Below are 285792 nucleotides of genomic sequence, written 5' to 3'. Positions count from 1 at the left end.
ATCGTCCGGACAGGCTCGGCTACAGCGACTAGAACTTCTTGCAAGAAGTTCTTCAGGGGGAGGGAGATGTTCTGGTTTGGGCCTCGCCTGCCGGGCCGCCCCGTACCGGTTCGTACCGGCTCGATGTGACCGGGTGCTGGGTCACCCCACCCTGGTACGATGTGGGCGCCTGTCATTGGTCGGTGGCTGGGTGGCGTGATCAGGCCACACCACCCGAGTTATGTGTCAGTGTGTGAGCGGTCGGCCGATATGTAGCGAGGCGATGTGTGTGCTGGATCGGAGAGAGAGGGCAGTCTGGTTTTGGTCAGTGATAGCGCAATACACCTCCACAGCTCAGCCGGCTTGTGAACTCTACAACCATCAGCGATGGAATGGAGCACTAGAACATTATAACTTGGCAAATGATAGCTAAGAATCCCCAGCTAACAGTTCGGATAAAAAGACTTCGGCTAAATGTACTGCCGGCAATTCTCTGAATGTTGTCAGCTATGTCGCGTCGCGATTTACGCTAGGCTGTGGACTGAAAACGTGCGCTACACCAAATGACGGCGGTGACCAGGGCGAAGCAGCCCCATGTTACATATGTGCCACGGAAGGGTACTATCAAGTACTAACCAGCGCGGCCACGCCGCTGTAGACGTCCTGCGGCCGCTCAGCCGGCGACAGGTTGACGCTGGCGGCGCCGGCCGAGTCCCTTCCCAGCGCCGCGTAGTGCTGCAGCCCGTTACAGCTGCCGTCCTGGTGCACGGGCAGGTGACTGACGAAGGCGGCCGGGTCCGGCGAGCGCAGCGCCGCCGCCAGCTCCTGACACGAGGAGAGCGTCTGCCACGGCTCCTCCGAGGTGCGCCACCAGCCGGAGCCCTGAGAGGGGGGGGGGGGGGGAGGGAGTTAGTGTCCTGAGAGGTGCGCCACCAGCCAGAGCCCTGAGCAGGGGGAGGCCGGAGGGGGGAGAGTTAGTGTCCTGAGAATTGCGCCACCAGCCAGAGCCCTGAGCAGGAGGAGGCCGGGGGGGGGGGGGGGAGTTAGTGTCCTGAGAATTGCGCCACCAGCCAGAGCCCTGAGGCGGGGGGGGGGGAGGAGGGTCAGATCAACTCAGATGTGTCAGGGAGAGGGACAGGTCACAGCCTCCGCCAGGAACCAATCCCGGAAGCCTCTTCAGAGAAGCATTTAATTGAACATATTTTTTTTTACGAGGATTACGAAAGAAAATCCGACTGTGTGGCATTTGTCATTACATGCTCTACCTAGTCTATTTTCAACCGACCATAACAGCTTCACACGTCCACCCGTAACATCAAACTCGCTCCGCTCGTTTATCCGTCATTCGGAAGGAAAGACTCCTTCTACCCTCCCTCTGCTTCTCCATTCCTCCCGTTTTCTCACGGTGAGCGGCCGGTCGGCCGAGTCGAGGATGTCGTCGATGATCTCGTCGCAGTAGCGCAGCCGCTCAGAGGTCGGGTCACGCTTCTTCAGACCAGTCAGGTTAATCAGGTGCACCTGAAACAGACGATGCACGTGGGGGCAAGATCCGGTAAGATCGGGGCAGCTCACGAGCGATTCAAATACATTATCCCACGTCTACCTATCGCCCACACAAACGGTATCAGATGTTATGTTTAATGGGGCTAAAAATATGCCCACGCCGTCCCCACAATTCACATAAGTCTGATAGCAGCTAATATGATAGCTGAAAAGCAGCCTGATAAGTCATGACCGTTGCATGCTATATATTTCCATTTGTATAACCAACTTCCTGATTCTCAAACTACAAACAGAACATCGAAAGCGCCACACTGTCCGCTCACCGCCACCCACCTTGAGCCAGTCGAGCCCGCTCTGTCCGAGCGGTTTGCCGCGGGCGAACTTCAGCAGCGACCGGGAGAGGTCGGAGCCCAGGTGGCTGAGGTGGGGCGGACACGGGTAGGCCCGGCCGCGGAAATCTACCGTGTGCGGCAGCCACAGCACGCGGTCACGGAACTGACGACACAGAGAGGGTAGAAAGCTGAGCACGCAGTTGGTTAACAATAACAAAAAAAAAAAAACGTTAATCTGCAACACTGAAAATATGCCATGGAAATATGTTATGAAAATATGATTGTCGGGCTTCTTAATTCACTTTTATAACACAACACAATTACACCCGTCGCTTAAAAAATACCCATTCCAAACGTCATTTTCAGCATGGGAATTGAGAGCTACAGATCTGACCCATCCCAGCTGAGGCTCCAGGGGCCCTACGCCAGAGACCACCCTTACACAGGCCCCCATTCCGACTCACGTGGTTGGCGAGACTGAGTTTGTATAGGGCGTCACACCATAGCCCAAACTGCTCGGCCTTCTTACGGTTCAGCTGCACACGCTGCTGCTTCACTGTGGGTCAGACGGGTCAGAGAGGTCACACAGGTCAGAGAGACCACGGTCATATGGAGGTGATCGTTACAAACCAGGCAGGTCACAGCCAGGACTTCCCATGATTTTCTGCTGTTCCCAGCGAAAGTCATCCTAATTCACTTCTGATCGTTTGCCTTATGATCCTCCCGCAGGCGAGTCGTATGCTCTTCGAATTCTCTGAGGGTGAAGCGCCCTCTGATTTCACCTAAGGGCAAAAGGTGTGCTCTCCGCATCACCGTGGTGAGTCGTCTCCCCTACCATTCCCCAAGATAACCCCACAATCCTTATCGTCAGTTCTGACCTTTGAATTTCTCGCTGGGGGTCATAGTGGGCTCGATGGTGGGCAGCGGCGGTAGCAGCGACACGGGCGCCGGGATGTCCAGAGACTCGTCGCCGTCGTTGTTGAACACGTGCAACACCACGTCTAGCACCTGAGAGACGGAGAGGGAAAGGTCAAGGGGAGGTGTAGTGAAAGGCGTGCCACATATACCGGTGTGAGCCACAAATTTCATTAGATTGTATTGCGGCCATTAGACGTCAGAATATAATCTAAGGATGTGGGGTCATCCAGTTCTGGTGCCTCAAGGCTTCTTCAAAAATGAAGCTTTTCTTAGAATATATTTTTGTTTTGCCACGATGTAATAAGAAACAATTGAGTGAAATTACCAAAGACATTCCTAACAATAAGAATAAAGCTAAACTAGCAAGTAAAATGTAGCCATGCCTACATCCAATATTAGCATGCAGTCATCTCCACCCTTCTTCTTCCCAGTCCTGTCGGACGAACCGTCTTCCGTCCCCGTGTCTGACCTTTTGGTTGATGACCCAGGGGATGGCTCCCAGCTGGTTCAGCGAGTCCAGCACCGGGAACAGCTGCTGAGTGGGCGTCTCCTGCAGCCGCTGCAGCTGGCAGCTCGTCTCCGCGGACGCCGCTCTGAGGGGTCAGAGGACCGGTCAGGTCAGGTCAGTGATCAGGGGATGTCTCTGGGAGGTGAGCGCAGGTCAGGTCAGTGATCAGGGGATGAAGGCCGCTCTGAGCACAGAGAGCAGTCGGGTCAGAATTCGTGGGGATCGGCAGTCAAGTAGCTTGAGTCATTTCACGAACTCAAAACCTACTGGTTGTTATTAGTGAGGCATGATGCCCGGCAGATCTGACCAACTAAAATGAGTCATTACATGGCTAAAAAAAAAGAAGAAAAAACAAGCAGCGCCATAATTAACATACAAAGAAAAAAAGCTTATCTAAATGTCCCTTTTCTCGCGATAACTTCCCACATCAACTGGCCCTTATGCCCTAGTTAGTCTCCCAGCTCTCCCGTCCCCGTCCCCTCCCCCCGACTGACCTGACCCTCATGATGCTTTCCCCCGACCCCCTCCTGCGACTGACCTGACCCTCATGAGCGGCGCCGAGGACATGAGGTAGCCTCCGGCCAGCTGGGAGCTCCACGGCAGCGGCGGACTCACCATCGGCACCAGGTTGGCGTCGAAGGTGATCTGGTGGCGGCGCGTGGCGCGGTACAGACGCGCCAGCGCCGGGTGCGGCCGAACCACCTCCTTGTGGCGCGCACCGTCACGGTTAAACACCGTGTAAAACGCCGGAATCGGGTGTCTGAGGGAAGAGGAGAGCAGTGGGAAGAGTTGAGAGTACGAGGGCGAATGATGACACTAGCCAAAACACAACAAAGCCACGCGGTTGAACACAATATCACTCATCTATCTACCAGCACGTATTTTGATTTTCCCATACTAATATTACAAATATGGAGCGGAGCTGTTCTTAACAGGGAAGAGGCGAAGGCCCTGAGAGTCATGCATTCATACGCCGCGATAAGCCGATGAGATCAAATAGCATCAGACTTATCTTCATTAGGGCAAGACCGTCAGAGGACATTAGAAGATCGCCAAAACGTTGCGGCTAGCCCGTAAGACCACTGAAAGACTCACTCGGTGAGTTTGGCCAGTTTGGTGATGCTGGGGTCGATCTTGACGTCGTGCAGGATCAGTTTGTAGAGGAACTGACCCACGCTGCTAATTATCACCGGCGACCAGCCGCGCTCACGGTACTCCTGATGTCAGACGGGGGTGTCAGCAGCGGGCATTGTGCAGCTCTTCAATATCACAGTCACAGTGGTAATGATCGGTAACTTTTTGCATATCAAATCTGTGCGTGTAGACGTACGTATAGGTAGACGTACACTCGAACCACTAAAACTGAATCCTAATTTTAACCATCTTTTATCCCCACCGCCAGTGTCCCACCATGGCCCGTCTGGCGTCCCTACCATTACACGGTCCCAGCCAGCCGCGCCCCTCCAACCCCTTTACCCACCCCCTCCTTAGCTAACCTACCATCCCGTCCCGTCCCGTCCCGTCCCGTCCCGTCCCGTCCCGTCCCGTCCCGTCCCGTCCCGTCCCGTCCCGTCCCGTCCCGCCCCGCCCCGCCCCGCCCCGTCCCGTCCCGTCCCGTCCCGTCCCGTCCCGTCCCGTCCCGTCCCGTCTCGTCTCGTTTCGTCCCGTCCCGTCCCGTCCCGTCCCGTCCCGTCCCGTCCCGTCCCGTCCCGTCCCGTCTCGTCTCGTCCCATCCCGTCCCGTCCCGCACCCACCAGGTCAGCTCCGTCGCGCCGCTCGGCGGCCAGGCGGCTCCAGCGCTCCCGCGGCACGTAGCCGGCCGCCGCCGGGTCCTGGTAGGCCTCCAGGTATCGGTCGTACACGGAAAGCACCCGGTCCACCAGACCAGACGTCTGCTTCACGTGACTCTGGTATCTGACGGCAGACGGTGAGGTCAGGGTGGGTCAGGTCAGGGCAGGTCAGCCGGCAGGTCAGATGATCAACTAGGCTGTTATGTGTTTCGTAGACACATCTCAAAATCATACAATATCTTGGAAGTCTCAGCTACGTCAAGCTTCATTTTTGTGATCTACATCATAACATTATTTCAGTGATCGTGGGGTCTGCTCAAACAACCAGTCTTGCTACTATCGTCTATGAACTCTTGTCTCTTACACCACCCTTCGTCCCCTCCTCCCAAACGACAGGTCACTACTCCCTGGCCGGCCTCCCTTCCCTCCCCAGATGCCCCCTTCCTTCCCACACTCTGATACCTTTTCATGGCCAGCTCGCCGAGTCTCCTGTGCAGCGCCGCCCGGCCGAGCGCCACCTGGCCCGAGCCGGACAGGTGACCCTGGATCTCCGTCATCATCAGACGCACGTACTCCCGCACGTCCATGCCGGTCAGGTAGGGGTAGAGGCTGATGCAGCGGCTCATCTGGTTACTGTGGAACTGCTGCCGTACCGGGCTGAGGTTACGGAGGAAGCCGGCGGTGAGACTGGCCTCCCAGTCCGACTCCAGACGGGACATGTACGCGTTCTGTGGACGGAGGGGGAGGGGGCGGTTAGGGGGGATATAGATAAACCTCCCAGTCCGACTCCAGGCGGGACATGTACGCGTTCTGTGGACGGAGGGGAGGCGAAAGTGGTGGTTAGCTAGGGCTTGAATTGCTTCTAGTTACAGTAGGTACTTTCAATGAGAGTGACTGTAAAATTATAGCTATGCATCCACATCCGGCGTACCTACTAGTGACACAGGGGACGAAAAATGAAAAACCACAACGCAGCTGCCAACGCCCGCAAACTGCCAGGAAAACGCAGCACATTACTTTCAAACCGAGGAACGAGGTGCTAAAACAGGGCGCGGTTCGGGCGGACTAACCGAAGGTAAAAGCGGGGAGCAGAAGCGAGGTGTAAAACGAGTCGCGATACTCACACTGTGCTCCTTGGACCGCGGCGTGGGCTCGTCTTTGGGCCGGTACACGCTGGCTACAGTCAGAGTCCCGGCCAGCTCCGTGGAGATCTGCTCCCGAGCCAACTCGCGGTACGAGCGGCCCAGGTCTACGCCCAGCGCCGGAGGCTCCACCTGTCAGGGACAGCGGTCAGAGGTTACAGGGTCAATTGTGATGCATTCTTTTGTAAGGATAGAATCTGACATATGGATAGAAACTTTACAGGGTCAATTGTGATGCATTCTTTTGTAAGGATAGAATCTGACATATGGATAGAAACTGTCAGCACGGGCTGGTTTCTCGACGAATTAAATTGAAGCATCATCAAAACAATGTTGGCGATAGACAACGGCTCGGCAGAAGCACCAGCAAATGACAGTACGGTGGCGCCTGTCTATTCTAACTCCTCTCAAAATTTGGGATGCAGGCAGCGTTTGCATTCACCCAACGTCACTCTACACCCGCCTGCACCGACATCCAGCCCCTCTATACCTGTTTGGTTTCGAGGTCGGCGTTGAGGTGGTCCACTAGGGGACAGTTGTAGAGGACCGGCTCTGGCGGCCAGGCACGCGCCCGCTCCGGGTCAGCCCAGCTGAGCGCCTGGACTCCGAGCGAGCGGGCCGAGCCGCGGACTCCGGCGTCCTCCATACGGACTCCCTAGGGGACAGAATACAGATAGGTCAGACAGGTCAGGTAGACACACAGACAGATACAGACAGACAGACAGACAGACAGACAGACAGACAGACAGACAGACAGACAGACAGACAGACAGACAGAGCGGGCCGAGCCGCGGACCCCGGCGTCCTCCATACGGACTCCCTGTGGGTGGTACAGACTGGTCAGATAGACACAAACTGTCAGACGGACAGGAGAAAGGACAAGCGGCTCTCACGGTCAGATTGAACACAAATAGACGGAGAAGCAGAAGGCATGAGTCATTTATAGGCTTCGGTTGCCATCCCTCATTTTATTCTTCTATAACCGTTGACCTCTTCCTCGAGACCCTACCTCTATTCCACGTTCTCATGAATACCCCATACTTCCTTCAGCCATCCATATGTACTTATACATCCATTGGTTTACCCCTCCTCCCCCTCCCGTACCTAAGCCTACAACCACTCTGCCTTTTCCTGTTTGCAGTCCGTACCGCCTCGTCCATGTCGCGGAGCAGTCGGCGCGCGTTGCGCACGTTCTCTGCCGTGCGCGGCTGTCGGCCCAGACACTGGAAGGCCAGGGCGAACGTCTCTGCGTCCGGCCGCACCTGGTCGTCCCGCATCACCCGCAGCGCGTCCAGCACGCGGTCCAGCTGACCCTGCAGCAGCGGCGGAGAGCGGAAGCGTCAGTCGAGGGGTTGTGAGGGAGACGGGAGTGATAGGAGGCAGCGACGCGAAAAAGATGGCCAGTGAAGGGTCGTTGGGCGAGAGAGGAGCATTGTGGGGACATGTCTGATGTCTGTGAACTGATGTCTGTGTCTGTGAGGGGCTAATGCCTGTGACTGTGAGCTAATAGAGTTGACTGAGAAGATCACAAGGTGTTCGAAGGGGAGGACTGTGATAGCAGTCCGACTGAGCAGTTCACGATGTTGACGGGAGAGTTGAGAGTTGAGGTGTGAGACAGTGCGATCGTGCGATGTCAGACGACAAAGGCCCGTGACGCTGCGACGAGATGCTACGATTTGACAAAATATCAGCTTCAGACAGACCAGGGTAGTGTCTGTATCTCTAGAGCGGCTCGACGTGAAGGAGAAACAATCACCCCATTTCTCACCTTTCTCGCGAAGCCAGCGAGGAGCACGTTGTAGAGCCGCACGTCGCGTACGTCGGTGGTGCGCTGGAAGTTCCTGTTCATGTTGCGGTAGTAGAGCAGCGTGTTGTAGGCGCGGTTCACAAGACCGCTGTTCACCTGCAGAGGGGGAAGAGGAGGGGGTCAGCCAGGGTGGTAAAGAGGGATATACGGCTGATTGCAGAGAATAGCATAAGATTAACAGAAGAGCGCGGCAATGAACGAGACGAAAGCGGTGCGGCACTGAACGGTTGACAGATTTGAAGGGTGCGCAACACTGATCGGGAGAAATTTAGAGGGGGTGGGGTGGGACTGATCAGCATAAACAGGTCTGGGGAATCAGGCACACACCACTCACACAGACTTCGAGGTAGCATTTGAGGCTGGATATGAAGCTGGCCTGTTTTCCGGCGGCCTGCTGTTCCATGAGTCGCAGGGCGGCCGCCTTTTCCCTGGAGCCGGCCGGACGCTTCTGCCCGCCGGACCGCTTCTTCCTGAGTGACAGACGAGTCATCGAGTCAGTCACGTGCAATGGGTGGCTGTAAGCCCAGCCGTCCACTAAGCCTACCGCCGTCCACGAGGTAAGGTGGTTTCAAAGAACAGCGACGTGTTGTTTACTTTTAGAATCCTTGAAGGACAATTCAAGGATTGTTATGCTATTATTTCGCATACACATCAGTAGATATCAGTGAACCATGAAAAGTAGTAAGTACGATATAAAAGACACGTTAGGGGCAAAAACGAATGTTGCCGTACTAGTTTCTGCCCACGACACCCTGGACGGGAGCTCTGCCTACTTTTGGTGGAGTTTCTTGGTGATGTCGAGCTCGGAGACCTCCTCCTCGACCTCTGCCTCCCCCTCTGCCTCATCGGCCAGCGCCGGCTCGAAGCAGCCCAGCGGGGTCACCGGTACAGTCTCCGGCAGCGCGTCCTCGTCCGTCTCGGCCAGCACCGCCGGCGGTACGTCCTCTGACAGCGAGTCCGGCTCGGAGCCCGCCACTGGTGAGGACGCCTCTGGGGTGGGATCAGAGGGAGTTGTAGAGGAGGGAGGGTGGATGGAGGGGACGACCGGTGGCGCGGGGGAGACGTCTGCGGGTGTCGGGACGGGCACAGGCACCGAATGCACCCCCGACCATCGCGCCGGGTCCAGCTTGGCAACCCTCCGCTGCACCAGACTGGTAGACTTGGCCCCCACTGTGGACGAGACCAGATTAACGAGATTGAATTACAGGGAGACAGAATGGTCAATGTAGCACAGATACAGCACACACTTTGTCGGCTGCCAGCTCCAGCAGCATGTCTCGGTCAAGCACAAGGCAGCAAAACTTGCCCTTGAAATGTCAGAAACTAGAATGTCCAGAACTATTGAAACTTTAAGTTATCATAACAAAACACCTCCACAGTAATAATTATCCAGCCAGTTCATTTGTCCATCCTGCAGCCCAGTCAGCAAAGCATTGGAATTCCAGTTTGAGGGACTCCAGTGCTTGATACTAGGACACTCTTGGTGGGGATGGTTTGCTGTTGCCTGTTGGTGGGAGCTGCCCCACCCAGTTGTGCTCAGTTGAGTGGTACACTGCGCCTGGCTTTGACAGGTACACTAAAGCTTGCCATTCAAACCCTCTATTGCCCAGAATCAAGTGACAGGACCATAGGGGTCAGTGCTTACACAACAAGCCCTGGCTATTGTAACTTCTAACTTCTGGCTCTGTAAGTCTGTTTATTCAAACAGTTTAGTTAAATCAAATTTAAATTTAACTGAGTTAACTTAACCTGTCAGATTCCTTTCCCTCTCTCCAAAGCAGGGATAAGGGAAACAATCCTTTCACCCTGTCCTTTTCACTGCCCCTGGTGAACCATTCCTTTTTACTTAGTGGACTGTTTATTAGCAATTATAGCGTGTTTTTAATTGGCTGGATTTTTTAGCTCCTTATCAGAAAAATTCATTAGGGCATAGGAAAAACTCAGATCACTGATGATAAATTGAGCATTAAAATCCAGTAATCAAATTACTTAATAACATCTTAACTAATTGTTAAGATGATAACCTTACCCTGGATAACCTCTGCATAGTGTTTCTTAGGTTTCCGCTTCTTCTTTGTAGCCTTCACAGGTGGTTCACTAGTGGTGGTTGATGATGCACCTCTCCACAAAATGCCTGGAACAAACACCAAGTGTGTTTTATACTAAATTTATCCAAGATACTTGACAGAAAAATGAGGTAGCTTGCAAAAATAGGCAAAAGAATTATTTTTAGAATGCAGCAGCAGCACACAATTGCTTTGCCTATGTGACCAATGTGCTGCAAATGATAAGTAGGCACAACATCAATTTCACAGATGCAGTGAGTGGTATTAGTATATATTAGGTCCGAGTGGACAATTGTGACGCTGTTGATACAAATATATAACAGCAAAAAAATTAGGTTATATGTTAGGTTAGGTTGTAGGTTTGTAGGTTTTAGGTTGGTAGGTTTGTAGGTTAGGTTAGGTTGTAGGTTAGGTTGTAGGTTTGTAGGTTGTAGGTAAATAGGTAAGGTTAGGTCAGGTTTGATTATGTTTTTTCTTTTATTTCCAAGACATATGTTTGGATTCAGGATGTCAAATAATGTAAGAATATGAAAACTTTATCTTTTAACAGTCGCTCGGACTCAATGTATACTTTTACCCAGTGAGCTTGTACCTACAATGTTAAAATAGTCTACAAGATGATAAGCACCAATTATATAACCATCAACCAGATGATCTACATGACCAGACACTGACAGCTTACCAAGAGCAACATCTACATATTACACATACTTACAACGGCCCCTTATGTAACTTAAACGGCATAAATACATTCTTGGATTTCTGCAGAATGGTTTTAATTGTAATTGTCCTTAATTATTTGGTACTGGGTTGCACGCTCTTTGCAGGTAATGCTCAACACCATGCATATTTTGATAATATCAAGATAGGTAAAATCTTCTGTTCACATGTGAGGAATCACAAATGTAACCGGATTATTCAAAATGCTTGAGGTAACCGCGTTTTTCCTCACGAAAAGCGTAAAATACGTCAAACTCCATTCTCGCATGATGCTCACACGGGGGCTGCCATGTTTTGAAAAGAGCTCTCAAGAGCATTAAAATATACATTTTTTCCATTTACGAAATATAAGTATGAAAATCAAAAACTTTTTTGGTACTGAAAAAATCCATTGACGAGTCTGACATTTTTATAATGAACATACATAAATAAATCAAAACAAAATAATGCAAAATAGATAAGTCGACAAATGTTGCGCAATAGTGACATTTTGGACAACTCGCATCTGCGGTCGTAACCGTCGTAACCGTCGTAACTTTGGTCGTAACCATCGTATCCAAGGGTCGTAACCAGTCGTAAACGCATCGTTAAGCAAGGCCCTATATACCAGGTAGGGTCGTCCGGCGATTCTACCTTTTCGTGACGTCAGCTCGTGACGTCATTTGGAGTCAAGTCTCGAAGCCCCGTTCAATCCCCATGTAAATGAGCGATTTTCGAAGCACTGTAGAATGAAGTCTGCACAAGATATATCAAACCAAAGTATCTTATCTGAAAGAGCAGACAATTTTCTGCAAGTTATTTATTACGTGTTTTTCGCTAAATCTTTTGCTTTTTTCACAAAACCGTAAAATGTCCCCCCATGTCTCCGCAGCCTCCCTACCGCCGGCCGCCGCGCGGTCGCGGTAGTGTAGTGGTTAGCGTGCCCGCGCAGTATTCCAAAGGTCCCGAGTTCGAATCTATGTGGTGCGGAACTTTAATTGCAATTCCAAGCTGAATATACGAACATCCATAATAAATTATTATTCGTATAGCTAAACTGTCACCAAGCTATCCATATAAATTGACTTCACCCAAAATATCGGCAAGATTCTATTAAAATATAAATTCAAATATGGCGGCTTGGACTGCCGCGTGCGTTAGGCTCCGCCCATAGCTCCGCCCACATGCGTGACGTCATTCGTGTTAGTGGACACGCAGAGAGATAGGGGACGACATGGGCCTGTCGTTAAGTTGGATTTGCGGACATTCATCATCCATTACTTTTCCCAGTATTTTTGCCAATCTGGATCCAGTAGCAAGTACAACCAAGAGCCAAGATTGAGATCGCTTCCCTATCGATTCTCTTGAATTGGAGAGACAATTCACTGCATGCATTTCAATTTTAAATCCGGCAGCCTTGAATCCGGCCTAGACGTTGACCTGTAAAAAACGATCTACTGATGTGTGACTGGAATATATGTAGCAATATTGTGAGTTATATGACATCTGATATTAATTTGCACCAGTGTAAGTCCCTTGGAACTGCAGTTTTCAAGCCCTTGCCACTGGTCTCTTAATAAGTAATTTTACTAAATTTATTTGGAGTCACCTATCCGTGCTTCTATCCTCAGGATACTGAAATCCTTCTCCTCCACGCCGCAACCCCCCTCCGGGCTGGACAGGCAACTTTATCTCATGCGGGCTGCTCCCTTGGAGCGGCACCGCTGCTCCTGAGGGATCGCACCCCGTAGCCGGGTGCAGTGAGTGCCTTGGGGCTGGGTGGCCTGTCCTCTGGACGGGCTCAGCCCCGGTGACTCACTAGGGTGCCTGCCCAGACCAAATTCCTATCATCCTTCCGGCTCTGCAATGGTCTTGTCGACCGAAAGGGCCTAACCCAACAAAACAAACAAACAGAAATTATTTGGAGTGAAATGTTAGCAAAGCTGAAAAACTGAAATGGAAGACCATATTTTGACAATATTCTTGAATCTTGCCTGCATATGACCTTCACCAAAATGCAATATGATTATTTATGCTGGAGCCTAGTAATCTGCAGTAGGTACCTATTGCAACTTAATGCCTTGATACATTGAGCAAGTCAAAATATAAAAGCATTCAATAAGAATGCTTGAACCTTGAATGCTTGAATGCTTGAATGCTTGAAAATAAGAATGAGAACCGTGGCCCAAGGACCGCTGGACCGCTGAGAATTGCGATTTTGATATAACTTGCTGAGAGACATCCAAGAGACATCAAGAGGTGATCTGATTGTCTGTGGATTGCCTGCTGCAAATTACTGGAGCTTCTACCTGCATGGGACCTGCACTCACTGCCACTGCATGCCTGGGAGGTAGTACTGGATCCAGTGACAGTCTTCCTCGTCTGTCTGCTTGCAATTCCCCGGCCATAGTCCAACTGTCTTCCCTGGTTCTTCTCCCACTGAACCTCCCCTGCTGGGCTTGGGCGTGAGGCTTTGCTGTTTGTGCCCGACTGTTTGCCAGCTGCTTGCTTGCACCGACACTGCACTTCAGACATGGTTAACCGCAGACAGAGACGGAGCCAGAGGCAGGCTAGTGCTGCTGGGGCTGCTGTGGATTCACACTCACAGTCTGAGACTAGCAGTGCTGCCACTGCCGCTACTACTAAGGAGATATTTAAATGTGGAACATGTTCTAAAGATGTAGGTGGTCGTGACGACTGTATTGGCTGCGACAAGTGTGAAATATGGGTCCATGGTACCGAAATGTGCTCAGGGCTGCCGCAGAATGTTATTGATGTGATACTGGGGTACAGTGGTGAGGGCATTAACTTCATTTGCATGGCATGTCGGGTCTCCCAAGCATCCGTCAATGGGTCTCCTTCAGCTAAGTCTGACAATTTCAAGGAGGAAACAATTTCACAACTTTTCCAGCAGATTAGAGGACTCTCTGCTGCACTGACCGACCTCACAACCCAAGTAAACACCCTTTCTGCCCAACCTCGTCCCGCTCCACAGACGGAGTGTCGTGCTGGACAGGCTGGAGGCATGGCTGCCTCCAGTGTCACAAACACAGAACGCTCACACTCACACGTTCATCCTTCTGATGGCTACCGGGTTATAGTCAGGGAGGAGCTAAAGGAGCTACAGGAGAGAGAGAAGCGCAAGGAATCTGTGATCATTCGTGGCTTGGAGGCATCCTCCGCCTCAGACCTCGTGATTAAGTTCTCCGAACTGACACAACACCTGATGGGCACAACAGTTGAGATTTCTGAAGTGAGAGCCATCCCATCTCACCCAGACATTTACAGAGCCAAAATTATCAATGCGAACAACAGGAAACTAGTGTTAGACAATGCTAAGAACCTCCGTGGAACTCGTTACGATAAGGTGTTTATCAAAAGGGACCTGACATATGCACAGAGGGGGGAACTGCGGGAGAGGAGGCTCAACAGACAAGCTCAGGAACATGCCAGCTCAGAGACAGTACCAAAGTCAGTTGAACCTCCTCCTGCTCGCCCACAAGGTGGACAGATGCCCATCAGCAGGATGCCTGCACCAGAGGGAGGTCCGGGAAACTAAAAGTACAGTGTTCACAGACTAACGAATCACTGATTAGAGTGTGTAATGTTAATGTCAATGGCCTTTGTTCCAAGTTATCTTTACTAGCTAACTTCATCTCTCAGTCTAGAATAGATATTGTTGGTGTCACAGAAACTCACTTGACGTCAGTGATTGCTACTTCTTTTGTCTCCATTCCAAACTATTGCCTATTGCGCTGTGATACTGAAGGGACCACATCCAAGCATGGTGTCTGTGTCTACATTCATAAAGATGTCAAAATAGATCAAGTGAGTGTTCTGTACAAAAACGCCTTAGCTTTTAGGATAATCCGGTCCAATACATATGTTGGCATTGTTTATCGCCCTCCCTCTTACTCTGCCGGGGAGAATCATGAACTGCTAATAGCTCTGCAAACATGGATGACAGGTAAAGAGCTAGTATTGATGGGCGACTTTAACCTTCCAGGTATAGCTTGGCAGGAGGATGGCGCAGGACACGGCATCAACAGTACTGTCATGGAACGGTCCTATTTGGATATGTTTGACGGTTTGGGTCTTCAGCAGTGGGTCTCGGAACCAACATACCCTTCATCAGGAAACACGCTTGACCTTGTTTTCTCCACAGAACCTGATTGTATTGCAAATGTTACAGTGGAGGCTCCACTACCAGTGTGTGATCACTGTCCTGTGGTGTTTGACTATGTTGTGGGTCTCACTGTTCCAGAAACTGATTCTCATTCAGATCTTCGTATGTTATGGCATAAGGGGAACTATGATAGGCTAAATCAGATTCTAGCGGATGTTGACTGGGATTTCGAGCTTGCGCAGCGTAGTGCAAATGATTCATTTGACCGTCTCTGTGATATTGTCAAGGAGTTGTCAGAAGGTCTGATACCCCTGAAACCTCGGAGGCCGCCCCAGTCTAAACCACCGTGGCGCACGACCCCTCCAAATGCACTTGTGAGGGAACGCAGGAGGGCATGGCAGACATACAAGGTAAAGAGGTTAGAACATGGCCGTCGCTCCCCAGCTGCACTGCAGGCTTATGGAATATTCACCGACCTCAACAAGCAAGTTCGTAATTTCAGCACTCAGTCACAGGCTAGGTATGAACATTCATTGATTGAGAAGTGGAAAGATAATCCTAAGCTTTTGCATGCATACATTCGTTCTAAGAAGTCTGTTCCAACCACTGTCGGTCCCTTGAGGCTGAATGATCACTCCATCAGTTCAGACCCTCAATTAATGAGTGAATGTCTAGCGCAAGCCTTCTGCTCTGTATACACTCAGGGGGAGCCAGTCAACCAAGCACCTCACCAGAGACATGATGATCACTTGCAGGATATCCAGCTGACTGTGGGAGATGTAATGACTTTGCTCGCAGCCACGGATGGCAACTCAGCTATGGGACCCGATGGATTACATCCTCTTGTACTCAAGAATTGTGCCGGTGCTTTGGCTAAGCCAATTCATGCTATATACTTTCGTTCATTGAGGGAGGGCCAATTGCCAGAGGCATGGAAACATTCAGTGGTTATTCCAATCTTTAAGAAGGGGTTGCGACTCGATCCACTTAACTACCGCCCCGTGTCCCTAACATCCGTTACATGTAAAAGACTCGAACGTGTACTTTGCGATGTAATCTATGATTATCTCGATTCATCGTCATTGCTGTCGTCCCACCAGTTTGGATTCCGTCCTGGTCACTCTACGGCAGAACAGCTCTTGTTGGCTTATGAGGAGGTGTCAGGGGGAGTTGATGAGGGGAGGGCTGTGGACATGGTGTTGTTTGACTACAGTAAAGCTTTCGATGTAGTACCTCACGCAATTCTGATTAAGAAACTCAGTTACTTGGGCATATCAGGAGAGGTGTTGAGTTGGATATCCTCCTTTCTTTCCAACAGAACGATGAGAGTCAGTGTAAACAACAAACTCAGTAGCTCTAATCCTGTTACCAGCGGAGTCCCACAGGGCTCGGTGTTGGGGCCTTTGTTGTTTCTTGTCTATATCAACTTTGTCGCCTCCGGCCTCAGTTGCAAATACAAAATATTTGCTGATGATTTGAAGATTTATGCTTGCGGTAAAACACACAGAGACTTATCTGGTTTACACGAGCTAGAAAGACAGATTCAGACTGATATAAACACTCTGTCCAGCACTTCCAAGTCTTGGGGTCTTCGCCTGAATCCTAACAAATGCGTGGTGCTCCGGTTTTCTAGGAGACAGCATGCCTCGCCCCGTTACGTCTTAGATGGTAAAGAGTTACCTACTCCTAAGTCCCATACCGATCTCGGGGTCATCGTTGATGACTCACTGAAGTTCCACGACCACATATCATCTGTCACCCGCAAGGTCGCTGGTCTTGGGCACAGTTTCCTCAAATCTACTGTCTGTCGGTCTCGGGAATTCATGTTGTTCTTTCTTAAAACGCACATGAGACCTGTGCTTGAATATGCCTCGTGCGTTTGGCACACTGGTTACATTGAGGATGATCGGAGGCTCGAACGATTCCAAAAGTACTGGACCAAGCAAATAAGCATGCTCGAACATCTCGCATATAGTGACAGGCTGAGGGAGCTAGGTCTGTACTCGGTCAAGGGACGACTCATGCGAGCAGATCTCATACAGTATTGGAAAATTTTCCACAGGAAAAGCTGCGTCCCCCCGGAGATCATGTTCCCTCAGCCCTTCACCCGTGTCACCAGGGGACACTTGTACAAGATTGGTGTGACGCATGTGAACACAGATGTGAGGAAAAGATCATTCTCAAAGAGATGTGTCAATGCATGGAATCGCCTACCAGAACATGTTGTTGAGGCCCCTGATGTATCTGCTTTTAAGCGAGGGTTAGATGATGTGATACCGGACTTGCTATTTGATTATGTCTAGCCTTCTTGCCCTGTGTATATTTCATATACGTTTGTAAAATATTTGGTGCTAATGTGACATGTGAAACGCAATTAGTGTGAAATTAGGGTATTAGCGAGAACAAAAGGTACTAGCACTCGATACTCGATCATGTATTACGATAGGTTAAATGGCGACACACATTTCCAGTTCATGGCTCACACACTGCAATACTCAAACATGGCTGGTCTTAAAACGGAACTGGCGTGTCTTTCGATATGGGTTCCTTTCTTTTCCTTGCCACTCCTTCCTGTGACTGTTTACTTGGTGAAGGGAACCAACCAGGTAAGTAAACCAGGTAAATGGAAGAAAAATAAATGTTGTACCTACCAATTTTGCGTGATATTTTCTGCAGCATCTGTTGGGTGCTAGACCATGGCAGAAGAATTACCTTCTAAATATTCGCACAAACTTATCTGAAATATCACATTTTCAGGCGATTTGCTAGTTTGGTGATAATTTGAATATTGCCTGAAGTGGTATCAACTTTGCCTGCTGGATATATCATTGGATCTTATGAAATGGATGAGCCAGACCTGAGCTCTACTTCAGGATGGGAAGCCAAGGATATACTTGGTGAGTTGTCAAAATGTAGCTGTGTTGTGACAGGGATGAAGTAACCCTAATATGATATGATGATGAAATTAACGTTTTGAATAGTTAATTCATGTAAGTTTAATGTCTCCTTTATGATTTTATTGAAGTAAATAGCCCATTAAAACATTTTCATTTTAAACAGCATAGCACATTTTCACTATTGACTGTGACAGTGTGGCTGTCTGCCCCTGCACAGGATCTCCATTGATGTTGGTGCTGGTCTCAATGCTGTGGGGGTTCACCAACCCTGTGCTAAAGCTCACCAGCGAGGGACTGGAGGACATCAAGGAGTCAGGACGAATCAGACAGTTCTTTGCAGAAGTAAAGTTTCTGGTTGGTAATGCCAAGGTATGTAGGTGTGCTTTATGGTTGTGACTTGTGATGGTTGTGATTTTTTATGCTCTGTAGTCTGTGTGCATTAGGTGTGGGACGTGGGTGCCTAGCTAAAGGTAAATGTCATATCTTTGTGATGGAAAGCTGCCTGACTGAGATGTACTTTATTTGATCAGCATTGGAGGATTGGGTTGAGAGGTAAAATACAGCACATGCTAAGCCACTGAAGTGCATTGGTAAACATTTTCCCCTAGTTCTTGTTGAAAAAATATCTGCATCTCACTTACCTTATGTTTCAGTGGTTGGCAGCCTTTGCATGCAACCAGCTGGGTTCGCTTCTCTACTTCCTGGCTCTAAGTGTTGCAGGTATGTGTTGTTTGTTTGCTAGATGTTATTTACGTATAATGTGTCACTCCACACCAGCCTAAAAGTGTGTCTCTCTTGTATGTAATTTCTAACCATTTCCTTCTGTGTTTGATGGACTACCATAGATTCAAAATTTCTTGATTTGTTGTAGAGTTGGCTATCTTTGTAATTACGGAGCGAGCGAAGCGAGCGTAGTCTTTCCTTAGATTAACGGAAATTTCTGAGTATGAGCGGCCGGCCGGCCGGCCGTGGTCACGCTTTTGCGAGGCTTATATCTCAGCAACCACTTGACCGATTTACACGCGGTAATTTTTTGTAGGGTAGCTTCATTCCTTCTACCAAGTATTGGACTATTCCCGATGCATGTGGGTGACCCCTTATGCACGTGCCACGTGCAAAACGAAGAGGTGTCACTTTTGTAATTGTTGCAATATCTCGGTAACTACTTAGCCGATTGCGCTGAAAGTTGGCATGTAGGTAGGCACCCACTAGGCACTGCATATACATGTGCCAGAGCTGGGGTGCTGCTGCACGTGCGCACGTGCAGGGGTCGTTTCCAGATCTCGAGAACGGCTGGACCGATTGCGCTCAAATTTGGTACACGGTTAGGGACCGGTTAGTAGGGTGCCGTGCACAAGTCAGTTGGGACCCATTTTGCACGTGCGCACGTGCAGGGTGCCGCTTCCAGATCTCGAGAACGGCTGGGCCGATTGTGCCCAAATTTGGCACATCGCTAGAGATCAGTTAGTAGGGTGCCGTGCACAAGTCAGTTGGAGGTACCCCCTCGCAATTTCGCACGTGCAAGGCCCACCCTCTCGCTCGCTCCGTTAGTCGCCACAAAAGGCGTTATACTGGTTTTAGTCTTTTCCTTTGCTATGCTGCTTTAGCCTATTTCTGACGTCACCGATCTGCCGCAGACCTGTCTGTGACGTCACCGATCCGCCGCAGACCTGTCTCTGACGTCACCGATCTGCCGCAGACCTGTCTCTGACGTCACCGATCTGCGGCTCGCTGACGTTCGTGTTCACTCACGTCTGCGGGGTGCTGCTTGGGGAGCCGATCGGAGACAAAAGACGTGAGTCCGCCGTGGGAGGGACGTGAGGTGGGCTGGGGGAGACGTGAGGGGGACGTGCGGGTGTAATGGGGACGTGACGGGGAGACGGACGTGAAATGATGCCTAGCTGGAAGTGGGACAATCTATTATCGACATGAAAGTGTTGCAGGGAACGTGAAAAGTACGGAACAGCTGTAAAACGGTCTTGAAGTGTCCTATGGCTATGGCTGGTCGTCCTATGGCTGGCCTGATGGGGCCATCACCATTGGGCCACCACCATATTATTGAAAGTTGTGATTAATATGGGATTAGTTGGAGGTAACTGGTTAAACAATGTGGCGAGACTGAGACAAGAACGCACACAATGCGGTAGGACGTAGGATGGACGCGAAAGGTGTGTCTGGGTCGTGAGCGATGCGAGTGGCGGCTGAAATTAGGATCAATAGTACGGAGAAACGGGTAGGGTGGCGCTGCCGTTATATTGTTCGAGAGCTTGACTGTTCCTCACCATTAGCAATATCAGAATAACGGAAAATAATTCGCAGCCTATTTGAACTGTCTCAGGCCTCAACCAACCGAAGAGCCACCATAATCGTGTGGCTGTCAATTTGCGTGGTTTATCTAGTCGAGACATGATCGTCGAATGCCGTACAAGTTTTGTGATTGAAGTCTGCATATGTTAATTTTCGGGAGACAGCCTTCTCCTTCCAGTTACAGCACATCAATTAGATTCGTCCAGAGAGCTGACAGGCCTTGAGCTGGCTGAGTGGCTCGTCATATTATGTAAATATCTGTTTTATGACCGGGGCCGCGATAGATCAATATCGGTGTTTTGTTGGCGCCGTCATGGCAACATTATCGAACCGCCCGTTAGAAGCTGGATTCCCGCTGAGCTGAGCCGCACAGCTCGTCCCGTAACGTTGACGGCCGCTTTATGGCTTCATGACGTCACTATTTCGGTTGCGTCAGAAGGTCGGTCGCACGGAGGGTTTCCCGGGAGCGCCCGATGTGAACGGCGCTTTACGTCTTCTGACAGATGCCAGCGTCGGTTCGACTAGAAATATACAACTTAAGTTATTAGACGGCATCTCTCTTAGAAGCGCTCACTTTGATATTGTAATGGTATTGAGTATTGATCAGTAGCTGCTTCCAGTGCTTTACAATAAGCGATCCTACCAAATTATAAAGTTTTACATCGACGGCAAAATGGATGATTGGCAATCATTCAGCATAATGCCGTATGAGAGTGTGCTGATTCATTCTGGCCAGATATTGCTGTGGAGCTGTAAAGAGGTGGAACTTTACTGCGAGGCAATGCATGGAATTCTTCCTGACTTTTGCTATTCGTATTTTACTGTTGCTTAGGAAAATAAATTGAGACTCGATGGCTTGCGTTGTTGTATCTCATTTTGTCTTTCGCGGAGTTGTTCAAGGAACATGTCTATCTCTATGCATGGAATATTCACGATCATATTCACAATATAGCTCCTTTCTCACTCGTCACTTTTAGGATATCCGACACTTCCCTCCCCTACCTGAGCAATACTCACGGCGCTGCCAACTGGCCGAAATTCATTTCGTGCTATGGCTGGCCTGATGGGGCCATCACCATTGGGTGTGCCGCGGACGGGTGGTTAGCACCACTCTGTGGGTTAACGCGCCGACCCTGTATCAGCGGGGCGCGGCCGGCACCGGCGGGGACAGTCGGGGCGGGGCAGACACCGCTGACGCGGAGTGGGGAGGTGGGGAGACGGGTCACGGGGGTCTGGGAATGAGAAATGTAAATTTTATAGTTCAGTTAAGTTCATGGGATCGTTTCAGTTTCCTTACGACGATGTGGATACTTGCCGTCGGTTCTCTACATAGAAAAGTCCCCCGTCTCCCTGTGTCTTCTTAAATCTTAGGCCATCTATTTTGAATTTCATGCAATACTTCTGTCGGGTAATGTTCAGTGTCGTCAGATGGTTGCATTATATTCAATTCCCTACCGGTCTCTGTATCATAGTCTGCCGTCTGGCCACCAATACCACATTATTATTTATCGGCCTTGTCGGGACGTCCGACAGGGATTAACACCGCTTCCAATAGAGTTTCAGCGGTAATTTGTCACGGCGGCAACTCGGGGCTGAGACCCTCTACTGTGTAATTGCTGCAACGGTGTCTCAGCCGGTACGGATCGGTTAACGGTTAGGTAAGGACAGACTAGAATGGGGCTGGTTATTGGGACTAGCTTTGGCTAGGTTAGGCTAGGTTGAGTAAGGATTGGTTGAGTCAGGCTGTATATTTTTAGTATCCTCGATTAGATTAGCCCACGCATTACGCCAGTTTATGTTGAATTATAATAAGAGAGGTAGTACAGAATAGGTTACGTAATGTTGCCTTAGGTTGCACGTGACTGGGGTGGACTATGGACTATGTATTGTGGTGCTCAGCTTTGGTTTGGTTTGATTATGTCAGATTCCCCCCCCCTCCGCCCGCTGTTCCGCCGGAAGGTGTTCTGAGCCGGAGGCCGTACCGTCACCGCCAGCCGTGCCGTGCGTCCGTCGTATTCATATCACGGCCGTCACACCATCGATCCCTGCTGGGGGGGGGGGGGGGAGTCAGAGGGACTGGGGTCAGCTCTTCTAGGAAAATCTAGGACCGCAGGATGTGGAGGATTTGGGTAAATGTTTGGTTTTGAGGTTGGTCTGTTGATGATTTGGGCTCGCTGTTTTTTTTTTTGGGCATGACCCCATCTTTGAGAGAAATTGACTTACCGCCGTAAGTCAATTTGTGATTCACATCGTATGTGGAGTCTTTCCAATTCATTTAGACGTTACGATTTTCCGACTCATCGAGCAAACAGCCGCTCCACATTTTTACTGTCGATAAAAAGCGTCTCCCGGAGTCGAGTTTTTACTGTCCGTTTTCGCTGGAACGCTGGCCGGGCGGCTCAATGCCAGTTTTATAGTCGTTCCGGTTCGTTCAGTCTGTGTTTGTCGGACGTTGCTGGGCGTGGCTGGGCGTGCTGAAGATGTGGTGACCCTAAAGTCAAATATGGCCAAATATGGTCACTGCCTGGGATTTATGTGGGGTGGCGGGCGATGATTAGCGAAATTAAACATTTTCTGATTAGAATATCAGATTCATTATCATCTCTAAACGAAATATTAAGGAAATATCATTGTTCAAGAGGGAATTTCTCAATGTTTTTAACCTTGCTCCTGGTTTGAGACCAGATGCAAAAACAGAGGGCTGGATGCCTTCGCTTACCGACGGGCGAGTCTTCTGACGCCGAATTTCCAACAGAAAATATAGCGCACTCTCAGCCAATTTTCTTCTAACGACTATCCATTAACATTAGATGGTGCTCTCCCTCATACTTAAAATGCACTCAGTATTGCAATCCCTATATGCTATTTTAGTTCGACTTTGACGCTGCGGGGCGGCGGCCGCGGAGGCAGCTTGCGCCGCTGCCGCTAGATGTCACTAGTGGTAGACGCCTGAAAGTAGACTGTGCCGCACGGCCCGCTATGGAAACTCGAACGCTGCCGAGCGTTCTGCGAATGCTCGCGAGCCTCGGGAGTCAATTTTAGCAATTGACAGGCTTTTTAGGGATAAATGTACGCACTTTCCGATGGCACTGTTAGCTCGGCGATTTTGATAGTGCCTTCATCATTATCGGCAATGTGATCGCCATTATACCCGTAGGTTCAAACCGAACTGACTCACCCTCTCCCCTGTGCGTGTTTCAGTGACCTACAGCGGGGTGGTCTGTGTCATGGCCGGCGTCTCGCTCTGCATGCTCGACAAGAAGCTGTCGTAGAATATGATGTCACTGGCTACTCTCTGACGTCACTGGGGACCACAGACACCGGGTAGGCTGAGGTGCGACGCTGCCAGCTGTTATTATGTGTAGGCTGCGGTGGATGGATCTGTGAGCGGCTCTGTGTCCTGACCTGGATAGCTGTCGTATTGTGGCGAACAGCGGGCACAGTTGCATTGCATTGCAATAACCATTACAATGTTTGTTAGGAATCCCACGTTTTTCCTCGCTTCCAACTGTCTCATCGGATGTACATTGATCGAGGCTATAGAATTATAATTTAACTCTCATTTAACGACTAATGTCGAAAGTCATTTATAACTGTTCAGTCGATTGTTTTTTCTTTCTTCAAATTGTTTTTCATGCGCTATTCTGATGTAGGCTTTGCTTCGCTGTTGAATCAGTACCTGGTTGGGTTCTTGTGTTCAGTGATGGTGGAAAGTGAAATCACGACTGTCGTCGCCCGTCCGTTTCACGGGCCTGATGAGTTCAACCTATTAAAATGTTCAATTTGTGGCCTGGCCATCTGATGTTGGTGTGCCCTGCGAGTGATTTATATATTCTTGCCAACGATTAGCTCATTTGCAGTCGGTACAAAGCTCCACCATGGAGTGCGATATGACTGTATTTGGTAGCATAATCGGAGATCAACGTATTTCAATGACTGTTGCTGTTATTTGACTGTTTGATCTATTTTTACGGTGCATAATTACCTGTTGTTGCTATTTGAATGCTATGCATTTACATCATTCGCTGTTGTTCAATACCAGCCCCTCTTGGCCGGTGTGTGTGAGTTTGTACGTTGAGATTCGGTCCGTTCCTGTCCCGTTGTTTTGCCGTAGACTGCGGCCCACTCAGGTCTCAGTGAGTGATCTGCGGAGATCGCATAGACTGGGAGAAAGCGTAAGCACAGCTGCAATGCTCAGAGCCGAACATGTTCTGCCTCCAAAGTATCCCCTGTTCTGCTTATATTGGTTTGTTTCAATCTGCTCGATCCTGGTCACCGCCTAGCTCACATGTGCCTGTCCTCCCAGGCGGTCCGTCGGTGTCTTCAGTCCCTGTCTTATGTCCCTGTGTTTGATTTGTTACTCCTTGCATTGTCCACTGTTCATTGTCATGCCTCCATTCTTCCAATGGCCTTTTTTGAATGTTTTTTTTTTTTTTTTTGTCAAATACGCCCCTCCCCGCCATGCGCCTTCCGCTTTAACCGCCTTTTACCCCGCCATCGCCATCCACCTTATTCCCTGCCCTATCTTACCCCAGTGTGCCCTGACCCGATCCTCTTCACCTCCAGGGCACGGAGCGCCCCGACCACGCCCTGACCCTGACCGGACGGTGACGTCATAGTGACGTCACCGACCGTCCGCCGGCGGTCAGCCAGTTCCTGGGAAATCCTGAATGCACCGACTTCCGTGACGTTAATGACGTAAGCTCGGGCTATGGCCCGGAGTTGGGGACTTTAGGGGACGGCGGTGGGGAGGAAGGGAGGGTTAGGGTGGGGCAGGGTATGGTCACGGGTCAGGACAGAGGGAGGGAGGGAGTGAGGGAGAGTATCGGATGTGATACTGAGCGATGGCTCGGAAGCGCTAAAGTGGCGCTGTCAGGAGTCGGATGGAGGCGTTATCAGTACCTCCGCCGAATCACCCACTCTGCGAACGGTCGGCTGTCGGCTCTCAGTTCAGAGCTGACGGGAGCCGGATACAGCAGTGAGACTGACAAGTTCAGTGGAAATCTGCCCGCCAAATGGATGGGCTCGAAATTGGTCGCGAAATCCGGCGTCTGTGGTATAACCGTGGTAGTATTTTGTACGATTTTGGAAACATCCCGGATGTTAGTGCCACAATGTTGTTTTGGTTTATTGCGGTGTCAGAAAGCACGAAATGTGGTGCTACTTTCAAGAAGGTACATGCCCCAGTACATGCTGCTTGAGCCTGCCATACGACTGAAGCCAGCAGCTAGTGGGTTCTGTTGGTCTCGCGCCCCACTCGGCTATTCCGCCGGCGACTTGTAATTCGTGGCGGCGTCCCGGGCCATCCGTCCACTGCCAGACGTTATAAGGGCGGCCGTGACTCTGCCGGCCGCCGCGCCAGCCGTCCGTCGACGGTCATTTTTCCCTCAGCAACCGCCATTCGGTATCCGATGAGCCGCCCAAAGTCGGCGGTGTGATTTCGCCGGGCTATTCCGCTGCCTGATTGCCCGCCGCTCACACCAGCAGCAATAAATTGCTGGTTAGTTCCACAGTGTTTCTGGCGGATCTGCCGTTATGGCTTGCATTCTAATCCCAGCTGTAAATTCGTAATTCGAGTAAAGTTGTGACCTCATTATCTGGTCTGCCGGAGTCGTGGGTTCCTTGCCGTCGCTGGCTTCAAGGACTCGGCTCCCGCCGCGCGCGGTGCCGTGCTAGTTAAACCCTGTTCCTGTGGTTACTGGTTGGAGACTTATCATTTATAACCGTGATAGCGGGGAGCAATTTCCCTCATGGGTGGTAGCGTCTTATCGCGTGATATGAGATATGTTCAAACCTTAGTCATCCCTTTTCCTCCCGAAATTCATGCTTCTATTATATACCTTATGGAACCATCTAAAAAATATACGCGACTGTCTGCGCATCTATGGACTGCTCCCGTATCCAGTTGCGTGAAGAAAACACCGAACCTGTTATATCCGGAGATAGCTGGTAAAGGACGGGCAACCCAAAATACAGCCTCATGCGTGTTTAAATGCCATTCTAATCAAATAGCCGCAGCTCTGGGAATGGCCATTGGTTGGGGTTCGTGCCGCGAATTTACTGCCCAACCTGGCTGTGGCGCGCAGTAGCCCGACCAATCGATAGCACGAATACGGGTGGTTTACTTTGAGTCACACCGATACTTGTGAGCCATGATGTCATGGAGACTACGATACACGTTATGAGTGCCATTTAACACGTATTGCTTGGGATTAATCGTAGAAATCTCTTTTCATTTATCTCTCACCGTGTCGGAAGCCGGCACTTCTATCCGGAACTGCGCTCTAACAACCCCAGCGCCCGCGAATTTCCCGGCTCAACATGAAAGCTACCGGGCGGTCGCTCAAAGCGTTCTCAAGAACCACCTCAAAAGAAAACAACATTATTAAATTTCGGCTCCATAAGCCGATTACGGCGCTGCGGATTTGTAGTTAGGTGTCACTGGCGGCGGCGCGCGGCAGCCAATTTTCTGCGCCGGACGTCGGTTACAGGTCCGCGGGGATCCATCTTTCACCCTCTGCCGGCCGATTACGGTGTGATGAGGGTCCGGCCCGCCCGCGCCGCGCCGTGCCGGCCGGGTTTATCGCGCGATTAGGGCTCTGATCCGGCCCGGCGGCTGAATGTCAGCAGGCGTCACGGCGGCCGACGGACGGACCCCGCCGACACCGATGGACGGGCCCCGCCGGGTCGTCGGTCACACCGGCAGCGGCGAGTCGTCCGTCTCTCTCCCAGCAGCGAGTTGTCATCCGTCTCAGGAGTGTCCAGTCGTCCCTCAGGAGTGTCGAGTCGTTCGTCTCTATGACCGACATCCGTTCTTCTCGCTGGGGGTTATTCATTCTCATCCAGCGGATGGAGCATTTAGAATGGCGCTAGAACCTTCTCAATGGTCAGGATTTATTCTACAATCCATTTGTAAGCTCACCACTCTGAGCCGCTCTCGAGATGCCGTATTCGTCAGCAGTGACAGGGATCAATCAGTCCCCATCCGGCCTCCCGACCGAGCCGGCCGGCCCTCTGCGGGCTCACCACGGCCCGACGGAGCTACCGCAGTGGCCCACTGACTGGCCGGCCGGACGCGGCAGCAGCCAATCCCACTAATGACTGACCTGGTCCGCAGACGGCCCTCGTGTCAGACACGCTGGGGAGTCGGTGATAGACAGGGGCGGAGTGTGGGTGGGGGATGCACAGAAATCCATACAGACAGACCAGACGGTCAGGCATGAGTCATTCCTCCGCCATGACCACTGGTCCTGTCCGAAATAGCTGCTGTCGCCGGTGACCAAACGAGCACCGATTGCCAGCGGTGGCGCGTGATTGCCTGCTAGATATTGACCGGTTACATAACTACAGTGTGCTGGACCCGCCCCGCCCCGCCCGATATAGGCAACTTTGCACATCGCCTGGAGCCATACGACAAACTTGGGCAATAAAATCACAGAATATTCCACTTATCTTTGGAAATTTAATCGCAAGCGTTATCCAATATCCATTTTTTGTTCTTTACGGCAGAATATTGCCCAAAAGTGTTGGTAATTGGTCCCGTGTTTGTCTTCCTATAGTCTGTCGATGCGTGTCAACATTGCTCTGTTTGAGGGCGGTTGGCCGGTGCACCTGATCCCAGTACCGCAGTATTTACATACAGAGCCGCAGTGCGGGTCGATCCCCTTCCCACCGACCGGCGCGTGGCGGCCCGCTCCCGGCTCCCGCTGCACTCCAGCGCCGAGCTGCGTGTGTGAGTGGGAGTGACGTCACAATGACGTCAGTGGCCCGGTCGACGGACCAATGAGAGTCTCCCCGGCGCTCGTGCCGGGTCGAGTGGGGATCGAGGGTAGCATGTGCCGAGATTATTCCCTCGCACCTGTCTCATTTCCGCTCAGGAGCCGATGAGAGGCGGCTCGATAAGTCTGTTCTGAGACGCTGCGCTGGCGCAAACACTTTGGTAGACAAGGCATTTTATTGGACCGTGAGGGTGTAGCTGGGAAAAGTGATTCATTCCGTTTCTGTTTGTAGATGATGGTGACGATGAGGTCGTCGATAAGCCCCTTACTTCTAACGGACTGTAATGCTTACGAACAGCGCTTCACAATAACTAAAATTTTCACACATTTGTTTGTAACACATTTTATCATTTATGGATTGAAGGCTTGAGCATATGATCATATGTATTAGCATATGCCGGAGTATGTCTTTAGCATTAGCGCGAGCGTGCGGTAAAAGCTTTTTGGATTAAACCGCATAATGTTGAAGTCAATTGAGCAAAGGTTTCGGCCCATGGGCAAAACATTTTACCAGCGAACTTTTGAAGCATTTCCTGAGACGGAGGAAGGCGCTGGAAAAGAGCTTAACTGATATAAATCTAACGTTAACTGACGTGTTGCATTTGGTCGCTTTGAACTATTGAAGAGATTGTAAATGTTGGTTTTCAATAAGATAATATTTTAAATCTTAATGTACTGACATATCAATTAATCACCTACTGTAGCGCCAATTTCATGCCTTTTACAAGTGTAATGAATTGACAAAAAAAAAACGCATTTCACATTGATCAGTAAAAACTTTATTCATATTGACATGGGTAGAAAACCAAGCGCTCACTTCACAGGATTGTAGGTATACCTTCCACTCTTCTCTAATATTGAAAACGAACGTTACTCTAGCTTCTCATATGACATAGATTGAAGTAGATGTTCTTGGTTTGATAGAAATCCAACTCACAGCCAGACACAAGGATGAGTCGGCTTAGTTTATTATCTTGGTCAGGGAATATGTACATTTTTTAGTTCTTGATATTCGGTCTTGGTTTTTCCACTTCTTTCAAGAATGTAAAATTGTTAAAGAAGCTTAAATATGGAAATTAAACGGCATATGCTAAAATAAATATCACACTTGGGCCGGAATGTTTCATTCAGGACCTCGGGCTTTGTTGAATTTTCCACCCTCGACCTTCGGTCTCGTGCGGAAAACTCAACAAATCCCTCGGTCCTGAATGAAACATTTTACCGGCCCCGTGTGATATTATATATGTACATACATTATGCAATCAGTTTCGGCCTGTTTTCCTTCCTTGCCATTTCACTTACTGTCTTGGCGACGAGATCTTCATCAGCATATTTTCAATTTGCATAGCACTCTGCGTTGTCTTGTCCCTGAATAAAAACAAAGGTAATTAGGATTCACATCAGAGGCCGGTGTGCCGCTGGCGGAGACGGTTTGTGTTTGATGTGACAGCCCTCTCCTCCCCCGTCCCCTCCCCTCTGCTCCAGTGGAGGGGGCACGCCCAACCATCCCGCCAGGCGTTCAGGCTCCGCCCACTACAATGGTTTTATAACCAGCTCGATATTTCATCGTTTGTTAGAGAGGGTACCATTCCTTAGAACCATGTCTGGAAATGTGCAACGGTTGACCTAATACGATCACACTCTCGTCTGACTAGGGTCACCAACTCGAGTCACATAGTCTACAGAGTCGACTCGAGTCGGTCTGAACCGGCTCGATAAAGCGCCTCCGATTCAGCCGATTGGATGGATCGGCAAGGGGCGCTCGCTGACGCCATTCGTGTTCGATGAAAGGCCCGATGAAATCGGAGCAAACTTTGTCGACTGGGTCCCGGTTCCCAGAAGAATCCCCGCTCCGTCACCGGCCCGCCGTCCCGTCCCGGCCAAACGATCACTGCTCGCGGTCGGTTCGCGCAACCATTTTACGTCCGAAACTTTCCATGCCGTTTACTGTTAGCAGCTCTTACTTTGTTCGATATTTCACTCAAACGGCACCTAACCCTGAGATAGGTGATTTCCTCACCGTGAATTGGCCCGGCGGCACTGTTTCTGGTGATGGCTGCGCCTCACGGTCGGGCTATCGGGACGCGGTGCGATCTATACGGCCGTTATCAGCGCCCGGCGACGGATCCTCGCTGAGCGATTGACGGCCGGCGCCGCCAACACAGTCCGACACTCGGCTGTATCCCGGCGGTGGAGTCTGCTCCGGCTGAGGGCGAGCAACTGAGTTAGCTCTTTCTGGTGTCTACATAGACGAATGGTTTTGACTTGGTGGAGGTGTCCCGTACGTCCTTAGACTAGGCATTTTTGTGACTGACCGCCACCTCAGTCTCATTTCGCTTGCTCCTCGCACCCGAGTGGTGCATTGGCTCAGCAAAGCTGACTTTGGCATCTATTTAATAGTTATGTAGAAGCCAGATGTCTGACCTCATATTGGCCATTGTGTAAGTGAACTTTGGTCATAGAGCACAAAACGTCTATCGAAAAGGTAATAACGTTTTCCGACAGTTGGCTCCGCGTGGCATGATAGAAAGGCTTTCAGTTATTGCACCATCATTTATTCGGTAGATGGATGCCGAACAATTTATTTGAATTCAATCTGGACTGCTGTGCATCGCCTTATTTATTGGACGACTCCCAGCGACTTTATTATCTGTGCGCTTATGTTTCATTATTCTGCCCACTGGTGCGTCCACTGCGGAACCGGGTCGTTTTCTTTCTAATTTCGTCGCAAATCCCGTCAGACGAGAGCGTTCGTTTGCTGCCGGACTGCGGGTCAGTGAGTGCGCCTCCAGCTATCTCCCGAGTTCAGAGTCATGTCAGCTGGAGCCGGAGTCGGAGCCAAAGTCGCGTCAGAGTTGGGCTCTGAGTTGGAGTCATAGCGAGAGCTGACTTAGGTCAGGGTCGGAGGAGTCTGGTCAGTCAAAATATGGCCTGAGTCGGAGTCGGAATCGGAGTCAGAGTCGGCTGACCTTCGGCCGACCTGGTGGCGCTGGTTGGTACGTAATTAGTAATCAGCGGCGCACTAAAACAACTCATTAGTCGGGCGAAAACGGCGCCGTATCGATCCGCCTCGCCGGCCGTTGGGCCGCGATATATGGGACGGCCCCGGGGGGTGGTAGGGTGGGGCCGGGGTGGGGTCAGGGATTGGCGCTGGTGCTGGTTAGTGGTTCTGATTTTGGGTCTTCAGATGGGGTTGTAATTTGGGATGGTTTTTGTGATTGTTGTTGGGCCATGTGCCGGTGTTTGTGTTGTTACTGTGGTTGTTACCTCATCGATTTTTTTCCTGTCGCTTCTGGTGCCGGCACTCCATTGGTGCTGATGCTAAGGGATAGACTGCCTCTGATAGCCACTGGTGCTAGTGTCTGTGCAGGTTCTTTCACGGCTGGTTGAGTTGCTGGCACTGACTGCGCACCTCTGCGCCGGTCTAGCCGGCAGTTCCCAGAGCCCAGGCCGTCTCGACACCGTGCCTTCTGGGAACTGCAAGGTGGTAATTTCTGAAACCACAGGCACAGACACCCGCTATGCCATGGTTTTGCTAATGAGATGACTGGGCTATTTTTGGAGGAGAAATAAATTGCACACCGAGTTAGACGGGATGAGTTATAGCTTCCAAAGCTCAGTCTGTGGTTTCATGTCAGCGAACACGCTGGCGCATGCTGCTGTTCTACCTGCATTATTTTGATAACAGCATAAGCGGAAGGCGGATATAAATTATCATACACTGTAAGCAAGAAATGCATGTTCAATGTCTGACGCTGTTATTTGTACTCAGCTTTTACACATCGTAAGGGCTAATTTGCTAATTATTTTGCAAGCTAATAGCTGCCGAAAATTATCTGCAATTGGGTGCTTGACCAATTACGCCTCATTTATTCTTTCTGTGATTGCGATGACAAGTTCGCTGCACTTCGCGTGGTTGTTAAATTTTTGAAAGCTCGTAAATAATAAGACGGACAAAAAGAGCACGGTTCGGCATTGCCGCTGGTCAGTTTGCAGGTCGGATTCCTCTCATAGTCCGTCTGTCGGTATGGACTAGTGATGTCAATTACGGAAAATCGTGATACCGATACCAAACCAAATACCAACAATAGCAATGGAAAAATACCGAAACCGAACCGACTTGGGAATAGTGAGGGAAATACCAACTTTTTACCAAGTTTTCAGCCTCTTTTACATTAATGAGGATTCATAATACCAACAAAATACCAAATGCATTCGCTTTGAAATACCAAATACCAAGTTGGTATCGGTTTGGTATCGGTATACCAAAAAGTTGGTATCTGGTTGACATCTCTAGTATGGACGTTCCATCTGCTGCGCCATCTGTACGCCGCCATGATTCATCCGGCACTTGCCATTTGCCTATGGAGAGGACCATTACCCGGGCCGTTCCCCGTCATTTGGACAGTCTGCCGGCCGGCAGCAGCAGAGGTGATAGGGCGGCCGGCGACGGCGCGGATAATGCGCTCCCCATGGAGCTTTACATTCATGTAGGCGGAATAGGCGGTGATAGATCCACAGAACGTATTGTCGTTGGTCATAGTGCTGAATGTGCCAAAGGAAGGCAGGTATACGATCATGACATGTATTCGTTTGTACTTACAAACGTGGACACACTGCTATTATATGCTACAACACGATGCTTGAGATATCATCAACGCTTAGGTACTGCTTGCTGTTACCGTCTATTTTTGCTGTCATATTTGGTAAATAATTGTCGCTACTGCAAAGCGGCACATGAATAATATCCTTGTAGGCGGCCATCGCTCTATGATTCATACCCACGATAACAAGATCTCGTGCGAAACGGACCATTACTTTGCTATACCGTTGCTGTGTCAATTTTCCTGCCTGTACAATACAATGTCCTCAGCCCGCCCATAAAAGTGTTCTCCTTTATCCTTAGCAATCGACTTTATACCCCTCGCCTTATCTTCCTAACAGCTCCGGCCCGGTGCAGCATAAGGCTCGTATATCGGCCCACTGCCGTCCCCAATTTCCCCAGCGAGGCATTAAACACCGCTCAGTGATAAAACATTAAACCGGCTCTGCCGCTGGGCGTTTTCCGCCCGCTGTCGGGCCGCTCTGTCCTGTAGGCTGTCAGCTGTGCCGCTCAGAGCCGCCTTTGTCCTCTCCGCTCTGAGCTGACACGTGCCGCGGTGCGTTCCACCGCCGACCGAGACGGACGGGTGGAGGGGGCGGGTCGAGCTGTCCTCAGACGGCTTCGGCCGTCTCCGCGGACAGTCCAGCAGAGCTAGCTGTGCGAGGAGATCTATGTCGAGTGGGATTACAATCGGATGACCAGTGGTCCAGTGCCTGAGGCCTGTCAAAGCCAGATCCCATTTATTAATAATCCAGTCGGATTGTGGAAAAAAGACCGCCTCGAATCAGTCTTCGGAGATTCGCGTCTTGCTTTTCGGGTCGTGTTGGGTATTGTATCGAGTCTTCCTGAACGAGCCTTCAGGCTGTGCCAATGACCGCGTAGTGCGTTCTGTGTGAAGTATCCCCAGTCGAGTTTTCCGACGATAGACAAAGTCGGACAAGACGATGTTGAATTGGGTCGGACCTTGTAGAAGCGTATCGTTCCGAGACCGGCCATGTCCAGCCAGGGCCGACGACTGTGCAATCACTTAGGAGGACCGGCCGGCACTGCGCCGCAGGGAGCTATGGTTAGAAGCCATTGCTTCCGTTGCCTGAAACGGCTAGTCGTGGTTGCTTGGGAAGGTTCTGGGTTGTAAGGTGAGCGGGGTTGGGGGTGGGGTGGGGGGGGGGGCTTGGAGAGTTCAGTATTTGTAGATATTTAGACAGATGGTTAGACTCACCCGTGACTTTTGCGTGGGGTCAGGACAGCGCTCCCTGCAACTGGTCCCATCTCCCAACTTTATATCTAAGCTGATGCTCCCAGTGTTACGTACATACAGGCCGGTACCTTCTGTATCGAGACCCAGTGTTTTACGGTGCTGCCCGTAATGGGACCCACTCCTCTCCACTCAGCGGGCGGTTCGCGTTAGAGCTGCAGCAGCGCAGTTATCGAATCACCCGGCCCGTCTGCACATTGCACAGCAGAGGCCGACCTCATTGAAAGCGAGAGCTGAATCCTCTGCCTCTGCAACCTGCATGAAGCTATGAGGGCGTCCGAGCCGCCGGCGCGGCCTTGTCTGAGGCACGGCGAGGCACGGCGAGGAGCGGGCAGCTCCGCCGGCGGTGCAAACGACCTTCACTTACTGGCGAACACTGATGACGAATGAGCTCCCTTGTTGGTGATGCACTCGGTGAACTTTCCTCGTCGCTAATGGGCAATTAGTAGACAGGGAGTCTATAGCTATTATTCAGTAGTTTTATTTTGGTCTGCGTTGAGCGTTCTAATCACAGGTGCCGACCTTTGTGGGCCGCGCTTCTGTCTTGTTTACAGAACTGCTCACTAACTAGCACCGTATCGCCGAGCCTGTTCGTCTCTATTTGTCGACCTTGGCGATTCGCCTTTTATAAAGCACGTTCGCTGCACCTTCCTACCCTGAGCTTTGCAGGACCAGAACTGTTGAAACTGCCTTAATCACCGATTCTCCACACGGATTTTTCCCACCTACCGCCGCGCCAGCAAATCCTCAGCGGCGGGAATTAAACCCGTCTCCACAACTTCTGGGCACCGTTTTAACATTCTAGCGGCCGCCACGGGCCGCCGCCGCTCGGTGATCCATTGAACAAACTTCCTCTGCCGTCTGCGGTCCCTCGCCGCGCTCCCTGGTGCACAGACCGCCCGTCCCGTCCCCGACCTCTGCAGTGGTCTGGTCTGCGCTGTTTGACCTGCACTCGTGATCCGACGGAGCCCGAACCACTGCAGTGCGGAGGGAGGAGGGGGGAGGGGGTGTTGGCACGTGCCTTAGTGCCGGGAGTTCGTGACAAAATGCACAAACACGTTCAGAAGGGCTGCTGGTGCCGGAATGGGTGACGAGCGAAACTAACCGAGTCGTTTTCATCGCAAATGAAGTTTTACAGTTAGGGTTTGTCGGAAATGAACAGAACGTGTTGGGATGCTGCCGGCTTTGGGTTTTGTTGAAGGCGCAGCATTGTGATAAAAGACTTACAGTTTGTATAACTATAAACGTGGAGGCTGCAGGCTTACTTTGAGGAGTGAAAGACGCCTCACCCAGGACCATTATTCTCTATTGCTTCACTTGCTAACTGTACCTATTGTTTGTGGAGCTGTGACCAACTGACGCCTGATCTGCTGTGAATGCGGTCACATCCGCTCGTGTGCAATGTGCATGCACATTGCACAGTGCACACTGCACAGCAACCCACCCGTCCTGAAAAACACAGCCGCCGTAACCTGACTGCCGGCTGAAGGACAAATGACATCACCTCTCGCACCCCTCGACACCGACACGTACTGGACAGGCGCGCTGGCGTGGGACCTGTCCCACCGCGGCGGGCCACGGCGTGTGATCGCCGCCATTATTCAGCGCTTGGCGACAACACTCGCACTGCGCAGTGCGCTGTATTTGTTCCCGACTGTAACGCTGTGCCGAACGCCGATGGTCCTACACGGGGTGCGGGTCTGCCAGGTCAGCTGTACTCGGCCCCTATCTTGATGGGACTTGTCGAGAATCCGAGACCGTGTGTCTGGTGACGTGTGCGCTGCGGAATGCGAATTTGTCTGGGGTGACGCATCGACCACGTCATAAAATAGGTACACCGAGCTAAGGCCAGGTTATACCTAGTGGTTGTGGCCACAAAGTGTCAGGGAACTTCGTCGAATAAGCTGATCTAGCTGAAACGGTCAAAAATCCATCAGGGACCGATCAGTCAATTTATGAAACATGCGTTTACGAATTTCTATCACAAACAACCAAAGAAAATGGTCGACTCTCGGGTATGCGAGGGCTTGGGGCAAAGCACGACTCCCAGCTGAATAGTTCATGCCCTTCCTCCGCGACCGTCCACTGTCCACTCCCCCGCAGTGGCCAGGTGGCGGGCTCACAGGTGCCGGCGTGTGCAGCATCAGACCCGATAGTCCCCCCCCCCTGCCCCGGCGGATCTGCTGATAGTGTGCATACATTGGACGATTGTGCAGCTGCTCAGCGGTACGGCGATATAATGGACGGTCAGCGGACACGGGTCTCCCCGCCGGCGGCGGACTCGGGTCCTCAGCCGGCCGGGGGCGGACCCGCCCGGTCGGCGGACTCGGGTCTCGGGCGGGGGCGGGCCCGCCCGCGGCGCAGGCGGAGGACGGTACGATGATTGAATGGCCGCACAATAGCGATTCCCCGGGAGATATCAGACACGCAATGGCCATTGCGAGAGGCGAGGGCCGAGGGAAGATATAGAGGGAAATATTTAGTGACGGTGTCAGCGCTGGCCGTACCTATGGTATGGCTGCAGCTGCACCTGCACCCTCAAACGCACGTCGTTTTTTAATGCTTCTCGGTTTTTGCATGCAAGGGCGGCGCCACCGTGGGGGCAGTGGGGGCAGACTGCCCCCACTGGCAGGAGGCCGTGGGGGCAAGACTATGTTTTTGCCCCCACAAAATTTGGCTGATGTTGAAATGGGAACAGAAGACCGGTGCAACATTCATGATAGGCGGTTATAATAGTACGCCTGTTTTTGACGATCCCCGTATCAAGTGCATCAGCAGAACGTTCGTTCTCAGACAGTCTGTCGCATATCTCCTACTCCCACTCAATCTCCTACTCATTTTCATTCACCAGAAGGCTGCCATCGAGCTTGACCTCGAGGAGGTTGAGAGGCAGCTTGTCAAAATCGGCCAGAGAAGAGTTGCACCCTCTTTTGGGAACCCTCAGACTGAGACTGAGCTCAGAGAGGTATGACAAAATGTGATAGGTAGGTAATAACTAATAGGTATGTATATCTGGGTTATCTGGAAATGTATGTGGATCGCCCCAATAGAGCTTATTCTGGTATCAATCGTGTGTGAGAGAATCGCATATATTCGCACTACGGTAAAAAAGAGAACTAGGTACTGATAACTGTTTTGAGGAATACACCATTTTATACATCTCAACATAACGTTTTCACAGGTTTCTGTCTCGCAATTTAGTTTTATAGTTTTATTTGCTCGCGACCTTAACCTGCCCGGGCCCGGGGGTATTCCCAACCACCGCAGCCCGGGGTACCCACCACACCTGTCTAATTCCGTACTTAAAGGAAACAGTCCACTTTCCTGAAATCAGTATTTTGCTATTGATTTATGATTTTTTATGCTCAAAATAATCATGAAATAAAATAAAACCTTTTTGTAAAAACAATTATTTTCTATATTTTAATATAGGACGAACTATATTCTATGTAAAATAATGATTGACGCGGAAGCTTATTACGCATTGACCAATCATATTGCGTAGCTCAAACCTATGCATACTGCATTGGCTGTAAGCAGCACGCTGATTGGCTGACGATGACGTGGCTGCATTCCTGTGCAAGGCACGCATTCCTCTACAAGGCACTCTTTTCGGAACGAGAAATGGAATATCTTCGTCTAGGGTGATCGTTGAGCCGTGAAAGCTCCTGATTTGTGCTAGTCTCAGCTCAAGCTACGAAACTGCTATTTCAGCTCAAAACCCCATGTTAAAAGTGAACTATTTCCTTTAAATAAGGAAATAAGGCAGCTACGGAAACAAAAATGGTACCAAACGAAAGGTATCTACGATAAGATTTTATAACACCCAAAGTTTTTGACCTCAGGTCAATTTTCAAGGTCAAAAGTCAAGGTCCAAGGCAAAAACCGGCACTTTTGTAGTGGTCTCAAAGTACGTGTTCCAGAGGACGACATGGTGCATAAAACCGGCTAAAATGGATGTTAAACGAAAGAAGAGAGTCTGGGGATTCCGATGACGCGCAGTGCATAACATTCAAATTCAAGGTCACGGTCGTGATCAAAATTGACCATAAACTTTGCACTTTTTCTTATACCTTGTATACTAAATTCAGAGATGTTTTGAAATGTTTTGAAGCTTAGTGGGCCCCTATTTGTGCTTTAGCTTACGATACAAGGCTGCTACAAGGTCAAAGTCACAAGGGAGTATCCTTGCTAGAGGCTATTTCACTGATTTAAGTCAGGCATAATAATTAAGACATGTTTTGCCATCCTGAGGCTCTAAATTAATGCTTAGAGCAAAATGGATGCCAGAATCGTGATCCGCGGCTACGAAATCATCATTAACAACCTTTCATGTGTCAAAGTCAACCAGACGTCATTCGAGGTCACGTGAGGTCAACATAAAACTTGACCTTTTCCAAACAATATATATGTCATTCGACGCGTCTCGACGAGACAAATGCGAAGGTACCTACCGCTGCCGTAGCTCTAGGACTATTTTTGTTGACGTTATTTGCGAAAAAAAACTTAAGCCTTAGCTCGAGGTCGTTGACCTGACCTCTGACCTCAGGTCACCAAAGTTACTTACGTATTTTTTCTAGGTCAAATGCTACACAACGGTGCTCGTTATTTGTCTTTATCTCTAAAACTCTATTTTGGCAGCTGGTTGAAGTTCACGTCTGTGACGCCGAAGTTTGCCGTGCAGGAGTCTAGAAAAAATCGGCCTTGAGACGTTATCGAGAAGGCTAGGTCCAATTTGTTTTGCTTCAAAAGATTTCAAATTAATGGGGGATAAGGTACAGCAAGTTTCGTATTTCTACTCCTAAGCGTTCATGTGGTATCGCAAATATTCGCCAGGGGAGGCGAAAAACGCCCCCCCCCCCCCCGTTCCGGACCCGGGAGGGTTAATGCTTAAGCTCAATACGTATGCATGAAACCTGAAACCATGATAATTTCTAATTGGCAACATCTAGGGGCAAGGAGCTCATGGATTTTGCATATCGGGTTATCAGACAACAGTCGGGTCACCTGAAGCTTGCCCCCACTGGCGAAAATTCGTGGCGCCGCCACTGTTTGCATGAGGAAGAATAGTGCACACTAATTCCAGTTCACCTTTGGAGCTAATGGGCACGTCCAACGACTATCAAAAAACGAAAAAGGGCATTTTTTGCTCCGCCTTAAAATGAAGGGAGTAGAGCTGTCAGGTCAGCTAAGGACTACGTCATTTGAAGTCAACAGTGGACGATTGCCATTCAACACTTGACCAATGACATTTCATCACATTTCACTCGTGACAAATTATGCCCACAGCTTCCACTCTATCTAGCTATCTGCCTTGGATGGCTCATATCGCACTGTTTAAATTCATTCCATGATCTGTCCTTAATCTTTGTCCAATCCTCATATTTGTGATGTCTCAAACTTCTCCAGAGCCGTCCAATGAAGTTATCCGAGAAAATCCCACCTAAGCCTCTGGAGGTCTACGTTAGCTGAATAGCAGAGCCTTCGCTCGAGTTTTATAAGCGAGATCCTAGACTGACGACACATCTCCTGAGTGCTGCCAGGTCGCAGCTATTCTTCCTACATCGCAATACATTGTATAGGTATATGTAGATTATTTGATTTGTCCGGCGACCTGCCGCTATTTTGGGGACTGCGGTCAGTAACCGCCGACGGTCACCAGGCCAGACAATCGACGGCCAACTTGGCTTACAGGAATTCGGTATTCGGATTGAGCCGATCGTCTGGGCGTCTGTTGTTACCATGGTTACCTCAGACCAGTCCACTTTAGGTATGTGGCGTATCAATCGTACATGAAGCAGCCAGGAGGTCCTATCCTAGCTCGAGACCTGATCAAATGATCCATCCTCAATATTGAGCTGTAGTGGGCTAATGACATTTCGTCGCATTGTCTGGCTGGCATCTTTTCCAGCCGCCGCGCTGCTCAGACGCTATTCGCTCTCATTGTCCTCGATATGAGGCTCGTTTCTATTAATTCATTGTGGTGCGGCTGCCGGCTTCGGTATGCAGACATGGAGAAGACACCCTTGCAGCCTGCATCCTTATTGGTCGGTGCTTATGTAATGCAGTCCAGTCGACATTCACCTGGCATCTCATACCTGGTACCCGGATCACCAAACACAGCCGTTGTCATGGAGATGCTGCTGCCTGAGATTTCCTAACGCGCCGGCACCGCGCGGTATTCCAATAACAACCGCTGCACAAACTGCACCTGGAAGAGTTGCCATGGCAACGACACCGCCACTAACGAACCTGACCTTTTCATTAGACGGAGGTCGAGAGCGCGCACTTGGCGCGCACGACCTTTCTTCGTTCCAAACGGCTGGCTGCTGGCTTGAAAGGTTCCGGAAGGCGCGTTAATTATTTTGCTATGATGCAGGTATGCTCTTTGCTGCCTCAGTGCGTATGATAAAGCTGCACAAATCACACCAAGCATGTTACCGATTTTGTAAACGTTTATCCTTTTCATATAATTGCCGATTGAAATTCTGACATTTAAATTCGGAGTCTGGGATTTTGTGGCCAATAAGACAGAGCCGCGAATGGCCTGTGAAGCCATTGTCATGGCCGTCCTGATCGTAAAGCCGGCCGTTGGCAGGCCATCGCCGTCTTGTGGGAGCAGTCACTCCTCGGAAACCGTGACGGGCTTCTCCGTGGAAACCGTGCCGTGGTGCCGTGAGGACCGCCCGGGGCCGCCGGTCAGCGACACGGCAGGCCCGCATTCACGACCGTCCGACGGAGCCGTGAGTGTTCGTTCACGGAGCCACGTGGGGCCGACCGCGGCTCCTAGTGGTGAGACTATCGCCCAGCTTGTCCGCCCAGTCTGTCCCGAACTTGAGCCATGTTCTCCCGAAACAATCACTTTGTTCGGCCCGTTTCCTTTGTTACGACAAATCGAAACGTAGCGAACTGTCGGGGTGGGCCACGCCCTGCGCCTTCCCCTCGTGTGTGAGGAAGTAAGACATGTCTGGGATTTGGGGACCATCGCGCTGTTCGGGACCAGCGCTACCACAGCCGCTGTGTCAGCCCGTCGGGGCCTTTGCCGAGGTCTGGTAGGTGCGTTGGGCGCCCGCCCTACCGGCACCGACGATGGATTTCCAGGCCGGTCGCCGGCGGCGTCGACGATCGATGGCCCCCAGCGACGGCGGGACGGGCCGGGCCGCTCTGGCGCCGGGCCGGGCGCGGCCGAGCCCCACGCACCGCCGCCGCCGCCGCTGCTGCCGCTGCTGCTCAGTGCCCGGCGTCGGCCTGTGTCGACCCATGGCTTCCCTGCCTCCCTCCTTCCCAGCAGTGCCGACTGCCCGCCCGGCCCGGCCCGGCGGCCCAGGACCCCCCGCCGGCATGGGACCCCCACCGCCGGTATTCTGCATACCTGAACCGCGGGTGACCGGGGAGGGGGTGACAGGGGCAAGGTCAGGAGGGGGGGAGGGGAGTGGACGGACAATGGTGTTAGGGGACGCGGGTTACGGAAACGATCCTATGGCTTCACAGAGTAAACGTGCGGTGTGGTGGATGATATAATGTAGTAAGGCAATCGTGTCTCAGAATATTTTATGCACTGCGTTTTCTTTTCAAAAGCTGTTCCGAAGGGTTGTCGATCAAGTTTAAACCCATCTGACACCGCAATAAAACATCGAAATGTTGGCCGCCGGCCGTCCGGTCGGCTCGGCCATATTCTCGGAGCTGAGCTGTTGACCTTTGCCGGCGCCGGGGACTTTGATCCGGCCGGCGCGGCGCGGCGCGCGATTTCAGGTCACGCTAACCCTGTTTGGACACGGGGACTGGCGGGGCCGGCCCCTCAGACATCACCCCCCCCCCAGCTGACCGGTGTGACGTCTGTCCCCCTCTGAGTGACGTGGGCAGGCCGCGGGCTGATTGCGGGGTGTGATTGATGTGAGAATCGCTGGATGATCCCTCTCCGGCTGTGGGGCCGCGCCGTGTGCGGCCGACGTCCCCGATCTCATCCATATCGTCTCCAGGGAGAGCCCGCTGCTGCCCGCCGCCCACCGGCGCATAGACCACCGTCCACCTTCCACCGTCTACTGTCCAGTGTCTACTGTCCGTCCACCGTCCACTGCACTGCCCACCAACGACCGCTGTCCACTGTCGACTGTCCAGTGTCCACCACCCACCGACGTATAGACCACAGTCCACCTCCACTGCCCACTGCTGTCCACCGTCCACCGTCCACTGCGCTGCCCGCTAACGACCGCTGTCCACTGACCAGTGTCCACCGCCCACCGACGCATAGACCACAGTCCACTGCCCATAGTCTACTGCCCATTGTCTACTGTTCAATGTCCACCGTCCACCACCCACCGGCCACCAGCGAACATATTTTAGTCCATCGCCCACCGACCACCGTCCTGGCCCATATGTAGATGATAGAACACCGCCACCTTCCCACCGTCTACTGTCTAGTGTCCACCGTCCACCGCCCACCAACGAGCGCTGTCCACCGTCCACCGCCCACCGTTCACTGGCGCACAGACAACAGTCCACCGTCCGCCGTCTTCTGTCCACTGTCCGCCGTCCGCAATCTACCATCCACCGTCCGCTGTCCACCGTCTACGAGTACAGTCCACCGCCCAACATCCACATAAGCATCCTTATGCTAGGCATTGGAGCGTGTTTAGTTAGCATGTTAGTTATTTGGACCGCGACGTTTCCTCGAAATGTGCGTTAAACGTCCCAAGTGCATTGAGAGCAGCCCATCGATGATAAGGTATTTAGCATGCTCTTCCTGTTCAATATAAGCATAATTGTATTGGGTCATTCCTTGAAGTTTTATTTCCCGTCGGGGGCTTGTGGACGTTATTCTTGTTATGAGCGAAAAAAGTAATTTGTCTGTGAAGTATGACGGCAAACAATTTTTAATCCCACTGCCATCCAGAGCGCCCTTTATTTTCCTAGACAGCACGTCTCTGTTACTTCTGCCATCGACAGACCTTTGAGAGTCTTTCGAGAACTTTCCTCAGAAGAATAGGTACAAATGCGTTGTTTTGACATTTGTGTAGGTCGATGCGATGCTGAAGGAAATTCCATTTATTCTGCAAAGCTGGCTGCGCAATAACGAAGCTGAGAGGTAAAATCCTTTTATCCGCTTACTGAGATGAAATCCGTTTTAAGAAATCGCACTCAATTCCCAGAAATTTGCATGAACTTTTTATTTAAGGCAGTTTCGTATATGCGTCTCTTTATAAATAAATTGGTGGCAAACGGTAGACCTTTACTGAAGAGTCTTGAATATATAGCAGTGTGTACGTCAATGGAACATGAGATAATAAATTATTGTGTATTTATCTTATCCATCAATTCATATTTCATAACCAAAGTGAAATGCATGTCATGCCTTCCTGCATGTTACACCCTATATCATGGTGAGTGGTTCGGCCCGGTGACTGGGACAGCCGTGTTCCAGCCGGTGTTCTGTGAGTGTGGGCGGATGTCTGCCGTGGTGACCCGACGTCTACACGGCCGTGCAGACGCCGGCGACCCTCTGTGCCACCACTCCCGGTCACGAAACAAAGCACGGCGCCCGGCCACTAGCGCCGCGCCGCGTGGAATATTTACGACGTCGATGGCGCTCAACTATTCATACCCTCCAAAAGTCAAGGACTGCTCGGCTGGTGGCGGGATCAACGCGGCGGCGGTGCATCATGAAGTGACCAACTTGGTGCAGTATTTCGTCTGGGTATCCCCTCAGCGCTGTGCAAACTTGGTCAGCGGTCTTCACGTAGAGACTGTGTCATCTCCTGTGGTCTGCCGAATGTCTTATCGAGACCGCACACGCAGCCTGCGCCGGAGGGCGGCAGATGCGGCTGAAAATGGCTCGCGGTGCCGCGTCTGGCGACTCTAACGGTGCTCTGCGGGCTGCAGAGTGCCAGCGCGGTGAGGTGTGAGCATCCAGAGAGGCGCGCCGCCGCCCCGCCGATCGGATACATTACCATACATTGGGCGCGACACGGCGACCGAACACGTGTCGGCGCTGCAGCTCGTGTCGGGGAGGGGGGGGGGGGGCGACAGGGACGGAGAGAGGAGTCCCGAGTCACTGTGGTCAGCTGAGGTCAGCTATGCCAGCCATGGTCACTGGTCAGCTGTTCCAGCTCGCGTGGCCTGCAGAGACCAGACGCTTTCCCCAACGTGAACGACGCCAGGCTGTTGCCTGCAGGCGGCCGGGGGCTGTTTGTCGGGCGAACTGGATAAATCCGGATAGGCATCCCCAGCAGCGCTTGCCGTTTGCTTCTGCTGATGTAGTTACTAAGGTTAATACGGTATCACGACTGAAAGGTAATTCTCTGAAAATATGAACATTTTGCGACGACTTACACAGAAGGACGCTGCCATTGTTCCCTGGTATAATTAGGTAAAATCTTTCCTATCTCATTATTTAACCATGAAACAATATCACCATAAATTAGACGAAACCAAGAACAATAAAACTGAACGCCTAACGAACACTAACTCGTTCCAATTAGTGCCCGTTGCATCAGCCCGGCCGTTTCGGCGGACGGGAGTCGCTTCATGACCGTGCCGCTCTGACCCAACCCCGAGGGCTGAGAGTTCCCGAACTCGGTTCCAGACTTCAGACTAGCCTGGAATCGTCCAGACTCCGGCGGCAGTCTCTGTTTGACGGCCACTTTTCCAGGACTCATGAACTTCCGACGGGCGCGCCGGCCGGCTCCAGAGGACGGTCGGCTCATGAATTTGGCTCGGAGCTCGGACTAATCAGGTCGTCCGTAGTCGCTCGTCGTTTGCGACGTTAATTACCAGCTGCCGAATTCGTCCCGAGACGGTAGCTGCGACACACAGCCGCCCGGAGAGCCATGAATATGTAATGGGCCCGTAATGGGTCGTTATGCAGACTCAGTTGCCATGAGAGATTCAGCGCACGAACTGGATCCGCGGGGAGCCTTTCTACGGCGCGTGCGGGCAAGATTGCGACGGCCCGTGTTTGCGATAGCAGTTTACTCCAGGGCCGATCTAATTTATGGGATGGCGCTCGTATATTTGCATGCCTCGCGTTGTTGCACGACATTCATTGATGGTGTGGGTCGCCGGGCGTCATCCCACACAATGCATCTTCGATTTAGGCTCAGCCGACCGGTCGCGCTCAATGGGGGGCCGATTCCAGGCATCGGGTTCCAATTCCCGGCATGCGCCATTCTCTGGACACCGACAGCTTCCATTTCGCGCTCGAATTCACGCGCGGCCGCGGCCGGATCATATTGTCCTCAGAATGGACGGCCGCCGCTGCGGCGCTCCCCTGAGCAATGTCTCTCCTCTGGACGGCACGACCGTCGACTGGAAATGGTCGGACCGCGTCCTCAGGATGTGCTCGTCGTTCGCGGCCGTGCCGGCAGTCGGTCGTCGGTCCGTCGGTAAACTCGGGAATGTCGTGACTCACCGTGTGGCCCGGGCGGCGTCACGAATCCATAATCCGGGTCCGTTCGACCCTGCACCGGCGCCGGGCTGGTGGCTGACGGGGCCGGAGAGGGGTGGGGACGACCGACGCCCGACACCGCACCCCGTAAGCTGTGATCGGGTGACTCTCGAGTCTCGACCCTGGTGTTTGGACGCCGCGGGGTGGTCGGTGGGGTCAGATCCAGCCGCAGTGAGGCCGCACCTGAGGCCGCGTGGACCGCCGCGCTGCGGCGCTGCCCAGGTGTCGGCACGCCGCCGCCCCCGCCGCCGCCCGTGTCGCATTTCGGCGCACGGCTCGCGTTTCGCGGCGCACGTCCGGCGTTGGTGGGAGTGGGTCGGGGAGGGGGTGCAGCGTGACCCGGTGTGAGGGGGTGCCTGTCACAGGGGCCGACAATGGGGCCCGCCCCGCCCCCTCCGTCCGCAGTGCAGAGTGCAGGCCGCCGCTGCAGCCCTGTCCGGGGGCAGGGCGGAGCCGACAGGGCCCATCACGGCGCCGGCTGCCGGCTGCCGGCCGACGCCCAGCGACCGCAGACAGCCGCCCCCGCCCCCGCCCCCGCCCCCGCCCCGGGCCGCGGCGCCGGCGGCCAGCGGCCCCCGCCCTGACCGGTACCAGGCCGACGGTCTCTCTAAGTTGGTGACTCGTTCTAAAAGCCCCGCCGGCTCCGAGTGTGCCCGAGCTGACAGTGGGATCGGACAGGCGGCGCGGTCGGCGCTGAACTGAGCTGACGCAGCGTGTGCTGTCACAGCTTAGCGAGCTAACGCAGCTCCGCGGAGGCCCTCAACCGGCGGGCTCGCAACACAGCCAATGCTGCTAAACGAATCATATGCAACGGTTTACCACACTGGGGCTGGTGAGTGGCGGGTGGTGACTATGATAAATGGAAGCTATTACGTAACTGAATTAATCAGAACCCTTCAAATTTCGAATCAGTTACGACCTTTGTCCCGACTTTGTTATGATACTTCTCGAGCTGTGAAGGAGTTAAGTTTGAGAATTCACCAGAGAAAGGTCAAGCTTCAAAACCAGCCCGATCCTTCCAACACAATCGACCCACAGCGCCGGAGGAGAGTCAGTTCCAAAATCAATCACAAGTTTCCAACTCCGATCCGCAGTGCTGCCTGAAGCCCTCGGTCGTCGGGAGCAAACCGATTACCAGAGCTGGGACAGCTCAGTCACCAAACCGAGCTCAGTGCGTATCACAACGCACCACACAACCCAGCCGTCCCTACCCGGCAAGCTACCATCTCAACTGCCGTCAAAGCCGCCGGCCCGAGCCGCCAATCCTCTGAGCAGCTTGCTGTGATCCTCTGAGCTACAGAAGCTGCGCGGCACCCAGCGGGGTGCCCGGTGGAGCTGCGGCAGCTCGGCCTACCGACGGTGCGTGTCAGGGGCGCGGCGCGGGCGCGTTCGATCGGTGTCGGCTCGGAGCGAGCCGCGCTGACTCACCGACCGGTCAATAGCTGCTCCGCCGCCGCCGAGTCGTCCGAGCCCAGCCGCGACGGCAACGACGCGACGGCGACGGCGGCGACGACGTGGGGCGTGCCCACTGCCCGCCGATGGTCACCGCCGGCCCGGTGACCTATGACCCGAGGACAGATCGTCCAGCCGGCCGGGCCGATCGTCACTGCCGCCCCGGTGACCTATGCCCTGAGGACAGATCGTCCGGCGGCTGACCGAGCGGCGGCCGTTTGCGCGGCGCCGCCGCTCGCTGCTATTGACACTGATGGACGACGGAGAGTGTTTGCTCTTCCGACGGGAGTCGGTGTTGACGCAGCCGCGCGCCGTCTCGCTTTCATTTCGACCTGCCGAGGGCTCTCATCGCGTGCGTTAGCACCGCCGGCGGAAGGCGAGAGGTAGATTGAGATGCTGGTGTGAGGCGCTGCCGGCTGCAGCGGCGGGTGAGGTGATCAGCCGACAAATGGTACGTCGTTAACCACCCGCCGACCTCACAGCGGGTAGTGGCTCCTGCAGAACGAACGCAGCTGGCCGGCACGTCTGACGCCGAGATTTGTGTCTCATTGGACTATCCTCCCAGCCCAGGTATTTAACTCTAACATTGATGGACTCAGACGGAGGTTTATGCGAAACTATGTGACAAGAATACTTCCCTTCGGTGTTGGGCATGACGTTAATCCTCGGTTCTTTGGAGTCATTAGCCCACTAGCCCTCTCTTCCTCCTGGATCCAATATCCAGGCTCGGCCGCCAGACGACCTTTCCCGTCCCGTCCCGTCCCGCCCCCTAACCTAATCAGCGGCCGCCCACAGCGTCGTGCGTTTAATCCCGGGACGGAGGCCGCGGCGACCAGCGCCGCTGCCGACCCTAACCGCCGGCACATCTTCCTTATCGCCGGCTTCAGAGGGCGGCCATTTCCCTCATCACCACCAGGGGTGGACCATTGTGAGCGGGAGCCGCAGCTCGCAGCTCGAGCTGACGGGGCCCCCGCCCTACCCCTCCTCCTCAGCTGTCCGGGCACGGCCGACCACCGCCGGCCATCGGTCTTCTCCCAGCGCAAAAACGACCGCTCCAAATCTAGCTGCTTTATTGGCGACCGACAGTTGTCTGGCTGCGGCTGGCAGCCGCCGCTGACTAGACCGGGCCTGGCGGAGAACGGCCGTCCGTCCGCCGCCCGCACTGGCCTCACACTCTCCGGGGCGCGCGCCGCCGCCCGCCCGGCGCGCCGCGCCCGATACATCATCACATCACGAGCGCGCGCGAGCACACCACCAACGGGAGATCACAAAGGGATGGGCAAAGACCGAGGAATGTCTGAGAGATAAAGGGAAACTGCAGTGGCCAGTGCGCAAGTGGCAGGGTAACAGGACACGTAACGTTAAAGCTGCGTCGCAGGCACCCGCGCGCGAGTGCCAAGCTAAAGGTGGACAAAGCTGCCGAGAGTCGCCGAAAGTCACACAGAATGAACAGCCGACCGGGAATGTATCTATCGTCGCGCCTGCGCCGGCGCCGGCCGCGTATGGCACATGGTTACAACTGGGATAATCTCGACGGGCTTATACAGAGACGCAGACACCACGTCTACACCGCCCGCCCGCCAACGCCGCTACCAAAAGCGTATACACAAAATACGTTTATACACACGACGCTAGCGCACGAATGAGTCTTGGTTTAATGTACACCTATATGGGATGCGCTCCACCCTCAAAGAACTAAAACCTCCTCTCGTCAAACGCTGAAGAACTTGCGGAGCGCTCCTACTGCGCCGCTCATTTGCTCTCAAAGTATCTGTAGGTGGGGTTCTCGTACCCGTTGACCTGCATCTGGGTGACGTGCGGCTCCTCGGGCGCCGCTGTCTGATCCACCTCTACGAAGCCGAGGCTGCGCGGCGCGCGCTGGCGGCGGCGCAGCGTCAGCGCACCGGCCACCAGCGCCACCGTCAGCGCGATGCTGGCCAGCGCCACCGTGAAGTAGAGGCCGCGCCCGCCGCCCGAGCCGCCGCCGCCGTGCGCCGGCCGCAGCACCTGGTACGTGGCCTCGCCCTGCGTGTGCGCGCTGGCCTGCGCGTGAGAGATGACCGGCTCGACGTTCTGACCGGGCAGCGTCTCGTCCTCCATCGTCTCCGGATCGAAGTCGTCGACGCGGTGACCGGCGGCCGCCTCGACGCGGTGCAGCTCCTCGCGCGCCGCCTCGTGCGCGGCCAGCTTCTCATCACGCGCGCGCTGCTCGGCGGCCAGGATCTTCTCCTGGGCAGCACGGTCGTCGGCAGCCTTCTGGACCATATCCTGCACCTCTCCGGCGGCGTCCAGCACCTGGCCGCCCATCAGCTCTGCCGGCGTCGAGTCCTGGCGCCGCAGCTCGGCCACCGTGCGGGACAGTTCCGGCAGGATCTTCTGCTGCACGCTGGGGAAACGCTCCAGCATCTGGAGGCTGTTGTTCACCATGAGGTCGATGTCGTGCAAGTGCTGGGCGGTGGCCGTCTGCTGAGCGCTGGCCGTCTCCGGGTCGGTGGTCAGCAGGTGGCGGAAGTGCGAGATCGTGTGGTGACGGTCCTTGAACAGCGCCCGCGTCAGGCGGCTCAGACACTTGTGCACGACGTTCGTCTGGATGGGTTTCTCGCCGAGTGCGCGCACGTAGCAGGCGCGCGCGTCCTTCTTGCGCTCGTTGATGTGCGCTACGATCCGCTGCTGGTGCAGCGACACCAACTGGTGCTTCTCGGCGGCGCCCTGGTCCTTGAGCTGGTCCATCAGCTTCTGGAAGTGCGCCGTCATCTTAGTCTTGAACTGGTCGGCCTGCGCCGGGCTCTCAGCCTTGATCTTCTGGTAGCGGTCCTCCAGCTCGGTCCAGCGCTGCATGATCCGCTTGATCTTGCGCCGGTGGGCCGACTCCAGACGCCGCTCGGCAGCCTTGAACGCGTCGTGCTCCACCCGCGGGTCGAAACGCGTGAAGTAGGGGTCGCGCGTGGCCGCCTCGGGCTCCAGCTCGAGCTCCGGCTCCAGGGTGATGGCCTCGGCGTCGATGTTGATCTCAGAGGTGAGCTGAGGCGGGAAGTTCTTCTCGAAGGGCTGCTGCGCCGGCGGCTGCGTGGTGGCCTCCCGCAGTGGGCAGCAGACAAACTCCACGCCGGTGAAGATGTCGGTGCCGCACGGCAGCAGCATGGCGAAGCTGCGCAGCGCCATGCCGCGGTCGCGGCACGCCTTGTCGGCCGTCTGGTTCCAGCGGTCAAAGTCCCAGCACCAGGAGCTGTTATGGATGTGGTCGAACTGGCACGGCTCGGGCACCAGCAGTGCGTCCGACTGGAACTTGCCCTCCAGGCAGCGGTAGGGCTTCACCAGGTACGACTCCTGACACTTGTCGTGGCCCAGCTTGCACCAGTCGTCCACCATGAACGAGTGCGTCGACTCGACGATGTTGGTGATCTCCAGCTTCGGGTAGACCCGCTTGCAGTACTCGAGAATCTCCTCCTTGTTCTTCAGGCAGCCGTCTTTGTTGTCCAGGTCGGAGACCCAGCGGCCGGCCGAATCCATGTATTGATTATGGTAGTGGTCGGGCTGGTCGCAGACCATCGCTACCTGCGGCTCCGACCTCGGCTGGGGCATGTCAACGCTACTGGCACCCACAGCCTCCACATAGCCGTCTGTGAATTTTGATATCGAAAGCAACGCAACAACGACAAAGAGTTCCTTCCCCGCCATCCTCACCGTGTCCGGGTCCACACGGAGCTCCGCCTCCCCCACCGTCACTGGGCACCTCGGCGGCGAACTGCGGCGGACCCTCCGGGCCCGGCTCGGCGCGGCGTAGGGCCCGCGATCGATACCACACAGCTGGGGATAGTGCTCATGCGCCGGGAGCTTTTCGTCGGCACAAAAGTAGTTTCATGATTATGCTCGGTTTCATTCTAAGTTGATACTTAAATTGATTTTATATGGATGATAATTTTGATTTTATCACATTGAATGATTTATATTTTTATTTTATCGGTTTATTTTTAAAAAGTTAACTTTTTATCTTCGAAGTCCGATTCATGTGGTGAATACCTTGGTGAATACATTGAAGTAATTTCTCTGAGAAAATGACGTCAAATAAATTTTACACATTCAAATTGTTTTATTTTTTGTCAAAAAACAATTTTATGCTTAACATTTAATAATCCAGACATATAAAAAAAAACAAAATTGAATTAATTTTAGCTAAAATTGGAAAAATATTAAATACTGACGTCATTTAATTTGCCGTATGACTGCCAACTGAGCTTCTTTTTCGTGCCATCGACTACCCTACCTTGTAATGTTTACAAGCCTTTTTGCTTACATTTGTTGTGACGAAACTGGCGAGGTACCGCGCCGGACTGCTGTTGTCATTTGACTTCTTGAGGCTGAGGTGGGAGGACCGTCGACTGTTGAGCTTATCTTCTTTGCTTTTCTGTTTTCAGCATATATGGCGGTTGGACATAAGTCTCCTGCTGTTGCGTTTCGTTAAAGTGAGCCACAGTTGACAACTAGCTCAAGTTGTCTTGAAGCATCAGTGACCTGACCTTCCTTTCATGATTCATGCTTCAGCTCATTCTGCTTTCTGTGTAAAGAAAACACAACTTTCAGTTTTCCTAACATTGATATCAGGTATTCCTAACATGACATTGCAGGTAGAGATGGTTATACCTACATTCCTGGCATGGGTGATACCCCTTGGCTCTGCCAGTACATGTATTTTTATTTTCCAGGCTGCTGTCAACAAGGTGTTACGATGGCTCTGTCTCGTCCACTGGCCAAGGGCCTGCCTCTGAAGCATTGCTGTGAAGCTGTTTCATCAGGTGTAGGCATTACACCAGACAAGGGTCAGGAGGTGCACCAGGGTAAGAGCATACCATAGCTACACGAAACCTTTGGTTCTGTTTCACTGCCAGATTTCATTTTAGGATTTCCTGTAAAATCTATGCAATATGATTTTATTTTTATTATATGTGGGTTTGGGAAAGTGAGATTAAAAAAAAAAATGTTGCAATTGAACAAGATATCATACCATTTATTACTACTTCAAATTATTGATATATCACATGTTCTGAATGTACACAGGTGAACATGGCTGAGATCCTGTGGTATGAAAGTGTTTGTGTTTTGTTTTCTGTGTAATATTTCCACAGCAGAAAATGCACAGAATAAGCAAAACAACTTGTACCTAAGTTGAGCAAGAATTTTAGGAGCTGTACACTCTTGAAAAATAAGGTCCACCTATGTTTCAGCTTATTAGCCAACAGATCATTTTCCACTATCGCCCTTCAAGTTGGCCTGTGTCCCTGTTTCCCATCATACAGCTGGCACCAGACGGTGTTTAATGACTCGCCCTGTGTTTCAGTGACCCGCTCCCAGCTCTCTAAGCTGCACCTGAGCCCGTCGTCTGAGCTGCACGTGCACTCGACCAGCCTGCACCCGCCTCTGATGCCGCCCAACCTGGACGAGCTCAACTCGTCGCGGTTCAAGTTCAGCGCGCGCCGCTCGCGGGACATCTCGGGCCGACTGGCGCTGCTGAGCGGCGGCGGGCTGTCGGTGGGCCGCGCTGGCCAGGACGTGCCCCGCACGGCCGGAGGGGCGCCGCCGGCCGCGCCCGACTCGCACGTGCAGTCGTACGACTGCCGCGGCGCCATCAGCCTGCACTCTGTGATGCAGACCAACGTGCCGGAGCCGTTTGACGTGCACCTGACGGGCGGTCACACGGCTGACGAGCTGCACATGCCCGGCGGTCAGCCCACGCACCTCAACATGCCCGGCGGCCAGGCCGCTCAGGAGGAGAAGTTTATCGCGCGCGACCTGCAGGCCGTCCACCCGCGCAAACAGCAGTGAGCCGCAGGTGAGACGGGGCAGAGCAGGGCAGGACGTCAGGGCAGGACGTCAGGGCAGGACAGGACAGGGCAGGACAGGGCGGGTATCAGTGCGATTTAACCGCACTGATAGCAGTCTGCGGCTATTGCAGGTAGGTGGTAGCCACCATGAGATTTTCAATATTCATCCGCCATTTTCATCTAGGTTCGATTGAATTCTTGGGTAACGAAAGCGTTTTTCGTCTTACTGGGAAAGTGTTTTAACGACGGTAGCCAGAACAAGACCTTCGATGAACCATATTTTCTTTTTTTTAAATCGGTTGTGTTCGATCTGTCCGTCTCGACTGAGTCCACGCTAAGCCGTCTGTTTTCAGCTTCCCATGTGACAAGCGATTGATACCTATGATATGAACCGATCAGTCTGCATTTATTCGCAGCGGCGTGATTGGCATGCACACCTAATGTTTTGTAATCACACTTTTCAAGTTATATTTTGTAATGAGCTGCAGTTATATAACCAAGCCTTTTCCTTAGTTACAGAACCATAAACCGTCCAACTCGTTTTGCTGTCAGGCGAGTCGTTTTCAAATTCAGCACAAAGAGAATGTAGCAGGTCGCCTAAATTACTTTCGTCAGTTCTCAATGCCGTTGTTTTTTCTTCGGAGCACCGTCCGCATTTATCGTCTTTGTTCCAGCAGTTTTTGCACTGATATTGAGTTCAAGATCACTTTATTGAGCCGTCTCTAAGCCCTCGGCCTTACTTTGTCCAACTTTTCCTCGCTCCTCGAGCCAAACAACAGCGTCGGCTGCTCCTGTCACCTATTTCTCTCTCAAGAGAAACGAAAATAGTGCCTTAAAACCCACCCTGTCCCGATTTCCGCGCGAACTGAGGCCGTTCGGGGACAAAGCCGATCCACATTGTCACTGACTCAGCCGGCCTTCATTCGGACTCAAACAGGGTGGCCGGCCGTCGGGGCCGCTCCGGCCGGCGGTGTTTTCCTCAGTCCCCCCGTCGACGCGTCGTTCCCGACGCAGTGTGCGTGCCAGCTGTGGCCGCCGGGTGCCAAGGTTGCACGCCGCCGCGGGTGGGCGGAGGTGCCGACGGAGGGGGACTGGCAGCGGCGGTACAAGGCAAAGGTCGACCCTGTTTGTGGCAGCTCTGACGAGCGACGGCGACTGGGGTGGATCGAGGGTCGCTTTGTTCGAGTGTGCTGACGCATCTGTTTTATTTTTAGCGTATTTTCAATTGAACAATGTCCTTCTTACTGTTGGTGGGCCATGGCCTCCATCTTTCAGTGAATCACAAACCTCGAAAATATTTTTCTCTAACGGTCACCAGGGAACGAAGCATTTCATTTGAATTGTGAATCGTTCTACATTATATCTCGCTCCACCGCTCCCACCCGTCCGGTTTTGCTCCACCTCTCCAAACAGCGGATGTGACAGAGCTGCCGTCCCATCGGCGCGGCTCGCACCTGTCCCCGCCTCACGTGTCCGCTGCCGTCGGACACGTGCCCGTCGACGGTCGCACGCGCTGGCCGCCGTCGGTACCGTCGGGGACCGCCCGTCGGGGTCTATGAACTGCCGACCGTCTGCGGGGCGTTTGATGAGGTTAAGGTGTGCCGGCACCGGTGCCAGGCGGGCCCCGGCCCGGGCCACGCGCGGACAGCGTGGCCAGGTGCTCTGCCGCGGCGGCTCGGCAGAGCACCTGGTTTGACGGCGGGCCCGGACCGGCTGGTTGGCAGCCGCGCACCTGCGATGTGGTCCTTCGGAGAAGGGTGAGGTTAGCTGGAGCTCCCCTCCGTTTTTGGCTTGGACTTTCAGGACCCAGGTGACTGTTGACTGATGACGTTGGTATGGGCAGTTTGTCCTTCACAAGGACAGACATTTTTGAACATTTGTTTTGCCCCATAGAAACAGCATGAGAAGTATCAGTTGATAGCTGCTGATGAGTATGTCCATGCCTGCTTTGTTTTCTCTCAAGGCATCTTCGTTTCGGGCTTTTTTACACAAGGCTAATGATTCGTGTTTCTGCGCCACGATGGCATCCCCCTGCCGAGTCGGTCCCGGTCGCTCTCCAACCCCGCGTGGGGTGTCGATGTTGACTCGACGCTCGGTCGGCGGTCGTCGCTGTCGACTTGACGCTCGATCGGAAGCTGCCGTTGTCGCTCGTCTCACAGCCGGCGAGCCCAAGGCCATTGCACGATCGGCGCTCGGTGCCAGCTCAGTTTTTACCGACTCGGCACGCCACAGCCCCGCGGCGTGTTCAACAGACAGATGCTGACACAAGGGTGAACGCGCAGCCAACGCCAAGGTCAGCCAATGTGGGCCGCTTTTTGCGTCTGCGTTGGGTACCGATTGAACTTCCTTCTTAGAATGGCTGTAGCCGTTCTTCAGAAATGACACACTTTCGTGACTTCTAGTTGTCCGCGCTACCTTATCCATTTCTACTTCGTTGACATTTATGGTGCTTAACCTTCCAGGCGGTGGGGGGGGGGGCAATTTTTTGCCCCCTTTAGTTTTTTCGATATATCTCGAGAACCGCTGCGCCGATCGTCACCAAACTTTCAGTACCCTCCCGGGAGCAGCTAGCGCACATGGTGACCAAAAATTGTTCCAATGGCTATGATAGGTTGGCCGCTAATGACGTCAGAGTGACGTCATTTTTGCCATTTTCGACCCAAAAAAAGGTTTCGCGGGAAGAGCTGTCAGGCCTACAGCTTTAGAGATACATAAAAATGCTTCAGACATAAAAGGTGTGGAATCAAAAGGGCTACAAAACTGCTATTTCGGTTTTTCGAGTTTTTTTTTGGATTTTGACCCCCAAAAATAAAAAAATAGATTTTTCGAATATAATAGCCGAAAAATCCAAAAAAAAAAATTTGAATTTCGAAAAAACCGGAATATATGTGATAGTCCCTACCGCCTTCTATCTACATACCAAATTTGAGATCGATACCTCTTTTTTTGGCCAAGTTATAGCGAAAAAACTATTCAAAATTGATGACGTCAAATTTTTAAACTCAATTTTTAGCAATTCTAGACCTCGTAGCGCAAAACAAAGACCACCATTAGACTCCCCGTGACGAGCTGCATCGAATCGATACCCATTTTATGCAAAAATATCAACTTTGAAATTTGACCTTTTTTGACCTGACCTTGACCTGACCTCCACCAGAAAGTGACCCTAACCGTACCTGATGGTCTTATAACCAACACCATTGAGTTGGAAATGAAAAACTGGCCATAAAACATGCATCGCATAACCTTAGTAAAGTTGGGCTCATGTGGTGACCCTTGGTGACCTTTGGTGACCTGACCTGCGACCTGACCTGGTATGACCGGTGACCTCTAATAGCAAGATATGTACTAGACAACTGACGCCTCATCGCTGATTTTCGACAAAATGCGTTTTACTCGGTGTTATAGCGCTTTCCCTAGAAGCCCCGTGAACGGTGAAACATTTTGTCTTTGACCTGACCTGTGACGTCATCGGTGACCCCGAGGTCAATGAAATTTGGTTTCCCTCGACAAATTTGACAGGGCTATCGAACGCCGTTTGAATTTTCCGGATCCGTCCAGTAGTTTCGGAGATACGGGGGGGGGGGGCAAAAAAAATGCCCCCCCCCCCCCCACCGCGCGGAAGGTGGCTGGTAGGCCCACCGCCTGCCGGGTTAAATAATACTTATCTCAGACTATGTAAATTTGTTTCTAAGTCCTTTGGATGCGATCATTGGTTCAAACTGCCGTAACAAAATTTAGGCTTCTTTTGGATGGGGAACTCTCAGTTACTTGCATAATGCACACGCATGTAATGTTTTATATGCCCCCGTCGATTTTATTATCTGCGTTTAGTGCTTAGAATGCGTTCAACCTTTCGGTGCTGGTCCAGATTCGATGGCTCCGTCGGACTGATCTCCTTCAGCGCCACCCATTCCGGCCGATCGGGCGACCTTTTTACTCGGACGGCCGGCCTCCGTCGCTCGCTTCCCTGTTTGCGTCGAAGCCGATGAACTCCCCCCCCCCCCTGGGGGTGGGGGTGGGGGCGGCCACGCGCTGTCCTCGTGATCGGCACCAACCGCCGCTGTGTTGTCTCCATTGCGCCGTGCCGCCGCCGCTGCCAGCTGCGGATCATGGCACCGGGCCCGCGCCGGACGACGGTGGCTCCAGGCGCGCCTGCAGGCTGGGCCAGGACTGTATTTGGAGTGTGACGAGGGACTTTGACGTTGTTAGAGAGCAGGGCGCCTGGAGCAGGTGTGGTCGCCGTTTCTCCCTACGTGACCTATTGCTTTTGTTGCACTGTTCGTTACCGCTTGGTGCCTCTTGCATAACATCACATCAGCTTCTGCCTTATGTTCCCTACTTCGCAGTTGGGACGGCGTATTGTCAGTTATTTTTACAAGCTGTTGTTATTGTTGGCTGCTCATGGGTCATCGATTGTATCCACTGGCCGGGGAAGTCGCCAAACCAACAACACCAGGGACTAACGAGCCCAACTACATAGATCAGTGTGGCCTCGTCCGCCGTTCTTAGACTGAAAGGTCTCCCTTCCGCTGGTCTCCCGGTCATCAGCGCTGCCGCCGACCCTCCCCCGCTCCGCTCCATGGGTGCGGCCCGGGGGCCGTCCCGGCGGCTATTTTCACCTGTCTGGCCGGCTCACGATCGGACCCTGTGCCAGCTCCGTCTGGAGGCCCCCGTGACATCAGCGGGATCTAACTCTGGCGACCTCTGTGACCCCGCCGCTCCCTTATGGCAACGGCCCCCGTGACCTGACCGAGCCTATTTAATTCTGACGACCTCTGTGGCCATACCAAGGCCATACTGACCCCTCCCTCCGCTTCCACCGATCCCTTAAACTCTGACGACGCTGAAAATCCCGTCGAACCATCCAACACGTCTCCTAGTTCGACCCGGCTCCTGGAACTCTAACCTGAGTTTCAGTCTCCTTTGCCAATCGTGCGATTTAGGTAAGGGGATGAGAAAGGATGGTAGCAATGGCCGTGGAGCAGAGAGCTCTCGCTTTACCGCTGACTGTCTCTGTTCGTAACCGAAGGTTTGTTGTCAATAATTAACCCGGCATGCGGTGGGCCTACCAGCCACCCTCCGCGCGGTGGGGGGGGGGGGGCACTTTTTTGCCCCCCCCCGTATCTCCGAAACTACTGGACGGATCCGGAAAATTCAAACGGCGTTCGATAGCCCTGTCAAATTTGTCGAGGGAAACCAAATTTCATTGACCTCGGGGTCACCGATGACGTCACAGGTCAGGTCAAAGATAAAATGTTTCACCGTTCACGGGGCTTCTAGGGAAAGCGCTATAACACCGAGTAAAACGCATTTTGTCGAAAATCAGTGATAAGGCGCCAGTTGTCTAGTACATATGTTGCTATTAGAGGTCACTGGTCATACCAGGTCAGGTCACAGGTCAGGTCACCAAAGGTCACCAAGGGTCACCACATGAGCCCAACTTTACTAAGGTTATGCGATGCATGTTTTATGGCCATTTTTTCATTTCCAACTCAATGGTGTTGGTTATAAGACCATCAGGTACGGTTTAGGTCACTTTCTGGTGGAGGTCAGGTCAAGGTCAGGTCAAAAAAGGTCAAATTTCAAAGTTGATATTTTTGCATAAAATGGGTATCGATTCGATGCAGCTCGTCACGGGGAGTCTAATGGTGGTCTTTGTTTTGCGCTACGAGGTCTAGAATTGCTAAAAATTGAGTTTGAAAATTTGACGTCATCAATTTTGAACAGTTTTTTCGCTATAACTTGGCCAAAAAAAGAGGTATCGATCTCAAATTTGGTATGTAGATAGAAGGCGGTAGGGGCTATCACATATATTCCGGTTTTTTCGAAATTCAAAAAACTTTTTGGATTTTTTTGCTATTATAGTCAAAAAATCTATTTTTTGATTTTTGGGGGTCAAAATCCAAAAAATTCGAAAAACCGAAATAGCAATTTTGTAGCTCTTTTAATTCCACACCTTTTATGTCTAAAACATTTTTCTGTATCTCTAAAGCTGTAGGCCTGACAGCTCTTCCCGCGAAACCTTTTTTGGGGTCGAAAATGGCAAAAATGACGTCACTCTGACGTCATTAGCGGCCAACCTATCGTAGCCTTTGGAAAAATTTTTGGTCACCATGTGCGCTAGCTGCTCCCGGGAGGGTACTGAAAGTTTGGTGACGATCGGCGCTGCGGTTCTCGAGATATATTGAAAAAACTAAAGGGGGGGGGGCAAAAAATTGCCCCCCCCCCCCCCCCCACCGCCTGGAAGGTTAAAACACTATTCTTTAGAATTGTGTTTTTCTATTGAAAAACAAATCTGAGTTCCCTGACAATTTGGCAAAAGTAGACTCGCTGCAGGTGACCTTTATGTCACTGGTGCTTTGTCACTGTTCAGATTACGGAATCCTTAGGCATTCGGCCACTTTCTAACCGGCGCTCCCCGTTTCTGGTCTATTTCAGTGCCAGCTTTGTGGGAGGAAGCAGCGTGCACGGGTTATGTGCAGTGTTCGGTACTGATGGGCCATTACTGACGGATGGCGAGAGAAGGCCGGACGGAGCGCCATCTGGCGTCCGCAGTCGGCCGGGGGCGCCGTCTGGCGTCTGCAGTCTGTTGATCAGACGTGCAGTCTGCCGTCTGCTCTGCAGTCTGTCGTTTAAAGGTAGTGTGCCAGCTTTCTTGGACCGTATGGAGTTAATGGCCCAGATAAGGAGAACCGGATTTTTAGAACTTATCCGTACCTTCAAAACTCATGGAAACGTCTTAAATTCTTCAAATTTTGAGTACCCCAGTGCGAAATTCGCCCCGACGGGTTGTCGGTCGTACCCCAACCACATTTCACACCACTATGAACAATAAATGCACACACTGAAATCGCTATTACCGATATGCTCATCCAATCAAGTTTCGATAAACCCGTTCATCATCATCTCCTGCGGTTTCGAACACGCCTGTTAGGTGGCTTCTGATGCTCGTCGAGGTCGGAATTTCCAAATACGCGTGGTGCGTCGGGCCGCGCGCTCTGACTTCGGCCAAGAAAAATGCGTCAGCTGATCATTGTCATTTCTGCCACTTGCGTGTGGTGAAATGGGGTCATAACTTATAAGACGGCTTTTTCATATCAATTATTTTACATAAAATCATATTTCAAACCATAAATAATGTTCGACAGCCAAATAAAAGAAACAATACCAATACGGGCTTACAGTTTAAGGCTCGACATTGTGTTGTCTACGATTAGACAGCTGATAACTCATTCCCGTACGTCGTATGGTCGTAACACTATAATGACCTTTGCTTATTGTCACAAGTGCGCCGCATTCGCGATTGTTGCCCGACGCCTGTTTGCAGGTGAGCCCACTACAGTTGTTATACATATCTAAAAACCGAAAAACTTTTAGACGAAAAAGGCACTATTCCAGGCCCATTTTTGATTTTTGTTGCGATATTAGGTAAAAACAGAAGCTTCTTATCCTAGGAAAAATAAAATGGGAAATCTTTCAAAGGTGGCACACTACCTTTAAAGACTGCAGTCTGTCCTGCAGTCTGACGTCTGCGGTTCTCCAGTCGGTTGGTCGGCAGGCTGTACCGCAGTCTGAAGTCTGTACCGCTGTGTGACGTCTGTACCGCAGTCTATCGTCTGCAGTCTGCCTCCAGTGGCCAGCTGCGGAGTGTCAGACGGAGACACGTGGAACCTGGCTGTGAGGTGACACCTCAGCTTGTATCTATACCCGTAGGTCAGGGGTGACCTGGGGTCGGCCCGGTGGCTGCCGGCCGCGGCCCGTCGGTGGCCAGTCGCTGAAACTGCCAGTGGGTGCTATTTGGGTGTTATCTGTGTGCTACTAGTCTGAGTAGGATCTCGGAAGCAGCGATCCGGCTTGCCGAAAACAACAATCATCAGTGAAGTCGTTGAATTAGTTGAAATCTTAGTGACCTGGCGTTGTTTGATACGTGTTTAATCGCGTCTCCAAATCTCTTCAGATGGTGCTATAGATTGTGCTAATCGTATCGTTACAAACGCTGGAAGTTGGTAGTTTCTCGCGCTGCCAGGACGTTTTAACGTGTGGTGTCTGCGTTTTCCTTGGAACCCACATCGAAGACGCGAGTGCCTGGCCGCTGTAAATGTTATTCGCGTTGAAGTCGTCTGTTTAATCACGTCGAACAACGTTCGCGTTGGTATTATAGTGAGATCGGGGTGGCCCAACCGAGCTACGCTGAAGTAGATACCCCACCTAACGCGTTGTATCTATGTTTGGGGGCGTGTTTTGCACATACATACATTATTAGTACCTGATGCATGTTGATCGGGCTTTTGTGCCGCAGTGCTACGTTCCAGTAGTGCCGTGTAGCACACGTGCAAATCAGTTCTGCATGTGCTAACGGCTACATCGGTTAGCCGCGGACATAAGGACAGCTCGATTCGCTGCCCCGCCTGGTCCGAGTGGTCCGAGTGTCTGTGTGTGTGTGTGTGTGGGGGGGGGGGGCTGGCCCGGAGCTCGTGTCGCCCAAGTGTTACGGCGTGGGGTAGGCAGCGGGAAATTGGGGGGGGGGGGGGCTGCTCTGCGCCTACTGCCGCCATAGGCTCGTCAATGGGGGTGTGTGTGCCGCTAATACACGAATCTCAACAGACAGGTACTGTTTTTGTGGCCATTGTTGGCATCTTTTGCTCAGTCATTTTTGTTTTTACAAATATCGGCCAGACATGGTAGCTCATTTGACTTGTGTTGAATCATGAATGCTTTCAATCGAAAACTGACGGAACGACAGCATGAAAAAAAATCATGGTGGGCCATGGGTTGGTCGTGAGTACGTCGGAGGCCGCACAGCTGGCTGCCCCTCCCTCCCCTCCCCTCCCCCTCTCACCGCATTCTGCAGGTGTCCTGTCAGACGCCCGGGGCCAGGTCACGTGCCCCCTACCTGGCGGTCATTGACCGGGTCACGTGGCCCATGGCTGGCGGTCGTTGACCTCGGTACCCTCCCCCCTCCGAGAGTGAAGTCGGTGCCAGGTGAAGCCCTCTCTCTTCACCTGCCAAACGGTGTTTGAATGACACTAGGCCAAAACGGTGTGACCCGATTTTTACAGCTCACAAAAACGTCTTGGAGCAACAGAATGCGGCACGGTGGTGATGGCTCAGTTTCACTGCTGCTTGACCTGTCCTATTTTGACACAGGGTTGACACCTAGCAGTGCCTGCTTTTTGCAATTGATTGTTTAGTTTGTCGATGAACTGTTATACATAAAATGACATGCAGTCTAAAAAATAAAATGAAACGGTGTAAGTAGGCCGCGGACGGGCTGTTGCCCTATAATTCACCGTCCCATCTGAACAGTCCTCGCTGGTCGCAACGTCCACAATCCTTCCGGTCACATCAACATCCCATAAAACGTCAATGGCAGTAGGCGTGACCCGCGAGACAGGGGCCATCGTGTGACCGGCTGAGTGAGACGGCAGCCAGGACGGTAATGGAGACGACGGGCCATGGCCAACAACGGCCGACCGGTCAGAGGGGCGGCCCTGGCGGAGAGACGGCGGCCAGGGACCGGTCAGAAACGAATTTTACGACAAAACTAGTTAGAACGTCATTTTAGGCCTGCTCATTCTAAAAAGTAAATCATGCGATTCAACAATTGCGAACGAAATGCATATTGCATAGAACGCAATAACATTGCGCCTGAAAGACTAATAGCATTTTATTTGTTCATTAGCAACCAGATTCAAGCATCACAACAACTAACGGACCTCACAATCTAGCCTATCAGCTATGAATTGATCACTACCAAATTTTGTCTGCATTTTAGGCGCCGCCTGGTGTTGACAATGGTCAAGGTCATGCCCCGCGGCGAAATACGGAGGAGTCACGTGCGTGAGGCGCCCGCGGCGGTGCTCCGTCGATGTTGGGCGTGAGTTGAGGGTTGCAAGTGGTTCTTTGTGTTTTGTTTTATCGTGACGTGCTGTATATGTCAGGAATTGTGGTGGCGGTATCAGTGACAGCTCAGACGCGGGCTGTGGTCTCATGAGAGAACTGAACGGTGCATGAATGGCGGCCATGACCCCGGCCCGATGCGGTGACACCAGGGAAATAGCGACCGGGATCGGTGCTCGACGGACGACCCCAGTTCTGTTTCTGAAGCTGCTTGTGCTGACAAACTGGATCCATAAACAGGTCAGTCCGATCGCCCCAGCGATCCGAAGTCGTTTACAGTTGCTCGTGAAGACATGACGTTTTATTATTCATAAAAACAAATCGAGTGCTTCGCTCTTCACTACTTAACTACCTTGACCTTTTCCGATTATCAATAAATAACACGATAGTGAGCAATCAATAATAACAAATCACAGCAACGTGGTATGGAGGCATTTTGTTGCGGCTAATGCCAATGATCTCCTTATCAAGAGCGGATCCGGTCCAGGGCGGGTGTTGCGTTTTGTTTGTGTGTGTGTGTGGGGGGGGGGGAGGCAGGTCAAGGCTAATCGATGAGTAGGGCGGGGCCAGAGGCGGAGAAGGTGGTCGCTGCCGCTGGTCGCCGATGGCTGGTTGTGCTGATCTAACTGCCATATTGGTGCTGACCGATGGCAAAGGTTGTTAGGGGGAGGGGTGTCCGAGATAATTATTGGTTGAAGGGAGTGGGGGGGGGAGGGTTGAGTCGCTCAACGGACGGATTCAGCGCAGTACGTTACAGATTGCAGATTGAGATTGTTCACGGTGGGGTGCAGCTTTTGTGATTGTTGTGATATCGCGGTTCCTGCCGTGGTACCGTGTGCGGAATTTCGCCGCTGGTTGGCACTGCTGAATGCCAGTGTGTATGATATCGGATACTCGGCTGAGCACCCAAGTCCCAGGAGTCAGATTGACACTTAGACTGACAGGCTAGAAACCTGAGACACATCCGTAAGGAGCTTGGCTGACTCCATAATTGCGGTTCACAGTCGCACCTCTGACCGTCTAAATCGGTTCCGCCTCCATCGGTTCCACACAAATCACTTCCACGGCTGGTGCAGCCACACCATTTCATAGACCCGCGCTCCCTGCCGGTCAATATCCGCAAACAGCCGGCTCGGCTTGTGATAGGGGTTCATCTCGGAGCTGAACAGCCGGAATCCCATCCTCTCCAGCCGGAGGAACGTCTCCAGGTAGCCCTTCCAGGCGGCGAGGCTGGGCCGGCCGCGGCTCCCGGACTGCATGTGCACCTCCACGGCCAGCTGGCGGACGTTCAGCAGCAGCTGCGGCGTTTGCGTCATCATCTGCGCCAGCATCGGCCACTCGCTGCCCTCCACGTCGATTTTGAGGTAGTGCACGGTGCGGTTCTCGTGGCCCAGGTGACGCACGATGTCGGCGTAGGTGCGCACGTCCCACTGCCGGCGCCGCAGCGCGCCCACCGGCACCCAGCGGACCTCGTTCTTGCCGCCGATGCCGACGTTGTGGAAGGAGATGTGTTTGGAGCGCCGGTGGTCGGGCCGGCCGATGGACGGGTCGAAGGCGTGGATCTCGCACTGCAGTCGCTGCACGTTGTCGTCGAACGACCAGTCGTGGTCGACGCCGAAGCTGTAGATGAGGCAGCTGTTGGTCTGCAGAAGGCCCAGCGCCGGGTCCAGACACACCCACTTGTAGCCGTCAAACTTGCGGTCTTTGTAGTTGGGCTGGCCGCCGATTCGCGCCGCCCGGTCGCAGCGCGCGTGCGGCTTCTCGATGTAGTTGAAGAGGGCGGTGACCAGCTCGGGCCAGCTGGAGGGCCTGGCGCGCGTCCAGTCGGGCGGGGTGCCAGCGGCCCACTCCGCGGACGGGGGCGGACGGGCGCCGGCACTGTCATTCAGCCGCGGCTCGTGGACGGGCCGCAGACAGTCCGGTCTACAACATGGTAAAACAAGTTGTCAACTGATAGGATTTTAATGTCATTTTGTTTCTCGAGCTTGACACCACACCAAAATACATCGGGATATTGTACAGCCCCAATCGTTTCAGGAACCGAGGAAACCTGTATTCAACGCTACGTATAGGTATTTCTATTTGTGTACCAACAAACAGCTCTTCCAAAAACTTATTTTTTTATGACAAATTAGAAATTCAGTTTAGGTATACAAAGCGACAGTGTAAGAAACGAGCACTACATGACCTGGCTGATACTATGTAGGCATAGGCAATCGCCGGGATCTCGTTGTTATGCATATGTGCGTACTGCGTAACTGTCTCTTTGTTTTGATCAGATGCGCCAGTTTTGAGTTTGGTGCATTAGGATGCGCATGGAATACATAGGTATATGCAGCGGTGCATATGATTACGAGAAACATGGTACACCATGGTAATGAGAAAGGGGCATCGCCCCAGCTCGGAGTTCATTTGCAAATGACTTGCATAGGCCAGTTGCATTGTATATGATTTCTGATGTAAACTGAGTCCACCTTTGAGTGTAACTAGAGTGCTCCACTATTTTCAGAGCTATCAGTAGATGCACCCATTAAAGTTTTCGGTAGGCATGCGAATGGCTCATCCTTCTGGTAGCACTCCCAGTCATGGTGCATGGGTCTCATCACGTATGCCCCAGTGGGTGCGCTCTATATTCTGGGGCAATGCACTACCCATAGCGACGCGGCCGGGCAGTTAGGAGGGTGGCTGCTACCGATCAGTGATCACCTACCTCTGACACGGTGCTGGCTGGCGCGGCTCGAACCGAAATACGAGGAGCAGCAGGCCCTGGAGCGCGATCAGCCCGGCGACGAACAGCACCTTGTGGCGCTGGATCGATGGCGTCGTCATCGGATTCGAACCGTGAGCTGCAAAATCAACCAAGTCCTTTAGAGGTATTCGGTACAAAAGATACATATCAAACAATAGGTAGGTATATCTGAACAATGCCATATGCAATAAACATTGGATGCAAAACGTTGTGGTATCTGTGTGGTTGGCACTTGGCTGTCTTGGTGCCTACCTAAACCAATTCGCGTTTAATTCGAAAATTTAAATTCACGAGTCTGAATTGTTGAATCCCGCCATATTTTCCGCCAAGAGTTACATGTTCATTGTTCAAGGACCACGCACTGGTCGGACAAGACGTTTGTATTGTAGGGGGCTCGGGCCGCACCTGTTGGCCTTTCGCAGCCTCCCCTCTGATTGCAATATTGCAATATTGCAATCAGATCAGTAGTATTTATATATTGCAATCAGTAGTATTTACTACTACTCTATTTGATGTCAGTGTTAGGCCGAGACGTCTCCCAGCCCGTTACCCGACTGCCACCCGGGCCACTTTCATCCCAATTTCTACTGCTACTACTATTTTTCGTTAAGTTACGATGCATCGTGGTACCAGTGAGAATCACTCCGCCATTTTGAGGCACACCGCGGTTGGTAGCGCGCCCTTGTGGGTTTAGGAGTGAAGCTCCTGGCCATTGATTGCTTTACTAATGTACCGATAGAATTAGACTCCGCTCAATCACCGTTCTCCTCCGACTCATCCCGTCACCAAATGCGTCTGGTCAATTCAATGCCCCATTTATTGTCCGTAATTTCCTAATGTGATCATAACGGACTGCGCGAATTTAAACGTTATCATTTCAGAAGCCTATTTCCTACCGCGAACGCTATCTACCCTAACAATACCCTTACGCCACGCTACGCATGCTAACCTAACCCTCCACCCGCTTGCTCCTACCTATCTATGGAATGTGCCTTGAGCCCGCACAGCATCCCTGCGTAGTCGGAACCTACCTTCGAGCCAGCTTACCAGCAGCGTGGTTAAGGTCGGGTCCCAGCGTTGTAGCCTGGTCGGCGTACAGGCACTGAGCCCCGTTCTCACTCTCCGCTGCGGTTATATACACGTACTCGCCCGAAGGTGGATAAGTCCTGTCACCAGGTCTGAGTCTAAAATCGATCGGGCGACAGTGACCTACGGTTCTGACTACGTTCTAAATGTCAAAAGGTGGGCGAAAATGAACATACCGCGATACACCTTACATAACTTCCCCCCTAGCGTTACATCTTATATAAACTAAATGTCAAAAGACGGGCGAAAATAAACAAACCGCGATACACCTTACATGAAGATACACCTTACACCTACCTGAGACAGCCATGGCGCTGGTCTGAGTCGCCGGCGGTTGTGTCCGGCGTCCGCCACAAGTTTTTCTAGTGCGCGCCCGGTCCGCCGCCCGGTTCTCCGTCGTGTCCGCCGCCCGGCTCTCCGTGTCCGCCGCCCGGTTCCCCGTGTCCGTCGCCCGGTTCCCCGTGTCCGGTACACCGGGTCTCTCTGCCTGATCTGCAGGGTCTCCGTTCCGCCGATATTCGGTACAAAGTTCAACTCTCAGTGCAACTCAACTCTCCGAGCTCCTTACGCTGCTGCCGGGCCTGCTCTGATGCCCACCGGGCCGGCCTGAGTCGCTGCTCTGGGCCTTCTGCCGTCTGATGTGCCGTCAACTGGTGCACCGCCGCCACTGTCACTGTCACTGCCACTGCCACTGTCACTGACACTGTCTCCAATGGGTCCCTCTGTCCGGTCCGCCAGGCCTCTGTTCTACCACCGCCCTGGTCTGAGACTCGGGAGTCGCTGCTCCGTGTCCTCCGCCGCCCGGTACACTGTGCCTGCTGCCGTCTGGGTTACTGTGTCCGGTGCGCAGGGCCTCTACGATACAAGGGGCCTCTTGTCTCTCACCGGCCGGCCCGTGTCGCTGCTGTGTCTCCCGACGTCCGAGTCACTGTGTCTTCCACCGCTCGGAGCAGTCCGGTCGACTGAGTGTGCTGCCGCTGGGTCTTCTGCTGTCTGCCGCCGCCCGGTCCACCGTCCGCGGTCGGCCCGGTCTCACGACCGTTGGGGAGGTGTCTCACGGCGCGTCTGTCGTGCACGACACTGCGCTATTGTCCCGCTATCGGCGCCGTCCCGTCCCGTCACGGCGTCACGCAGCCGTCACGGTGTGCGGCCGTGCAGCGGCTGCCGAGCGGGGCATCTCTCGGCACCGCCCCGGGTTCAACAATGGGCCCCCACCGCGCCGCCGCCGCGCCGGTCACCGTTAGAGTCGGGCGAAAACGGAGCACCTGACGCCGCTCGCGCGCGGGCGCCGGACCGCGTCCGATTCGCACCACGAGAAGCGAGAAGGTGGTCAGGAGGCCAGGGATGCGTCCGATGACCGCCGGTGGGCCCGGCCTGCGCACCACTGCGCACATATAACGCGGTTAGTGGATATCATCGCGGAGTCGGGTAAATACGTCTTTCGCATCACGTCTTCGCATAGCAGAGATCTGTGACTTAGATGACAGATGGAGATGACGCACAGGGCTGTCTCATTTAAATTTATACGCGCACGTCCGTTTTATGTGCGCACGGTTGCGAGCACCGCCGATTTGTTGGGAGGCGTAGCCGTCATTGCTGAATCGACCTTGATTTTCTAGGTAGGTACGATGTAGGTACGACAATTTATACAATTTTTTATTCAGACCTGTTTATATTGAACGTATGCAATACATGCATATATGCATACCTACACAATATACATACGTAAACCATGACGGCTCTGTAGCCGAAGTAATTATACCTAATTTTAATTGGGCGCCCTTTGCTCAAGTTGCTTTGACGTTAAATGCTCATAAAACAAATGATGTTGGTAATTTGAATATAATTTGAGCCTTTGCCCTTTTATCTGTACTAGGCATATTCTTGCCTTACGCTCAATTTTTTCGAAAGTGTTCTTTGTTGTCCTTCCTTACTAAACGGTAAAAACATTTAAATAACAGAACACGGGGCGAAAGGCTCTCCTGCTGAGTCGACAGGAGGGACGGAGACCCGTCAATAGCGACTTGTATAACGTGACGTCCATTTGCATAAATGTGCTCTAAAGACGTTTGAAACGTTTTATTTTCCTACAGCTCCCGGAGCCCCTATGCCCTATGGTCTATCTATCATAACATTCCATCTATTTCTACACGCAATCGGTGAACTTTTTGGCTGTCATCTGAGGCCACCGCCGTTTACTTACATCCGCGGTGACTCCGCCGCTGTCATCTAAAACTGGTACCTACCTAAAAGTGCACCAACCCATTCATCCAGCGGGCTGCCGCTTGACTCTCGGCTAACGCCCCGGGCGGTTGGGCGATACGCCTTCCTACTACCCGGGCTGGGCGCGCCTCTGACCACCGGCATCGACTGCAGCCGAATCCCGCCGTCTGATTGGTCGACTGGCTTAGCTTGCATGGTGACGTCATAAGTGTCTGCAACGCGGCGTCATGCGCAGCGCTGCAGGCTCTGCATCGGCGTACGCGCATCGGCGCCATGGGCGCAGCCGTTTGGGGGAGGGTTTGTCTGGAGCATTCGGAGACCGGCGGTGGTCACGTGATACGGTCACGTGTTTTTGGGAACAGTGCAAATTTATGAAAACATTACATTTTAAAATACAGCAAGCAAGTTTTAAAATAGCAATATTTTCAGTGAGGCTGGGTGTTATCTATTGGATTTCAGCGCCAGTTTGTGATCACGTGATCGCCGGAGCAGCTGATTCCTCAACTGCCCGAGGCCACTGCCGCGCCATGAGGGCACACGGCCAATGTCATGGCTGCTCTGCTGTCAGGAGCGCCGGGCTGTGAGCGGCGACTGTGGTGTGTGGCGCCGCGCTCCGCGTGTTAGCTCTGTGATCCGGTGATTGTGGACGCGCTGCAGCTGCACCGCGGTGTGGCCGCCCCCAGTGCGCGGTACTCTGAATCCCCAGCTGGCGGTGTCTCCGCTTTCCCGGCGCTGGGCGCCGCTGGCCCTGCTGCTGGGGGCCGCCTGCTGTCCGCCGCTGTTGGTCGACTGGATGAGCCCGCTGCGGCTGCTGCGCCACCTCTGCCCCTCGTCCGCCGCCCGCGCCATGTCCGCCGCCGCTGGTGCCGCCGCCGGTGCCGACCTCTCGGTGGTGTATGTGACGGCGCCGTCCGATGAGGTCGCCCGTCGTTTGGCCGCCCTGCTGGTCCAGGAGCGCCGGCTGGCCGCCTGCGTCAACATTGTGCCCGCCGTCACCTCGGTGTACGAGTGGGAGGGCGAGGTGCACCACGACAACGAGACGCTGCTCATCATCAAGACGCGCGCCGAGGCGGTGCCGGAGCTGGCGGCGGCCGTGCGCCAGAGCCACCCGTACGACTGTCCCGAGGTGCTGGCGCTGCCCGTGGTCGGCGGCAGCGAGCCCTACCTGCAGTGGGTGCGGGACACCGTGCGGTCCAAACAGCCCTGAGGGGAGGTATGATGCGGCCCAAACAGCCCTGGGAGGAGACACGGTGCAGCTTGACGGCGGGAAAGGCCCGGATTGGTCTCTCAGCCAAAATGCTGTGATTTGAGTGCGATCCCGTCATCGTCCGGCATATGGTGATAGGATGATCGGATAGCGCATTTATCGTTGACATGTATTAAAGCGGGTTCTTGTCCAACCAGGAGATGGTTTGTGTTTAACGCGTTTGGTTTGTAAGAGGTTTGTCATTCGTATAATAAAGTGCATGTGTGTCTGACTGGTAGGCATTTGTAGGAAGAAAAACTCTTCCCACCTAAAGCCGGAACAGATATCTGATATCAGGAGCCAATCAAGAGAGTATGTATGACAATTTATTTAGCTTCGATGCCAGTCAAGAAGCCACCTCAGTCACCTGAGTGATGGTAATGAAGATCGATAGTGTGACGGTATGCCAGACTGGCAGTAGTAGCGTCGGTAGCGTCATCTACAAAAGAAGTGCTAGTTGCAACTGCTGTCACCAGATGTCCCTCTGATGGTCTCTTCTGAGGCATTGACGCTTACCTCGGTGGCGGTGGGTTATCGTCGGACGTCGGCACATTCTTGTCTAACGGAGACTTGGTTATGCTGTCGGCTCAGTATCAGGCTCCTCAAAACGGTCGCGTCTCTCAAAGTAGTTGACGGTGTTCAAAATAATTAAAAAAGTCACCAAAAAATTATTTCATGTTTCATCCATTTTTTTTTAGAAAGGTCAAGGGCGAGTCCCCCTCCCCCAATCAGCAAAGGAGTATTTTTCGTTTTGGGTACAAGCATTTCTATGCAAAAATTAAGATCTAAGTGTAAACATCTAATGAAAATAAAGCTATAACTTCATATTTGTGAAAGAAATAGACAAGTAAGGATTGCGTGCACCAGGGCTGCGCGGAGTCGACCGATTTTAGGGTGACTCCGACTCCGACTCGAGCTCCGACTCCGTTCGTTATTATTAAAATCTCCGTTCGTTATTATTAAAATCCTAATGGCGGTGTCTGTTATTTTGCCTGAAACGATCCTTTTTGCACTGTTCCAAAGTCTAAACTTGCAGTAAAATGCCTTATAGGTAAATAACAAGGAGAATTAAAAGCAGGTTCGAAGAATTCGCCTTCTGCCGCGAAGGCGAATTCGCTAAAAACTCTCGTTCAAAACAGGAATATGGTCTTTTTTCGATAAAATCTGATTTCGAAAGTTCAACGAGCGTAGGATCGCCAAGCAAACAGGTGCAGCGCATGACGTTGAGCCATGCAGAGTTAACTCCAACTCCGGAGTCGGAGTCGGTAAGATTGTGGCGACTCCGACTCCGACTCCTACTCAGACTCCGACTCCGCAGCCCTGGTGTGCACTGCAAGTGGGCATAAGGACGTTTTTTAAGGCTTTTTTCGTACTTCTCCGTCTAACTTTGACTCTGCTCAGCAGTGGCGCAGCCAGGATTTCGTTTCGGGGGGGGGGGGGGGGTCATCGCTTCCAAAGCGGGCCCCCTAGTGTGCGGGCCCCCACCCATTTTTCAGAATCTCTCCATATTTCATACGCATTCTGCTGGGCGGGCCCCCTTTACCTGCACGATAACCCTGAGCGAGTTTGAATCAGAAAATTTGCATAGAACAGTAGCTCGGTAATCACCCGGTCTTCACTTTTTACGCAAATTGACCACGACAGAAATATGTTACTATGACGTATGACTTCGTATCTTTCGAGTCCGATATGAGCCCCAATTCCGCAATATGCATAGCATATTATCGGAACTGTTGCCTGCTTCTGTCGCACAAGATTTAAAAGTAGTCCCATGTGCCTGTCCTAAGTCATCTATTGGCTGCTGTAGTAGATTGTGCTTTTATTCTTCTTCATTACGTGAATTCGCTCGTAAGAAGTTTTAACCCTCGCCGGCACAGGGGGGAGGGGTTGATGCAACCCCCCAAGGTTTTTTTCGCGAAGAACTCGCGTAAAAAAGTGACTGATCGCGACGTAACTTCCATAGTGCGCTGAAATTCGCGCAACTTATAGAACAAGGATGGGTAACGTGCCTGTGAAGAGTCACAGCTCGATCGGGCCGGTGGTGAGCACATGGCGCGTGCTCAAAAAGTGCAAATTCGCGTCATAGACTTTACATGCATAAATCGGCTTGCAAAAATGGGCGACAATGGCTCAACTTGCCCGACACGGGTCCGGTCCCCGTGCAGTATCTCGCTAACCGTGGGTCCGATCGGCACGAGGAACACAGTATCGTGCATGAGAATCGAACGGGCTATCGAATGGTGTGTGCCTGCGGTGCAGGGATGGCACGCGCCACGTGCACCCGTGAGGGCACTTATGCTTGAAAAATTGACGTTTTGGACGGATTTTGGACTTAATGCTATTTTTGGGTGACTGTCAGACGGAGCGGGTTCAAACAACGCTTGTTGGCAAGAGAAATGTACCTACCGCCTCTCATGGGAAAATTGTGAAAAGCTAATTGATCAAAAACAAGGTGGAACAAATTGCTGGAGAAAATAGCATTTGCTTATGACTTACTTAATTACAGGGGTTTTGCTACATAACCTGGTATGTTTGACAATTGAAATGGGCATAGATTGGAAGAGCATTCAATTGTGACCAAGGTCCAGTCATCGCTTTTGCATGACGAGCAACAATATTCTTAAGAATATAAATGTTTCAAACCTCTACATAGTAATTCATCGATGGCTTTCACTCTTCAATAACCTACGCCAACCTATGTCATGAAATACACTTGGCATGTTCTATAGTAGAACGCATGGTTATTATCAGACACGAGCACCTCGATGCGATGGATATTTTTTCCCAAAACCAAAATGCTTAGCCGTCAAAAGGCAATCGACCGTAATGGATACATAACCCACAGACACAAGACCAACCAAACGCCCACCGATCGAAAATACCCCTTATTCGCGTTGCGAAGCAAGCGGGTCACCCTAGCGGGCCCCATTCACCCGGGGGCTCGGGCCCTATCCACATGGGGGACCAAGCCCTATCCATACGGGGGCCCGGGCCACGTTCACCTGGGCTCCGGGCCTCGTCCACCCGGGGCTCCGGGGCCCGCCCACCAGGGGGACCGGGCCCCATCCAGCCGGGGGCCCGGGCCCCGTCCACCCGGGGCCTGGGGTCCGTACTCCCGGGGGCCCGGACCCATCCATCGGGGGGCCCTGGCCCCATCTACCCGGGGGGCCGTGCCCCATCCACCTAAGGGGCCCGGGCCCGTTCTCCCGGGGCCCGGGCCCCATCCACCCGGGGGCCTGTGCCCTATCCACCCAGGGGCCCGTGCCCTATCCACCCAGGGGGCCCGGGCCCGTTCTCCCGGGGCCCGGGCCCCATCCAACCGGGGGTCCGGCCCCGTCCACCCGGGGCTCAGGGCCGTTCTCCCGGGGGCCCGGGCCCCATCCAGCCGGGGGCCCGGGCCCCCTCCACCCAGGGGGCCCGGGCCCGCTCTTCCGGAGCCTCGGGCCCCATCCACCCGAGGGGCCTGGACCCGTTCTCGCGGGACCCGGGGGTCCGGGCCCCGTCCACCCGGGGCCCGTTCTCCCGGTGGCTCGGATCCATCCACCGGGGCCCCATCCGCCGGGGGGCCCGGGCCCTATCCACCCGGGGGCCCGGACCCATCTACAGGGGGCCCGGGTCCCATCCACCCAGGGGGCCGGGCCCGTTCTCCTGGGGGCCCGGGCCCTGTCCACCTGGGGCCCCAGGCCGACCCCTCACCCGAGGTGTCGCAGTGGGCATTTCTCGAAGCGGGCTCGTCCGATTAGATTAGGACCTCTCTCTCCTCTCTCTCTCTCTCTCTCTCTCTCTCTCTCTCTCTCTCTCTCTCTCTCTCTCTCTCTCTCTCTCTCTCACTCTCTCTCTCTCGAGCGGGCCCCTGACAGAAATTTCGGGGGGGTCAGCTGACCCTCTGACCCCCCCTGGCTGCGCCACTGCTGCTCAGGTACGAATCATATTTAGAGAGCGAGGGTTGATGTCATTTTATGGTGATTGGCTTGGCTGACATATGCTAAAAATAATGGATGATCTTGTGTTTTATTTTCGAGACCCTTGGACCAGTTTATGCATTGGCTTAAAAGCGAACATCAAAATGTATTTTCCTTTAAAGGTTGTCGAGATAGTCATTTTTCATCCAGCACTTGAGCACTGAGCGCATTTTGTGACCCAAAAGGACATTCAGACCAGGATGAACATGTATGGGAACGGACTGTATTCGAACGGACTGACGGTGCTGCAATGAACGGACGTCGCTGGCACACGAGAGACGTATAGGATGGAACACCATAGCACGTCAATGCGGCGCCTGCTTGTGCATCGCCGACTGAAAAATGACAGTTAAATAGAAGTAGAACAGTACTTTAATAGTACCACTACCACGGGCATTTATGGTTATCAACGAAAGCCGAGCTATTGACTAAAACCCAATCATTTTTACTTACTGCACCACCATACATTAATGCATAGGTGACCATTAACCAGCAGCTCTTAGTTCCTAAACCATTTTATTAACCCGCGCACCGCTGGGGTCTGCCGAGCAACGCGCCCTGCTGGGGGGGGGGGCAATTTGCCCCCTCCCTAAGATTTCGAGAACCACGGAACATAGCGACAAGCGGTAAACGGTGCTGGATAGCCCTACCAAGGAACTACCTTGTGAACCAATTTCATTGACCTAGGTCAAACCGATGACGTCACAGGTTAGGTTAAATGTCGAATTTTCACCGTTTACAGGCATTTCAAGAAATGCCTGGTAAAATCGAGTAAAATGCATTTCATTGAAAATCATTGGTGGGAAAATGTTCGTCAAACACATATTCTGCTATTTGAGGTCACTGATACCAGGTCAGGTCACAGAGGTCAGGTCACTGAGGGTCACAATATTAAAATACCATGTGATGCATGTTTTATGGTCCATTTTATATGCCAAATACGATTATATGGGCAGGCAGCCTTTGGGGTCAGGTTAGATTATGTTCTGGTGAAGGTCAGGGTCTGGTCACTGGTCAGGTCAAGGTCAGGTCAAATTAGGTCAAATTTCAAAGTTGATGTTTTTGCATAAAATGGGTATCGATTCGATGCAGCTCGTCACGGGGAGTTCAATGGGGTCTTTGTTTTGCGCTACGTGTTCTAGGATTGCCAAAAATTGAGTTCAAAAATTTGACGTCATCAATTTTGCTTTTTTTGCTATAACTAGGCCAAAAAAGGAGGTATTGATCTGATGGTATGTAGATAGAAGAGGTAGGGACTATCACATATATTCCATTTTTTTGGTTATCCGGAAAAATTGGGATTTTTTTGCGTTTTTCTAAAAAAATCAATTTTTTTAATTTTAGGGGTCAAAATCAAAAAAATTGAAAATCCGAGATTGCAGTTTTGTAGCGCCGCCTTTTGTCTACATAATCATATAAGGAACTTTGAAATTGCTTGATAACTGTAGCTTTTGTGAGCGTTTCAAGATTTCATGTTTTTTGCTCATTTTTGCTCGAACATGACCTCAATTTGACCTCAATAACTCCTGACCTAAGGTTACCTAAGACTTGAAATTTTGTGTGAAGGTGTCAAATTGATGCCCGGGAAGGTACTGAAAATTTGGTGGCGCTGCGCGCCGCCGTTTTCTTGCTTTTCAGGAAAAACCACGGGGGGGGGGGCAACCAGCGGGGCGAGGGTTAAGCTATACACAGTGAGTTATCAGTTAGAAGCGAAGATCTTTCGTCCTCCAGTTGTGATAGCATGCCGCACCGTCTAGGCGGTGGCGGCCAGCTCTGTGACGAGGAACTGCACCATCACGATGATGTAGGTGGCGATGGTGGCCACGATGGAGAGCACCGAGGAGCGCTGCAGCCGGAACAGACCCAGGTCACCGAGCGAGGTCAGGTCGCGGCCGACCGACTCCCGGAACAGGCCCAGCTCGTGCTGCAGGGCCGGCAGCTGCAGCGGCGGCCTCAGCAGCAGGCCGTGCGTCCGGTGGGCGACGTTCAGCGCGCGCTGCGCCAGCTCACAGGGCAGCAGCACGGCCAGCGACGCGCCCAGCGCGTACAGGACCACGGCTGGGGCGTCGTCAGTGATGGTGCCCCTCAGGACGCTGCAGATGGCCACCAGGCAGATGGAGATGGAGGACAGGGTGCCGTAGCACATGTTGACGACCAGTTCGGCAGACATGCCGTCCGTGAGAGAGGAGAACGTCTCCGAAAGGTCGACGTAGATGGCTCGCAGTTGGCGGAGTTCTGAGATACTTGGCAGCCGTTTTTCCTGGAAAATGTTCAGTTCGTCAGCAACGGCCCGATAGCCGGCTAGCAGCTCCAGGGCAGACAGCGCAAACTTCACAGGAATCAGATGCGGGTGAAAGATTATCCAGAATATGGAGATCATATTGAGGACGTCCCATGTAGATGTTTGGAATAAACCATTGCCGCAGATGGCGGTGAAAAAGCCAGTAGAAGCGATGTAAACGTTGGCGATGACAACGACGACTAACAGGTAGGAGTTCTGCCTGACGAGTGTCTTGTTGGACGTCCTAAAGCTGGACAGAGCTGCAGCGCGGGCGAGCACGCGCTCCGATGAGGTCAAGACCTGACCGTGCCGACGGCTCCCTGCCACCACGGCGAGGGCCACCGACGCCCACATGGTGACGAAGATGACGCCCAAGTAGCCGGTGTTCATAGCGATCTCGGTGATCGTCTTACCGTCAGCCACACTCCGAATGAAGTCCCGTATGCAGAGACGGACGCAGAGCACCATGGCGGCGGTGTCGAGGCCGATCAGCAGCAGGCCGTGGGCCAGGCGGTGGCCCTGTGACCGGCCGGGGACGTCCGTCAGGGCAGCCAGACGCAGCAGACGCAGCAGGGCGCCGGCCGCGCCGCACCGCTCGAACCGACCGGGCGGCGGGGCGCGCTCCGCGTCTTCGGTGGTGTCTTCGGGGCCCACCCAGACCGCCGTCTCTCCGGGACTGGGGGCCACCCAGACCACTGCGCCTCTGGAACTGGGGGCCACCCAGACCGTCTTCTCTGGAGTTACAGCGATCCCACCCGCAGCCATGGCGCCGGTTCAGGGAGCTCGAATGGAGACCCCTGCCGATGCGGCCGGCCGGTAGGCAGTGCTGGAGGCTGGAACCTTTGTATGTCGTGTTCGCGAGGCTGGACAGTCGCCTGAGGTCGCGATGAGGGCTGCTAATGGCCCGGCACACAGTGCTGTCATATATTGATCCCTCTTTGAATGTTCTGTTTAGGAACGTTGTATACGAACGGGCCCGTCCCCCGCTGGTCGCTGTGACACATCGATTTCAGCAGAGTGGTCATTTTTCTAAGAGCGCCAAACTGCTTCAAGTCACAACAGTAGACAGAAGCTGCCCAGGGCTTACGTCCATTTTGTGTTCGTTCTGAATGGAAGGGCAGGGCTGATGTGTACCGTGTCTTTCTGGTCGGATGGCAGTGACGACAGTCGGCTGTACAACCTGAGCCATTGGGTCGCTGTTTTGTCAGGTCAACTGTCTTTTGGTGTTTCAATGTTTGGTGACTCTTGGCACAATCGACGTGAGTGCCTGCGACTGCGGAGGATCGGTCAATGTGTGGACCAACGATCATCACTGCCGACCGACCGGCCGCGGCGGCAGGGGTGTCTGTCCGAGCTCTCTGGACCGCCGCCATGTCCAAGGCAATGTCCGCTGTGGCCCCAGAGAAGACGGTCTCGGTGGCCCCCAGTCCCGCAGACACGGCGATCTGGGTGGGCCCCGAAGACACCACCGAAGACGCGGAGTCCGCCCCGCCGGCCGGTCGGTTCGAGCGGTGCGGCGCGGCCGGCGCCCTGCTGCGTCTGCTGCGTCTGGCTGCCCTGACGGACGTCCCCGGCCGGTCACACGGCCACCGCCTGGCCCACGGCCTGCTGCTGATCGGTCTCGACACCGCCGCCATGGTGATATTGGTCCGGAGGAATGTGCAAATGTTCATCCAGAGTCTGGCTGACGGTAAGCCGATCACCGAGATCGCCATGTACACCGGCTACTTGGGCGTCATCTTCGTCACCATGTGGGCGTCGGTGGCTCTCGCCGTGGTGGCAGGACGCCGTCGGCACGGTCAGGTCATGGTCACATCGGAGCGCGTGCTCGCCCGCGCTGCAGCTCTGTCCAGCTTTAGGACGTCCAACAAGACACTCTTCAGGCGGAACTCCTTCCTGCTAGCCGCTGTCGTCATCGTGAACGCCTATACCGTGTGTTGTACCTTTTTCCTGTTCTTTAATGTTGATAATATTTCCCATGCATCCACGAGGGATGTCATACATTTTCTTTCTTTGACTTTCATCGACTGCGCTAACCTGCTGGTTCCTATCAAGTTTGCACTGCCTGCCATTGAGCTGCTAGCCGGCTATCGGGCCGTCGCCGATGAATTGAACGACATTTGCCAAGCAAAACGGCTGCCAAGTATCTCAGAACTCCGCCGACTACGAGCCATCTACGTCGAACTATCGGAGACGTTCTCCTCTCTCACGGACGGCATGTCTGCCGAGCTGATCTTCAGCATGTTCTACGGGATTCTTGCGTCCATCTCCGTCTCGTTGGTGGCCATTACTGGCCTCCTGCTCAGCAACAACGCATGGATAATTTTCGTGGTCATGTACTCTCTGGGCGCGTCGCTGGCCGTGCTGCTGCCCTGTGAGCTGGCGCAGCGCGCGCTGAACGCCGCCCACCGAACGCACGGCCTGCTGCTGAGGCCACCGCTGCAGCTGCCGGCCCTGCAGCACGAGCTGGGTCTGTTCCGGGAGTCGGTCGGCCGCGACCTGGCCTCGCTCGGTGACCTGGGCCTGTTCCGGCTGCAGCGCTCCTCGGTGCTCTCCATCGTGGCCACCATCGCCACCTACATCATCGTGATGGTGCAGTTCCTCGTCACAGAGCTGGCCGCCACCGCCTAGACGGCACGGCGGGTCACTCGAAACTGGAGGACGGGAGGTCGTCGCCTCAGTTCCGAGCGTCATGTTTAACGCTCACGCCCCTCTACTTAAATGATTTGTAGGAACTTCAGACTTGAGGTTTCGCCCCTACCCTAAGGCAGCTCTGATATCCACTGAAAAGCCATTGATATCATAAATGTACCTAAGTGTCGTACCGTGTGATTCGTCGAAACTAGCAAAAGCTTCACTCAATCACTTGTGATTATTTTGAGCAGCACACATGAAGATTGAAGTTATGCTATAGTTACAGTGGCGGTTAGCACATATAGAAATGGGCCTGCACAACTGATGACTGATGCTTATGTAACAAGCATATTTGGTGGTATTTATGCTGTTAGCAGTAGTTGTTTTGTTTTATTAAAATTTGGAATTTCAATTTAATCTCCTCGGTAGTTGACTGCAGCCGTGGAGCCATGAAAAGAAGGCATCATTTCTCTTGATCTGACTGATATCGTGTTCATGCACTGGGTCGTCACTTAGTAGGTATATCAATGGAAACATATTTTATCGTGTATATTACAGCCATCGGAGATGGGAAGGTGGTGTGTTTTGCCCTGAACTGCTGAGTCCCGGCCCCACACATTGGCAGTGCACAGTGCACACATAGCCAGTCGGGACTGGCGGTCGTAGTTGTCGTCCGGTCAACACCGGTGATTGTGCGGGGCCTCGACCTTTCAAAGTGTGACATCGCACAATGAAAGGGTGCTCGTGGCGAAAAAGAAAATATGGATCGCATCAGTGGAACGGTTGGAGCGTAACCAAGTCACATTGTCGCTGCCATCAGCAAATATTAGCCCGGCGAAAAAGCACCAGCAATGCAAGGACGATGTTGGAAAGCAAACTCATCGGGCAGATGAACTTCCTGGCACCACTTTTATATGGTGAACTTTGTATGTATAACGATTAACGTATGTGGGCATGACTGCTGATGACTTAAGGACAATAAAGTATATAAAAATGCGGTAGCAATGTATGTAATACGTTTAAGTCGTATATTCTCTGAACCCAACAGTCGCTTCCATAATATAACATCTAAGGCACATTTGGGAACACATTGCTGTGAAATTCGGCCGCATTTCACATCGACACTCAGCTCCACAGAAAAGTTGTCCTTACGCCTCTTGATACTTTCGTTCCAGCGGCGCTATTTCTTCATTCCGTTTACCCATGTACCTGTCAATTGTCATACCTACCCATTTGTACCCATGTATGAGTCAGCGACAACTGATCTAAGGCAGGTGCATGTGTCGACATTCATGTACAAATCTCAACAATGCTTTGCATTGCAATGTAAGAGTTTTCCCACGTCGCATAAGCATCTCGAGCCAGGCGGGCACTAGTTGTCAAAATTTAGTCAGGCACAGCCATCGCTTGCATGTACCTACGTGCCGAAATATGCCTGAGCTGCATTCATTGCACGACATTCATAATGAATAAACGACGCACCCCTCTATTCGACTCAACACTATTGTAAGCGTTTTTCAACAATTGCGGAGCTCGCCCCTTTGGCACTTGTCTCTGTCATCAAATCGATTCAGAGCAGCACAACGATTCGATCGAAGCCCCACACAGCACACACAACAACCACATTCTGAAAGTGCTAGTCAAAATTGAGCTAAAAAAGTACGATAAAGTTAAGCTTCTTCAGACACAATGTGTGCAGCTGTATATATAGTGACTAGTGCCTACGTCAACATGATTTTGTAAACTCATAACAGCTCAGCCGAACCACTGTCATGACTCATCAAACAATATCATTTTTACCCACGTCATCCTACCATATCAAATGGAATGATATGCCTCTTGAGCCCCTTTCTAGCACTTCAACTTGTTCTCATTCCTATGTCGACTCTCGCCTGGCGCCCAGTACAGATGGCGCTCACATTCAGAACACGCTCACCCCGTCTCTTGTCCCACACTCTCCACACGCTCGGCCACAACACAGACTCGGCCACAGCCAACCTCATTCGTCACCCACAATGTTCTCAAACTTTGCTCTGTCTGAGCTCAGTCACTCTTGGCCCTGAGCTTCCAGTCTCGACAGGATCACCAGCTCACCCAACACGTCACTCAGGCTCATGCTGCACGACACACTCAACACTCACTGAGCTAGCCCCGCGAACTCCATGCCTAGCCGTCGCGAACACAGCTCATCCCCAACTCAATCTTGGCAAATCACTGTGTATTTCTCGGCTCATCCCCGGCTCATTCGTGGCTCAGCCGCTGTAGATCTCTTCCACAATCTTGCCGTACTTCTCCATGATGACTTTGCGGCGCATTTTGAGCGTGGGCCCCAGCTCCCCGCCGGGGATGGAGAATTCGGTGTCGAGCAGGCGCCACTTCTGCACGAAGCACGCGTGTGACTCGGCCTTGTTATTGGCGGCGGTGACAGCCTTCTGGATGTCATCGCGGTACTGTGGGATGCGGAAGACGGCCGAGGGTTACAGAAGGGGTCGGATAAAAACATTATATACGTGCTATGAACATCGATGTTTACTTACTAACTTTCTCGGACTTTGAAACGCACGCAATGTAAAATTGCTCAGTTGAGTCCGAAATTCAAACAGTTGCGTCGTACCTATTTGACAGCTAATTGAGTTCCAGAAGCAGCCAGCTCACGGATGAGCGGCCTGCTACTGCCGTTTGCTACGTTACCTTATCCTGCTCCTTGAGTGCTTCTGAGATGGTAGTGGCCTTCACGCCTCTCTCGCCGAGCCATTTGCGGGCTGTGTCGAGCAGTTTGTCGGTGGCCGCGCCCGAATCAGGGTCCATCTCCACCTGGGGACGTCGGATGTAGTGCTATATATCTGAACAAGTTTCAGTTGCTGAGAGCCGTAGGTACGTGATTTGGATAGCCACTCTTATTTTGGTTCTTTTACTCTCTTGGACTCGTAGTTTACGTTATGCTCTAAAATCAAATTACGAATTCCATGAAAACTCAAGATGAGTGATCTTTACATGGGCTGATTAACTGGTTACCATGGGCTCCTTCCCTTAGATTCACTTAAAGTACGTAATGTGCTCGCGTTTCTAGACCAATTAGCTAATTGCCGAGGCCTAGCCTGGCGGCCTACCTTGAACGTGAAGAGGGCTGCCAGGAACTTGCGCCGGTCCCCGACCACGACGCAGTTGCTGATAAGGGCCGGCAGCTCCGACTTGATGGTGTCCTCGATCGGCACCGGGGCCACGTTCTTGCCAGCCGCTGTGATCAGCAGCTCCTGAGACGGTGGAGAACGTGATCAAGAGCTGGCATTGCCTGGGGGTCTAATTGTTGAATCGAATGAGAAGCTGGAGAGATGCGCGATACGCGTTTCACAGATGTTTTCTCTCTTCTGCAGTCTCAGCGTATACAATGCACGTAGCTCAGAAGTTGGAACATTGAAGCCCTCAAGACGGCACGAGAAACTTGCAAGTCGCAACACTTCATTTACATCGCGTATGTTTGGTGAGCACTCGGCAACCGCGGGTGTTACCTTGATGCGTCCGGTGATGCTGACGTAGCCGTCCTCGTCCACCCTGCCGACGTCTCCGGTGCGCAGCCAGTCCTCGTCGTCAATCGTCTCCTTGTTGGCGTCCGGACGGCCCAGGTAGCCCATGAAGATGTTCCGGCCCCAGTGCAGGATCTGGGGAACGCAGAGGACAGTGTTTGGTTGATACTGGTGAGGAACGTCAAACAGAAACTGAAGTTGTTAATTTTTTCTTGCCAGATGTAAACTTTTTTGTCATCTCTTTTCGTGTTGTCGTCTGTTTTAAGCTCAGCAGAATGCATGCTGTCTCGTAAATAATTGCCACCTATTGATATTTTTTTTTTTCTTCACCTTTGCCAGCCCCTCGCTGTTATTCTTCTCCAGCTGGAATCCTCACAGCTCCGAAAAGCTTAGTCATCTCGCTGCGCTGCCCTTCTTCCCAATCGATGCTGCTTACCTCTCCATTTCCATCCTCGTCAGGTTCTCGGATCTTGAGCTTGCAGCCCAGGAACACCCGCCCGATGCTGCCCAGCTTGAAGCCCATGTGGTTGTTGATGGTTGAAGGTCCGCACGTCTCACTCAGACCGTACATCTGCCATGAAAAGGAACAGGTGTTATACGTTGGATGTCGGGGTGCTAGCTAGGTGATGCAAGCTAAAAGACAGGCGATGTCAAGGTGGTAAGCTATCCACCCCGGAGACCATGCGCCACATCTCGCTCGCCGCCCACCTCGAAGACTGGGATGTTGAGGCTGTGGATGAAGGCCATCGTGTCGGGCGAGATGGGCGCCGCGGAAGTGCCCGCGTGTCGGATGCGGTCCATGCCGATCTTCTCACGGACCCGGCGCAGCATCATGTCGGCTATCGTCAGGCTCCACGGCACCGGGGTGTTGATGTCCCTGCGGAGGAGAGGTGGGAGTGTCAGCAGGAGTGTCAGCAGGATAGTCTTGTGGTAGAGAGGTGGACGCACTACCATCTATTGGAACATATAGCTGCGTTCGTGGAGATAAATGTCTTTTGAGCTTCCATCTATAATATGTAATTTCCAATATCTCTTCATTAGAGCAAGTCCTCACAACCACGTGAGGACCACATACATTAAATCGGGGACTTACTTTTCCCTGGCCTTCCAGTAGGCGGATGACTGGGCGCGGCACCAGTTGAGGATAGACACCTGAAGACCTCCGGCGGCCAGCGCCCCGCTGAACTTCTCGTACATCTTCTCGTAGATGCGCGGCACGCCGAGGAAGAGCGTGGGTCGCACCTCGCGGAGAGTCTCGATCAGGGAGCCCTGTTGAAAAGAGCAGGGTACGGGACGGGCTGTCATAAGAACCGGCTACGACATGTTCTTTCTTATGACACTTGGCGGACGCTTTCGTTAAGTTGTCGTGATCTTCATAATTGATTACATGGCTCGATCACTCTCGATACATTAGTTAGCGAAGCTATTTCTACATGTCCTGCACACGCTCTCTACTTTCACTCATAGCTCGCCTCACAACACCCGTCTCGCCTTACCTTGAGCGCGTCCGGCTGGGCGAAGTAGATGGTACAGGCGGCCCGCAGTGCGGCGTACACGTCCACGATCTGCGCGGCGCCGTGACAGAGCGGCAGGTAGGACACCGTGCTGTCCTCGGCGTCACGGAAGTTGGCGCACTGCGAGCCGTGCTCGGCCGTCCACGTGAAGATGTCGTGGCTGATCATGACGCCCTTCGGCTGGCCCACGGTACCCGACTGCAGCGAGGTGGGGAGAGAGTTGGTGGGTTAGTGAGAGCCGCGAACGGCGCTGAGACTTGCCGGCTGCTCGAAATTGTGACAGCAGTGTTTTATTTACCCGTTCCCAAGCATAACGAACTTCCCATTCAAACGCGGACAAATCTTGATAACGAGGAGCTTGGTGTAGACCGAGCTACTCTCAAGATACCTAGACTTTGAAGCATGATCTTTCTGACTCTGAAATAGTTTTTCATGTTTGTTGTTTACAGTACAGCTTCAGAAATACCCACGAATGTGGGTTTTTGACGCTGTAAACACCAATTGTTTCATTGTATTTCGGGCAGATAAAGACTTATATACTCCAAGCGCCATGAGATGCGTCCGCCACTGACCGTGTAGATGACCGAGCAGCACTGGTTGACGGCGATTCCGCGCAGCCGCTCCTCCAGGCGCGAGTCGTCACACAGCGCCCCCTGGGCCATAAACTCGTCCCACTGCCGGTCACCGCCAGAGGGCAGGCACGCCGGTTAGTCACACAGCGTTCCCTGGGCTGCAAACTCCTACTACCTACTGCTGGTCACCGCCAGAGGGCAGGCACGTCGGTCAGCGTACGGTGAACGGTCGACTGACTTTGTCAAGGGAACGGAGCCTATGTCAGCTACTGGTCGTTTCCCGATCACCTATCCGTGCTTCTATCCTCAGGATACTGAAATCCTTCTCCTCCACGCCACAACCCCCCTCCGGGCTGGACAGGTAACTTTATCTCATGCGGGCCGCTCCCTTGGAGCGGCACCGCTGCTCCCGAGGGAGCGCACCCCGTAGCCGGGTGCAGTGAGTGCCTTGGGGCTGGGTGGCCTGTCCTCTGGACGGGCTCAGCCCCGGCGACTCACTAGGGTGCCTGCCCAGACCAATGTCTCCCCCTAATTCCTATCATCCTTCCGGCTCTGCAATGGTCTTGTCGACCGAAAGGGCCTAACCCAACAAAACAATAAAACAATAAACGTTTCCCGATGGGAAATAACTTCTTTTTGGTAGAAATTTGAGTGCTGGAAAGTAAATGGGCAGACAAGTTTTGAATGAATTGCAGAATAAATGAATGTGATCAACTAGAATTATGCACGTAGCTGAAATAAATTTCAACATTGTCAAGCCTCTTTTTTACTCATACCTATCGGTTGATTGCCAATACCTAATTGTAACTTATTTTGTGAACGGACTCAGCCCCGGCAACTCTCTAGGGTGTCTGCCCAGACCAATGTCTCCCCCTAATTCCTATCATCCTTCCGGCTCTGAAATGGTCTTGTCAGACCGAAAGGGCCTAACCCAATAAAACAAACAATATTTTGTGAAAGTTACAACGTAGTTCTTGAAAATCGTTTTCCTGACGGCTGACCTGTCTATTTGTCGATAAAAGAGAGGTGGTGTGCAACAAGACGTTCATAGCATAATTATGCTGCGGTAGACGATAAGGGAAGGTAAATGGTAAGCTACTTGTTTTTCCTTATTGGCAGATCAAATAATCTCTTATTCTGGTGCCGATTTTGAGTCGGTTCCTGCGCTCCGCGGCGGCGGTGTGGTGCGGTGCTGGACAGGCAGGACGGTGTGGGCGGATATGACGGGCTAACGGGTCAGGGCGGGGTGTGGGGGTGGGCGCTCAGCGGTGTCAGGGGGATGGGCCGCTCAGCAGGAAGTCCAGAGGTCGGCGCGTGGGTACTCATTGCGACGGATGAGCTGTTGTCACAAACACATACACAGGCCACACTATCTGCTCAATTTCCGGCTCCTCTGCTCTGCAGGATAAACCGAACGGGGGCTTGTTATCTGTGCCGAAGAAAACACCAATGTGTCATAAAGAATCACATGCGTGTGGCTAAATGTCTGAATGCCTTTCAGGCAATTATCGGCGCTATGGCTCCTTAAAACAAAAAATATGAGTGACGTCTGTCTCACCGAGAGGACGCTGCCGACGGTGGGCTTCCCCAGGTACTGGACAATGGTCTTCAGCTTTGGGCAGTTGTCCTTGACCTCGAGGATGCGCTGCAGGTACTTGTCGTTCTCCACCACCACCACTGAGATGTCTGTGTTGGTCAGGTAGAACTGGCACGTGGCCGGAGACGAGGTCGTGTACATGCCCGTCGACACGCCGCTGGGAAAGAAGTGTATCGTTACCAAATCTCACTCGACCGAGTCATATATAAATTCGAATTGACCTGCAGTCGGCGTGCCCCGAGTACCCATGGGGTCACAGGGGCGTCGCCACGGATTTTTTAGTGGGGGGGTCGGGTTTCCGGTCTTCGTCTTGATGGGTAGGGGTGTTTTTGGCCACACTTCCGGTTTTTTCGTGTGCCCGGACTCGGAGAAAAACCTCGGCGCGCAGCGCCGCGAAAGTAGCGGTATATCTTAATGTACATCAATTTTGCATCGTGCATAAAAATCAAGCAGAGGTCACCTGAGGTCAGGTCACAATGTCATGTCAAGTTCAGTTTTAATACCTCTTAAAACTGCAATCTTGTCATTCCTATAGATTATCTCCTGACTCCTATAAGTCTGAAATTTGGTGTAATGAATGGGATTATAAGTGCCAACAGTTCATGAATCTGGGATTTTACATCTGAAAAGCGAAGTCAGGTCAAATAGGTGTGTGACCTCACCAATCATGATAAGATATGGGAAAAAGCACGATGTCCTCTGCTTTGAAAGAATATGCTAAAAACGCTAGATACTTTTGTAGCCATGGCACCTTGTTCATTTTAGAGATAAGGTGCAGCTAATGACCAGTGGTGACTGAAATAGTCAGTCATTAGGTCATCAAAGGTCTCGACTCTCTAACACATTTTCGACAACAACTTTTGATGGAGACGTTGTAGAGCGATGACAGCACCTGGCGTGCGTGTGTTCAGCTCAGTAACACAGATCGATCCATATGCTGCAGCAGGTTCTTTTCCGGTCAGGTCATGACCTTTACCTGATGTCAAGTTTTCTATTCAAGTTTTTAAGTTCAAATTGTAAGCCATGCGAATTGCGACGTGTTTCGACGAAACAAAAACGATGGTGCTAACATGAATATCATACACATTCACTGAATCATAGGTTGTTACAGAACAAATGTTTCGGCAAAATCCGTCCGTTTAGCTGTTTGGACTCTATGGTACACAAGCCATAGACCCGAAGTCATATCTGAGGCGAAGTTGGCGAAAGAGCTTTAAAAGCTATCGAATACGCTTTCTGTGTTGCTGTAGCTCTTATTCGTATTTTGCGGGTCGCTAAGGTAAAACGTTTACCAACGTAACGCATATGGCTGGCATGCGTTCGGCCCCGGCCCTGATCGAGGTAGAGTTTCGCGGAAGAGCGAAAATGCTGCCCGTGATGAGAGAAAGCCGATGATGCCCAATTTCAAGGTCTTGGCCGGGTCATCTTAGGTCAACGCCCAAAAGTAGGAAAAATCTGGCCGCCTGCTAGAACTTAGTGAGCCGTAGCTGTTATCGGGGTCCCGAGTACGAGTTCGATGTTAGTCTTGAACAAAAATGATGACTCCATGCATTTTGGGTAGATCGGGTCGATGATGATGATGATGATTTGGAGTGACAGGGCGCACCAGCTGCGAGGCTATATCGCGCCCATTTCTTATTTGACTTCCTCAGTGTCGGGCGTTAAAAATCACCTGAAGGCCGGAGGCCGCAATAAACGAAAAGAGACGAGAAGAGTCTAGCAAAGAGGACTCGTCACCTAAGACTGCTCTCAAAGAAAGCTGGGCTCCGCGCAGGCCCAGAAACTTCAGCCGCTCAGCTTCCAGTCTCGGACACTCCAGAAAAACGTGTCGGACGGAAAGTCTGTCGCCACATCTCGCACAAACAGGTCTTGTGCCGACGCCAATAAGGTGTCCATGGGTACCGAAAGTGTGCCCTGTGCGAAGCCGACAGAGGATAACCTCCTCTCGACGCGACTTGCGCGACGCAGACAACCAGGTTGCCAAACCCGGTTTGATGCGTAGCAGCTTGTTTGTCTGACATTTGCTCCAATCCTCTTGCCACTTTCCGCGGAAGAATGAGCTCACCGCAGGGAAAAAGTCCCTGGCCGGTAGAGGGAACCGGCGGGAGCAGGGCTGCCGCGCCGCATGGTTCGCAGCACGGTCCGCCCGCTCATTGCCAGCTATACCAACATGGCTAGGAATCCAGCAAAAAGTCACTGAGGTACCCTCTCGGTCGAGAGCCGTCAAACGGAGAAGAATCTCCTGTACGAGGGGGTCAAGTGGAGGGTCGGGTCAGCTCAGGTCGACCAGCAGGCTTCCTGCCGGCCATCTAGAGTGGGTGACTGACAACCACCAACGATAGCTTCGTAACATGTTACATAACCATCATTTATCAAAACTACAGGGTCTTTCATAATGAATGTTATTTTTGAAATAGCCATAGCTCAGGTGATATACATCACAAAGTTATTGTCAATACCCGAATGAAATAACAAATCATGGGAAAGTATGTACACATGACTCGCATTTAGGTACCCTTCATCGATTTTTAACTGTGTCGCCTCGCTTTGGGACACAGATTTCGGCCCGCGGACGTAAATGGTGCACCACGCGCTTCACATCCTCCGCGCACAGCATTGCAGCAGATCTCTCCACTGTGACCTGTAGCTCTATGAGGGTCACTGGAAGGGTCTCTGCTTGGGGCCTCCAAGACGACTGTCCAAAATCAGAAGTACATCGGCGAGAGATCAGGGCTCCAAGCTGGCCATGGCCGCTCAGTGAGACGGCTGATCACTCGTCTGTCAAAGTTGCCATCCAACCAGGCGCGCACACAGGATTTTTGAATGGGGGGGGGCACGACCTTCGAACTGGGCCCCCCATGCCGGAGGGCCCCCCCCCAAAAAAATACGGCCCACGGGGCTATATTTCGGTTGGTTTGAAGCTTGAGCAATTGGTTTGTCAATGCATGTAAAACAATTATTTCGGTACCAGCTTAATTTTCAAAACATATATTTTTACGCTAGGCTGTTTTTTCTCAAATGCGACTCAGAGCCGGTACATATACCTAATCATCTAATTCATTGCGTAAAACATTTCATTAATAAACATTTTTGCAGGTCCCTCAGAAATCAGCCCCGGGCAGCGACTGACTGCCGGCCGGCCGACCGGCCCCGGGTGGCTAGAAGCAGGGGCCGGTCACTGTTTGGCCCGGATGTGTAGGAGCGGGAGCAGCACTCCTTTTTCACGTATATTCGCATATTTTTTTAGGCACATCGACATGAAATGTCGTTATATCTGATACGATGCGGGATCACAGACTAGAGATCCAGCTTATAACTTATATTTAATGAATCAGTCAATGATTCATCAATGAATCAATCAATGAATCAAATCAACAGGACTATGTACGATGCATGTCGGACACGTACCCAGAATTTCGCCCAAGAGGGGGTCACCTGCTGGTCACCTGACCCCGGGCCCGCGAGTCACCCGGGCGCCCGGGGTCAGCTCAGGCAAGGATGTACCCAGGACCTTTCGATGGGAGGAGGGAGGCACGGTGGGTTCAGTCTCACTGGCAGACGGGTCTCTTTAAAACGGTCTTTGCATGAGAAAATGTGGAAAATTGGCAAGCGAAAGTATCATTTATGCCCGAGGAGTGTGCCTAATGTACACTAATGCCTAATTTACATGGTATTTTACGAGCGAGCGAAGCGAGCGAGCTCCTCAGAGTCACCGGTGTGTGGCGCGTTCAGAGGTGCCAGTGAAAGGCCGTCAGATGCGCTGGTGTTGGGTCCTCACAGGCGCCGTTGCGGGGTCTTAGGGCTTAGAGACACTGGTGGAGCCATCATTGGCATGTGTGTGGCCCTGCAAAATGGCCTGCAAGTGGAAAGTGGCCCGTCATAGGCTGGCAAGGACACTCGGAGGCTGGTAAGAGGCCCTCAGAGTCACTGGTACGTGGCCCTCAGAGGCGTCGGTGTGGGGACTCTCAGAGCCGCCGATGTAGGCCCTTAAGATGCGCTGGTGGGGGTCCCTTGGAGGTGGGGCGAGGGGCCTCGCAGTTGCCGTTGTGGGTGCCTTTAGAAACACTGGTGTGGACCGTGTGTCTATCACAGACGGATGTGGAGCCATAGCAGCCAATCCCTCGTTGGCCGTTACTACTTAGGGCCCTGAGCGGCCGGCGAGGTCTCTCAGAAACCGGCATTGGGCCTTTATGAAGATAATTGTGGCTACATAGGAGCCAATAACGTCCCCCCACAAGACCTGTGGTGTCCTTCCGAGTTGAAGTGCGGCCAGCGCGAACCCATTGAGGCCTTCTAAGGGCCCTTTGAGCAGTCGAGGGGCCTTTGAGGCCTTTTGAGGGTCTCTTGACGTCAGCTGAGGACCGTTGGACGCCAGCTTAGGATCGTTTTTGGGCCTTCTGATGGCCATTAGACGCCAATGGATGACCCTCTGACACCAACTGGGGCCCTCTTACACCAGCTAAGGGCACTTTAAGTTTGACGCTAGCTCAGGGCCCTCTGACATTAGCTGGGGGGGGGGGGGGGGGGCTCTGACGCTAGCTCAAGGCCCTTTGACGCTCTTTAAGGCCTTCTGAGGGTCCCTTGAGGTCTTCTAAGGGCCCCTTGAGGCTTTTTGAGGGCCGCTTGACGCCAACTGAGGACCGTTTGAGGCCTTCTGATGGCCATTTGGCGCCAGCTGGGGGCCATCTGGCACCAGCTGGGGGCCCTCTGTCACCAGCTAAGGACCCTTTAGAGCCATCGGAGAGCCATTTGACGCAAGGGCATGGCCCTCTGACGCCAGCTCAGGGACCTTTGACACCCTTTAAGGCCTTCTGACGTCCGTTTGACGTTAGCTGAGGGCCCTTTGAGGCTATCTGAGGGCCCTTTAAGGCCATCTGAGAGTCCTTTGAGGTCATCTGAGGGCTCTTTAAGGCCATCTGAGGGCCCTTTGACACCAGATGAGGGCCCTATGACGCTAACTGAGGGCCCTTCGAGGCCATCTGAGGGCCCTTTAAGGCCATTTGAGGGCCCGTTGTACACGGTCTTCGGTGGTCTAAGGATTAGTTAGAGGCCCATTTGAGGCGGCCTTCGGCCGCCTCAAATGGGCCCCTTCCTTCGAGTTGGGCCCCCCAACTCGAATGGGGGGGGGGGGGCACGGGCCCGTGTGCCCCCCCCCTTGTGTGCGCCCTTGCTGATCCAACCACTGGCGCCCAGCCGCCGTTGTCACTTCAGCGCCGTCCTGCTGAAACCAGCGGCCTTGTCTTTGAACCCCGCCAGGCACATGAGGCCAGAATTCTTCCTTGAGCACTGAGCAGCCTCAGATAAGCTGGCCCGGTCACTGATGAGCCAGAAGCGAAGCAGTGGACGAAGACACGCCCGTCGACCACGGCAGCCCAAAACATGACCTTTCGTGCGTTTTGTTCCTTGCAATCAACCGTGAGTCGTGACATTCTGGAATCTGTTCACAAGCCTGTGATCATTTTAGAGCGGACATTGTGCTTCTTTTAAAAGTGTCCCCGAATCTTACGGTGGACAGCCGTGCGCTTCAGTGAGCCGTTTCCCACGACCACCCAAAACGTCTACGTGAAAAAAAAGAGCTGACCCGTGTTATAGGGGGATGCATATTTTCATGTCCGCACAAAAGGGAAGTTTGGTGAAGTGTGGCAGTTTTAATTACATCAACAGAATTTCCAAGAAATTTGCAATAAGGTAAATACAAAATTTATAATTTAATTATTTACAAACACCTTCAACTTCGCGTTTTAAAAATAACATTCATTATGAAAGACCCTGTACTTCAAACGGGCGCTGAACTCGAAATCAGCCCCAAAAACCACACTTGTAAGTGGAAGCAAATAAAACTCAAAGAAGTTAACCAAGGTTATCCATATTCGAATCAGAGCCATTTTTTTAGAATAGGTGTAAAATTCATTAACTCGAGGTCACTGAAAGTTTCGTTGCAATATACTCCTTTTCGCGCGTCTTATTAGGAAAGCCCCAGAGGGATCCACCATCTGACCCCATTTCCCCTATGCAGGCAGGTCCGAGGGTAGCAGGGCTGAGGCTAGCCAGGTACCTCGTAGTTACTGATACGTCATCCGACGAATCGACTGCAACCATTATTTTGACAATCAGACGAACGCTTGGGTCAGTTTTGACGCGCTCGCTCATTTGAGGGATAAATAGGGACTAAAATCATATTGTCATGCTGATGTTCTAGCCCACAGCTTATTGACCTATAAGCAATAGGGACTAGGGAGCTCTTGAAACGATTCTGAATCTGACGTTGTATTTGTTGATGTTGCTGACGCCAACTTCCCTTAGCTAAAAAAAGCATACTCAGCATCGCCAAAAGTGGGGGGGTCGACCCCCCCGGTTCTGACGAGTGGGGGGGGGTCGCGACCCCCCCGACCCCCCCGTCGGCGACGCCCCTGCATGGGGACACATTGGATCATGCAGTACGATAAGCTACGCTCCATTTGTCCACTTTGCTATCCAGCCTCTGTGGGATTGTAGTACTACAATAGTAAACTTACACATATCCGTTTTTCTTCTTTTCATGAATGACTGTGTGGTTAGAAATTGAATTTCGTTTTAAGGAATATACAAATCCAATTTGAGTGCATGCATTTATCCTTTCATTACCGGTGAGTGTTGCTGAGACCACAACTATGAAAGGTAGCTGGAGAGGTTTAAAGGTAGTGTGCCAGCTTTTCTGGACCGTATGGAGTTAATGGCCCAGATAAGGAGAACCGGATTTTTAGAACTTATCCATACCTTCAAAACTCATGGAAACGTCTTAAATTCTTCAAATTTTGAGTACCCCAGTGCGAAATTCGCCCCGACGGGTTGTCGGTCGTACCCCAACCACATTTCACACCACTACGAACATTAAATGCACACACTGAAATCGCTATTACCGATATGCTCATCCAATCAAGTTTCGATAAACCCGTTCATCATCATCTCCTGCGGTTTCGAACACGCCTGTTAGGTGGTGCGGTAGACCGCGCCCAAAGCCAGGGCCCCGTTAACGTGAGGTATAGCCGAGTCGAGGCAGCGTGCGCTGACCCAAGCCGGGGCCGCGCGTCCTCCCGGTGTCATGTGATAGCCCGGGGCTGCCCGCGGGGATGCGGTAGACCGCGCCCAAAGCTGCGGCCCCGGCTTGGGTCAGCGCACGCTGCCCCGACTCGGCTACCTCACGTTACCGGGGCCCTGGCTTTGGGCGCGGCTTCTGCTCATACTTTGTGGTGCGGTGGTGGTGCGTCGGGCCGCGCGCTCTGACTTCGGCCAAGAAAAATGCGTCAGCTGATCATTGTCATTTCTGCGACTTGCGTGTGGTGAAATGGGGTCATAACTTAAGAGACGGCTTTTTCATATCAATTATTTTACATAAAATCATATTTCAAACCATGAATAATGTTCGACAGCCAAATAAAAGAAACAATACCAATACAGGCTTACAGTTTAAGGCTCGACATTGTGTTGTCTACGATTAGACAGCTGATAACTCATTCCCGTACGTCGTAACTCTATAATGACCTTCGCTTATTGTCACATGTGCGCCGCATTCGCGATTGTTGCCGACGCCTGTTTGCAGGTCAGCCCACTACAGTTGTTATACATATCGAAAAACCGATAAACTTTTAGGCGAAAAAGGCACTATTCCAGGCCCATTTTTGATTTTTTTTTTGCGATATTAGGTAAAAACAGAAGCTTCTTATCCTAGGAAAAATAAAATGGGAAATCTTTCAAAGGTGGCACACTACCTTTAACTTTGAAGATATAGTGAAGTAGGCCCGGTCATTAATTGTTTTACCTCGTAACAAAAACGCTCAGCGTAATCTAACATCATATGCGAAGACTTTTGCGCCAGTGTCGACTTTTGACCTTTGGCCCGAGTTTTCCGACATTTAGCGTGACTTGCCCTGTAGAAGAGAGAGAGCGTGGCCTTTATCTGATTTACGAGAGTATGTCCGAACAATGTCTAGATAAGGTTAATATTGGCTCTCGAAGAATATGGGTCGCTCCTTTCTAGCTTTCAGGAGGGCGAGTGGCGACCTCAGTGGGGATATTTCGAATTATTTAAACGACTCTCCACCATATCACCTCGTTGCGAGATTCTGAATTTACACAAATTCTAGTGTTGATCGGAAGCGTTTGAAACTCGCGTGTGTGGTGGGTGCGTGACCTCAGTGAGGCTGGCAGCCACTTGAAAACTGATCCACACACTTCGGCTTTCCCGTTTACACGCGTCAAGGTCACTCGTGAAACGCTTGAACTCGATAACTATTGACCACGATAACTCGTGAAAAGGCTTCAGTGTAATCTCGGTAATACTCGCAGAGCCACGATGACGATTGACTATCGATGACCGATTACTATCTGTGGAGGTCAAAAGGTGCCTCGGGGGTGAGTGGGGCGCGTCTCGAGCGGCGGGAACTCCTCCTCGACTGGCGGTTATCGGTCTCCGTGCACCGGTCTGAGACGGACTGAAGTGGGGATTCACGGCCACCGACAGCACCCGTGGGGAATATGATCGCTCATGTCTGACTCGTCAGTCTTATGAGCTGGTGGCCGTATGGGTAAAATGAGATGTTTTTTGGTAGGCAATAGGCATATGCGAATGCGATGTCCAGCATTTTGTTGCTTTATTAAGAAATCATGAAATTAATACGTATTCATTAAAAATGGTAAATTATAATTTTATCGTAGTATAGCGTGTCTCGTAACAACCACTCCATTTTCGCTGCAAGCAGCATGAGTTAGCTTCTGCGACCGACGTGCTTTGTATGTATGTATGTATGTATGTATGTATTGACGATCAAGAGCAATCCACAATCGGCGTGGCGATTACACTCCGAGTCCGAGCTGGTTGAAGATAACACGAGAAATAGGTACCTACACAAGAAAACGCACACACTTACGGATACGAAATCCACAACGCGAACGCCGAACACGCACATACTTGGTGTAACCCGCACGAAGCCGCGTTCATAACTATGTACACACAGACTCGTTTGCCTTTCATAGTCCAAGAGTCATGAGGCTAACTACTATGGCTACTCTGGCTAGGCTTAAGCCCCTTTTTACAGCACGGGCAAATCTGGCTGGAGGCAACTGCGTTAGCTCGAGGGGGAGAGTATTTAGGAGCGCCGCGGCAAGGTAGGCGAATCTACGTTTTCCGGTCTCTAGTCGGGGTCGCGGTAAGTGGAAAAGGTGGTCTTGGCGAGTAGACCTTGCTCGTGTTTGGGAATTTTTGGAAAATAGGGTCGCGATCTCCTCGGGTTCACCTCTCTGGATGGCCTTGTGCGCCGTGATAAGGGTATGGTATTCAGCCATTGTTTTAGGTGCCATCCAGCCGAGTTGGTCCCGGAGATGGGAGACATGATCAAATTTACGGCGACCGAAAATGACTCTAGCGGCAAAGTTAAGAATTTTCTGAATGCGATCGAAGTTCTTTTGGCTACCATTACCAAATACGGAGAGACAGTACTGGATCTGTGACATGACGAGAGCCACCACTAGTGTCTTGGTGACACCGTCGGGGAGATAGTGGCGGACATGGGAGAGGCCAATTAGGAGACCCGTGCATCGGCGACTGAGCTCGGACACATGCGCGTCCCAGGACAGGGTGCCGTCGAAGATAACGCCCAGGTTGCCCACCTGCTTGCATGGCACTAGTTTGGTGTCGCGAAAAGAAACGGCGAAAGCGGGTATGCTTCTCAAATTTTGCCGACTGCCGAAAACCATGAGCTGAGTTTTAGCAGTGTTTACTTTAAGAGCATTTGCACTGAACCAATGGTCGAGAGACGCCAGTGACGCTTCCAAGCGCGAGATGAGTCCCCTAAGGTCGTTTAAAGGGCCACTCACCAACAATTGAGTGTCATCAGCGTACTGGAAGACTGCTGCATCCTCAGAATAAAGTGATAGATCATTGGAAAATACCGTGAAGAGTAAGGGACCGAGTGCCGAGCCTTGAAAGACGCCCATAGAGTTGGGGAGAGGTTGTGATAATACCCGGCGACCGGACTCGTCCTGCAATGACACACTCTGTGTGTGACCCTGGAGATAAGCGGCGAACCAGGATGTCTCTATGCCGTGCATTGCCAATTTAGCGAGTAATAACTCATGGTTGATGACATCAAAACATTTGCTTAAATCAATAATGCATAGCATAGAGACATCCCCCCTATCGGTGGCGGCCAGGATTTGGTCACTGACGGACAGAAGTGCTGTCTCAGTTAAGTGCCGGGGTCGGAAACCGTGCTGGGTATTGGCCACAAGATGGTTTTGGGAGAGATAGTGATAGAGCTGTTTGTGAATGACTCGCTCGACCACCTTCATAATGACAGGTACTAAGGAGATAGGTCGAAAATTAGTGGGATCAGATGGGTTTCCAGACTTGAAGATGGGGTGAACTATAGAGTGTTTCCAATGAAAGGGGATATCGGACCTTGAGATGCAAGTGTTAATGATGTGAAGGATAACGTCACCGATAGATGGGAAAGCAGTTTTCAGCATGCGAATGCAGACGCCATCAGACGCACAGGCGGCAGAATTGCGCATATTGAAAACGGTGTGACCGAGTTCACCGAGAGAGATAGGTCTGGGCTTAAATCTACCGGTTACAACACGCGGCAAACGGCCAATTTGCTCAACAACTGGATTTTGGTCACGGATCTCTGTAGCGACGCGGGGACCCACAGAAACGAAAAAAGAATTTAAAACGTCAGCCGATACATCAGGTTGAACACTAGGTCCGTCTTTCTTACCAGCCACAACCGACCTAATACTTTTCCACACCTTGTTGGGACCCCGCCCACTAATCTCTCTGTGAAGTTCGCCGCGTCGGTCTCGTCGCACTGCGGCCCGGACAGTTCGGTTTAAGTCTTTGTAAACCTCCGACTTTCTACCGAACTGCTGTAACGCGGTACGACGTTGATCCATGATTTTAAGTGTGGCGGGGGTAACTGGTGGTGCTGTAGGATTACGGATGGTAATATTCTTTATAGGTGCGTGATCGTCAAAAATCGGCAGAAATTCGGCCAGGAAAGCATCCCACTGGTCACTTACGTTCGTGGCACTAAACACGCCCTCCCAATCGGCAAACATCAGGTCAGAGTTCAGGGCATCGACATCTATGCGGTTGATCGAGCGGGATTGAACAACTGTAGGATTTTTGCGTTGTTTCGGAACGTTAATAGACACACGAAGGAGTTTGTGTGGGCTGAAGTGGCAAAAGGATGCAGAGCAATCACGCACAAGCTCTCTATTTTTAACCATACAGACGTCTAGCAACGAGCCGGAAGTGTACGTTGGAACGGTTACAAGCTGCTCAAGAGAATAATTCGATAAAAAGTCACTGAGGTGTACACGCGCACGAAAACTCTCCTCCTTCAACATATCACAGTTTAAATCGCCACAGATCATGAATGGAATCTTGGGAAAATCAATTAATACACGCTTTGTGATCACCTCTTGGAAATGGAACCGACTAGGCTTTAACTAACACAACTCCTATTGCCGAGCGATTCACCAAACGTATTACCCTTGTACCAAAGCAACCTACCCACTCACCCACTCATGCATGTCGCATCAAATCACTAGCTACCCAAAATAACTTTACTAATACCTACCCAGCCATGATGGTGGCCATGTTGGCGACGAAGTACTCGGGCGCGTTGAAGCCCATGATGGCCACGCCGTCGAAGGGCTGCAGTCCGAGCTGGATGAAGGCCTTGGCGGCGGTGCGCACCTGCTGGTGGTACTCGGCGAACGAGGTGCTCTGCCACACGCCGTTCCGCTTCACGTTCATAGCGCTCCGCTCTGGCCATCTGCAGCGGCGGAGACGGGTTTTTACCATTGACGATAATTTTACATAAAGCTGACGTAGTAACACAACTTTACATGAGGCTTTATCAGATATTATTTACTTACGAATTACAAGGCACAATGCTTAGTGTTTAACTCCAGTTGCAATCTGTGTTAAGTTCCATGTTATCGCGTTCATTTTTCATATCGCAACTGTTCCCCGCGTGTGTGTAGCCGCCCGGCCGCGGCCCGCCGGCGCGCCGGCGGGCCGTGCGGCACAGTATGTTTGCGGGCGCGCGGCCGGCGCGGTGCCCTGGCGTGCGGTAATTGGCGGTCGCTCGAATGTCACGTGACCCGCGGTGACCTCCAGTCTGTCCGTGTCTCTCGTACTCACTCGTGTCTCAGCATTCGTCTGGACCGGGTCGGTCTCAATGCGCGCTAGCCTCTGGAGTGGCACTGCACGGCTCTCCTGGCTGTAGCGCTTGTGGCCGCCGAGTGTAGGAAACGGACTTGGCGGTCCTTTCCTGAGCCTCACTCGGACAAAATTAACGCCTAACCCTCTTTGGTATCCAAATCCTGACGGGGCATTATATGATACAGATCAGACGTGTGTCTTTGATACCGTTCACGATGTATCATTAATGCACCCTTTACCTGATACAAGTATAATGTAATCGTGCCTGTCGTTACTGTGCACGTTTCACGGCGAATTTAGAGGGGCTGTCCGTAAGCCCCTCCTTGGATGTACGAGAAAAAGCAATGAGCTGTACTTGATTTGTGCCTTATCATTACTGTGCCTGGTCGTTAAATGATACGGTGACTACCTCTCAACCTGTTGGTGACGAAGCTGTTGCACCCCAATACAGCACTGAGGTCAATTATATTTCTGTTCTGTTTATACCGGCGCAAAGAACGGACGGATTCTTAACATAGTCCACCGGGGCCGGATCGTCTTTTCGGTTTCAAAATTTGTACCTTGTTAATCGGACAGACGTTGATACTCTTGTTTGATACAGTCCACTTTTACCCCTCTTGTTAAAATCCGTTTAGTTCAACATGGATGATTTATTGAGCACAAGAACGAGGCTTCGTTCAAAGGCAACCAAACAGTGTAACGACCTCAGGTCATGCCGGGAGGGGGATCAAAAGGCACTTGATGTGGATCAGCTGGCTCTCAAGCTCCATCACTTGGAGAAGCTGCAGCACGAGCTTCAGCAGGTCCAGGACCAGCTCGACAAGCTTGGTCAGCCTGACGATTCCAGTCACAGCCAAAACATGGAGGATGAGATGTTCCTCGGCTCCAGGCTACTCACCCGGCTTGAGAAAGCTGGTGACACTGTTCAAAGGGTCGACTCCCAAAACCCGACAGGAAATGCAGACCTCAAAGCATCAGTCGCAGTCAAGATTCCCATTTATCATGGCGACGTGATGAAATGGTCCGAGTTTTGGGAACTCTTCACAATTTCCGTTCACGACAACCCAGTCTACGCTGACGTGCAAAGGTTTGTCGTTCTAAAGTCGCACTTGGCCGGCGCGGCGCTGCGCACAATCCAAGGGATTCCGGTGTCGGGTGAAGGCTACGCTGAAGCCGTAGCAGTCCTCAAAGAGCGCTTTGACCACAGCGAGGTGCGGCGAGAGCTTCTGATGCGCGAGCTCTTGAGCATGCCCTCTGTCCGCCACAATGACCTACGAGGCATGCGAACCTTGGTTGATCACCTGTCTTCTCACACGCGCGCTCTAAACACCCTCGGTGTGCCCGCCGAGAGCTTCTCGAGCCTCCTCCTACCAGTCGTGAAAGACAAAATTCCGGAAGACTGGCGGCTGGAATGGGCTCGGCTGGAGAGCGCGGACTTTGACGTTTTCCTTAAATTTCTCAATCGAGAGTTACGGATCCGCGAGGCAGCCAAGGGAGTTTCTGCGTCTGTCGCAAACGCAGAAGCACCGCCTTCGGCGCCGTCTGTCACCAGCATTATGACGGCACGGCTTGAGCCTCGGAGGGAGCGGTCACAGCCATCTCAAAGGCCAAGGAAGACGGCTTGTAGCGCGTGTGGACAAGGTCATCATTCGCTTGCCCAGTGTGTGACATTTCGTGGCATGACTGTACAGAGCAGATGGTCACTCGCGAGAAACTCGAAGGTATGTTTCCGCTGTCTCCGTCCTGGTCATCGAGCCCGTGATTGCAAAGAGGGATCATGTGTGGAGTGCAGCAGGCCCCATCACGTCCTGCTGCACCATTCGGGACCCTCGTCAGGGGGTCACTCGGCGGTCCCAACGTCCAAACTGTCGCCGGATGCGGCCAGCTTCTCGACGGCACAGCCCCCTCAAGAGGCGGGTATGAGTGCCGCAGAAGTAGATGCCCAGCGACAGTGCCATCGTCGTTTCAACGCCCAGAGAGCTGACGGAATCCGAAGCTTCTTCCAGACGGCTCTGGTTGAGGCTGTGGGCCCGAATGGTCGGCGCCGGGCCCGTGTCTTGCTGGACGGAGGCTCCGACTCCTCCTATATCCGTGGCGCTCTGGCAGAAGAACTTGGGCTACCTGTTGTCGGCTCGGGAACCTTCTCCTGCATTGGCTTCCAGGAGAAAACTGAACAGGCACGCCAATATCGCAAAGTCCGAGTCGAGCTTCAGAGCCGTTTTGACGGCAGCTCTGTGCACCTGGACATGTGGAGCACAGATCGTCTATGCTCACCCCTTCCGGCCACACCACCTCCCCAGATGCCCTCCCGATTGGAGATGGCGGACGACTTTGGGGGAGGTGAGATCGATCTCCTAATCGGCGTTGATAGTATATATCACGTCGTGTTGTGGGAGCAAGTGGACCTCGGCGAGGGACTTCGAGCTGTTGAGACAGTCTTCGGATATGTTCTGCATGGGAAGCAGAGCGGAGTCCTGTCACACGATCAGCCACGTCATCAGACGTTCCACTGTCGCCAAGTGGAAGCGATGTGGGACTTGGACACGATTGGGATCAGTGAGCATGAGGTGGTAGACTCAAACCACAGGCTCTACCCCAAGCCTACATGGAACGAAGCTGAGCAGCGCTATGAGATGGGTTTGGTATGGCGCTCCGAGGATAGGCCCGTCTCCAACAGAGGTCCTACGCTGGCTCGAACGCTTCGAATGTCGGATCGCCTCAGCAAAGAGAAAGCCGTCATGTACGACGCACAAATCAAAGGCATGCTGGCTGATGGTGTGGTTGAACTCTCCGACTCAACCGGGTCCCAACTTCGGGCTTCGCCTCAGCTGGCAAGTCCTCCGACGATCTCTGTGACGGACTCACGAGGGGCCTCCTGCAAGACAGGGCCGAGTGTCGAGCGAGACCGAAGTCTGTCGACTTGGTCGCCCGACTGTGAGGCCTTTTACCTCCCTCATCATGGAGTCTTTCGCAATGGGAAACTCAGGGTGGTCTTCGATGGATCAGCAAAAGATGGATCGGGCCGAAGCCTCAATGAGTATCTGGAGCCAGGAGAAAACCTTCTCCGGAAGTTGTCCTCCGTGGTACTGAACTTCCGGTGCGGAGAGACCGGATGTCAGGCTGACGTACGGGCGGCCTTTCACCAGGTTGTTGTGAGCCGGGAGGACCGGAGATACCTGCAGTTCTTCTGGTCAGAAACATGCATGAGGTTCTCCCGTGTGCCCTTCGGTCTGACATGCTCTCCGTTCATGTTGCTGAGAACCGTGGACGTCCATTTGAGCAAGTATACCAGAAGTGACGAAAGCCTCTGTCGTCTGATCCGACGCGGATGCTACATGGACGATATCTGCTTGCACTTCAAAGATCGAAACGAAGCCGAGAAGGAACTGCTCAGAACCAAGCAGATATTCGCTGAGGCTGGTATGACGCTCCACAAAATACGGATCACTGGCGACCAGGCACCTGAGACACCAGTTCTCGGTATGAGCTGGAACACCGAGTCAGACACATTGGCTGTGGTGGTGCCTGAGTTCCCATGTCCTTCAACCAAGAGAGAGCTGCTGTCTGCGGTGGCCAAGCCATTTGATCCTCTGGGAATCTTGACACCATGGCTGATCGGCGGGAAGGTGCTCTTCCAAAGAACCTGGAGAGACATGCCAAAGGCAGATTGGAATGACCCCCTCACTACGGCCATCCTGGCGGCCATCGAGCTATGGTGGAAGGACACTTCGGGCAGCAGGGTCACCATTCCTCGGCGACCTTTGTCAAGCAAAGACTATTGTTCAAATGCAGGCTTCCACGTATTCTGCGACGCATCCGACCGCGCGTACTGTGCCGCTATCTACGCCGTCTGTGAAGGAGAGTCGGGTCTAGTGATGGCCAAAAGCCGGCTAGCTCCCATGAACCCGAACTTGACGATCCCAAGATTGGAGCTCATGGCTGCCTTGTGTGGAGCTCGCCTGATGGCCTTCGTGAAGGATTCATTGAAGCTTCAGAATCCGTCGGTAACCTTCTGGACCGACTCCACAGATGTCCTCTTCTGGATACGAAACACAAAACCTAGAAAGGTTTTCGTCCAAAACAGAGTCTCGTCAATACTGCAGTTGACGAAACGAGATCAGTGGCATCACGTGAGGGGCACTGCGAACCCCGCAGATCTCGGCACTCGCGGGCTGTCCCTCAAAGCAACAAGAACGTGTGAGCGATGGTGGAGCGGACCTTCCTTCTTGCGGGAAGCGGTGTGTCCCCCTGAATTGGACGAACCACTTGAACTCTCTCCTGAGGGTGAGGTCGAGGAGAAGCCTGAGAGCGGCTCTTCTGGCGCTGCTCCAGCCAGAGTCACGTTGAAGGTCCAACGAGTAGAGGATCGTCTCTTCGACCTGACTAGCTGCTCCTCGCTTAAACAGGCTGTGACGAGGACTGCCTGGATCTTTCGCTTTGCCATGAACACTCGTCAGGACAAGTCCAGCAGACAATCTGGACCGCTCACCTCGGAGGAGCGTCGTCACGCTCTTCAATTTTGGATCAAGGAGGCACAAGCCAGAGCATATGAAGCAGAGCTAACCGCTCTGAGATCTGAAACGATGCTGCCAAAGGACTCTCCCATTCTGAAGCTGAGGCCCAGGCTCGACGACGACGGGGTACTATGCGCGGTACCACGAACAAACGAGCCTCCTCTGCCCATTCTTCCAGAGTTCGCCTTCATTACCACTCTGCTGATAGACGAGGCACACCAAAGGTGCTTTCATCAGGGCACGCGTGCTACATTGGCCCTTCTGTCAGCGGAGTATCTGATCCGTAGACGAAGTGTACTCCGCGTTGTGAACACATGTCGACGTTGCAGAAGATATCGTGGTCAAAGCTACCGGTCCGCTGATGGAGGACTGCCAGCGTTCAGAGTCGAACCCAGCCGTGCTTTTGCCAAAGTCGGCTTAGACTTTTTTGGACCTCTGGTGACCAAAGCTGGCAGGAAGGTCTGGGTGCTTCTCATCACGTGTGCTACATCCAGAGCAGTCCATCTCGAGCTTGTGAGATCACAGCAAACTGAAGAAGTGAAACTGGCGCTTAGGCGCTTCTTCGCCCTTCGTGGAACACCAACGCTTATGTTCAGCGACAACGCAAAAACATTTCATACTTTACTGAGCCACACACCCCGATCAGTCTCATGGCGATTCATCCCTGAAGCGGCCCCTTGGTGGGGAGGTTTCTGGGAAAGGCTGGTCGGTGTTACGAAAAAGTGTCTGAAAATTACACTCCATCTCTGTAGCCTGTCGCACGACGAGCTAGCGGCCACCCTATACGAACTTGCGTTCCACCTCAACATGCGACCTTTGACTACTGTCGATGATGAGCTCCTTACACCAGCGCATCTCCTCTTTGGAGTCACATCTATAAAGGGGGTTTTGACTCCCTCCACTGGCCAATGTGACTACGTCACGAGAGCTTGGCGACACCAGCGAAGAGTTAGTGAACACCTGATCAGGCGCTGGACAAGCGAATACGTGTCTGCCCTACGGGCATGGTCAGTTTCACCTCGAGGACGACCCAAGCGCATTCCAGCAATAGGTGACATAGTTCTGGTGCAGAATGAGGGTCCCCGAGGGCGCTGGCCTTTTGCACGCGTGACTGGTCTGATCGCCGGTCCTGACGGAGAGGTCCGAGCCGCTCACGTGGAGATCAGAGGCTCGAAGACACGTAGACCTTTAAGTCGACTCTTTCACTTGGAGGCTGTGACCTCAGATGAGCTCTAGACTCATCCCGCTTGGAGGCGACTTTGGTGCTCACTCTGTGAGAGTCTTTATTACTCACGAACTTAAAAACTGAATGCAAACAAAACCTAAGTTGCTCTGAACATGCCCCTTCCCCACCCTCGATGTGGCAGTGGCGAGCCTGTCCGCTCCCATGCACCCACAGGCTCTCATTAAGCGTGTCCGCTCATGACGTGGAGAGATTGACATTTCCCACGCGAGCCATTTTACCCCCAAAACCATATGTGGCTCCGTTTTCACCCATGTCTCTTTTTCGCAGACCATGAATGTCCTGGACATCTCGGAGCCTGGCGCGACAGCCTGGTTGGAGGCGCAGCTCCCGAAGCTCCATCTACTCTTGGGGGACTCTGTCGCCCGAGATTGCCAGCTGGAGAGCCGCATCCGGAGGGACGAGTTCTTTAGTCTGGCGAGGGGCGGAGACTCCTGGAGCGCTCTTCATCGGGACCTACCGGATCGCCTCAGCGAATGGGTGCGCGAGATCTCGGCGAGGGGAAGCCGGCCGGGCTCGGCAGTTGTGTGGATGACCGGCAACGATATATATAATAAGTACACCGGACTGGCCAGCTTCACTGAGGATGGTCTAATCACACTGGCCGAGTACGCCAGGGACGTCACCAGGGCCCTGCTGGACGTCGCCGAGGGAGTGGTGGTTCTGGGACCCCTCCCTCGCCTAGACGGCGAGATCAACGGAGCGAGATGGGAGCAGACCTCCGCCTTTCATCTAGAGCGTAGGCTGCTCCACGGGCTCCCGGACGAAGCACAGTTCGTGCCTCTGGGTCGGCAGCTCACCAAGAAGTGGGCCGGCCGCCACTCCTGCATCGACGACTGCGCGCGGTGGTATGCCATGGACGGCGTCCACTTGTCCGCCGACGGGTACGCCAGGCTGGCGGACATCATCCCGATCTGGCTGACGATGGGGGCAGCTGCCCTCTAAGACTCGGCGGTGGCGTGCGCGAAAGATGCGAGTGCGTCGTGCGCGAGAAGTAGTGTTTTATTTCGTCTGTGATACCTTTTAAAATGTGCTCCTGTTCCGCACATTTTGGTGGGGAGCTATGTTAAGTTCCATGTTATCGCGTTCATTTTTCATATCGCAACTGTTCCCCGCGTGTGTGTAGCCGCCCGGCCGCGGCCCGCCGGCGCGCCGGCGGGCCGTGCGGCACAGTATGTTTGCGGGCGCGCGGCCGGCGCGGTGCCCTGGCGTGCGGTAATTGGCGGTCGCTCGAATGTCACGTGACCCGCGGTGACCTCCAGTCTGTCCGTGTCTCTCGTACTCACTCGTGTCTCAGCATTCGTCTGGACCGGGTCGGTCTCAATGCGCGCTAGCCTCTGGAGTGGCACTGCACGGCTCTCCTGGCTGTAGCGCTTGTGGCCGCCGAGTGTAGGAAACGGACTTGGCGGTCCTTTCCTGAGCCTCACTCGGACAAAATTAACGCCTAACCCTCTTTGGTATCCAAATCCTGACGGGGCATTATATGATACAGATCAGACGTGTGTCTTTGATACCGTTCACGATGTATCATTAATGCACCCTTTACCTGATACAAGTATAATGTAATCGTGCCTGTCGTTACTGTGCACGTTTCACGGCGAATTTAGAGGGGCTGTCCGTAAGCCCCTCCTTGGATGTACGAGAAAAAGCAATGAGCTGTACTTGATTTGTGCCTTATCATTACTGTGCCTGGTCGTTAAATGATACGGTGACTACCTCTCAACCTGTTGGTGACGAAGCTGTTGCACCCCAATACAGCACTGAGGTCAATTATATTTCTGTTCTGTTTATACCGGCGCAAAGAACGGACGGATTCTTAACAATCTGACCTCCTATAAAGCGTTGATATAAAACGTGATCGTATCGTAATTTCCTAAAGTCTGCTCATCGATTTCATGCTCCTTACCTAATAGGCATCACCGAATTACAACCAACATACCAGTCTTTAAAAACATATGACCAGCTTTGGAGATTCGTCAAATGATCCCCTTTTAGGTTACCTATAAGATGGCCATTTGACGTATAAATGACCATCACAAGTTACAACATCCTCACCAGCTGATGATATAGCATCTGTTGATAGGATAGGATCAGGAGCCGCTCTACCAGCCGCTCCTGTAGGATCGGCGGCCGCCGGTCACCCACCGTTCCGCCGTGGTCCTCAGCAGTGTGGGCACGCTGATGGGTTTGCTGTTGGCCGTGTAGTCCTCCGGCACGCGGATTTTGACGGCGCCGCGCAGCTCGTGTGTGTACCGCAGCTCTGTCGGTATCACCTGGTCCGGACCTGTGTGCGCGCGGGGGTAACGTCACACGCAGCTCTGTCGGTATCACCTGGTCCGGACCTGTGTGCGCGCGGGGATGATGTCATAGTCAGTGCGGTGATGTACACCGGTGTTATATGAACTTCTTGTCAGTTCCTGTCAGGTGTCATATGGTGAAGGGTTTCTCTTGATGACCAGTGCACCTGCTAAGGACAGAATAGGTATTGTATTGAGACTGACGTATACAGCTGATTTTGCCAAACTATTTTAATTTTGCCTACTAATAGGATACGGGCGATGATGATATTTGAAATTAATGGATTTAATTTTCTTTGCTAAGCTACGGCAGCAAAAAATGTTACATCGAAATGGCCGGTGCTCACTGACGCTGAAGTGACGCTACAGGCCAGATTCAGTTGACATGAACCGTCTGTGCCCGGCTAAAAACACGTTAAACGTTCTTCCCTATATTTTGCCAGCTACCGAATGAGGCATGTGAGAGGTCGGAAGTTCGGAACCGGAACAATGAGCGTGCCTAGCGTGTCGCGAGCAGTGACACGAGCACGAGTGTTTACCTGCGTTACCTGTCTGTCCATCCGTCAGCCGTTCGAGATGGACGTCCCGTGTGCTCGCGCTCACTACCTGAGGTGCACTGATGGTGCTGGCTGTGCAGTGCTGGTGATGTTGGGGAGGGGGCCGGTGGGGGGTGGGGGGACTTCCCATTAGCCGACCTGATAAGGTCGTGCACGTTTATCTAAGTTTTCTCCTAGTACACACTGTCCGTGAGCTGGTATGAGGTGACACATGCGCTGCTAATAAAACCCTGATGTGTTTTGTGATTAAAAACGATATGTCCCTTCACAATAAGTTGCACTTCGGTTAACTGGTATCTGAGCAATTCTGCTGAGCACTCATAATTTTGCAAATCTGCCTTCGAGGGACTGGAAAGAGCTAAACAAAAACCGTTCGATTCAGCAGTCATTCGTGTTTTGCATATACACGTGCTCCATAACTGCATGCTGACTGCTGAGGGATATTCTCAACTGACCCGGCGTGGCCCGTTCGCCGTGCGTCACTGTGACCCCTGTGACGTCATAAGTTTTTGCCGAGCTGGCGATCTGGTGGTCCCGCCTGCACTGCTCACCCGGCAGGGCATGCTCGGAATAAACAGCCGTATTGCGTAGCCGAGTGTCCGCGGTGTGGGCAGACTCTCAGCGAATGTTGATGCTATCCTGGTCCGTGCGCGGACTCAGGCTGCGAGTGAGTTCCACCGATGCAGCTGGGCTGCGTGATGCCTCAAGCGGGAGTAGTGTGTAATTTTGTCGTGATGATGACCTTTTAATTGGGGTCAAAACAAGGGCATGGAGGGGTGCATGCATTCGCATAGTTGTGGAACACTGCAATGCAAGAACATGTAAGGGAAATTGGTAAACATATTTGTACTTACCATTATTGTATTTGACTTCGGTCATCTTTACGCCTGATCTGAAAGCAAAAAAAAAAAAAAGAGAGAAGGAAATTAAAAACAGGTCTCCCGAGCCGGCCACAGTCCCAGTCGCGTCACGTGCACGTCTCTCCGGCCGGGCCCCTCGGTACATACCCTACCGTACACAGACCCACCCCTGCCCCGCCCACTGTCGTTTGACCGTGCGACCATCCCTCAGAGGACCGACTGCGCGGGACGCGCCGCGGGCAAGATCAGGCCGCCTGCCGACCTCAGGCACACACACACTGCACTGCTGTCGGTCGGTCGTGGGGATTTCGTGGGTTTGTTATTGTGGTTTGCTGTGGAGCTGGGGAGGTAATGAACCGTCACTGATCTGCGTCTGCTGAGCGTTGTGCGTGGTTGGATGTGGGAGCGGTTTCGTGTATGGTTGGATGGGCACGGGATAGGATACTGTGAGTCGGTGTTTTGAATGAAGCGGTGCTATTTCCTGACTCAGCTTGTATGCTATTTTCCCGCATACCTACCAAATCGCCCTTTTAGGACGCTATGTATCTGGCTTAACGAGTAAAAAATGTAAGGCATTATGCTTGATAAACATATAAATCTTGAGTGCCAGCAAACCCGCTTACCAGAAAAAGACTTGAGTATAACAGGGCACAGCCACGGATGGTCAATGTTTACGGTATGTGTAAAAAGCGCTACAAGTAACCATTCCATCGTTGTTTGACCCTGTTTGTAGTATCTGAACTATCTGATGCTTACATTTAGACTCAGTCGCATTTGCTTCCACAAATGGGCTAAACTCATGATTCCTTCCATTTGCCAATTAGGGAATGCCTTTTAATAGCAAAGCAAAGGTGTGCGTCGTATTAACAGCTACTGCTGGTATAAAAAAGAAAAAAAAATATGAATGCCGGATGAATGAAATGAGTGCTTATGATTGCTTAGTCTTCATTGAAGGCCTCGTGTCTGGTGTATCAAGTGGACGCACCGAGGACATTGATAGAGCAGACATCATGTCGTCTGTCTGTGTGTCTGTCTGTCTGTTGTCGCGCTCTCAGGAAGCTCGTCCGATCCACATAACGAGGCCCACTTGACACGGTTTGGTGTGTGTGTCCGCCGATAGTGTGTGGGGCCGGAGGATGATTCGGAATTTCCTTCTCCGCCGATAGTGGGCAGATTATGTCCGGTGGGACTGTCACCGGGCCGGGCTGACAGATTGGGTCTGTATCTACATCATAGGGAGACGGTGTGGACTGTCACATGGAAACGCTGGCACTGTCACATGGAGACAGTATCACTGCCACTGGATGTGCAGACTAAGTTTGACACAAGGAGACAGCGTGGTAGCAGCAGCACCGGCAGATTTAGTCCCTCTTACATGAACGGGAGACGGATTGCTGCATGTTGGAAGCCGACGTATCGCCAGCTGTTGCATATTTTGCTAGACATACCAGTATGCCGTAACATACCGTCTGTACAGTAGCGGCGGAACACCTTCAATTAAGGGGGGGGGGCACTGCCGACTTTTGGTCCCATTCTTTCCATGCAACGCCCATAGGGCTAATGTTAAAATGCCAAAATCAAAGGGGGCACGGTGCCCCGGTGCCCTCCCCGTTCCGCCGCTTATGCGTCTGTATACCAAAATACCGTAACATACCGTAATTTACCAAAATACCGTAACATAGAGTACCTACTAAATACCATTTATATACCGTAATATAACAAAGTACCATAACATGCCGTAATATTTCGTGAATAATATATCGCAATATACCAAAATACCATAATATACCGTTGTATAAGCGAATAACGTACCGTCACATATAACCAAAGTCATACAAAAGTGTCATATAGGTACCGATGGCGTATCCAACACCTATGATGAATGTTGTTTGTCTTTATGTGTCTATATTTTCGAAATTGTGTCTACATTGGTTTCCCAATTGGACATTGGGAAAATTCCGGACGATTTTCGTAATTCTTTGTACATATGCAAGTTCACGATAAGCTGAAATGCGTTGAACGATCAACTACATCTTTGGGAATTTTGATTTTTGTTGGCACCCTTAGCTAGAAACAATAAAGTTAGCAAAAAAAGAAAGAAAGAAAAAAATGACCAGCTCCACTGCCTTTTGGGGTTGGTCTTTTTGGGGGAGGCACATTTGTTGTTCCGACAAAATTCGCTCAAGAGGACTAAATCAACGTTAAGTAACATTGTTTTTTTGCCAGCCATTGGTGGCCAATCTAAGTTCTCAGCCTCATAATCCTCTCATAGCGCGGCGTAACACTGTGTTTAGTGCTAATAATAATAAATATATGTAAAAGTATTGCATAGCCGCTTCACTGCAGTGTGATGAGACCCAGATCACAGATGAAAAGCATATCCGCTAATGTCAACACCGCGCCCGCCCGCCGCCCACTGGATACGCTGAACATGGTGCATAACTGCATAACTGCATGGTGTCTCGGAGTCTCTCTGCCCCCTCCGCGCCTCAGAAGTATCGATGAATTGGGCCCTATTTCAGCAGGTCGCCTGTATGGTGGGCGGGTCACGGGAATGCTAACAGCTGCGGTCTCAGAGGGAGCTCCCAGCGTCACGCGCCGGACAGACACCGCCTTATCAGATTGTCTGAGCGGTGTTGCAATGTTTGGTGTTCAATATGTAGAAAGGATCCATATGAGTAAGGCTGAATGCGTTCTAATTATTTGCCTACTTGCTTTGACCGAGGTATAACGGATTGTGTCTTATCTAGAGAAGTTTACCTTGTGACCATGCGGATGAAAATGGCGTCGTTTAGGTCTATTACCATTGCCTACCTATGCCATACACAATGCACATTGCACGTTGCACATGTATTGAGGTTCGTCCTCAACCTCCATGCTTTAGGTGTGCCGTGTGGCTTAGGTATAGCAAGTTTGTCTTTTCCTATCGTCATTTGCAGAACACCAACCTCTCATTGATTACGACCAGACCACCGCTTCATACTGGATTCTCTCTTATGCGTAGTCGTAGTAAGACGTAGTAGTAACTAGTAAGACATTGGAAAATACTACTACTAGACTAGTAGGTATGCGTAGTAAGACATTGGAAAAAATCAGAGTCCTGGTCAGTGCCTAGCTTGGTATGCAGGTACAGTCCACAGCAGAAGTAATGTGGGGTTTCAGTCATGGGTAATGGTATGTTCTGCTTCTGAAGCTTAGGAACGATTAGCCAGACTACAATGAAACTTTGAATGTAGCTTATATGTATCGTCACCCTTGCAGCTGCAACTTTAGCTATTGACATCTTCTTTTCGATCACTCCGTATTAAACAATCGCCAGTCAAAGCCGACCGTTGAGATTGGTAAAACCCTACATTACTTTAGCGGTGGGCTCTGTACCTATCAGACACATGCACATCTCCCCTACCCTCACTTCCCCACACAACCCTCTGTTTCCCACCAGCCGAGCTTCGAAGACTACACCAGCATTCCCAATCTCACCACAACCATTTGTTCAGCTCACCTGCTCTGTCCCGTGCAGCTCAGCCGCTCCGCTCTACCCGCTCAACCCCTCTCCTTCCGAGCTGCTCTCCTTCCTCTGCCGAACTGCTCCCCGCTCTGCCGAGCTGCTCTCCCCGCTCCGCCGAGCTGCTCTCTCCGCGCGCGCACCACGCGAATGGAGCGGCTCGGCGGCTGGGCGCTGGGCAGCGGCGCTGTCTCGGTACAGAGTCGGGTCAGCTGACACGGCAGGATAGCCGGCCGGCGGGCACCGGCGTCCTCAGTGGCCTACGGCACTGCTAGTGCTGCCGCTGCTGCACCGGCTGTCACGATCGCAGGCTGACACGAACACTGAAAGAGAGTGCGGAGAGGCGCCCCGGGAGCCGCCTCTCAGCTGTGGCCTCAGCGGAACTTAATGCACTGCACTGGGATGATTCGTTCACCCGCGCACGGGTGGGCCTCTCAGCCAACTTGGCTATGATGTGTGTGTGTGGGGGGAGGGGGGCGGGTCATATATTTCTCAAACTCTTTCTTTTCAGGCTTAGATTCAAAGCGGATTAGGTTTTATTGTCAGTTAATCCCTTATTTTCATTTTCATGCAGTGTCTTACTATACTGGATTAGCTAATCCACTTTTACTGATATGGATCACAGGTGCCCATGGAAACCGGGCTATAGGTGAGATCTTCCAGAATCGCAAAGGTCATTTTTAGTCCAGTTCATCATTGAGGTCACTGGAGGACTAACGGTCACCAAAAGTAAAATTATCACGAATTTTCGTTCCCGATTTTGACAACTTTTCACATCGGCACATAAGTCGGAAACCAATTAAGAGCTGCAGCGCCGCAGCAAAGCGCATTCGATAGCTCTTTCAGAGCTCTTTCTTAGCAATGCTCTTAGATTTGACCCAAGGTCAACGGTTTAGCCTCTAGAGGCCAAAAACTCACAATTTGACGTTTTTGCGGAAAGCGTTTTTCTGTAATACGTTCCCACACCAAGTTTGTATTTCTCTGGTTTTACCGGCATAGCGTTTCTCTCGTCGATACGTATCGAATTTGAAATTTAAGTTGACCTGGATAGGTCAGCTTACAAATTTGACCTCAGATCAAGGTCAGGGTCATGTTGCACATAAGTCGATTTGTATTGTTCAGTTGAACGCATCCATAGTGTTTTCAGCGCTCTAGCATGCTTCCACCTAAACTTAATTGTTAAAAAAACTGTTTAAGACGTTTCATGACCTGAGATGACCTCAGGAGCATAAAGGGGGTCACACAGGCGCGATTTTCTGATTCAGCGTGTCATTTTTACTTATATCCCGATGTTTGAGAGTGTTTTTGCTCAAAATCAGAGCATTTTAATTTTCTCCTATCGACTTACAATGGAGAAGTCGCAAAACTGACCTGACCTTAGGTCACCGATATCACAATCCCGAGATATGAGATAAGCAGCTTGTTGGTACTGATTCCCTCATGCAACTCCCGAGTTTCAGCTCCTAGGATGTAAGCTGCAGGAATGACAGAATCACACAGTTTTTAGAGACGTGGTCACTTACGTGACCTGGTGACCTGGCCTTATGTGACCTGGGGTCAAAAATTTTACACACGATGCGAAGTCGATGTATCATGAGCTGTGTATACCTACAAGGTTTTGCGGCGCTGCACGCCACGGTTTTCTTTGCACACCCAAACAACTTTCAGGTGCTTTTTTATTTATGAACTTGTTGTGTATCCATATTCTGTCTCCGAAATGACGATATTATTGAAATTTCGAACAATTTAAGTACAAACCCATATCTAACATCAAAATGTAACCCTCGCCTTGCCTATTGTTTTTCCACACGAGGCTGGGTGAAGGGGGAGACACCCTCGGTGTTTCGCCTCTGCTTGAGTTACAAAAAAAAACGAGCATAATGTGGTTACGAGAAGCAGTGACTGATGTCGAATTTCAAGGCCTCAGGTCAATCTGGGACCTCTGAGGTCACGTCAAAGCCCCTAAGAAAGGGTCTGGTTTTGGTAAATAACTTCGCCAAAAATAAATGGTCACAAAGTGACGATTTGGTACAATCACATTGTTAGAACATTGTTGACCTTCGTGCAATTTTATTTGCTTTTTACTGTTTTTATTTCTTAGCTGTAGGTTCTGGGCCCCAGGTTTGTTTTTCTCGCCGCCTAGCAAAGTTCTTATATTTGATCTATTAATAAAGTTAAACGGTTCCGTCAGTCTTACATCTCTTCGAAATGTTCAGAACATCTTGTTTGTGATGATTGACGACTAACTTCGAATGCCTCGTCGACAGCCACATTCAATGACCTCACATGGTTGAGCGTCCGTCATTCAATACAAGAACTTAAACGATCCAGTCACCAGCCGAGCATGGCAGCAGCGGCTGAACCTTGACCGCCGATCTCGCGACTGTAGTATCCTCGCGACGTACTTTTCCATTTGATGACCCAGAATCCAGTTGCCAGGAATACATATTGCGATCTATGAATATCATGTGAATTGCACCTAAAGCGTGTTCTTTTGTTTCTTTCTGCTTGACGCACATACCACACCACATATTCACCACGCCTAAACATCTCATCAGAAACAAATAGTTTTATTAAGCAAAATAACTAGTGGAATCCTCAAAAAATGGTTATAAAAGGGCAATACAGCACTCAAGCCATCGTCAGAGATATACCGTTGCTCATGTATCACCCCTTTGTCTACATTCGACCATGAAACAAGCAATGAAAACAAGATTCACGAACACTTGATGATTTAGGTGTTTTGGTATGAATCGATAAGAAACAAACACTCATAATATATAAACAAAATATAAGGTCGCAAATTAACAAATATCAAGCATGATTAGGAAACAGATGATCGTCAAATGTCATGATTAGAGTAGCGCAAACATATCGAGCATACATATACTTTTTGTAACAGTTGACCGTTTTACGTGAAACGTTAAAATGCTCTTGACGCAAGATTCGGAAAGAACATCCATTCGAGGAGTCGGGGCCTCATGCGTTTCAGCTGAGATCTGGAGCATGAGTGTGATGTTGATTTGACTCCGATCTCCCGAAACTTAACCTGATTGGGTTGAGCTTTTAGCGAAGCTTTTTGAACAGTCATGCTTTCCCAGGTTCAGAACTGAGCTGCGCTTTATCAGCACGGTTTCTGTCGAAGCCTTTTGTTGGGTTACCTACCTATGATCCCTTCCAGTTTGCTACTGGCGATTTAGTTGGCCTCTGTGTCAGTCTCTCAGTCATTCCATTCCGTTTGCCATTCTCGCTGTTTCGCTCCATTCATGTCCCCCGATCACACACAGCCCCCCGCCGAGTGGCCACTGGCCGACACCCGGCGGTCACCATTCTGCCGAGCGTCCCGCGCCGGGGCGGCCGCGGCGGCCCCGGCCGGCCACAGTCTATCACAGGCCAGTTACGTCACTGTGAGCCACGTCACGTCACAGATCGCGTCACGTCACGTCTCAGTTTCTGCGCCGTGAGCTGCGCACGGTTGCGGCCGCCGTCGGCGCCGGCTGCGACGACGGCGTCGACTGCGGCGGCACCTCCGTCGGCTGCGCGCTGGCGGCGCTCTGCTGCTGCTGGACGATCTGCTGCTGTTGCTGCTGCTGCTGCAGCCGGGAGAGGAACGAGTACTCCCTGCCGTTGACGAGTCCGCGCAGCACGCAGGCCGACAGCGCCGACCGGTTGACGTTCATGCTGGTCACGTCCTCCCACTGGTCGCGCTGCTCGTCGTAGCACTCCACGTCCGGGATGGTGGTGGAGCCTGTTGAACGGCGAGAACGTAGAGACCGTAGGGTTACATGACTGCCGTAAATTTGATTCCTATTCAGGTGGGACGTTCGACGTTGAATGTGCGTCCTTAACGACATGAATAGCGGATAGTACGTAAAGTATCAATATTGCGATACAAAAATGCTAAATAGGTCAAGTCTCACTCGTTTGAGTTCTGAGCTAAGGGATTACAAGTCCGTCCTACCGCAACAAGATTATTTGCATTGTCCAAGGGTGCTTTGTGCACTCTGCCACATCACAAAGTAAACATTTTGTAAAGGTCAAAACGAGTACGCGAGCGCTTGCCGATAAACATTCTGCTAGCGCACCGACCGATCACATTAATCTACATAAACACCATCTGGATTGTGCCGGAATCTGCTGAGCACATTTACAAAGTTCAGTCAACGTGATGTCACTTTTTAATTCTCAGCTGCTTACCGTTGAATCCACCGATGACGTAGATGCTGCCGTCCAGCACCGTCGAGGCGAAGTTGCTCCGCGGGCTGAACATGTTCCTCACGTTCACCCAGCCTCCGCCGTGTCCCAGAGTAAAGCGCTCGCCTGCAGACAACAGGCGTGAACATAACGCTGGAATGTTTTGTATTGAGCCCATTCTGTTAGGAGTGGGATGCCCCGGTGAGCCAGGCGCCTGAGGTCACCTAGCTCGGTCATCCTGGAGAGAATCTTCTTACCCACTGGAGCTGCCCTCACCAGCTGCCTGGGGGGGGGGGGGGGGTTGACCGCCGGCCCGGGATTAGGGATGAGGTAAGGTTCGTCCTGGGCATAACAATGACAGATACGATGCTTTTTTGGGGTCGAGTCTGCTAACCAGCCCGTGGGCCCAGTGTTATCGAGATCGGTACGGCGCTGCCAGCGTCCTCTGCAGCTCGGTCAGCCCCTCGGCGCGCCACCTACCGGAGCGCAGGCGTCGGGCGCCGTCGAAGCCACCGAGGGCGTACAGCGAGTCGTTGTAGGCCACCAGCGAGACGCCGCTGCGGGGGCTGTTCATGGCCACGGCGAAACTCCACGTGTTCTCGGCCGGGTCGAACACCTCGACGCTGTTGAGCACCTCCTGGCCGTCGAAGCCGCCGACGACGTACACCTGCCGGCAACGTGAACACGGACGGCGGTAAACACAGAGTGATGAAATGCAAGCACCTCAGTACGTCTGCTTTGTACCGTGGATTGCAGTTTTCATGAATTTTCCTGTGGGAAATGATGTCATGAACAATCAACGAGCTCTATCGGTCTCTTGTTTTTGCTGTATTAAGCGAATATCTTTGCATTAAACGAAATCGATTGGTCCGCGATCTCCCAATTCACCTTGATAACTCTGACAATAACTTACGAATCCCATTTTATTTTAACCTTACCAGGCCACATATGCAAATCCGATTCCCCTTTCAATCATCAGGACCAGTTATCCTCACCTTTGGTCAGTATGGTCAAACACCCCTGATTCGGACTGAGGGACCGGGTCGCCCCCAAATTTCCGACAAAGTCTGCGGGGGACCGTTTGAGCGGCATAGGGGCATTAACTGGCACGCCCGTCCCAACAGTATGGGAAAAATAGAATCAAAAGTATGATGTTAAAATTTTGATTGCCCGCCATCGCTGTAGTCGGGCCGTTGCCTCTCTTTCATTCAGGTCAGGTCTTTCTATTTACCGATGTGGGGCAGCGGCAGCTTACCCTACTGTTGTCAGGTCAGGTCAACATTAATTGGGGGAAGGGGGCTGGCCACCTTTGCTCTCAGGTGTGGGATACCCTGGTTTTTAGTTTTACCACTTTATGACGGCCGTGTCTGTCTTTGTTTCAGGCCATTCCATCTATGGAGCCGGGTGACATCAGGTCAGTTACGTTCTGTCGTCAGGTCAGGTCACAATATGTGGAGCCGGATCAATGATCATCTTTGTTCTCAGGTCAGCGTCAGCTCAACCTAAATGGGATCTCAATCATCAGCTATTTCCATATGGGGCTCAGGTCACCCCGCTCATAGATCAACACCCCGCTCTGAGGTCATGCCACTCCGCTGTTGGATCAGGTCACCCCGCTGTCAGGTCCGGTCACCCCGCTGAGAGGTCAGGTCACCCCGCTGTGAGGTCAGGTCAGGTCACCCCGCTCTAAGTTCCGGTCACCCCGCTCTAAGGTCCGGTCACCCCGCTCTAAGGTCAGGTCGCCCCGCTGTGAGGTCAGGTCACCCCGCTCTCAGGTCAGGTCACCCCGCTCTCAGGTCAGGTCACCCCGCTCTAAGGTCATGTCACTCCGCTGTGAGGTTAGGTCTTCCCGCTCTAAGGTCATGTCACTCCGCTGTGAGGTCAGGTCAGGTCACCTTTCCGGCGAGGCTGTCGGAGGAGGCGTCCGAGCGGCGCCGGTGCATGCTGGGCAGCATCTCCCACTGGTTGGTCACCGGGTCGTACCGTTCGCAGCTGTTGAGCCGCGACCGGCCGTCGTAGCCTCCCATCGCGTAGATCTTGGAGTCTGGAAAGTGTTTGAAAATTTGCGAAGATATTAAATATTTACACCGTAACGCTGTACAACTTTTAAATCGGCACAGCTTCATAATTGCTGTAAAGACGTTGAGGAAACAAATACCACATACGAGTAAATTAACCCGCGCCCTGCTGGGGGGGGTGTTTGAACACCCCCCCTTGTGGTTTTTCGCGAATATCTCAAAAACGGCGGCGCGGAGCGCCGCCGTTTTTGGTACACCTTATCATACATCAATTCTACACATGTTGTGAAAATTTCAGACCAAGGTCATTCAAGGTCAGGTCACCAGGTCACTTGAAGTGACCTCACCTCATAAAAAGTTTCAATGTCTGTCATAGCTACACCGAGTGACCGATCGCTTTGAAACTTTCAGCGATTGCTAAGAGCAATAGCATGTACGAAATGTGTATCTCAGAATTTTGATATCGATGACCTAAGGTCAGGTCAATTTTGCGACCTCCCCATTATAAGTCAATGGGAGAAAATTGAAATGCGCCTCTTTTGGACAAAAGACATTATGAACACTCCCAAACACCGAATTACAAGTGGTTTAGACACACTGAACATGAAAATGGTGTCCGTGACCCTTGTTTATGCCCTGAGGTCATCTTAGGTCACGAATGGTATCTAACAGTTTTTCGCAAATAACTTTTGATAGAGGCATGCTAGAGCGATGAAAACGCCTTAGATGTGTTCAGCCCGACGATACGGATCGACTGATATGCAACATGACCCTTTCCGGTCAGGTCATGACCTTGACCTGAGGTCAAATTTTCAAGTTGACCTTTCAAGGTCAACTTGTAGTTCATTCGATGCGTCTTGACGAGAGGAACACAATGCCGGTAAAAGTAAGCTCGTAAAATGCTTGGGTCAAAAGTTATTGCAGAAAAACTGTTTCCGAAAAAATCGGCTATTTTTGCAGTTTTTGCCCCCTGCAGGCAAAACCGTTGACGTTAGGTCAAATCTGAGAGAAATACTCAGAAAGGGCTTTAATAGGGCTATCGAATGCGCTTTTCCGCGGCGCTGTAGCTCTATTGGTTCTCGAGTTATGCGTCGGCTTCTTGGAAATTTTCGACATTCAACCTGGAAATCGGCGAAATTTTGCCTTCAATGACCTCTGGTGACCTGACCTTTGACCTGACCAAAAAATTGACCGAAGTGATTTCGTCATTATTTTTGACGCTCTTTCGAACGCCGCCTTCCGCGTATCGCTACGTGGCCCAGGAGCCGAGTTACAAGGGGGGGGGGGTGTTCAAACACCCCCCCCCCCCCCCCAGCAGGGCGTGGAAATCCAGGACCCCCAGCCGGGCGCGGGTTAAATGATGTGCCGTACATGCCGTGCATACACCTTTCCAATTTCAACATGCTCTTTATACAGCTTTTTATATCGGTATGTATTGTGAAGTGCCGAAAAATGTCACTTTGATAACAATAATTCCGGTGAGTTAAGTAATTTGAAATCATCCGGGGTCAATGACCTCAGATGTTAATGCAAGCTAAACCTAAGGAGACTAGCGAGAAAAAAAGAGTTAACTACCTGTCGAATGCTAATTCCGCGAAGTTGTTGCTGTGATTTTTTTTGGTGATGATTACTGTAGCTTTAGGCTGATGTGTGATTTTTCGACGAGCTTTCGAACGCCAACTACCGCTTGTCGTTATGTGGCCCAGTTATGGAGCCGAGTTAAAAGAGGCGCGAGCAACTGCCTCGGTATGTTGCAATGTGACATTGCCATTTTGCGAGTCGAAATTGTGGTTAACTTGATAGATGATTTTATCGAAAACGATTATTTGCGGCATTTCCAAAAAATAATATAAAATGCGAATTAATGTTATTATATTTGTAAGCTATTTACCAAAACATCTATTTAATCAGTCGCCAAATACAACCGATATACTTGGAGGTAAGAAGCGACCGGTTGACTTAGTGTTTTGATACCAGCGGTACACCAGGGGTGTCCGCCCAGACAGATGTTTTCCTCTTATATCTTTCATCCGTCTGGCTCCAAAAAGGTCTCATTAGACTGAAAGGGCACCCTCCACAAAAGGATAGCACCTGAAAACCTATACAATAAGCGTGCAACTTTACTAACCCAGGACGCACGTGCTGACATAGCAGCGTGGAGTATACATGCAGGCGCGTTCCGACCAGACCTTCTTCACAGGGTCATAGCATCGCACTGAGTTGAAGTGCTCGTTGCCATCGAAACCTCCGACCATGTATACCATGTTGTCGATCACCTCAAGACCATGGTATGCTCTCGGCCGCACATCCACGTCCATCGAGAGGAACCACCGGTCTGCCCTGCAATGCAGGACTTCTGTAACACTGCAAAACATGGGTGGAGCTTTTCCAGAAAAGTTAGTGGAGCAAAAAGTCGTCAAACCTACAATACCCGGTTGTTAAGTCAAATAGATTGCTACACTGAATCAATGTTTTACATTATACGAGTAGAGACAATTTTTTATGCTACACAAAATATTTCAAAGCTCCTCAGTACGAAAAAGGTTGATTTACAAAGCAACAAAGTTCTAGGTACAGATCAGCTAAACTTGGTGAAGCAAAACGCTTATTGGTTGGTCAAAATGGCAAGTTGGTGGGGCAGCCGCCCCACCAACTGTATAGGAAGCTCCGCCCCTGCTGCAAAATACTTAATATAGTGCGACTCTCAGTCTGTAAATTGCTTGGGAATGTTTACAATGGATACTTGTCACAATTGCTTTTAGTAGTTTCACGTTTTCTTATCCTCCACCACAAAAAAAAATGTGAGCCACACAGTGTTGATCCAACTTCCTTGAGCTTACCAATTAAACCATGTTCAGTTTCAAATGACATTTGTGATGTTTTCGCCAAAACTTTGCATTGCAAACGTGGAAAGAATGCGTGATGAGGCTATGTTACTTAACCCGCGCCCTGCTGGGGGGTGTTTGAACACCCCCCCTTGTGGTTTTTCGCGAATATCTCAAAAACGGCGGCGCTCCGCGCCGCCGTTTTTGGTACACCTTATCATACATCAATTCTACACATGTTGTGAAAATTTCAGACCAAGGTCATTCAAGGTCAGGTCACCAGGTCACTTGAAGTGACCTCACCTCATAAAAAGTTTCAATGTCTGTCATAGCTACACCGAGTGACCGATCGCTTTGAAACTTTCAGCGATTGCTAAGAGCAATAGCATGTACAAAATGTATATCTCAGAATTTTGATATCGATGACCTAAGGTCAGGTCAATTTTGCGACCTCCCCATTATAAGTCAATGGGAGAAAATTGAAATGCGCCTCTTTTGGACGAAAGACATTATAAACACTCCCAAACACCGAACTACAAGTGGTTTAGACACACTGAACATGAAAATGGTGTCCGTGGCCCTTGTTTATGCCCCGAGGTCATCTTAGGTCACGAATGGTATCTAACAGTTTTTCGCAAATAACTTTTGATAGGGGCATGCTAGAGCGATGAAAACGCCTTAGATGTGTTCAGCTCGACGATACGGATCGACTGATATGCAACATGACCCTTTTCGGTCAGGTCATGACCTTGACCTGAGGTCAAATTTTCAAGTTGACCTTTCAAGGTCAAGTTATAGTTCATTCGATGCGTCTTGACGAGAGGAACATGATGCCGGTAAAAGTAAGCTCGTATAGGGCTTGGGTCAAAAGTTATTGCAGAAAAACTGTTTTCGAAAAAATCGGCTACTTTTGCAGTTTTTGCCCCCTGCAGGCAAAACCGTTGACGTTAGGTCAAATCTGAGAGAAATACTCAGAAAGGGCTTTAATAGGGCTATCGAATGCGCTTTTCCGCGGCGCTGTAGCTCTATTGGTTCTCGAGTTATGCGTCGGCTTCTTGGAAATTTTCGACATTCAACCTGGAAATCGGCGAAATTTTGCCTTCAATGACCTCTGGTGACCTGACCTTTGACCTGACCAAAAAATTGACCGCAGTGATTTCGTCATTATTTTTGACGCTCTTTCGAACGCCGCCTTCCGCGTATCGCTACGTGGCCCAGGAGCCGAGCTACAAGGGGGGGGGTGTTCAAACACCCCCCCCCCCCCAGCAGGGCGTGGAAATCCAGGACCCCCAGCCGGGCGCGGGTTAAATTACGCACGTTCAACAATTCATTTGTCCGTTTTCATTTTTTTCCGGCTTGGTTGACTGCAAAATAGAAAGCTTGAAGGGGAGTCATGCTATTAGGTACATGCTATGTAATTACATAGCATTACATGCTATGGGAGTCATGCTATTACATGCTATGTATGAGCAAATAGGCATTGCAAACGATCCGGCGAGAAATATTTTTAAGGTTAATACGGCTAGGCAAATGCCATAGATAAAATAACTTTATGTGATCTACCTTATTTATTTGCTGAGTTAAATAACAGTCAATTCGTTTACATACGTTGATTTAAGCTGGCTAATCAAGAAGTCGACAGATCTCACATATTTTTCTCACCTGTCATCGTATGTTTCGATGAAGCAGGTGGGGCTTCCAGCGGTCCATCCTCCAACTGATAGGAGGATCTCGTGTGGTTGTCTTGGCCTTGCTAGAGGATGGGTGAGATCCACTTCCATGTCATCAGATGAGTCGAACTCCGCCAAGAAGATGGATGGCCCATACAGGGCGGCCTGAGCATCCTAAAAACGACATGAATTGTAATGTCAGTCCTCTGGTTACAGCATGGGCTTATTTATTGACAACGGTGTCTGTTTGTTACGAAACACTGTAGTATTACGTTAGGATTTATATCTCAGGTTCTACCGTATCAATGCACTTACCTGGTTCTCTGCGATGAGACGGTGGTTCCAGACATCTTTGGAGAGGTACCGGTAGTTTGTCAGTCCAAAACGGACACAGTTCAGAAGGGACGGAAGCCAGCGTATTCTTTCCTCTGTTTTATGCTCGACCCACGCCACCACTGTCTCGAAAACTTGCTTTTCGCTTTTGACGTTTAGCTTGTCATCTGAAAGTAGGCCCTCAAGCTCTGATGCAGATAGTTCCTTTAGTTCTGAACTTTTCCGAATCACTTCTGCGAAGTTCACCAGAGAATAATCTCTTGCCACCTTCTCCAGGTTAGCACAGAGGTAATCTTTGGCGAACTTGCAAACACCTAGACTGTTGTTGGGCTTGAGCTCTTTGATGAGAAAATCACAGCACTGACCTACGACACCTAAAACTCCCAAGCGGTCTGATATCGGGAGAAGACGTCCGACGTTCTCATGAGTGACGCTGCAAACACCCGTGTATGCATAATCTACGATTAGTCCGAGCAGATCACTTGAAATATCCCGTATCGTAGCGTCGCTTGTTTCGGGGTCGCCTTGTGTTAGACTGTTGATGAACAAAGCCTTGAAGTAGGGGCTTACTACGGCCAAAATTGCCCTGTGCACGTAAAAAACGCCCCCGTCTTCAGTTCGAAGCACACCGTCACACAACTGTCTTTGTGATCGCAATTCCGATAGCACTTCTGTCACGTCAGATGAGTATCTGGCCGCCATGCAATGGTGCTTCTGTTCGTCGTGATTTTTCTCCGTAACGCAGCGTTTTCGCCGTTTTCTGGTGGGCTCTTCAGCTTCACAGGGGCATGTCGGCACGCGCGAACGGGTACTTCGAAGTTCTCTGCTCGGACGCTCCATTCCAGGGCCATTTCATGGTGACCACATGGCCATAATCAACCTATTCCGAAAAAGACTTTCAATTTATCGGAGCCATTTTAAATTTTTGGAATTGCGCGTGAAAAATCTCTTGAGAAATTATGACAAACCTTACGGTATACTTCGTAGCCGCAGACTTTTCAAATTTATTTATGACTCGCAATTAAACCATCCGGAAGAAGTAAATTGGTTCCTTGTTTTGACTCCTCATATTTGTTGCTTTAAATATTTTTTTTTGGGGGGAGGGGGCTTCTCACTAGCTTTCATAAGAACGAGGTCTGGTGATATGATTCTTCACGCCCGCAACTGATACGTTGTACCCGCTTGAAAAGGTCAACACGCATGCATCGTTTGAAGCTCAAAATATACCGAAGTGGAAACTAGTTTTCGGTTTTTGTGCTATGTTTTTCAACATCGGTCTGGCTGTGCCCTCTTAACCCTCGCCCGTATTGGTGTTTTTCCAGCCGCGAACGTATAAGGGGGGGGGGGGGGTCCGTTGGACCCCCCCCTTGCCGTTTCGCCCCTGATCGAGCTAGAGCTTCGCGGAAAAAACGAGCGTGCTGCCCGTGACGAGAGGAAGCCGATGATGCCTAATTTTAAGGTCCTAGGTCATTGGTTGACCTTGCAGGTCAGGTCAATGACCCAAAAGTCGGGAAAATCGGGACCTGTTAGAACGTCGTAAAGTGTGGCTGCTATGGGGTTTTTCGGGGCGCTGATCACGAATATCATGTTAGTTTTGATCACAGATGATGTCTTTATGCATTTAGTCCAGGTCGGGTCAGGTCAGGTCAGGTCAACCAGTAGGGGTCCTGCCGGGTATTCCTAGGAGGTGTCAACCGCCTCTGACAGCTTCGTAACATGTTACGAAGGTACCAAAACTACTTCGTAAACGTTCATATGGTTGCTAAATTCGAATTCAGCTCCAAAAACTGGCCTAGAAACATGTAAAACTCGAAAAAGTGAACCGAGGTCACCAAAGGTCAATGACCTGACCTGACCTTCAGGTGACCTTGACACCCACCCTAATGCATAGGGGCAACATCATATCACATGTTTCAACGCTTGAAACCACGAAAAGACTGCAAACGCGCGGCTAATGCGAGCCGACATACGCCGAATCGCGATTCCGGCCAAACATGGTCTCGAAAAGTAGGTCACAGGTCAAAGGTCATTGGGGTCAGGGTCATGAAATTTTCAGGGTAGGTGTAAAATTGATTAACGCGAGGGTACTGAAAGTTTCGTCGCGATCGGCCGCTTTTAACGCGAGTTATTCGCGAAAAACCATGGGGGGGGGGTCCGTTCGACCCCCCCCCCTATACGGGCGAGGGTTAACCCAAATGCTCTCTCATCAAACACTGTTGCGAATGATAGCTGTACTCGTTAAACGTAAGGTAAGCTCATGCAGACACTATTGCCCATTGGAAGTAGATGCAAGTCACAGTGCACAGCAAACCGCAAACAAGTTCATCTTGCTTGTGTTACTCTCTTTTTGCAGCACTATGTCGCTATTGTCATGACGACCTCTTACGACCTGGCTGCGTCCGGATGTCCTCGGTCGCACCTATAACAGCTAGTCATCGTTCTAGCTACGGGCGGTACTCTATTGAAGAAGTCGAGGAAAGTTGTTTGTCACCACTGTGGGCTAAGCTCGTAATATATGTGACGCAGAGGCTGAAATCAATCTTCAGCGATTGATAAGAGTAACAGTATGCATTTAAAAAAAATTATCTCGGAATTTTGATATCTGCGACCTAAGGTCAGGTCAATTTTGCGACCTCTCCTTTACCTACAAGTCAATGGCAGAAAATTGAAATGAGCTTCTCATGGATAAACATCGTTCTAAATGTTCTCAAACATCATTTTATGGGTAAACATGACAGTTTGAATCGAAAAATTGCACTCATGACCCCTCTTTGTGCCCCTGAGGTCATTTCAGGTCATGAAAGGTCCCTGACAGTTTTTAACAATAGCTTTTGATAGAGACATGATAGAGCGGTGAAAATACCTCGGATGTGGTCAGCTCGACGATACGGCTCTACTGATATGCAACATGACCTTTTCCGATCAGGTCATGACCTTGACCTGAAGTGAAATTTTGAAGATGACCTTTCAAGATCAAGTTATAGTTCATTCGACGCGTCTCGACGAGAGTAACATGATGCTGGCAAAAGAAAAGAAATGTGCTGTCTGTCTGGAGTAAAAAGTTATTACAGAACAGCATTTTTCGTAAAAACGGCTATTTTTAGAGTTTTTGCCTCCGAGGCTAAACCGTTGATCTGAGGTCAAATCTGAGGACATGTTAGCGGAAAAGTGTTAAAAGAGCTATCGAATGTGCTTTTCGCGGCGCTGTAGCTCTATTGGTTCCCGAGTTATGCGCCGGGTTTTCAAGAATTGTTGAAATAGGCAAAGTTTGACCTTTGATGACTTACGATGACCTGACCTTTGACCTGACGTAAAGATTACTGTCGTGTTTTCTTCATTTTCTTTTTGACGCTCTTTCGAATGCCGCTTACTGCGTGTCGCCACGTGGCCCAGGAGCTGAGTTAGACGGGAGCGTGAAAACGCCTCCCCTCAGCACGACACGGAAAACTCAGACCACCAGCACGGCGCGGGTTAAATCACCTCATGTTGTGATGGGGCACGTTTTCCCTTCCCTTCATTTGGTATCACCCCCCGGTCATATGGAAGCACAGAAACAATAAACAGTTCCATGGTCGCCGCCATTGTGTTTCGAGGGTAATCGGCCGCTCCCGATAAATCGCCGCGAGAGTGCTAAACTAACCACCGGAATCGACCATAACATGGCGCGGTCGGTCGGTTTCGTAATCTTTTATTAACTTTTCGCTGACGGCCGCGACTAACCGTACTCGTTGTGCCTGTCGTGTGTAAATATCTGTGCGGCGCGCGCGTCCAAGATGGCGGGCGGCGATGAGGCGCAGTCGGCCGCCGCCGCTGAGAAGCCGTCTGAGATGGAGCTGCTTCGGGGCATGCTGCAGCAGCAATTGGAGCTGGCTGCAGCGGCAGCGCGACGTGAGGAGCGGATGGCCGCGCTGATGGAGCGGGTGCTTCCCGGCCCGACGGCCGTGCAGGACGCCACGGCACCCGCCCAGGCAGCTGCGGGGCCCGATTCCGGCGCCCGGCCGCGTGCACGAATGCCCGCCGCCGGCACGCCCACGCCCCGGCTGGCGGCTACCGCTACCCTCAAGGAGTTTGAGGCCTGGAAAGAGAAGTTCTCCGGCTACTGCCTCCTCACCGGCGTCCACGATCTCACCGAGGCTGAGCAGCGGGCCGCCCTGCTCGCCGTTCTCGACGACGACTGGGCCCGTGTGGTCCGGTTCGGCCTGCCCATCCCGGCCGAGGCGTCCATGGCCGATGTGATCACCGCCATGCACGCCCACCTTCGGCGGCAGCGGAACGTGGTGATCGACCGCTGCGAGTTTAACATGCGGATGCAGGAGCCAGGCGAGTCAGTGGACGATTTTATCTGCGCCCTGAAGGAGATAGCGTCCTGCTGTGATTTTTGCCCGAACTGCACCGATGATCGGTTCCGAGACCATCTGGTGGTGGGCACCAGTGATGACGAGGCCAGACGCCGCATGCTGGAGCTGCCCGATCTGACCTTCCAGATGGCCGCCGACCTGTGCCGGGCGTCTGAGAGCGCCCGTCTCAACAGCTCGGCGATCCGTGGCCCGGGCGAGCCGTCTCTGCGCCGTCTCTCCGAGTACCGGCGACAGCGCGGTCGGCCGAGCGGCGCGGACTCGCGCCCGGCCGACCAGACCCGGCGGTGTGACCGCTGCGGTGCCGCGCAGCACACGGACGGTCGTGCCTGCCCCGCCCTGGGTCGCACCTGCCACCGATGCCACGAACGGGACCACTTTTCCTCGGTCTGCCGGCGTGCCGCGGGCACTGATGAGCGGCACCGGCAGACGCCTAGTTCCGAGCGCAGCCACCAGGGCCAGGACTGGCGCCACCGTAGCGCGAGCAGCCGCCGCCAGGGGAGGGGCCGGCGCCACCGTAGCGCAAGCAGCCGCCGCCGTGGCACTGCGGCTGCCGACGCGTCGCACCGGCAGGTTTCGGTGCTGGCAGCGAATACGACCACGAGAGACACGGCGAACCGGCAGCAGTCAGCGCCGCCGGCGGCCCGGACGCCGGGCGCGCGCCTCAACAGTGTGACGGCCCACCGATCGCCGCAGGTACGGCTACAGCTGCACCTACCAAACGGAGTCAGGCGGTCGACCGTATGGACGCCCGACACCGGCGCTGAGATATCAGCCCTCTCACTGCAACAAGCCGAGTCCATGGGAGTGAGCAGAGCGGACCTCACGCCCTCCACATCTGTGCTGTGGGCCGCAGACAGCCGCCGGCTGGACTGTGTGGGCACGTGCGCCCTCACCCTGCAGCTCGGTGACGTCATACAGACCGTGCAGGTGTCCGTTCTGCGAGCACTGCACTCACCACTGCTGTCGTGGCACGATTGTATCGGCCTGGGAATTCTGCCGGCGAGCTTCCCGCGGCAGATTTGTCAGCGCGGCTCGGCAGCCGAGACTGGGACGGACGGTGGGGCACCGGAGCCGCCGCCGCCCGGTGAGCCGCCCGAGGCCCCCGCCGCCGGCAGCCAGCCCTCACTACGGCGCTGCAGCGGCACGACGGCGGCACCTGAGGAGACCCGGGACCTAAGCCGCGTCTCTGCCGCCGACCGGCCGGCCGCCAGCTCGGCCGGCGCCGACCCGACCGGGCGGCCGCCGCCGCCCGGCCGCGCGCACGGCCCGGCCGCCGGTGGCACCCCCTCCGCACGGCAGCGGCGGGCAGACTTCGACGAACTGAAAGCCGAGTTCCCGAGGGTCTTCGATACGAAGTCGACCCTGCGGAAGATGACGGGGGAGCCGATGAAGATCGAGCTGACGGACGACGCCGTCCCTCACGCTGTGACCACCGCCCGGAATATCCCGTTCTGTTGGCGAGAGGACGTGCGACTGCAGCTCGACGAGCTGATGGAAAAGGACATCATCGAGCCGGTGGAGCACCCCACCGACTGGTGTCATCCGATTGTTCCGGTGGCCAAACGGTCGTCAGACGGCACAGTGTCCGGCTGCCGGCTGACCGTGGACTTCACTAAGCTAAACCGGTTCGTGAAGCGACCGACGTACCCGGTCCGCTCGCCTCAAGACGCAGTCGCCTCCGTCTCACCCGGCGCTGCGTACTTCACCAAGCTGGACAGCAAGGCGGGGTACCACCAGGTCCCCATCCGGCCTGAAGACAGAGACCTGACGTGTTTCATCACGCCGTGGGGCCGCTACCGGTACCTGAGGGCCCCAATGGGAATCGTCAGCTCTGGCGACGTGTACAACCAGCGCGGTGACGCCGCGCTCGGCGACATCCCGCGCACGTGTAAGGTCGTGGACGACGTCCTGGCCTATGATGCTGACTACGCCGCCCACCTGCAGCACGTGCGGCAGATCCTGAAGAGATGTGACCAGCACGGCATCACACTCAACCCGGACAAGTGTCAGTTCGCGGAAGATGAAGTGGAATTCTGCGGCTTCCACATCAATTCAGCTGGCTATACCGCCGACGGCAAAAAAGTTCGTGCCATCCAGGCCTTCCCCAGGCCCGGCAACATCACCGACCTACGGTCGTTCCTCGGCCTGGTGACCCAGCTCGGCGCCTTCTCCCCAGAGGTCGCCGCCGCCGCCGAGCCGCTGAGACAGCTGCTGCGGCCGCGGAACGCGTGGCTGTGGGCGCCAGCGCACGAGCAGGCGTTCAGCGCGGTGAAGATGACACTCACGTCGCCGCCCGTGCTCGACTTCTTCGACCCTCGCCGCCGCACAGTCCTCGAGACTGACGCCGCTCGCTCCGGCGGCCTGGGCTACTGCCTGCTGCAGCAAGACGCCGCCGGCCGGTGGCGACTGATCCAGTGCGGCTCACGCTTCCTATCGGACGCCGAGTCGCGGTACGCCGTGATCGAGCTGGAGCTGCTGGCCCTGGCCTGGGCCTGCAAGAAATGCAGCATCTATCTCAGCGGGATGCAGCGGTTTGAAGTCCTGACCGATCACCGGCCGCTCATCCCGATCCTCAACAGTAAGAGCCTCGCGGAGATCGAAAATCCGCGGCTCCAGCGGCTACGTGAGCGGCTGGCGCCGTTCAACCTGCTCGCCACCTGGCGGCAAGGCAAGCTGCACGCCATCCCGGACGCGCTGTCGCGCGCGCCGGTGGATGACCCGGCGCCTGAGGACGAGGAAGCCGAGAGGGACGCCAGCCATCAACTCGCCAGCGTGCTCTCACGGCTGGCCACCGACGGGGCGGACGACGGTCCCAGCCCGTTCAAAGACGCGGCGCTCACAGAGGTGCGCGCCGCCGCCGCCGCCGATCCGGAGCTCATCGCACTCACCGATCTGATCCTGATCGGGTTTCCAGAGCACCGGTCACAGCTGGACCCGCGCCTCCGACCGTACTGGGGAGTTCGGGACCGGCTGGCCGTGGACGACGGCCTAGTGGTGTGCGGCCAGCGGCTCGTGATACCGCCCAGTCTGCGGCGCGCCACGCTCGAGCGCCTGCACGCCAGTCACCAGGGCGTCGAGCGCACCAAACGCCGCGCGCGGCAGGTAGTCTACTGGCCGTTCCTGGACAGTGACATTGCGAACCATGTCGGTGCGTGCCCGGCCTGCCAGCGGTACCTGCCCAGTCAGCAGAAGGAGCCGCTGATGCCGGAAAAGACGCCGTCACGTGTGTTTGAGGCTGTCTCCGCCGACTACTTCGTCTGGGCCGGCCGCACGTTCCTGGTGTACGCGGACCGGCTGTCCGGGTGGCCGTTTGTGTCGCACGTGGCCGGCGAGGCGACTGCCAGAGACCTGGTCTGCAGCCTGCGCCAGATGTTCGCGGCCACCGGCGTGCCCACCACCCTCCGGACAGACGGTGGACCCCAGTTCACCGCCCGGCTCACCCGAGAGTTTCTGCGCCGCTGGGGAGTGGAGCACCAGATCTCCACACCGCACTACCCGCAATCAAACGGACACGCTGAGGCGGCGGTCAAGGCCGCCAAACGGCTCATCCAGAAGGCGACTAGCAGCGGTGAGCTCGACACGGACGCCTACGCGCAGGGGCTGCTGGAACTGCGCAACACGCCGCGCGCCGACGGCCGCTCTCCGGCTCAGGTCCTGTTCGGCCACCCGCTGAGATCGGCAGTGCCGGCGCACCACCGGGCCTTCGCCGACTGCTGGCAGCGGGCGGCGGACGACTGTGACGCCAGAGCCGCGGCGCAGCAACAGAAAACAGCCGAGCGGTACGACGCGACAGCCCGACAGCACAGCGCGCTCACCATGGGTCAGCGCGTGCTCGTCCAAGACCCGCGGTCGGGGCTGTGGGACCGCGTCGGCGTCATCACGGCAGTCGGACAGCGGCGCGACTACCTGGTCCGGCTGCCCAGTGGCCGAGTCTACTGGCGGAACCGGCGCTATCTGCGACCCCAGAGATCTCTCATCTCGGAGGGCGCCGCCACACTTGCACCCGGGCGCCGGCAGCAGCCCGCTCCGAGCTCGGCACCCGACGGCACGGAGGAGACCGCCGCCGCTGCGCCGGCGGGCGGACAGCCGGCACCACCGGTGCTGCGGAACAGCGCCGATGACCCCAGCTCAGTGCGCCGTGGGACGCGCCGCCGTCGCCGTCCGGCCCGACTGACCGTGCGCTGGGCGGACCAGACGTACGACTGAGTTCGTGCGTCCACACCGTGTGTGGTGTACATTTTTTTTATGTGTTAGACGCAATGCGTATTTTGTACCGACGCATGCGTCTTGAGGGGGGGGTGTTGTGATGGGGCACGTTTTCCCTTCCCTTCATTTGGTATCACCCCCCGGTCATATGGAAGCACAGAAACAATAAACAGTTCCATGGTCGCCGCCATTGTGTTTCGAGGGTAATCGGCCGCTCCCGATAAATCGCCGCGAGAGTGCTAAACTAACCACCGGAATCGACCATAACACCTCACTCTTGTTATCGATCAAAATTCAAACGTCATTTTGCCAGCTGAAGTGCGTTCATCGTTAAGCGTTTATCTTGCAAGTTTTAACGTAGCTCCTGGTCTGTATAACGTCTTTGGTAAGGAAAAAAATATTTGGCTGCACGGATGCTATTGCATGAAACTCTCACAACCACTGTCAGCACACATCTGTCTTTTATGCTTGACATACAATTATCTCGGTGAGGAAGATAGTCATCATGTTAAATGCTGCTTCCAGGCCACTGGAGCTCATGCACATGGTTAGCCTTGCAATTACTGGCCCGGCCGCCTTGCATTCAGCGTTGTGGCTCGGTCATCGGTCGCAGGCGAGCAGTTAGGGCCGCTTCGGACGAGTCACGGTCCGTGATGCTGCTCACATTAGGCGCGAGGTGCGGCGTCACGGCACTGAACAGAGCGGGGCTTCAGGACCAACTGAAGAGGCGAAGAAAGGCGGCGGAACTAGATCACTCGAGGCGGAATTGAGATGTTTGCGGTGAGCCTAGCGGATGGCTGGATTAACCCGCGCCCCACTGGGGTCTGCGTATAACACGCCCTACTGGGGGGGGGGGGCTATTCATAGCCCCCCCTCCTAACTCCGAAACTACTGGGCCGATCGTCAAAATTCAAACGGCGTCAGATAACCCCGCAAAAACTGTCGAGCGAAACCTAATTTCATTTACCTCGAGGTCACCGATGACGTCACAGGTCAGGTCAAAGTAAAAATTATTAGCATTTTGGCTTCTTCACGTTTTGGGCTCTGGCCGCCATCTTACAAGTCAGATCAGGCTCATTTTTGGTTCACACACTCGTGAACAGATGCTCTAGATACTCTGAGGGTACCAAACTTTTACTTTGATTTTTAGGTCAAGGTCAGGTCATCACAGGTCACGAAAATATTTTATCATCCGTCGGTCACGTGACAGATGTTATATGGTCCATTTGGGCCAAACATTTCGAATTTGATGTCGTCTGTGTCATTCGAGGTCATTTTGAGTCAAATTTAGCTTAGGTCAGGTCACTTTCAGGTCAAAAAAGGTCAAATTTTGAAGTTAAAATTTTTCAACAAAAAAGGTGTCTATTGGATGCAGTTTGAGCTCAGGAACACGATGGTGCTATTCATATTGGCGTACGATGTCAAATTTGTGCTGAAAAATTGATTTGAAAAATTAACAATTGTTAATTTTTTGCAATAATGTGTATAACTTGGCCATTTTTGAAGATATTTAGCTAAAACTTGCTAGAGTTAGTCATAATAATGCGTTCTATCACATATATTCCGGTTTTTTCGAAAAGTCAAAAATGTTTGGGAAAAAATGTAAAAATATAAATTTTGAATTTTATTATATAAAATTTTCGAAATTTTCAAAATGTCGAAAATCCGAGATAGCAGTTTGATAGCGCAGTCTATTCTGAGTCCTCTCATGCAAAGAAATTGGATCTAGCTCAAAAACTGAGCTCTTGGGAGCGATTGCCGTGGTTCAATGTTTTGCGTCGAAATCGGCCGAACATGACGTCACTCTGACGTCATTTCCGGCCGACCTATGGTAGGTACGAAATTCAAATTTTGACACAAGGTGTCAAATTGATGCAGCCGAAGGTACTGAAAGTTTGGTGTTGATACGTCAAGCGGTTTGGAAGTTATTGCAGAAAAACGGGAGGGGGGCTATAAATAGCCCCCCCCCCCAGTGGGGCGCGGGTTAAGGCAAACATTGGCATGCGCGATAAAATGCAGCCTATGTTATGATGTTTATCAAAGTTTGCGTGGTATGACTCACTCATACGGAGTAACCTACATAGGAAATGGTGGCATAAGCCCATTACGAAGATTTCCACAAAGTTTTTGTCTTAACTCGGAATAAATTTTAATTAAGTAGGTATGTTATTTTTTTTTTTTGTCTCCCACAGTCGCTCAAAAGTGACTTTTTCACTCACATAGACAGTGACAGTTTCGCCGTCTTACATGGAATTCCACTTATACACCACACCTTCCAGGCGGTGGGGGGGGGGGCATTTTTTTGCCCCCCCCCCCCTTTACTTTTTTCGATATATCTCGAGAACCGCTGCGCCGATCGTCACCAAACTTTCAGTACCCTCCCGGGAGCAGCTAGCGCACATGGTGACCAAAAATTTTTCCAAAGGCTATGATAGGTTGGCCGCTAATGACGTAAGAGTGACGTCATTTTTGCCATTTTCGACCCCAAAAAAGGTTTCGCGGGAAGAGCTGTCAGGCCTACAGCTTTAGAGATACAGAAAAATGTTTTTTGCCATAAAAGGTGTGGAATTAAGAGGGCTACAAAACTGCTATTTCGGTTTTTCGATTTTTTTGGATTTTGACCCCCAAAAATAAAAAAATAGATTTTTTGAATATAATAGCCAAAAAATCCAAAAAGTTTTTTGAATTTCGAAAAAAAAAAACGGAATATATGTGATAGTCCCTACCGCCTTCTATCTACATACCAAATTTGAGATCGATACCTCGTTTTTTGGCCAAGTTATAGCGAAAAAAACTGTTCAAAAATGATGACGTCAAATTTTCGAACTCAATTTTTAGCAATTCTAGACCTCCTAGCGCAAAACAAAGACCACCATTAGACTCCCCGTGACGAGCTGCATCGAATCGATACCCATTTTATGCAAAAATATCAACTTTGAAATTTGACCTTTTTTGACCTGACCTTGACCTGACCTCCACCAGAAAGTGACCTAAACCGTACCTGATGGTCTTATAACCAACACCATTGAGTTGGAAATGAAAAACTGGCCATAAAACATGCATCACATAACCTTAGTAAAGTTGGGCTCATGTGGTGACCCTTGGTGACCTTTGGTGACCTGACCTGTGACCTGACCTGGTATGACCAGTGACCTCTAATAGCAACATATGCACTAGACAACTGACGCCTTATCGCTGATTTTCGACAAAATGCGTTTTACTCGATGTTATAGCGCTTTCCCTAGAAGCCCTGTGAACGGTGAAACATTTTATCTTTGACCTGACCCGTGACGTCATCGGTGACCCCGAGGTCAATGAAATTTGGTTTCCCTCGACAAATTTGACAGGGCTATCGAACGCCGTTTGAATTTTCCGGATCCGTCCAGTAGTTTCGGAGATACGGGGGGGGGCAAAAAAGTGCCCCCCCCCCCACCGCGTGGAAGGTGGCTGGTAGGCCCACCGCCTGCCGGGTTAAAGGCGCTCCAACACATGCTGCCACTAACTGTGACTCGTGATCCTGATCCTACGCTACCTGCCCGTTAGTGCAGGAGCCTATCACGGGTGTGCGATGGAGCCGCACTGCCGGGCAGCTGGGTGGAGACTGGAGATCAGTGTCGCCAGTGGCGGATCCCCTCCCGATGCTGTCAGAGGCGAGAGGCTCGTAATGTAGCATCGGAGACGCCGCAGGTGCTCGGGGCCCGCTGTGTGGACTCGTTTGTCGTCGGCAGTCAGCGTGGGGTGAACGGCGGAGATGCGATTGGATCGGTTTGTTTTGCGGTGGTGCGTTGACCATTGCCGAGGGCTGGGCGGTGTAGTGACGGTAGAGTATCTCCGGCTGCCGGTTCTACCCCACTGCACTGGCCGGACGGCTCAGTGACGGCAGCACCCCCCCCCCCCTCCTGAGCTGGGGCTGCCGGAGAGGCGCTTCGTCAGATTGGGGCTAATGGACCTCCACATCAAACGTAACCCGTAAGGAATGAAGGTTAATTGATGAGCAGCGCTAAAACGTGTATTTATTTACACTGTGCGCGCACTCAGATTCGTTCACACGCTCGAATCTATTAATAAAATCTTCGATGGAAAGAATAACAAATTAGAACGTGTAGGAACGATTGAAGTGTGTGACAGATCTGCGTGTGAGAGCGCGTTCAGTTCAAACAGTTTCAGCGCGTTATTTGATGTGTTTCATTAGCTCTAAATACATACGTCAGCCAGGGGAAAGAGGACGAGTGCCGTTCTAGATGTATCATTAGTGAAAATTAAAAGTGCTATATATAAGAGGTCGCCTTAAAGTTTGGTTGCGGCTGTGGTAAAACGATCGTCAAAGTCAGACGTTCTGGACGTAGCATACCTATGGCTGGTCGCAAAATACGACAGCCCGACAGGCCCTTGTTTTACGACCTTGCTGATGCAAGGGATGTAGGTATGTACCTTGCGCACACACTGCAGGATTTTGGTTCTTAACGAGTTTTTTTGTGAACTTACTGGCGCTCGGCATCCCTATAACCCATAGATAAGGCGGACTGTCTCAGGCCTGCCCCCACCTGTAATCCAAACAGGGCTGTCCCAGGCCCACCTCCCCAAGACAGCTGTCCCAATCACTGTCCAAGACAGCTGTCCCCATCCCTGTCCAAGACCGCCGTCACAGCTCTAAGCTCGGGAGACGAGCACCGAGCACTGAGTGTCGCTCCCCAAAAGGCAGCCGGCACTTTTAGAGAGTGATGGACCGCGCTGCCGCCGCCGGGTTACAGGCCTTGAGACGCGGGCAGTCGGAACACCTCTCGCTGCTGTGGCTGTGCTTGTCAGCTGGGGATTGTAGTAGCTCTGGCGCGGTGCGAGAAAACATGAGATTTGTTGTTTATTTTCTGATCGGTAAGTTGATGTGAGGCGAAGTGTTTTTTTAATGTCTATTTCTTTAATTTTACATAGATATTGTTTCTTTTTTATAATCGATGTTACGGGAGCGTCTGTTACCAAGGCTGGGCTGTGTACTGGATTCTTGTTATTTCGTTCTTGCTATCAATATACCAGCACAAAAAAGCACCAACCGTGATCATGATCAGCCGTAATAATGTAATACACGAGTGCCTATAGTGCAAATTGGCTTTACTCTATCAATTTTTCCTATTCAAAAGCCGATGTACAGAAGCGGTCATGACGAAGTTACATTGAACGCTCTCATGTCTGCAACCAAAGAGCTAATATGGATGAATGATAGGAGCCATGAGTGTTGCACCAAAGGATGTTGGAATGTCCCCTGTCTCGAGTGTCCACTGTCTAGTGCTCATGAACCAAGATGCACGTGCAGATTTCAACTGGCAGTCTGTAGGCTTCACCGAGTGACCCTGTCGCTAGTGCACCGTCAAATAGTAAAATTGGAGCTAGCATGCTTCCCTTCAATAACCATGTTAACTCTTGTATTTACGCCTCGGCTTGAAATTGCGAGATATTTTCCCTTCTTATGTTATACGCATTTAAAGATAATATGCTCATGGCAGTTCAAATAAATAGGTGCCTCATACAAAAAACTCCGCTTAAAAAACTATTTGAAGAGATGCATTAATAATTGAATGAATGAATGAATAAGTGAATGAAGGAATGGTTGAATGAAGCAATGAATGAATGAATGAATACTTTGGAATTTAAAATTTACCAGAAATATGAATGGAAAAGAAGACAGATCGTCGTGTTTTTTTTTTGTCCAGCTATTGCACGGTTTACTGCAAATTACCTTTGTGGGAAATTCGCGATACTATCATCTATCTCGTAGTCGGAGATGCTCTTGACTACCGTTAGTTTGTGATGTCGTCGGTAGATGGCAGTGCGGTCCGCCGAACCTCCCCTCTCACAGAGCCGACTGGCCGTCGGACCCTCAGCGGCCCGGCGGACCCTCGACGACCGCGGCGGCGGCAGGGGGCGTGCTTCGGCAGCTCGAGCTCTCGGCGCGGGCCGCGCGGGACCAGGTGGTCGCCGCCGCCGCCGCCCGGTCAGTCGCACGCCGGTGTCGGTGGGGGTCGCGGTGGTGTCTCCTGAGCGGGGTCGGTCCGGGCCATGCGCCAGGCCAGTGTCGGCTAGAGACGCCCGCTCTGTCGCCCGTGTACGGAGAGTGTCAGTCTGGTGTGAGGGGTGAGAGGGGGCGGAGAGAGCACGCGCCATGAGGCCCCTCGGAGGACCCAGGTGAGTGGCCGCCGCCGCTGTGGGGACCACTCGGGGCACGGGCTCGTATGAAGTGGTGAGGTCCAGTAGCTGGATTTTCCAAACCGCCTCTTTACATTGTGTTCTCCCTGTGCCGAATGTCACACCACGCGACGTGCCTCTTGACATTGACAGTGGGCGTTGGACGTGCAGCTTATCTAGCCGACAGATTTATGGAGCGTTTAAATCGGTTTATGCCATGCACCCCTGGTCCTGTCCCGTGCCGGCGCGCTGTAACCGGCCCCCTCTATCGAGCTGTGTTGCCGAGCGGTGCCGGTCCGATAAGACGCTCTCGTACGGTGGAGCGATACACGGCAGGACAAACCTGTTGAATGTTGATCCCTGCACACAACCGGCTACCGACGACGGGGGCGGGCCTCGTGCGTGGCTGGCGAGGTGGCGATGTGGGGATGTCCCTTTGAGAAGATTATGAGGCAAATTAATTGTGTCGAATTAATGCCCTAGTTTTTGTTACCATTTGGACGATTTTAACCTTGCCCGGATACGATTTAAACATCATGTATTTTACAATCGGGAATATCCACACGACTCAAACAGTGCTCTGTATGAAATGGCTGAAGTGTTTTTCATTGTTAACAACTAGGTAATTGGATACCGGAAGGACCAAGGTCAAGTTCATCAGTATGTTAAAATTATTCATTGTTTGTTCTATCTAATACATGTTTAGTTTGCATGCATTAACCTACTAAATTTACTTTATTACGTGTTTACGGTTAAACATGACGCAATTAATTTGCACATGGCAGGAACATTAATTTACCGGTAGTCTTATTTGCAACATAATTCCTATCATTAAGTTTGCGAAATTCATAACTGGATGATCCACCGATGCTTTTATTGCTGGCGAGACTATTAACCATTCATTTTATTCCCCGGGGGCATTCTCGAACACCTCGTGAGGGCCTGCCTAGGGACGCTGGGATAAAATCGCAGCTGATTTGTTGCCACTTATTTACGGCGGCATCCACTGCCCGCAGATAGCTCGGTTCATTTTAGCCACACATTAATGTCTGCAACGTTCTAGAGAAAATAGGTCACAAAGCTGTGGAATCGGGTGCGTCTATCCAACTATTCATAGGTTAAGGTAACGCATAATTAAATGCTTAAAAGCTGCCACCCAACAGTTTAACCCGCGCCCTGGTGGGGGGGGGGGGCTATTTTTTGCCCCCCCCCCCCCCTCCAGACTTTTCGATATATCTCCAGAACCGCTGCGCCGATCGCCACGAAACTTTCAGTACCCTCTCGGACATCAATTTTACACATCGTGACCAAAAATTTTTCCAAAGGCTATGATAGGTTGGCTGGAAATGACGTCAGAGTGACGTCATGTGCTGCCGTTTTCGACCAAAAAAAGGGTTTCGCGGGAAGAGCTGTCAGGCCTATAGCTTTGCAAATACAGAAAAACGATAAAGACATAAAAGATGTAAAATGGACAGGGCTACAAAACTGCAATCTCGGATTTTTGAAATTTTTGGATTTTGACCCCCAAAAATCAAAAAAATAGATTTTTTGAATATAATAACCGAAAAATCCAAAAAGTTTTTGGAGTTTCGCAAAAACCGGAATATATATGATAGTCCTTACCGCCTTCTATCCACATACCAAATTTGAGATTGATACCTCATTTTTTGGCGAAGTTATAGCGAAAAAACTGTTCAAAATTGATGACGTCAAATTTTCAAACTCAATTTTTAGCAATTCTAGACCCCGTAGCGCAAAACAAAGACCACCATTAGACTCCCCGTGACGAGCTGCATCGAATCAATACCCATTTTATGCAAAACTATCAACTTTAAAATTTGACCTTTCTTGACCTGACCTTGACCTGACCTTCACCAGAAAGTGACCTAAGCCGTACCTGATAGTCTTATAACCAACACCATTGAGTTGGAAATGAAAAATTGGCCATAAAACATGCATCGCACAACCTAAGTACCTAATGTTAGGTTCATGTGACCTGACCTCTGGGCTCTGACCCTTGGTGACCTGACCTGTGACCTGACCTGGTATTGTCAGTGACCTCTTATAGCAACATATGTACTAGGCAACTGACGCCCTATCGCTGATTCTCGACAAAATGCGTTTTCTTCGGTGTTATAGCGCATTCCCTAGATGACCCGTGAACGGTGAAACATGTCATCTTTGACCTGACCTGTGACGTCATCGGTGACCCCGAGGTCAATGAAATTTGGTTTCCCTCGACAAATTTGACAGGCCTTTCGAACGCCGTTTGAATTTTGAGGATCCGTCAAGTAGTTTCGGAGATACGAGGGGGGGCAAAAAATAGCCCCCCCCCCACCAGGTCGCGTTATAAACAGACCCCACCAGGGCGCGGGTTAACGGGTCAGTAAATCGTTGTTTGAAACCACCACGGGACCAAACAGTGCCATCACAGGTAACATACCACTGGCGGCATTCCCACGGTATATTTGCAGCGATGAACGCACCGTAGACCAACAATGTGCACTAACTAGATAATTAATTTGCATGTTCCCAACCGATAAATGCCGACGTATTGCCACAATGGCCGCAGTACAATGATAACTCTTTGACTATTGTTCCCATTCGATCCATATTCATGAGTGAGCGCCAATCGTTCTGCAAACCTTGTTTAGTCATTACATGAAGCTGTACGTGCATGTGTCGATGTAGCTGCCCATCGGTCTACTATTTCTGATTTAACGCCGAATCGGCCGGCTTACCGAGACATTTAAAGGTTTGCCACGACTGTCAGATCAAACCGGTTATGTTAATCGGCTGTCTGGCGTGGGTTGTGCTTAGTCGTATTGTAAACACCCTGGGAATCGTTTGTCTAGATAGTGTGACTTTGGGTAGTTATTGGTTTCGATCTTCTATAACTGATAGTTAAAGCTCTAACTTTTTATTTTGAAGTTCCGTCCAATTTTGTTACGGCGTCATGTTCTCATCGCATAACTATTTCGTGAGTTTGCTGTTTGCCTGATGCATATCGGGATATCGGAATGCCACGTTATTTCTTATCTTAATGAACGATGCTCAACATTGACGGCGCTCATTCATACGGCGGAATGGTTCTTTGATCAAACTTTGATGTCTGATAGCCGCCTTCGTCGTCTCAAGGTGGAAGACTCATTTGCATTTGTTTGATATGTAATAAAACAATCCGTCTTCCATGTATTTAAAACTTGAATGTGCACTGTGCACAGTGCAGTGCGTGCCGCCGCCGGGTCAGTAAGTTCCCCGGCATCACCCGTCCCTCTCCACCTTCCGCGGTCGCCCGGTGAATTACGGATGGCCGCCACCTCCGGCGGGCAGGGAGAAGTAGCCATCAGGGTCAGCTGGCGCCACTCGCGGAACAATGCCCTCCGACAGCCGCTACCACAATGCAACAATGCCTCGGCGAATGCAATTAGAGGTTTGCGCCGCGTCATTGGCTCAGGTAGCCCGGTTGGCGCGGCGCGACTGTTGGCCAAACGCCTACTGGTGTCATTGGGTGATCGCAGGGCTGATGGCTTAGCGTGGCGTTAGGCTTCAGATTGGAAAAAAAAAACGTGGATACTGCCGATTATAACGTTTTACGCTAGATCGAGGTGTATATGAGACACAGACTGATCGGTCGTATTTTTGTGTGAATCTATTGAAGTTTAAAATGTTTATAGTAACATATTTTTAGTGCTTTTATAGAGTGCTGCGGTAACATATTTTTAGTGCTTTTATAGAGTGCTGCGCTGGCCCAAAACCTTCTCTACGGTTAGTTGATTGCATGTCGAGAGATGGGCAACGCACAATCGGCGTTGCTACCTAAGAAGTGATAGATCTCTTCATACTTTCATAGGCATGCTTGTGAAACCGATGCATTTAAAGGAATGACCATTGGCTGTGTGGATCGAGAATCGTGTAACTTAATCCATTTGATCGTGGTGATCTTGTATTTCCAAATGGTAACAGGCCCGCTATCTGTGACCCATCTGGGTGATTTCCAGTCAGCCTCCCCTGATATCGCCATTACCTAACACGTGTTCCGTCGCCATTACCGACATGGTACACGGGGGATAGCGATCGACAGGGCAGCTAACGCGACCCGCCCCGTGTCGAACCTCGGACATGATACCAATCGCCCGCACCCTATTCTACACGCTGACAGTGGCGGTCCCACTCCGAAATCACGCCTAGGGTTCACACTGAATCACGACCGAGGTCGTCAAAGCTCCACCAGTGACGTAATATGACTTGACGTCACTGGTGGACAAGGGACATCCTTTTAAAGGGACGGCGGGCGTTGGACGGTCATGTCTGTACTGTGCAGACTGCTTGGAGGCTGTGTCTGTTCAGCCTAGACTGTTCGGAGGCTGTGTGCTGACTGCTGAGCCCAGACTGCGTGGAGACACGGGGCAGACCCCTACCCGCTTCACAGGTGGGCTGGCTGTCCGTGCTGAGTCGAGGGTCGACTAAAGTAGTGACCTATTCTGTGAGGGATAATGAGAGAGATGTTTGTAAACTAGTGAGCGGGGCTTGGTGTGGTAGAGTCAATATGATGCTCTGTTATCGAGTCAGCTGTGTTTTAAAGTGCATCTGCGCCCATGCTGGCGGTTTTAGAGGCTCGCATGAGCGGTAGAACAATGGTGAGGTCCAAGGTCAGAGTCACTGACGCGCGGTCATGAGCGCTGAAACAACAGACGGGGTCCTGGAACCGCGGCAGCGTACAGCCAGAGGCCTGCGGGCCTGGGCATGTGCGCAATATTTATCATTGAATATTTTCATTCTGAAATAGCATGAGCATCCGTTGGGAAGCCGCCTATTTGTGATCCTCAGTCCTGTGTTTGCTTCCATGAATTGGCGGCCTTGTCAATAATGATAACAGCGTCCATTGCATTCTCATTGGTGGGTCCAGAAAGGTGGTCTGGCACGCTACGGGGGCATAGGTACCCCAAAAAGTTTATCCAAAATAAAAAAGCTCTTTGGATTTCGCTTCCTTATGTACTGTTGAACGGTTTAGAACAAACTTTTCCGAATATTAGTAGCTTGGTCTTCTCTCTATTTGAGAAAAAGGCAAATTTTGTCGATGTCGGGCGTTGCGGGGGGGGGGGATTTGCGCCAGATGCCCCTCCCTCTGGATCCGCCAGTGGGCACCATACTTGAACCGTATTGTTTAGGAGACTGCTCTGATTCTAATAATCATGCCCTTTTTGCCTGGAGCATTGACCCTCTGAAACTGTATCGTGTAGGTATCATTCAAAGTTTATCATTGATTCTCCGTAAAACGAAACACAGTGTGCTTCCGATAAATAGCATTCGATCGTATCAATCGCGACAAATTAGTGTCACTGGGTCTCATCATCGATGTCAATTAGTGCAACAAATGAAAGCCAAGCCACTGATTCATGGAATTCGCTGCAGGTTCGCCTCAGCTGTATCAACTCGCGGTGTGCGAATATTCCCACATCGAACGGCTCATTTGGCGATACAGTCCTCCATCAAATCGTTCAATCAGCTCACCATAATCTCCTTCCGTGCTTGTCCCTGGCCATCCACGATTAAGGGATTGGGGGGAGCGAGCCGGGGCTGATCTTCAGTCAGTGGACGCCTCTGAGGCCGTACTTCATCACTGTGGATTATCCGTCGGCCGTTTGACACCTGATGGTGCTCTGATGACCCGCGTGCCGTCCTCCCGCTGAGCTGACCCGGCACCGGTGCAGGCCGGGCGCCGTGGGTCGTGCGGCACCCCGGCTGGGCGGCCCCAGCTGCAGAGCGCGAACTGCAGTCGACCTGCACAGTGCACAGTGCACATGGGAAAGGCAGCGGCTGCTGTTTGTCGATGTATGTATGCTCCATGGTCGGAGAGGAGTGGGAACTTGTTTTGCTCTCCCTCTTCCCCTTTTCTGATTCTCCCTCTATTCCTCTCCCTCCTCCCCACCCTCTATCCCTCCTCTCTCTCTCTCTCTCTCTCTCTCTCTCTCTCTCTCTCTCTCTCTCTCTCTCTCTCTCTCTCTCTCTCTCTCTCTCTCTCTCTCTTTCTCTCCCTCTGCTGTAAGCCGCTCGTGGCCCTGCCGCGGCTTATATGGGTAACTCGAGCACCCCTGCCGAGCGGCGGTGGCGCTCTGACCAGGGGGGGGGGGGGGGTGCGGCTGCCGTCTCTTTCACCCAGGGGCGCCGGTGTCGGTACCCGTTACAGTGGACAGTACCGGTCTTCCCGAGTGCCAAATACAGACTCTGAGTCATTCGTGAGTTGTGACTCGGTCGGGCAGAGTCGGTTGAGTCTGCCGGGTGAGTTTTAGGATTGATGCTATGACAAGAGAGTCGCTACTTCGTGGTTGTGAAGAAGCGATATCGGCTGAGGGCGCTGCTTAGAGCCAAGAAGTAAAGAATAAACCAAATTAGATCTGACGTTTTGATCATGAACTTACTTCTCCTTTAGTCGAGTCAGGCCTGTTTGATTTATGAGTCGCCGTTTCTGATTGCATGCTGTTGCACACATTGCGTTGATTTCACTGAGATGGCACTCGTGTCATCAAACCTCTACCATCTCGTCAGGGCTGCTTCAGTCACATGAATAGCCGTCAGTTCCCGTCGAGAGGACCTCGCAGACCAGCGTGTCTCCTCTGGCGAATCCACGTACGTGCGGTGCTGGTCTGAGGCCACTGTTTGACCCCGTCAGGCGCGACCTTCCGGTGCGCTGGGCGGCTGTCGATGCAGTCCGAGACAGGTCCGCCCACGGATGGCGAGAGGGCGACCGTCGTCTCATCAGAGCCGATTGTCCGCGTCTGACACTGCCGCCGACCTGTCAAACGAGCGTCCAACTGCGTGAGGAGCGAACGAGAGGAGAGGATGGGAGGACTGCGTCTGCGTGGAGAGGGAACGCGCGGAGAGTATGAGAGGACTGTTTTGGGAGGAGGCGAGAGCAGGGACAGGAGATCTGTAATTGGGTATGGAAGAGGAGAGAGCGTCTTTAGCGGCTGTTATAGGAAGGTTTTCAGATGTATTTGGTCGGCAATAAAAATAAAGATTGGCAGTCTATAAATTATCGCTTCGACCGTCACGAATCTTGCGGCGCTGGTAGCCAACTTGAAGAAAACTTTTTGTCGCTCAAACGAGAAATGCTCGTGCTGCTATGTATGAAATCACAGTGGACCCAACCGGTCTTGCCGAGTTTTGCCCATTATTTTGAATGAAGCGGCCATTATTATTAAATTCCTGTCAGCTAATGAACTTGTATATTTCATTATTTCAGAGACGGTTAGGCGAAGGTTGCAGTTGACCCTTGCCAGCTGTGGCCAGCATTTGTGCGTGTTGCAGGTATTTGAAACCGCATTTTAAAATGCACTGCTCCTACTATGGCTAAATTATTTCCTGCACATACTTGCGTGCGTTGTTATATCCGTTTTTGATCCCTAACCAGTGATTTTTAGACCACTGAGCTGCTGGCGGTTTCCTGTGCAAACCACATCAAAGGTATCATTGAACAAATTTGATAAATCGAATTTCAGCCACCGCGGTTTCAAGCCATATTGGAACGAGTATTCGCTCTCAAAAGAGTGCCTGACGCCATACCACCAGACCAGTGTCCAGTTCCATAGGAGCATTATGCCCAAATAGGCTAATTAAATAGTCCGTTTCATCATGGAGAGAATCATTTATCAACTACTCAGCTGATGGTGAGCGCAAACGTTTGCTTTTTTCTTAACCGTATGAGTATTTTTTTTGCCAAATTAGCCTTTCTGCTTTTGTGACATTGATTGTAAAACCACATTCTATCAGTGACAGCTATGCTTTGCAACTACCTTGGAATATCTGTGGAGAATCCAAGCCCCGCCGAGTGAATTATTGCCGTCTCCGCCCCGGTCGCCGTTTGACCGTGGGACCGTCCCGCTGATCTCCGTCACTGCCTGCAGCTCAGTCTCGATCCCCTGGGCTGCCCGCTCAGACCTGCTGATATCGCCAGATGCCCTCCGATAATCCGCCACCATCAGCGAACTGCTGCCAGCACACCCCGGCCAGCGCCTGTTTACTGACGCCCGGCGACGAGCCCGGCGCACCGCCGCGGTATTGTGGCGCACCGCCGCGACCATTGTGGCGCGCGGCGCGACCATCTGTGGACGGGTGGCGACGATTACGCGGCGGTCGCGGCGCGCCGTAATGGTGCTGTTTTGCTGGGGTGCGCCGGAGATGCCGCGATCTTTTATGGGCTGCACGGGTTTGTATCTGGGTGTGATCTATTGAGGGCTGGCGATGAGCAGAAAATTCGGTGGCAGTGATGGCTAGCACTAAATCATGAGGAGTCGTGTTCAGTTTTGCTTTATTTTCGCAGTGGCAAAGGAGCGGCAGTGGTCTTTTGTACCATGAATTTGCCGCACAAGTTAGGTGTATGAAACTGGAAAGGCATGACGAACTTCGCAAATATTTTGTCACTCGAAGAGCTTTGAGGTCACCAGTCGTACACGTTGCCTTTTCGAAAACCTCTTTTCCGTCAAAGCCTATGATCGAATAAATGTAGGCGCTGCAAATAACTGAGATTGAATGGGATCATTGGAGGGACATGTGCCTTGGGCCACAGGTCAGGTCCCGATATTGGTACCGATTCTTTGACGATGGATTATATTTTTAATCAATTCATTCAAACTGGAAATTGTCTTCCAATAAGTTCCGCCATTATTCAACCGGTCTTCGAAATCTGGTAGAGGCTCGAAGTGAAGACATTCTGATTAGAGTTGCAAAGTTTTCCCAATGGGCTGCTACCGGCACCGCCCCGCCCCACAAAAATTTTCTGGGATACCGGCATGCTACCACGCCCCAAGCAAAAAAAACCGCCAAATTACCGGCATACCAAAAAACCTGCATTTTTGATTCTGGCTTACCCCTACATGAGATGCAACATTTTGGCAATTTCAGTAGCCGCCCCACCCAGCAGCCACCCATTGTCCAACCAAAACTACCAGCAGCCTGATGTTGCCTGAGTTCGCCCCACAAATACCACAATTTTGAAACTCCATTCCAGTCTACAGCTGTTAAAATATCACCTGTAATCAAAAAGGTATTGCCTACAAAAAGCATTAACACATTCATCAAAAAAGCAAGGACAAAAAGAACTTGAATTACTGAAATGTGTTTCTGAAGATTGCACAGTGAGCAGCAATCACATTTGCCACAAGCGTTCTTATTTTCCACATTCTCCTAAAATATTGCAGGTACCAACCAAATAATGAACTATAGATAGTCGCAAATCACAATATAAAAAACTACAGATTCGGCCATGTTCCTAACTCATGGACTCATGAACTGAGGAAGCGAGATCAACATCAGCTTTTTCCTATCCGCCAAGATCATCCTATCCGCCATGGCTTGCTGGCTGGTGAGTAAGATACGAATCATGTAAAAATATGTGTTAATAACTCACTTGTCCTGAGAAGTCACCAAATAATATGTATAAATAAAAACGATATAATACCTATCCTCCCCCATCTCAAACGCGGGAACAAACACATGGTTATAAAGGATTTCGAAACAGATGCGCCATACAGTTTTTAACCAGCTGATTAAAACACTGCAAAAAAAAAGGTTTTAGGACTGCAAACTTCTGCCTCGTGAATGATTTTATTCATAAAAATCATCCAACACGATATTGAATTCCAATGAAATCAACACTGTGAGTGTTATTCACTACAAGAAAATTGATTTCTCTTGAGTGATTCAACCAAAAGGGCATATGAATAAATATTACGTCATCAGCTTACATCCTTTCATTAGGGGACAGATGATCTTAAAAGTCAATCCTTGGTTGCCTTTGCGCCACATTGCGCCACTTTGTATTCATTTGGTCTGCATGTTGTGTTTTCTTGTAAAGATAAGACAAAATGCCAGTTTAATTCATTTTCATTTCATTTTGGGACCAAAGTTAGGCTCAGGGCCTAACTTTAACTAACACCTGCCTTTTCAGCTGGATTTTCAGTGTCAAACTCTTTGTAGAGTATCTCAGACCACATCCCAGGACTCAAGGCCAGTTTCCAAACAATGTGTTTTGTGTTGTTTTGATTCTGCCTTTTGCCTAGGGAATGTTGCCATGAACATTTATTTATTTTAGTTATTGTATTATGCCTATTACCTACCATCAGACTTACTAATTGGTTGTGCTTTTGCAACATGAATGAGTATTCTTTGTCTTCCTTTGATAGACCACAGAAGATTCTTGACAATTCTAATTAGAGCCAAACCTGTGAAATGCTGAGGTTCGTGTGTCACCCCTACCCTTAGCAATGGAACTTCTACCACAAAATGTATTTTGCAGTGGCTAAGATTGCTGTTATTACAATTCAATAGCCTCTTAGTGTCCAAAGTTAAGTTTGAATCATATGCTGATAATTTTTTTTTTGTGCAAAATCAAAAATACCGGCATGCTACCGGCAAGACATGCCAGATACCACGAAAAAACCTGCGGTAGTGAAAAATTACCGGCATGCCGGTAGTGCGGTAGGGAAATTTTGCAACTCTAATTCTGATGCCGTGTGAGCGAGCCATGACGACGCGTCATGGCGTGTCGTGTCCGTGCTACTGGCTGTATGTTGCAGAGCTTCGCCAAACCACTGGGTAGGTACTCGTTATCGTGATGCAACCACACATCGCTTCCGATTTCGAAACACGTCCCTGTGACAACAACCCTCAACTTTATTATGTGAGCTTGCATGTAAGCTGGAGAGAATGACTGGGACTGCGGCGTCACCTGGAACCGGCAGCAGGAAATGCGAGCTCACGGAACGGACCGAGTCGCCGCCACCTGACCGAGTCTCGACCTTGGCGCCACAAATACAGAGAGTCGGTCCGCCGTTTGTGTTCAGCACATTGCATGGAAGTCTGGGTATGGAACGAACCGGGTCCGGAGCTTCGTTCACCTAACATTTGGCAAGAACGCTGAGAGAAGAATTCTGTGGCACACTTTGGCTTTGACATTCATTGACAGCGATTATGAATACCTGTGGCCGTTCCTCTGACGAATGCCCAATTTTCATTTCTCGTGGATATTTATGCAGATGAAATTGGCCCATTGCAGAATGCCTCCGGTACCAAGTTGAAGTTACCATTGGAGGGGGCCGGAAGCCACGGGTAGCACCGAGGCTATCATTGTGCTGTATCGCACACGGCAACATAAGTCTGTGATGTAACAACCCGCCCTTCAGCCATAGACCAAAACAGGCTCTACGGGAGTGGTCAGCTGACTCTGTACACTACACAAGCTGTCCGGCTGCTCAGTCACAGTCACTCTCTCGACAAGCAGACCAGTCAGATTTCAGTCATTCAACTTCCGTCCAAGTCCCAGTCTCCTTGTCACAATTGTCCTACGAGTAAAGCTTTCTTGTCCAGTCACAGTTACCCAGACTTACAGCCTTCTTCTTCTTGGTGGGTTAGGGCGCGTAGCCGTCAGGCTCAAGCGTCCGATAAGGAGACTCACAGCTGCAACCACCGAGTTCCAGACTCTCCTTCGCCAGGCCGTTCTGAGGTGCCGCTCCGTCGCGTTGCGCCGGTGGTGGTGTGGGTAAGTCACTTCTGACGCGGTGTGATCCATCATCATCTCTGGCCGGGTGATCAGGTGTGTGGCGACTGGTCGTCCTCTGTCGGTAAACAGGCAGGCTGGAGCTGGCCGTTCACACTCTGAGACAGGCGGGCAGACCGACAGACGAACTGGCGAACAGGCGGGAGGACAGGCGGGCAGGCGGAGAGACAGGCGTGAGGACAGATGGGTGGGCGGAAAGACAGGCCGGCAGGCAGGCTGACAGACAAGCTGACAGACAGGCAGGCTGACAGACAAGCGGACGGGACGATAGGAGGACAGACGGACAGAGAGCGCACGGCTGACAAATTGCCGCCTCAGTCTCACACGTCGACACCCGGACGGTGGCGATCTATAACGGCGACAGAAGCAGAATAGGGCACCAGAAGAATGGCCGATCAGCGGAGTAGATAGTGAGGGTGCCGCGTGACAGCAGGAGATGGTAAACAGACGTGTGTGCGTTTTAATCCAGGGCTGGCCAGGATGCAATGATGCAGTCGGGTTATGTCGATGCCCAGTATCAGACCCGCTATGGTCAGGTCACAACTCTCAGATCGGTGGCCCCCGCTAGTCACAGAACGCCCCTGTCCGACCCATCCTGCACGTGCCGACAGTAAACAATAGAGTGCTACCGGTGCACTCGCCCCTTGCGTCGGCGGATTAGGCGGAATCTCAGTGGATTAGGCGGAACATCGGTAGATTAGTCGGAATCTCACAGGATCTGCGGCCAGTCTATCGTCGGTCGGTATCAAACCGACCTCTTGAGTAGTTGATCCCACGGTAATCTGTCCGGTTATGTTGGCGTATCAGTGAACACGCCGTTTGGAAGAGGGTCGCCTGAATGCTGAGCAGCGGGCTGATTGTTTGTTGTACGGAGTCACGGACCACGGTAGAACTGTCGTGCCGAGCTCGATAGCCTGCCAGTGCGGATGACTTTGTCCCCGCAACGCATTCCGGTACGATATTGCTACATTCCTAGCAAAATGGATTGTATCTTCATTTAGCACATGTCTCCGTCAAAAGGAAAATGCTCAGCATGGTCGTCATCTGCTTCCCTCCATTTCTTCTCAACTTAAAGGGACACTCCCACCTTAACATTAGTTTTGAGTTGAGATAGCCAAATTGGTGGCCATGGCCTGCAAATACCGGTTTGGGCACTCACAACATCGAAAAATGCTTTAATTCGAAGATATGGAATTTCAAACTTGCAGTTTTCGGATTCTAAGGGGCTAATGCATTGGAATGCCCCCTTAGAATTTGTGACGTCAGCGGAGATCTAACGATTTTTAAATCTTAGACTAAAACCATCGTTAACACGTGGTGGTATACGCTGCTTTGCGCGCAACGTCTGCCGCACTTTAAGGCTGCCAAATTATTGCTTCCAAATAAAGTCGCTAGTAACAGGGGAGATCCCAAAAAGTAAACAAAAGTAAAAGCCTAATATCTTGAAAACGAGTGAATATTTTTCGGTGAAATTTGGTAGATATTCGTTTTCGCTCTTTCTGAACCAAGGGACATCACTTTCATGCCAATTCATTAACTTTTTTGAAGGTGGGAGGGTCCCTTTAACATTTCGTTTTCCATACCCCCTCCCCGCTTCCCTCCCATGCCCCAGACGGCGCACAGTGCCACCGACCTCAGCACACATACGGCACGCGCTCCTGGCGCGGCCCGGGTCGGCGCCAGCGCGCCATGGGCCGTGTCACAGATCCACCACTCTCCTTGGACGATGGATGGATGAGGGAACATTCAACTGGAACGGGCCGCGAGCGGCGGCCGGCGCACGCGCCAGCCAAGGCCGCGCCGGCGTCAATGAGGCCGATTTGCATCTGCGCCTACTTAGGGGCGCGCGCGGACCGTTTGCATTTCAGATGCGGCTTGTGTTACCCGCTGGAGGTGGGGGAGGGGGGGGGGGCGGTGGTGATACGGATGGGCGGGTCGGAAACCGCTACCGACGACGGTCTTACTCGTGTGTCGTTTGATTAATCGCGTTTACATAGCATTTTTGACGAGGCTCTAGCTCGCTTATTGGGCGATAATTTCGATGCAATGGTCTTCAAATATTTAGAGGGGATCATTTTGTAAATTGTTAAGCACCATTGGCATCTTTTGCAACATCACGGACGGAGATATAAGCTTGCAACAAACCCTATGTAAACGCGTCTATTGTTAATGATGTTTTTTGCGATTGGGTATCCGTTTTCAATCCGGCGGAAGCTGAAATGGTTGTTGGTGGCTTTTTTTGGTAGTCGGGTTCTTGCGTTCGCGCTAAGTTGATTTTGTTGTTCAGCTAATAGAGACAGCATGTCGTGACCTCAGCACGCACCTCACAATGCCACTCAACAGGACATTTATTATCGACGCACTGCTATCAGTGGCTATAATCGGTACTTAACAATGCACCATGAACATATGAAACGTCTTCGAACATGTCTGATCATCATGTTGTCGATAAAAGAAGCCGATCATTGTCACCGGACTCAGGAATTAAGTAGGTACGATGTTGTTAATTGAATTTTGATGTAATCATTTTGTTCGTGCCCGTTTAAAGAAGCCAGATTCAAGGCCAGGATGTCTGTGCCCTGGAAACTTTCATGAGGTCGACTGGCGTCTTGAAGGTTGTGGATTATCAATAATCACGATACCTGCTGAACGCAGGCATAGTTGGGCTTTGGGTTGGCGTATGATCAGTGGTCAGGTCTTCGGCTTACCTCCATATTGGTGCTTCTTTCCGTGATTAAGATTTATGTAGTCGGGTCTGCTCATTTCTGCTCCATGTCTCTGTAGTTCAACTCCACACTGAGTTCATGATCTGTAGCCATCGCGACGCTTCACGTTTCGTATTGCTCGGTTTTCTCCCGGCGGGATGCCACAGCTGGTGGGTAACGAACCCCGCGCTCCAGAGCTCTACACTGGACCCCATGGAACGGATCCGGTGGAATCCCAGAGCTCCGGCGTGATTCCATTAGCGACTGTATAGTGACTGACTGAAGGAGGTTTCAATAGATTTCCGTATATGCAGTATTTCAGTTAATCAGCTAGTCACTCGGCAGTTGTGTGGCTCTTTTAGTAACCCACTCGCTGTAACCACAGTTTCGTCGGTGAAGCTTCTCATTCACCTCGAAATTCGGTCTTCCGTTCTGTGTGGTCCAGTCACTCAGTCTGAGCTCAGTCAGCTCAGTCGTCATGTGTGACTCCCCGCGTCTGGCCATGTATCCCCCTCGCGGTGACGCATTCCCCTCACCCCAGTCTGTGTTCCGGCGGCGGGCAGGTGTGAAGGACGAGTCCCATGCGGTCGCTGTGTGTACAGTCTGTCTTAAAAGTACCGCGCAAAGTGACGGTGGATCCATCAAGCCTGACCGAGAAGGGCCTGCTATAATTTGAGTTACCGAACCAATTGACATTCTCGTCCATTCCCCAGGTCAATGGGTTCGGTGACTTTCAAATTAAAGCAGGCCCTTCCTCGGTCAGGCTTGATGGATCCACCGTCACTTTGCGCGGTACTTTTAAGACAGACTGTACAAACAAACAGCGGGGCTGACCTCAGAGGCGGCTCCACGGCGGAGGGCGGGCGACGGAGAGCTACCGGAACGGGTTACCGGAACGGTCCGCCCCCGCCAGCTGACCGGGCTGCGTGGAACCAGACGGAGAGGAGAGGAGAGGAGAGGAGAGGAGAGGAGAGGAAGGGAGAGGAGAGGAGAGGAGAGGAGAAGAGAATAGAGGAGAAGAGAGGAGAGGAGAGGAGAAGGGAGGGAGAGGAAGGGAGAGGCCATGGAGGGCGGGGTAAGGAGAAGTAACGGTGGATCTAGGGCATTGGCGATATGCGCAAAGACAGTAGAGATACTGAAATGTGGTGAGCACTGAGCACGTTCGGCAGAGAGACGGGCTTTTAGAGCGGCCCGGGCCGCAGAGGATCGAAAGGTGCAGCGGTACGCCTCCTTATCATCCCAGTACCTTTTCGTTCCATTGGCGGTCGAAACATCAGGCGTTGTTGGCCCCAGTGCCATCAACCTAGTGCAGGAACTCGGCCGTAGGATCACAGCAGTAACCGGCGAGAGGCGCGAGACGGCCTGGTTATGGCAAAAAATTTATATTGCCGTCATCCGCGGAAACGCGGTAGCAATAAGAGGCTCTGCTGATCATTCCTCCTCCATGAGCCCCGCCAACCAAACCTCACCACCACGTGCAGCTCCACATCATACACCGAAACAACAGACTTATCATGACACCCGTAACACTCAGGCCCACTTCTCTCACACCCTCCCTCAGCCACGATCACCAGCTCAATCCAACCCAACAGCACCACCATCCCCAGCGCTTGAAACCCACGACTACGACACACCATCAGCATCCCACTCTTTTGCCGGACACCAAGACATACCATCATCACCCTCAAAATCCATCAGCTCAATCTCTACTCGCCTTATAATGTATAGAAAGATATATGAGGAAATGAGGGCAAGTTTTGTGCTACAAGATGTCGATCTGAGCCGCGACCCTCTGGCGGACCCAGACCTGGCTCCATACCTCATGCGCGGTGTTACTCAGTGTCCTGACTTATCGTGTCTAGCTCAGCCTTAGCTGTAGTTATCTGTGCATATTTGTATACCTATTTGAGGTGCATGTTTGTACTGTTTTCTTTGTTTGAATACATTCAGAAGTTTTTATCCGCTGAGAGCCGTTCGGGGAATGCGGAGGTGTTATATCGCACATTCCTGGCCGGTGATAGGACATTCTTTCGGGACATAAACTGACGCTGTGTAGGTGTGTTTACAACTCTGGATAGTGGTGAAACGGTGCAGTGTGCACTTTACGGTGCATGTTTATCGCATTTGCAGACGGTGACCATCAGCCACTGTGTTTGCGCTTTTATGATAATGCAGAGCACTGTTTAAGGATCGTTTTGAGATTTGAAGATGTAGCCAAACAAATGCACACAAACATATATTTGCCAACACTTTTGGGTTGTCCTGTGCAATGAGTAAATCCTTAATAGTAAGCCACTTTCTTCATCTGATGTTTTAGGACTCTCCGTTTATCGCTTCAATGTCTATCCGCCCTCTTATATGGCCTAATGTATTCGAAATGCATTAGTGGGCTATTTGTCTTTGCTGGCTTGCAATCTCCGTTGTTCGTATCTTCCTTTCTTCCCCACCGGTTCCGCCCCCGTCTATCTCTGTTCCGGTGGTCGCTGACAGTGTGTCAGGCGCTGGGACTCTGTTCCGGTGATCTCTGACAGTGTGTCGGGCGGCGCTACCGGCCGGTGTCGCCAGCGGGACTTTATCTGCCGACAATAAATGAGCGTCTGCAGTGTGCGTTGCGCCGCGCCCGCAGCGTCCCGGTAACGGACGGGGCACGGGGTGCGTGTCTCGCGGAGAGTCATACATCAGACTGTCAGCGGCCGGCACCTCCACGCGCCGCTGAGGGGTGAGAACATGACGGTACCTCTCGGCGCCTCTGAGGAGTGAGAACATGACAGGACCGGTGGGTGGGTGATTAACCTGCGCCCGACCGGCCGGCCGGCCCTGTGTCTCTGCTAGGATAGTGACAGAGGACTGCTTCTGTGTCTCTGTTGCTCCCCTGTGCTGGGGAGGAGGGAAGGGACGTCCAGCCCAGGTCACCCCGGCTGAGTCAGAGGTGACCTGGTCCGGGTGGCCGTGCTGCTCTGGGTGGGCTGACAGCGCCATGAAACACAGCTCAGCTATCACCGCAGCTGGGCTGGCTCGATTGTTTATGTTCGCGATTAATTAGTTTCACAGATGATGCAATGCGCGTGGCTGAAAGTTCCTGTCAGCGAGTGACCCGATCGTCGAACTCAACTGTCTGTTGGCACTAGAGGGCAACAGGAAGCTGTATTTATGGGTCCTTCAAGGCCTGGATTTGACGGTTGTGCTGTTCATGATTTTTATCGACACAACGGAGCATTGCAACGAGTCTGTTATTGTGGTTTGGTTCATGATAGTAATTTATTGGATCAATCGGATTAGCGAAAATTAGAGAGGATATTTGTTATAGGCTATACCTGCATAGTTGTGGGTAGAATTGTAGAATTGTAAACCGCAGCATGAGGTCTCGAATGATCGGCGGTGCTTTACTGACAAAAATGATTTGTCGTAACCGAGCAATCATGAGCGTCATGTGCGCTTTGAGTGTCTCTAAATCCATGTGATGAACGGCGCTGTATCTACCGAAGACAGCCTGCACCTTCCCGGGTGCGCACCCCTGCCGATTCGCCAATTGCCATGCATGTCCGACATCATTCCCACACATAAATCCGGCGTCCGCCCGCCACTCAGCGCCATTTGCGGCCCCTCGATCCTGTTGGTTTTCGCCGCCCTAAATCACTGTCCCTGCACAGATGACCCGACTGTAAATCTCGGCTCCTCTATCGGTCCGCACTGGGCGGTACCGCTGTGACCTCTGATCTCACCAGTCGCCGTCCTGACATCCACCCTGCCTGTGACGCCGTACTGTGACCTGTGACCTGACCTAGCACCTCTGTGACCTGACCCGGCACCTCTGACCTCCCCGGCGCGCGCGATGACTCATCGCTCGATGACGCTACCCGGCGGCCCGGCGGGAGTCGGTCCGTCTCGACTCCGGTGGTCAGTTGGGATGCAGACTCCGTCCGGCGGCTCGGCGGCTCAGGGCACGTCCTGTGCGGCCGTGCAGCGTGGTCGTGCGCAGCACACCTTCCCATTCGGACGCTCCGTGGCAGTCCTGGCGGTGGCCGGGGCGAAGGTCATGGAACGAGAATGGAGAGGAGCAGAGATTGAAGGGGTTTGGCCTTTCAGCGAAAGTGATGGTGTGTGCGAGCGTAACTTTGATATTCAAAATATGCTAACAGAAGTAATATGTATTGGAAAATACTGATCAAGTGTGGCTGTGATCATACCGTCCACTGGGTCCACGTGACTGGTTTTTAATCCGGGACTTTCAGTCGGTGATTGACAGCTCGTCGTTGATCGCTAGCAGAGTCGACACAATAAATGTTTTCGTTGAACAATCAGGTCGTTTTCAAATTTCAAGTGATTTCTATTGCCTAATTCTCAAATCGATAAAGCGAGGAGGCATGCGATGCTAGCACCTTGCAAATAAATACCAAATATCACATGAGGCTTCACAGCCTGAATAATGAAATTGAAAGGAAAGAAATCAGTGTCGCGCTCTTGAGCCGTATCATATCTCAGCTCTACTTGAGACAGACATGGCTTAGACGAGTCGACTCGAGGGCCCTCCGTTCACCGTGACGAGTTGTACGGCGCACTTTTTTCTAGCTCTGCCAAGAACTACTGGTCGCCTGATAACACTGTGTTTCTTTTCACTCGAGACTACCATAACTCCTTGATAGTGAAACCGCCTACTACTATCACTATCGATGGAGTTCCCTTTCATAGCAGACGCTCCCACTCCCTACCCGCGTTGTCTGGACAGAAGGTCACAAATTATGCCCGTCGGTACGGCGCTGATGTTCCTACACCGCAGCTGTCATGTCATGTCAGCGGGCGCACGCGCTGCCCCCTGCCCCCCCCCCCCGTGTCCAGCCTGCAGCCGAGCGCGTCTCTCCATAGCTGATGTCACCGGCGGCAGCGTATCGTACAGCTACCGGAGCTACCCGCCGCCTATACGGCAGCCCAGCCAACGTCTATATCTTGCAAGCATGAATGAACACAGGAGCGCTCTCTGACGCCCGTTCTCCGATAAGTCAATGTCAATATAAGCAAACTACACTGGCAGAGCACAGGCTCATTTGGATTGCCGAGATACATAAATTACGGCGGGTGGTGAGCAGTTGGGCAATGCACGTGCCATTGTGCGGTGCATTGTGTTCGTTTTCGGATGGTTGCCGTTCCGCTGAGATGGACACGATAAGCACTCGGGGCAGTGACTGTGAGTTCCTCGCCGTACGGGGCGGGGGCGCTGTATCTGTCCGTCGGATGGACCCCCGGGAGAGGTGTTGTGACGCCGCCGGGCCAGTCTCACGCGCCCGTAAACACACACGGCTGGGTGCTGAACGGAGGGACGGATGGAGATGGCTGAACGGCTAGAGAGCTAGACGGCTTGACTAGAGAGCTGGGCGGCTTGACTAGGGAGCTAGACGGTTTGACTAGAGAGCTAGACAGCTGGAGAAGTCTGGGCTGAACGGCCAGAAAACAGGGTAGCGTGGAGTATGCTTGGATGGCTGTAGCAGGGCTGAACGTGTGCAGTGTGCACGGCTGAATGGCGAGGGTACGGCGGCGCCGCCTTTGCGGTCGGCGGCCGCCTCTGATGTTATCCGGTACGGTGGACCCAGGGGCCCCCTGGCCGCGGTGTGGACTAGTGGTGTCAATCGGTTACCAAAATTTCGGTATACCAATACCGAACCGATACCGATTCGGTATTCGGTATTTTATACCAAAAGCATTTGGTATTTTGTCGGTATTATGAAAGTCAACTACTGTGATAAAAAATTAAAACATTTTTGATAAACCTTCTGAACTCAAATTTGATTTGCTAAATGACATTGGATGAAGAAAAAGGACAACCATGACATATTTCTCCCAAATGCATGATGTCATAACAAATGGGCAAACACATTAACTGCAGCATCAAACACATCAGTCTACCAATGTTAAATGGCAACTTATCAGTGCCATAGACCCGGGAACAGGGGGGGCAGCGGGGGCGCTTGCCCCCCCAACTTGAGAGCCGAGGGGGCGGCGCCCCCTCAACATTGAGGCGGCGAGAAAGGATCTTTCCTCACTTTTCCATACTTCTTTCCTTCTTGTTTCCTTTATGCATCTAAACATCAACACACGGCATTTTCCTTGCCAGCTGAGTTGTTTCTGTTGATACAGTATCGATTTGACAACATCTGCTATTGTCATCCCGCTTTGGTTTGGGCCTGACCTTGGCCATAAGTTTGGCAGACCATATTTTATGCTGGACCATTTTGAGTCAACTTTGAGAAATATGCACATAACGTACAACGGTGGTAAAATCGTTGCTATAGGCATAACACAGTTTACACGCTCCGGGTGTGAGGGCGGGGTGTGGGGCAATGAGTGCACTTAGGTGGCGCCCTCGGAAGGCCGGTATGGGATAAAAGCTCAGCGACACTAAGTACTGGTGTGGTGCCTTCGGTTATCGGTAGCACCCTCAGAATCACCGGCGTAGGGCCCTCAGAGCTGCCGGTAAGGGGCCTTTAGAGGCACTGGGCTGTCATGCAGGTGCCAGTGTGGGCGCTCAGAGGTGCTATTGTGATTCTCTCAGAGGCGCCGGTGAGGGTCCTTACAGGCGTTGCTGTGGGCTCTCATAGACGCTGGTGTGGAGCCGTTACAGACGGGAGTGGGGCCTTTAGAGCCGCTGACGCGAACCCTCTACAAGCCGGCGGGGGGTTCTCAGTGACCGGCAAGGGGCCCTTAGGCCGGCAGATGAAGTTTTGTGTGGTCCTTACTTAGAGACCGGCATGGTACTGTCAGACGCCGGTGGGGCCCTCAAAAGTCACCAATGGGTGGCTTTTAGATGCGCAGGTGTTGGCCGTTGGGTCCTCAGAGCCACCGATATAGGACTTTAATATAGGCACTGGTGTAGGCACTCAGAGTTGGGCGTGTGAAACCCTTAGAGACACCGGCACCGCTGTGGGCCCTCACAGGCGCCGATGAGTTGCCGTTATTCCCCAAAGTTACCGTTATTCGGCCATCAGAAAAATAAGTGTGGGACCATCACATGTGGGAAATGCCCCTAGAACTGGCCCCTCATAGGCCGATAAGAACTCTCAGAGGCCAGTAACGGCCTTTGGAGACCACCGAGGGACCCTTAAAGCCGTAAGAGGTCCTCAGAAGCCGGAGTGGGGTCCTTATGGAGATCTTAGTGTGGCTATTTAGGGCCCATGAGGTGTTCTAACGAGCCCCATGGGGCCCTTCTGAGTCGAAATATGGTCATCGTTAACCTTCAGCGGTCAAATGGCGCCGGTCAAGAGTCCCTCGGACCCGAGGGTCCCTTTGAACCCAATGGGGGGGGGGGACGTGTCCCCTAAGAGCCCCAGCTACGCCACTATTCCATATGCATCATGTCAGGTATTTTAGGCTCGCCCCCCCAACTTGAAAATCGTTCCCGGGCCCCTGATCAGTGCCAGCAAATTCCAATACCATGAGGATAATTATCTTACAAAAAAGCTAATGTGCAAACCATGTACATTAAACATTACATACATTGCATTAAACATGTATCAATGTTTAACTCACTGTATACTGGAAAACATACTCTAACTACCTTACTCAAAATTTCCAAAGCGTTCATTGGTAACAAATTTGACTTTGTTTTGAGGAGTCTGTGATTGATATTCTTGACCTTGTCTTGCTCTCCATTTCACTGCAATGCAGTTACCTTATCCCAAGGTCAAAACCCTGTTTTTATAGCACTAGCTTCACCAATATCATCTAATATTGAAGGCAGCATCTATCACTTCATCATCACCCCACAAATTCTCAACTTCGTTCAACATCAAAAAGATCCTGTGGATAATTTATTTTCTTTACTTAGTGTTCTCTTTCCTGCTCTCCTCAACAGAAAGAAATCCCTAGCAATGTAATCAAAAGCATTCCTAAAATATAATTAGGTCTTGGCTTGATTCGCAAATAGCAGTTTAAAAACTGAACACAAGACAGCGTATATTCGGATGCAGTATGAGTAGAGCATGGGTCCCGAAAAATTCTTCAGAAACTAGAGAAATTCTCGCGGCCACCGGCATTTAGGCGATCTGCTCGTACTTTTGTCACTGGAGCGCTTCTTTCACGGAGATTGCGCCGGCCGCCTGCAACGGACGAAAAATACACGGCTTTGCAATCCGGCTGATCGTGGGAAAATACAGCCGGAGGTCTCGGCTCTATGCAGGTATACCACCGGGAGAGATGTGTTTATTGTATAGTATATACCACTGGCTCGATGTATAGCCTGCAAGTTGGCTTTGGTGCAAACATGTCAAACAGGGTATAGGGCGGATCGATGTAAGCAAATCAGACGTTCAATTGACAATTTCCGATTCTTATTCGATAATTACGACCAATTATATTTCATTTTGGGAAGTGTTATTGGGACCGGAGCAATAAAATCTCATTTTCCCCTGTCTCCTTACCTATCTCCCAAACCCCTTGCTCACGATCATCTTTCCTCTCTTTAGGTATCAGTCTCCTTCCCGTCCTCCCCGAGTCTCTGACAAGTAATATCCATATCTCTAAGTCTTTTCCTTCATCTGATCCTCCTTTCTCTCACCGCCCTTCTCTCTCTCTCACCACCCTTCTCTCTCTCTCTCTCTCTCTCTCTCTCTCTCTCTCTCTCTCTCTCTCTCTCTCTCTCTCTCTCTCTCTCTCTCTCTCTCTCTCTCTCTCTCTCTCTCTCTCTCTCTCTCTCTCTCTCTCTCTCTCTCTCTCGTCCGTCTGTCCATCTCTTTGTCCGTCTCTCCGTCCGTTCGCCCGCCCTTCCGTCTCTCAGTCCGTCCGTCCGTCCGTCCACCCTTCCGTCTCTCAGTCCGTCCATCCGTCCGTCCGTTTCTCCATCCGTCCGTCCATCAGTCACTCTCTCCGTCCGTCCGTCATCAGTCTCTTCGTCCGTCCATCCGTCTCTCCGTCCGTCCGTCCGTCTCTCCGGAGGTGCAACTTTTCCCAAATAGTTTTTGGAACGTCACACAGTATATCGAACCCACATATTACATAGAGGTGCAACTTTTTCAGGTCCCACGTTCACCACGTCCAACGTTCTAACAGGTCCCAATTTTCCTGCCTTTTGGGTCATTGACCTGACCTGGAAGGTCAACCGATGACCTAGGACCTTAAAATTGGGTATCATCGGCTTCCTCTCGTCACGGGCAACACGCTGGTTTTTTTTTTCCGCGAAGCTCTAGCTTGATCAGGAGCGAAACGGCAAGGGGTTATACCTTATACGTTCGCGGCTGGAAAAAAAAAACACCTATACGGGCGAGGGTCAAGTTGAAAGTATTAATTTGGTTCAAAACGATGATGTAGATAAGTTAGTTATTTAAATCTAAATATCCTATGACGAGAGCGATGGACATTTTTGGTATGCAGTGTTATCCATTGAAAACAGGTCAAAGCTATTGAGTTTTTAATTTAGTGGTCGCCGCTTACTAATCATGCGGCATACACGCCGCACATAACCGCCAATGCCGCAACGCAGCTTAAATTTCGAAGTAAGCATTTAGTCTCACCCGCATTCATATGGTACCCGTCGTGTGTGTCCGATAATTTCTCTAGTTTCTGAGGAATTTTTCGGGACCCATGCTCTGCTCATACTGCATCCGAATATACGCCACAAGACATCTAAGAACTTTTAAATGTCGCAGCTGCGCCAAAACCCGATCCCAGCCAGCAATTTTACTCCGGGCCCAGGCAGGCTCAAGTGCGGCTAGCCCGAGATTTTAGTCGGGCTAAAGTCGGCTAGGGCTTGGGCTAAAGTCGGCGTATGACACAAAAACGCCGACTTAAGCCCATGTTCTGCCCGAGGTATGCCCGCTCTGCAAGCTCCGGATAGCCATAGTTTAGCCCTAGTTGTGCGACGATTGGCGGTAGCCCGATGTAAGCCCGAGCAAAACGTGACTGGCGCAGAAATGCGCATGCGTGAACAGCCGATCAAGTATGGCTAAACTCAGGCTTTACTCCAATAAGCCAAAGGAGACAGCCAGCTTGATCAGCCCGCGCTCCGCCCAAGTTGAGCCTGCTTTGATTGCGCGGGCGGATGTCGGGCTGAGCTGCAGCTGGCCACACTCGGGCATAGCTGCGGCATACCCAAGCTCAGCCCAAGTAGAAAATGCATTGGTTTTGATCGAAGTGGGCAAACCCAAGCCAAGCCCAAGCTGCCCGACGTTTGCCATAGTTTAGCCCAAGCGAATTGCTGGCTGGGATGTGGCTCAATAACAATTGAAAATAATTGAGCAACATTGTTTTTCTGGTTCTTCATTTTTTAGCGATAGCGGCGTACAATCTTTCTTGAATTAATTTAAAGAAACCAAAATATTAGCATCATATTTTTAAATTAAGTATACATAAGCAAAAAAGAAAAAAACTTTATTTTATGCAGTTCCGTGCGTTTCGTGCCTAAATGCAAATGGCCGCCGCCTTCAAGGCTACCATAGTGGAAGTGATGCCATGCCACGTGACAGGCGTGACACGTGTCAATGATTCCGTAAAATTATGGACATTTTACTTAGCTTTCATCGCGATATCATTACAGTCCCAGCCAGCAATCCCACTCCGTTCCCGATCGGGATTTTCGGACTCAGCCCGCACCACCCCGATCGGGACCGGAGTGGGACAGGATTGGGAAATGAGACACTTTGTACGGGCTGGAACGGTCCGGATATCCCAACCTACCCCGCACGGTCGGTTGGGAGATCCCGCACGTATCCGGACCGCCTTATGACGTTTTAACAAGCGCTTAACTCCTATCCCGATCGGGATTCCCCAAATCTCCCCGCACAACCGGTTCGGAAATCCTGCACGCATCCGAACCGCCTTATGGCATTTTAACAAGCGATGAACTCCGATCCCGATCGGGATGTCCCAACTCGGCCCGCACGGCCGGTTCGGGAATACCGCAGGTATCTGACATATTAATCGCAGTCTTATAACCGCAGATTGCTGTTATGCAGATGCGACCACTTTGCTTGCGCCACCGCAACCCCTCGCCTCTTCATTACTCTCCAATCCAACCTTTATAATGCCTGCACGACAAAATGAATTGCATTGGACACTGAAATATATTCACAAATTTATTGGTTGCACACAGGTCAAATTTTAACAAATTCACAGCCTGGCCAGCACATTCATGGCGTCGGCCAGCATCTTAGCGCTGCTGCAAGGCGCTGGCACAGCGGACTCACTTCCGGTGTTCACAGTCATTATAGCAGGCCTGCGCCTTGTTCGTGTCGGCTCCTCTGCGGACAGTGTGTCCGTGTGCCGTCACGGGCTTCAGAGAGCCACCGCGAAACTATGTAGACGGCTGGCATCTGGTCGGGCGGTTCACCACTGTGCGAAGAGAGCATCTGAAAATGACCAAGAGGTAATTAATCAAAGTCTGGAACACACTAAAAATCAGTAAGAAATAACCCACATCTGACATTTCACGTGGTATGCCTGGTAATTCAGGTTTCAAACCTACAATGCAACCAACGACACTTGACAATGAGACCAAACATCTTCTGTCCATGATAACTGATCAAACATGCGACAGCACGAGTGTAATTCACATGCCGTAAAACCACAACGAAAATAAAAATTTATATTACCTACCTATAGCTTTCCCGCTCCATACATCACGGATGAAGTGTGCACTATACTCACCCTGTTCTCAAAGACGGACTGATTTCCCTGCAACGACAACAGTTGAACCGACCGCTTGCTAGAGCCAGTTCAAAAGCAATATCCTAAGGCAGCAGCTCAAAGGAGGGATCGACACTTGACCAACGCGGCAGCTAGACTGGCCGCTGCGCTCAGAGGACGCGTCTGCCTGCACGCGGCCCATCTGATTGCTTTTCCAGGCTTTCTGGGCCACCGGATATGGTGCCCGAAGCGCCTTCTCAGATCGGTTGGGATAACAACGTAAATCACAAGCCTGTCTAAACATGGGATTCGATTGGGCTATCCGTACCGCGTCCCAACCGATTAAGCATGCGGTCCGGAAATCCCGAGTCGCCCCTACCGCCGGCCATCGAGGTCCGGTATCGATTGGGACAAGTCGGGACATCCGGAGCCTATCCCGACCGTCCCCAACCGCATCCCGGACGAATTGCTGGCTGGGGTGGTGTCTGCTATCTATCAGTGTGCCTCGTAAGTAATTATTTATCAAGATTTGTTGTGTTAAACATTTATTTATGATGAAAATTGTCTGCGTCACTATCGTCACCAGTTGAACTGTAGGTATCATGGATTTTGTTTACATTAATGGTATAGCCCAGCCCATCATTGTCATTTGGTTACCATTTTTTGATTATGATAACACACGCAACCCTGTCTTGACTGGACTCGAATTGAATGACTTGGGTTCAGGCATGGATGAGATTCAGGGTTCAAGTTCTTGTCCTTTCACCTCATGCAGATGACTTGAATCCACATCCCAGTTAAGTAACTGACCTGAATATTTGTTAATAGTTACACAATACAGTTATATTTTTTGCAGTGCAAATAACTTTCTTGTTTTTGTTGCCTTATTTTAAAGTATAACCTTTTAATGCTTATCATTTGTTTTGAGAAAGTTTGAAGCATTTGTTTGATGGATCCCTGAATTCGGTACCTAGTCGGTATTTCACCCTATTTCTGAAAATCGGTTCGGTTTTGGTATACTCTCAGTGGTTTTGGTCGGTATCGGTTTGGTATTGGTTTCCAAAATTTCTAAAACTGACATCACTAGTGTGGACCGAGCGCCACGTGCCGCCGCTGCGCCGCCGCCGCCGCCGCTCACATCCCATCGGCATTCGGCGCGGCCCGCAGCGGCGCAGCAGCGCCATACATGGCGCGGCGCCCCGCCGACTGGGTAACAGGGTTACTCGGGACTCGGGAGGGCCACCTTCGTCCGTCACTGCCGCTACAGCCATACCGCGCCGCCGGCACTGTCACTGCTACAGCCCACAGCCTCATTGGCTGCCATCGTCAAGCTATCGGTGTTGCGACATCTAACTCGCCCTCCGCCGTCCGCTGTCGCTGTCACAGTCGCTGTCACAGCCGCTGTCGGCTGGACCTCAGCTGTCAGCAGGTGGATGCCGAAGCAGACCTACCTGTCCGAGAAGCAGGGCTGCCGACTGGCTCGGAATTTCAGTCGCTGGATGCCAGACTGTGCTGTTTTGTGACTGCTGTAACGGGAGGATGGCTTTGTTGGCAGTCGGGTATTGGTCGAGCTTGGGTCGAGGTTGACCAAGGGATAGGGTTAGTCAGCTAATTGGCACATTTCGTGAGCCTAAAGCAGCACACGTCTCTCACAAGATTCACGACTGTCAATCGTTCAGACGACAGTGGCTCCTATCGCAGCACGCGACCAAAGTCACAAAGCATCCATACCGAGTTGAAATAACACGCATGACCGACCGTGGCTGCTCGCTATAGAGCCGACTGAGGCCGGTCAGTGAAGCTGTCACAACGGCACGCGACTGAGAGGCCTCTCGGCCCGGAGAGCTCCCCCCCCCCCCCCGCTCCATGGCGGCTGCTGAGTGTCCGAGCTGAGTGAAGACTCGAGTCAGGAGCGCGTGGCATGACTGCCCGTCTGGCTCGTCCAGGAGCCGACTTCTGAACGGACCGGCCGCCGCAGCCATGACCAGCCGGTCTGTCAGGGGTCGGGGAGGGAGGGGGTGGTCCAGGGCCGACGGGCCGCTCCCCGCTGCCGCTGACTCATACGCCGCTGCCGGACCTATCGGACGGAGATCGGCGCCCGTCGACACCGGCCGTGTGTCGGCGCGTCCACCGTTCTGAGCATGTGACGGCGGCAGACGGACAGCGACGTCCAAAGACACTCTGTGGATCATTTGTTTCTGCGAACCAGTTGTTATTCCGTTCTTTCTCATTTACGTTGCAACCATCATTGTCATTGTTATGCCTTGGTGTTTGCTTGCTTCTCTTCATATTGATATGAGTATTTTTGCGTTCTACATGTGCACATTCAAGGCAGGTAGCTGCCTGATATATTCTGCACGATGGCAACGCCTGTACGCGCTTCTGCAAAGCTTCTCATCGTTACGTTGTAAATAATTCACTTTTCAATCCCAAATGCTGTGTCAGCTACCGCACACTTCAGCAGCATCCACCCCTTCCGTCTGCAGCATAAGGTCGCCTCGCCAGGCACCCGTTCCGTCCACACAAACCCCCTCTACGGAGGCGAATCGGGCTCTATGTGTGCGCCAAATGAACATCGCACTGTGTCCATTGTGAGCGTGGCGAGTCGCGTCGGAGCAGGAAGCGCCGTCCGTGACCGTGCTCTGCGTGTTCTATACAGGAGTGTGAGGGACAGGCGGGTACACACGCGGGCACACAGAGGGGCGCGGGGGGCGGGCCGGCGGGAGGAGCCGCGCCCCTCCCCTCCTATACATCCTCTGCTCGCTGCCATTTCCCGGCCGGTCTGTCAGCGGTGAACGCGTGACGGCCACAAATTAGATCCATTAGTGGGCGGTGTAGGCGATTGGTTAACTCGGTGCGCAACTGCTCACGGAGCGCAGAGCGATGCTGGCGTGAACACGTGTGACGTGACGACGAGCGTGGCGGGCCGGCAGCGGTAACGCAGTGGCACCCCGACAAACTGCAAATGGACTGTTGGGAACGGAGAGTGATCGCTGAGCGGGGATAAATTGGACGTGATTAAGGAACGGGCTGCGCCTGAAAGCGTTTCATTACGCGCTAGTGTTGTTTATTGGTGATATTTTGCAGGAGATTCTTAGATGTCATCGATTGCCTCCGTAAAATTCATCAAACGTGATGTCAAATGGAATCATCAGAGAGGGGGGAGAGAGAGAGAGAGAGAGAGAGAGAGAGAGAGAGAGAGAGAGAGAGAGAGAGAGAGAGAGAGAGAGAGAGAGAGAGAGAGAGAGAGAGAGAGAGAGAGAGGAAAGGAGGGAAAGAGTGAACGAGATGGTACCTATTACAGAAGAGGTTATCAGGACAAAAGAAAAGACGTGCGTAAAGCACACATCGGTCGAATAAAAACGAGCACAAAATCGGGTCAGTGAATGACTCCCGGTTTCGATATGCGTATCTGCTATTCTGCCCCAGGCGCTGGCCGTCCCGACTTCTTTGGTATCGACCGTCGTACAGATCCCTTCCAGTCGCACCAGGGGCTATTGATTTGCGTAATAGAGCGCGTACAAAACTGACGGCATACTGATGAGCCGTGAATATGAGCCATATCGCTCCCGTGTGATGAAATGAAACCATGTTTGGGGATTGGAAAAATTGGCGACAGGTAACTAACTTCGATGATGTTTTAAAACAATTACTTCTACAGGGCTCAACTATGCATAGTTAGAACAAAAGGACTGGTTCATCTACAGGTGTAGATACCCGATTTCTGGACTGAGTGGCCGTCTACCTGCCTTCTAGCTGTAGCTGTGCTATGTGGTTCATTGGACCAACTCGCCCTGTGCTGGCTGGCCGGTGGGCGGCTCCTGTCCGTGACTTAGTCTTCCCCGGCCCTTCACTGTTAGCCCGGCGCCCCACCAATCACACCGATCCTAAGCGACCTCCTCTGACCTGGAGTGACCTCTGCCGCCCCACTCAGCCCTCTACGGGTCACCGCGGGTCAACAGCATGGCTCCAGACGGAGGTTTGGCTCAGTTACAATTAGCACCCCATTTTGCCGGCCTTGATAGCTCCCATCAATAAGGCTGATCGCGGGGAGTCTGTACCAGCGGTGCTCAATTGCAATGTAATCTCGGGTGCCGTGTGTGCTTCATTGTCTGGGGGCTGAGAGCGGCCTGTGGTTATGCGATGTAGTGGTCTCATTCTGGCAATGGAAAAAGATGGCATCGATCGCGGCTGAAGTGATTACACGCTGTCAGGTCGTGCCGGCGGCCGCGGTGAGGGCACGGCGAACAGACCCGGGCTCACGGCCAGACGGTCGGCCGTCGAGGGGCGTAAGTGAAACGATCTTATGGTGACCATTAAACGAATGGGTGGACATGGATGGCTATCATTCAGCTGCAGCTAATAGGCGGACCCAGGCGGCGATGGGAGCTCATGATCATCTCTCCGCTGGCCGTTTTCATGCATGACGATCGAGGGAACACAATGGAAGTAATCTCTTCATAAATCTCTGGACTATGCCCAGAAATCGTCCGTATGGCTGAACACACGTTCGATGTGGATGCGCGTCTGATGTTGGTGGCTCACTGTTCGGTGGACTGCCATTCAGCTCAGCTCAGTTCAGCGCATCTCAGTTCGGCGGGCTCTGCCGGTGGTCTGCGCACCGGTCGGTGGTCCGTGACCAGTTGTCTGCTCCCCTCTATCCACCCTCTGTGTGCGCCGCCGCAGTGACTGGGTCCGTCTCCAGTCTGCACCGCTGTCCACTGTGTCTCCCTCCCGCGGCGGCCCCTCTGCACCGCTGTCCACTGTTCCCTCACCAGCCCTCCCTCTGAGCTGTCCCTCCCGCGGCGGTCCCTGTGTGCACCTGCGGGGATGGACGGCACGCGCGCCACCTCAGGTGTGCACCCTGCGTGTCCTCTCACACCGACTCACCAACTCACAGCTCAGCTCACACACTGCCGCCGAGCGGTCCGTCACATTAGCCGTGATTTACCGTCGCCGGTGGGACGCCCGACAGTCGGTCCGCTGCGGTCCCCGGCGGCCGCGCGGGGGGCCGACAGTCCCGACTCTGAGGTCCCGGTCCGACCCCCGCCTCTACGGACGCCCCGCCGAGCGGCGCAGAGTCGGAGGCGCGTCCAATCGGCGCGTCATCGCTGGCGTATCGCGCGTGCAGCCGCCGCCGCCGCGGGTGACGCCGGTGACGCCACAATGGGCGCGGATGACACGCGGGGGAGGGGAGGGACCGGCGGGGAGACAGGAGGATTTGTCACCGCGCAGGGTGGGCTGCGATCGGCTCCGATCACCGCGGTCTGTTTCATCCGCGCGCCGGGAGGGAATCGGACGGTGATTTGCGGCTCGCGGAGGTGACGGAAGCGGGATCATGAGAAGCCAGCCCGGTGGCGCGGGGTACTAATTGCCGCTAGAAAAACAAACGCTCACCTCCGGGCCCGCCCGCCGCACTGTGGGGTTTTTATCGATCCTAGCACGAATTTATTTATATCGCATCCTCCGCTACCTTAACTAATTTTATTTCACCTTCAAATGGTTAAGCTTAGGGTGTATGATCCCTGACAACATGGTTGGCTCTCCTGCTTGACCCCATCCCTCCCCTGCCCCCTCCCCACGGACTTAGCACTGAAGCGTTTTCGGCTAGCAATGCATCGTGGGCGTGGAAGCGTTAAAAAAGTAGAACGAAACTACAATCGTTTTAGAAGTAGATATTTGTTCATGTCTAGCCCAATCACCAAAAGGCATTTCGGGCTTAACCTTTGCACTTTGTTACTCCTTGCACTTAAAGGGGGAGGGGGTCGCACAGGGGCTCCGCCACAGGGGGGTACGCGGGGGTCCGGACCCCCTCAATAATTTACCTGGGGGGTACAGTACCCCCCAATATTCCGAATAATTATAAGCTTGTTTTCGCATAAGAATGACTAAATCATTCACAGAATGTGTTGAATAAGTTAGAATGTGTTGACAGTCGCAAAGCTAAGGAATTTAAGATCTAGAAATCTAGGAATCCCCTAAAATGTTGTGACACACGAAGTGCTCAACTCTCGCCGACCTATATTATGTACGGGAGTGCCATTATTCTACCATTTTGTTATTAAAATGAATGCGTTTAAAGGAAACAGTTCACTTTCCTGAAATTAGTATTCTGCTATTGATTTATTATTTTTTATGCTTAAAATGATCATGAAATAAAATTAAACCTTTTTGTAAAAACAATTTTTTTTTCTATATTTTAATATAGGACGAACTATATTCTATGTAAAATAATGTTTGACGCGGAAGCTTATTACGCGTTGACCAATCATATCGCGTAGTTCAAACCTACGCATACTGCATTGGCTGTAAGCAGCATGCTGATTGGCTGACGATGACGTGGCTGCATTCCTGTGCAAGGCACACATTCCTCTGCAAGGCACTCTTTTCGGAACGAGAAATGGAATATCTTCGTCTAGGGTGATCATTGAGCTGTAAAAGCTCCTGATTTGTGCTAGTCTCAGCTCAAGCTACGAAACTGCTATTCCAGTTCAAAACCCCATGTTAAAAGTGAACTATTTCCTTTAAGATTGCTATAGGATTAGCTAAGCATGCCATAATTCGGCTGTAATTTCGTGAGAGAGGTCCAGCTTGCAGGGCACCTCCTAGACACAATACCCGCCCTAAATGAGCTTCAAATCGATCTGAGAATCCTTTTTCCATGTAAGGTCAACCGATAGTGTTGGGGGAAGGGGGTTAAGCCGGTCTTTCGAGCATCGTACTAGTCTAAGCAGCCTCACACCGTTCTGAGGTAATCTGCAATCATCTGCACAGGACTCTGAATGCAGGTCGGTAGAGATACATCTACAAGTCACAACTCTTACAGGATCCCCTGCATAATCTGACCTGTGATTCAATTGCAGCATTTTGATATCCATTTTCAGGTCAAGCTAGGTCACTCTCTGATCACAGAGACTGAATGTCAGTCTCTAAGGACTCCATACTGCTATATGTATAAGGGCATGGCTTTCAAGTCCCTTCAACGACTCCTAAAGCCCTGCGCTTTCCTTTCACTACGGCCTTGGAGGACCCGGCACTGGCCTAAGAGCCTACATAGATATCTGAGCGCCTATGAAGGTCCCTGAATTCCCAAGCCCATGCCAGTCACTGAGAGCCTAATGCGCTGTCCGATGGCTAACACCGCCCTTGCAGCGCGCAACAGCGGCCTCCATTTCTCAAGAACGTTGATTTGAGAGGCCGCCATGTCGGTGTCAATGGGCTCCGCTTCTCGGTCTTCGATTCCTTGTGCAAATTAAACCTTGGTATTTCGGTTTAAAGCAGAATTCTCCCGATAAAATTACTAAGTTTTCTTTGAGCTCTAGATAAGCGAAAATTTGTCATCATCTTCGGGAGCTGCAGGGGAGAGGGGGAGGATGAATTCGCCCAAAATACCCACCCTGGAATCTGGATCCGCCAGCGAGGTTTTGTGTTTTGGGTCGGACCCCCCCAATCCCAAAACCGTGGCGGAGCCCCTGGGGTCGCACAGACTTCTGTCCTCGACTTTTCGCATACTAACTCAAGCAAAACGTGGCGGATCACGACGAAACTTTCTATACCTTCGATTCGATCAATGCTACTCACACACTTAAAATTTCATGACCTGGAACTTAATAAAAATTTGACCTGTGACCTGTTTCACCAGACCATGTCAGGCTGGTATCGATTTGGCGCTTATCAGCGCACATTATCGGCGCGTTTTCAGTCTTGTTGTGGTTGTTAACTCTCCAAGGTATGAAATGCTGTTTGTTCTTTGCATTTTAAGGTCACGTTAAGGTCAAATCAAGGTCATTTACCTTAGATGACCTTAGTTGACTTTTTCAAGTTATACGATTTTTCTAGATAAGTGCTTGGAGCTTATTTCGAACTTAACACCCATTTGAAGATTTAAGTAGTTTTGGTGCCTAACGGAACATGCAACGAAGCCGTCAAAGGTAATCGACGCCTACCTTCTATGGATAGCCGGCAAGACACCTACTGGTCGGGCCTGACCTGACCCGGCCTAGCATGAAAACATCATCCTTGATCAAAACTAGCTTGAAATTCGTGATAAGCACCCCAAAACCTCCAACCTCACTTTACAAAGTTACAGCATTTTTTCGATTTACCTATATCAAAGCTCTGTACTGAAGTTCAATAAGGTGAACATTGGCGGCGATAGCCAATAAAATGGATGCAGCGTTGCAAGGGTGTTGTTGTTTTGTTCAAAAAGAACATTTGGCGATAGAAAAATAATGTCAACATAGTATCACCCCCTTCCTCCCTCCTCCCAACTCCTATACTGACCGGAAACCCCAGGCGGTGTGCTGCGGTCGGGTAACCCGCCGCGGCGCGGCCCGGCGGGGCGTAAGAAACCACGCGGTACCGTCTGCTTTGACGTCTCATAGTGACTGGTTTAGGCAAATTTCGGCAAAAAATGAGAGCTGCCCCCGATGCAGAAATTATTGGAGAACATTTTGATATACATTTCCACGCGTAACACCGCGTATCAAACTTTGTAAGGCAATAGTTTGCTTGTCAACTCTCTGAATCAAGAAGCATTTTAACATTTTTAGCATTTCGGTCTAAAATTATACATTTGGATGAATTTTGGAAATTTTCGTGCATACCATCATCTTCCTTATAAGTCAAAGATAATGAAAACATGTCGCAACTATAACCTGCTGTTCAGGGAAACGAGTGAGAGGGCGTTTTATTGTAGTGTGCCTTTTCGCTGTATGCAGGTAGCATGACGCTGGTCAGGACGAAGCTACACTTTGAGAGGTTTTTTGAGGCATAAACAATCATTTTACAGACGATTTAAGGTGTGATTCGGATGCGCTGGACAATTCTACGTGGAATGAATAACAAAAAGGTGGAAATCGAAATACTGTAACTTGCCACTTAATGCGTGCTAGGATGGCATTAGTCCCCACGGTGCGCCGTGCCGGGCTGCAGATGTGGCCGCCACATGCACCTAACGTCGCCGCCGCCGACCGCGGGCCATTGTGATGCAGTGTCGCGGACGGATCGCGGGATCAAAAAGGCAGCCACATGCCACGGATCAAGGACGGCTGATCATACAGCTCCGTGCAGCGCTGAGCAGACGGTGGTGCAGTGTGTCGGTGTGCCAGTGTCGTGACCTCTATGACACAGCCGTGCCGTGTCCGCAGACAATAAAAGGCACGTGATCGGTGCGCACGGCGTTCCGGATAAAATATAGGGTGTCGCACCTGCGGGTCATGGACGGACGGGTCGACCGGGCCGGGAGGGAGGGTCCGGCCCAAAGGCGTCATTACGTGTGGCGACAACCTCACTGACAGCGCGGTATGAAATACGAATGTCATGATTGGCAGTGGTCGCATTGCCTCACGGGCGGAAAGGTATGTAATTTTATTCGCTCTCGGTCATTTCGTGATCCCAATCACGCGACTGTACAGCCTTCTCTTGAGAACAGCAACGCTATGCCGCTGCTGTTCTCAACTTGTTGCCGGACTTCTGACCTATGCTGGCTACTGGAGCAGTAGAGCAATAACTGCGCTGCTTTGGTAATGGTCAATCGACGGCCTTCGCTATACGTGACGTGACCCCTCATCACGTCACGTCCCTCGCACGCCACGTCACGTCGTCGGTACGTCACCGACCATCAGTGGGTAAAGAGAGCGGATGTTTTCGTATCGCTCTCTGCAGCCCAGAGTGGCCGTAAATACCGTCGCTTTAAGAGGAGGGTTCATTGAGTGCGGGACACTATAAAACTCCCAACAGCCATGGGTAGGGGGAGTGGGGTCGCAGGTTACCTAGGCAATCACTCGGAGCAGAGCATATAGTGGTCCACATTGGGCGTTATTTGGGTTCAGATAGATTTTTTTTTCGTAGCCAGATAACCTTCTCGTAGTCTCATAGCCGGCAGTACTGTTCAACCAATGCAATATTGATCCGTGGATGCACTGTAATGCCATTATCAAGGACTCGAAGTTTTGACAGCCGTGAGCATTTCCTTTCGCCGAAACATTCCGACGTGTTGTTGCATAAGGGGGTAGCCTTTAATACATCATACAGTTACCTTTAACCTTTAACCTTTAATACATCATACAGTTGCATGCCAGCGGGCAGTAGCCGAGTGGTAACTCTTCGGTAGCCACGTAGCTAAGTGACTAAGTAACCTAATCTCTCATTGGTAATTAGCTAGGTTCTTAGTAACCTGACCTCCCGTTCTTGCAGTAATCACCACATCATTAGGTACACGCGCACGCCGTACACGACCCGTTCGTACTAGGACCCACGGAATGTGATTGACCAGCCGGGCGCAGCTCAGTGGCGTTTCCAGAGTCCTCTGCTGACTGCTCCGACTATAGTCTAGTCTGGAGCCCCAGTCTGTCGGATGAGGTCTGTCAGAGACCTCTCACATGATCCATGCCTGAGACGGTTGGCCGCCCTGCCGCGGGTAGGACGCTGCTATGTGCCGACCTCGGACGGCGGCCCGGCCCGGTCTGCTCCGCGGCCCGGCGACCTGTGCTGGTGCAGGGCGCCCGTCCACTGCGGAATGTGGGCTGTGTGGGCGGACGGCCGGTCAGCGGGAGAGCAGTATCCCCTGACGGAGAGAGACGCCCTCCCACACTAGGCGGCAATCAGGGCAGTCCGAGCCGACAGCGGCGGGCGGCGGAGACGGTCCATACATGGCCCGACAGTCAACCGGTCTCAGCCGGTCCCTCAGTAGGTCTGTGATGTGTCATCCAGTCCAGACTCCAGTAACCGCTTCGTCTCATCGCATGACGTTTTGTTCCGTGTCGTCCTGTCTCCCCATCCCGTCCGGTCTTATCTGTTCCAGCTCGGCTAGAAGACTAGTATCGTCTTGCCTCCCATCCTATCCCATTCCTCATGCTCCACCTCGTGCTATCCTTTCCGCCCGCCTTAGTCATTGTCACCTGTCACCTGTAGACTGACAGCCCTGCAGCCGAGCTGTCACCGCTGACAGCTCCGTCACCCGGTCACCGCGTCACTCAGTCACCCATCACCGCGTGATGTCACGTCACATCGGCACGCGTCACGTGTCACAATGTCAATGTGTCACACCCAGTGAGCCCTGCGCGTCTTGTAGTGGCGCGCGCTCCGCGGGTTTATTTGCGCGGTCGGCCGGCGGTCCAACAGAGTGATGAACGCCCCATTCTGCGGTGACTGACGGCGGGGCTGACGCCGCTGTCTCGGTGCAGGGTCGGGCCTCTCCGTGACTCTCTGAGGACCTGTCTAGACGGGGTGCTGGGGCCCGCCTCACTGTGTACTCCGGGCTGGGAAGGCGGTGGCCCGGCTGCATTGTTGACCGCAGTGGGCGGCGGCGGGTTGTGACTGGGCCGGGGCTCTAACCAGGGACGGTGGTGGCGGGGTGGGCGGCGGGCCCGCTGAGAGGTGCGGCCGCGGCCGACCCTGGTGGTGGCCGAGGGTGCGCCCGGCTCCCGGTACCATCAGAGAGCCATCCGCTGACGAGGTGCCAATGGTCGCCCGGCACCCGAGCGGTAGCGGCGGCAATTCCAGAAAAGGTAACCCGAGTCGGGGGTCTTTGAAGTAACGCCGCCGCACAGAATCTAAAGAAGTTATGGCTCATGACACCCTCGTAGTATCCTTGGATCCCAGACACATTTATTAATTTCCAGGGTTATTGATTGTCAGCTAAAAGCTTCACGCTGCGCATATCTCAGCGAGAGCTTCTCAATGCTCAAACGATTTGACGTTTTATTGCATCAAGAGTCCGAATGGGCAATCCATAAATCATACTTCAGCGAGTCTTGAATGAATCCATTCATGGAAAGTTTATTTTTCTCCATGTGTGCTCTAATTGAAAGAATATGAAAGAGACCTCTGATGTGGGCTAAAGGTGCTGGCGAAAGCAATTTCGCTGTCATATAACGCCCCAGAACATGTTGAGTGACTGAATGACAGATTCCAGGAACTCTCACCGAAAATTTACCGCTCTTCTAACATCCATGAGCGCCAGGAATTTCAAGCTCCTCCGACATGAAACCCTTCGCGGAAACGCTGTAAAAGCAAACAGCTCGGGCGGCCGCTGGCTGGTGTCACTCACACCTGGTCCGCTCATCACGGCGGCGGGCTGTGCGCCGACAGACGAGCGCCGGTCACCGCGAGGGTCGCCCCTGCCTCCCCTGCCTCCCCTGCCGCCCAAGAGCCGCCCCTGAGCCGCTCCACTGACCTCCGCTTGACGTCACTGCCGGTCGAACAGCCCCCGTGTCCGAAATACGTCGCCGACCGCCGCGCGTGAGGGTCACGTACGTGTTTTGCCTTAATTTTCGTCGGCTGGGTCTGTAAATAAAACTCGCCGGTGCCGGCTCAAATAATATTCTCCGAGGCCGGCGGCGTATAGTCTTTCACCGTCCCGGCCTGGCACAATATACAGGGTTGTGCCGACTTTGGTTGAAAATAGCCCGACGATCTTCCGTCGCCGCCGACGGCTGGCATCCTCTCGATGTTGGCTGTCGACAGAGACGGCTCACGTGCTACTTACGATGTGAGACCCGCACGTGCGGAGCTGGAACCGATCAGGGATTATGAATTGCATCTGCCATTCCCTCAGTCATCGGAGCGATATGAAGCGGGCTTAATGAATGATTTCGGGGATGAGATTGGGTGGATCGGTGCAGGTGATGAAACAACTTTGTTACTTCCTGGTTAGCGGTGTATCTCTTCCCGGTTCTGGGTAGATTTGCTGAAGTGCGGTTAGTTCCAAGAGTAGGCTAAACTGACGCGTTTTTGGTTTGCCGGCCCACTTCGTTGTGTCCCAGATGTTCTTCCCCGGACGCAGACATTTGTTCTTCTCTGATCGCGTTCGTCTGTTCTCCGTTGATCACTGACGCCATCCCATCTGTACTGACGTCTGTTTCCGTTCGCTGACGTCTATTATCCTCCAATTGCTGACGTCTGTTCTCAGCTGTTCACTGACGTGTGTTCTCAGCTGTTCTCTGACGTCTGTTCTCCATTCGCAGGGCGCTGCCGGTGCTCGGGTCGCTGCTGGTGTTCCTCATCTGCGTGCACGGCAGGCGGAAATACCCAGAGAAGGTGAGAGCTGGCCTGTAAAGGCTGTAGGAGCTGCCCGGCAGTGGCTGCGGACCGCCCACCGGGTCGCCAGGTCAGCCGGTGTCGGTGACCTCAGCTCGGCGCATTGTCCTCCGGCCGCGCACGTGTTTATTTGACGGCAGTACGTATTTGTTTTGCAGCGTCACCGACTGAGTCAGCGTGATGACGGCTGCGTCATCGACAGCCTGATGACGCTGCCGTCATCGGTGGCGCTGAGGGATCGGCGTCATGGGCGGGCCGGCGCCGTCGGGCGCGGGGGTTCTCCGTGCTGGGCGATGGGTCGGGGATCCGTCTGAAATAGAACGAGTCTGTCTGCTACAGGGCAGGGAGTTATAGCCTGGAATAATTCGGTTATTGCATTCGACTTATCTTCACTGGCATAAAAAATTGTTCCCAACCAAGTACGGCTTAATAGTCTGCAACGCAACGTGAGCTGGGCTTCATTCGATTCGACATGTGAAATAAATGCGACCATTCGCTGTCTGCATGATTTATCAGACAAGTGCCAAACGAAAAGGAAAATGTGTCAACTTTTTAAGCCAGCGCTGCGTGAAATTGTTCTTTTTTTCGTAATGCCTGAATGTCTGTCTCGGGTTCCCGTCAAGCAGCTTAATAACGTCGTCTGCATCTGACAGAATCTGGCGGTCAATGACAGCTCTATCCTGAAAAATGGCCGGCTCGGTCCCGTGAGCGGCATTGCCGCCAGTTTTCCCGTGTCGATCGGTCGGCAGCGGACGTCTGCCGAGCCGTGTTGCGACATTCATTAGTCCGGTGTTTGGTGACGCTGCATCTGCGCGTCGCTTGTTCCCAGCGCGCTATAGCCTGTTGACAGGCGTCCAGTTGAAGGAGTTTTCCATCCCTCTAACGAGCCACTCACCGTCCCCCGATAAAAAAGGTCCGCCAAACAGTGGCGGTGTCCTCTAAAGGAGCCGACAGACACGCCGGCGTGAGGCGCGAGAACACTATTGGTAATGGATGGAGGGGCTAACGCAGTTTGAATATTGCCGCCCGTTCAGTGGCCAAGTGGCTTCATATTGATGATGTAGAACAACGCAGTTGCTAAAACAGCCATTCTGGTGGAAGTCTGTTTTGAGCTGCTGCTGAATGTCTTTTTGTCGTGAAACTCGACAGTAATCGTGATTAAATGATTTATTGTTTAGACTGGGTGAGTTTTTTTTAGATGTACCTGAGCTTCTACCGGCTTCCCTGACAATTCTGTTTCATGAGATGATTTAGAAGCGAAAGTCGCAATTGGCAATTGGGAGCATGGGACAGATACAGCCGAGTCCTTGTCCGTCGCGCTGAATTATTTAGGCAGCCTGCGCTATGTGGAGACTTCTGAATGGCGGGCAGCTGGCTGACGTAGTTCAGTGCCGGGGCATCACACCTACCCGCGCAGTGGAGCGCGGCCGGCCCGCTCCCGTATTCAGGACGGCTGCGCTCAGCTGATCAGCTCGCTTCCTTCCTGACCGGTCGCCGCCGGCCACCACAGGCGCCTCATCAAGGTCGACCTCGGCACCCGGCCCTCGGAAGTAACTGAGCATGACGCGCGCTACAGCCGCCAATCGCTCGATAGTGTGGGCTGCAGGATACTCCTGAACATCAACTCGAGCTGTTGTTTTTTTTTTTCGGAAGGAATGTGAGCTGCATTGCTAGCTCAAGACGTGGCGCATCGCCTCGCCAATGCTTCATTGGCGAGCCATTCTCGCGTTTGCAGTTTGTGCCGGGTCACGCGTCCGAGCTGCGCGGACCCTTTGATTATTTGAGTCCAATGCTGCAACATTCGTCAGAGCCGCTCGCTTGCATAAAACATGCGGTAGTGGCGACGATGATGTATTGATGGCCCAGCCACCCCATTTATGAACGGGCAGTGATATGCGAGTATTGGGTGTTATTTTATGGCATTATTTCGGCTCTGTGCAAACATTGTGGCACGCTGGCGTCAGCGGACCGTAGACATTCCGCCCGCTGATCCATGAGTGCTGTTGCAGCGCGTATTGCAATACGCCCGAGGGGGTCTCACCTGATGAACGATGTGATAGAGAGGCGCCTGGTCGTTAGGCTTTCAATTTGAACGACCGATTTCTGGGTATGGATGGCCAGCCAGGAATAAAAAGACGCGCGCAGGGATATCGATAATTTTGATATACGCCTTTTTATTTAAAACAATGCTTCAACGTCATTCAACAGCGCAGTCCGTGGCCCGTTGAACATCGAGCTGCATTTTTCTCCAGTCAAATAGTGCGATCGTAAACAGTGAGGTATCCAGTGGGCGGCATACCAATTAAAGGTGCCGATTGATTGTTGATGGCGGCGTCCGTCCCAACCGAACGCAAACAAGATACAATTAGGAGCGACTGTTGGCTCACACCACGATATGAACTCAGCTCAGCCGGTGATAAATGCACCACGTGGAGCTGATTTAGTGACGGGGATGGCTGGATGATAGGTGACTGATCAGTTCCAATCCAATATGCCGTCAACTACGAAAAGTTATTAAATTAGGGGAAGTTGGGGGAACGCCGAATACTTTTTTTCTGACGCCCGTAGCACGCAAGGTAGACAACATAAGCTATTCTTGTTGGCGTCATTCGAGAGGCCAGTCTTTTGCCTTTCAAACATACCAGGCGCATTTGATGAATTCGCATACCGTTAAGCGCACAAACTAAAAATATCAAAGAAGTGACTTTTTCGGCGTTGCCCCGGACTGCGGGGAAAGCCGAAAATGGGAGAAATGATCTACGGGGAATGCCGACATTGATGTTTTGCCACTTTATCTCAAACTTTATCCAGAATTTATCAAAGCTGACACGCGTTTTAAGAGCTTGAGGACGCTTGGTGCACACTGGAAGTTATAATTGTGTGATATAATAAGAAAATGCCAGGTAAATAATTCCTTATAGGTAACAGGCCGTTGTGTCGGTTGAAAGTGTAGTTTGTGTGACTAAAAATTCGTGTTGCTATTCTACAGCAGTAAAGTCCACGTAGCGTGCTTTAACGTGCGTAATTGCACGTTTTCGGCATTACCCCAGCCAGCCATACTTTCATTTGCAGGCCCATAACTTTTCAGCGTGCCGTATAAATTTCAAATAGGCAGCACACTTATGCAAAGACATGCTGAAGATTACTTGACCGAATTGGCCAGACAAACGGTAGCATAATGAGTAAGAAATGCAGCTTCAAAGGCGCATGTAGTACAAGGAACGCGTACCTTGAAAACGCTCTTGGCGCCCTCCCAGCCGAAGTATTCCGAATGACGACTCGTAACAAACATGCGATAATTGTAGTCACTTAAAGGAAATAGTTCACTTTTAACATGGGTTTTGAACTGGAATAGCAGTTCCGTAGCTTAGGCTGAGACGAGCATAAATCAGGAGCTTTTACAGCCCAACGATCACCCTAGGCAAAGATATTCTATTTCTCGTCCCGAAAAAGGTGTCTTGCGTTGAGGATGTGTGCCTTGCATATATTTCCATCCAGTATGAAAAGAGCATGGGTCCCGAAAATTCTTCAGAAACTAGAGAAATTATCTACGAGAACTCTAGAGAAATTCTCGTACTGATCAATTAGGACATTCAGGGGAACATTATCAGATCGAGCAGATCGCCCAAATGCCGGTGGCTGCGATAATTTCTCTGTTTCTGAAGAATTTTCGGGACCCATGCTCTTTTCATACTGGATCGCGTGTGCCTTACAGAAACTGAAAAGTTCTTCCTATATCAAAATATAGAAAAAAATCTTTTGTTATAAAAGGTTTTATTTTCTTTGCTGATTATTTTGAACATAAAAATCATAAATCGTTGCAAAAAAATAATTTCGTGAAAGTGAACTATTTCCTTTAAGCTTCAGAGCATCACTGACAGGTGGCATCCATGTCTTACGGTTTTCGAAATATCTCGAATTTCGGCTTTGCCCCAACTCCGGCATTGCCCCAACTTCCCCTACTGGTTGACCTAGTGAATAGGATAAGGTAGAGCTGAAATTTCAATAAAGAACGTTTTTTTTTTATTTGATGCGTAGATTACATTGCACATACTGCGCAGGTGCACATTATCTGCTGCTTCATCTCTCCATCCTCTGTGGTGTGTAAGCTCGTCGTTGCTGGGCAGTCGGTCCGGGCGCCCGTGCCTTCCTGACCGGTCAGTTGTCGGCACGTGCAGCCGACAGAGACGGCGGCGGCGGCTCGCCCGGTGCAGTGACTGACCAGCCAACCCGTTTTTACGGGCCGCCTTACTCCGTTACCTATCCGGCTAGGTTTACTGCGGGGCTGCCAGCTCCCCTGGATCGGTGGGGCAGGGTGACTGAGGCTCACTCCCTCACCTACACCCGTCAGAAACCGAGCATAGACCGTATCAGAGGCTTTGTGTAGGATTGGCTGATATTTCTTGAGTCATTACTTCCTGAGCTTCACGGCGGGATCACGAAGCGTTGCCGGTTAGACCATGAATATTCAGTTTAGAATCCATGCTTACTGCTTCGAGTATCGGTTGATTCATAAATTGGTGATGCATGCGCCATGAGCGCTGCTGGAAAAGTAAGCACGGTAGTAACACGCTGGAATGAGCCTGCCAAACACTGGCGCTCATTCCGCCCTGACTCTCGGGATCAATCCGTGTTTCTGATAGCTCAAATCGCAGTTATGCAGATACGACATGGATAAAACTGGAAAACATCGATAAATGCGTCTTAAATGTGTAATTGCAGCGATAGTTCTATGCTTAGACTTGAAACTGGCGCCTGCTGTACGGGTATATATGTGAAATTACTGACCTCATATCTGATTCGACGACATATGGGCAGGCGGGCGTAAATGCTGATGTATGCTTTAGATCAAATAGATAACAGAGATGCCAATCTGTCATTAGGAATGCTTCTGCTCCGTTTTGTTCAAAAATGACCCGGTCTTCCCGCTATTTTACACTAACTTCTAATTAAAACGCACATAACTAATTTATCATAAATAGCAACTCTATTTAAATTGAAGGAAGTGCATTTCGATTATTATCGAACCCAATCAAACTAGGTGCCATGCTGTATGGTTATTCAAATGTAATGTATTAAATCAACTGTTTCTATAAAGACTGGCTGCTGTATGTACTCCATCGCCATAACGCTATCACTCAGTCTATTCGTTAAAGCCAGCACTCGGCCATATCGTGGCGTCTTCATTAGCCACGGCCTGCAAAGGGCACCCGTCTGTGACGGTTAAAAATGCGACAAATTAATGACTGCCCACGTATGCCGGCTGTCAGCATCCGCGGCTAATCTGCCGTTTGACACGGGTGCCATCGGCTCGGCACGGGCCGGTCGTTTTTGGGCCGGCCCACAAGAGCATATCGCGATGAAAAGTGTATGTGTGGTGGCACCGTCAGCCCGCCATGGAACGAACACGGTACGGTTCCAGTGAGGGTATCGGTCTTGGACCCGTGTGAGGAACGCGGGGCAAACCAGCCACCATTTGTCGGCTTGTGGGGAGAGTAGTTGAGACTGCTTCTTTCTTCTTCCTTCTCTTCTCCCTTCCGTCCCGCCTCTTTCTCCCTTTCTCCTCCCCCACCAGACACCTATCCCTCTGCATTGATATCCCTCCTATCCATTCCACGATCATACCTGCCGTCTCCAAACCTCCCTCCCACGACTGGTCACCGCGCCGCCCGCCCTGGCTGATTAATATCACCGGAAGGCGCCTCCTCCTTCCCCAATGACACTGCGGTCACAGCGTGTCCATTGACGTGATTCATAGCCGGCGCGGTGACCGTTTTGGGAAGGGACAAATAGGTGCTCGGCTGGACACGAGACGCCAGCTTAGTTAGGGTACTTGCAGCGCTTCGTGATTAAAAGCTGGAACCAAATATGTTATGATTTGTTGGCTTTGTTGATGAGATTAATAGCGTTACAGGTGACAGCCATGTAACAGAGGTTGTCACATGTATCAAAGCGTGTGTAATGTGTGTGCCTCTCTTGCGACCACATCCATTTGGAAATCAAACATGAAACACATAGGGGAAGGTGGGGTAAGACGGACCAGCTGAGGTTTGAGGCCGCATATCTTGCTACACTGCTCTCTTAATTCATATTATTTATAGTCTTGGGAATGCTCAATCCTTCCTCTGTTGATATGTGTAAGGACTAAATTTCAAATTAAAGACATCTAGGTGGTGGATGTTCTTAAAGAGGGACATGTCAAAAACTCAGACAAGAAAAAATGTGGGGTAAGACGGACCACCCAGCAGTGCCTGCTAATCTATCCGTTCATGTGAGTTACACTTCTGCTCTGTACTCTTGTGAGAAAAAGTAACCAGAATGGTAAAATAACAAAATGAGCCTTTATTCTTTACTCATGTGTGATGGAAGTGCAGCTAAAAGCTGGGAACATGTGTGTTGATTGATTGTCGTTTGGCATGAATGCATGCTAACTGAGCACTTGCATGCATGGCTCACATGCAACAAAGACTCCTTCATGAAAAATTAGCTTACTGAAACTTGTGTCAATGTTTTGGAAAAGAACTTTCCATATGCAGGGTACAATGGACCACCACAGGGTAAGATGGACCACAGTGGTCCGTCTTGCCCCAAATCTAAATTCTGTCATTATCATGACGTATATGTCAAATAGCCCAACATTGCGAAACCTTGCCTTTCCTAAAGTGTGACTATAACTAAGTTTATAACTTTGATCTTCACAGTTAAGTGCAAAATAGAAACTAATCATGCAAGAAAGGCGCCGTAGTTGAATCACCCGTAGACCTCTTATGTTAGATCGGTTTGACGAAAAACTACATTTTTCTCAATAACTCAAAAGCTATGCATCCTAGCAGCATGAGCTCAAGGTGGCCATTGTTACGAAGGAAAACAAACATAATGAGTGCATAAAGCAGTAGATACCAGCAGCGGTTCAGCCGGGAGGGCTGGTGGTCCGTCTTACCCCACCTTCCCCTATCCAAGATAATTTTGAACCATTAAGAGTCAAGAGTGAACTAATGGGTAATACACCGACATACAAAGATACCATTTTGTTTGTTTGTTCGCCGACCTTTTGCATTTCTCCGTCAAGAGGAAAGAGTTGCACGCTTTGTGGGTGCATAGCTGCTGCTGAGTGCATACTGCATAGCACCTGCCAGCCGCGCCCTGGCTCTAAAACAGCTCTCTCTGCAGCTAAATCGTTTGGCCATGGAATTCACTGTTTACACTGGGACTATTTGCGAGCATTGCAACAGCACACACGGGCGCCTCCCACGTGTAACTGCAGCGGAACCGGCTCCCGACTGCCGCCCACAATAAAGAACATGCTGCAAGAAAGCAGGTCGACAGGCGTCCCGCCTAACTTATCATAACAAATATATCATGACCCGGGACTGTGACGCGCGCGTCTGAGCCCTGCATGCATTGAGCGTCGCTATTTCAATTATCTGCAGTGAATCGGCTGCGCGCGGCGCCTACAGCGGCTCGGCGGCCGCCCCACAGCGCGGCATTGTCCGTCCGCGCCGCACAGGACACCCATTCAGCCGGGCGGCGGCGGGCGACCATGAACCAGTCACCCACAATCCGCCCCCCCCCCCCCCCCCGCCCCCGCCCGGAGCCGGCAGCAGCGTCACGGCACGCCCGACCGCCGAGCCGCCGTGACGTGGAGACGAATCACGGCGCACGTCGACAGTCACGGCGCGTGACGCTATTTACAGAACTGCGGAAATTTGTGGGCAGGGCGGTGTGTCGCTTTGAACCAATCGATCTTCGGAGAGAATGTGAGAGTGTTGCTTGCTTTTGACGTCTCAGGGGCGTTGAAAGCCAGAGATGCAAAGTGATCAATGTGTTTCTAATGTAAGCTGGAGAAAGTAAGGCGAAGGTAGAGATTCGAGTCGGGAGGAGGAAGTTAAGCAAGAACTTAGAAGAATGTAGAAGGGGCCAGAACGATGAGCACACTCATGTGAAGTACGAGGACTGTAAAGAGGCGCCTGTGAACTCGTGAGCGGCGGTCTGTTGACTCTGGCGCTGTAAGAGGCGGGAGTAAACCAGTCGGTAATGCGCTCGTGACACCGGCCACCCTTTGAACGGCTGCCGGCGCGCTGTTTGGCCTCACGGTGAACTGCTGGGAATGCCGCACTCGACTCAGCAGCTCAGAGTGACTGGTGGCGCATTCGACAGGGAATGCTCGGTCTAAGCAGTTTGGAGGATGCGCCCCGCACAGCTGGGGAGAGGATCATGTTGCATAAAGGCGGCCTGTCGGTCTGATTCGCTGGCTCAGCGATTTGTACTGGCCCTCTGAGGAGGCGTTCTTCTGTGTCAGGGCAGTGGGTGCTGATGTGTCTCAGTTGCGACCCGCGTTCCTGTGCATTCTCTCTGAGCTATTAGCTGATAAATCGCTTACTGATGACTGCCCCCAACCACAGTGTCCGCATTTTTATTTCCATGTTGTCGCCAATGGGACATGTCCAAATAATAAATGGCTGAACCGTTTCGCTACCCAAAGTTTGTGATGTGTGTGTCCAAGCATTAACAGCTCAAACTATCAATGTTGTTGTTAATTTGTTAACTGTGTTCTGTGGTCTGTGACATGCCCCCATCCGTGGGATGTGCCCCATCTCGCCTCGTCACTGACCTAACTAACTATACTACCCCGTGTGCCGTCTCAGGTGCACCAGATGATTCAGGAGCGCCTGGCCCGCCACCGGTACGGGGCCGATGTCGGCGAGTGGTCCTCCTGGGGCGCCTGGTCAGCCTGCTCCCTGCCCTGTGGGGGTGGAGTGTCCACACAGACGCGCCACTGCACGCCGCACCCGGGCAGCCTCAAACAGTGAGTATCGGCTGGGTAGGTGCGCCAATACTCGTCACAACCAGCAGCTTGAAGATTTGTCCAAGATACATGCCCTAACAGTTCAATACATTGGCTCTCAAATTAGAACACACGAGCTGCCATTGAGGCTTGCATTACTATCATTGTTTTGGAGCAGGTGGGTTTTACGGAGCGTGACATTGCTTATATGTTCGTCGCATGTTCCTGTTTACACAAGTCATGTTTCAAAACACTGGCACGATTGTGTCCGCTGGCGGTCGGAGCATATTCTGAGCGCCGGGGCCATTTGGATCATCATCATCATCATTTATTTCGTTTGGAAGCTCCATGCACTCACGGCTTTTCAGTCCAAGTGTCATACAGTAAATAGGTAGGCACATATATAAAGCTAAAATAAACACTTAAGCTAAAAGTAAAAACCATGAAAAGCATGGGACTTAAAAAGTAAAATGCATATCGGTACAAATGACCGAAAGCTACGCGCACAGTGACTAGTCACCATTGAGTAATAGTCGACAACGCCTGCGACAAGTGGCCGACGTGCGTGACGACCGAATGTCTGCTGGCAGCGAGTTCCAAACGTCACAGGCGCGGTAATAAAAGAACTTGCGAGCATGTTCGGTGCGGACCCTCGGCAGTTCGAGCTGCATATTCTCAGTGGCTCGAGTCTGTCTGCTCGACACGTCGCTGCGTTGTACAAACCGCTCAGAGAGGCACTTCGGTGCATGAACATTATTCAACAAGTAATGCACAGTACTGCAGTCATTCTCCGCCACCATCCTGTCTATATGGGGCCAGCATAGCTCTGCCAACAGAGGCGTCACATGAGCCGAGCGTCGGACCCCCATGACGACCTGTGCACAGTGGTTTATCACCTTCTGAATACGGTGTCGCTGCACGACGCCACATCCCGACCACACAGACATACAGTATCGGATGTGGGGGAAAATTAACATCTCCACGATCATCTGCTTCACGTTATGTTTACGGTGCGGCATTGTCCATAGCCGGTGGTAATGTGTGCGGTCATGCAGCAGCGGTCTGTCTGTTGAGTGCGCCCCGTGACCCCCTACCTCCCTCCCCCCCCCCTCCCCTGCCCGCAGCCACACCCGGAAGCGGCTCAAAACGCGGCTCTCTAACACACAGTGTGTCGGCGTCTACAAGCGCTTCCACATGTGCAACGAGCAGGTCAGTCAGTCGCCCTGGCGCACACGCGTCTGATCACTCTCACCCGCACGCGCGCCGCGGTCTTCCGTGTTGATATTTTCTATCGGGCCCACTCAGGTGATAACTCACTCGGCCGAGTGGCGTCAGGAGCCGGGGGTCGGTGCGTTTTATCCGTGGCTAGCTCCCCTCCCTCAGTGCGTGAGGGCCGTCCGGCCGGCGAGTGACGGCCTGGCGCCGTGTGTGGGTCCGCCGACCACCCTCCCATCCCTCCCCGTGATCAGGGGGTGATGACGGACCGGAGACTGCCTCCCGGGCCGGCTTTTAGCCCCGGGCGACGGCGGACGGCCCCCTGACCTGGGGAGGTTAATGTGGCGGCCAGAGACGGTCCCCGGCGGGCGGCGCGCCGGCGCGGCATTTCAGCACCTCTAAAACACGCCGGCATGTTACAACAAACTGGCCACGAGGTGCCAAAGACGCCACCCCACCCTGGGCCGGGCCGCCCTGACGGCGGGCTGGGGAGGGGAGGGGAGGGTGGGGTAAAGTGGGTCACGCATGGGGTACCCACTCTCTGCTCCTGTGGTGAGAGAATACCATCGCCCATCGGGTTCATCGCATACCATCGAATACCATCGTATCTTCCGTTGGCGCCACTGAAGCTAAAAGTAAAACTATTGAAGACGGCAATCACCCTAAAATCAGTTTATTTTTAGCACACCTGTCTTTCACGGCGCACCTCGTCGGCCACATTAGCATCATAGATTGACGGCTGGGCGGTGTCATTCACAATTGTCATCATCAGTGTCATATTGAGCGGTCTGTCCACACTATAGAAGCCTAACGTCCCAGGCGGCGCGCCAGATTGAGGTGGCCGGGCCGCGTCAATCACACGTCCATGTCCAGTGTCATCGTGGGGCGCTACACCGTGTTGTTTTATCGAAATGTGATGGATGTATTCACCACAGAGGCTCATAGGCAGTGGACAGAGAGCGCGTGCTGACAGCCAATTCATTGACAGATAACAACAGAGCGCTGCAGTTCCGATAAAGAACACTGGCCGACAGACAGGACAAACAGCGCTGGCCGCTTCAAATTGCCAAATGACGTTATGCAAATAACCATCGCCAGGAAACGTTTCTTGCTTGAGCTAATGGCTTAGATAAGATAAACTGCCTGGACATGAAATGAATGCGTTATTGTCAAAACGGTACCAAACGGTACCATTATCTCTGCTAATGAGCAATGAACTGGCTGACATTTCAATGTTTCAGCAAACACTAGGTTGTAAATATTTGACAAAAATGTCGAGAAGGTCAAATTCGCCATTACGATCAAAATTGGCCGACTATCCCGCTGCTTACCTGTTTTGTGTATCTAAAACAGCTAAATACCTGGTATTCGGAGCTATAAACATGACACAATCTTTAGATAATCGCAAACGCACTTATGCAGTTTACGTTAAACCATTAATGTGTAAATTATAACGACATGTTAGACACCTCAATCGCAGTCATCTTCCCGGCGCGCACAACACCATAGTGCGTCCCAGTCTGACCCACTGGGCAGTATACTGTGTGATGACAGTTCGTCACGTGTGTGTGTGTGTGACAGATGTGTCTGGCGTTGACAGGCGTGTCCCGAGCCGACCGACCTCAGGGCAGAACAATGCACGGCGTTCGACTCCAAACCGTACATGGGCAAGCTGTACCAGTGGCGGCCGCACTACAGCAGTGAGTAGAAAACAATCGATGAAATGTGTGATATTTATACCATTGCATATTTATTTGTAGGTACAGATCTAATCGAGCGTTTTCGCGGCAATATTTATTTTTATTGCCTAAATCTACGTTTGTCGTTAGGTGTTGCGTATGTGAACGCTATTCTCGAATTACTTGGGTAGTAACTACTATGTATACAACAGTACCATAGCCAGTAGCTTTTAGAAACTGCAAACAACACTAGGTCGCTGTATAGATGATAACTAGATTGCAGGCCCCTGCCACCCACGGCGCCCTACCTTCCGCTCACCTTCGCACAGCAGAATCAGCACCGGATACATGCTTTAGGCAGACTTTTTGCACAAACAATGGGTCGTAAATTAAACCCCTGTTGTCTGTGGTGTCTCGCCAAAAAACATACCGCGATGAGGTTCGGATAAGTACATGGAAACACGGGTATACGGCCGTGTATTTCAGATTGTGGTTTTTGATCGGCACTACTTCACTGCTGGCCTGGAAACCTGTTTAGGGAAGGTTACAAGGGCGAATACTGGGAGAAGTGTTACGTCTCATGAGCCGGTTCCACGTAATGGGTCCTGCTGATCTCTGCTCTGGGAATTGAAGCCGAACTCACTTCCAGCAATTGAACGTTTTTTTCTTCTTCTCTGGGTGCTAGAAATGCGCAAAATTGAAGGGAATCAACCTACATATACCCATGGTTTTACGCTGTCTATTTTTTTACGATAGAGTTGAGTTGTGTTTAAAAAACCTTTTTCGTCAACTACCGTAATCACTAATCTGTCAAATAAATTACGCGTATTTACCTCGAAATTTTGTTATTGTTTTTGTTTTCCGCCAGGTACTTGTAAAAAATATTTTGACTGTTATCTTTAAAACTGTAACAGTAGGGTGAATTTGAGTCCCACTCCCAGGTACCATATCTATCACTAATTGCTTCTCGTGCCTATCCGTCCTCAGTGTATATGCATTAGGCGCTGTTTGTTGTGTTCTGCAGGCGAATGGCAGACGGCGCTTGCCATCCCAAGTCTCCCTCCCTCCCTCCCTCTCCCGCCGCCGACAACTCTGTTATTAATGTTGTCCTGTCACGGGTACAGCAACGACACACAATTGCCCTCAACTTGACCGCGACTGATACATGGAGAGGGCCGCCGAGTGCTGACCCGTCTGCTGAGCCTCCCAACTCTGCCGTGCTGGGGTGCCACAAAAGGAACACCGCTGGCACCATGCTACTAAGCATAGGGGTTTGGTGATATCGTGAGAGGTCGCCGAGACTCTGTTGTGACTTGGCATGTGTTTTCTCGGATCAGAAAAATAAAGATGTCACCAGCTGAGCCTCGGACAGGTTTGGCTGCAACTTTACATGGGGTGAGATCACCGATTTGCTGGGGACAGACAGGGTGGCGTTTTTCCTTCGCTAGTGGATGATGTGATACGTCAGTTTTATCGGCGATCTCGGTCGTGCTATGGAAGTTGTTTTACAACCAATTAATTGGCCACGAAGCTCAGTCAAATGCACAGATAATGAACTCATCTGGTGGATCTCATTCCTTTGCTTTGATGTTTTCAGCTATGGTTCCTACCTGTGGGGTACCTTTTCATTTTGAAAACTGACGACAGCATTTTGTAATCAACGCATTGCCAGTTTTTACAACGTATTGTTCTAAGTGCAATACAAATGAGTGCATATCATCCTCGTCCTCAGTTATTCCTCGTGATAGCCCGCGCTCCCTTCCTATCGCGTAGGGAACCGGGCGGGTAGGGTCGGGGCGGCCGGCCCGCCGGAGCTGCGGACGCGTGACGTCCGACGCCGGGCCGCCAGCTGATTGGCCGGCTGAGTGGACCGCCGCCCGGGGCGGTCGGGTCACCGCGCCCAGCCAGACGGCACAGTCTCGAAAATGTATCACCCTTGAGGCAGGAAAAGCAGCGTGGGGGCATTCCACGTCAAATCGAACAAAAATCGGCTGTTTTGCACCTTACCATCAGCGATTTCATTATAAATTTGTGAGCGAGTTCCTGTGTCGCCCCGAACATTACATTGATGTTTTTTGCACATTCTGACCACAGGTCTTCTAAATATAGGGCATCGAATTTTTACAAAATGTTGCATCTTTATATTTTTGAACGACCATAACTTTGGTTGTGCTTGTTTGATTTGAATGAAATAAACCTTACTGTTTAGGTAATTTCTTAAGCATTTGTTTAGAATTGCACCTACTTAAATATATGACCTTGAAATTTGCTTAACTCTGTTCTTAAGCACAAAAATTGAAATAGCAAAAAACACGTCACCTTCGATTTGGCTAATTTTCATATATTTTATTGCCTACCATATTCTTAACAACCTGTTAAAAAATTAGAGTGGGCAATTCATAAGTTTTGAAGAAAATGGCACATATGCAAACGTATGTTAGCAAGCGCAGTGGAGGGGGAAGAGTGAATTTCGCCCCACCCCTCCTGTTTTTCGCCAATTTCTCATAGTATTAATGCGAAATTAATTATAGCTACCTGTTCAAAATTGAGTTGCACATCTCATCGTGCAAGCAAGAAGAAAATCGGTTCACAACTGGTCTAGTAATAGCGGTGTAAAGTGAACATCCTGTCGCCGCGGCGACGCGGCGACTCGGCAGCCGGCGCCGACCGCTAGCCGCCGCCTGAATTGTAGACTGTGCCGGGACGGAACGGAACGGTTCCGTCTTTACATCGCGCTCTTTACCGCTGATTACGTTCGATTCGCGTCAAATTTTGTGAGAAGACTAAAAAATGTACAGGCAATCTTATGGTGTAAGAATTTTGAAAATCGGTTGGTAAACAATTGAAATATGAACGTGTAAACACAAAATTGTGATTGCTGCGTTTCCCGCGTCGGCCGATCCCGCCCCAGCCGGCGACATGTTACTCTTAGCAGGTCTCGACTCTAACTGCCATATTTATTACTGGATTAACTAGGAATTCCCCATACATACTCAAAAATGTATATTCTTTCGTATAGTGAAGGTAAAAGGACGTGAAGATATCGTTGCGTGATAATGTTTTCGTTGAATTTTTGGCTTCATGATGCATTTCCACACGGCTCAAAATTCACCGCAAAATATCGTTTGCCTGAGACACTTTTACTATGGAACTTGAATGCTTGACTACGATGACTATGTATTTACATTCTCGCGGAGTTTGGGATATCACTAATCAGCAATCATTCATTTCAGAAAGTGTACACAAGCAAGCATGTCTTGACTCTGTCTTTCAAGGTCACGCGCGGTTGCGTGATGTTGATGCATGAAAACGGCGTTTGCCGCGAGAGTTATGAATGGCCCACTCCAATTTTTTCACAGATAGTTAGGAACATTGTGACGGACATAATATGTAAAAATTACCCGAATCGAAGGTGACGTGTTTTTTGCTATTTAAATTTTTCTGTTTTAGTTCAAGGTCAAATGCATTTCAATGTCACTTCAATTAAATTTTATAATTAAAAATCAAAGCCTTATCAATTGCCTACGAGACTCTGTTAATATCATTTTGATACCAGAAAAGGAACCAGAGTTATAGACATTTAAAAAATTGATGTGTGGCATTTTTGGCTATATTCGATGACCTATATCTCAGCGATACTTTATCAAATTTCGAAAATATTATACGTAACTCAGTTTTGAACCATGCCCAGTCTGCCTACAAATTTTCAGAAAAATCGAAGGGGATGACGGATTTCGGTGTTTGATTTGACGTGGAATGCCCCCGTGGCAAAGCTTTCAGTTATAAACTAAACTGTGATTGATAATATCTCTCAGAGCTTCAATCAAAGATCTTTGTAATTTGTAAACCGTTCATGCCAATAGCGAGTAGCGTCAAATAAAACAGAACTTGATAGAAATAGAGCTAATAACTGATGCTGCAGAGAAGTGATAATCCACAGACGCCGAACTACCATCGATCATGGTAAGCCCGACCTCTCGGGTGCATCATTTTTCCTTTTCGTTATTTTCATGGATTCGCGCTCTAGTCCCTACTTTTGAGCTTGTCAGAATGGTACTTTGCAGCCTACACGATATGCTCCCAGAATTGTTGAGCAGCTGAGGCCGCTTTTGTTTGAGGGTATTTGGTTTGTATTGCTCACAAGCGATAATTTTACGGACGAATGGATGTCACAGACACTGGTATTTCGTAAAATATATGTACGCAGTATGAGAATGAGTAAAGTCGCTTTGAATACCTGGATGTATCCAAATACAGAGTAGGTATACCTACCATATATGTGTTTTGTAATGTGCCGACCGTTTTCCATGGCCAGGCCGTTCTGTCGTAACGCACAACACTAATCCCTCGTTTCGTTTCACCTATTCTTCTGTGGCCGCTTTCCCTTTCAACAGAGATCCCATTCAGAATACCTATCAGGCCCTACCCGGCCTGATCTGACTCCTGACAGGTCAGCTCGACCCCTCCCCCTCTCTCGACTCTGCCCAGCGTGCCCGTGTGGGGAGTAGGACAGCCCCCCCCCCATTCCGTATCGTTCCTATCCTAGAGTTGAGTCGACCGGTCGAGGCCCACGGCCCAGTGACAGCTCACACTTCCTGCGGCGGTGCGTCTCAGACTCGCTGGCTGGTGTCGTCGTGGCTGGTCCGTAAAAGTAGCGGTGGCATATGTTTAGGGCGTATATGGCAGCGGCCGAGGCCGATGGCCAAGGGTGTGTATATGGGGGGGGGGGGCTGAGGAGGTTAGGGAGGGGTGCTGGGTGCGTGGACAGCTGACGTTCGGCTGATTTGATGTGACGCCAGTAAAAAAGTGCAACTGTGTTTTTTTTTTTGGTGATATTTTCGCTCTACGTTTAACCCTATTAGTGGCAGGGGGGGGGGGGGTTGTTTTTATCCACCCCTCAGGTTTTTCGAGAATATCTCCGAAACCGCTGAAGCTACGATGCTGAAATTTTCTGACTTTTCCTAAAACTAAATTGGGCACATTCCCTGAAAATTTCAAGTTCATAACTTTACCAGGGGCGGCTCCAGAGCACTGAGAATTGGGGGGTCCTATTCGTGAAGCGAGTCATTTGGGCGAAGATCACGACGCTGCACCAGTTTTACGAACAGTGAATGAAAGGTATCATGTGATAACATATACAGTTATTGTGCATCCTCTTTTGACACGTTTTTGCTATAATAGGCGGATCCAGGCGTCCAAAAAGGGGGGTTATGTTTTACCTCCCAACATAGGTGCCCTGACACCGCCTATGCATGACCAATACAATTGTAGTCGTTATCTCATAAGAAAATTGTAACATAACAAGACCATTACCACCCTTTTTAGAAACAGTACCAACAAAAACCTTATTTACTATACTTTTTGTGTACCCCCAATCTCAATGATCTGTATCCGCCTATGATTTTTGAAAATGCATATTTTTAGGATCCATGTGAATTCCTGGTTCATTCTCTATCGATCGGCAAAAGTTGCGTTAAGATTGGTTCAGAAACCTGGCCGTGAGAAACAGTCTAAAATGTATCTGCAATTTGCCCGTTTTTACCCCCCTCTACCCCCCCCCCCCCTATTGACATTTTTTAATTTTTATTTTTTAGAAATGTAGATCACGTTGAGCGAAATCGAATGCCGTTTGAATTTTGAAAATCGGCCCGTTAGATCTCGAGATATCAAGGGGGGGTCGTAAACAGCCCCCCCCCCCTGCCACTAATAGGGGTAGCCAGGAGCCTGCCACTAATAGGGTTAAAAGTCACCGTGTCGACAATACCGCCAACAAATAATGTGTTGCGCTGCATTTACTATATGACCAAATGCATTTTGTAGGCCTTAACGCGCTAAGTGTAATTCTTGTTTTTTTCATATGTCGTGACAACACGGAAGGAGTGCATCGTTTCTTACAATCCTCCAATGGCGTGCTGTGCCTATTTTTAGATTTGTTACACCGGCTTATTCGCTGTGCAGTTACTGTAATGTTATCAATTGATGGCAATCCCGGATGCTACTGTTCCGGGGCCGGGCTAAGTCTTCCAAAAATCCCGGCTGATCGTCTTTTTGACAGCATCATAAGCACCTGAAACGGCTCTTAGGAGATCAAAATTGCCGCCTTCAGCTTATTAATTAAGCTCTTTCAGTTTGATCGGATTTTATTTGTATCATAACCAAACACTTCTCATATTACGATATTTTTGTCGGTAATATAAGCCTGTCAAGTCTGGAAGCCGGTGCTGGTAGCTCCGCACGGCGGCACTTTGACGAACTGCTGGAGGCGTGTGAGTCGGATCAGCGGGCATTAGGCGTCTGATTGAGGCTGATAACCATGCAGCAAGACGTCTAGACCCGGTGTCTCCGCTCTCTCCACCCTCCCCGGCAGTCAGGAGGGACTGTCCACCGCGCCGCGGTCACTCGTCTCCCTCGTCAGAGCTGTCAGGGAGCTGACCGGGACCGCTAACCGCGCCACCACCCGTCCCCGGTCCGCCGCCGCCGGCTGGAAGCGTGCCGTGTGACGCTCCCGTCTCGGCGGCGATCGCGGCGCGCTGATGTCACTGTTTGTCACGCCGCCGGCCGTACACGGGCCGATTAATCAGTGGCTGCGCCGCGCTACGGACACTTATCGCCGACGTTCGATGCCGAGGAGGCCCCGCTCGCGCCGCACACGCCGTGTGTGATCTCATGCCGCGGCCCTGACTCAGATGCCGCAGAGAGGTATGCCGCTGTTTGTGTTTATTTGAAGGCCCATTGAAGACTGTGGTATGGACTGTGTAGTCAAAAATGGTGGGCGGTGGTCCTGTGCTAGCTCATGAAACGGGGATTTTCCCGTTGTTGCCGTTTGGGCAACGAAGCATTGTGTTGATTGGAATGATCGTTGATAGATTAGTGATTGAAATATTTTTAACTGCAAGGCACAATTGAATATAATGGCTTGATGTTGACCGTAGCTCCAGTTTTGAGAAGCGATTTGCAGGCGTTATACGAGAGGCGACGCTGTTAAACAAAGTCCGCTCTCGATGTGCGTGCATGCGAGTTTCTGCCGATAGATGTCACTAGTGACGAACGCCTGCAGCTATACTGTGCCGCACGGCAGGAGGCTCAACGCCGCGGCTCCCGTGAACTCTGTTACGCGGAAATCGGAGAATCAACGTATGCTGATGGTGTGGGAGTGTTATACATGAGCCGTGCCGTCACCAGCCACCACATCCTGTCCACTGTCCAGCTCTTGTAGTATTAGATGTAATGTGACAGCGTTCCGCCGTCCGCAGAATCGCGGCCGTGCGCTCTCAGCTGCCAGCCGGTGGGGTACGCCTTCTACGTGACGCTGGCCCGCGCCGTGCGGGACGGCACGCGCTGCTCCCCCGACGGAGGACCGGACCGGGAGGACCACGTCTGCGCCGCCGGCATGTGCAAGGTAGGTCCCGACACTCACCGAGACGAGACGCAGCTTCCGGGTACGAATGACGGTTCTAGCGCTTATGCTGCATAGTTACGGCGAGGTGTTAATTAAAGGGTGCTGTATATTATTCTTTGGAGCGCTCTTGCGAGGAACATTATGAATATTAGAGAGAGAAAATATATGAAAAAATGACCTCTCCTCGACATTTAAATTTTTTTTTTTTTTGAAAACCGAATTTTTAATTCAAAAATCTAATTTTTGAATTTGAAAACCGCGGGAATAAGTCTGCTGCATCAATTATTGTATTCTCGTTCTCGTACAATTGTGTACATTGTCTTATTCTGAAGAAGACCTGTTGGTCGAAATATCAATACAAAAATATTTGGCCATTCAAATAATTTTAAATGTCGAGGAGAGGTCATTTTTTCATATATTTTCTCTCTCTAATGTGCTGTATATTAGTTTATCTGTTTGAATTCGTATTTCAGGAAGGCTGCAAGTAATTATTTTGTAAACTTTTCAATCAGGACCAACCGTCTAACCCTGCCTTCTAACCGATTTTAGACGAGACCAAGCCAGTCACCGGTGTCTGGTAGCCTGCATTCGGAGTACGGCATTTCTAGTGGAGGACCACGGGTGCTGATGTGGGAAAGTTCCCAGCTCTGCTGAGGTGTGGCACATGTACCAAAACATCGATCTGAGAATTTCTGGCGACCTCATCCTTATCCATGTTGCTCTAGTGTCCACAACAGCTCTGGAATGTTTGCTGAGGCAACTGGGAGCAGATGAAATGCTGATGCTTGTGCGCTCTACCCATTACAGCGTATATGGTAGTGCTTCTTCTGACATATGTGATAGTATCTAGAAGATTATGGCGCGAGGAAATCCCAAAGGCAAGCGAATGAATTTGTATTGTGACACTCGCCACACGCAGCCGGCTTTCAAAATATCCATCACTTGGCTTGGAAGTCTGTCGTCTATGTTTGGAGAGTGGCTTGGCTGTCGCCAACTCGAGGGGAAAATGCAGAGAGGCTTTTACGGAGCCCAGTCGATTATTTTTCATAACCATTTGGATTAGCGTGAAAACGTAATTTCAATCGCCAGTCTGGAGTGCATCATGATATGTGAATCGACTGAAAAGTAGCAGAAGCATCTGTAAAACATGCCGTACCCGTAAACTGCCCCATAAATATCAACCCATGTGTAACTGTAGCAGTGCATCTGTATCTTCTCCTGAACCGATCCCTGGGACCCGAAATCGAGTAAATATCTCCTGTGAAAGTGACTGGATTTCTTCACCTGCATAATTCATCCGACCGGCGCGTTTCAATCACACGCCCGGCCGGAGCCGAAAAGACGCGCTGTGTCGCCTCCTGGCCATCTCTCTCATCCTCGCCGCCTCGCTCCGCCTCTCTGGGCCGCCTCAGCCGCTCGCCCGCTCCCCTGGCGGCCCCGCTGAGGTGTTTACGGAGCGCCCGGCGGGCTGTCGCAGCGCCGTGCAGCGTCCCGTGCCTGCGCAGCTGCCGTATCTGCCGGCTGACGTAGCCCGGCCGGCCTCAGACGGACAGGCTCCCCTGGAGGGCAGCGGTGACCCGGCCACGTCATGGCCCCATCGCTCCGGCCGTGGCCGCGTCTGGACGTCCCTGATAGCTGTGACACGTGTCACCCGAGACGGATGGATGTGACGCTGTTGCTAACCTAACCCTTCCCAGCCTGACTCTGCCACCGCCCCAGCCAGTCTCCCCTCCCTCCCTCTCCTCTCCTTCTCCCTCTGTATCTCCCGCTCTCCTCCCCGTGTGATCGGTCACACCATGACAAATCGCCAGTTACCGGCCGATGCGCCGGCTGGGGCGGGCCACTGCGGCTCTCTGAGGACAATGCCGACGGCTGGCGGCGCCGGGCCTGGGTCAGCGTCTGTCCTTGTCCCCTGGGTGACCCCGCCGGGCCGGCCCGCCAGCTGAAGGCCCCGCCGGTGATCGGTCAGTAGGAGTGTCACCGGGGAGGGATAATCGACCGCTATCCATCAGAGCCACGCGGCACCCATCAGCGGCCAATTGAGCCCGCTCTGCCGCCCTGCAGCAGGGTCCTACTATGAACGTCAAACCCCTTGAGACCCCACTTTTTTGCGATAATTTTTAAATGCGTCAACTTTCGTTGACAATATTCTGGCAATGTATGTTTCAGAACCTGCCGAAACTTTTATTACTAAGGTATTTTGACGCCAAACGATTATGGAAGGTACTTCTCATTCACTCGTAATGCTAAGGTCAATTCAGGCCCGGGCAGAGGCTTGCGCTAGGCCACACTCGAGCCCCGCCACCAGCGCCATCTGCTCTAAATGCCATCTACCAGCGCCCGCTACCGCTACCAGCTACCACCCACCATCAAGCCTGAATGGAGCGAGAGACGCGAGTGACCGGTCGCCGGGCAAGGGGCGCCGGAGGGGTAGGGCGGAGCTTAGCGCTGACGTCATTGCGTGGCTCCGCCCCATGAGCGCGTAGCCTCTACCCAAACAGCAGATTCGTTCCGTGAAATTTAACATTACGAGTGAATGAGAAGTACCTTTCATAATCGTTTGGCGTCAAAATACCTTAGTAATAAAAGTTTCGGCAGGTTCTAAAACACACATAGCCAGAATATTGTCAACGAGAGTTGACGCATTTAAAAATTATCGCAAAAAAGTGGGGTCTCAAGGGGTTTGACGTCCATAGTAGACTGCTCCGATCAGCACCTAACCCTACCCTGGTCTTATCCGCTCCTTGTCTTATCGGCTCCTGGCCTGACCAGCTCCTCATAGTTGGTGATCAACTCTGGCTGACAAAACTAAAGTGTCTTTTGGCTTATTTCACTGCGTGGAGTGTGGATTGTCACATGTACATAGTTGCGGGATCCAGCTGTGCTTCTCTAAATGACTTAAATATCTATTTTTTAATGGCATCATGCTAGTTTTTTACACACAGCGCGTCGTCGATGTGTGTGGTCGGCCGTAAATGGCATCGATAGTACCAAAGCTGCGCTGCATTTGGCATTACTCCGCCAGTATCGTCGAATCATCTGGCAATTAGGGTGATTATTGCAGGAATGTGGCGCACACGTCTCCTGACGTCATCCAGCAGGGTCGTCTGCAACTGGCCGGGCGCGCTTCAGGCCATACGCGGCGAACTAGGCACAAGAATGCTCCGATCGCAGCCGGGTTTCGTTGAAAATAATAGACCGGCCACTGGATGAAGGAATGCTCAACGGTTCCTGAAGGCGGCATAATTATGGTGTCGCATATCTCGGTTTTAGTGAGCATTATGAAATCCTGAAGTAGCGGTAGTATTATTGTTTTCTACGAAGGGTTTTCCGGACTGAGTTGTGTGAGCTGCACTTTAAGCAATCCGCTTTCAACTGGTAGCCGTAAAAAGGTGGCGAGTAATGATAGCCATTACCCATAAGGCCATATTTGATTGGAAAAAATGCTTGCGGTTAGATCGACAAAGAGACTCACTGAATCGGATTTCTCAGGTATCACCGTGTTAATCGCTCATGAGCTAACATGCAGCGTCATTTGCTGCTGTGATGACATTTTTGGTAGGGCATGTATGCAGCATTGCTGAATTTGAAATACTTGCCTGCTCATTGAATTCAGTAGATTTTAGGTGTTAGATGTCTCACAAAAACTGAACTGGTGAAAATCAGTGGATTACACAAAAACACTGTTTGATGCTTAGGACGCTTTTTTCAATGCTCACTTTTATTTTCAGTACCTTCCGCATGACACATTCATTTACACACTTCCCACACCTTTCATTGGTGGTACCCGTACCTTAATTCCTTCCTGCCCGCCCCGCATCGCCCCGCGAATTGCACACATGCCTGTCCTCGCTGGGGCGATGCCCCAGGCCATGCTTAGGACGCTTGCCAGCTAAGGCATCTCGTATGCTAACTCAAAAAATTTCGGACTTGCGCAAAATACTGATACTTCTAGTGTTTCTCCTTTCCGTCATCAGCGTATTCTCTTCTCTATACATTCTTTCGCCACTGTCGCTCCAACGCCCAGTCTGAGTCGCAGGGGGACCGGGTGGGGGCACCGAGCCTCCTCTGTGCCCCTGCATACCGCCGGCGGCGGCCCGGAGCTCCGCGGAGGTCGGCCGCCCCCGCCCCCGCCCCCGCCCGGTGACCTTGGCTGAGGCGGCTGCATCCCGACGATGGCAGCGGCAGCAGCTTGCCGACATGAGACGGTGACGTCCGAGCAATGCGAGCAATGTAGACTGCGGGACAACAGGGACCATGTGCTCTCTGGAAATGACTGTCTGGTAGGGAGAACTCGCCCACTTTGGTTTGCTACATCTCATGTAGCTGGCCCTCGGCTAGAATTAGTTTGTAAAGATTCTCATTGTTAAATGTTTCCATCTACACTCGTTATGTGTAGGTCTTCCAGCATTGGTAATACGGCAATCCACCGACAAATTTGCATCGAAATTTGTATCTGTTTTGGTAACCGTTTCATTCCAGCTACCGACTATGATGTTTGTAAAAGAGTCGTCAGCAATCCGCATCCTTCCCCTCAGCCCACCGCGCCCTGTCCAATGAGCGCCAGCTGTGTTCCCAATGCCGCCGGTGTCTGCGCCTCTGTCAGTGGCCGACAATTTGTCAGCCTGTCGTTACTCGAGCGGCCCAATCAGTACCTATAGACGGCGGCGGGCGGCCGAGCGTCCGAGCGGTGAGGGCGGCGCTCGACGACCTCACAGCTCAGCCGCCCGCCGACCCCGCCCGGCCAACCTTCATGCAGTCTCAGCGCGGCGGGCGATTTGCATGCGACCGATCTGGCGTTTGATTTGGTCCATTCAGAGGTCGTATGGCGGTCTGCCGAGACGAGGCGCCGGCTCACGGACTGTGGCGGGGCATGGTTGCCAAAATGGGAAATCTTTGAGGTGGCGACTGGGCTGCGGATTTGAGGACTGAGCTTCGGGATGTTAGGATTGAAGGCATATTGTGAGTCAAGGAGGTCGTTAGGATTACGGGCCAACGGGACGGGAGTGAACGGGTAGAATGGACGGTACTAGTGGCGGATGCTTTCAGGTGGTATTGCAGCATGCTATTGCGCATTTACTCTTCTAGCGGCCCTTCGGGGTGAGTGGCATGCTGGTGGTTGGCGTTACGTATGGAGGCCTTTGAAAGTTGGACCTCAGAACTCCGATGTCATGTGTGGACTATGGCGCCCATACCGTTAGAAGACTCTCGCAGGCTGTTCGGTAACTCAATTACCGTGAATGATTGCAAATTTCCGCGTCTGTCTGACTGTTAATTAATCATATCGGCATGCATGTATAATAGTGTTACCCCGTTAATCAGCGCTCTCGGGTTGGTTTCAGTCGATGACGGCTCTACTAGCGGGCTGTCAGTGCCGCGCACGACTGTCTGGCCAGGCTGGTAGTAATGGCTGACTGAGACGCCCGCCGGTCTGCCTCCTATTTACTCGCCGGCGCCGATCCGAACGCTGCCACCTAATGCAAACTAATGACTTCTCCCATCCCACCTCATCCCGCCCGCCGCCCGCCCGACTCACCGCCGCGCCCGCCTCCCAAACCACACACGGGCTAGCTCATGGAAGACTGCTGCACCGAGAGAGTCGGAGGGGAATGAAGATCTCACACTACCCATCGCGATTTCACCTGACTGGATCCCGCCCGGAGTTGACCTAACCAGGCTGGATGCTGCTGAGTCTATAGATGCTTCAACTGACGATGCTGAGTGAACCAGCGATCCTTTCGTTCCCCTGATTCGAATGCTGAACAGTCTCAATATCAGGAGGGAGGGAACAGGAGCAGAGAGAAGGGCAGAGTTCCCGCCGGCCTTGCGCGGCCGCTGACGGGGCGCGTGCCGGTCCTTTGACGGCTGACATCAGCAGGAGGCCGCTGACGGCGTCCCGGTCCCGGTCACGACCTCTGACTCACCGACCGGCCGTCAGCGCCGATAGAGTCACTGCAGAGTCACTGCAGAGTCGAGCGGCCGAGTCACGGCCGGTAACGGAGAGATGTGATGCAAAGGGAGAGTCAGAGGACGGCGATGTAGATTGGGACATCGGAGCTGATTCGATATACCGAGATGACATGACTGATGTGTCCTGCACGCTTCATAACCTAGATGGAGTCCCCCTCATCTCATTGATAGAAGTGAGACGCAGGACGCACTGTTGGAGAATTGACATGATTGGCTTTCCTTGTCCGCGGCATGTGTGTTGATGACCGTAAGGTGCAAATTCTCTCTCGTATCAAGGTCGCCGTCGACAGATATGAAAATGAGTGCCTGGACTACGCTAGCTGATCATTCGAAGCCACGTTAGTGGACAGACGGCATTCAGTGCCATTGTAACTCGTGCATGAAACATCTCTCCGTTGTGAGTTACATACATATGTTGAACGGTGGCGGACAGTGGACGGGGCGCCACTGACATTGGACGGTGTAACATCAGGTCGACTGACGGGTCACGGTGTCGGCGGCCGGCTCCCCCCGTCTCTCCGTCTCCAGTCACCCCTCTCCACCGGCCGAGAGGCGCCCGCTGTGCACTGGCGCCATTGTGCTGTCCGCCGGCTGTCCCGGACCGGCGGAAGGCATTGTCGGACCACCTGCTCCCCAGCTGGACCCGCTGTGACGGGACGCCGTGTCACGGCAGTCACGGAATGTGACGGCGCAGCTCGTGCCGCCGTGACGAGGCTGCGGTGTGTGGTGGTCCTACTCTGGGAGCTGGAGAGTCGGGGGCAGGAGGGACAAGAACTCCAGACGGGATTCAATGGCCGCATTTTGGTACGGAAAGCACCTGAGTGGCTTTGAGCACTTACGGCAAATCTTTCTAAAAGGAGCCATAACGTGTTCTGAAAGCGAGGCGTGGTTTTAGATCGTTCCTGAGCGCGAGCTCCTTCATCACCAAAATGCCTCCCTTCTCCACTGCTAATGATTGTCGGGAAGCGATTAATCAGACGCGAGGCTGCCTTGGCCGGCGCTAATGACGATTCCCAGGTCGCGACCAGCTCTGTAAACCTCACGTTAAATAAGACGGACGATGTCTCAGCCGCGGCGGGCCAGGCAGGTTATCTGGGGAGGGCCTACTGTCGATGATGTCCCGACTCCGTACCACATGACATATTTGGGAGTGTCGGAACAATGCAGCGACTTCAGCCCATGAGTCAGACACTCCTTATCTGGAGACCATTCGGTGGGATTTAGCCATAAAAATCGACGGCAACGACAGGCTCTGGGCGCCTCCTGAAGTTGCGGCCACCTATCCCGCGACATTTATATTGACGCTTATATTGCATCGAGCCTTTGTTGGCACGCGTAAGTTTGGTTATGGGGAGTAGAAAAAACGCTTGTAATGCTGATGCATTTGGTGGTGATTGAACGTTGCAATGCTCTGTGGGATGCCTTTGTTGAATGCATGCATTTTATAATAACTGTATACCTATAACCGATGCGGCGTTACGTATCCAGTCCCTCAGGCCAGGTGCATGGACCATATCCATGGCTCAGACCTGACACCTAGTGGTCAGAGCGAGAAGCTCCAGTCCATCGCCGCGCCGTCGGAGCACGGGCCGTCCCAAAAATAGTCCGTCCACACCCCTTCACGATCTCACTAAACGTGCGCGTAAACTGGAGCCCTCCTGATCTGACTGCAGTTTATGAGCGTCGCCCTGTTAGCAGCTCGGTGTGCCGGTGATGGCCCGCACGTCAACACCGCGCAGCTGACCCCGCGTGACCCGCGCCGTAAAAACTCGACCGGTAACTCTACGCCAGTTGCCTGATTGGGTGCGGGTTGACCGAGCGCGTATAACCTCAATGACAGGCCATCGTTTCCGACGGCATTATGCAGGAGCCATCAACCTTCTCCTCAATCAGGAGATGTTTCCCGGAGCTTCGCTGACCTGATCAGCGCCGCTGACCCCGGGACGTTGACCTCAGTGACCTGTGGCATAGGGCGCCGGCCCGGCAGGAATATGCAGATTGCAGAGTCGTTTAGTTTCAAAATAAATGATCTGGGATGGATGTACGACTAGTAATGTATTGCTGATATACTCAGCTAGGGCACGCACATGGGACGGAGCTTTTGATATCGGCTGCGTTCAATATCGAGTGCATCTGTCGATAAGTAGATTGTGGCTTTGTTACTGTGCCTGTAGATTGTGGCTTTGTTATTGTGCATTACTACGTCAGCTCAGAGGCCAATGACCTCTCACTCAGCTCTCGTATCTCGCGAGTGCTGACTGACCGACCACAGTGACCAGCGGACTTTTTGCCGTGGATATTGGAGCCCGCGGTCAGTTATAGGAGAGCTATGTTTCACCCCTTACGTCTCGTGTTTCTTTCACAATAACCAGCCTTTAAAAACGGCACTGCCTGCCTGACCCTTTCTGTGGGTCCTTGCTGGTGAGATAATAAATCACTCAATTTAGGTGGCGGGACCTAGACATCTCATTTACGCCTAGCAGAAACAGATTCGTAACCTGTTTACTCGGACAATGCTTTTCGTCTGCTTTTTAGTTTGTTTAACGCTTCTGAGAGCGACTCCCAGGTTCGTTACATTATTTGAAGTTTACATGAACTTTCCATCTCAGAGATATTAAATGTTCCGCTCTCCTCACTTTACCGGGAAGCGGTGAATCCAGTCCTGACGGCCCATCTCTTCACAACTTGTCTCATAACGCTCCAACATGATTGATGAGCGTCTTCATCATATTGCGCTGCGCTGACGAGCCGCTCTATCACAGCCAACTTACAGCGCCTGGTTACTGAGCAGAGCCGCGGGGCTGACCTGGTGCCTCAGTGGGTCATCGCCGCCAATCGGGTCACTGGGAGAGAGAGAGCACCCGATGCCAGATGAACAGACGAAGGATGGTTTTGGCAAATAACTGAGCTCACGTGTGGAGGTGAACCCGACTGGTGTGTTGCTAAGGGGAGAAGTGGGTTTTCTGACGTCATACCACTGATCGGCTTGCCAATACCGCCAGCGGCACGTAACACGCGTGTTTGGGATGTTTTGAACATGACGGAGTCGTGGTCGATAGCAGTGGGACGGTTCTGGGCCCGAAATGTGCGCATTTTCGTGATTACCGTCTTACTGTGATCAAGTTTTGCTTTTGATTCAAGTTTAGTTTTGAACACTGAACTATTTAACCATGAAATGCATACATAATGCTTAGCTTGACTGTCCCGACCAATGTCATCCTAATCATCAGCTACTTTGGCAGTTGGCATGCATACCTTAGATGCCAGCGGTAATCGGTATGCTTATTTAAATTTTATCTGCAAAAACTTCACTCATAAAAGATGCATCCGCCTATTTGAGTCTCAATATCGCATACCTCATTCTCCAAATTAAAGCTTTGTGGTTGATATGGGGTTGGATCTTATGTATACGGCCGGGCAGGAAGACCACCTTCCACGGAACCGCACGCCTTATCCAGCAGATCGGCCCGATCATTTGAATATCATTTTGAGTTGGCAGTCGCCACGAATGCACATGGCTGCACTCTATCATACGCGTTTTATGCGTTTCCATACACATGTGCCGGACGGGTTTTGAGCTCATCAGCATGCGAAATGGAATATTGCACGCGCTGATTTCCATCCACTTTTCCCGAAGCTCTGAAGTTGGCGCACTTCTTTGACAAGTGACCTCTCCGAAGCTGTGTCTGGCCTGTTCTGCGTGTGTTTACAAGCGGACTGCATTTTCCAATAAGGTCACGTTTCAGCTCGCGGGCGTGTACCCTGGCTCCGGAACCAATCGGCGACCTTTTCTTCCGTCACGATCTGGGAGACTGCAACGCCGTCTCGGGCAGTAGCACGGTAACCGGTGGTAGTTCGGCGTTCGTCCGCCAGGGGCGCCCGGGTCGCCGTCGGCGGCCGGTTCGGTCGGTCGGCCGCGGCGCGCTCAGGTACAGGTCGGTCGGTCGGACAGTCGGCGGTGGTGGTGGCACATGGGAAGGTCGTGCCCGGGGCATGGTGTGAGGTGCGACAGGACAGCGCGCACTCAGAAGATGACGCCCCGCTGGCTGCTGCTGCTGGCGCTTCTGGTAGGTACAAACCCCTGAGGTGCAACCCACTCGATCGGCTTCGCTATCGTCTATTCTGCGTTTGACGATGATCGCCCAACTATCACAGCTGCACTATGAGCTTAACCCTCGCGGGCCCGGGGGGGGGGGCGTTTTTCGCCCCCCTGGCGAATATTTGCGATAGCTCCCGAACGCTTAGGGATAGGAAAGCGAAACTTTCAGTACCTTTTCTCTCATCAATTTGACATCTTCTGAAGTAAAATTTTTTGACCTAGCCCCCTTGATGACGTCACAAGGTCGATTTTTCTAGACCCCTGCAAGGCAAACTTCGGCGTCACAGACGCGAACTTCAAATAGCTGCTAAAAATAGAGTTTTAGAGATAAAGACAAATTACGAGCACGGTTGTGTAGCGTTTGACCTAGAGAAAAATAGAAAAATAGTTTTGGTGACCTGAGGTCAGAGGTCAGGTCAACGACCCCGAAATGTGGTTTTAGTTTTTCGCAAATAACTTCGACAAAAATGGTCCTAGAGCTACGGCAGTGGTACCATCGCATTCGCCGTGTCAAGCCGCGTCGAATGATATATATATTGTTTGGAAAAGGTCAAATTTTATGTTGACCTCATGTGACCTCGAATGACCTTTGGTTGACCTTGACACATGAAAGGTCGTTTATGATGGATTTATACCCGCTGATCACGAATCTGGCATCCATTTTCCTCTAAGCCTTCATTTAGAGCTTCCGGATGGCAAAATTGTCTTATTTATTATTACTAACTTGAATTAGTGAAATAGCCTCTAGCAAGGATACTCTTCTGTGACCTTGACCTTTGAGCAGCCTTGTATCGTAAGATGAACCACAAATAGGGAACTGATAAGCCTCTAAACATTTCAAAACGTCTTGGAAGTTAGCACGCAAGATGTACGAAAAAGTGCAAAGTTTGAGGTCAATTGTGAGCGTGACCTTGACCTTGACCTTTGATTTTGAGCACATATTCGGAATCCTCAGATTCTCTTCTTTTGTTTGATACCCAATTTTGCCGGTTTGATGCATCCTGCCATCCTCTAGAAGGCTTACTTTGAGATCACTACACATGTGCCGGTTTTTGCCTTTGACCTTGACCTCTGACCTTGAAAATTGACCTGAGGTCAAAAATTTTAGGTGCTTTAGAATCGTCTCGTAAGGACCTTTCGTTTGGTATCGCTTTTGTTTCCGTAGCTCCCTTATTTACTGAGTTAGACAGGGGGGGGCGAAAAACGCCCCCCCCGGGCTGCGGTGGTTGGGATTACCCCCCGGGCCCGGCCGGGTTAACCCTTTGGGTATCATGAGTGGTTTGAGTGTATCGAAGGTTCAGACTGGCCTCAATCATATTTAAGATGCAGACCTTAATTTCCAGTATGTTCGCCATAAATGAAACAGAAAATGGTCATTTAGGTACAATGGTTCAAGTATCCACTAAGTAAATTAACGAGTTATCGCAGCAGACGCAATATACCTCGAATACTTCGAATGTACATATTCACTGAAGACTTCTGGCCCCGGCAACCATTTGCCTAGGTTTTTTTGTTTAAATTTCTTTAGAAACGATTTTGCTCATATTTTACGCGTTTAGTAGTTCTCCATTCTCCCCGCTTGCTCAATATCGTGCTAGCCCTTACGAGTTTAACACTATCAAACACAGAAGACCGGCTTAGTCACACGTTCTTTCGGCTTTAATCGGCCTTATCAGCGTCCATTTTCGTTCTCGCACCGTTCCCTATCTGTCTCCTGCACGGTCCAGTGAGCTCTCTGTCGCGTGCCGATCAGATGGGCTCGTATAATTCCTCCCGCAGACGAGTTTCTGCCGTCTCATTGTGGTCGACGATTGGCGATTACTGCTGGATCTATAGATGAGTGGTTTGTACTTCGGTGACATCAGATGATTGCCGCTCTGAGATCGTGTCAGCAATTAATGATCCTTTGTCGGGTGTATTTGTTTTCCGCGACTGCGTAGGTATCAAACCGGTCGGTGGATTGTTTTTCCAATTGTGTGGTCTCTCGATCAATCTCGTAAATCGGTCCTCTAATCAGATTATTGATTAACAGAACGCACACACGCGCATTTGTCTCTGCTCCTGTATCGTTTTCGACATTTATAAATGTCAAATAGTTTTGTGGTGCATCCTAATATTTCTGCAACGAGGGAGATGCAGTAATGTAATAGCTTTCTTCTACCGGGTGGTTACGTTACGGCAGAAACCTACGACTCAATTGAACCTCTATGACTCGTTCCAATCAATTCGCGCTGTTTGTTTCTACTCACGATCAGTGCAGGCGTCTGGTGCTGTAGGAGGCGGCTCCCCATCCCGACCCGGGGTAACGGGACCGCTGCCGGTGATCAGACGAACGCCACACTGCACGGGTGACATCGCTCACGACCGATCTCTGGCAGTCGGAGGGAGGGGGCGGAACGGCCGTCTGCGGCCAAATGTTTCCAGATAAATAGCGGAGACGTGCCATCGCGCGCACGGAGTTGGCAGCTGGAAAGGTGTGATGACGTGATCGATACCGGTTCCTGGAGGTCGGGCTGCCAGGCGCCTTCGCCGATAAATGATTTCCTACTTTTATTCTGCGGATTTTTAAGTGCCGGACTGGCCTGAAACGGATCTCATTTGCGGGTCGTTTGCTGCCAGTTCGGGTGGCCTTCAGTGCCGGGGCTGGTCCTTATCTCTGTGAGACCAGGCGATCATTGCTATTGGTTCGGCTGTGCGGCAGGCTGGCCAGCGTTGTCCGGTGTGGTGAGGTCACTGCGCCAATACTGCAGAGTTGCCCGGTCACGGCGCGAACATTACCGACATCTCACAGCTGACTGAGCCGTCACTGGGTGTCATCGAGCCGCCTTGACCGCCCCTCTTCTCTCGTCTCCCTCTCCCTCTCCCTCCCTCTCTCCTCCCCTGCGAACTCCCGCTCCGCCCCCGCTTCGTTCACGGCACGTGCGGTGGCATTGTCACAGCGGCATGCTGTGCACTGTGCACTGCTCTCTGTGCACTGTGCACTGTTCTCTGTGCACTGTGCACTGTGCAGTCACCGTGGGCCGGTATGGCACTGCTCTCCGTTCCCCGCGCCAGGTCACAGCGGTGGTATCGGCTGATGGATTCGTGACGCGCCGGCTGAAAACGGCGGCACATGTCTTTGCACGTCCGTCGGGATATAAGGTCTGGCACTCCATGTTTATATAGGTATGTTGAGTTAGCTACTATAAATGGGCTCAGTAAGCCATTTAAGCACTGCTACGAGGATGGAAATGCTGTTGTTCCTCCAAACAGCTTATTTCATTCAGGAAACATGGTTCTCCCCACTTCAAAACATCATGCATGTTTGATTTGTCATTCGTGGCGTGGCAATCACGACTTGTTTATGTCGTTTTTAAACATACCATTGGCGGCTCACATTTGTATCAATTAGGCATAGAGCAATCATTCATCACTCTAATTGTCTTGATATCGCTACCACCCTATTTTACAATCATTTACCATCCATACCCAAACTCTTCCGGGTTTGGATAGCGGTTGAAATCAATTATCGCATTATTCATGCTGGGTCTATCGCAGGTCGAAACAGCCTGGCAAAGTCCTATCGTCAGCTGCGGGGCCCATAATTTCAGCTCCATTGCCTGCCTTACGTTGACGGGAAGGAAATTGCTGACGTCCCCTAACTTACACGTTCGTAATGCAGTGTGCGATGTCACCCGCCCCGCTAACACGGGTTATCCGTGTCCGTTCCCTCGGCTGACGGAATGGTCGCCGGCTGGATGCCGATGTCAGTACACGGCCAGACACGCCCGTCAACATCGTGTATCGTGTCGGCCCGACACAGACCGATGACAGGTCGGCGGGGCAGCAGCGCGCGCCGCCGGGCCGCTGAGCGGCTCTAATTTACCTGGTCAGCGCGGCGGTGACACTCATTTTACAACACTTTCGGTGATTGTGTGGCGTTTGCCGAAAAATGTCAAGCTCGTTCTGACCCAGTGCCCTGGTGGTGGTCGGGTCAGCTGATCGCCGGCCGGCTGACCTGCGGGTCACGTGTAACGAGGCTGGATGCCGGGGAGTTGTGTTACGCTCGGCGGCGGTGCAGGCGGTGCTGTGGGCCGGGTGTGGACGGGACCGGATCGGACTGATCCGTGCAGGGCCGACCTGGGTCGAGAGGCGAGACCGTGCTCGGTCCGCGGCCAAGAGCGAAGAGTGGGGGGGGGGGAGGTGAGATCTGGTGCCTCGCTGTAAGGTTCAGACAGGACATCACCGAAGGTGTGAGAAAACGTAGCCGCATTGATGAACTTCACCTGAGAGATGTCCAGATGATGCAGCACCCAGCGGTAGCTAATACGACACTGGTGTCTGAGGTCTCCGGACAGCAGGAGATCGAGGCTTTGTCTGCAGGGGGAGGTGACTGTTGGACGGTGAACCCCGCTAGCCGTCTGCTCAATGCTCCTCCCACCGGTCATTGATGCCGTTTCTGGAGAGTTAAGTGACTTGGTTGACAGTTTCCGTCACCTCTTTACCCAGTCCCGCCGGCCACTGAGGTCTTATCATAGGAGAGTGAGGTGACAATTTGACAGTCAGTCGTCTTACGTACACCTCCCATCGGCCAACCTGGTCTTTTTTTTGCAGAGAGGGAGGCGACTAGGGCCCTGTCTGCGCAGTGAGGTGACCTATCCGACAGTCGGCCGTCAGCCCCGTCCCTCCCCCGCTCCGGCGGCTGAGTAACCGTCCCGGCCCGGCCGGTCCGCGCCTTACCGGGCCGTCATTAGTAATTCATCGGCCCCCAATCGTGCCGAGAATCGTGTCTCGCCATTACGGTCTCCCCGTATGGCCAATGTGGGCATCAGTGGCGTGAACGGCACGGGACGGCTGCACGGCGCACGTCCCCCCGTCACCACCCCCGCAGGGCCCCCTCGGCCCGTGCTGGGGGCGGCTAGGTGGCGGGCGCTGAGCCTGAGGTGTGAGAGACCGGCGAGTGGCAGGCGGCGGAGGCGTTCATGAGGAATGGATGAGGCTCCATCCGCCGATGATCTGACTCACCACCTTCTCCTGGCTACCATGGCCGGCCGGCGGCGCATTCGGCGTGTTTGAGTTTGGGGCGGGCCGTCGGCTCGAATTCGGCACTGCTGCTGACTGCTGAGTCAGGGAGGGGGCCGCCGACTCGGAGTGGCACCCCGTCCCGTCTCGGCCCACTGAGTCACGGTCGGACCGAGACGCGCGCCTAACCAGCGCCATGTGCCGGGCGAGGATTGGGTGTTTTATTGTCCCCGCCGCCGGTCCGTATTGTGCCGTGGCCCTGACGTGCGCGCCGGCCGGCTGACTGCCGACAAGCAATGGCTTTTTCAGTTGTAGATATGGTGAGCTGCTGGCGGAGGCCTGAGGGGCTCAGCGGTCCGCTCAGTGACGGGTGTTTTAGCGGGATGACGGCGAGGTATCTGGTGGGTGCGCGATGTGTTTGGAGGCAGGGAGTGATTTTCGGGGTGGTGTACCGCCACACCGCGAGACGGATTCAGTTCTGTCGGAGCTGGAGAGTCGGGCTTTTACACTCGGTGCCAACTGATCGCCAGTCTCCCCATGTCAGCTGCTGGCTGACGAAGGTGCTGTTCTACAAACCATAGATAACCTTCCATGGAATGGGAACACGCCTGGCTTTGTGTCTTCGGCCGCCCGGTGTGATGGATGATACACGTGATGCTATCAGTAGTCGTTTTAACAGCCGACGTCTTGTAAATGGCCGTGTCGACCGGGGCCTTATTGTCGCCGGACGTAGCCGTAGCCGCTGCCGAGGAACCTTCGACGTGGCCCGTCGCTATGAATCCTGTCATGAGCGTCTTACGGCGCCGTCGAACATCGCTCACTGCAGCGGCTATTATGTCAGTACGGCACGCGATACTGTCAGAGGGAGTTATGATGGAAACTCGGGACAGAAAATAAGACGGCGAGATCGGCCGAGCGGTATCAGCCGCTGCACAATGCACATTGCACAGTTAGGGTGCAACAGGGGACATAAAGTTGGCCGTGCGGCGTGCACCTCCCCGGGTGACATGAGCGACCTTGACTCGCAGGAAGTCACCCAAACAACTTTTACTCCATGGTCTTCCAAGGCTGGTGACTAGGTCGCCGAGGCGACTCGCGACTCTGGAGTTATCGGGACTCTGTTTTGAGATGTGCGCCCTAATCGAGATATCAGCGGATTCTCGGGATTATGGGGCACGCATTCTGCATTATAGATGCGCTAGTTGCGTCCATTTCTATTCTGAGAGATCGTCAGCGTCATTTTGGAGATGGGCATCGAGGTGATAAAAACACGTCAACGGCTGAGACGAGACCAGGGTATAGGGTCTGATATTGGTCGTGGTTCATCCTCAGGGTAACAGAGATCAATGCATCGCCAACTCTGGCGAGCAGCCAGCCGATATGTGACGAACCATTACACATCAGACAAACGAGCAGCTCTTGGCAGCTTTTAGGGTTCCCCGGCGACGTGCCTTAAAAGCATGGAAGTCAGTAGGCGAACTTTCGGTAAATTATCACCAGACTTCCTGGCTCAACTCACGGCCGGGCCCGTCCCTCCGTTACCCTGGGCTGCCCTTCTCTGTCCCAGTCCGGTTGACACCATACCACCCAGCCGAGCGTCGCTACAGCCTCTGCCAGCTATCTGACTGTGACGCATCCGCTTTCCATCTGCTGTATGAAGTATGGACTCATTGACGCACTCTCCCCATATGGGCAACAATGGACGGCGGCGGGGCGGCGCGCTGGTCATAACGGATGATTGGCCCGGAGACCGGCCGACTGACCGGCGGGCGCTGAGAAATGGACGGAAACCCGCGCAATGAATACAGACGCACACTCACCGCTGACCGACGCCAGAAACTCCGACAGCGGAACTGGGGTATCTGTGACACGCACATTTGTGACCTACTGGGGATATTTTTGTGGGTGAACAGTCCACGGCATCCTCTAGCTCATAAGCTCATTGATGATCGTTTGTTTAGTGTTCTCCCTTGCCAATTCCTCGTATTATTTCTCCGGCAGCGTTGTAAAAGGTGCACCACTCCCCACCGCTGTCCGTTGCGCAGCACAGAGGCGGTGTACCTCACCTGTGTGACGTCCATCCTCACCACCCATATGTCGGTGATAAATCCACGGCTGACGGCGGAGGGCCCGCGGCAGTGTCGGCTCCCTTTATAGCGGCGGTCGGCCGGCAGGGGTCGGGTCACCGGGCCAGACCCCCGCTGGGTCAGACACGGCAGGAGCGGCACCGGGAGACACAGAAGACAAGAGGAATGTGGGAGGGGACACCGCTGGTATGTGGGGGTGATACGCTGCTTGCTAACTTGTCGGCATGTAAAAAGACGCTCCTGCCAGGTGGCTGAAATTAGACACCACCGACGACGGTAATGACAAAAGGTGGCCTCAGCATTTAAACGCGCTGTTGAAGTGAAGTATATTTACCTGGGCAAATGTTGATATCATTTTGCTACTGACGCTGATTCTACAAATTGTGTGATTTTATTCAAAAAGGTTTATTCTCAATACCGTTGTCGTGCCTGCGCTCTATGAGATGATTTATTTATTGCTTTAGGAAATGTGCTATTTCTTACGAGGATCGACTGCGCGACTGAGTCTCGGTCAGTTTCAATTGACTTTCCTATTATTCCCTCACCTTCTGTTTGTTTTCCCTCCGACCGGCGCGGGTGGCGGCCCGCATGAGGGATGGTGCCGCCCGCCCTGGCAGCAGAGGTGGCTGAGGGAGAGGGAAAGGTGGCAGAGGGGCGGAGGACAGGAGGGGGTCACGGCGGGTGGTGTCCTCCTTACGTCATGAGCACACCTGCCCGGACACAGTGTCCTGAGCATGTGTCCGGTACTTCGTATACGGTCCCATACGGACCGCAGCTATATCTATCGCATCTCCTGCCCGCCCTGTGTGCCCCGTGCCGACCACCGTCTGTGACCCAGTGGTGATCGCAGCCCGCCTGTGCGGTGTTGTTATCGCGCTGCGCTCCGAAGCGAAAACGGAATCCGATGAGATGAGGTGGTCGGCTTGTGGCGGCTTTGTGGCCGCCGCTCCGCCGCCGCTGTCCTGAGGCGAGCTGCCAGAAACGAGCAACAACAAGCCGCTTTTCTAATCAGAGCGGAGTATGCGCGGCAGCGGGATCTGGTTCTTCCATAGTATTTGGGGGAATGTTTGTCCGTGCTTTGATCTGTTCTCAGCTGCCTCTCTCGGGTAAAAGTCAGCCATCACCACCTCCCTCCGGTCGGCTGCAGGCCGTCAGATCTGTTCAGCCGCCCACGATCCGTGGAACTCCCTCCGATATAACCCGTCTGTGTCCAATTCGGGAGGCTGACACACCGCGCGCTGACATCTGACACACCGCCGCGTCACTGCCCGTTACCATTCAGCGCCCGGTGCGGCCTAACTGACCGATCCATCTCAGAGGAGGTTGACCATATGCAGCGGGTACGACCCGCCGACCGGCCGACCCCGTCCGGTCACACCGGGACTGACTGATGTCACCCGTTATCAGCTGTCAGTGACGTCACACGCCGGGCTGATGGCGCGTCATTATCAGCCGTCATCAGGCCAAGTGACGGCCGCGGGTTGTCGGGGTCGGACCCGATTTGCGTCTATGATGTGTAATGTGGCCGTTTACTGAAACGAGACATGACCTTCTCCGGACAATGCATAATTTTACGCAATTGTAATCGTGTTCTCTTCCGGTTTCGCTTTGAATGTCAAATCATGCCAAATTCGATGCCAAAAGGTGACCAATAACTATCTCATCTCCCCTTCTCTCCTCTCCTCTCCTCTCCTCTCCTCTCCTCTCCTCTCCTCTCCTCTCCTCTCCTCTCCTCCCCTCCTCCCCTCTCACCGTTACTCTCCGCCCGCTGACGCCGATCCGAGTGTGACAGTAATCGGACCGGCCCGCTGCCATGCCACCCGGTCCGACCGGCCGCCGTACGGCAGCTCAGTTTCAGCGGTTGCAGCGCACGTCGACACTGTGGACCGCGGCCGCTGACGGGCGCAGCACATGGGGTGGGTGCCTGTCGGGCGGCAGATTCATCACGGCAACGCCTCTGGCTTCCATTCTCTCTACCCTGATGGTCTCTGTCCTCTCCGTCCCCGTCTTCCGCTCCCTACAGTCCTTCGGCCTCTGTCGCCCTTTCTACCCCTATACGGAAGGCCATTGTAATCGAAGAGAGTCTATATACGGTCTCCACCTCTTTCACTCTTCCTCTCTCCATTCTTCGTTTCTGTGCTCGCCTCTGCACCTTGCACGCACACCGGTGCCCGTCAGCTCCCCTGGGCCGCTTACTGCCCGGCAGCCGGCCCGCTGTGATTTGTGGCGACAATTAGTGGGCGTCGGTAGGCGTTACGCACTCGGCCGCCGCCGCCCCCGGGGTGTGATGGACGGCGTGCCGGGGCCGCCGTGATGTCTGTGTTCACCAGAGGTGCTGCAGGACAGGCTGGTGACGGGAACGGTGACGGAGGCGGCGCGAGGGGTGGTACGGTATTGGAGAGGTGGTGACCGTGAATGGACGGTGGTGATGGATAGTCCGTCATACTGCAACGACTCGAGTAGCGGCGATGTGGCTGACGATGGACGGCTTCGGGAAAGGCTACAACCAAAGTGAGAGATATGAGTGTCAGAGAAGCTTGTACAATTATGCTAGAAGCGGTTTTGATAATCGTTTGGCGTGACAGCTCATAATCATTAAATATTGCATGGTGATATTCGTCGTGGGTTCAAGAGGACCCGTCTCAATCAAATACATCATTCATAATTGTTTTCTTTGATTGGTTTTGCATGCAACAACGACTAATAACTCTGCTACCGGACAAGTATATAATGGAGATCGATCGTTTTTCGTTTGCTCACCGCCGCCGGCCGGACTGGCTGGCGGGCCGCCAGACGACCTCGCCTTGTTCCGGTCACCGCTGCTCGGCTCCCGACCGACTGACCCTCTGTCACTGCTGCTAATTTAGCGGCCCATTACCCCGAGCGGCGGCCCTGGCAATCGGCGCGGTCGGTCGGTAGAGGCGGAAAGGCCCACGGTAGATCAGCCGTGTCATGCGCCTTGTTTACGATAGCCGAAAGTTTAGTGGTGCGCTCACTGCTCAGTAAAGCTCTCCTTATTGGACCCCGATCATCTGTTTGTCATTGGGTTTATTTCGCAGAGATACGATCACGGAACTGGCCACGTTACAGTCCTGTCGGAGTTCCCGACAGACCCGTGCAGCCACACCTGTCTGAGCTGGTCTCCCGTCAGTCCGGCTCTCCTTCCATGAACCCGCTACCCTCCGCTGACCGAATCCAGCACCGACCAGACAGCGGCTACTCCTCCTTGACCCTGACACGAGCCACAGCCGAGACACAAAACAAATTTACTCTAATCTGCCGTGAGACCGCCGGCGGTTGTGTGTGGCGAGTGCGGCGGCCGAGAGCGGAGCGTGGCGCCGAGCAGTCGAGTTACCTTGTGCCACAAACGGCGCTGCCGAAATTAGATGCACCCGGGCCGGGTTCCGTTTCCGGGCTGGTCGGCGATTTCGACGACCTTTTCCAGTGTCTGACTGCAATCATCGGCGCATTAATATCAGCAATCAGGACACATTAATCAGGCGGTAATCTACTGAGATCGGAACTGGCTAAGCTATTGCGGCGTGCATTGCATTGCTGGTATAACAGACAGTGCCGCTTGTCACCATATTTTGTCGCGATAGCCACAAACAGGTATTCAGGCCTTCACTACAGAAATTTGACTCTTCAAACTTATTTAAGTTCTCTGGATTGAAATGACACCATATGTGGTCAAGCTGAAAGGAATGTTTGCAATGGTCATCCAATCTCGGCTCGCAGATTACTTGTATTTGGATTCCGCAGATTAGCGGAACGTCGGATCATCACATGCGTCGTATGGATGATCGCGGAAATGCCAGGGGCGGCGCTCCGCTCGGACGGGACTGCAGCCGACCGCGCCAACACGCCACTGGCTGCCGATCTTGATTGGAAATAGAGTATCGTTTGCTCTGTGCTGATACACATCAGTGATATATTACTGGTAGGTGATGTGATCACCCGATGGTCCAGCGATAGGGATGCTTTAATTGTTGTTCTGAGTGGGCAGTACAAGTAAGGTTATCTTTACGTCTTCAAAAGCTTCCGCAGGATCGCGACAAAAATAGCGGCAGATGTATTCGCCCCAATACTCTTAAGCCCTGTTGAATTTTATCACCAACAGACTTTAAACAGACCGGTTCTGTCTAGCTGAAGTGTCCGCCTATGTCCGCCCGTGACCACCCGTGTCCGTGTATCCGCCCACCGTTTGCTGTCCGCTGTCCGTCCGTGCCTGCCGTTAGCTTAGCGGCGTAACCCGTGAGCTGCGCGACTGCACTGCCATGTGAAGGTCGTCTTTGACGGCACTTTGGGCACTCAGTTTAACCAGCTCACCGAGTGGCTTACAGCGGCTGAGCGCCTCATTTCAGCGGCACTTAGCTTGCAATAACAACTTCGAACTTAATGGGTCTGTGTTAACGGGAGCGGTAACATGGACCGAAACACGAGTGTCCACCGCTCTCGTGATCACATCGCTGGATTGTGTTAACAGTCTGGTTCGTCACGGGAGGAGTTTTGGTGGAGAGGGTGAAGAGAGAGGTAGGAGAGAGGAAGAGAGAAGAGGAGAGAGCGCGAGAGATAGGGTGGACGAGCAGGTGCACTGTGCAGTCCTGCACAACACGCGATATTTACATATTTCCATAGATTACGGTCGGCAGGGTCGGTCTGCACGTCATGTCGTCTGGGCACGCTGCTCTCGTGTTCGTGCTCCGTGACGCGGACCGAGTGTCTGGGAGCGGGCACCGCCGAGCGGTATCAGCGACCATTCAACAAATCTGGCCGGCGTGCAGGGACGGGTCGGGTCCGCGTATGGTCAGGCGGACACGGCAGGGCCCAGACGGACGGCCCGGTACCCCAGACGGACGTACCGGTACCCAGGGGACCGGAGCGGCGCCTCTGACGGCGCGTGGTGACGTGAGGCGCCGCCAGGGCCGCGTTTTTACTCAGAGTGACTCACAGAAACGGTCTGGGTCAGCCGTTTGTGGAATGTATATCAGGGGGCAATTCAGGGACGTAACATATAGGGGAAGCCGGGGGAAGCCCGGCATAGTAAGCTCTTTTTCATTTTTATTACATACCATACGTGCTGTATAAAATGTTGATATCCTGCTAGCTAGCTTAGTTCATTGGCCGTGTTTTCCCAAAAATTCGGTTTCGTGGAATAAGTATAAGGTTGAGAAAATCGAGTTTTAAAAAAGTGTTGATTTTTCTGGGGTAAGCCCGGCATAGGGGTAACGCCGGCCACCTCCCCAGCGCTTTACAACGAGTTGATGAAACCATTATGTGTTTTTTAAATATTCACGGAAAGTGAAATATTAAGGTACTGATTAGCTCTGGACATCTTAGAGTTTATGTCACTACTGGTATTTTAGCTAGCGTCTACTACACATACAGTACAGGTCGATGAAAATCGTGATGCAAAATTGACAAAAAATGTGTATTTCAAAATACCTTAAAATTTATTTTTCTTTTTACCTTAATGCATCATATTGCATATCATTCGACTCGGCTGATGAAGAAGAACACAACGATACCATTTTTGAAGCTCTAGCTTCATTGTCTGTCGCGTTATCTGCAAAAACGTAGTTTGACCCTAGTTGACTTTAAGTGACATGACTGGCTTTGTCTATGATAACATGTTTATTTTCGAAATTTATCTTCGATCTAGGTGTAAACCAAACCTGCTCAGTACCTATTATCTCATGGAAAACAGTGGTTTAGTTGCATTGCTCTCGGTTGGGGGTAAGCTTGGCCACTCGCCCGGGGTTACCCCAATGTGCTAATTTTTATTTTAGAGCAGCGATATTCGAAAAAAATGTCATACTTAAGCCAGCCTGCCTCGTCACCCCTCACTACAAACACTTAAACGGTCCTTACATAGCATTCGTATAAGTATTAGTACTGTATGGTATAACATTAACAGTGCAAGATATCTCACTTTTTAGCTAAAAACCCTTAAAATGTCATTTTTGCGCTATAACTTTAACAATATGCAATTTTTGTCAGCCTTAACTTTTTTGCTGGCGTTACCTTAGCTGCCACGCTGAAAGGACAAACAGTTGAGCATTTTATTGTGAATAATTTAGCCGGAAACGGGGTGGCCGGGCTTCCCCCGCGCCCGGGCTTCCCCCGGCTTCCCCTATGGTCAGCTTTTACGTCTGAACTAACTGCGAACTCAGTCAAAGCCCACGGACGAGATTAGTTCTACGATCACTCCGTGATTTATAAATCATTGTGTCGCGCTGAGTGTCGTTCAGGTCAGTCTATAGTGTCGGGGTTTCGGCGGGACCTCTGATCTGCCTGCCCATCTGGATACCTCTCCGGTTCCCCTGTCCATTGATATTGCGTCACGGCGCGTGTTGTGACCCATTGCCTTATATGGAGTTGTCTCTCGAGGTGACCCGGGCTAAGAATACCGATAGAGACGGGCGATCCGCAACCGATCGCATCTCTATCCGTGAATAATCGAGTCAGTGTCCATGACCGATCGGATTTTGATCCAAATCTAAGGTCATCTTGACATTTCTTGTTGGCACACGAATTAGTATAAATGTCAGTTCAATGCTAAAAACGGTTCTTACTTGTACTTTATATAACCTGCAACTAAGCATAAAAATAAGGGTAGGTTGTGTGTGATCGTTTAACACCAATTTAAACTTTAGACCGGAAAGTGATTGCAATTTCCGAACAATTACTCAAACCGAGATGAGATCAGCTAACAGCGCCTGCCTCACAATGAATTGGGTATTAATTGGCCGAATTATGTAAACTGTGTACCCTGTCTGTATACGCTGGGTGGTGTGCGGTGGTCTGGACCCAGTGCGCGGTCCCTTGTGCTGCACGCGGTAAGTGACAGCCGGAAGGCGATGTCTGGTCCAATGTCTGTCTTTGTCGACCATTCAGCCACCGGAAACGCTGCTGACCACAGCCGTAGGTGCGCCCAGGGGGGGGGGGGCGGATGATCCGACTTACCCCCCGTGTCGCCCGGGCCAAGTGTCGTCCGCCGGACCGTGTTGTGTCCTCCGTCTTACACCGCTCGGTCCGTGTGCGGCCCGCTGTCCCCGACTGTCGGACCCGCTGTCCCCGACTGTCCGCCCCATTGTCCCCGCACTGTGGCCGTATACGCAGGTCGGTTTAGAAAGCGGGAGCAGAGCTGGGGATTAGTGCTGCGTCTGTGGAGTGACCTGACCGCCCGGTGGCGGAGCTGAGAGGCAGATGGGAGGCGGGAGGTCAGAGCGGCGCTGGGGGTCCACAGTAGGGAGGGATTTCACTGTCCGTCTGGTCAATCAGGGCGAGTCTCATCAGTCCCGGATGTTCACTGTCCTATAGTCTGCTTACCGACTATGGTGGGTCCGCTCAGCTAGGTAAGGCTCACCGTCTTTGATTCTCCACAGCCTCTTGTATGCGCAATTGATATAAATGTTAGCGTTAAATGATTTTTGCATGGCTTTCTGATTCCTTTTTAAGTGGACTTTTTCACTTCTTTACATTTTTGACTTAACACTTCTTTACATTTCTTTGTATTTTTGACCTTTCCCGTTCGCCAAGCTAATCACGTTTTTGTCAAACGCTGCGCCAGCTGCCAAGCCGGTAGTTAGCGAACAGTGAGGAACGGTAAACAGTTGAGCTATTTTACAGCTCAGCAGCCGATATCTAATGTTGCTTTAATCAGGTGAAAGAACCTGGATAGGGCACAGGAATCCGGCACATGCCTCTCGGAATATTTATTATTCAAGACGCACAGAACAGGGTTTTGATCTTCTTGGCTAGCTGTATATCATGAAAGCCTTCTTGCAAATTTGTGCTATACGCTGTCGCCAGGACTTGTGGACTCATCTCTTCCATTTTCAATCATGGAATCCGTTTATCCAGACTTACCTCGTAGTAGGTCCGGTCTAACATCGCATCTCTCCGCGAAATACGCCGTCTCATTTCCGGCTTTGAATCAGCTCCTTTCTGAGCTCCTTTCCAAGTCAGCCCTGGACTGCACGCGCAGCTTATCCAGATCACAGAGGTCCTGGAAGGGTCCCTGGAACGGCGCTCGTTCCTGGATCGTTCCAGCTCATCTGGAGGATCTCTGAGAGGCTCTGAATTTACCTCATCTGACCCGCCCCCGTCGCCACGTCAGTCCGAGTCTGAGGCGATGATTGCACCGTTCAGACTGGATGGGTCAGCGCAGCCGGGACTCACCGCCGACCCGCGACCTTTGCTATCGGTTCGATCACTCTCTGGCAGTGATGCATCTCCTCCGCGGCGCGCCAAAAGTCGTGCTGGCGCCAAAGACCCGGCCGAGGCGCGTCCGGCCCGTATTGAGCGGTCAGAACTGGGCCCCGAGGCAATCATTCCACGCCATCTTTGGGATCGCGTTGTTAGATGATGTGCTGAGGACTGCGGGAGGAAGCCGAGCGGGTGCGTGAGTGACGTGGGACGGGTGATGATGGAGAGAGGGAGAGAGAGAGAGGGGGAAGAGGGAGCGGGTGGTGAGTGATCGCCCAAATGAGTCACCGATGGCGCCCAAGGTGACCGGGTTAATGTATCGGGTCACATATACCGATATGGGGTCTCTCTGCTGCCCTGACGTGAGTTCATATTGCACAAATATGCATGGTGACTCAGTGTGATGGTTGAGAGCTATTTGAAGATACTGGCTGAAATTTCAAACAATAGTTACTTTCGTTATTAAACAACTTGAAAATAATAGGCTGTGAATTAGAAATATCACTTCACAGAAATCCCAAATAAGATTTCTTTGTATTTGCCCAGCAAAACATTAAAAGATCCAAACTGTAAGTCAGATGTCTTGTTACGGATTTACGTCTACTGAAGCTGTCTTTTGTGAAGTGTGAAGGACAGAACAATGCCCAGGACGGTTTGTAGCGCCAATAAATTTTAATATCCCACAAAAATGACCATTAACACACAACACAGAGGTTGTAACAAGCACTAAACATATCAGGCACGCATAGCCGTGTCATGTCGCTACTATTTTTCCGCGCCGAGGAAGAGAGGCTCACATATATTTCAATCCTCTGTCTTATATTTTGCGGGGACGGTGCCAGCACTTGTTGAATTTTTATCATAAGCCGCCTACTTACAACCAGATTCTGTCACTGTTGCGGTTGATATATCTATTACCTCCACCTAAGCTGCGTCTATCGGCGTTAAAAAGTGTCGGCTAATCCACTACCGTCGGTCGGTTCATTACCGATATCTTCATCCACCCGGTGTATAATGTATGGCTGTCTCCGCCACTCGCCGGCGGTGGGTGCTGAAAAATACGGCTGAGCCGCCGCTGCAGCCCCGTCGGCGGCTGTCGGAGCTGCTTCCCGGGTCGGGCTGGCGATGGGAGCTGCTCCTGCGGTCGGGGGTGTACCGGTCCCTCTGTCAGCTCCGCCGACAGCGGTGATTAATCCCGTGTCGGTGGGACTGGGACACACCCGGGCCCGACACGGACGGTGAGAGACCCTCCACCTGCACTGTCCGCCCTCCTCCCAGTGTGACCCGAGTCCCCACAACTCCAGCGGCCGCCCGTGGGCCGGACGGCCCGTGTCAGGGCCTGGGTGTCAATGCCGCCGCTGAAGGGGTGTGAGGTGCCGCCCTGTGATTGACATATCACTCAGCAGCCGGGGTCGGGGCCGGCACCAGTGACTGAGGCCACAGGGGACGGCATTGTGTCGTCAGAAAACTGCCGGAGAGATCAGAGGGCGAGGCGACACGGCGGATGGTGCGATCGAGGGGAGCGAACGTGCCGTGAAGAGGCGTATTGCGGGAGGTGATGTGACTGACAGCCCAGTAGGTGGAACTATGGTCATGAGTACCCAAATATAGGAACGTTCCCATTTTTGGGAACGGAGTTCCCAAATATGGGAACGGGCGTTCCCATTTATGAGAACGGTAGGTAATTTTTCGGCCGTTCGCCCACTAAAACTCATTAGTGCATCACGTCTCAAAAAAGTGCACGCTAATTTAAGTATCTAATAAATCTCTATAAAATTATCTTTAATCTGACCGTTGAACAAGGAAATTGACCGTCGAATGATATTTTTAATGATTTTTTTGAAATGACGGAATGGTGAAAACATGGGTTATACTACATTTAACATGCAATTTAAAGGAAAATGAAGCGTTTTTTACATTTTGAGGTCACTGTATAATAATTTTCGCCTGGTTATGAAGTTTCATACTAGCGACACCAGATGCTGACATATGCAAGCGAACACGCGGACAGTCCCGAGGTAATATTGTTGACTTTTGGTCTCGGGGCGCACGACCGCGTGGAACGTCAGTGATTTTACCGAACTACTGTTGTAAACTCAGTTTCAGTGGTTTAAAATTATTCAGCTGTATTTCATCAGCCCGGAAAGACATATTTTATTTGGATGCTAGCTGTTTAGCATTGTTTTATAAGGAGCGTCATGAGCGTGGTTTTTGTCTTCCGTGTTTCTAAGCATGATCGTTTTGGGGGAATTTCTCTTATATAGGTCGCTCTGTGTGGCTTATTTATAATTTTTATGCTGATTTCGATCATTCCTCGTGCCCATCCTACCAGGCCTTTTGCCACTTACACTCATTAAGAAAGGAAAAAACTAGATTTTCCATGGGACTAGGTGTTTTGAGGGTGTAACATATTCAGCGTTCCCATTTTTGGATACTTCCTTGTGCTCGTCAACTATCGGTGATAAACAGACAGGTGCTTGACATGTCTCCACCCTCGGCGCGGACGGTGGATATAGGTATGGAAGACCTTGTTGAACATCGCTGAGCGTTGTGAATTACGTAATCCTGCAGAGGGGGGCGTGCCCGCTGCGAGATCGACGGGAATAAAAGCGCAGAAGACCGGGCGAAACATGCGACGGTCTTGCCGGAAAGGTCATCTGATGATTGTTGCTTAACAATAATTTGCGGCGTTGGACATGATGCTTGTTAATGAAAAGAGCCCCTGAAAGGCGTCGGTGAAATCGTTCCCAATTTTGGGTACGCCGTTCCCATAATAAGGAACGCTTGCAGCGCCAGTGTACGAGAGCGTTCCCAAATTTGGGTTCGCGGCCCGGATGATGGACTGCTTTAGAAATAGGGGAACGATTTGAAACTACGATGGGTCTTACAATATCAAACTCTTTCCCAACAATATTGAGCAAATATCAGGCGGTTCACGATCGTTTTATATTTTTTGGACGTCATTTAACGGTTCTTTTTCTTGTTTTAAATAATTCCTACATGGCGTTCCCATATTTGGGTTTATCGTTCCCAAACATGGGAACGAAAATGCGTTCCCGAAAATGGGTACGCTTGACCATAGTTCCGCCTACTGAGCCGGAACAGACGCTCCGCCGCCGCCCACCGCCCGGCGGACCGCCCGGGGCGCGGCGGAGGGCGGTGGAGTCCGCCACCGCCCTGAACACCGCCCCGACCACCGGCCGCGGCACAGCGCGGAGGCGGGACCGGGAGCGGCACACGCCGGCATACAACCCGACCGGAATCCTGTGACGGAACTGGTCGTGTAGCCGGCAGCGGGAGCTGAGAGGACCATTCAGAGTCGCGCGGCAGATCGAACGACGAGAGACGCCCACACGCGGTGTGTCTGTCGGTTCTGACGGCCGATGCGCGGTGCGGTTGGCCATGTGCGTTCTGCGGTGGCGGTAACGGAGATGTTGGGAGCGTTTGAAGATACCGTGGAGGGAGGTTTGGAGCTGAGAGGCAGACGGACGGGTTGGGAGGAGGCCCGGTTGACGTTCTCCGTCTCTCTGGACTGCAGGGCGTTTACGGCGACTGTCAGTCGGCTGTCGCCTGGCTATTCATGAGATGCATCACCGACGCTTGTCATGCCTCAGCCTGTCGTGTTGATATTGGCTGATTTGACATTGAGTACTGCAGTACTGACTGGGACGGTTTATTGCCGTTGACAACCGAATATCCGTGTAAATAGCCGCCCACACGACGGGCACCGTGATCGTGCAAAAGGCGAATAATCAGATCCTCTGTTGGTCAATCGAGACTGTCATGATTTACAATCAAAACATGGTGCCATTTTCCGATAGTGACGCGCAAAAGCGCACGGAATGTCATTCCAAGTTACGTTGCTGACAGGGGCGAAAAGTCTGAGCCTCAGGAGGACATGATATCGGTATTTTCAGAATGCTGGGTTTGCATAGGAAGACAATACCTTTGGCAAACAATGGACATGCACTGGAAAAATTAAATTCCTGCAGCATGTTCCTCGAATGCCGTATCCGATATTGATCGGCTTCGCTGTCACCGATTCCTAGACTGTTTTAAAGTCCGATAATCGTGGGCTCACCACATTTCTTCCACTGTTGTAATGGACACCGATATTTGTCCGCACTGTTTTTCACCTGTTATCACAATATTATCCTGTCAGCATGCCACCCATTCCTTGACGATCAGGCAGCTGGATAATACATGTGACAGATTACATTGGTCGTAGCGCCAATCTATTCTGAGCTGTTTACAAGATCAATATTTTCACCTTCGGGTCGAATATGAGCCGTCCATCAAAAGATGATTCTAAAACGATCCACGCACGCCCACCATCGATGTAAAACGAGCTCTAAAATTCATGTTCCGCGAGCGGTATAAACCCACCTAAGTTTACCCCACCCGCCATTAGGCGGTGTTTAGCCACCCTAAAACCGCGGCGGCCGATGGGCCTCCCACGGGCTATGGGATGATGGATTCCGGCCTGAATTCCGACCTGTGTGCTGTGACTCTGCCCCGGGGCAGACAGCCGCGGAGAGGAGTGCGGTTTCCGGGGTCGGCGGGCGGCGACGCGCGTCTGACGTCTGGGGACACCGGATACGGCGTCCCTTTCAACATTTATGACACATTTTAGCATAACTGCATAGACGTTGGATGTTGGGACAGTTCAAAGGGCCTTTTCACAAAGTTGAATCCACGGAAACTACTAACGTCTAAAGTTTGTCTTATTTCGCTGGCGCGATGTTATTTTTTAATACATGACCGTTCATCTATATTTCTTATATTTTTAAGTTTTAACCATGCATTGCTAGAAATGGACGTTCGGCTCATGCGCGAATACGCTACACCGGTATGTTATTGCTCATACACGGACTGAAACGGTATACATTTACACCCGATCGAATCTCCGGCGGAGATTCTGCGCCACAAACACACGCGATTCCAGTAGCGCGACCCGGCAGCCGCCGGCGGCAGTGCCTGCAGGGCGGCGCCGGGGGCGGTGCACGGGAGCCATGTGCCGCTCGTCACCTCCCTCCCCGCCCCGACTCCCCACCCCAGCTCTGGCGGCGGCCGCGATTTGCGCGGAATGCGGCGAACACGCCACCAGAATGCGTCAGGAATGTCTCCGGGGAGTGACTGAGGCGGCGCACCCGTCCCTAGGCTGTGACGACGTCAGTTCGAACATGTGTCGTCAGCAGGGGCGTGTGGGTGGTGAGGATGTTCCTGTCTTGTTCGTGGCTCAGAGATCTGGCTGTTTTGGTCGTCTCTGAACCGCAGACGGTCTGCTAGCAGGTGTTTCATTATCCGGGCCGCGTGTTTTGATGTTCTAGTTATGAAACGCGTCGCCCAGACAGGAGCCATTTAATACTCGTCCGAGTGACGGCCAACACAAGGTGCCGAGTCTGCCGGCTGAGGAATTAATTCGACATGATGGAGTGAGCTGGTAGTGACGCTATCAGAAGCATTATTGATGAACGTCGTGCTGATCTATTCACCAGACGACATGAGCTCATGATCCCGCCGCGGCTCCGATCTCAATTTAACACGGTGATCCATCATAATTTCTACACATTGGCTGTCTGGCACGCCGCGGACCACCTCGGCGCTCCTTTCATCAGTTTCTGTCCGACTACTTGGCGTGTGAGATGTGGATCAAAGACATCACTATCATCGTGATAATCGGGTCTCCGGTGGGTGTCTGTGTTAGTCCGTTCGTGTTTGGCTGTTCTCTTACTCAGGGAGCGATTTGGTGATTCAGTTCGGACCCAACGCTAGCTCGTCGTGTTTATATTTTTAGCGGGGTCCATGGAGTGTTGCACTTATCAAGCTGGTGATAGGCTGTGTCGCGATTCATGTTGTTGCTTCATAGCTAGACACGGCATGACTGTTACGATGTTCTGCCCTTCCGTGACCGGCAGTTTGTCAGACGGCAGAGCCAGTTGTGCTCTCATGTCGTGTGAGTTGTGACCGCCGGCCCCACCCCCGCCACAGACAGCCGGGCGCCTCCGGCCACCCGCCCGCGGTCGTCCGTCCCTATGACCTCCAGCTCAGGGTCAGGGTCAGCTGTAGCTGCCAGATCAGACCCTCTGAGGCCAGCGACGAACCTATCGGCACCGATCGCCACTCGGCTAGCTCGACATATATGGCGCATCAGCAGTCGGCCGCGGCGCAGAGGGCTCGATCCAGTGCAGGGCTAGACACCCACGTGGTCTGGACCGCTCACTGGAGGTCACCGGGCTGAGCAGTGACGAGTGACGCCGACCCGGGTCAGCTCAGGTCACTGGGGCACCATAGAGCGTCGAACCCGCAAACGGCCGCGGTGTCACGTCATGAGCAGACCTCGCACACACTGCCTGTCAGCCCCGGAAGCTGCTGAGCCATACAGACGTCAGCAGACTCCCCAGCAATCGAACTCTCATTGGTGGCAATTTCGGTTGAGTCTGACTCATCCCGGGACTTGTCGCCATTCCAGGTGTGCCCGTTATACGCCGGTGCCGGTCACTTCCCAATACAGCTCACTCGAGCAGCTCCCCTGGACGGCTGAGTCGCGCGCCACCCAGGTCTGGAACGCGCCGCTTCCGCCGCGCGGGCGCCAGCCATCGGACCATCTCCAATCTCCGTTCCTCGGCGACCGTCGCCGCCAAATAGGACCACCCGGCTCCTCCTCTCCCTGTCCGGCCACGCTCCGCTAACGACAACGGCGGCGGCGGCGACTTCTAAACAATCCGATTTACATACCGACCGGGCGGCGAGTTTTACCGTAATGGATCACCGAATGATGGCGTCCCAGAAGTGTCCGTTCCCGGCCTCACTGCCACTAGTGAGCGCTGAGGGTCTCCCGGCGGCGACGGCGCGGCGGGAGGCAGCGCGTGCCCGCCGCCTCCGGAGGGCCGCTCGTTTTGTCTGCGTCGTTTTTGTCTCTCCGTGCTGTCTCGACTTGGTTCTGACGTCGTCCCGCCTGTCGGGTAGTGTGTCGGAAAGTTGTGGCACGGCGAGCGGTGCGATGAGACAGCCGGAATGCAAACAATAGCCGAGCGCGCACGGCAGCGGTCTCTTTAGATCGGGTCTGACAGCTCGGTCTCTCTCTCTCTCTCTCTCTCTCTCTCTCTCTCTCTCTCTCTCTCTCTCTCTCTCTCTCTCTCTCTCTCTCTCTCTCTCTCTCTCTCTCTCTCTCTCTCTCTCTCGCTCTTTCTCTCGCGGCCACCGGTGTAGTTTCGCTGATCGATGCTGGTTTAATCCACAAACACGATGAGTTCACGATGACGCGCCGGCGGCGGCCGTGTTGTCTGACAAATCAGGACGGCTCGGCGGCGCCTCTGTAGCGGTGTTCGTGTCACCGTCGTCACCGGGTGGTCCTGTCCCTCTCGCCCAGGGAGAGGGAGGAGCCTGGAGAGAGGGCGGGAGGCCGACACCACGCCCTCAGTCTCTGTATGTTTGCTCTGTGTGTTGGGCAGAACACGGCGACTCAGTGAGACGGACACGGGACATGGTTACCGGTGTTTGTCCATGACGAGGACGTGTTTGATGGGGAACAGAGGCAGCTCGGAAAAAAACGCCAGAGGGGCGTGTGGCGCCCCGTACTCCTTTTGACTCACCTGTGACTCAACTTCTACCGATAGCGCTGACCGTATCCAGATTCAGAGCAATGGGGCCCCGAGAATCTTCAGAACGGCGCAGTGGTATGTGACTACTTGTCGAGAAATCACGTCACGGATGAATCACCGATTGGGTTCATAGAACCGTGGCGGATTTGGTGACGTTTGCCGACATGTTTGGCGAGACACGGGCGACAAATATACACATTGGGAGGCCCGCCACCCCCCTAACGGCTGTGCGACGCTGCCATTTCTGGCATTACAGCCGTCTGTCCGAGGCCCATAGTTGGGCCTGATCCATCATCCCTCTCCCGTGCCTGTCGGGTCGCTCTGAGAATCCCCCACGCCAGCCGACACGCAGTTCCCAGCATCACTCGACAGGGGATTCGGTCAGATCCTCGCTGTACCTTCAGTTCCGAAGAGGGCTCAGTCACTTCTCCATAGTATCGGTAGTGACAGATATGTAGTTTCCCGTCACATATCGCCCTGCATTTATGTATCAGTCATTGCAGTATCAGAGATGACCCGAGTCAGTTTCTCGTAGCGTGTCGTTCGAGAGGCCACACAGAAGCCGGCACTGGGCCTCAGTCGTCGCTCGGGCTCCGATTACCAGTGATGCAGTCAGAAGTCCGGTCCGACACGTAAACATTGGATATCCGCGAGCGGTGCCGTACCGTCCATCTACCACCGCCCACCGCGACCCTCCCAATCCGGGGGAGATGGTCCGGCGGCACGGGCCGGGGTGCGTCAGAGGTGTGGGAGCCAGCAGAGGAGGCAGGGTACCTCTCCCTCATGGATAGAGAGCTGCTCGTGTGTTGATCGTTCGGTGAACTCACGGGGCTCGGCTCCTTCACACAGGTTATGGTTCGTTATGAAGGGCAAGTTGGGCTGAATTTATGCTCAACACCCACGTTTTAATGAATTAACCGAAAGTTTAAGCGATTCCAAGATTCAATTTGCTTTGTATGACTTTTAGTGGATCGTGCACATGGTTGGGGGAGCTCAATGACCCTTACTTACCTTTGTCCGGGTGGTGGTAGGTATTTTAGGGACCCACCCTTCTAGGCCCTCCCAGAGTTCTCTTCAAATGCATCTCATAACCTCCGCTTGTACGCTTGTATCCCTAATTACCAAGTAACCACAGCTGATGTTTTATTCATCCACGTTTGTAATTGACAAATCAAGCCTGACGTGCTCTCACGCGTGGCTGTGCGCCCCGCCCCGCCGCGCCTGCCATCTGTCGGCGGCTGTGTAACCCAAAGTGTGTGTATTGTCCGCAGCACGTCGGCTGTGACGGTGTGGTCGGCTCGGGCCGGGTACGGGACGCCTGCGGCGAGTGCGGTGGTAACAACAGCACGTGCCAGATCATCTCTGGTCTGTTCACCGAGCCGTACATGAAGGTCGGCTACCGGCAGGTGGTGCAGATTCCGGCCGGCGCCTGCTCCGTGCGCATCGAGGAGATGGGCGCCACCAAAAACTACCTCGGTACGTCAGCAGCGGAGGGGGGGGGGGGCACGGGAGGGAAGGAGTCATACAGCACAGGGGATGTGGTGCCACCAAAAACTACCTCAGTGCAATACGTCAGACAGAGTAACGAAAGCGAGGGAGCATAGAGCAGAGCGTGGCGCCACTCAGAAAGTACCCCGGTACGTCAGACAGGAGTGTCTGGAGTTCTCGATCGGTTGCCAGGTCGACTCATCTCACATGGCCCACCCGTCAGTCACCCAGACACTTACACTCAAACATCCGCTGCCACTCTCTGCCGTTTGTTATATTAGCACCTCACCGGCCCTGTACCCCTGAGACACTGGATGTGTTCTCTGGTGAGGAGCCCTGGTGAGGAGCGCTCCCTGGAGGGAACGGACGGACAAACACCAACAAACGGGCTCACCTGGCTACCGTCTATCCGGTGATGATGTCAGGGGGGTCAGAGAGAGGGGGCTGGGGGTCAGAGGTCAGTGAGGTCGTCTGGAGGGCAGACAGGTCCGGTCTGAGACAGTGACGTCGTCCAGCCCATATAGCCAGGATTGCTTTAAGTGCTGATTAGTGCTTGTTGTTGGATCACAGTGAACTGGTAAAATGGTCTGGGATAGGTCTGAACTTGTGAAGTGTTTATGAAGGGCTGTTGACGGGCGAGATCTTCTGAACGGCTGCCAGCTCTGTGGGTCACCGCCGGTTTTTGGGGACGGCTAGAGGGCTGAGAGGGGCACACTTTCACCTCCGTCTGGGAACGATGTCCGATGTCTGGTGTCTAATGGTGTCCGTATCTCGACAAAGCGTCATGTCTGATGTTTGTACTTAACTGACGCATGCTTCTAACACCGTTCCGTCTCAGCGCTGGGCGACACGCGGGGCAAGTTCATCATTAACGGGAACTGGAACATCGACCTGTCGGGCAACTACGCCGGCGCCGGAACCACCTTCAAATACCAGCGGCAGCACCACAAGCGCAAGGTCGGCGAGATCATATCGGCCAAAGGACCCACCACAGAGCCCGTCGATATATTCGTAAGTGGTTGGTCGCATAAGAGTGGAATTTCACTAATGTGTTTTAACGTTGCTTTATTTACTGGCATTTGTCGTTGCTTTGTTTTAACCTTGAGTTGTACGTGCACAAGTCTATTGGTTGTGCTCGTATTCTCTCGTTTGACGTAAGCAGTCGCTTCTGCTATTTGACCATCAACTGGTCCTGTGATCTGACCGCTGATCTGACCTGCTCCCTGACCTGACCTGACCTCCCCCCGCAGCTATTATACCGCCAGGTGAACCGCGGTATCAAGTACGAGTACGCCATCAAGCGCAACTCGTCCCTGACGTCGGTGCTGCCGCGGCTGCTGACGGGCCCGGACGCCGGCAAGGTGGCCGCCATGCCGGACAGCCTGGTGCCCCTGCGCCGGCCGGCCGACCCGCCGCCGGCGCACGACGCGCCCGCGCTGCCCTCTCGCGGTCAGTCGCAGGAACTAATCGCGGACGAGGGGTCATGGAGTTTGTCTTCGGACGATAATGTATAATGTATAATGTATATTGTATTAGCGAAGCATTCCAATGATGGATTAGTGTCAGCTTCTAGTCAATGACAATAGTAAAAACATAGGTTGGGTCGTGATGGAGGTAGTGTTTTATTTACCGGCATTGGTGATATATTGTCTGTCTTGCTTTCATTTGTATCCGTATACGGGCTCAAGCCGAATGAAGTTTGATATGCTAGCGTCGCCATCTGAAAGTCGCAGCAAACGTCGCAGCCTGGCTGCCTTAATCTCGTCTGTCGTCGGCCGCCCCCTCTCCACCCTCTCTAACGCCTGCCCCCCCCCCCCCCCAGGCGGTTTCGTCTCGCCGCTGTACCAGTCCCCCGCTGCGGGCGGCACAGCGCCGTTCCGGCGGCCCGACTCGGCCGCACCGTTCCAGCGGCCGGGCGCCTCCGTTACTCCCGGCGGACACAAGAGGCGCCGACGGCGGCGGCGGCGACGCTCCCGCTTCCAGTGGGTCGTCACCGGCTTCAGCGAGTGTACCAAGACCTGCGGAGGAGGTGAGAGGGCGGGAGGGGAGGGGAGTAATCTGGTTACAGCCGGAGAAGGGAAGTATTGGTGCTTGTTGGTTCTGACACGCCTGCTGGCTGCTGCCTTCTGACCGCTATCCCGATATCTCAGGTACAAAGACGACGGAAGTGGTGTGTATGAAGAGGAAGCGGAAGCAGCTGGCGCCGGACCGCGACTGTAAGGAGCTCAGTAGGCCGGAGCCGACCACCCTCAGCTGCAACCCGCAGCCCTGCCCGGCCATGTAAGATAATCACACAACCCTGTTCAGTTAGGTACTAGTTATAACCCGCAGCTCTGCCCGGCCATGTAAGACCATCGTGCAGTCGTGTTCAGTCAGCCAAGATTTCACAATGCCGCAGTGACATTCCGTCCTGACACGTTATGTCCAGCGATCGTTTGGTGTCTCGTGAGTTTTCGTTAACAGAAAATGATGTTCGACAACGTATAAAACCATTCGAGCTTCTCTTGCCGCTGATCTACCCCACCACTCCTCACGTGTGTACCTACCGTTCGTGTTTGTGCAGGTGACAGCCTCCGTCTCGCTGCTGTACCTCCCCAGTCCTGACGTATATCCCGTTGTATCTCCCACAGGTGGCAGCCGGGCGCCTGGTCTGCGTGCAGCGTCTCGTGCGGCTCGGGCCAGCAGAGCCGCCCCATGGTGTGTGTGAGGGACGGCCGGATGGAGCCGCCGGAGCGGTGTCCGGGCGGCCAGCCGGCCGACCAGAGCCGGCCCTGTCAGCAGCCGGCCTGCGGCGCCGGCGGCCTCTGGCGCATCGGACGATGGTCGCCGGTCAGTAGAGGGGATGGGGGCTGCGTGGGAGGGTTGCGTGGGTAGTAGTGGCTGGCGTGATATCAGTGGATGTCTGGATAAAAGGCTTCGATGTTAGAAATCATGTGTTCCGCGCAAGCAACGTTAATCGCTTACAGTACATACACCTGGACCCGTTCATGTGACCTCCCAGTGACCTGACCTGTGACCTGATGTGCCCCGACCAGTGCTGGAAGACCTGCGGCTGGGGCCAGAGAAATCGCGAGGTGACCTATCCTGACCTAACCTGACCTCTGACCTGTCCCGCAGTGTTCGGTGACCTGCGGCTGGGGTCAGCGGACCCGCGAGGTCACCTGACCCGACCCCTGACCTGACCTGACCTCTGACCTGTCCCGCAGTGTTCGGTGACCTCCGGCTGGGGTCAGCGGACCCGCGAGGTGACCTGTGACCTGACCTCTGGCCTCTGACCAGTGGCGGCGCCACGAATTTTCGCCAGTGGGGGCAAGCTTGAGACTGACCCGACTGTTGTCTGATAACGCCGATCTGCAAAATCCATTAGCACCTTGTCCCTAGATGTTGTCATTCAAAATTATTTTGGTTTCAGGTTTCATGCATAGGCGTATTGAGTTTAACCATTAAAGGGACCCTCCCACCTTCAAAAAAGTTTATGAATTGGCATGAAAGTGATGTCGCTCGATTCAGAAAGAGCGAAAACGAATATCTACCAAATTTCATCGAAAAATATTCACCGGTTTTCAAGATATTAGACTTTTACTTTTGTTTACTTTTTGGGATCTCCGCTGTTCCTAGCGACTTTATTTAAAAGTGCGGCATTTGTTGCGCGCAACGCAGCATATACCACCGCGTGCTACAAAACGTTTTAGTCAAACATTTAAAAATCGTTAGATATCGGCGCTGACGTCACACATTCAGAGGGGTATTCCTATGCATTAGCCCCTCTGAATCAAAATGCTGCAATTTTGAAATTCAATATTTCCGATTTAAGGCATTTCTCGATGTTGTGAGTGCCGAAACCGGTAATTGTGAGCCAGGGACCCCATTTTGGCTATCTCAACTCAAATCTAATGTTAAGGTGGGAGGGTCCCTTTAACCCTCGCGGGCCCGGAAGGGGGGCGTTTTTCGCCTCCCCCTGGCGAATATTTGCGATACCTCACGAACGCTTAGGGATAGAAAGACGAAACTTGCTGTACCTTATCCCCCATTAATTTGACATCTTTTAAAGCAAAAAATTTGGACCTAACCTCCTTGATAACGTCTCAGGGCCGATTTTTCTAGACTCCTGCACGGCAAACTTCGGCGTCACAGACGTGAACTTCAACCAGCTGCCAAAAATTGAGTTTTAGAGATAAAGACAAATTACGAACACGGTTGTGTAGCATTTAACCCGGCAGTTGCTGGGGTATTTCGCCACCCACCGTTTGCTGGGGGGGGGGGGGGGGGGCGTTAAACGCCCCCAGCCGATAACTCGAGAACCAATAGGCGCAGCGAAACGCACGAGGCGGCAAACGAAAGAGCGCGACGAGACGCTTCAGATGAGTACTTTAAAGTTGAGTTTTGAGGTCACAGGTCGGGTCAAGGTCAGGTCAACCACCTGAAATCGGCCTTTCAGTAGCATGGACTTCAGGACTTCGCAATGGGCGCCTCTCGTCATAAAATCTGTCAAAAAGGTGCACAATCCATCGTATAAGACCTACAAGAGTGTCAGCTCCATGTAGGGGTCAGTCAAGCATAGGTCAGGGTCAAGGTCAGGTCAACCGGGTAGGCACATATCCCCGAAAATCAAAACTGATATTCGCAGCCCGTGACACATGTTTTATGGGTAATTTGGGGCGTAGAACACGATGGTGACATTCATTTTATCATATGTGTACGTGTTTGGCTAAAAAAGTTTAATTTAAGAAATGCATGTATCATAGTCGTGAAGTAGTCACGAGAAATTGTCAAGATTCAGTTCAAGATTTTGGAAAATGCGGAACGATAATCAATAATCGAAGATAGCCATTTGATTGTTCATGGTATTGGCAGTCTAATGGCGTTTACGGCATGTCTGTATGTCTATTCTGTGATTTTATATGATTTTTTGAACATACGCCGTTTTCGGTTGAAAATTCAAAAATCATGACGTCACTAAAACCTCGATATCTCAAAAATTTTCCGACCGATTTTTTTGAAACTTTGTCACAATAAACTTCAATCAATTCCCTACAGGTACCCAAAATTTGGCGCGCCTGCGGCGCGCCGTTTTTATGCTATGGCCCGGCGAAAAAAGTGGGGGCGTTTAACGCCCCCCCCCCAGCAACTCGCGGGTTAACTTAGAAAAAAACTTAAGTGACTTTGGTGACCTGAGGTCGGAGGTCAGGGCAACGACCCCGAGCTGGGGCTTTAGTTTCTTTTTTCGCAAATAACTTCAACAAAAATGGTCCTGGAGCTACGGCAGTGGTACCTTCGCATTAGTCTTGTCGAGACGCGTCGAATGACATATATATTGTTTGGAAAAGGTCAAGTTTTATGTTGACCTCATGTGACCTCGAATGACATTTGGTTGATTTTTTACACATGGAAGGTCATTTGTGATGATTTCGTAGCCGCTGATCACGATTCTGGGCCTCTGGCATCCATTTTGCTGTAAGCATTCATTTAGAGCCTCAGTATGGCAAAACATGTCTTAATTATCATGCCTGACTTGAATAGTGAAATAGCATCTAGCAAGGATACTATCTTGTGACTTTGACCTTGTAGCAGCCTTGTATCGTAAGCTAAAGCACAAATAGGGGTCCGCTAAGCTTGAAAACATATCAAAACATCTCGGAATTTAGTATACAAGATATAAGAAAAAGTGCAAAGTTTGTGGTCAATTTTGAGCATGATCGTGACCTTGAATTTGAATGTTATGCACATCATCGGAATCCACGGATTCTTTTCTTTTGTTCAACATCCCTTTTAGCCGATTTTATGCACCATGCCGTCCTCTGGAACACGTACTTTGAGACCACTACATAAATGCCGGTTTTTGCCTTTGGCCTTGAATTCTGACCTTGAAAACTGACCTGAGGTCAATAAGTTTAGGTGCTTTAAAATCTTCTCATAGATATTTTTCGTTTGGTACCATTTTTGTTTCCGTAGCTGCCTTATTAACGGAGTTAAACAGGGGGGAGGGCTACCCCGGGCTGCGGTGGTTAGGATTACCCCCGGGCCCGGCCGAAATAAAACTATAAAACTAGATTGCGAGACACAAACCTGTGAAAACGTTATGTTGTTCGTTGAGATGTAAAATGGTGTGTTCCTCAAAACTATAGTCAGTATCTATTTCTCCTTTTCCCAGTAGTACGTATATATGTGCGATTCTCTCACATACGATTGATATAGGTACGAGAATAAGCTCCATTAGGGCGACCCACATACAATTCCAGATAACCCGGGATATACATACCTATCACATTTTGTCATACCTCTCTGATCTCAGTCTCAGTCTAAGGGTTCCCAAAAGAGGGTGATCTCTTCTCTGACCGACTTTTGATAAACTGCTTCTCAACCTCCTCGAGATCAAGCTCGAGGGCAGCCTTTTGGTGAATGAAAATGAGTAGGAGAATGAGTGGGAGTAGGAGATATGCGACAGACGGTCCGAGAACGAACGTTCTGCTGACGCACTTGATACGAGGACCGTCAAAAACAGGCGTACTATTATAACCGCCTATAATGAATGTTGCACCGTTCTTCTGTTCCCATACATCAGCCAAATATTGTGGGGGCAAAAACATAGTCTTGCCCCCACGGCCTCCTGCCAGTGGGGGCAGTCTGCCCCCACTGCCCCCACGGTGGCGCCGCCCTTGCCTCTGACCTGTACCGCAGTGTTCGGTGACGTGCGGCTGGGGTCAGCGGACCCGCGAGGTCACCTGCCACCCGGCCGAGGGCCTGTGTTCGGACGCGGACCGGCCGCGCGACACCCAGCAGTGCCGCCGGAGGATGTGTCGCAGCGGCTCGGCTGAGGACACCGACACCGGTACTGACTCTGACGACTCGGAGTCGGAGTCGGAGTCGGAGTCGCTGACCGACTCGTGGATGGTTAGCGAGTGGAGCGAACAGGTCAGTGGACGACTGAGGTGGCTGGTGGACGGGGATAATAGAGCACAATAGGGAGCTGCCCTTATCGCATGACTGCAAAGTTCGAAGGGTTTCCACCTCAAAAGACTGGAAAATACAGTTGGTATGTTTTTTAATATGAAGCTTGAACAAGGTCTGAGAAACTACCAAGCCCGTCGTGCTGAGTTGTCCGAGCTGATCCTGTATGACCTCTCTTAGATCGTCCGTCTGACAACTGACTCCCTTCCCCCCCCCCCCCCCCCCAGTGCTCTGTGGAGTGCGGCCAGGGCGTCCAGTGGCGCCAGGTGGTCTGCTCCGGATCCTGTGAGAACCAGCGCCGGCCCGAGGACACCCGGCCCTGCAAGACGGACAGAGGCTGCGCGGGAGTCTGGTTCACAGGACCATGGAGTAGGGTGAGTCGGCGAGAGGTGGTGGTACTAACTGATTTGGAGCATGGGACAGATGAGGTCACCGGTTGATAGTGCTAGCTGTTTGTCCTTTTGCCGTCAGACACGTGTTATTTATTTATCTCAAGACGTTTTATCCTCACTTTGAAGAAGCATTTTGATGCAGCTGCCCGGTCTTTATACGGAACTCTTATTGATGACCGTACAGACTTCTAATCCGTTCCCTTGCTCGTCCCACAGTGTTCTCACGCCTGCGGCGCGGGCGCCCAGACCCGCCCCGTGACCTGTGTGCGGCTGGACGCCGGCCGGGCCGCCGTCGTGTCCGAGTCGGCGTGCTCGGCGCCGCGGCCGGCTGAGCGGCAGCCGTGTTCTGGCGGGGCGTGCGCGGCCCGCTGGCACGGCTCCGACTGGGGGGTGTGTTCAGCGAGCTGCGGCGCCGGCCGCCAGAGCCGGGCCGTGGCCTGTCTGACGGCGGCGGGAGCGGCGGCCCAGAGCTGCCCGGCCGACGGACGGCCGCAGGACAGCCGGGCCTGCCTGCTGGCAGACTGTCCCAGGAGAGGTACGTACAGGGGACGGGGGGTACAGTAGGGTACAGGACAGGGGTACAGGACAGCCGGGCCTGCCTGCTGGCAGACTGTCCCAGGAGAGGTACGTGTGGGCGAGTATTGGCGCAGGGAGGTACAGGAATTTGTACGGATGATCAGGGAAAGTAGAACTGGGTAGTTAAGGCTTGTAGAGGTAGGTAGGGGTGACTTCTGTTTACTGCTTACAGATTCCTGATTTACGCATCTGCTTTTGTGATTGTTCAACTGCACACATTTTGCATAAATAGCTTCAGCATCTTTTGCAACTGAGCACACGCTTATTCGTTGTCAGGCCTAAGCACAAGCCCTCGGCTTATGTCTGTCTCGCTGCGCCATGTATGTGTGTGCCGTTCGCCACGACTGTCTGCTTTTCGCCACGGATGTCCGCGTGTCCGCCCTGCTTTGTGTACCGTCCGCACCGCTTTCCGCGTGTCTCTCGGGCCGCGCTAGCCGCCGGCTTCAGAGGCTGACCGCACCGCTTCTCTGTTCCCCTGCAGCGCTGTTCGACTGGGCCTCTCCAAACGGCACCAGCACCGCCGCCCAGCCGGCCGACTCCGGCAGCCCAGCGCCGCCCGGCGCCAGCGGCGCACACTCGTCATTGGCCGCGCCGCCGGTAGATGGCAGTGATCGCGCCGGCGGCTCGCTGGAGCCGTTCCGGGCCAGTCCCACGGAGACGTATGACGCCGTGGTCAATACCATAGTGAACGACCCTCCGTCAGAGAGGGATAACTCTCTGGAGCCGACCGGGGAGCCGTGGGAGGGCGCGGCGCCCCCTCTGACCCCCGCCCCCGCCCCCGCCACAGAGGCGGCCGCCTCGGCGGCGCCGGCGGCCGTGGAGCGGCCGGCTCAGCACCGCGCCGGTCACCGCGGCCGGCCGCGGAAACACCACAAACACAGACAGAGGCCGGCCGGCGACCAGCAGCACAGTGACCAGAGCAACAGCCTCGCGGCCGGTGAGACAGGACCGGGCGAAACTTAGGGCTGGGAAAGGGCGTGACTTTGCTTGGTCATCATTTATGGTATGGGAAAAGGCAACAATATGCCTTGGTCACCTTTGGCTTTCCTTGCATAATAAGCTCTTCTCGTTTGCGATGGACCATTGTTCGCTTGAGCCTGTGACGTTTGTGACCGATGAGAGCGTTGCTCAGTGCCGCCATTGAAGGCGTTCTGTTGCCGTGCCAGCGCAAGTCGGGTCCCAGGTCCCTCCCTGTATCTGACGCCCCGTGTATTTCTCCCCGCAGACTGCGTGGACCGATTCAACAACTGCCGGCTGGTGCAGCAGGCGCGGCTCTGCAGATATAAATACTACAAGACGCACTGCTGTGAGACCTGCAGTCGCGTCTGAGCCGGGCCAACCGGCTGAGGTATCACACAACACAGCACTGCCATCTGGCGGCGCGCCGACACTGCCACCTAGTGAGCCAGCGGCGAACCGGCAGTGAGCGGCCGGCCCAGTAGAGGACTCTGTATGAGAGCCAGGCCGGGCCGGTACGTGAGGCGCAGTGATCGCCGAAGGTGGGACGCCCTGTTTCAGTCAGGGGCGGACCCCACCCACTAGTGCAGAGTCACAGGGAGATCGACCCTGTGCAGGGTTCCAGCGAGATGGACCCTGTCAGACGGACACATGAGCTTCCCCGGAGGCGGCCCCAGTCCGGCGGACCCCGCGGGCGGCCTGTCCCGCCAGCAGCGTGTATTGGCGGCAGCCGGCCTGCAGCAGCGCCGGCCGGCCGCCCGACTCAGCTTCCAGTGACGCTTTTAACACAGTACTGTATTTAAGCGCGCGCGTCACGACTCGTGCCGGTCTAGGTCATTGCCGTAGTGGTGAGCGCCGCGCGGCGGCCCGACGGGCGGTAGGCGGCGAGCGGGGGCGTCTGAGCCCCCCTCTGTGTGTGTCTCGGGCCGCGAGCGGGCCCCGGGACGGCTCTCGAATGTTCGCTTCCACGCACTCATCGTCGGTAATATATATGATCATCGCTGTCGAGTGGCGGGCGTGTAAACGTGATAGTGTCTGTGGAAATGTGGCACAACAGGAGGCTTATTAGTGTGCACGCTGTCTTACTCGCCATGTCTTTTACAGGACGGAGTGCCTGACTGTTACACCCGTGGTTCCTTAGGTCGGCTTCATCGGGGATTTGAACTCTGGTCTGCTGAGCCGAAGGCAGGGATCCCGCTCCTGCGCCAGGACGCCCCAGTACACAATTGGACATGTTCTTCAGCCATGTAAGTTTCACAGCTTGCCGCCAGCAAGTCAATTATATTGATCTCTGGGAGACGTTGGACATCCCTCAGTTGACCGTATGCAATGTTAGAGAGCGGGCGTTCACACCACTCTCCACAACACATCGGGACGGACCCAACACAGCCCGACCGGGCGTAACAACACAACAAACGCAACAACTGAGGCGGCCCGCCGCCACAACAACACGTCAGGACCCGGGGTACACCCTGCCTAGGGAGAGGTGCGATACACAGACGGGATGGGACTGACTGGGTGGACGCGGCGGGGAGCAGATTGAGACGGTGTGTAGGGAACGGCGACTATAGGGTGCTTCCAAGGGTTAGCGAACATTGATTACGCCAAAGTGAGATTTACCATTCATTCATTGAGAGTTGTGTAACGCACGGCCGACAACGTGTTAAACTCTGATAGTCATAACAAATAACACTACAAGTCCAGTAACTGTCCAGTGCGAGGCATAGTTAGGTTCAATGGCAGTGTTACTATCTACATGGCATGACCAGCATGCGTCACTGAAAATATAGTTATATCATTAACAGTCCAACATAAACATCATATTTTGTCAACACATACAATTATAGTCCACACTGTTAAACACTTGCATACAGATGCCGCTTCGTGTGCTAAGGCGCATGAGTCTAACCCGCCCACTAAGGTGAGAGCATTAATTTGCTACCGATGTGATATTACAGATGTTTTGGAATGCTCCGATCGCATATTATACGTGGGAAAGCACTTGGTGTTCGTCCTGCGGAGCTGGCAGGGGGCCATGACCCCGTGACCTGGTGACCGGTCACGTGACCCGGTGACCGGTCACTCCATGGCTCGGCGAATGGTGTCACAGGCACACACAGCACAGCACACAGTCACACTGGTAGCACACAATGAGATGGTGGCGCACATAGGTAACACAGAGGACCCATAGTGGCACAAAAGACCCTCAGAGGACCCATAGTGGCACACAGGACCTACAGAAGACCCACAATGGCACATAAAGGAAACCCCGAGGACCCTTAGTGCCACCCAGGAAACCCAGAGGACCCATAGTGGCACACAGGACCCCCAGTGGTGGCACACAATACTCAAAGAGGCCCCCGTGTGACACGCAGAATCCCCTGAGGGTCCTCTGTGTCACGCTCCTGCATGACACAGAGGACCCATAGTGACACACAGGACTCTCAGAGGGCCCACAGTGGCACGCAGAATCCTCAGAAGACCCATAGCGGCAGACAGGACCCTCATGTGACCCACAGTGGCACACAAGATCCTCAGAGGACCCATTGTGGTACACAGGATCCTCATGACACAGGATCCTCAGAGGACCCAAAGTGGCACACAGGACCCTCAGAGGGCCCACAATGGCACGCACAGGACCCTTCAGAGGACCCATAGCGGCACACAGTACCCTCATGTGACCCATAATGGCACGCAGGATCCATAAAAGACCAATAGTGGCACACAGAAACCCAAGGGGCTCACAATGGCACACGCAGGACCCTCGAAGGGCCCATAGTGACAAACATGACCCTCAGAGGATCCATAGTGTCACACAGGGCCCTCAGAAGACACATTGCGGCACAAAGGACCCCCAGAGAACTCATAGTGGAACACAGGAACCCAGAAGGCCCATAGTGGCCCACAGGACCCTCAAGAGGACCCATAGTGGCACACAGGGCCCTCAGAGGACCCATAGTGGCACACAGGACCATCAGAGGGCCATTATGTCACACACAGGGGCCTCAGAGGACCCAGGACGGATAGGAAGCTCTGGGTTATGGCTGTTAAAACAGGAGAGACGGAGAGCAGTGTCACCGACACCGGATCGTCAAATCTACGATGCCAAAAACACTATATAGCAATGCCGTTACATGATAAAATTTGGCGCAGAGCAGCTCCTGAATCTCTGTGCAGTTAGTTATTGGTAGACCCGCGTAGATTCGTCTCCTGAGCTCTGTGACGCTGCCCCCAAGCAGTGTCTGTACACATCAAAACAAACTGCCAGAACTCCGATTACCCTCCCCCCCCCCCCAATCCTCCGTCGTAAAGACCCCATCAGACGGCGGGCTCTACTGCTGCAGTGACGTCGTCGCTTCATCAGCGCAGTGACGTCACGGTGCTGGAGGTGACGTCATCCGTGTCGTCATCGGACTCGGTCATGTCTGAGTTTGTGGCGGAGCTGAGCGCGAACTCTCGCTCAAACTCATCCTGCGGCCGCCACCTGCCGGTCACACGAACACGGAGAGACACGGGGTCATATGGGGCGGGGAAGAGGCGAGAGGTGGGGGGGGGGGTGTTGGGGAAAACAGCAAGGAAAACAATCATCGAATATTCGAGAGTGAAATGTTCTATTATTTTTACATTAGATAAACCTGGGTAAATTTGAAGCGACTGCAGTGACCGGGACAGCAATCTTTTAGTGAGACTTGGCATACGTTTACGAGTTTAGCCGGGGACAAGAGACAGGCAGCGTTACAGCCGTGCAAGTTATAAGCGCAAAAGATCCACACAAAACAGTTACAAAGCGTGCAACAAAGGTGTTGGCGGTGGGTAAAGAACGGCATTGCGGTGTGGTGATAAATAATAATAAATAGACTCATCGTGTAATTTAGCTCTTAACCCTCGCCCCGTTGGGGGGGGGGCCATTTTGGCCCCCCCCTGTGGTTTTTCCTGAATAGCAAGAAAACGGCGGCGCGCAGCGCCGCCAAATTTTCAGTACCTTCCCGGGCATCAATTTGACACCTTCACACCAAATTTCAAGTCTTAGGTCACCTTAGGTCAGGAGTTATTGAGGTCAAACTGAGGTCATGTTCGAGCAAAAATGAGCAAAAAACATGCAATCTTGAAACGCTCACCAAATCTACAGTTATCAAGCAATTTCAAAGTTCTTTATATGGTCTAGTACACAAAAGGCGGCGCTACAAAACTGCTATCTCGGATTTTCAAAATTTTTGGTTTTTGACCCAAAAAAAATCAAAAAATTGATTTTTTTTGAAAAACTTTGAAAAAATCCAAAATTTTTCCGAATTTCGAAAAAACCGGAATATATGTGATAGTCCCAGCGCTCTTCTATATACATACCAAATTTCAGATCGATATCTCGTTTTTTGGCCAAGTTATAGCGAAAAAACTGTTCAAAAATGATGACGTCAAATTTTTGAACTCAATTTTTAGCAATTCTAGACATCGTACGGCAAAACAAAGACCACCATTGAACTCCCCGTGACGAGCTGCATCGATTCGATACCCGTTTTATGCAAAAATATTAACTTTGAAATTTGACCTAATTTGACCTGACCTTGACCTGACCTTGACCTGACCTACACCAAAACGTGACATAAGCTGGCCCCAAAGGCTGCCTGACCCACATAATCGCATTTGTCATGTAAAATGGACCATAAAACATGTATCACACGACACTTTCATATTGTGACCCCCCCGTGACCTGACCTCTGTGACCTGACCTGGTATCAGTGACCTCAAATAGCAAAATATGTGTTTGAAGAACATTTTCCCATCGATGATTTTCAATGAAATGCATTTTACTCGATTTTACAACGCATTTCTTGAAGTGCCTGTAAACGGTGAAAATTGGACCTTTGACCTGACCTGTGACGTCATCGGTTTGACCTAGGTCAATAAAATTGGGTCACAAGGTAGTTCCCCGTTAGGGCTATCCAACGCCGTTTACCGCTTGTCGCTATGTTGCGTGGTTCTCGAGATCTTAGGGGGGGGCCAAAATGGCCCCCCCCCCCCCAACCGGGCGCGTTGCTCGGCAGAGCCCAACGGGGCGCGGGTTAAAAAGGTTGATTAAACCAGGTTAATTTGATGTGAAAAGTGTGTCGCATCCGACGAAAGTTAACGCCAGCAAATAAAAACTTAATGTTTAGCTTATCAACAGGTTAAAAAATGCACGAAAACGAAAGTGAAAACTGGAACACTGGAGCGTAGCCGGCACTGTTACGTCCAGTAGGTCCGCCCCGGTGTCTGGTGGCCGGCTCATCTATGGTCCGCCCCTCTACCCCTCCCCCACCCAGTACCCCTCCCTATGCCGCCTGAGTGACCGACCAGTAGGCGGCGCGCGCGCGCTCCAGGCTGGCCAGGTCGCCGGGCACGGAGATCAGGTGGAGCGCCACGGCCAGTCGGGCGCCCGTCTCCTCCAGCTGCTGGGTGGACAGGTGGGAGCCCTGGCGCGCCCAGCCGCGGCAGAGGGGTCAGACAGGCTCCGGGAGTTTCGTCGGGGGATTAGAATCAGACAGACGGGAGGGTAGGACGAGCGAGGAGAAGAAAAGGAAATGGAGGGATTGAGAAAATATATAGAATACGGGGTTCGCCCAGCCGAGGCGGAGCGGTGACGGACACATGAACGAGACATGCGTTAGTCGTTACATACAGAGGGTGGTTCAGTTCTGCGGCAGGGAGACAGCCGGGGCACAGTCGACAGATTACAAAGGTGGCGGTATCGGCGCGGCTATAGACGCATGGTGACACGTTTAGGGTGCGTACGGTGAATATTCGCCGTTTACGTATGAAGTTATAACCACTAGCGTTAATAAAGGTTCCAGAGCGAGTTACCACAACTCAAAGCAAAGGTCGCCACTTTCGTATCTTCCAAGGCGCACTCCAATAATCATCAAATGCAACGACCAGTTGTCAACAACGTACACCAGACCAGGCCAGACCAGACCAGGAGTACCCTGCCAGGCCGCCCCCTCCCCGGCCCCGTTCCCGCCATCTCCCCCGGCGCCGGTACCTGGTAGGGTCCCTGATCGCAGCCGCAGTAGCTGCTCTCCAGTGTGTAGCTGCGCTGCACGCCCAGCTCCCTCCAGACCACCACCCGGGCCGTGGTCTCGCGGGAGCGCTCCACCGACAGATGGCAGCACCGCAGACTGAACGCCGGCGCCACACGGTACAGCGCCTGCACGACACACGGATACAGACTGAACGGATGTACAATACACAGATACACGCTGAACACCAGCGCCACTCGGTACAGCGCCTGTACGACACACGGATAATTACTAGCCTGTCGCACATACGATTTGTCCCCCGCCATACACACGAGCGCCACGCAATCAGGAAAACATACCCCTGTCGCAGTTATTAATAACTGGAAACCAGCAGCCGGCCGTAAGAGACGTGGCTCAGGTTCCACTCGTCATCAGCACAGGCAAATGATGCAAACCATTCGATATGTACCCGCTCAGGCCGCGCCTGGCGACGAAGAAGTCAATGATCGACTCGCTCTTGTCTTACCTGAGGCAGACAGGCGGCCCGCTGTCTCACCTGAGGCAGGCAGCTGACCAGTGGCTCTTTGTCTCACCTGAGGCAGGCAGACGGCTCTTTGTCTCAACTGCGGAAGGCAGACGGCTCTTTGTCTCAACTGCGGAAGGCAGCTGACCAGTGGCTCTTTGTCTCACCTGAGGCAGGCAGGCGGCTCTTTACCTCACCTGGGGTAGGCAGTCGCGTCATTGTCTTGCCTAAGGAACACAGGCGGCTCGTTGTCTCACCTGCGGCAGGCAGCTGACCAGCGGCTCGTTGTCTCACCTGCGGCAGACAGCTGACCAGCGGCTCGTTGTCAGCCGTCTCACGGTCGGTGGCCAGCCAGGAGCGCCGGGTGCTGCAGCCGTACAGGAAGATGTTCTTACGGCACGAGTGTCCGTGGTAGTCGCAGAACAGGTAGGGCGGGCCGTTTCAGCACGAACGTCGAGTACTCCAGCATCGCCTGGACGGACAGTGGCGGCGGGACGGCTTTGAGAATGCCGCATTTTCGGAAAGACTGAACGTGAACGACCGTATTGAGAACAATTTAGCATGTAAAAATAATGCATCGGATAACACTCTGAACCCTCGCCGCATTGCAAGAGGTTCTTGGAGAAAAACGGAGCTGCATTATGCTATCGCACTGAGAAGGCAGGGAGGGGTGGGATCACTCTATCGCGACCGGCGCTCCCACTGGGAACTGACCGCACTGAGTCTCCCCCAGACCTACTGACCTTGGTGCGGTATACGACAGGGTGTAGGGGAGTCGTTCTGTCCCCTGACTACACTGACCTTGGTGCGACATAACACACTGACCTTGGTCCGGTATATGACCGGGTGCAGGTGGGGGTCGGGCGTCTTCCAGCGCCGGTTCAGGTCCTCGTCCGTCAGACCGCACCGGTGACTGTCGGTATTACAGAAACATAGAGTGAGCCATTAGTCACCCCTCCTGTCACCTGATTACTTATCAAAACTGCACCTGTTCCTGAAGAATATCAATGATTCAGCAAGTTCAATGATTCACTCATCTCGGCGCTACCTGGAGCCGGACCTTATCCCCTTTATCCACAGACGGTAGATGCTCATCGCGGTAGCCGCCTCCCCACCTTCATCCCCTCTCATTCAGTCCTCATTCCTCCCACCCGGCATTCCCCCCCCCCTCACCTGTCCCCCCTCTCACTCACCATCCGTTGACGACTCCGGCCACGTTCAGCATGGGCACCAGTTTGAAGATGAACCGGTCGCGGAGCGCGGCCGCCTCTGGCGCGTCACTGAGCAGGAAGCGCAGCGTGCCCTCCAGCGACCACGAGGCGCCGCTCTCCCCCGGGTGGATCCGGGCAGTGAGGAACACCATCTCCTTCTGAGGGAAGAGTGGGGAAGGTCAGAAACACCATCTTCTTCTGAGAGGAGAGAGGGGGAGGGGTGGATCTGCGCAGTGAGGAACACCATCTGCTTCTGGGGGGAGAGGAGAGTGGGGAAGGTCAGAAACACTATCTCCTTCTGAGGGGCAGAGGTCAAAGGGGTAATCAGCGCTGTCAGAAACATCATCTCCTTCTGAAGGGGCAGAGGGGAGAGATGGTGGGATAAAGCGAGAGAGAGAGAGAGAGAGAGAGAGAGAGAGAGAGAGAGAGAGAGAGAGAGAGAGAGAGAGAGAGAGAGAGAGAAAGAGAGAGAGAGAGAGAGAGAGAGAGAGAGAGAGAGAGAGAGAGAGAGAGAGAGAGAGAGAGAGAGAGAGAGAGAGAGAGAGAGAGAGAGAGAGAGAGAGAGAGAGAGAGAGAGAGAGAGAGAGAGAGAGAGAGAGAGAGTGAGAAGAGGAGGTGGTCCAAAAACACCATCTCCTACGGGGAGAGAGAGGGAGAAGGTTAAGACGAGAGATTCAAGAAATAAAACGCGGAGACAATCAAATCAATAAGGCATGGAAGAATAGGCGGAATAATTAAGCAAAGTGATCCGTAGTATCGTTGAGCCCGTTCATTCTTTAGGCCAATCAGTGACTGTCTCAATGACTACAGAAGAAACGATATACCTACGTCATTACTACACATGTTGACGCTACAACAGGGCGCCCACTCTGGCTCCCTCAATTATCAGCGCACGTCTTCGTAGCGTCTCGAGCTGACCTTGTGCTGGGGTCCGTGGCCGGTGACGGTGACCAGAGACGCCGTGTTTCTGATTACTGACCTTGTGCTGGGGTCCGTGGCCGGTGACGGTGACCAGAGACGCCGTGTTTCTGAACTGACCTTGTGCTGGGGTCCGTGCCCTGTGACGGTGACCAGGGACGCCGTGTTTCTGATTACTGACCTTGTGCTGGGGTCCGTGCTCTGTGACGGTGACCAGGGACGCCGTGTTTCTGAGCTGACCTTGTGCTGGGGTCCGTGCCCTGTGACGGTGACCAGGGACGCCGTGTTTCTGATTACTGACCTTGTGCTGGGGTCCGTGCTCTGTGACGGTGACCAGGGACGCCGTGTTTCTGATTACTGACCTTGTGCTGGGGTCCGTGCCCTGTGACGGTGACCAGGGACGCCGTGTTTCTGAACTGACCTTGTGCTGGGGTCCGTGCTCTGTGACGGTGACCAGGGACGCCGTGTTTCTGATTACTGACCTTGTGCTGGGGTCCGTGCCCTGTGACGGTGACCAGGGACGCCGTGTTTCTGAACTGACCTTGTGCTGGGGTCCGTGGCCGGTGACGGTGATCAGGGGCGCCGTGTTTCTGAACTGACCTTGTGCTGGGGTCCGTGGCCGGTGACGGTGACCAGGGACGCCGTGTTCCCGTCCAGGTCCGCCGCCAGGGTCTCAGTACCCCACCAGATGTCCGGTGACACGGCGCAGCTCCCCAGCAGCTCCAGCACCGTCTGAGAGGGAGACGGAGGGACCGGTGTTACGCTACAGGAGTAACAGTTCCTACAGCGCCTGAGAACTCACTGACTCATGGCCGGACACAGGTGTTACATCCGAATGGTGTATCGAATAGCTCCAAGAAAACCAGGAACGCTTATCTCCAACAGATCGCCTGCGGCTGTAGCCTGCGCAACCGCAGGCGTAGGGTAGGGTAGGGTAGGGTAGGGTAGGGTAGGGTAGGGTAGGGTAGGGTAGGGTAGGGTAGTGTAGGGGTAGGGTAGGGTAGGGTAGGGTAGGGTAGGGTAGGGTAGGTAGGGTAGGGTAGGGTTGCATTGAGTAACATCCTAACTTACAAAGGGCTCGAAAAACTCGCATGCATCACCATCATACTTTACAGTTTTTTTCTATTTTTTTCTTTTTTTCTCTCTTTACAGTTCAATTAAAAGCAGTTACCCAATCTACACAAATAATACCAATAAAAATGCAAGTTTCTACACCCAAACTGGAGTGATTACGTTCACCGTTCCGTGCTTCTATCCTCAGGATACTGAAATCCTTTTCCTCCACGCCGCAACCCCCTCCGGGCTGGACAGGCACCTTTATCTCATGCGGGCTGCTCCCTTGGAGCGGCACCGCTGCTCCCGAAGAAGTGCACCCCGTAGCCGGGTGCAGTGAGTACCTTGGGGCTGGGTGGCCTGTCCTCTGGACGGGCTCGGCCCCGGTGACTCACTAGGGTGCCTGCCCAGACCAATGTCTCCCCCTATTTTCTGTCATCCTTCCGGCTCTGAAATGGTCTCGTCAGACCGAAAGGGCCTAACCCAACAAAACAAAAACAAAGAGATTACGTTACTACAACAGCAGAGTTGTGGCTATTCCGAGAGCGTTAGCCAGCACCTACCCTCATCCTGGTGTAGGTGTACCCCCTATTTTCTGTCATCCTTCCGGCTCTGAAATGGTCTCGTCAGACCGAAAGGGCCTAACCCAACAAAACAAAAACAAAGAGATTACGTTACTACAACAGCAGAGTTGTGGCTATTCCGAGAGCGTTAGCCAGCACCTACCCTCATCCTGGTGTAGGTGTACGGGTAGTGGTAGGCATCTATCTCACCCTCATCCTGGTGTAGGTGTACGGGTAGTGGAAGGCCATGTAGCAGACGTCGGCGTCGTGCGGGAACTTGACGCAGAACGAGGCCGTGCAGTACACACGGTTGTGCTTTCCCTGCTGCAAAACACAAGGAACGTAACATCAATACGGACACAGACCGTACCACCACTTATCACAGTGTTATCTTTAACCCGATCTCTACACAGTACCGCCGCGTTCCCTTCCCTAACTGACTTGTTTTCGACTGCCCGGGTGTCGGGCCTGCCCAGTGCCCACGGTACGCACAGTACTCCCCCTCCCCTACCTCTCCTGCTTTCGACTGCCCGGGAGTCGGGCCTGCCCAGTGCCCACGGTACGCACAGTACCCCCCCCCCCCCCTCTCCCCCAATGCACCTGTTTGCGGCTGTCCGGGTGCGGGGCCTGTCCGCGGTATCCCCTCCCCCTAACGCACCTGTTTTCGACTCCCCGGGTGTCGCGCCTGTCTGCGGTAAGCGTTCCGGTAGTAGAAGACGTCCATCCCGACCCTGGTCCAGTGCGGTCGGCCGCGCAGAGACTCCTTCACAGAGAACAACACCGGGCGCATCCCTGCCGTCGGGCAGAGAGGGGGTTTGTGACAGCGAGTGGAGGAGCGGGAGAACTGTGAGTGGAAATTAACAGTCGTCACAGCCTCATATGGAAGGCGCTATGAGTATTTTGAGTAATCAAAGTCAAGTTGGCATTCCATGTTTAGGGAGGAATGAGAGCTGGGTTGCACTCACCCCGTCGGCCCCTTGGTCAAGACGAACGAAGGAAATCGACGGGTCTGGCGAGGGTGAAGCCCCCCCCCCCCTCCCCGAAGCCGTCACCGCCGTCGCTGACGGTCGTCGTCTGGCGCTGCTGGTACCGCACCTGTCTGGTACTCGCAGCGCAGCTTCTCGTTGTTGATGACGTTGAATGTGTAGGTCAGGTCGGCGCGCATGTTGGACACCTCAAAGTAGAACCACTGCTGGTGTCGACTGGAGCTGACGTCCGGACACAGGATCAGGTCGTACTCGTGGGGACCCGTCTGCGGAGAGTAAAAATGAACACCCATACCCTCAATATGTAAAGAACAACAAGCAACACGATCGTAAAGGTCTGCCGAAAGAAGAGAACTAACTAAAAGACTTGACTAGAGAACGATAAACCGAATGTATGACTTACATTTGGTGCAGAAAAAATCGTAGTGAGGGCACCTAGCAGAAAAGATAAAACAAGAAATAGTGACTGGTTTAGGAAGCTAGCTGTGACTGCCTGTTCGTGTCGCAATCGCAAACCTACCCGTATGCTCCTACGCAGGTTTCCGGACTCGAAGCGGGACTCGAAGCGCAGGCTGGACTCCTGGTTGATCTCGATCAGGGTCGATGACACCGTCTTTTCGTCGTGGTTGTCCAGAACCCTGGAAAGATAGCGTTCGAACATATTAAGAACAGAAGTCGAGTCGGTGAGGGGCGATAGAGCCGTACAAGAGTGAAGGTTAGAAGAATCATAGACGATTCAGTCAGCTGTCGCATTTATGTGTTACCGACCAGTGCTCAACCATTCACTTCATCCTCCTGAGGAAACGTGGAAAGACGACCAGTCCTCATCTCGAGGTGAGGCCGTTATCTTCTCTGAGGAAGGTTGACGGCCTCTTCTGAGAATGTCATCGTTCCCTCCGGACAGTCCTCCCGAGCCAGTGTTCTCACTTGAGACTTGATCTCATGGGATAAAGTTCTTCTCTGAGACTATTCTCGTTCTCACCTGAGACTGTTGTCCTCCCTGGAAAAGGTTCTCACCTGATGCTATTGTCCTCCCGGGAGAACGTGGACACGAGGAAGTCGTAGTCGTAGACCACCTTGGTGTCCAGACTGCGCTGGCCCAGCGCGTCGTCCACCAGACTCTGCACCTTTCGTCTGTTGTACAGACCGAGAAGGCACGGTCAGACGGGTACGGTGAGCGGGTGTATATCGGACATTTTTTTTTTTTTAATTTTTTTTAAACGTTTTCTCTGTATTTTCCATAGTCAAGTACATGTATAGGTATTATTTGTAGGTGTGTTCGATTTGCAAATATGATGCAAATGCATGAATAATAAAGTGATAGCTATACTTAAATAAGTTTGGCAGCGCATAACCGTAAACAATTGCAAATGGACGCCTTACGAAGCGACATTGCATCAAACGCTGACTGAGCTATTGCCTAATGACTAAAGCCGAACACTGAACGCGCAGCACATTGCGACACGGTCATTGCGGCACAGCATCCTATCAGGCGTATACAGCAGTGACATCTAGCGGCTGGGACATAGTGTGTCAGATACCGCGGGACAGACACGATAGGAGCCGAGACAGGATAGTGGAATGATGCAAGCTGGTAGGATCTGCTCCCTTTGGGCTCATTCTGATCCAAAACAGACCGACCATCGCAAATTTGGTGAGATGAAGTGAGATAAACCCCAATAGTCTATGAAAGAGCTCTCATAACTACGGCCATACATCGTAAAAAAGGAATGCCGCACTGAGTCATGCACGACAGCCCCCAAAATCACAAACAGACCGTCCCCGACAATTTCCCGGTAACTTCTCTCGCGAAGTCTCCCCCCCCCCCAATCCCTGCTATTCAGTTGAAATCAGCTCCGGTCACAAGCCCACGATACCTGCACACCATGCGGTCACAGGTCCCGAGCGGCTCGCTCTCCCCCGAGCTGGCGGCGCCCACCATATCCGGGTAGGCCAGCTTCACGAACGGCGCCACGTGCCGCGTCTTCTGCGCCAGACGCCTGCCGGGCGGCAGCGGGCAGGCTCGTTACGGCTGGGTAGCGGCAGCTCAGTGGTGCGCTGGGGGTGCATCGGTTGTCGTGTGGATTGAAAGTAATGGTGTACGATAAAGCCAATGGGATGAACGATATAAGAGGCACAGTTTTCTTCACGGTATGGTCTCGGTACACTGTACATAGTTTGCAAGCTGCTTCACTTTGGCATCAAAAGACGACTGAGCTTGCTATCTACGCATGTCATCGATTATACGCTCAATTTAGCGCCATTCGTCGGGTGTCTCATAGTCCCGCTATCTCAGTACTGCAGTACCTCCGTCCTGTACCGCAGCGGGCCCTCGGCCGTACCTGTACACCTCGGTGTACTGTCTGCGGGAGTCGCCCTGGCCGCCGCGCTCCGAGAGGCGCTGCCAGGCCTCCTGAAGCCGGCCGGGGGTCAGCCGGCCCTCGGCGGCCCCCAGCGCTGTCGGCGGCGGGGCGGCGCAGGGCCGCACCCCGGCCCGCTGCCGACACAGCCGGGTCAGGCAGCGCGGCAGGCACTGGCAGCCGGCGCCCTTCTCGGCCGGGGAGAGCGCCGGAGAGGCCTCCGAGGGGGGCGGCGCGCGCGGCGGGCTGCGCGGCGCCGCCGGCTCGGCCAGCTCGGCGAACAGCGGCGCGCAGCGGAGCAGCTCGGCGGCCGGCGCGCGCACCGGCTCCGGCAGGCAGGCCGGGTGGGCGCGCACCAGCGCCGCCGGCTGCTCCGTCTCCGTCTCCGTCTCCGTCTCCGTCTCCGTCTCTGATCCCGACTCGTCGTCCGACCCGCCGTCGGCGTCTGGGGGAGGGGGAGAGTGGTCAGTGGGAGAGGGGCGGGGCGGGGCGGCCTTCTGAGAACATGCGGCGCAATAGTAACGCACTGCCGTTACGTAACGCGCTGCGTCACCCACGCGCTATGAGTAATAGTACCGTGCCCACGGTTAGTGCCGCGCTCACGGCGCAATAATAATCAACGGGGACGGTCGACGTAAGGCCAGCGCAGTAGAGAGCCGGCCACTTACAAAAACTGCGCGCTTAGTACTGAACTGTAAACTGAAACCAATCAAAACTACGCATGTTCATTGTTCTGCGCTGGATGATACTGAGAAGTTGCGTAAGAAAAAAGAACGGGATAATTTCACTAAAATGTCTAATGACTATCCACTAAGAGGCGATAAACCCACGTAGAGTGTTGTCCTGTTCGGGCCACAGAGGAGCTATCCATCATACCTGCGAACAGAACTTCGATTCGGGCGCTGTACGTACAACGATTTCTGCCGACCTAACAGCAACGAAACACTACATTCAAGAGCATAAATCATACACTTATGTTGGTGTAGCTATAATGATTACCTGAGCCATAGATAGCATGAATCATGTTATATATGCCTAAGTTTTTGTAACTATAATCAAGCGCAAAAAAAAAACATAATAGCAAGGCTCCCATTTACATCATAGCGCAGGTATCAACAAACACCCCGAGTCCCTCTAAATAGGTCCCAACAGAAGCCCCCAGAAGCCCCATAGCCCCGTTCCCCCGGGGCGCGGTGCCGTACCTCCCTTGCCGTCTGCTGTGGCGCGCGCCGCCGCCGGAGCCGTGAAGCTGACCGGACTCTCCAGTCGCGCCACGGGCAGACTCCACTTGGCCACGCAGCGCAGCACGGTGTTGGCTGCGCGACAGAACAGCCGGTCGTGCCGCTCCGCCGGTGAACACGAACGGAGGAACGACTGCATCGCCTCGCAGACGCGGGCCTCCATCAGCGCCTCCCGGCCCGGCTCTGAGGGGAGAAGTCACCGGCGGGTCAGAGGAGTAGCCAACGGGTCAGAGGTTACCAACGGTCCAGAGGGGTCACAAATTGTTTAGAGGGCGTTATATGTAGATATTAGAAAGGCCACTGGCCACTGCACTGGTATACTTGTACCTATAAGAAGTCACTGATTTCGTTGCAGGTGAAATGTGAATCTCCAACGCTTTCGGATCTTCTGAACCCCCGTACCAGGACCTCAGCGATTTCAACGTTAAAGTCTAGGCGGGCGGAGGTCCTGGTACGGGGTTCAGAAGATCAGAAACGGTTGGAGATTCACATTTCACCGACAACGTGGATTCGGAAAGGTAGCCGGGCCGGGCGAGGACCAGTAAGAGAGCGGGGCGACGAGGAAGAAGGAACACGAAACACGGTCAATGGTTTGAAATAAAAATCAGTTTCCAGCATACGTAATGGCATTAGCCAAAACGAGCAATCCGTGGAAAGTTCCTGATCGTGAAGTGAGCAAACGGCAGTCAAGTTGAGCCACTAGGAATCCAGAAGCTCAGTATGTTTATACCGCGGAGCTCCAGGGGTATATCACAGCCTACAGAGGCCAGCTGAGTTCAGCGACCGCCAGCGGCCGAAATCAAACTTCAGCCTTTAGATATCAGCGGCAGGGAGGCCATATAGAAGCCCGCGAGCGTTCAAAGAGTGACACGAGTCCACTGTTTGTGATATTGCAGCGAGAAGCGTGACCTTGACAAGCACAGTAGGTACTCTGCAGTCCGCTCTGTTTATTGCCATGACTGCACTGTCCGCCCACCGCCATGCCACAAATATTCCACTATGCTGACAAGCGAGCACGAAGCGCGTAGCGAGACTATACTATGTAGCGAAATAGTCATTGCATGATCGGCTCGACTCGGTCTGAAATGCTTTTGAGACTTTTATCTTCGTCACCAGCTTTGGCAAACCTTCCCAATCTTAAGGCACTCAACGAGCGATACATTTCCATGAGTTCTGGTTGGAACTGCGCCAGGTCATGTGAACATCTCAAAAACGACTGAGCCGATTGCTCTAACTTTAGTACACCCGACACCGTTAGACACCGGTTAGGAAGGTGACCAGCACAATATTTTGGGTTTCACTTCGCACGTGCAAGTGACGTGCACTCGTGCGGTGTATTGTGTTCCTTTGCTTGTCACCCTTCAAGTCGCTTTACTGGAGACAAACACAGCATCATGACATCGTGTTTGCAAATGAAATCCCTCAAGTCCTGTCGTGCGTCGTATTTTTAACAAGAAAAAAAACACGGCCGTATACCGAATCGCATTACCTGCAAATGTTTGCACACGCGGCAAAACACGCACTAGTATATTACACATTGTCCTCAGTATGTAACAATGAATCAACGTTTGCGTTAAGCAATCAGCCGATATGAACCAAGTAGGTAAAGAAATTATCAAATCGCGATAGGGGCGGATCAGTGTTTTGATGGGGAGGTGCACACGGTACTAACGCCGCGCGGCACTAACCGTTGGCGCCCTCGCCGCCCAATGGATGCGCACGGTACTAACAGCGATACGAGTAAACCAACATCTCGGCCTTAGTGAACAGATTAGATCACAATAACAGAAAAGACAAAGAGCCGAGATAGGGGGCAGGACTTTGGTTGTCCTTCAACCCATCATCTACAGATATAGGCAAACATCAGGCAAAAAACTATTGACATGCCAAATTATTATGGAAAACAGGCGGATGGCAAGCCTATTAAAAATGCATTGGGCAATGGGTTCGTTGGGTTAGTTAGAGGCTAGAGCTCTCAACTGCACTATATACAGGACGAGTGCCACGAAAAGTCCGGAGAGGGCCGAAATCCCAAAAAAAGAGCAGGGAAAGTCAAGAACGGACTCGAAATGACGTGCGTGACCTAAGAGGCTGTAACCTGACCTTGAAATGAGGTCAACCCATTCAAAAAGTAGGTATATCATTCGACGCGCCTGATCATGGCAAACACGATGGTGCCGGAATTGCGGCTACGCGATTTCTTGGCAAAGTTCTTCAATCTTCACCTAAACCGAACCCCACGTTGGATCACTTAACCTGGCCTCAGAGGTCACGGACTGACCTGAGACCTTTAACCCGCGCCCCGTTGGGCTCTGCCGAGCAACGCGCCCCGTTGGGGGGGGGGGCATTTTGCCCCCCCCCCCCTAAGATCTCGAGAACCACGCAACCTAGCGACAAGCGGCAAACGGTGTTGGATAGCCCTATCAGGGAACTACCTTGTGACCCAATTTTATTGACCTAGGTCAAACCGATGACGTCACAGGTCAGGTCAAAGGTCCAATTTTCACCGTTTACAGGCATTTCAAGAAATGCGTTGTAAAATCGAGTAAAATGCATTTCATTGAAAATCATCGATGGGGAAATGTTCTTCAAACACATATTTTGCTATTTGAGGTCACTGATACCAGGTCAGGTCACAGAGGTCAGGTCACTGGGGGGTCACAATATGAAAGTGTCGTGTGATACATGTTTTATGGTCCATTTTACATGACAAATGCGATTATGTGGGTCAGGCAGCCTTTGGGGCCAGATTAGGTCACGTTTTGGTCAAGGTCAGGTCAAGGTCAGGTCAAGGTCAGGTCAAATTAGGTCAAATTTCAAAGTTTATATTTTTGCATAAAATGGGTATCGAATCGATGCAGCTCGTCACGGGGAGTTCAATGGTGGTCTTTGTTTTGCCGTACGTGGTCTAGAAGTGCTAAAAATTGAGTTCAAATATTTGACGTCATCATTTTTGAACAGTGTTTTCGCTATAACTTGGCCAAAAAACGAGATATCGATCTGAAATTTGGTATGTATATAGAAGAGCGCAGGGACTATCACATATATTCCGGTTTTTTCGAAATTCGGATTTTTTTTTGATTTTTTTAGTTTTTCTAAAAAAACAATTTTTTGAATTTTTGAGGGTCAAAAACCCAAAATTTTGAAAATCCGAGATAGCAGTTTTGTAGCGCCGCTTTTTGTCTACCAGACCATATAAAGAACTTTGAAATTGCTTGATAACTGTAGATTTGGTGAGCGTTTCAAGATTGCATGTTTTTTGCTCATTTTTGCTCGAACATGACCTCAGTTTGACCTCAATAACTCCTGACCTAAGGTGACCTAAGACTTGAAATTTGGTGTGAAGGTGTCAAATTGATGCCCGGGAAGGTACTGAAAATTTGGCGGCGCTGCGCGCCGCCGTTTTCTTGCTATTCAGGAAAAACCACAGGGGGGGGCCAAAATGCCCCCCAACGGGTCGAGGGTTAAAGTAAAGAGAGTACCAGTCGCTGTGTCTAGTTACAGTACAAATACTCCTTTCCGCGAAGCTCTAGCTCAGTTAGGGGAGAAACGGCATGGGGTGTTCCACCAGCGCCCCCCCCCCTCCACTTGGCCGGGGCGTAAAACGTATAGGTAAAACTGATGGGACTAGCGAGGGTTAAAATGTTACACATTGTGTCAAAAGTATCATGCTCTTCCCCTTTTCAGAGCAGACTAGGCTACGTTCGTTCAAAAATATAGATATCACACCAAAATACTCTCGGAGGTATCTTATCCCTAATAATGCCAAAGTTCGTCTACAAAAAGAGCTTCAAACGGTTCTTAGAGCGACCCGCCATTGACAGTTCACGAAGTGTGCACCATAAACAGTTAGAAGAGCTGCTGCACCGCGCTGACAGCCGTGGCCTGCGTCAAACACAAACCGGGCGAATTCCTGCAGAAATGACTCGGAGCAGAGCTCCAAACAGTGCACCCGGTACAAACACGGTACCACACGGTACACCGCCGTCTCGAACTGCCCACGGCACGGCGCCGCCGGCCTCCTGGACGGCTGCACCCGGCACTGCTGCGCGGCGCCGGTCAGGAGGTAGCGCACGGCACGGGGATCGATCAGCTGCGCCCGGTACCTTGACGTCGCCGTACCGCACCGCCCACTCCCTGCTGCACACGGTACAGAGAGTGGAGACGCACGCACACATCTGGCGTAATTGTTGTTGTGGAGGACGCCGACCGGCTTAATGGGACTCCATCAGACAAGGCGCGTAGAAATCGGACCAGCGGAGCGCCAGGGCCTAACTATCTGAACTCCATGAATATCAGTCAAATATAATGCGCAGTTACCGAACGTATAATGCGCAGTTGCAAGCTGAGAGTACCGAATAGACGTAATGTCAAGTGATCGGGGAATAAGTTGGCGGCCAAACCAATAACGAAGGGGCCACGGGGTAAAGAAGGAAACAACGGGATTTCATACCTTACCGCCCCGGGAAACGGTTTAACCCTCGCGGGCCCGGGAGGGGGGCGTCTTCGCCCCCCCCCCCCCCCCCCCTGGCGAATATTTGCGATAGCTCCCGAACGCTTAGGGATAGGAAAGCGAAAATTTCAGTACCTTTTCTCCAATCAATTTGACATCTTCTGAAGTAAAAAATTTAGACCTAGCCCCATTGATGACGTCACAGCGTCGATTTTTCTAGACCCCTGCACGGCAAACTTCGGCGTCACGTACGCGAGCTTCAAATACAGCTGTAGCTGCTAAAATGTAGCTGCTAAAAATTTTAGAGATAGAGATAGAGTTTTAGAGATAAAGACAAATTGCGAGCACCGTTGTGTAGCGTTTGACCTGGAGAAAAACAGAAAAATAGTTTGGCGACCTGAGGTCAGAGGTCAGGTCAACGACCCCAAGCTGTGGTTTTAGTTTTTCGCAATAACTTCGATAAAAATGGTCCTAGAGCTACGGCAGTGGTACCATCGCATTTGCCTTGTCAAACCGCGTCGAATGCTATATATTTTGTTAGGAAAAGGTCAAGTTTTATGTTGACCTCATGTGACCTCGAATGACCTTTGGTTGACCTTGACACATGAAAGGTCGTTTATGATGGATTCGTACCCGCTGATTACGAATCTGGCATCTATGTTCTTCTAAGCCTTCATTTAGAGCCTCCGGATGGCAAGATTGTCTTATTTATTATTACTAACTTGAATCAGTGAAATAGCCTCTAGCAAGGATACTCTTCTGTGACCTTGACCTTTGAGCAGCCTTGTATCATAAGATGGAACCACAAATAGGGACCTGATAAGCCTCAAAACATTTCAAAACATCTTGGAAGTTAGCACGCAAGATGTATGAAAAAGTACGGGGACCCGCAGTTGCTACGGTACAGCGACCCTGAGTAAATTGTCCCAGCACCCACACAGGGAACAACGATAAGCTGTCAGAGGGCACGTACAGTAAACCTTAGCTGCTCTTGTACAGGGATCGGCAGTCGATATCAATGTGATTGTTATCGGTTGTTACTGGACAGGACAGAAGGTTAGACTTGAGGTTCGTGTACAGTAGCAACTGCGGGTCCCCGTACAAAGTTTGATGTCAATTTTGAGCATGACCTTGACCTTGACCTTTAATTTTGAGCACATTTTCGGAATCCTCAGATTCTCTTCTTTCGTTTGGCACCCAATTTTGCCGGTTTTATGCATCCTGCCGTCCTCTAGAACGCTTACTTTGAGATCACTGCACATGTGCCGGTTTTTGCCTTTGACCTTGACCTCTGACCTTGAATATTGACCTGAGGTCAAACATTTTAGGTGCTTTAGAATCGTCTAGTAAGGACCTTTCGTTTGGTATCGCTTTTGTTTTCGTAGCTCACTTATTTACGGAGTTAGACAGGGGGAGGGGGCGAAAAACGCCTCCCCGGGCTGCGGTGGTTGGGATTACCCCCCCCCCCCCGGGCCCGGCCGGGTTAAGCATCAACAGGAACGGAATCAACAGGAATTGAGCGGTGATCCGAAATCGGACAATGCGTTGTGCAAAACTGTCCAACTGTCGTTAAGTTGATGATCATTGGGCGCACGAAGTAACCCTGCAATACTTGGTTGGCTGATCCAATCGATCCGCCCCCCCCCCCTCCCCTCCCTCCATCCCCACCGCACACCACCACTGCTGACGGTGGGAGTCGAGTTCAGGGCGGCTCACCGCAGCGCATACCTGCAGCTAAGGTATACCGAGCACCGGGCCAGGGGGCCAAATGCCGCACTAAGATAATAACTACCTATACCATACAACATCGTCCCCGTATCGCCCAACGTTACATGGAACTGCAAACAAATCATCTTCCTTCAGGCAGCAGTTAGGTTTTTTAATTGTAAACGAACCGGACTGTCTCAAGTTCCACACAGAACACCGCTATGAAAGCTTCTTAGAGAATAGACATTTGAACGGATTCACTGTACGCTCAGGGCAGGCGCTCGAAATGACCGCTCTGTTTCGGGCAGCGCTGCTCGGCACGGCGCTGGGAGTGACATGATATTCGCCGCAGCTGCTCCTCACTGGTGTTGAGGACACACTAATGCATCATATTCCTGTCCTTTACCTATATCCAGGGACAAAGGTAAAGGCCTAGAGACATCATCGATGAGAGGTGTTTGCCCGTTGGCTGTTCTCTTGTTTGAAGAAGAGGTTGATGAAGCGAAAGAGCGCTTCAAGATGCTGGAGACTGTGATGCAACATTATACCAGCTTGAACAACGAAACAAATTCCAATCCAGACGTATTAGAAAACAGAATCACATCAACAAAATCATAAGCAAGGTTTATAATTGTTAGGATATTGTAGCAAAAGTGTAGTAGTAGGTATATTAGCCGTACTTCGACTACAGGCTTCATTGAAATAATGAAATATTCATTGCATCCCGGAACGGCAGTGCACTGCACACTGCACACACTGACAGACACGGTACAGCCAAGACTGCATCGGTTCACACGACACTAACATCAAACCGCTCGGCACCGCGCGCCGGGCCGAGCGGTGCACCCGGTACAGCGAGGCACCGCCCCCAATCCCCATGGTTTGCCCACGGCACAGTTGGCAGCGCCGCTATCGGGCCACCGCCGAACGCTCCCGATTCCGCTGCGCACCTTTGCACCCGACATTGTTCGTGCCGGCACCTCTTCCCCGAGGATGACGTTGGATTTGCACACGGTACAGCCTGGAGAAGGCAGCCGTTTATAAGCGGCGGCCGGCGGGCGGGGGCAATCAGTTCCCGAGGGTGCGCCGTGGGGTTCGGACGTCAACTGTCAGCGCTACACAGAGAGACCATGCCTCGTGACGAGTGCTGCCAAGGTAAGGAGCGGGCCCGGCGTCCGTCTGGCTCTGTGCGGCCAGCGAAATCCATCACCCCGTCTAAATGGTATATGTAGCCATGTCACGTAAAGCAGAAACAGTAAATTAATGTAACTTTTCTTTAAACATTGAACAACAGTTCACTTCGAGTTTAGTCTCGACAATTTCGTACGGCACATACAGATAGTTTTAACATAGTTCATGGAGCGTATTTGCAGCAGCGCAGCGAGCTTCCCCCCGCATAAATTTGTATAAGTAACAGACCCATTTATAAAAGAAAAGCAGCATTTAAGTTCAAGGGACGACGGAGGTGACTGAAGATTTGGTCATCGGTAACCATTCGCCAATGTCAAACGGTGACACCCCTCGGGCGGTGACCCTCCGCCTTTAAATGTCAAACGGTGACACCCCTCGGGGCGGTGATCCGTGGCCGCTGGTCGGTCTCCGGGTATCAAACGCTCACAGCCCGGGGCAGCGACCCGGGCTGTAGCAGCGGCCCTGTTTCGGCGGCGCAATCTACCTAAATCCCAGTAGCTGTCGCACGGAGGGACGCGGTCAAAACTCGCACGGAGGGACGCGGTCAAAACCAGAACGTGAACGGAGACGTCAACAGTTTATGCTGCTTCCGTCAGAAAATAAGAGAGCACAAGCAAAGTCTATTCGGAATTCAGATTCCTGTCATAGTTTAAGTTTAAGTTTAGATTAATGGACTGTCATTAGACTAGGTCTATTCTTGCGTCCATTTCATTGTCTTGTATCAAGTCTTCATCTTGGGTCTTCAATGACTCGAGCATATGCAGACGAGAGGGAGCGTGGGATACTAAGCACTAAGCCAGGGTATAGAATGCTTGTTTGCGCAGGGGTGTGGGAGCCGGTTTTCTAGCATCTATGTACTTTTCACATTACACATTTAACGTCATATAATTAGCAATCTTGATGATGACCAGATCATGACCATTGACCAGTATTAGTAGCATGGGGGAGTCTCAGAGGCAAAAAGGTGATCTAGCTGATTTTTAAACAAGTTTGTTGATGCAGCTTTGACTGTTTCTTCTGGCAAGCCATTCCAAACATTCACTACTCTGTTGCTGAAAAATTTGGTCCTGAACAAGCGTGCTGACCTCCTCTTCTTCAATTTGAAGCAATGACCCCTCGTTCTATCTTGAGTAGCAACTTCAAAGAACTGGTCTGGATCTACATCTGCTTTTCCCGTCAGGATTTTGAAAGTTTCTATAAGATCACCCCTCAGCATCCTTTCTTTAAAACTTGGAATCTTAAGCTTCTTCAGACGTTCTGAGTATGGCATGGTATTAACTCCTCTGACAAGTTTTGTTGCCCGACGTTGTACTTTCTCAAGTGTTTCAATGTCTTTGGCTGTGTATGGTCCTGCAGCTTGAATGCAATATTCCAAATGTGGTCGGATATACGTTGTGTACAGTATCTTGAAATTGGTTACATCAATTCTGTCAAATGTCATCTTCAGCAGCCTAAGAGCCATCATCCCCTTGTTTGCTGCTTTTTGGCAATGCAATGAGGGCTTTAAACTGTCACTTATGTATACTCCCAAATCCCTCTCTATGCTTGTTTTTTCAATGTCCTTCCTTTCTCCATTCTTTTCTTCCATAAAGTATTTTGTTTTTGTGTTCCTAGATCCACAGTGCATTACCTTGCATTTTGAGAGGTTGAAGGAGAGAAGCCACTCTCTGGACCATTCATTAATGGTTGTTATATCACTCTGAAGAGTTACTGAATCAGTTTTTCCTGTTATCTTCTTGAAAATCTTAGTGTCATCTGCAAACATTTTTATCTCGCTTGACACCAGATTCGGTAGTTCATTCACATATAATATGAACAGAACTGGCCCCAAAACTGAACCCTGGGGTACTCCACTGTCCACTTCACACCAACTAGAATGTCCTGATCTGACAACTACTTGCTGTTTGCGGCCACATATAAATGAGCTAATCCATTCATTGACACTCCCTTGTATTCCATATCTCTTGAGTTTCATCAGAAGTCTTCTGTGAGGCACGCTATCGAAAGCCTTTTGAAAGTCAAGATATACAATATCCATACAGTTTCCTTCATCTACACTCCTTGTCCATTGTTCAAGAGCTTCCAATAAATTTGTTTGGCATGACTTGTTTGATCTGAACCCATGCTGGTGTTTGGAGAGCAGGTCATTTCTATGAAGATGGGCTGCTATTTGTCTTTTCACTATTTTTTCCATAACCTTGCAAGCTTGACTTGTCAAACTGATTGGTCTGTAATTGTTTGGTTTTGTCTTTGGACCTTTCTTGTGGATTGGGATTATCTTGGCTCTTTTCCAGTCTTCAGGTAAGTTACCTTCCTCCAGTGTCTTGTTAAACAATGTTAACAATGGAAAGGCTAAAGTTGCAGCACACTTTTTCAGCACGATGCTTGGTATATTGTCAGGACCCATTGCTTTATTTTCCTTCAGTTGTTCAAGCTCTTCCCTCACTTCTTTGAAGGTAATGTGAATATCTTGTAGTGGCTCGTCATACTGTTGTTCAGGGAAAGAGGGAAGTGTGTCGTCGGGTTCCTTCACAAACACTGATTTGAAGAAGGATTGCAGAACTTCTGCTGCCTCACTATCTGATTCTGTCTGAGAGTCACCTAGCTCAAGAACTTGAATGACAGGTTTCACCCTTTGCTGTGTTCTTACATATCTATGAAGTTTCTTTGGGTCTAGTTTAAGATTTTTTACTAGATCATGTTCATAAGCATGCCTTGCGGTCCTGATGACACTCGATGTTCTATTTCTTTGAGAGGCATACTTCTTATAGTCATCTATAGACTTTGTTTTACAATATTGTTTCCATGAGGCATGCTTCTTTTTAATCTCTCTGGTGAGTTTATTGCTCCACCATGGTGCAGAGGGTTTGGTCTTCTTGTGGTTCTTAATGGGTACAAATGAGTCGATAGCTGTTACTATGGCTTTCTTAATTTCTTGCCACATGTCTTCTACTCCTGCATAATTGAGAAAGCTCCAATCTGTTAAGTTCAATGCTTCACTCATGCCGTCGAAATTGGCTTTCTGATAATTGTATCGTTTCTCTGAGCTTGTCTCTGCCATTTCACTTACAGAGGCTCGAAATGTGAAGTCCCACAACAACACTGCATGGTCGCTTTTACCAAGCGGTTCACAAATGTCTATGCTTTCTATCATGCTTTGGTCATTTGTGAAGACTAGGTCCAAAAGGGATGGGGCTTGTCCTTCCCTAAAGCGTGTTGGACTTTTCACATGCTGGTACAGGTACAAGTCTTGTACTGTTTCTAGAAACCTTGAAGGATCAGAGTTTTCTGTACCATCATATGTTCCAATCTCCCAATTAATTCCACCATAGTTAAAATCACCCATGATCATAACATTTCTGCAAGAAATTCCGACGTCTTGAGTTTTCCTGAACAAATCATTTAACATATCATTTTGCTCCCTTGAGTTTCTTGGAGCTCTGTAACAGACGCCCACAAGTAACTTTTCATATCTTGCTAAACGTAAGGAGCACCAAACTGCTTCACCAAAGGGATGCTCATTCAACTCCTTACATTCCACCACTTCAAATTTTTCATGAACTAAAATTAATATACCACCTCCAGACTGACCTAATGGCCTGTCCTTACGGAATGCCGGATGGTACCCTTGTACAGCGAATTCCACCTTCTCCCAAATTTCAGTGATGCCCACAATATCAGGCTGAATTATATCAATTCTCCCTTGAAGTTCACTATGCTTGTTACTCAAACAATTTGCATTTGTGTACAGACACTTCAATTTACTGAACCTTTCTCTAGGCCTGCTTGGATCACACTCTGCTTGCCCATGGTGCCTCCTCCTTTCGGATGATTGTTCCTCGAAAAATGCAATGTGTATCTTTCCCTTTTTGTTCCAGTTCCTTTCGCAAGTTACGCTGTTTTTCCCTCTCATCTCGTGGAAGATCTTTTGTGATGTATGTGTTGACAAAGCCAAGTTCCTTCAGTTCAAACCTTTTTCTGTACATAACCTCTACTTGTTCACTTCGTTCAAGTGTAACCAGCAAGAGCCGAGGCTTCAAGTCTGCTCCTTCATACCTTCCTAGTCTTGTGACACGTACTACTTTCACAGGGTTGTTCTCCCTTAGCAGAGTTGAAATCATGGTTGTCACCACTTTTGTGTCTTCTTCCTTCCTCTGTTCTGGGTTCTTTGCTTTGCTTTCTGTAATGTTGTGTATGATGATATTTTTCTTTCTTTCTTCATCCACCTTACTTTCCATCATCTTCACCACCCTGTCTGTTGTGTTCTTCATCTCAGCTGAAATGATAGGAAGACTTTTTGTGGCCTTCTGGTTTTCCTGCACTGCCTTTCCTAGCACATCGATGCTACACCCAACTGTCTGTTCCACCCGGTCTATTCTGCTCTGCTGAGCCCGCATCATGTGATCATGTTCACTGCTTAGGCTTTTTACTACTTCTTGGTTGCTTTGAGTCACTATGCCTTCCATTTTGGTTACAGCTGAATGCACAGCTTCTTTTACCCTTTCTTCTATCATGTTCTCAATCCTTGTCGTGCAGGATAGCATAGTTTCCTCTATATGCTGTTCTTGCTTTAGCTGTTTTTCTACCATCTGTTCTAGCTCAAGAAGTACTTTTTGTTGACGTACGTCTTCTTCTTTAGCTTTCTCTGTCACTAGTGACCTCATCATTGGCAAGTGTTTCCTGCAGAAGGAACATATCCAGACTAGTTTGGCATCCTTAAGTAGCTTGTAAACCTCTTCTTCAATTTCCTGACAAGATGGATGGTACCACTCCAGGCAGATATCGCAGGCAATGCCACCTACTGAGTCATTGAGAACTTCCTGCCCACATCTCTCATGTTCATTTCCTTTGCAGGTGTACTTGATCTGACCTTTCTCGGGTTTACTTTTGACTTTCATTCCTTGAGAGCTCACAATGGAATCTCCTTTTTCACTTGCATCACACTTTTTTCCTTTTTTGGTCCTTGATCTTGCTTTCCTCACTACTTTCCAATCTCCTTTTCTTTCTTCATCGCTGCTACCAATGGTGTTGTCATTGTGAAAAATGGAGTCTTTTGGAATTTTATTAGTTGAGATTTTAACCCCTCTTTCCATAGTAACCTTACCTCTAAGTCTTCTCAGTGTTATCTTTGATAGCTTGAATTACTTTGAACTCACCAAATCTACCATAAGATCAATATTTGTTCAATATATACTTAATTCTGATTTGTGGATGCGCCACAATTGTGTCCAGTTTTCTATTCTCTCAGTTATGCCTTCTCATATTTTAAACTCTTTCAAAATTACACCACATAGATCAATCAGCCAAAGGGAATCCAAGAAAATCAGGTCTTCACTCCCTCTAAGTCCTAAATTAGAAAATACTGGCAATATAACCAAGAGCCAATAGACAAGTTGTAAACAACCTGGTTGCCATGACAACCCATAATCATACCCCAACTTTTCATTTTTACACCTTACTTTATGTTACCTATGTAGGTACAGGTCTCGGGGGTTTTAGCGGTAGGTTTTGCACCTAGAAAATTTAGTGTACTTCAGGCTATATCTTCGTCGTCTTAAGCATTTAAGTGTTTAAGATGCAATAGGGTTGGGACCTATCTGCATGCTCTGTATGTTTTGGTAAAATAAAAAAGCTCAGAATTTTTAATGATTTAATTTAAAATCACTTTGTTATAAAAATGCCTAGTTAGTTCAGAAATTAATTATTTGTGGCTGAAAACAACTTGCTTCTGATTGGTCGGGCTAATCATGACGTCACATGTAGGTATATAACTGTCTGTATATTTGGCGCAGTTGAGACATACATTTTCTATGTATTTTCCTATGGTAAATCGGAGTGATTGGTCGTGTTTTCAGTGTCTCTTTATTTTGCGCTGGTATTGCGTGGCTAAGAAGTTTTATCAAGAATGGCATATACTAAAATGTTCCTTTAATAATGGAGCTTCAATATCTGTGAGTTTTATTGGCAAGCGAAAACTGATTTCGCTGTTATTTTATCTGGAAATTACTCATTTTTCAGGTCAATATTCAAAATATTTTACGGGAACAAGTTGGCACTTTTCTTGATTTTTGCACTCAAATCGCGTGCGATTCAACTGTATTGGAACTTGCAAAGAAGCTTGGTGATTAATTAACTGTGTTGTTATGGCACTGTTTGCAAAGCATGGATAATGAAACTCTGCCAAAGACTTAGCTACATAGCAATGCCTCAAGTAATACGCAGGAGGGACAGAATTCAGAGTCCGATCGAGAAGAATCGGTGCAAATGCTACGAAGACCAGGCAGCTCTGATACAATAGCTAGTCGTCTCACTACTCTCACTCCATTAGACCAGCTGATTCCTGACAGCACCGACTCGGATGCAAAGATGGAGCTCATCTTCCAAGCCAGAAACCAGTTCTTTGATGGAAGATGTGATGCTGCCTCTGTCTCTGCTTTGTTGGCCACTTTGGACGGGGCGGAGCTCCGCTCCTTGCGTGAGCGGTTATTCGCCTGTCATCCAGAAATAGTTCCTTCGTTTGCTGGCCGTTCCCTGATTAGGTGCAATACGGGGAGCTGTAATCAGGGAAGTAACTTTCCATATGAAAGGGGTGCAGGTGCACCCCCGTCCCCCATCCACTAGAAGTGCACCCCCATAGGCTAAGCGGCGCCCCACACGCCGCCCCACACGATTAGCTCTAGAGCAGATGGCGAGGGTGATTTCTCGGCTACATTCCATCTCGGCGTCGTGATGCTTGTGGGCTTGGAAAGCGTCCAGTCGTATGTAGGGTAGTGTAGGGGTAGGGTTGAGTTCAATAAGGTTCTTACATTTGAAAGGTTTGAACAACCCGCAATCAGCACAACATACCACAAGTTAAATAAAAAACTACCAAACTCCGCCCAACTGAACTAATATTAATAAACATTATAGTACATTTTTGCCACCGACGCATGTTAAAAAAGTTCAGTTAAATTTTTGTATAAAGGTGGCCTGCTGAAAGCCAGAAGCGCGAGAGACGGTTAATTTCAGTCGATGCCAAAACTCGGAAATGCCTATCAAAACCCATGCATAAAAACACGGCGGTTAATTTCATTATACGGCGGTTTTCTTCTCTTCAAAAGCTCCCTCGGTTGAACAATGCGTTCGATGACTGAAACCTCAATAAAAATCCGGTCATGGAAGCTTGAAGCTTGCTTGTAGCTTGAATAAAGTGAATTGCGAAACATGTGGACACAGGACAAGTGAATATTGGCAAGAACACAGCCTTAATGTGATGACTTATTTCAAATTTATTTCAAAGAGATGGATTAGCAGGTTACGCATAAATTTAGAAGGCAGGTTTCGAGGCACACGTAGTTCTCAAGAGCCAGTGAAAAGAGCCATTGACGATGACCCTTACAAAACGGGAAGAACAGCACTGCCAGGAGCCAGTGTTCGTAGTAAGATCGACGCTTGTTATCATAGCTTCATGGATATTAGATGTCAAAATATAAGAAAGAGGAGAGAACGCAACGACAATTTCCCACTAATGAAGACAAAGCATGTCTCCGCAACGCCTACTCCTCACTCGCAATTACTTCGTAGCATGAATGTCTAATAAAAGTAACAGACGCGTCTCGCATGTTTACCAGGTCCAGGAAATATCTGAGAAATCGGGGATGAATTTAGAGCAAAATACGACGTGGTAGGCAATATACATTTTGTATAGGCATAGTGAGACCAAGTGGTAGATTAATTTCATTATTCGCCCATCGTGTGTTAAAGGCCATGGGCAATAATTTTCATTATACGCCCAAAGCTTTACCCATTTGCTGCCCCCCCCCCCCCCTATCTTCCGTGCCCCTCCTTGAGTCCGAAGCCCAAAAGCAAACTTTCTCAGAGATGCGTTGGTGCTCGGTGCCAAAAAATTACTATAATAAATTTAATTGCCCGGTCCGAATACTATACCAGCCATGATACGGTCGCTTTTCCTCAAGGGTGTTTTCATTGAATGTGCTCGCAGGCTCGCACATTCAATGCGAAAATTGCACTCATTTCATTCGTGCAATTTTCGAAAATAGCATCCTCACTCCGTTCGGACGCTATTTTCGATAAAATAATGTCCTCACTCCGTTCGGACATTATTTTAAAACACCCTTGGGAAAGCGACCGAATAATGTCTGGTATAGTGTTCGGACTGGGCAATTAAATATATATTATAGCCAAACTAATGGCCTAAATAGAAATATATCTCAAATCCTAACAGTTATCGCGGGTGATGGCGCCATGAGTTGCTATTATCCAAAACAGATGCAAATAAACATGTTTGTATGTCCTATGTATGTTTGTTTTAAAAACGTTGCTGCGGCGCTGGGAACTGCAGTCTTAGATCTGGGTATGTTTGGCATCTGCAACTCTTCATATACTCATTAACCCTATTTCGGACGGGGAGACCTTTCAGGATTTTCTTGTACAATTGCCAAACGCCGCGAGACATTCAGCTCATATTTGGTGACTTTTCCTAAATGCTCATTGCGCACATCTCAGCAAAAAAAAAAAAATGCCGGGTCAGGTCAGGTCAGGTAACCAGAGCGGGTTTGTTGACCCCACCTCAGAAAAGTTTGCAAACACGTCAGAGCTTGAGTTTTTCACGAAGTTATTTCCTCTCAAGTTCTCAAAACAGTACCTGCAGTATGTGTCGTTTGTATATCTCAGAATTTTTTATCTGTGACCTGAGGTTAGGTCAGAGTCGTGACCTTTACATTGCAAGCCTATGGAAAAGTATTGAAATGCGACCTGCACCTCGAGTAAACGAGTCAAAACCACCCAATTCTTTAAGAATTATGACAAATTATCTTATCTGTAATGATCCAGGTGCCATTTACTGACAAGGACACCGGAGAGGGTTATCTGAGCCGAGATCATGTGAGGTGATATCTACCATACATCAATGCTCACAATACTTACAATATTGACAATGCTTTTGCTTACAACACTTACAATACTTACGATGAGACCAGCAAGCACTCTGCCGTTACAGTTCTAACTTCTGTTTCGAAAAACGACGTTACACACATTCGCTGCCAGCATAACATGTATTGTTTGACAGTAACAAAATACAATTGACATCTGAACCCCAAACGGACCGCCATCCACTCAAATTTTATAACCCTGACCGGTCAGGTGGCGAATGGAGGTCATTTCCTGGGCATTACACTCAGCCCTTGCACAAAATATCTCACCTCACAGTGATCATTACAACAATAGCACCGACTTGATAGTGGATTTCAAAGTACTTGCATCAGCTCTTCCTGCTATTGCAGACGATCATCTCCTCAGGGTACCTAATGTTGTTCGGGACATGAACGAAGATCGTTTTCGGAGTTTCATAAGTGCTACTGCAACAGCCTGGCACAAAACAGGACTTGTACGCTCTTCTCTGCACTTTGCCCTTCAGTATATCACAAAAGAATTGTTTAGAATCCATCTTACGCTTCTTTCACAGTCTCCCTTGCCACCGTAGGGCGTAGATAGATTGCTGTTGCTGGTAAGTTAAGGCACGGTAGATAGAAATTACCTCGGTTCTCAACGCCTTAAGTTATTTTCATAAAAAAGAACAAATAAATGATCAATAAGATGACAGGAATGTAAACATTTTAATCGTAAAGTAGTCCAAATATTGGAATGAGCTTTTGCTTTTCAGCATCCTCCGATTCATCATCTTTATCATTTGAAAATTCGAGGTACATAAAATGTTTATCACGCGCTCATGTTAAGTGGGAATATAGTACACGGCCGACACATCAATTTTTGACACTGAACATTTCATCCGTAAATGTTTTAGCATAATTTAAAGTTAAAAACAGCGCGAATGGCAGAGTGAAGCAAACAACAACTTTCACCCATTGATATAACATGTAATCTGTGGTGCGCCAGATGCGCCATTATTTGTCAACCGCAGAAGGTGACATGTGACGTAACAGCATCAAGATCATCTTTTTTCAAGAACTTTTCAAAACAAGTTTCCTATCTTTCTTCCCCCATTTCTCTCAGCTTATTGATTTTATGAGGCAATGGTATGCACCATAAATTCTGTGAAAATAGTTTGATCATTTTCATGCATTCTTAAAAAATCGAGTTCCCAACCCCATCGACTTGTTGGTTCACAAGCCAGCCATGATCCTGTAAAATGGTTTCATCGTAGATCGATTAGTTTCTGAGATATAACCGGAAATGTAAAAGTGCAAAACCTACCGCCTAATATCGCGACAGCCGTACTTGGTTTTGATTTACCGTCTAGCTCTGCTCTGACCAGCTCCGAGCTAGAAAATAGCTCATGATTTTTCATGCTTGTCTTCGTCTTGTGCCTTGTCAAAAACAATGTCTTTCCATCGACGCTATTCAGGGCAAAATTTAGGCATATCACCCAAAGCAGAGGCACCTTCTTCACAACTGAAATCTTGTTTTGAGCTAAGGTATGTGCTATGGAATTCGAGTCCAATTCCCAGTTTGATCAACAGCAAAGACAGCAAATCCACAATCGTTCCATTCTGAAAGAGGTCCTTTCTTTCAGGCGGCAAGGGCTGCTGTGCTGGTGCCTGCAACTGCTGCTCCCAGGGCAAGTGCTGCGACTCCAACGACTGCTGCAAGGGCGGAAAGTGCACGTGTAAAGACTGCAAGTGCACTCCTGACAACAACTGCGGATGCTGCTGCAACGGCAAATGCTGCGACGCCGGCGACTGTTGCAAGGGCGGAAAGTGCACGTGCAAAGACTGCGAGTGCACTCCTGCCACCAACTGCGGATGCTGCTGCAACGGCAAATGCTGCGACTCCGGCGACTGCTGCAAGGGCGGAAAGTGCACGTGCAAAGACTGTAAGTGCACTCCTGACAAAAACTGCGGATGCTGCTGCAACGGCAAATGCTGCGACGCCGGCGGCTGCTGCAAGGGCGGAAAGTGCACGTGCAAGGACTGCAAGTGCACTCCTGACAACAACTGCGGATGCTGCGACTCCGGCGACTGCTGCAAGGGCGGAAAGTGCACGTGCAAGGACTGCAAGTGCACTCCTGCCAACAACTGCGGATGCTGCTGCAACGGCAAATGCTGCGACGCCGGCGACTGCTGCAAGGGCGGAAAGTGCACGTGCAAAGACTGCAAGTGCACTCCTGACAACAACTGCGGATGCTGCTGCAACGGCAAATGCTGCGACTCCGGCGACTGCTGCAAGGGCGGAAAGTGCACGTGCAAGGACTGCAAGTGCACTCCTGCCAACAACTGCGGATGCTGCTGCAATGGCAAATGCTGCAATGCCGGCGACTGCTGCGAGGGCGGAAAGTGCACGTGCAAAGACTGCAAGTGCACTCCTGCCAACAACTGCGGATGCTGCTGCAATGGCAAATGCTGCAATGCCGGCGACTGCTGCACGGGCGGAAAGTGCACGTGCAAAGACTGCAAGTGCACTCCTGCCAACAACTGCGGATGCTGCTGCAACGGCAAATGCTGCGACGCCGGCGACTGCTGCAAGGACGGAAAGTGCACGTGCAAAGACTGCAAGTGCACTCCTGACAAAAACTGCGGATGCTGCTGTAATGGCAAATGCTGCAACTCCGGCGACTGCTGCAAGGGCGGAAAGTGCACGTGCAAAGACTGCAAGTGCACTCCTGACAACAACTGCGGATGTTGCGACTCCAGCGACTGCTGCAAGGGCGGAAAGTGCGCTTGCAAAGACTGCAAGTGCACTCCTGCCAAAAACTGCGGATGCTGCTGCAATGGCAAATGCTGCAATTCCGGCGACTGCTGCAGCGGTGGAAAGTGCACGTGCAAAGACTGCAAGTGCTCTCCTGACAACAACTGCGGTTGCTGCTGCAACGGCAAATGCTGCGACTCCGGCGACTGCTGCAAGGGCGGAAAGTGCACGTGCAAAGACTGCAAGTGCACTCCCGACAACAACTGCGGATGCTGCTGCAACGGCAAATGCTGCGACGCCGGCGACTGCTGCAAGGGCGGAAAGTGCACGTGCAAAGACTGCAAGTGCACTCCTGACAACAACTGCGGATGCTGCTGCAATGGCAAATGCTGCAATGCCGGCGACTGCTGCAAGGGCGGAAAGTGCACGTGCAAAGACTGCAAGTGCACTCCTGCCAACAACTGCGGATGCTGCTGCAACGGCAAATGCTGCGACGCCGGCGACTGCTGCAAGGGCGGAAAGTGCACGTGCAAAGACTGCAAGTGCACTCCTGACAACAACTGCGGATGCTGCTGCAACGGCAAATGCTGCGACTCCGGCGACTGCTGCAAGGGCGGAAAGTGCACGTGCAAGGACTGCAAGTGCACTCCTGACAACAACTGCGGATGCTGCTGCAACGGCAAATGCTGCGACTCCGGCGACTGCTGCAAGGGCGGAAAGTGCACGTGCAAGGACTGCAAGTGCACTCCTGACAAAAACTGCGGATGCTGCTGCAACGGCAAATGCTGCGACGCCGGCGACTGCTGCACGGGCGGAAAGTGCACGTGCAAGGACTGCAAGTGCACTCCTGCCAACAACTGCGGATGCTGCTGCAATGGCAAATGCTGCAATGCCGGCGACTGCTGCAAGGGCGGAAAGTGCATGTGCAAAGACTGCAAGTGCACTCCTGCCAACAACTGCGGATGCTGCTGCAACGGCAAATGCTGCGACGCCGGCGACTGCTGCAAGGGCGGAAAGTGCACGTGCAAAGACTGCAAGTGCACTCCTGACAACAACTGCGGATGCTGCTGCAACGGCAAATGCTGCGACTCCGGCGACTGCTGCAAGGGCGGAAAGTGCACGTGCAAAGACTGCAAGTGCACTCCTGACAACAACTGCGGATGCTGCTGCAACGGCAAATGCTGCGACACCGGCGACTGCTGCAAGGGCGGAAAGTGCACGTGCAAGGACTGCAAGTGCACTCCTGACAACAACTGCGGATGCTGCGACTCCGGCGACTGCTGCAAGGGCGGAAAGTGCACATGCAAAGACTGCAAGTGCACTCCTGCCAACAACTGCGGATGCTGCTGCAATGGCAAATGCTGCAATGCCGGCGACTGCTGCAAGGGCGGAAAGTGCACGTGCAAGGACTGTAAGTGCACGTGTGTCGACCGCGAGAGCCCTTCGGGTGACAGTGGCAGTGCCGATGACGGCGGCTACGGCTGCAGCTGCGTGTGAGCGCACTGAGCGGAATCCGCGCGGCGAACCACTGCGGACGCCGGCGGACGCGGACGGCTGTGAGCGGAACCGGAGGCGCTGGCCAGCTCCGGTCGCCAGTGGCGGAGGCGCGTGAGAAGCGCACCTCCGTGCTGCTGTGTTCAGGATTAACCCCGGAGTTTGGATTGCTCACAGTACCTCGCAGTTGAACTGCCCTAGGAGATAGATCGCACCCGATTAGAGTCTGGTCACAATCGGAGCGGCGTTATATTTTTATAGCTCGGCCGCCCCCCAATCACAATGCAGCTGAAATGTGAGGGCCGTTTTGTGTATATTGCCAACAGTACTGTATGCCAGCGTGTACGCTTGCCAAATATTACTCGCATGTTGTGGGGGCTTTGGAAGCCCTATTGTGTCGGAGCATATCAGTCGTTTGCGGGTTTAAACGTCTCAACCTGGTGCGCCCGTTAGTATAGACGGGTGAGCGGCTGTTTCGTGTCGGAAGCCATGACAGAGACTGTCCTTGTTGGGCTTGAGAGCCCTCAATTATTATATACTTGTCATATATGTACGGTTTGTCAATAAATGTTGGAAAAATATACCACACCGTCTGTTAACACGCGCCTTGCTGGGGGTGTTTGAACACCCACCCCTGCGGTTTTTCACGAATATCGTTTTGTTTTTGGCACACCTTATCATACAACTTTTCTACATATGTTGTTCGGACCAAGGTCGCTTAAGGTCAGGTCAGGTCACCAGGTCAGGCCAAGTGACCTCACTGCATACAAAGTTTCAATGTCTGCCATATCTACACCGAGTGACCGATCGCTTTGAAAATTTCAGTGATTGATAATAGCAGCAGTATGTACAAAATTAATATCTTGGAATTTTGATATCGGTGAACTAAGGTCAGGTCAATTTTGCGACCTCCCCATTATAAGAAGAAAAATGAAAGTCGCCTCTTTTAGACGAAAGCAATTATAAACACTCTAAAACACTGAATTAGTAGTGTCTTTGACACACTAAACATGAAAAGGGCACCCGTGACCCCTTTTTATGACCCCGAGGTCATCTCAGGTCACCAATGATATCTGACAGTTTTTGGCGAATAACTTTTGATAGAGGCATACTAGAGCGATGAAAACACCTTAGTTATGTTTGGCTCGACGATACAGATCGACTGATATGCAACTTGATCCTTACCGGTCAGGTTATGACCTTGACCTGAGGTCAAATTTTCAAGTTGACCTTTCAAGATCAAGTGATACTTAAATCAACGCGTCTTCACGAGAGGAACACGATGCTGGTAAAACAAAGTTCGTGCAAGGTTTGAGTCAAAAGTTATTGCAGAAAAACTGTTTCCGAAAAAATCGCCTATTTTGGCAGTTGCCCCTGCAGGCAAAACCGTTGACAGTAGGTCAAATCGAGGGAATTACTCAGATAGATCGTTAATAGAGCTAGCAAATGCGCCTTTTCGTGGCGCTGTAGCTTTATTACGTTCCGAGCTGTGCGTCGATTTGTTAAAAATTGTTGAAATCTGACTTACAAATCGGCGAATTTTGGCCTTCAATGACCTCTGGTGACCTGACCTTTAACCTGACCAAAAAACGAAGTGATTTTTTCCTTACTTTTGACGCCTTTTCGAACGCCACCTTTCTCGTATCGTTACGTGGCCCAGGAGACAGGCCCAGCATGGCGTGGAAATCTAGGACCCCCAGCGGGGCGCGGGTTAACTAACGACCAAAGATAAAGATGCAAAAGCCAGATGGCATGCTGGTCCATTGCTCAAACGTCACTATGATTCACAATAATGATCGTAAAAACCACTAGACCGTGTTGAAAAGTCTGAAAATATGGGCATCCGTTTATTCAAATGCACACGGCACACAGTTCGGAAAAGGGTATAGACGAGCATGCGACTAAAATGATATGAAGCATTACAAACGAGTGAAAAACTAGGCATACCCTGCTATTGTTCACAATCGGAATAGGCAATGACAGAAGCAGCTGCACCACAGACAGCAACACAACAAGAGCGGCTGACTGGCCTAAGTGGAACGATGAGAGCCAGCAAGGAACGCAGCGGATAAACGTGAGCACGACTGTAAAATATCGCCTCGAGCGACTTCGAGGGAATCATTCTGAATGAATAAAATGGGTTATAACTAGAGATGTCAAACGGATACCAACTTTTTGGTATACCGACACCAAACCGATACCAACTTGCTTTTTGGTATTTTAATCCTAACGTGTTTGGTATTTTGTTGGTATTATGAAATCTCACTAATGTACCTATAAGATGCCGAGGAATTGGTAAAAAAGTTGGTATTTTCCTCATGTTCCCAAGTTGGTTCGGTTTCGGTATTTCCTCACGATTTTGATTGGTGTTTGGTTTGGTATCGGTATTCCGATTTTCTGTAATTGACATCACTAGTTATAACAGACTCCAAAGATGTTCCATTGTTAGGTGACTATCTTATATGCTTCGTCGAGCATTTAATCTTTTTTAAAGCAATAATACGGATCGCCTGCCAAACCTAGACCGGACGGGTCAACGTCTGTCTTGGGCCGGCGATGAGCCAAGCAGCTCTGAGGTATACCTGCCGCCACGGTACACGACTGCCACCTGGTGGTCAGCCACCGAGGCTCCGGCTCAGCGGCCGGTCACTGCTGCCCTCTAGTGGCTAAACTGGCGACTGATCACCTGCAGAGCTACGTCTAACGGGCGGCTCAATTTCGAGGTTCACTTTCCTAGACCAAGGACGGGTGATATTGTGGTATTGGGACCTTGGAAAAAAAGGTTCCACTAGACCCGTGAACAAATGAATCAGAGACGGTGCGTCGGTGCATGCAGGAGCCCTCCCTCACGGTCCCGGCAGAAGTGGCCCCCGGGCCCCGGGACTCACTGAGGTCGGCAGAAGTGGCCCCCGGGACTCACTGAGGTCGGCAGAAGTGGCCCCCGGGCCCCGGGACTCACTGAGGTCGGCAGAAGTGGCCCCCGGGCCCCGGGACTCACTTAGGTCGGCGAGAGCGAAGACGATGTTCAGCACGGCTTTCTGCACGTTGTACTGCGTCTTCTTCTCCAGCTTGTGGCGCGGCTGCAGCAGCGGCAGCAGGCGCGGGATCACGTTCTCCTTCAGCAGTCGCCGACGGTTCATTCCTGAAGACACAGAGGCAGCGGCGGCGGTGAAATGATGAAAGGGTCGTGAAAAGAAGGGATGCAGCTCTGTTGGAGGTAAAAAAACATAAAATGACCCCAGAAAGACGTCCTCTTTCTAATCGCCTCTAGATTGCATTGGCGCTGCTACAAGTTTTTTATCATAAGAAATGGTTCGGTGCTAATGCCATAAGGACCATTCATATTTTTTAATCCCAGAATGACTGACAGAACACAAAAGAAGCAGCTGCAAGAAAGTTCGGTGTGATGCAATAAGGTAGCGTAACGGCATACCTCCATATGCCCATGATACTGAAAACGACATCTAAGCTATGGTCTTATTAACGAGGTAAAAAAAAACACACACACACACACACACACATTCATAGCGATCCAAGAATAAATGACTCAGTTCCGTGCGCCGCCCGTAGCCACCTCTATGACTCTCTGAACAAAAGTCGGTCTGTCAGCCCCCCCCCCCCTTCCACTGGGCGTGGTCGTTTACTCTACAGAGCATCAGTCCCCTCCCGCTCTCTCCAGGCTGGGGATAGACGTGACCCACCACTGCAGGGCGGGGGGAGGAGGGAGTGGGAGAGGGAGGGGTCACGACTTGGATTGGTCCTGGATCCAGTCCAGCCGGCCAGGTGGTGGTGGTGGGGGGGGGGGGGGGACAGTCAACACTGCAGCCGACTGTTGCCCCTCACACCGGCCCCGAGTGGGCCCACACTGCGAATGGCTCTGATGATGGGTTTTGTGGCTCTGTCCGCGGTAGCGGAGGTTGACGTTGGAGACCGGATGTTATGGTGTGTCCCGCTTCTCACTAAAGTAAAGTTCACGACTGAGAGTAGTGAGGGATGGAGACAAGAGTAAAACAAACAGAGCTTTAACAGAACGGTCCACAAACGATACAGGAGTCAGTATCTTGACAGACGACATATTGTCATGGTTATCTCCGTAGTTAGTTCCCTGTCGGTACATCAAGCACGTAACAGAGCAGAGTATGACATATACGAGCACACATTGTCCATGAAAAACAGCAACGACACCTCCGCAACACTTGGTGGTAGACACACAACAGCACACTGAAACACTCCGCAATAAATAACATCACAGCAATTACTAATGAGAACACCTGCTCGGTCAATCACGCATATAAACGCGGGGTCCTGGCACTCTCACAGTCGCCGCGCTAAATTCATCCGACAGGCCACTGTTTCTGCAGCGGCTCGTAAATAATTAACCAGCCCACCGGATCAGACACACAACGCCCGGTGAGGGCGGCGAGTGGGAGTTATAACTCGGGACGTAACTCACCAGACTCGGGACGTAACACGCCAGACTCGGGACCTAACTCACCAGACTCGGGACGTAACTCACCAGCTCGGGACGTAACTCACCAGACTCGGGACATAACTCACCAGACGCGGGACGTAACTCACCAGACTCGGGACGTTACTCACCAGCCGGCCACAACCGGTGGTCGAGTAAACACGATGGTAATTGGCGAGAGGTGTCCGAGGCAGACGGCTCAGATCCCTCCGCTCCCTCCCCACACTTCCGACTTCCCGGAGGGAGGGAGGGTGGGATCGTGACTGGACAAAACCAGCTACCTCACAGACAGCGGCAGCTGCAATCCCTCCCCTTCCACGCCTCCCCAGCAGGTCTGACTCGGCACAGCCGCTCGATACCGGGTACCACCGCCACCGGCTACTGTCGGTCAAACTCCTCCCAAACTCTCCACTCCGGTCCACTCACTATTTCTGATGAGTCGCGCCGTGCACTCTAGCGTCAGCTGCTGTTTGAGTCCGGACATGTTCCAGAGGTGGGGCACCAGGCGACAGAGGTGTTCTACCGCTTCACCGCGGCCCAAGACAGAGACGTTCTGGTCTGTGGGGCGACCGAGGGCGGGCGTCAGAAAGATCGATGTTTGAGAGCGGAGACGAGAGTCAGTTCCAGCTCGAGCGGGTGTGTTGCTCATATTAAGAAAAAAGGTTTAGAAATAAAACATGCGTGTTAACCGTCGTTACTTGTCGTTGATCGTCGTCGTTACTCCGAAATAATCATTAAGTCAACGTAACGGAGCAAAAGCGTATTTCACTAAGAGTGATCCACTTTTTCAGCATGAAAGTGATACATAACATTAAACGGACCGGCGCAGCGTCACAATGTGCAGCTTCGTCATACAGCTGAACGGACACACCTTCAATCAGCGCCAACGGATAAATGAGCTCTCAGACAGCAGTTCAGCCGAGCGATATCCGACCCCAGCGCTTCCCTAATCCCCTCTCACCGTTTCCGGCGGCCAGTTTGACGCACTGCAGTGCCGGGACGCAGATGCGGCACTTTTGGGCGTTATCCTGGAGCCGGCGGAGCAGCACCTTCAGACCGCCGCACAGACGGAGACGGACCGCAAACCGTGGGTCTGTGAAATAGCACAACAACATCAGAGCCAGTCAGCGCCGCACACGGACGTCGGACAGCGAACCGCGGGTCTGCGGTACATTCAGGAGCGGGTCAGAGCAACACCAGGGGCAGGGATGGACGGGAGACCGCAGGTCTGCGACGGCCAAAGGTTATATCAGAGGCAGGGAAATGATTAGGGCTAGAGAGCTGTTCAGAAAAAAAAAAACAATAAACAAGAGGGGAGACCGAAAAAGCATGAAAGCAGAGAGTAGACGGACTATGCAAATGGACTAACCACACTCGGCAAGGTGGGCGGGTTGGGACCATGTAAATACAAGAGATCCGCAGTGATATGCAAGGCAGCCTGGCTTTGCAGTCCATATTGCGCGACAAAGAGATGATTCAATCCAGAAGCATGACAATCGAGACGCTACAAGGCATTCAAGCTGACGATAAATGATGACTGATAAACGATCCGTATGTCACATAAGGTGCAGTTATATGTTTCGCGACTGACGTCTATTGCCCACTGCGTCGTCCCTGTCTGTTGTGTTTGACAGGAGCCGTTCAATACGTCTCCATCTAACGTTCGGAGCGGCCATAAAACCTCCCAGTCAGTCGGTCGGGCTGGATCGAGCGTGTCGGGGCGGACTCACCCTTTTTCCCGATCTTGTAGAGTATAGTGTAGAGCGCGGTGACGGTCTGGTACTGTTGGCTGGCCGGGCCCAGCGAACGGAGGGAGGCCACCACCACCTCCGTACCGCCCGAGTCCGTCAGACGACGGCACACCTCTCCTGTGCACTCTGAGGGAGAGGGGGAGGGTTAGACGACGGCACACCTCTCCCGAACACTCTGAGGGAGGAGAGGGGCGAGTTAGACAACGGCACACCTCTACCGAACACTCTGAGGGAGGAGAGGGGCGAGTTAGACAACGGCACACCTCTCCCGAACACTCTGAGGGAGGAGAGGGGCGAGTTAGACAACGGCACACCTCTACCGAACACTCTGAGGGAGGAGAGGGGCGAGTTAGACAACGGCACACCTCTCCCGAACACTCTGAGGGAGGAGAGGAAGTCAGACGACGGCACACCTCTCCCGAACATTCTGAGGGAGAAGAGGGGTGGGTCAAGACACATGCCTCTCCCGAACATTCTGAGGGAAGGAAGAGGAGAGAGGGGAGGGTTAGACGCCGGCACACTTCACCCGAACATTCTGAGGAAGGGAAAAGGGGAGGGGCGTTAAAGACACATGCCTCTCCCGAACACTCTGCGAGAGGGAAACTGTGGATCAAAAGCGTGGGGTCAAGAATTATAATTTAAACCTAAAATTTCAGAGGTAAATGACCCGGATAAGTGCACAGATCTGATGCTTTGTTAGACAGAGTTCGTCCATCCACCACGCAGAGCACCATTCAGGCAACCCACATAGCCCTCATAAGGACGGCTGACCTCGGCCGCTGCTGGCACCAGGGCGGGTCCCAGTTCACACATCCCCACTGCCCCCCCCCCCCCCCCCACACACACACCAACCAAACGCGTACCCATAGATAGCTGGCAGCGCGCGTGCAAGGGGCGAACCAGGGCGGGTGCTGACGTCATCCCGGACCGGTTAACTCCAGGCTGGCGAGAGGCGGGACGGGTTGAGGTCTGCTGAGTGTGCCAGCCAAGTGTGAGGGTCGTATCGCACCGTCACGGCTCAGCAGAACTGACACACACCAACCCTGCCGGCTCTCAACAACACCCACATCCGAGAGTCCGCTGCCAGGGCGGGCGCGCAGATGATCAGAGACCACCTGTTCTTTAAGCGTCAACAACGAACCGCGAACGGCGGGGATCTGGGCCGGGGATTTATCGGCCAGTTCGGGGACCCGAGATTTATCGGCCGAGGTAATATTAGCTCGTTTTAGCGGAGACCCGAGGTTGATGACGCTGTTACTGGTCAGGTTATGAGGACCCACTTCACTCGACTAGGTACGCAATGGCAGTTTGATTTTTCAACATGAAATTAGACGTCGCACGTGAAAATAACGTGTGGTTGTAGGTAACAGCCTAACGTTTCAGCTGCGCTGTCATTTCAACCGAAGATACTTTCAACAATGCATATCAATTCAGGCAATAGTAATGTCCAGAAAACCGCGAGCCTACTCAGCTCTTATCTACAGCTAACATTCTGGGGCTCTCTGACGCTCTCTAGAGCACCCAGGCCAGTGAGACTCGCGCAGTTCATTGCTCTGAGCTGAGTAGTTGCCATTTTATCGTCCCACGGAGCAGCCAGAGACGCGCCACGCCGAGTGTGTAGCGTGACGGTGTTTGCACGCAGCTCCTCAGTAGCTGGCAGCGCCGCCCACACCACTCGGAATCCGACCTCGCGTTATACACTCACCACACAGTTACCGCTAATTACAGCTGGCCGTCGTCCCGGTCTCCGCCCTTCGTTCACTGCCCATCTCAGACAGATTGCAATCGTCACTCAGTGTCTTTACTCTTTGCCTCCTGATCACTACTTAGTGTTAATCACCCACTTAGTGTTAATCGCCCCCGCCCACAGACAATCACTATATTCTGCCTCAAACTGCCTGAGGTAGAATCAAACAAGGCAAAGAGTTGCTGCTATTCGATGCTCTGTTTTATGCGACATATTTTAGCAATATGTCTGTCACAGTTGCCGTGACGGATCCACGTCGCACATCCATCCAGCTCTTTTAGAATGTGACGGCAAAACATCCTGCAGTACGATCCGAGTGTGAAGCGTGCCAACTAAGAGCGTCTCCGGATTGAAGCCTCCCCAGAATGTCGTTGTCGTGGAACGCTTGTCCCGTGGTTTGTGTTCCGCGGCGAAGTGGTGACGTTTTAACGACGGTGCAAAGACAGTAACGACGGTCGCCCGCCGGCAAAACAGCCCGGGAGTTGGACCCCGCAGGGTCACAGCGGGGCACAGTGGGGAGGGGGGGGGGGGCACAACAGAACACCGTCACCGAGCCAAGGCCGCTACTCTGCCAGCCTCCTTCGTTACGGTACATCTGTCCGAGCTGCCAGAGCTGAGCTGCCGCAGCTAACGGAGGAGGATCAGCGTCAGGCACACGGTGTTTTGAACACGAGGCTGGCAGCCGGCAGCTAGCTTTCTCGGCCTGTTGTGTAAGTACCGTCCCACACGGTCACCTGTTACGATAACACACACACTGCACTGGGTGAAACTGACGAGCCGGGGAGGCGCGGTGTGCGGCGGGCGCCGCGCCAGCAGATTGCATCAAACAACAACGGGAGTAAAGCGGTTCGATCGGTGGATAACCATCTGAACTTCAGGTAACTTGGCAGCGATCAGTGAGGGATCAGGAGAGACCAGCAGTGCGTGCATTAGACAAAGATTAATGACGTGGGAATGGTTCTGAGTTGACACTGAACTTCAAAACAAAGGGATCAAAAATACAATACTCCGCCCGCAAAAATGTAAAACACAGACAAGACGACAAATGCAAAACACACTCGCCGCAATCAAGCTCGACGGAAGGTGTCAACAAGCGGTTCTCACCTTTGTCTTTGAGACACTCGGCGAGCACGTTGGTGAGATGGACTAGACTCTGTGTGTCTGAGACACCCTGAAACAGACAAGACGTCAAGAGAGAACACAACACCGTCAGCAGAAAAGGCAGTACCCACTGGAGAGTTAACAGAGAACATAGTGAACTCAGAGAACACAGTTCACCGAACACAGACTACCCGGTCAGCACAAGACACAGCACACCGCTGTACGACTCTGACGGACAGACTGCATCAGCGCGGCGGTCAGAACAGAGCCCCGCTGTTGATGGGGCTGTTTGTCACTTCCATCAACACCACAGAGGCCGGCGCTAGAGACTCAGAGACCTCTCTGACGTCTCACTAAATACCTCGCTGAAAGACGAACGCTAACGGGAGATGATAAAGGGATGTAATAGCACCCTGGACGACAGAGAGGCTCGTGGGGAGAGATCCTCACGGCAAATGTTCAGCAAGGGAGTAGGTAGCTTGGCACAGAGAGGCATCTACCTAAATATTCAGCAAAAATATTTCACAAGAAAACATTTCTTTTATTATTTTCCGGTGCTGGCTTGCGTTTTGTTATCAAAATAATTTGCTTCAATGTAGATACACTGCATTAAGTTAAAATCATCTCCTCTTGCTCGGGTTTCATCAGCAGGCAAAATGTTATGATTCTGAACACAATTATAGCTCACAATTGATTTAACCGCATTTTCTGCAAATAATTGCATTGATCACTACAAGACAACAACAGACGCAAACGATTTACACCCCGGAACATCACAACATCAGTGAGTCACCGGTTCTAATGTTACAAACATCTGTACAACTCAAGTCAAACGATATAAACCACCTGTGAGAATTGTGTCCATGACACTGCTCCATGCCAGCGGCCCCCAGCCAAAAACAGCAGCCACCAGCGACCGATATCGATCACCTGTGCCCGGCGATAAATCCATCTTTCGATAGGTGCGGCCGCCCTGGACCTCCCGGCGGGCTACCCACCCAGCTGCGGGTACCGACTCGAAGGAGGGAGGGCTGCTCTGTGATTTACCGGCCCGCCGACCCGATCCACTGGCCCGGCTCCACGGCAAACAGAGGAGACAGTTTGTCGCTGGATGTGCCCGGGGATCCATCACCCCACGGGCGGTCGGGGAGACCCCAGCCTGGCGGCCGATCACAGGTGACTGTCGACGGTATATGACCCACCCCCGGGGGGAGGGGTGGGGGGTCGTCCCCCGGCCGTCCCGCCCTGCCGAGCAGCCTACCGACCGACTGACGGCGGCGGTGTAACAAAGGGCCGCCAGCCAGTCTGTCGGCTCTGGGTGACGTACTCAGACAGCCCCCCACCGCCCGCCGCCCGCCGCCCACCGCCCACCACCCGGGAGCGCGGAGCCAACACAAACCGGGGCGGGCGCTCGGCCGTCCGCCCCCAGCGGCGTCGGTCCGGACGGTAACAGCCCGCCGACAGACCCCGCTGCCGGTGGCGGCCGCGGAGGAAACATGGACACTGGACAGACGGGAGGCGGAGAGGGGAGACAGGGCCGGAAACGGCAGACACGGAGCTGTGGCACGGCACGAACCCAAAACACGGCGCCAGTGATTGATTGAACGAAAATATAACAACTGAGGAAGCTCAAAATGAGCCTACGTGTCTGCATCGCTATGTGAGATGTTTTGACACATTAAATCCCACAGCCGTTTGTAGCACGTTCCACATTCGTCAGTGTAGTCCGCTGAGGTGATACCAATGACCCCGGCGTCTCTACAGTCGGCCCGGGGTGGTGCCAACTGACACCGTCGGGCAGATGGACCCATCACGGCGCCGTCGGTGCCTGTCACTGCCTCTGGTGACGCCGCGGTTTAATGAACTCTGACCCGGGGAGGGGAGTGACACTGACTGAATGGTGTGAAGATGTCAGACTCATCCGGTGATACAGAGGCGACGTGGGAGTATCTGTGAGTTGTGACTGTCAGCTCACATCTAACAGTTTGGTAGGAATTTCAGACAGATCCGCGAAGAATTAGAACGTTTCAAAAAGAATTGAGACTAAGTAAGTCCGCATGGTAGCCAGTGACAGCCACTAGCCTAGATGTCACCCAAAAATATCACAAACGCCTTGGCAACGACGCATGTCCTACAAGCGAACACTCAACAACTCACTCTTGTTGTTGGACCTTAACAAATCCTGCTTATCTAACGAATAGTGTTTGTCTATTTCAAACAGCCTGCGGTTATGTTTAGCACAACAAAGCGACCATGGCCAAAAACTGAATGGGCTCTTGGCAGCGGCGCGTCGTTGTGCTTGGTGTCGGCCAGAACTGAATTGATCTTCATTGATAGTTAGCGACGCATCTCTGTGTGTGCCAGTGTTTAAACCTGCATATTGCTGCGCTGGTGTCGTTGACTGGCCCTCGTAGTGGAGAGATACCGTAGCGCGCACTGGCGTTTTTGACTGACCTTCATGGGGCGACGTAGCGCTGCACCAGCTGACCGTCCCCCGCCAGGAACAGGTCACACACTGACCGGCAGCCCGAGCAGCCTAAACAGAGGTCAGAGGTCAGAACAGCCTGAAACAGAGGTCAGAGGTCAGCACAGCCAGGAACAGGTCACAGACGGACCGGCAGCCCGAGCAGCCTGAAGCAGAGGTCAGAGGTCAGATGACAGGTCAACCGGGAACAGTGCTGGAAATGAGGCCGCTTTCTGGCCCCGGCGTTTTATTCTCCGGGTGGGTTAGCCCCGTCTAGCGCTTAGCCTTTCGGGACCCTCTCTGAGCCGCGGTTGTTTTCGCAGCCAGCCCCAGTCGAGATGCAAAATTAATAGTCACACGAAGTTTAATTGGGGCCTCTGAATATACGAATTCGAAATTAATCGATTCTACAAAACCTTTTTCTTTCATCTACATGCATACATTTAACAGTAACTCCAGACCAGGCTGGTTTGGCTGGCCCTAAATGAGCTTCGTGTGACTATTAACTTTGCATCTCGACTGGGGCGCGCGGCGAAAACAACCGGGACCCTGAGTGGGTCCCGAAAGGCTAAGCGCTGGACGGGATTAACCCGCCTGGAGAATAAAACGCCGGGACCAGAAAGCGGCCTCATTTCCAGCACTGACCGGGAACAGGTCACAGACTGACCGGCAGCCCGAGCAGCCTGAAACAGAGGTCAGAGGTCAGCACAGCCAGGAACAGGTCACAGACTGAGCGGCAGCCCGAACAGCCTGAGGGGAGAGAGCAGAGGTCAGTACAGACTGAAACAGAGGTCAGAGGTCAGCACAGCCTGAAACAGAGGTCAGAGGTCAGCACAGCCAGGAACAGGTCACAGACTGACCGGCAGCCCGAGCAGCCTGAAACAGAGGTCAGAGGTCAGAACACCGGAACAGATCACACACTGA

At 51.9% G+C, this 285792-nt stretch overlaps 10 protein-coding genes across 16 annotated transcripts in view; 4 read left to right on the top strand and 6 right to left on the bottom strand.

The window, feature by feature from the left end:
- LOC122367260 (DNA-directed RNA polymerase, mitochondrial-like) overlaps positions 1 to 11042 on the bottom strand; it is a 25307-nt gene extending 14265 nt beyond the window's left edge. The window contains exons 1-18 of the mRNA XM_043340209.1: positions 10761 to 11042; positions 10009 to 10113; positions 8753 to 9149; positions 8314 to 8449; positions 7941 to 8075; positions 7321 to 7485; positions 6663 to 6827; positions 6155 to 6304; positions 5493 to 5758; positions 4995 to 5154; positions 4336 to 4457; positions 3779 to 4000; positions 3202 to 3325; positions 2693 to 2822; positions 2279 to 2370; positions 1816 to 1977; positions 1384 to 1497; positions 616 to 861 (exon numbers count right to left, since the gene is read on the bottom strand). Of these exons, the coding sequence (XP_043196144.1) occupies positions 616 to 861; positions 1384 to 1497; positions 1816 to 1977; positions 2279 to 2370; positions 2693 to 2822; positions 3202 to 3325; positions 3779 to 4000; positions 4336 to 4457; positions 4995 to 5154; positions 5493 to 5758; positions 6155 to 6304; positions 6663 to 6827; positions 7321 to 7485; positions 7941 to 8075; positions 8314 to 8449; positions 8753 to 9149; positions 10009 to 10113; positions 10761 to 10797 (2928 nt within the window). The 5' untranslated portion in view covers positions 10798 to 11042. The remainder of the gene's footprint in view (positions 1 to 615; positions 862 to 1383; positions 1498 to 1815; positions 1978 to 2278; positions 2371 to 2692; positions 2823 to 3201; positions 3326 to 3778; positions 4001 to 4335; positions 4458 to 4994; positions 5155 to 5492; positions 5759 to 6154; positions 6305 to 6662; positions 6828 to 7320; positions 7486 to 7940; positions 8076 to 8313; positions 8450 to 8752; positions 9150 to 10008; positions 10114 to 10760) is intronic.
- A 36616-nt stretch (positions 11043 to 47658) lies between these two features.
- Positions 47659 to 50396, bottom strand: LOC122367271 (amyloid-beta-like protein). Its single transcript, XM_043340225.1, has one exon. The coding sequence runs from the start codon at positions 50281 to 50283 to the stop codon at positions 48358 to 48360; it is 1926 nt and encodes a 641-aa protein (XP_043196160.1). The 5' UTR covers positions 50284 to 50396; the 3' UTR covers positions 47659 to 48357.
- Positions 50397 to 50911: 515 nt separating this feature from the next.
- LOC122367273 lies at positions 50912 to 61035 on the top strand. The gene is made up of 5 exons (XM_043340228.1): positions 50912 to 50968; positions 51309 to 51440; positions 51941 to 52432; positions 58866 to 59065; positions 59930 to 61035. The coding sequence occupies exons 2-3, from the start codon at positions 51332 to 51334 to the stop codon at positions 52423 to 52425; spliced, it is 594 nt and encodes a 197-aa protein (XP_043196163.1). The 5' UTR covers positions 50912 to 50968; positions 51309 to 51331; the 3' UTR covers positions 52426 to 52432; positions 58866 to 59065; positions 59930 to 61035.
- Positions 61036 to 62197: 1162 nt separating this feature from the next.
- LOC122367269 (methyltransferase-like protein 24) lies at positions 62198 to 67510 on the bottom strand. The gene is made up of 3 exons (XM_043340223.1): positions 66460 to 67510; positions 65038 to 65173; positions 62198 to 64250 (listed from the first exon to the last, which is right to left on the bottom strand). Exons 1-3 carry the CDS (start codon positions 66470 to 66472, stop codon positions 63383 to 63385), a joined length of 1017 nt encoding a protein of 338 aa, XP_043196158.1. The 5' UTR covers positions 66473 to 67510; the 3' UTR covers positions 62198 to 63382.
- A 1065-nt stretch (positions 67511 to 68575) lies between these two features.
- On the top strand, positions 68576 to 69863 carry LOC122367267 (divalent-cation tolerance protein CutA-like). The gene has a single exon (XM_043340222.1). The coding sequence runs from the start codon at positions 69179 to 69181 to the stop codon at positions 69590 to 69592; it is 414 nt and encodes a 137-aa protein (XP_043196157.1). The 5' UTR covers positions 68576 to 69178; the 3' UTR covers positions 69593 to 69863.
- Positions 69864 to 79519: 9656 nt separating this feature from the next.
- LOC122367266 (long-chain-fatty-acid--CoA ligase ACSBG2-like) lies at positions 79520 to 111344 on the bottom strand. Of its 2 annotated transcripts, none has more exons than XM_043340220.1 (14): positions 110897 to 111344; positions 107389 to 107426; positions 105826 to 105964; positions 97334 to 97531; positions 85677 to 85872; positions 84119 to 84220; positions 83529 to 83744; positions 83126 to 83301; positions 82741 to 82909; positions 82469 to 82603; positions 82018 to 82167; positions 81619 to 81762; positions 81200 to 81322; positions 79520 to 80958 (listed from the first exon to the last, which is right to left on the bottom strand). In XM_043340220.1, exons 2-14 carry the CDS (start codon positions 107411 to 107413, stop codon positions 80761 to 80763), a joined length of 1971 nt encoding a protein of 656 aa, XP_043196155.1. In that variant the 5' UTR covers positions 107414 to 107426; positions 110897 to 111344; the 3' UTR covers positions 79520 to 80760. The 2 variants fall into 2 exon arrangements, with proteins under 2 accessions (XP_043196155.1, XP_043196156.1); XM_043340221.1 differs by having other exon boundaries at positions 105826 to 106022; positions 110897 to 111066.
- Positions 111345 to 113453: 2109 nt separating this feature from the next.
- LOC122367265 (kelch-like protein 10) lies at positions 113454 to 122866 on the bottom strand. 2 transcript variants are annotated; one of them, XM_043340218.1, is made up of 7 exons: positions 121922 to 122866; positions 121599 to 121780; positions 119240 to 119451; positions 116989 to 117137; positions 115574 to 115760; positions 115097 to 115219; positions 113454 to 114647 (listed from the first exon to the last, which is right to left on the bottom strand). In XM_043340218.1, the coding sequence occupies exons 1-7, from the start codon at positions 122777 to 122779 to the stop codon at positions 114346 to 114348; spliced, it is 2013 nt and encodes a 670-aa protein (XP_043196153.1). In that variant the 5' UTR covers positions 122780 to 122866; the 3' UTR covers positions 113454 to 114345. The 2 variants fall into 2 exon arrangements, with proteins under 2 accessions (XP_043196153.1, XP_043196154.1); XM_043340219.1 differs by having other exon boundaries at positions 119251 to 119451; positions 121922 to 122847.
- A 13545-nt stretch (positions 122867 to 136411) lies between these two features.
- LOC122367262 (thrombospondin type-1 domain-containing protein 4-like) lies at positions 136412 to 239030 on the top strand. 2 transcript variants are annotated; one of them, XM_043340210.1, is made up of 17 exons: positions 136412 to 136680; positions 175518 to 175590; positions 184236 to 184396; positions 185500 to 185584; positions 187191 to 187290; positions 194523 to 194668; positions 228912 to 229116; positions 229967 to 230139; positions 230379 to 230577; positions 230951 to 231157; positions 231279 to 231408; positions 231759 to 231957; positions 235807 to 236040; positions 236304 to 236450; positions 236685 to 237003; positions 237526 to 237981; positions 238270 to 239030. In XM_043340210.1, exons 1-17 carry the CDS (start codon positions 136658 to 136660, stop codon positions 238371 to 238373), a joined length of 2961 nt encoding a protein of 986 aa, XP_043196145.1. In that variant the 5' UTR covers positions 136412 to 136657; the 3' UTR covers positions 238374 to 239030. The 2 variants fall into 2 exon arrangements, with proteins under 2 accessions (XP_043196145.1, XP_043196146.1); XM_043340211.1 differs by lacking the exons at positions 136412 to 136680; positions 175518 to 175590; positions 184236 to 184396; ... (1 more) ...; positions 187191 to 187290; positions 194523 to 194668 and adding an exon at positions 204580 to 204705.
- A 202-nt stretch (positions 239031 to 239232) lies between these two features.
- Positions 239233 to 282468, bottom strand: LOC122367264 (cytosolic carboxypeptidase 1-like). Its single transcript, XM_043340217.1, is given in 21 exon segments — positions 239233 to 241485; positions 243333 to 243451; positions 244018 to 244182; positions 244812 to 244948; positions 244950 to 244989; positions 245343 to 245430; positions 245711 to 245886; positions 247247 to 247378; positions 248473 to 248586; positions 248921 to 249054; positions 249358 to 249514; positions 249769 to 249886; positions 250266 to 250382; positions 251126 to 251248; positions 251591 to 252053; positions 252811 to 253032; positions 276336 to 276479; positions 278232 to 278363; positions 278767 to 278898; positions 279536 to 279682; positions 282408 to 282468. Coding segments are annotated over 18 exon segments (2631 nt in total). The 5' UTR covers positions 278290 to 278363; positions 278767 to 278898; positions 279536 to 279682; positions 282408 to 282468; the 3' UTR covers positions 239233 to 241361.
- Positions 260051 to 273918, top strand: LOC122367263 (balbiani ring protein 3-like). 4 transcript variants are annotated; one of them, XM_043340216.1, is made up of 3 exons: positions 260051 to 260164; positions 270732 to 271215; positions 271513 to 273918. In XM_043340216.1, the coding sequence occupies exons 1-3, from the start codon at positions 260140 to 260142 to the stop codon at positions 273338 to 273340; spliced, it is 2337 nt and encodes a 778-aa protein (XP_043196151.1). In that variant the 5' UTR covers positions 260051 to 260139; the 3' UTR covers positions 273341 to 273918. The 4 variants fall into 4 exon arrangements, with proteins under 4 accessions (XP_043196151.1, XP_043196150.1, XP_043196148.1 ...); XM_043340215.1 differs by having other exon boundaries at positions 270732 to 273070; positions 273251 to 273918; XM_043340213.1 differs by having other exon boundaries at positions 270732 to 273078; positions 273160 to 273918.
- Positions 282469 to 285792: the final 3324 nt, after the last annotated feature.

The sequence above is a fragment of the Amphibalanus amphitrite genome, unplaced genomic scaffold (assembly GCF_019059575.1).
Source record: "Amphibalanus amphitrite isolate SeventyFive unplaced genomic scaffold, NRLGWU_Aamphi_draft 000860F_arrow, whole genome shotgun sequence".
In the NCBI taxonomy this organism is placed as follows: Eukaryota; Metazoa; Arthropoda; class Thecostraca; order Balanomorpha; family Balanidae; genus Amphibalanus; species Amphibalanus amphitrite.
This window is presented reverse-complemented; position numbering and strand designations above follow the sequence as displayed.

Excerpts from the sequence above, each read along its gene's own strand:
- LOC122367273 (XM_043340228.1), top strand. The coding sequence starts at position 51,332 with ATGGCTCTGTCTCGTCCACTGGCCAAGGGCCTGCCTCTGAAGCATTGC. Across the intron at positions 51,441-51,940 it reads GGGTCAGGAGGTGCACCAGG|TGACCCGCTCCCAGCTCTCT; the intron begins GTAAGAGCATAC and ends CCTGTGTTTCAG.
- LOC122367271 (XM_043340225.1), bottom strand. The coding sequence starts at position 50,283 with ATGGCGGGGAAGGAACTCTTTGTCGTTGTTGCGTTGCTTTCGATATCA.
- LOC122367266 (XM_043340220.1), bottom strand. The coding sequence starts at position 107,413 with ATGACCGAAGTCAAATACAATAATG. Across the intron at positions 97,532-105,825 it reads CTGAGGACCACGGCGGAACG|ATGGCCAGAGCGGAGCGCTA; the intron begins GTGGGTGACCGG and ends CCGCCGCTGCAG. Across the intron at positions 81,763-82,017 it reads GCATCACCGGACGCATCAAG|GAGCTGCTGATCACAGCGGC; the intron begins GTAACACCCGCG and ends CCACCGTCTCAG.
- LOC122367267 (XM_043340222.1), top strand. The coding sequence starts at position 69,179 with ATGAGCCCGCTGCGGCTGCTGCGCCACCTCTGCCCCTCGTCCGCCGCC.
- LOC122367263 (XM_043340212.1), top strand. The coding sequence starts at position 260,140 with ATGCCTCGTGACGAGTGCTGCCAAG. Across the intron at positions 260,165-270,731 it reads TCGTGACGAGTGCTGCCAAG|GCGGCAAGGGCTGCTGTGCT; the intron begins GTAAGGAGCGGG and ends CCTTTCTTTCAG.
- LOC122367262 (XM_043340210.1), top strand. The coding sequence starts at position 136,658 with ATGAGGCCCCTCGGAGGACCCAG. Across the intron at positions 194,669-228,911 it reads GCGCCGCCGGCATGTGCAAG|CACGTCGGCTGTGACGGTGT; the intron begins GTAGGTCCCGAC and ends TATTGTCCGCAG. Across the intron at positions 231,409-231,758 it reads CCGCAGCCCTGCCCGGCCAT|GTGGCAGCCGGGCGCCTGGT; the intron begins GTAAGATAATCA and ends TATCTCCCACAG.
- LOC122367269 (XM_043340223.1), bottom strand. Across the intron at positions 64,251-65,037 it reads CAGCCAGCACCGTGTCAGAG|ACCGGACTGTCTGCGGCCCG; the intron begins GTAGGTGATCAC and ends ACCATGTTGTAG.
- LOC122367265 (XM_043340218.1), bottom strand. The coding sequence starts at position 122,779 with ATGGAGCGTCCGAGCAGAGAACTTCGAAGTACCCGTTCGCGCGTGCCG. Across the intron at positions 121,781-121,921 it reads GTCTCATCGCAGAGAACCAG|GATGCTCAGGCCGCCCTGTA; the intron begins GTAAGTGCATTG and ends TGTCGTTTTTAG. Across the intron at positions 115,220-115,573 it reads CGCCCGACGCCTGCGCTCCG|GCGAGCGCTTTACTCTGGGA; the intron begins GTAGGTGGCGCG and ends TGTTGTCTGCAG.